The following is a 288,358-nucleotide window of genomic DNA, read 5'->3' as shown; positions in this document are numbered from 1 at the left end:
TAGAGAGGGGGCGTGTGGGTGCGGGGGTTGGTGTGAGGGTGAGTGTTTCCCAAACAGAATTAGATGTATTAAGTCTCCATAAATCAGTAGTCCTGATCATAGGTTGTATCATAAGCACAAGGTTCTGGTGACTGTCGAATTGTTTGTCAAAAGTTAGGGTTAATACTAACAGGACTGACAAAGACCTCCTCATTATGATCCAATCGTTTTCTCACTGTGTAATGTTTGTTGTGCACAAACCTTCTTGATCATGTTACAGCCTTGTAAAGATAAAAACAATTGAATAGCCTGGGACAAGATTATATAAACAAGGTCCCCTTGTATTTCTTACAATGATATCTTTATAAATTGTCCTTTCTTATATCAAAGTATGGACATTTTTCTTCTGAACCTGCAATATCGAACACTCTTTATGCTACTGAACTTGTAACCTTCACATCAGCATTGATTTTTTTTCAAACTATCAGTCACCAATGTGATGTTTTGTGTGATTCTTCGTTACATATTTTTTATTTAACTATATTTTTCTGGGAAAGATATTTTAGAAAGAACTGGAATAATTATTATAACCGAGTTTCAATATGGACATTTTGCAGCCTTTATTTAGCTGGAACGTAGACGTTGTGCCCTCGGCACCTAATCGAATTATTAGTCCTGAAGGACAATGGGCATTTTCATTTGTAGATTTCAACTCACATCTCTCAGACATAAGCAACGGGTTAAGATTGCTGGCTAGCATCAAAGAATGCAAGCTTACAGATGAGTGCATTGTGTCCTAAATGGTTGAGCTATCAAAGGATGTATGCTCTGTGAAAAGTTCAAAAGGATAAAACAGACAATGCAATGCCCAATTACTCATTAAAATGGGATGCATCTTCTGCCATCCTGACTTTGAACTTGATCTGATCGATAGGTATTAATTCAGAAGCCTTCGAATATAAAAGCAGAGGGATATACTCATGCCTTTCACAACCTCAGGACATCCCAAGGTGCTTTAAAGCCAATGCAGTACTTTTTGAAGTAGTCACTGTTGTAAACACAGCAGTCAATTTGTGCACAGCAAGCTCCCACAAACAACAAGCGATAATAGACAGGCAATCTGATTTTTAGTGATATGGGTTGAGGGATAAATATTGGCCTGGCGTCTGGGGATAGCTCCTCTGTTCTTCTTCAAGATAATGCTGTGGGACCTTTTACATCCATCCAAGGGGGACAGACAGGGCCTCAGTTCAATATCTCATCCAGAAGACAGCACCACCAACAATCTTAAAGTCTGAAAGATGAACTTTAAGAAAGCTTTTCAAAGTGGAAAAAGAAGCAGAGGTGAAGGACACAATGAGTTTCCAAGATTAGGACCAAATCAGCTGAGGGTTTTTCTAGCATTGGTAGGGCTAATGCTGAGGCAAATGGGCTGGAGAAGAATGGTGAGAACCAATGAACGTAGGAAGAGAGTAGAAAGGCAAGGTTGGGTAAGGCCATTGAAGATAGTAGAGCTGTTGAAATTCTATGTACTGGGGGAAGGGAGAATGGAGAGGGGGAATGGGCATAAGGAATTTTGACCAAGAAAGGACACAGGTGATGGAGATGTGGTCAAGTCAATGTTAATGGAAGGGTGTGAAGTGGAAAAGAAGAGGGTGACATTGTGCAGGTGGGCAGTAAGCAGTCCTGGTGATGGATAAAATGTGGGTGTGAAACTCAGCTGAGGGTTGAACGTGATGCTATCATTTTGCGTGTCCTGTTTCAGCCTTGGTACTGGAGGTTACAGGTTTGGAATGCACTACCGAAGAAGGTTGGGGGGTTGCTGTTGACAGTGTACACCACAGCCACGGTGTGTTACTGGTGGATGCTTAGGCAACGCCACAGTTCTGACACAAGGGGCAGCACTTTACCAGGCTTCAGAGATGCTAGCCCCCTGATTGGCCGTCCTTAGTTGGACGGTGGTCCTGCAGGGAGCTGATTAGAGGCCACATGCAGTAAGATGGCTGAGCAGGTCCTGATGTCATAAGTACAGACTCGGGACTTGCCTTTCATCCCAAAACCCACATCAAGTTCAGCCCAATAGATCACCCGATGCTTAACTGTGATCTTCCTTGTAACAAAACAATAGTAAACTCTTCATTCACCTTAAGCTGAAAAATGGTTCCTGCAAAATTCTTCCTCGAGGTAGCACCTGCTTAAATCAGCAAAGCGATCCTGTTGTGACAAACGTAGCCTGTCAAATATGGCTGACTGGCAGCAAAGTCTGCAGAACAGGCTATTCTTGGATTCAGAACTGGTCAAGGCCAGTTTATAAAAAGCAGCTCAAGAACTGAAGGAGTAAAAGACTTTGGATTCCAACCAAAAGATTAGGGCCTTGAGTCCCAGAGAACCCTGTCATTGAAACTCACTGGCCTCATCATCAGAGTAATTGGACAGTGATGCAACAAATATGGGTGGACTGAATAGTCTTTTTTTTGTGGTTCCATGCATTTTCACATAGTTATCAAGAGTTCTTCTATCATGCTGTATTAACGGAGAAGTCCCGGCACTGTGCTGACAGGTCAATTTTACAAAAGCGGCTACGGTTGCCAGTTGAGGTCCTGGGTCACTCCCCATTCTGGTGATTCCCTGTACCCAGTTAGTGCCAGCAGGCTGATGCTATCCAATTTGTACCCCATTTAGGGCATTAGATGATTATTCGAATAGAAACAATGTGCAGGGGTGCGGGGGAAAGGTAGAGCAATGGCACTAGGTCATGATGCTCATTTGGAGAGCTGGTGCAGACACGATGGGCCAAATGGCCTCCTCCTGTGCGGTTAAAATTCTGTGATTCTGTGATAGTAGGCACCAGGATCCAGAACTTATGACCAAGGCTGACTGTATGAGAGAACCAAATGCAGTGCCAGATTTCGCTGTATTAAACTTGGGGGCAAGGGAAATGCTGGAATGGAAACAAAAGCAAACTTTCAAGATTTATTATTCAGAGGCATAAGCTTAGGATCATTATCATCAAAAGAATGAAGGGGTGAGCTGGAAAGACAGAGGGTTATTAAAACAATACTTTACCACATGTGGCTATTGAGACACAGGCTGAAATCAGAAGAGATGCAGAACAGACAGAATGGCATCAAATGCCCACTGTACAGTCCCCAGCTGATAATCCCACTGACCTCAATAACACCAAAGGTTACTCAGAAAGAAAAACCAATCAAACTTTGGAAGTGTCTGGTCCTGGTCCAAGCTGGCCTTGTATACCTTACAATGGAGTTCCAGTTTGGACCAGTACCGGTCCTTTCCAAATTAAAAGCAAAATACCGCAGATGCTGGAAATCTGAAATAAAAGCAGAAAATGCTGGAAAAACTCAGCCGGTCTGGCAGCATCTGTGGAGAGAGAAACAGAGTTAACGTTTCAAGTCCAATTTGACTCTTCTTTAGAACTTGTCATTTCCAAGTTTTACTGTTTTTTCCTTTTGGGAAACCGGGATTTAAAATTATTCTCCTTTTGTTCCTCCACCCAAGTCCAATTTCACACCTATAATCTTGTAAAGGGGAATTGGATGCATATCTGAAAAAGGAAGACTATTAAAGGATATCGAGGGTAGAGGGAAATGAGATTACAGCAGTTCCAGTTGAACAGCTACCACTAGCATAGCCTTCTGAACTTGCCGGACTCTGTTCTCTTAGGTCCAACCCTGACTTTGTTATCAAACCCGCTGACAAGGGTGGTGCTGTTGTTGTCTGACTTACTGACCTCTAACTCGCAGAGGCTGAGCGCCCAACTCGCAGACACTTCCTCCTACCTCCCCCTGGACCATGACCCCACCACCGAACATCAAGCCATTGTTTCCACTGGAGATGTTCCCTGCTTCCAACCTCATAGTCTCCCAATCTCGGACAGCCCGCTTCTATCTCCTCCCCAAAATCCACAAACAGGACTATCCCGGGAGACCGATCATGTCAGCCTGTTCCTGCCACATGGAACTCATTTCTTCCTATCTTGACTCCGTTCTCTCTCCCCTTGTCCAGTCTTTTCCCACCTACATCCTCGATTCCTCTGATGCCCTATGTCATATCAACAATTTCCACTTCCCTGTCCCTAACCACCTCCTCTTCACTATTGATGTTCAATCCCTCTACACCTCCATCCCCCCCGGGATGGTCTGATAGCTCTCCGCTTCTTCCTCGAACAGAGGCCCAAACAATCCCCATCCACCACTACTCTCCTCCGTCTGGCTGAACTTGTTCTCTCACTGAACAATTTCTCATTAAACTCCTCTCACTTCCTCCAAATAAAAGGTGTGGCTATGGGTACCCGCATGGGCCCTAGCTATGCCTGTCTCTTTATGGGGTATGTGAAACATTCTTTGTTCTAGTCCTACTCCGGCCCCCTCCCACAACTCTTTCTCCGGTACATCGATGATTGCTTCGGTGCTGCTTCATGCTCTCGTCGGGACCTGGAAACATTTACTAATTTTGCTTCCAATTTCCACTCCTCCATCATTTTCACATGGTCCATCTCTGACACTTCCCTTCCCTTCCTTGACCTCTCTGTCTCAATTTCTGGTGATAGACTGTCCACTAATATTCATTACAAGTCTCCCACAGCTACCTCGACTACAACTCCTCACACCCCTCTTCCTGTAAAGACTCCATCCCATTCTCTCAGTTCCTTCGCCTCCATTGCATCTGTTCCAATGATGCCACTTTCCAAAACAATGCTTCTGACATGTCTTCCTTCTTCCTTAACTGAGGTTTCCCACCCACTGTGGTTGACAGGACCCTCAACTGTCCGGCCCATCTGCCCTCACACCTTCCTCTCCCGCCCAGAACCATGATAGGGTTCCCCTTGTCCTCACTTATCACCCCACCAGCCTCCGCATTCAAAGGATCATCCTCTGCCATTTATGCCAACTCCAGCATGATGCCACCATCAAAAACACCTTCCCTTCCCCCCCCCGGCGGCATTCCGCAGGGATCGTTCCCTCCGGGACACCCTGGTCCACTCCTCCATCACCCCCAACACCTCAACCCCCTCCCACGGCACCTTCCCATTCAACCGCAGAAGGTGCAACACCTGCCCCTTTACTTCCCCCCTCCTCACCGTCCAAGGGCCTAAACACTCATTTCAAGTGAAGCAGCATTTCACTTGCACTTCCCTCAATTTGGCATACTACATTCGCTGCTCCCAATGCGGTTTCCTCTACATTGGAGAGACCAAATGCAGACTGGGTGACCGCTTTGTGGAACACCTTCGGTCTGTCCGCAAGCATGACCCAGACCTCCCTGTCGCTTGCCATTTCAACATTCCACCCTGCTCTCATGCCCACATGTCCGTCCTTGGCCTGCTGCAATGTTCCAGTGAAGCTCAACGCAAACTGGAGGAACAGCCCCTCATCTTCCGACTAGGCACTTTACAGCCTTCCGGACTGAATATTGAGTTCAACAACTTCAGATCATGAGCTCCCTCCTCCATCCTCATCCCTTTTTGATCCACTTTTTCAAATATTTATTTTCAAATTTTTATATATATATATATTTTCCCACCTATTTTTATTATTATTATTTTATAAATTTATTTCCATTTTTATCCATCCCTACCTTTTAGCCTATTTCGAACTTTTTTCCCACACCGTCCCCTCCCCCCACCCCACCCCCACTAGGGCCATCTGTCACTTGCTCATCCTGCTTTCTACTCAATGTCACCATTAGCACCTCCTTTAGCCGGTATCACCACCGTCAACAACCCTTCGACCTTTTGTTTAGACATCTTTTGCAATCTCTCCTTTGCCTCCGCCTATCACTGACCTTCTATCCAGCTTCACCTGTCCCACCCCCCCTTTAAACAGTATATAATTCACCACATTTCTACTTCTCTTTAGTTCTGAAGAGTCATACGGACTCGAAATGTTAACTCTGTCTTTCTCTCCACAGATGCTGTCAGACCTGCTGAGTTTTTCCATCACTTTTTGTTTTAGTTTCAGATTTCCAGCGTCTGCAGTATTTTGCCTTTAACTAGCATAGCAGAACTTACCTCCCTCTCTGCTGTGATTTCCATAATTCTATGAATAAGGCTTGGCAATGATAAGTGTCTGAATGGGAGGATGAGGGGTGGCAAGAGACATGATCAGGCTCAGCTTTGGTACCTCAACAGTACACCCTCTGGAGAAGTGTAGGATCACTGATTCTGGGGCTGGATTTTATTGGGGAGAGGGGGGAGCGGCGGCGGTATTGCTCACTCCTCCTGAAGGAATGTCGGACGCCAGCTGACCCACATTAAACAAGGCTGCCCGGCAGCAATCGCCCGCTGTGGGTGGCACGATCGAGGTGAGAGTGGGGCTTCCACTCCTCAGTGGGAGGAAAATCCACCCTCGGGAGCTGCCAGCCAATCTCTAGCACTGCCGGCAGCACCAAAACTGAGCAGCGGGTCCCACGGAGGAAGAGGATACGACCACCGGAGAGAGGCGAGTCTGAGGCTTTGGATGGGAAGAGATTGGGGAACCAGGGGAGGAGGGCTGAGAGGGGTGGGGGTTGGGTTTTGGGGGCCAGGCTTGGAGGAATAAAGTTGGGGGTATCTTCTTGGTTGGGGGAGGGGGGAGGGCACCCCTCACAAAGGTCATGCCCTCCACGTCCTTCCCAACTCTAAAGCAGTTTGCTTTAAAAAAGGCCTGCCCACGCCAACCATGTTATAGTGCGGGCAGTGTATCACCCAGTTTAATGGCTTTGATAACAAGCTCAATGGACCCTTAATTATTTATTTTAAAATGGTGGGTGGGCTCCCCACCACCAACCATAGTATAGGGGACCGTTCATGGTGGGCGGGTTGATGGTGGACTTGGCACCCTTCGTATTCGATGCGCTCCCACCTTATTGAAAACTCGCCTGGGCTGGGGGGAGGGGAGCCATAAAACCCAGCTCCTGGATTTCGGCACCATTCCGTGCGGACTCCTGGAGTTGCTGTCAGTTTCAGTGGAGCAACGGTGGTGAAAGTGGACAGTTTAGCTGCCAGTATCGCTGCAAATTCCAGGCCATTATTTTCATTAAAGCTATTGGGTTCCTCATTTATAAATATTTTTGCTACAAGTAATTTTCCAACAGGGAATCTGATGGCAGCTGTAAATTAGACAAAAGCTTTATTTCTCAATAACTCTTCAGACTTACATAATCCTTTCAAGAGGATTTTTATATCAAATTAATTTACCCTAATGTTACTCTGTCTGCCGTCTCCTTCCCTGAAAATGACTGTGAAGTTTGTCAGAGCAACTCTGTGAGATGGTTATCCCAATTATCCCAATGGAAACATATTATAGCACTCAACCTTTACCCCCAGCTGAGATCAGCTAACTTGGCACAGACCAAGCATAAAACCTGGGACCTTCTCTGGATGAATCAGTACCAGACAGCTTGATGTATTTACTACTGGTTTTATTTCAAGAAAGAGCAGGAGAATTTTTTGATTCATCCCTAAACCAACATTACTTAAAAAAGGAATTACCTGGTCACAATAACATTGCTGTTTGTGGGAGCTTGCTGTGTGCAAATTGGCTGCTGTGTTTCCTACATTACAACAGTGACTACACTTCAAAAGTACTTCATTGGTTAAAAAGTGCTTTAGGACATTCTGAGGTCATGAAAGGTGCTGTAGAAATGTGAGTCTTTCTTTATTTTCACGGAGCTCCTTCCTGGAATTACTTTCTTTTAAGTTGATGACTGTTGTCATATTCTGGGGCAGTCTGATTAACCCCAGATGCCATCCTCAGGGCCAATCAGTGTCGACCGGTTCAGTTTGATAGACTGGGACCCTGCTTGTCCCATCCAAACCTTCCAGGAAAAATGGACGGCAGATGTTGAAGGAGCTTTTGTTCTGTCTGTAACTAAACATAGTGGAAATTCTTTCACAGTCCATTGAGAAGGATTGGAATGGTGGGAGTAAGTCTGGGTTGAGGCTCGAGAACTATCCAAGTGTGGTCATGCCAGAAGATTTGAAAAATTGATTCAGAAATTTCTAAGGGGGTAGATATTTGTATCGATCAGGTGATAGCACCTTCAAATTAATTGGGGATAAAATCAGGAGAGATATAATATGGACAGTCAACCCACTATCGCTCATGATCACTACCTACCCCCTAGTCTTTTTGGGTTCATTGATCAGTAGCCTATAGGTCGCATCCAAGAAGAAACTAACCTAGTATTTTAAAGTATTATAATGACTCAGTTACTCATTTACAGTCTACTCCTGCCATTTTTGCACAATGAATGTGAGTTATCTAGTAGTTTGAATTAATACAATTGTAATTGATGAGGTAATTGGAAGTAATTGGCAAAAGGACTCAAGGAGAGATGAGCAGACTGTTTTCCATGCAGTGGGTTGTCGGGATCTGGAATATATTGTCTGGAAGGGTATAGGAAGCAAATTCAATCATAACTTACAAACATGGGTCTTTACTTAAAAAGGATGATTGGTAGTGCTTTAGAGAAAGAGACGAGGTGAGTGAGACTAACTGGACAACTTCATCAAAGAACAGTCACTGACACAATAGGCTGAATAACCCCCTCCTACACTGCAAGATTCAATTATTTGGACAATTTAAATTCAAATTAAGCAACTTTGAATTTAGAGTGAATTATATTTCTATATTATAGCTGTTCATGGTAACGGAGAGAATTTGGCCAGCTGTGCTATTTTGATTGCAATGGCAATACTATTTTTTTAATCCTAACACTCTACCTTATCTCCATATCTATTTCTTTCCAATTATGTATCTCTCTTCCTTTTAAACACTTCAATTTATTCACAGCAATGGCTGCCTGAGGGAGTGGATTCCACATTCTCGCAAGCCTGCATCAGGTGTTAGCTCAGTTGGCAATACCTCTGAGTCAGATGATTGTGGGTTTGAGACCTACTCCAGAGATGAACACAAAATTTGGCACGAGGGAGTGCTACATTGTCAGAGACGCTATCTTACAGCTAATGTGTTAAAACCGAGGCCCCTCTTGGTAGATGTAAAAGATATCACATGGCATAATCTCAAAGGAGAGCAGGGGAGTTATCCCTAGTGCCCTGACCAATATTTATCCCTCAATCAACATCATTAAAAAGCAGATTATTGGGTCTTTATCACGTTGCTGTTTGGGGGAGCTTGCTGTGCGCAAATTGGCCACTGTGTGTCCTACATTTCAGCAGTGACTACACATCAAAAATACTTCATTTGATGCGAAGCAATTTGAATAGTCGTTTGGTGGTACAAAACTTGAGCATTGCTGAAAAAAGAGACTTTTTTTGTCAAAGCTTTTTGTCTTGAACTCATCAGGAAAACGCCAATGTCAGGGGGAACAACAACTTTATAGTGTATGAGAAGAGAGTCCTCATTGTTTAGAAAGTGGACTCTGATTAGTAGAGGCGTTGCCATGGAGAATGCGCCAGTTGATGGTAACTGACAGTTAACCGCCAAGCATTGTTTGAAATTTAAACCAGGCAGCTTAACTCTGATTAGTCAAGGCATTGCCCCGGGGAATGAAACAGCAAATGACTGTCACTTATTTTGTTTAGCTGAAACAGGCGCATGTGTACATGTTCTTACTGTCTGCAAAGAACAGGGCCCTGTGTATTAATGTATGTAGCTTCCAGTACATGTAAATGCACCACACTGCGAGCCCAACCGACAATCTTAGATTGGTTGTCAGTGTAATTCTTACCACACTGAGGATTATTTAGCAAATGTTGTCCAATCGCGGAATCACATCTAATGTTGGACACTGTGTTTTGAGTTTTGCAAGCACGGACTGGTTGGGTACAGTCTGTCGCTATGTCTCTTTTTTTCAGCAATACTCAAGTAAAGCAATTTAGGAAATGTTGTGGTTGTGAAAGGTGCTATAGAAATTTAAATCTTTCAATCTTTCTCTTTCTCCTTGAATACGGTTATATCACCAATTCACCTCCTTGCCTAAGAGGCCACACCTGCTTTAAGAACCCCAATTAGGGTGGCCCTCGGGGACAATGTCTACACATTTAACAACTTTGCTGAAGCACTGGGGGTTTTTGGCAGGAGTTTTGAGAAAGAGCCAAAAAGTTAATGAAGAGCTAGAAATCCCAATAGGTCATTGGTATCCTCCAGATTCCAAGAAGGAGGAAACATCAAAAAAGGTTAATGCCCCTGGGAACTGGACAGTACTGTGACTGAGAATATTGGTTCACAGCGGCAGAGCGAAAACAAAGAGGTTATGGAAAGGTTTAACGTAAAAACACAGGCAACAGTGTTATCCACCACAGGAATGCTGGAAAGTGCCCAGTACTGTAAAGTTATCCCACTCCACCCTTTAATGTAACCTGCTCTCTGCTCAAAGCTGCCTTTGTCAGGTCACATTTGGATGCGATTAGGACACCAGAGTACCGACACCTGTCATTTAGTTTCAATTTACTAGGCTTTGCTGGCCAGGGAGACTTCGAACCTCAACTGCTAAAGGACGCTTTGCAACAGGATCCACAAGGCAGAAAGGTTTCGATATTATTTCAGTACAGTGGAGAGGCATTGATGGGGGAAAGCTTTGAAACTGGACTCGTATTATCCAGCAGGATAATCTGCAATCTGTTCTTTTTATAAAAGTACCTGTGTTAAAGAATGTTGCCTTATTCATTGTTCGTAGTAGTTGTAACCTCTTCCAGTGCAGCCCAATTACACTGGGCTTGTCTTTGTATTCTGCTTATGAATAGAATGTTTCAGGTCTACGTGTTTTACGACAATTCCAAATTACAAACCATTTCAAAATTGAGGGTTCACGTCCAATTTGAAGCCTCTTTGCCTCAGTAAGTTATTCAAACTTATTTCACTCTGGCTAATTTTACAGCCCCTGGCTAGAGTCGTATAATTAACGCAGATCGTAGTTCGTTCCTGGGACATTCTGCTCTGTATGGCTCAATATGGACAGCAGTTGGAGATAACTGCTTTGAGTCTTGTATTCTGTTCAGTGAATAGAAGTATACGCCGGTAGGGTGAGATGGGGAAGGGTGGGTAGAGGTTTGTGTGGAATATATACACACGAGGATGGATCAGTTGGGCGGAATGGCCTATTTCTGGGCTTTTAGTTCTATGCAAGTCAATGACTGTGAGATGGGCAGTCTCAACACAACGAAACTTGAAGATGTGAGAGACCTGCTTGTATGGTGAATGGCGATAGGTAGGTGGAAAGCCAATTCGCAATAAAAGCCTCCCTTCTGAGGCTAGGGGCTGTGCAGGGGGAGCTTTCCTCTGCATCCGGCTGTGCTGCTTGAAGCTGACGCTGAGTTCCTATCACTTGGACGAGCAGGCCCTCGCCGTGTGATGCTCAGGCCCCAGAAGGTCCAACGTCCCATCTCTTCTCTGCACGGTTGCCACGTCGGCATTGGATTGGTAAAGAAGGTGCTGCAATTCTCTCGGGACCTCTGGCCACCACCCAATACCCTGTTGTATAAAGTGTACAGGAAACCGGTTTACTGGTGAATGAGATTAGTGCGCAGGCAGTGGGTCGGGATTTCTGGGGGGTGCACAAGATGGGGTGGGTGCAATGGGTAGGGAAGGGAGTTGGTGTCGGAACAGGCAGCAAAGCTTCATATATAATAAAAACAGCAAGTGCTGGAAAAGCTCAGCAGATCTGGCAGCACCTGTGGAGAGAGGAAAACAGAGTTAAAGTTTCGAGTCCAACATGACTCTTCTTTGGAGCTGAGGGATTGGACGTCCATAGTGAAGAGGAGGTGGTTAGGAGCAGGAAACTGGAAATTGTTGAAGTGATACAGTGTGTGACAGAAGAATCATGAATGTTGGTGGGAAGAGACTGAACAAGGTGGGAAAGCAAAGAGTTAAGATTGAAAGAAATAAGTTCAATGGGGCAGGGACAGGCTGAAATGATGGGTCTAGGAGGTAGAGGCGGCCTACAAGGGAATATGAGGTTGGAAGCTGTGGCAAGCTTCATGTTGACATTGGTGAGACAAGAGGGATTTTAGCTCCAAGAATCAGCAGGTTAACGAGAAAGAGAGAGAGGAAAACAGGACAAGTTTATCTGAATCATAAAGGGAGCTAAATGCTAATCAAGGAACGTTGAGAGAGCAGTTTTAAGATAACCACAAATACAGAAACAACTTATGAAGAGGTGCTGAGCATTTCTAAATGAGAACATGATGATGCTAGTGATGGTTGCTATAAGCAACGCTGAGCTTAAGATGATCCAAAACCCCAGAACAGATGAATAATTAAACTTCTATTTAAGACTTCCAGCAAGTCACAAAATGACTGAAGTACACTGTTTGCAAAAAGAGGTCAGGGCATTTTAGTAGCACTTATTATGGATAAACTATATGTGAGGCACATCAGCAAGGAGTGTCTACACCAGATTTCTGCTGCCTCTTTTCTTTGGCATGTTTGATCAATGCTCCCTGTGTTAATGTGCCATTCTTTGTGAAGAGCTAATAACAACCAGATGACACATTGGCATTTCCATGGGTTAAATCGAATATACGGCATAGAAACAGGCCATTCAGCCTAACCAATTCATGCCGACTTTCATGGGATGTGGGCATTGCCAGCAAAAGCAGTATTTGTTGTATTGCCGCACACTCAGTGTCTTGCTGGGCCATTTCAGAGGCTAGTTAAAAGTCAACCACATTTTGCTGTGGGTCCGGGGTCACCTGTAGGCCAGACGGCAGATTTCCTTACTGAGCCAGATGGGTTTTTACAATAATTGATGGTAGTTTCATCGTCACCATTACTGAGACTAGCTTCCAATTCCAGGTTTTATTAATTGAATTTAAATTCCACCAGCTGCCACGATGGGATTTGAACCCAGTCCCCAGGGCATTCGCCGAGGCCTCTGGGTTGAGTATAGATCCAATAGAGGTCTTTAAAATTATGAAAGGTTTTTCTAGAATAGACAGCGGGGGAAGATGATGGCATAGGGGTAATGTCACTGGACTAGTAACCCAGTATGTTCATCTTTTCCTGACAGATATAACGTCAGAGTTCTGATATCTTTCTTGTAAGTCTTTTCTGCAGCCTCTCCAGTGCCTCCATATCATTTTTGCAATATAGCGACCAGAACTACTTACAGTATTTCAAGTGTGGTTTAACCAAGCTTCAATACAGGTTTAAACAGAATGTCCCTACTTTTCAATTCTACCCAACTAAAAATAAAACCTTAGTGCTTGGTTCGTTTTTTTTTAATGGTCTTGGGAACCAGGAATAAAACCAGCAAAACGAACTCAACAGACAGCAATGCTCAAGTCTGCCTCCTAGAGGGCTGATGAAGTAGTGACATTTACTGCTCATAGGGAGAAGTGGTGCAGCCCTTGTCTGCAACACTCTCTCAACTAAGGGAAATAAGATAGGGTGAGGAGGAAAAATGGTTTTTTTTTTTTGTTATTTGCAGGTGATGTGTACAATTCATAGAATCATACAGGACATCAGCAAACCATTTGGCCCATTGTGCCTGTGTTGGGTCCTTGAAAGATGTGTTTCTCCTTTTAAAAAGTTGCTTTGAATCTGCTACCACTGCCCCTTCAGGGAGTGCACTCCAGATCACACCGATTCAATCCATAAAAATTAATTCTCCTCCTCTCCCCTCTGGTTCTTTGGCCAATTAAATTAAATCTGTCCCCCCTGGGTTACCAATTCTCTTAAAGGAGGAGAGAGGGGTGGAGAGAGGTGGAGAGGTAGAGAAGTGGAGAGGTGTAGGGAGGGAATTCCAGAGCTTAGGCAGCTGAAGGCATGTCCACCAATGGTGGCGCAGCAGAAACAGAGGATGCAAAGGAAACCTGGACTGGAGGAGCACAGAGATCTCTAAGGGCTGTTGGGTTTATGTGTCTGAGCGTCAGGTTTGACAACACTCCTGTGAAGTATCGTGGGACAATGTACATTAAAGGCGCTATACTGCATGTATGGAATTAATGTTAAACACCAATAAATCCAGTCACAGCTAATATGAAGACTTCCGCTCATGCAACCCTTGCCTCATTTCCTGCCTGAATCAACAGATTTAAAATACTTCTGTATTTACACCTGTCAACTGTATGACAAGTTATTAAAATTCTGCTGTTTACAGGATTTTAACTGAGGCAGTCCTGTGGAGAGAATGAAGTATGAAATTAGTTCCTAATATACCTGAATGAATTATGCAAATGAGACAAATGATAAAAAAAACATTTTACAAAACTGTTCCCCATCATCAGAGGTATAATGATATTTATATAACAAGAATACATTTAAATAAATTAATGTTTGTTTTTCTAAATGATAACATCAAATCGTATTCCTGCACTGTTCAGACTTCCTCCAAAACTAGGCTGCAATGTCTATATCACCGGAGCTTAGAGTCTGAAACCCAACTCCCATTCAGTTACTGGGAGGGGTACTGAGGCTGATGAGATGCTTAGCTGATAGTGGCAGGCGTACCACAGCATCTGTTGCCCCTGCTCCAATGATTTCCCCCCTACCATCTTTACCACTAGCCTTCTGGTATCTTACCTTGTTTGTCACTCTTCGTGAATGAGTGTAAGTGGTGAGCATCAGTGAGCTATTTGACCAGGAAAGATTTCTCTACAAGAAAGGATGAAATCACAGCAGAGACAAATTTATTGAACTGAGAACGTTACTAGCAGAGTGACCCGTAGCCTTGAATTTTAAGGAATTGTCTCTTATTTTGACTGTTTATCCTGCGACCCTTATCCTGGGATGCCTTTTATCCCATGTTTCTGGGACAGCCTGTGGGAGACTGAGACCGGGAGTCTCAGCTGAGTGATTTGAGTGGGACTGCTAGTCTGTGAGTTGGCCAGCAGAGAGGTGATAATGTTGTGACCCTACAAGAGAATTTGTAAGTTTTAGTTGCTTTCAACTTGCACCCACCAACCCCCCAACTCCTCCCCAGGCTCTTATGATCACCCACCCCCGCCACCTCCCGTTCAATTGGTCACCAGCAATTGCCCACCCGGCCACATCATATCCCCCCTAGTCCCACAATCAAAGTATCCCTTATTTATTTCATAAGAGCTGGTCTCCCTGGTTACCAGGGTTGAGGGCCTTTTGTTTGAAAAGAGGTTGGAAAGATTTAGAATGTTCTCTTTAAAACAAGGGCGACCTCGTATAGGTTTGCAAGATGATGAGAGGTTTTGATAGAGTAGAGAGAAAAAATCAATTCTGTCTGGAAAATGGATCAATAGGTAGAGGTCATAGATTGAAAATCATTGGCAAAAGATCTAGAGGGGAGATGATGAGAATTTTTTTCACTCAGTGTGCTGAGAGGGTCTGGAATGCTCCTACCTGAAAGACTATTCCATCGATAATTTTAAAGTGAATTTGAAGATAAGAAACTTAAAGGGTAACAGACGGAACATGTGGGTGTGTGGGACTAAGCACAACTACTCTTTCAAAGACCCAGCACAGGAAAAATGGGCTGAATGGCCTCCTTTGCTATAAATTTCTATTATTCCATTTTCAGCCAACATCCACAAAATGTGTATTTTACAATCATCCCAGGACCGGAAATCCCAGGTCACTGTTTCCCCTTCCCATCCTGAGGAACCTAGGGACCAACTGTAGCAACTCCATTCCCAGCCACATGAACACCAACCGAGAATCAAAAAGTAATAACTCTGTGCTTTAAATAGCTCATCACCATGACAGGAAATGCCAGCACTGAACTGCTGCCCCAGTCAAATATGGGGTGGAATTTTACAGCCCCTCCGGCCGGCGGGATTTTCCGGTGTTGCCGAAGTCAATAGACATTGAACTACATTGGCCCCATTTACCAGCCCTGCCCCCGCCACAATGGGGCCATAAGGTTCCGCCCTTGGAATCTGCTGTACAGCTGGGATAATAGACAATGGAGGTTCCACAGTGCCCCCACGGGTGGGAGGGCAAAATTACAGAGTGACTAGTTTATATACTGGGCTGAATTTAATGCCCTCCCCCCCCACTCCCAGCTAGTTTGGTGGGGGCATTTAATCAGGTGAAAGAGTGACAGGTAGGGACCCCATCACCTTCCCATCTCCACCTTGATTAAGTCTATGGACAGCCTTCCTGCCCCGCTGCCAATTGACGCTTAAGTGGGAAACTGATACCCGCGGTGGGAGACATTAAACTGAATCCCATCTGCCCTTTTAGATGCAAATTGGCTGCTGTTCCCTACATTACAACAGTGACTACACTTCAACAATAGTTCATTAGCTGCAAAGGGTTTTGAGATATCCTGAGGTTGTTAAAATGGGGCTAAGTAATATTGCAAACCTTTCCCCAGGTGATTTCAATGATGGGAGCAGTGAGGCTGCCACATTCAGTCTCAATGCATTTGCTGTAGGGAGGGGGAGAATCAGGGGGGATTCCTTCTCCTGATCCCCATCCAGTCTGAAAAGTGCTCGTTGGGTGATAATAAGGTTAAGTTCGGTTTATGAGGATATTGAATAAAGGCAGGAAGTTCCATAACTCTGTCCAGAAAAAATACCCTTCCAGTCCAAGAGCAAATCAAAGTGTAATCTGGAAAAAAACAGTTCTACAAAAACATGACGTTCAGAGTAAACAGAAAGCCATGACTCGCTAATGCCTCAGTTGGTAAATACACTGCCCAGTTCTGAAGTGAACTACCCAGGCCATTGGGTTAGGATGGGGGTCGATGATCAGTTGGCTAATCTCAGCCCCAGGAATGGGAGGATGGCCCAAGATAGCCTACTGGGTGGAGGGAAAAACCAAGAACATGGGGGCAGAGTGAGACCATTCAGCCCCTCAAGCCTATTCTGCCATTCAACTAGATCATGGCTGATCTGCATATTAACTGCATTAACACGCTTTGGTTCCATATCCTTGGCTGGTAACAATCTATAGATCTCAGATTTATATTATTGAGTTCACATCTATAGCTTTTTTTGTGATAGTGAGTTTCACACTTCTACCATCCTTTGCATAAAGAAGTGTTTCCAAACTGCCCTGCTGGCTTTGGGGTTAGCTAGGTTAAATTCTTTTTACCCTGATAAATATCCAGTGACTGGGAACTGCAGGGCTGGTGGCCACCTGAGAACAGGATTTGGACTAGGTTGTGAACGCGCTGCCTGGGAGGGTGGTGGAGGCAGGTTGCCTCACATCCTTTAAAAAGTACCTGGATGAGCACTTGGCACGTCATAACATTCAAGGCTATGGGCCAAGTGCTGGTAAATGGGATTGGGTAGGTAGGTCAGGTGTTTCTCACGTGTCGGCGCAGACTCGATGGGCCAAAGGGCCTCTTCTGCACTGTGATTCCTTACCTAGATGAATAGCTTATTGCTTTGGCTTACGCAGAAGACAAAAAGGGTTTACACGCATATACTGCCTTTCACAATCCCAGGATGTCTTAAAGAACTTTACAGCCAATGAAGTATATTTGAAGTGTAGTTACTGTCACTGTGTAGGATACACAGTGGGCAACCAATTTTTGTTCAACAAGATCCCACAAACAGTAATTTGATAAATGACCAGATAATCTAAATTTTAGTAATGCTAGTTGAGGGATAAACATTGGCCAGGACAGTGCTCCCCTTCAATATAGTGCCATGGCTTCAGAGGCAAGAGGTCTACTCACTGAGCCAAGGCTGAGACAAGGGACAGTGGCATAGGCAAGATTTACGAGGGCAGTCAGTGCCCATAGCAATACATGTCAGAATGAGTCAGCGACTACATGGTGAAATAAAATTCAAACCAAAAATAATTCAATGCACTCACGGAGATTAAGCCAGCATTAGATACATGGAGCCAGCAAGGAGCTATATCGATCATCATGCCACAGATCAATCAACCACATTGATTTCCAACTGCAGGAAGTATTGCCTGGAACTTAGTAGCCTAGGTACCAATTACTAAATCTGCAGCCAGTAACAGTAACATTTCGCCCATCTATTATTTTAACACGGGCATCAACTCTTGAGAGCTTTCGACATTGGTTGAGGATTGACGTTGGCCAGGATGCAGGGAAGAACCCCTTTGCTCTTCTTCAAAATAGTGCCAAAGGACCTCGTACATCCAACCGACTTGGTTTGATATCTCGCCTGGAAAATGACACTTCTGACAGTGCAGCACTCCCTCAAAACTGCACTGGAGGGTCACCCTAGATTTTCTGACCTATATGTGAGGAAGAATTGAGACTTTGTTGGCGGGGGTGTGGGGGTGGGGGAGTGATTATAAATTCACCTTGTGTGCTAGTGCAGAGTGGGCATTATCACATCTGCTGCCAGAGTCTCCATACCTAAGGAGGATACACTTACCTTAGAATAACTGCAACAAAGGTCTCTTGATAGACTCCTGTGCTGACAGGGTTGTCCCATGAGGAGAGATTGAGTAAAATGGGCCTTTAGGCTCTGGGATTTAGAAGGATGAGAGCTAATCTCACTGAAATGTATAACATTCTTAGAGGGCTTGACTGAGTAGGTTGGGAGCAGCTGTTTACACTGGCTGGAGAGTCTAGATTCTAGGGGTCATAGTCTCAGGATAAGGGGTTGGGCATCTGGGACTGAGATGAAGAGAAGTTTCTTCACGCAGGAGGTTGGGAATCTTTGGAATTCTCTACCCCAGAGGGTTGAGGATGCTCAGATGTTGAGTATATTCAAGGTTGTGATCGATAGATTTTTGGACACTAAAGGAATCAACGGTTATGGGGATGGGCGGGAAAGTGGAGTCGAGGTTGAAGATCAGCCATGATCGTATTGAATAGTGGAGCAGGCTAGAGGGGTTGTACAGTCTATCCCTGCTCCTATCTCTTATGTTCTTTCTGATGTTATACTACACTCAACTCAATATTCAGTTCTTCAATAGAACAGATATATGAAGCAAAAAATGGAAAATACTGGGAGAACTCAGCAGGACTAACTGCATCTGTGGAGAGAGAAACAGAGTTAACGTTTTGAGTCTGTATGACTCTCCTTCAGAGAATCCATGGCTTTTATCTTATGTATATGTGAAGCCAATGTTTTACTGCCCGTTCACTGAGACACCCCAGGAAGAATTTATTGCCTTTGAGATATTTATTTACCATTTTATGCCGGAAGCTCCCAGAATGACAGGTTAGGCCACCAATGACCCAGGCTCTGCTCAGCTGACAACGAATTTTGATCCTGGCCCTAAAACGTGGCATTATAGGACCCCAATTCACATCTTCAGGTGCCGAACGCCCATTTTAGACATCCTGGGCACTGAGAAATTGCCCTATTGGAAGATTAGGTGCATGAAACCACAATCTAAAATTCATTCCCCTCCCCCAGTGCTCTTTTCACACCCAAAACACAGGCAGGGGGAGGTCCAATTTCTCCCCACTCTGTTCTTGTGTAAGCTTTGAACTGCTGTCAATATCAGCTGTGTGTCAAGTTTCACTTTATTCAGCAGGAATAGGGGAAGACTCAATTTGCCTTTTTCACTGATGCCTTGTTACATCCTCAAGCCTCGAATTCCCAGAAGTTAGTCGAATTTGATTTGTTTTGACTTTCTTTTTCCTCCTCATTGGAATGGCTACAAATGGATCAAAGTGAGTGACACGTTCCTAGATCTCCAGACAGGGTGGAATGTCTGCTTGGCACAAAGCTTGCTGGGAGAGGCATGCACTTAGCCTCCTATCTGTTTCCAACTAAGCTGGGACTAAGACTAGGATAACAGTTATACTGTGCCCTTGCCTTCTCACAATCCACCACTTCAACTGCCCTACGTGCTCCCAGTGAGGCTCTTAAGTGGAGAATGAGGTCCTGGCCACTGTGGACGTGGTTTTCAAAGTTCAGTTTTGTACATTACTGTATTACTTGGGTTTTTCTGTGTCTCCTCTTTGCTGAATTACATCTCTTTCATGTGTTTTCGTTCACATAAAGCCCTGTTTCTTTGCCATTTCGGGACTTACCCCCCCATCCTGAACACACCATATTGAAAACCTATCCATCTGCCATCACCTATAAATCTACCACCGTTAACTCTGCCTTTTCCTGTAGGTGCACTCACTAACTTTAGTGCTGGAATGACACTCCCAAGCAGTGATACTCCCCCAGGTTTTGCTCACAGGTCTATTGTATGGGAAACTCTGTGTAGCTATTAATAATAAGTTCCTAGAAACACCCTTAAAGTACCAGCAGAAATTTGTAAACATCAATCTAATAGCATAAACTGTTTTATTTATCATTAAATACTAATTCTGCCCAACAATTTTACTGAACTAGATTATTGACATTTGTTTCATACAGATTAGTTATCTAAAGTTTGTTTGTTGCCTGTTTATTAGCTTAGAATCATGTATCTTTTCCAAGATGCAAGGGTGATGGCCTGCGTCATATCTAGCTACGGCCTTGCAACAAGTTCCAGACTTTTCCGTGTTGTTTGTCATCATTTTCAGTCCTTGCTTTCAGTCAGAAGTATCTGTTGTTCAGAAAGAATGTTGCAATGAATTTTTCAGTATTGGATATTTCCTGATTGGGATGAAACAGAAGATCTTAAAAAATGTTTCAGCTTGGGCTGAAGGGCCACATACCATGGTCAGAAAGAAAGACTTGCGTTTAATGAGCACCTTTCATGACCACCAGATGTCCCAAAGCTCCTTATAGCCAATGAAGTGTAGTCATTGTTGTGAGGTAGAACATGCATCAGCCAATTTGCACACAGCAAGTTCCCATAAACAGCAATGAAATAATGACGGGGTAATCTGTTTTTGTAATGTTGATTGAGGGACAAATATTGGCTAGGTCACTGGGTAGAACTCTCCTGCCCTTCTTCGAAATAGTGTTGTGCGATCACAATGGCACCTCCAGCAGTGCAGCACTTGCTCGGTACTGCACCGGACAATTAACCTTGATTTTTGTGTTCAAGTCTATGGGATGGACATGAACCCACAACCTTCTGCCTCAGAGATGAGTGCGTTACCAACTGGGGAGGGTTGTGGGGCTGGTTGAGGGTGCAGAGATAAGGAGGGGCAAGACCATGGAGAGGCTTGAAAACAATGATGGGAATTTTAAATCGGAGGCTGACCACGAGCCAACATAGGTCGGTGAGCCCAGTGGTTGATATGGGACTCGGTACGAGACTAGTATCTTCAGGAAAGATTTTTTTTTTAAATGATAAGTAGGGTTTTGGACTTTGATCTGGTCCAGGTTAAAATTTGAATAAGTTTGTCTCATTAGGTTTCTGAGCATGGTCAGTGAGATCATGTGAATAACTCTTGTATGGAGCCTAAATGAAGTAAGGAAGTGATGTCCCGTGGTGCTCTACAGTCTGCCAATCACTTGCATTGGAGAAAGGGGAAGGCTTAATAATATATCCACAAAAAGCAGAACAGTCCACAGTAATTCCGAAAGACAAAGACGTTTTTTTCCCTGGAGCAGATATATTTAGAGAGAGAGAGTGAAAGAGAGAGAGAGAGAGAGAGAGAGAAGTCCTATTGGTTCTTGAGTGCTATGGGACTTTGCAGGCACACAGCACTGCCTCTGTCCCAGATTCTGACTTTGTACAATCTCATTAAATTTGATATGTCACAGAGGGTTCACCCAAATGAAGGGGCCACAGGAACAGGTTTGATGTTTGCCAGATTTACCAAAGAAAATGATTCATTATGCTTTCAAAACGTACACCCTTCAGACTTGCTTCCTCAGTTAATTTTTACCAACAGTAAGCCAGCTGTCAAGAGGTTTCTCCTTTCTTTAGTTCTCCTCTCTGATTTTAACTCTCTCGATACTATCACATTATTACATTTCAGCTTTGTTTTATTTTTTTAAAAATGCATAACTAAAGGCTCACTTTATTTGAAGTGCTGATTAGGATCACATTACCTTCTCTTCTTGTCCTTTACTGAAGGCACTGGGGTAAAGTCCTACATTAGTCAGTCATCCTTTGTACTTTGATGGTTAATGACTTGAACAATGTCCGTTTTCAAAATTCTCATCTGTATTTTCAAATCCCTCCATGGCTTCACCTCCTCCTCATCTCTGTAACATCCTCCAGCCCTACAACTCTCCAAGACCTCTGTGCTTCTTCAACTCTGGCCTCTTGTGGATCCCCAATTTCCATTGTTCCATCATTGGAGGCCATGCCTTCAGCTGCCTAGTGTTATATTCTAGTAAGCTAATTGGGGAAGGATAGAACTGGAACCAATCTTTACATATTTCTATATTTATTTACAGAATTACGTATTATAAGCATACATCTCCTAACCCAACCACCACAGTTTCAGTCTGTGTTTATTTATACGGATACAAGTGAATGCCCAGGTAATGCACACTGCCTACTTTCAATTAAATACAATTAATATACAATTAACACTAAAATCTGGAACTTCCTCCCTAAACTTTCTGCCCCTCTCTCCTCCTTTAGAGTCTCACCTTGTAGACCAAGTTTTTTATTAGGTAATGTTCCTGGGAAACGCCTTGGGACATTTTACTACATTAAAGGTGTTATATAAATACAAATTGCTGCACTTACCCAAAGGGATGATTTGTTTATATCACAATGGAGGTCCATCAACCCCCCCACATGATATCTGCATGTGGACTTTGCGATTCCCATTGGTAGCTGAGAGTAATTGTTGCTGATCCAACGCCACATCAACTGACATTAGCTAACTCATGGTAGAGGTAATCTGGTCATTGTCATGTTTCTGGGGTCTTGCTATGTGCAGATTGGCTCCTGCATTACAACAACTACATTTCAAGAGTGCATTATTGGTTGTGAAGAAAGTTGGGATGTCCTGAGGTTGTGAAAGGTGCTATATAAATACAAGTTGTTTCAGTTCTTTAACCAGAGGAAAGCATTAAGATAGAAGTAAAAGCAAGAAGCTTGGAATTTTGAACCATGTTTTCAGCTCCCGGTATCCCTTGCACTTTGTTAACAGCTCATTCTCTCTTAGCTAATGGGAGAATCGCATCACAAGTTTCCTCCCTCGCCCCTACTGAAGCTCACTGGGGAGTTGCAAGGGTGCCCCTACCCAAGTGGAAATGGGATTGGAAGAGAGTGAGAATAGTTAGACACACCCCACACAGCAACGTCCCTGTCTCTCCCGTTTCTCCAGCACACACTCTGTAAACCTGGATACAAAACATTCCGATGTCCAAAATCTCACATGCGGTTGCCAATCCCGTCACAAAGTGCAAAGTAGTTTAAATAAACTTGGCCTTGGAATGTGGCAGAAAGCCAATCACATTTTATTACCTTTATTTAAAAAGAATGCTGTAGTCTTTCAACTAAATCTCTTCAGGAAGTTGAGCAGTGTTTTGTGGTGGTGAGATGCTATCTCCTTTCACATCAATAACTCAGGAAACATTCCCAATTTTCTTTTCTCTGCAAGAAAACATGCGGGGAGTTTAATCCTGGGGGGATCCTGCTGGCATTCCACGGGCTGCTACACCAAATTAGAGGAGCATCGGTCGGAATGTTAGCTGCCCGGAGGGTGTGAAAAAAATATTGGAAGAATTCAGAGTCAGCCAAGGTTTGAAGATTGTTCTGATCGAAACCATATCCCTGGAACCGAGGGGGACGGAAAATGAACTGCAGCTTGCATGAGGAACAAAGAAAGACTCTTAATAACATCCAGCGAATGATGACTGGAGTTAAACGGTGGCCCCTTCACCCTGCAGAACGGTGGGGAAATTTTGTTGCTGGTAGGGCTCAAATTGAGGGGGATGGTGGTGTAGTGGTAATGTACTTACGGACTAGTGACCCAAAGGCCCAAGCCAACGCTTTGGAGGCACGGGTTCAAATGACAGCTGATGGAATTTAAAACCAATTAATAAAATCTGGAATACAAGGCCGGTCTCGGTAACAATAGCCATTGGGTGGGATTTTCTGGCCCCGCCCACCACCAGGATCATCCGGCCCCACCGAAAGTCGATGAGCTTTTGGCTGGGCCGCCGAATCAGATGCTGCCACAACGAAGCCAGAAAATCCTGGCCCGTGAGACTATCATTGACTATTGTAAAATCCCCTTTAGGGAAGGAAATCTGCCGTCCTTTCCTGGTCTGGCCTACATGTGACTCCAGTCCCACAGCAACGTGGATGACTCTTAACTGCCCTCTGAAATGGCCCCGCAGCATACTCAGTTTGAGGAAATACAAAAAAATGCCTGTCTTGTTGGCAACGTCCACATCGCATGAATGAATAAATAAATAAAAAATTCCAGTTCAACCGACGTTTCAGTTGATGAATCACACTTCCCAGTAAATGAGTAGGGTTGCAGTTTTGATCCATTTGACCCATGCTGAGTTGGCTGACCTCAATATAGAGGTGCCTACTTTGACAGCACCTTCCAAACCTGCAGCCTCTACCATCTGGAAGGGCAAGGACAGCAGATGCATGGAAACATTACCATCTGCAAGTTCCCTTTCAAGCCACTCACTATCCTGACTTGGAAATCTATCGCCGTTCCTTCACTGTCGCTGGTCAAAATCCTGGAACTCCCTCCCTAACAACACAGTGGGTGTCCTATGCCACATGGAATGTAGAAGTTCAAAGCGGCTCACCACCACCTTCTCAAGAGCAATTAGGGATGGGCAATAAATTCTGGCTTTGCCAGTAGCTTTCACATCCCTTAGAAAGAATTTTAAAATCCACATGGGAAGAGAATGAAATGGCAGGTGCCTAGCAAGCAGTGTCTTACTACTACTTCAACCCAACTAACAGATGTTGTCCTATCGTTTTCAGACAAAAGGTGTAAGATTGTATTGAATAGAAAGTTCTCTTTCCTTCTTGCTAAAAAAAATATTTGTATAAAACAGACTATCATTGACTACAGTGAATGGGAGCTCAAAACAGAAAAAGAAATGGACAGAATTCGAATTCTATGGGAAGTGGAGGGACATGGGCTTGGTTGCAAAGCAGGAAGGAGATGAATTGGTTGTTATAAAGGAACGGATGATGCTAAGGTTTAACGCTTACTCCAGGTCGTGAACGAAAGCCTCCTCAATTGCTCTTTTAGTTGTCACCTCCCCCAGCCCAACAACACTCCAGGACCGCTGCACTCCTCCAATTTCAGCCTTTTGTGCATCGCCAGTTTTCATTCGTGGCTATGCCTTCAGCTCCCTCCCTAACAGCACTGTGGATGTACCTACACCACATGGATTGCAGCGGTTCAAGAAGGCAGCTCACCACCACCTTCTCAAGGGCAATTAGGGATGGGCATTAAATTAAAGGCATAGCCAGTGAAGCCCACATCTTATGAATGAATAAAAAAAGGTCCCCTCCCTGTCTCTCTCCCTCTCTCTTTCCTCCATAAAGGCACTCCTTAAAATCTACCATTTTATCCAAGCTTTTATTCACCTTTCCTAATATCTCCTTTTCTGCCTTGTTGTCAATATTTTTTGATTGGTAACACTTCTATGAAGCACATTGGATCATTTTGCTATGTTAAAGGTGATATATAAATACAAATTGGGTCAGACAATCTCAATCCAATTCCAATTTCTTTTGAAACCTGATCATTCGAAATATTTTTGGACAAATGGACATGATTATAACTGAGCGTAATCATTATCAAGGAAATGCGCACATCTGCAAAATAGGTTCTTAATGAGCATGTTGCACAGAAAGATGCCACTCTGTTCTACTGTTCCCTGGCCAGCCTGAGATGGAAGGAGTTTTGGAGGTGCGCGCACCTTAGAAAGATTGGAATTACTAGATAGAAAAAGGCCGAGGTCGATTTAGCTCAGCTTCCACAATCCTTCTGGTTACATGATAAAACGATAATGGAGCTGTTGACAAAGTGATCAATCTCCACCAATTAGTCTACAACGGACCCAGACACGAGATGAGAAAAACCAGTTTGGTGGTGGAGAGCTTTGGAATTCGTGGGTCCAGAGCCACCTACGATCTTTAAGTCATCAGATAATTGGCATAAGGAACCAGAATGGAGATGAGGAGAATGTTTTTTTACACAGCGAGATACCATGCTCTGGAACACACCGCCTGACAGGAGGTGGAAGCAGGTCCAATAATAACTATCAAGAGGAACTTGGATAAATACTGGAAAAGGAAAAAAAATCGTAAGGCTGTTGGGAAAGTGTAGAGGAGTGGGACCAATTGGAAAGCTCTTTTAAAAGAACCGGCACAGGTACGATGGGCTGAATGGCCTAGTCCGCACAGTTTGATTTTATGATTCTATCAGATCTGGACTGGGTTCCAGGAGAAACAAATTTATACAAAAGAAGAATTTAATTGTTGGTCCTCAAGAGTGGAAATGCCAGTGAACATTACATGAATAGAATCTGGTAAACATGAGTATACATAAATAATGCAATGTGCTATTGAACCCTGCATTGCAAAATGTCCCAGCTTCAATCCATGATCCATGTGGCATTACCTGATTTCACTGGGGGCAAATTTCAAAGTGTGATGATTGGCCTTGTCCATTCCTGAGCTAAAGATGGGCGGGGGCAACAAAACATAGAACACAGGCAGGGCTTCTGCTCCTGATCACCCAGCAGCTCGAGGGTCTCAGCTTATTGGATAGGACAGCAGTGGTCCTGCTGCGATTCCTTCCACGCTTAAATATCTGTCCACATTCACTCACACTGTCAACGCCCACTCGAACCACTGCCCATTAAGAGTCAGAAAGGGAAGAAAATTGAAAAACAAAGAACTGATAGGGAAAGGAAGAAGAGGCTAGGACAGACCCCAGTGCAGTGGAAGGAAATAAAGAGTGACTGTTGGTATAGCCCCGGTGTGTGTACGGTTAATTCAGGTACACGTAAGGACAGGGAGTAGGTAGAGCCCAGGCACCGAGAAAACAATTAACTCCAGCTGTACACAGGAGACTATTCGTCCATTAAAGTGACTTCCAGCAGTTCTCATTCAGCCAAGTAGATGTGCCAATTATCTCAGATTGTAAACTAACGTGATGTCATCGTGGCGCCAGGGAGATGTCCATCTGACCTGGCCCAGCTTCAGCCGCTCAGCTCCCGCATCACATCAGATAAAGTCGCTGAGAGCTTCTTTCCTTTTATTTCTGAAACTTTCAATAAGAGAGGAAAGATAAAGCGGAATTAGTGACTTAAAAACAAAACAAATCAAGACTTTCTCCTGGCAATGTGGAAATAACATTGCTGAATTCCAAATAAGCCCTGGCTCTCGATGTAGCAAACACCAATAAATTACCTCATTTAAATTAATCAATTTCAATAAACTAATTAGGTTGTGAGTTCAAATGCCACTCCATAGACCTGAGTCCATAATAAAAGCTGACACCCTAAGTGCAGTGGTGAGGGAGTGCTGCACTGTCAGAGGGTCAGTACTGAGGGAGTGCTGCACTGTCAGAGGGTCAGTACTGAGGGAGTGCTGCACTGTCAGAGGGTCAGTACTGAGGGAGTGCTGCACTGTCAGAGGGTCAGTACTGAGGGAGTGCTGCACTGTCAGAGGGTCAGTACTGAGGGAGCGCTGCACTGTCAGAGGGTCAGTACTGAGGGAGCGCTGCACTGTCAGAGGGTCAGTACTGAGGGAGCGCTGCACTGTCAGAGGGTCAGTACTGAGGGAGCGCTGCACTGTCAGAGGGTCAGTACTGAGGGAGCGCTGCACTGTCAGAGGGTCAGTACTGAGGGAGCGCTGCACTGTCAGAGGGTCAGTACTGAGGGAGCGCTGCACTGTCAGAGGGTCAGTACTGAGGGAGTGCTGCACTGTCAGAGGGTCAGTACTGAGGGAGTGCTGCACTGTCAGAGGGTCAGTACTGAGGGAGTGCTGCACTGCCAGAGGGTCAGTACTGAGGGAATGCTGCACTGTCAGAGGGTCAGTACTGAGGGAGCGCTGCACTTTCGGAAGGTCAGTACTGATGGAGCGCTGACCTGTTGGAGGAGCAGTGCTGAGGGAGTGCTGCACTGTCAGAGAGGTAATAGTGAGGGATTTTCTGCACTATCAGAGAGGCAGTACAACAGGAGTGCTGTACTGTTGGAAGGGCTCTGCTGACAGAGCGCTGTATTGCGGAATGTGCCATCTTTTAGAAAAGGTGTTAAACCGAGGCCCCGCCTGCCCTCTAGGGTGGATGTAAAATATCCTATGACACTATTTTGAAGAAGAGGTGGTGAGTTTTCTCTGGTGTCCTGGTCAATATTTATCCCTCAACCAATAATTCTCCAGAAAACAGATTATCTGGTCATTTATCACATTGCTATTTGTGGGAGCTTGCTGTGAGGAAATTGGCTGCTGCATTTCCCACATTACGATAGTGGCTACACCCCAAAAGTATTTCATTGGCTGTAAAGTTATTTGGGATATCCTGAGGTAGTCAGAGGCAATATATAAACATAAGCCTTTTCGCTACATAATTCCTCTGTTCACTGATCTGGCAGGGGACCCGATCTAATGGATGACCTGCCTGCTGGGAGGCACGCAAGGTTGACACTCCCACTTGTCCCCTCAATCAGCTCTCCTTCCCTCAGCCTCCCCACTTTTCCAGTCACCCAGGCCTAGATCAAGAAATTTAATTGCAAGTTCGCCTGGCCTTGACACTGCTGTATGAAACTGGATTTCATCACCGACTTGCAAAAAAACCCTGGGAAACTGTCAGGTTTGAACAAGCAGTAAAATTCCTTTGTAAATCTAAGACGCACATGGAGGCGCTAAACCAAAAGCATTCTGTTCAAGCCTCGACAAACTGACTCTACTGAGGGCAACTGTAACAGTTTGTAGAGGCCAGAAAGATCCCTGGCCTTTGAGAGTTAGCTGGCTTCAACAAGAAGATCGAAAGGTTTGCTAAAACTTCCCTCAGACCAACTGGGCAGTGCTGAAGAAGTTCAGAGTTTAAGCTGAAGTTCCTTCTTCTGATTAATCTCACTACCTCACCAACCCAGCCAGAAGACCTGCCTGTGTGAACATCACAAGGGCAGGATAGGCCTCGGCTGTGATACATCCCATGATGGACTGGGCTGGCAATTCTTCTTAGAAAAACTCACACATGCAGCGTGATGCCTTCGGTAAGATCCCAGATGGTTACCTTAGCCTCTGGAACCAGCCTGAGAGCAGTAGAGAATTATTTTCTTGTTAAAACACAAACCCTTGAGCTAGGAAGGGTTAAAAGAGAGAACTAGTGTTCAAGCCATACTGAACCAAAAAATTGAGTGATATTAATGAGCACTGGCCTTTTATTCCAAGGTCCAGGTTTAGCACAAGGCTTAACCACTCAGACAGAGGGGAGACCGGGCTATTGAGCCAGTTGTTGTGTTTTTAATATTTTAATCCTTTTCCAGCATCACTCTCATTGCCCGACATTGACCCTTTGAGTACCAAATATACTTTGCCAAATTAGAAACATGTTTCTTCTATCAGTGACTTTAGCTTGAAGATAACATCTTGCCATCAATAATCTTAAACCCTCCCGATATGTCAGCCCTTAAAGAGATAACAACTTACATTTAAATAGCTCCTTTTGCACGGTAAAACATCCCAAATTAAATCACCATTAAGTGAAGAATATTTTAGTCTTTATCAACACACAATATAATGAGGTAAGCTGTGATACAGGTGACATCAGCAACATTACATCAGCAAAAGGGGGAATCTGAGATAAATCCTTTGTTATTCTTCTGTTTGATTGTCATGAAGATACCAATTCTAATGTTAATCTAGTAAGAAATAGCTGGATTTTTTCAGATAGAAATAACTTTATATTTATCAGCTCACTATTTCTATCTTGCAGGCTGCCTTACCTACAACTACATTTAACCAGTTTCCTAATTGCAAAATTGATTTTGGTTGGTATTAAGATGACTTAGTGGCATTAAGGGGATGACTCCAAATCCTCAAACTGAAGGGCAGAATCAATGCGGGAGATCCCAGACAGGACAGGGTCAGGCAAGAGGCACCTTGTGCAAAGCCACATAGAACCATACAGCACAGGGGTTGGCCATTTGGCCCATCAGGTCTGTCAGCTTTTTGAAAGAGCCCCAGTAAGTCCCGCTCCCCCATAATCCTGCAATTCTTTTCTCAATCAAGTTTTCATACACTTGCCTTTTGAAAGTTACTATTTGACCTGCTACCACTGCCCTCTCAGGCAGTGCACTCCAGATCACAACAGCTCGCTGCATAATGACATAAAATATTTTCATCCCAAACTCTGGTTCTTTTGCCAATATCTTTAAACTTGTGCCCTCTCTGTACCAGCCTTCCTCCCACTGGAAATAGTTTCTCCTCATTTATTCTGCCAAAGTCCCTCAATATCAATGTCCAGTTTGGTGGTGGGTAGTGTGTGGTAAACTTCCCACTGGGGTAGTGGATCAGGAGTTAATGTTATTGAATGTAAAGCGTGATAACAGGAACATGGGGACAGGAGGAAGCCATTCAACCCATTCCACCATTCAATTATGTCATTGCTGATCTGTATCTTAACTCTATCCACCTGACTTGGTTCCCTTAATAACCTTCGATTGGGTGGATCTAGAGAAAATGCACCAACTTGTCGAGACGTCCAAAACTAGAGCCATAATTGTAAGATAGTCACTGATGAACCCAATAGAGAAATCACCCAGAGAGTGGTGAGAATGCGGAAGTAGTTGAGGCAAATATACATTTAAGGGAAAGCTATGTAAACAGGTGAGGGAGAAAGGAATACTGCAGAAGGGTATGGTGATAGGATGAGTTGAAGTAGGGTGCTGGGAGGAGGCTCATGTGGAGCAGAAACACTGGCACAGACCTGCTGGGCTGAATGGCCTGTTTCTGTGCTGCAAATTCTATCTAATTATATGAATTAGAGTCAGCCATTCAGCTCAAAAAAGATTTGGTCAAAATGGAAGTTCACAACTGCACTGGTGCTGAATAAACTGTGATGTACACCGGCCATGCTTCACCCAGGAAACACTTATATTAATGCCGGCTGCCAACCGTTGAATTTTCAGATCACTTTGACAAAAGTCAAAAATAAATATAACCCCTCTCCCCCACCCCACCAACGCCCACCTCCACAAACTCAATGTAACTTAGCAGCTAGTTTGTCAAAGTATTTGCTATGCAAACTCTTACCAGTACTGTTTCCCTCAGCTCCCCTCCGAGGCCCCAATAAGCCACATGGAACGCGCTGATTTGTAATCTCATCTGTGAGCATGATTAAGTGAAAAGTCTTGGCAAAAGCTAATGGGCTTAAAAGGAATGAGTGCACCAGGTAGTGTAAATAAACAAAACTGAATTCATTGTTTGTAGAAAGAACTGATTTCCATCAACCTTTCTGTAAGTCCAATTTCCCAAGCGATATGGAAATTAAATTGAACTCATGCAACAAATTTTTAATCACAGAAAACAGAAGCAAGCTTCTATTGTGAATAAAACCACAAAAATGCCCATTTATATAAAGCAAATCCTTGTTTCCACCCCTTCCAACCCCCTGCTCCCAAACTCATTCTCCAGAAGCTGATCTTGCTGGGATACAGTCCCCAGTTTTCCTTTACTCGCAGTTCCTCACTCAACTGGTCGGCCTTTGTCTGATCATGAAAAGTATCGGGACCTGCCCGATTTAAAGTAAGTCACAGCTGAACCCGGTCTGAGCCTCACATAGGTAACCTTTCCAGTGGGAGTCACAGTACAATGGTCAGGACTGTTTGATTCTGGAAAGCCAGTTGGTGAAGGATGATACTGGAGCCAATCTTCATTTAATCTTACATTTATTTACAGAGCGAAGCATTACAAGCATACACTTCCTAACTCAAACACACCCCAGTTTCATTAAGTGTCCCTAGTATGTGCTCAAGTAAAACCCCAACTAATGCCCTCTACCTGCATTTAATTAAATACAATTGGTATAAAATTAACAAGGACCAGGAACCCTGATCGACTTTTATTAACATACAAATTAGGAGAGGAAGTAGGGAATTTGGCCCCTGAAACCTGCTTCGCCATTCAATAAGATCAAGGCTGATCTGACTGTGGCCTCAACTCTGCTTTCCTTCCTACGCCCTATACCCTTTGATCCCCTTGTCAATCAAGAATCTATCTAATCCAGCCTTAAAAATATTCAATGACCCAGCCTCCACAGCTCACTGGAGAAGAGAGTTCCACAGACTCACGACCCTCTGAGAGAAAAAAAGTCTCCTCATCTCCATCTTAAATGGGAGACCCCTTATTTTTAAACTGTGTTCCCTAGTTGTAGTCTCTCCCACAAGGGGGAAAACATCCTTTCAGCATCCACCCTGTCAAGCCCCCTCAGGATCTTATATGTTTCAATAAGATCACCTTTCACTCTTCGAAACTCCAATGGCTACAGGCCCAATCTTTCCTTGTAGGATAACCTTCTCATTCCAGAAATCAGTCAAGTGAACCTTCCCTGAACTTCTTCTAATGCAATTGTGTCCTTTCTTAAATAAGGAGACCAAAACTATACAAAGTATGCTAAATGTGGTCTTACTATTTAATACCCTATACAACTGGAGCAACACATCCCTACTTTTATATTCCATTCCCCTTGCAATAAATGACAACATTCCATTTGCCTCCCTAAACACTTGCTGCCCCTGTATACTAACTTTTGGTGATTCATGTACCAGGACACCCAGATCCCTCTGTACCTCAGAGTTCTGCAATCTCTCCCTGTTTAAATAGTATGCTTTTTTCTATTCTCCCTGCCAAAGGTGACAAAATCACATTTTCCCACGTTATACTCCACCTGCCAAGTTTTTGGCCACTCATTTAACCTATCTATATTCCTTTTCAGACTCCTTACTTCCTCTCCACAATTTACTTTCCTACCTATCTTTGTGTCAGCAGCAAATTTAGCAACCATACATTCAGTCCCATTTTCCAAGTCATTGATGTAAATTGTAAATAGTTGAGGCCCAATTCTGATGCCTGTAGCAATCCACTTGTTACATCTTGCCAACTCAAAAATGACCCATTTATACCTACTCCCTGTTTCCCATTAGCTAACCAATCCTCTAACCATGCTAATATGTTAGGTCCCTACACCAAGAGCTCTTACTTTGTGTAGTAACCTTTGATGTGGCACCTTCTCAAATCCCTTTATTTGTACAGTGTTTTTACTCATGAAGCAACTGGTGAATTGGAAATGTCTTTTTCTTAGATGTGAAGCATATGGCTTGGTCCCTAGTGATACAACAACAACCATGCATATATATAGCACTTTAAACATAACAAAACATCCCAAGATGCTTCACAGGAGCAATTAACAATCAAACTTTGACACAGAGTTACATAAGGAAATATTGGGACAAGTGGCCAAAACAGGTAGGTTTTAAGGAGCATCTTAAAGGAAGAGAGGGTGGCAGCAAGATTTTGGGAGGAAAATTTAGACCTTTGGGCCCTTATGGCTGAAGGCATGGCTGACAATGGTGGAGCGATTAAAACCAGGGACATGCAAGAGGCCAGGATTGGAGGGGTGCAGAGATCTTGGAGGGTGGTATTGCTGGAGGAGGAGCCAGAGACGGAGAAGGAATGAGGCCATGGAAGAATTTGAAAAGAGTGATGTGATAAATCCCTGCTCAGGTGTGTGGCTGATGCCAAATATCGTTACTGCTGCACCATCAAGCAGTAGGGTTTAGTAGCCAAAACCTCACAGCTTCACAGACTAATTGTTCACATCTCAGTGTAGCTTCAGGGAGGTTGGGTAAAGTGATATGAGACAGAGGTTGTGTCACAGGGAAGGGAGGGGGTGTGAGGGCCTATCACCTCAAGGCTAGCAACGATGCAGTGTCAACTACCTGTCGTCTCACCCGAGACAGGAGAAAGCAATAGAAAGATTATCATCTCCTCCCTGCCCTATTCTGGCGACTTCAATCTTGTTAATTGGAGAGACTCATCAACTTTGCAGCTGTTTCCTGCAGTCGCCAAGACTTCCACCTGTGGCGGTCTCATAATTTGATACTTTATCCAAGGTAGGTCTGTAGGAGGAGGGGAAGGTACACAAGAGGTGGAGGAATGCAGAGATCTCAGGGGCTACCTTCTTCTCACATCCCCGATACCTTCCTCTCTTCAGAAAAGCAAGTCATTGTCTTGTGAACCTATCCACATCTGCACACTTATTTTTTATTCGTTCATGGGATTTGGACGCCGCTGGCTAGGCCAGAATTCAGTGCCCATCCCTAATTGCCCTTGTTCAGAGGACATTTAAGGGTCAACCACATTGCTGTGGGTCTGGAGTCACATGTAGACCAGACCGGGTAAGGACGGCAGATTTCCCTAGTGATCCTCCCTGAGAACACCGAGACGGGAGGAATTCAAACGTTTAACTTGTCTACCGTTATGGTTATGGTAACCTAATGATTACGTTACTGGACCAGCAATCCAGAGGCTTCGACTAATGATTCAGAGACATGAGTTCAAATCCCACCCCAGCAGCTGGGGGAATTTAAATTCAGTTAAATTAAATAAATCTGCAATAAAAAGTGAGTCTTAATCATGGTGGCCATGAAACTACTGGCTTACCGCTAAAAGCCATCTGGCTCACCAAGATCCTTTAGGAAAGGAAACCTTCTGCTCTCACCCAGGTTATCAAACTGTTAATCAGTGGTTCAGAAAAGCAGCTCACCACCGCCTTCTCAAGGGCAGTTAGCGATGGGCAATAAATGCTGGCCTTGCCCTGTGAATGAATGAAAAAAAATATATAAGCAAAGAGCAAACCAGGCACAGATCTAAGGGCCTGTTGGAGTCAACTCTTCATGACATCATGACTTCAACACTGCTCCTTATTCAGTTGCTCAGGAATTATTGCTGCTATCATTGTAACGGATTTAAAATAATATTTTTAAAATACTGATTACAGGGCTCTTAACAACCAAAGAAAGCAGCATTGTAACAACACTTTGAAGCACATCAAATAAAAGATATTAGCAGGTAGCTTCTCCAGTGACCCAACAGTTAAAGATGCAGATACTGGACCACAGAGGCAAGGAAATTACCTGGATTGTTTCATAATCACAGAATCACAGAATCACACAGTGCAAAAGAGGCCCTTTGGCCCATCAAGTCTGCACCGACACATGAGAAACACCTGACCTACCTACCTAATCCCATTTACCAGCACTTGGTCCGTAGCCTTGAATGTTATGACGTGCCCAATGCTCATCCAGGTACTTTTTAAAGGATGTGAGGCAACCCGCCTCTACCACCCTCCCAGGCAGTGCATTCCAGACCGTCACCACCCTCTGTGTAAAAAAGCTTTTCCTCACATCCCCCCTAAACCTCCTGCCCCTCACCTTGAACTTATGTCCCCTTGTGACTGACCCTTCAACTAAGGGGAACAGCTGCTCCCTATCCACCCTGTCCATGCCCCTTCATAATCTTGTACACCTCGATCAGATCGCCCCTCAGTCTTCTCTGCTCCAACGAAAACAACCCAAGTCTTTCCAACCTCTCTTCATAACTTAAATGTTTCATCCCAGGCAACATCCTGGTGAATCTCCTCTGCACCCCCTCCAGTGCAATCACATCCTTCCTATAATGTGGCGACCGGAACTGCACACAGTACTCCAGCTGTGGCCTCACCAAGATTCTCACCTTGAACTTATGTCCCCTTAGCTGATTGTGGGTAGGGGGACAGTTGGAAAGCCATCAATTGGCCACACGTTTCCTAGGGAGGGAGGTAATTACCCAGAGTTTCTGCTCCTACACACTATCCAATGTGAACTGCCAGAAACTGGGTGTGTATGAATATTAGATTAAAAAGCAAACGTGTAATGTTCTGCTGTGCGACACTTACAATGAGAGTTTCTACTTTGAGCACAGTCAATGATCCAAACACAAATTGCACCCAAAACTGCATCTGTTTTGTGACGTGTCTTTTTCTTGAGCTTCTGGTGAAACTCAGCTACGAACAACTGAGTACAAAATCTGCCATAAGCCAGTTCAATCAGGTCAGCATTTTAAAATGCGGTTTTAAATTTTTTTTAATTTAAATTGCTTTTAAAGGTTTCCTGATATTTTTAAGGAGCGGTAACTCGGTGCAGTTTGATTAACACAAACAAAAATGTTGGAGCGTTTTGAATCAAATTGTCAAATCACCTGATGTAAGAAATCTGAATCGAAATGACCAAAAAAATGACTTTTAAAAGCACTCAGGGTTGTTTCCTCATTACGTTAGGGCACTGTAGTCAAATTCTTTGTAAATTTTAAAAAGAAAATTACATTCTAAAGCTTTAAAAATCTTCCTATTAGTTTCCTTGTGTCCGGAAGAACCAGCTTAATTTTTACAGCTTCTGCAAAGGCTCACAAACAAATGTAATTAACAGAAACTCGCTGTGGTAATTAATTCAATCTGGGGGTGTGGCCAGTTTTGTGGAGAGCGATGCTTTTTTAACTTGTGCAAAAGCTCAATGAAACTGGATCTGTGCTGAATGTAATTTGCATTTAAAATTCCATAATCTTTTGCGTTGCTTAATGCCAATTTCGGGCAAATTGAGTAGAAAAAAAAACAAGCGCCGCTGAGAGGGAATCCTACCCTGTGGTGTTTAAACCATTCCCTTTATAGTGACACTGTCTCCATGAGCCATCCACAAACCTTAGTGATAATTAAACACAGACTTAATAGTTTCCATTTTACAGTCATTCATTCCACCCTTATTATTTTGTAATGTTTTGATCTTAAGTGCAGTTAAAAAGCAACACTTACAGCATTTTGAGAAGCAGACTGAGCAAATGGGAGATGCAACAATGAGGAGCTGCAGTGCCACCACTGACAGGAAGGTGTAATGACTGTGTGTGACATGTTTACATACACTTACTAGAATGGGAGAAAGTTGATACAAAAGAGTGAGAAAAATACAAAAGCAGCAAGTAAGATTTTGAAGACAAGAAGAGCGTTCTGATGTAAATTTTTTATATAGATCTTTTGTACATCACTAGAGAACAATGTGGTGAACACTATTTGTGAGTGCCTTCAAGCAAGAACTGGACCTGTTTTTGGTTGGGGTGGAGATCACCCAACAGGAGGGGAGACACCTGGTAATGTTCATCAGGGCTGGAGGATCTCTCCCAGGAATATACTGGGTGGGGCAGGGTGAGGAGTCTATATATTGTGATGCATGAGGCATTGAAGTTTGTCTTGTCACGGGTTGGATGGAGCAGAGAGTGTTTCTCTGACTGTCATTATTGGCACCTAACCCTCCAAAGTTGTCATTTTGGATGTGTCAGCCCAGGCAGTGGGGGTTGGAAGACAAAGGCCACTTGATCCTGGCTCCTAATAGACCAAGAGTTTTCCTGCACAGGTCACTGAATAGCCCAGGTAGACATCAGGCAACTCCAAAAATTAGAGGCCAGAGTAGGACTTTGTTGGTTAGTTTGACACTAGTTAGTTCCTTTACAGGTTAAACCAGCAGCAGATCTTAAGACCTCATTTCAAAAGAAAAACAACTTTTTCGAGAACTAGGATCAACTTTTAAGGTCTTCAGCTTTTTTGCCTTTTGGTTGAAGACATGAAAGGGTCTGGACGAGTTACTCAGCCCAACTACACAACTGAGAGGGCTGCAACATCTTGACCACTGCAACAATAACAACAGTTGAAGAGTGATGAGCAGCAGCTAAATGAATTTAATTTTAAACAGAGTAAACTTCGGTGTTAAATGAAAACAGAAGAATGCTATTATGTGGTATTGAGCGCTTGACTGCTCTGCCAAACTTTGCAAGATCTGGTTAGGACTGGTCTTGCTATGTTTTCAGGATAGCTTAAAATAAATATTCTGGAATATTCTCTATACTTCTAATAAATTCTTTCTGCCCTTTGCTGGCAACATGGGACCCTGATTATGCAGCCGGGTATTCTGTGATTCCAAGCATGGCTTCGGTTGAGCACTGTGTTTTTGAAGTTCTGCACTGAATATGTTTATCTGGAGATACAATGATTGTCACCCGGTTCCCTGATGTTCCCATGTCTAAGCTGCCAGGCCCCAATGAATGCTGGCTTTATGCGTCCTTGTTGCAGGTGCTGGGGGCATGTAATCACTAATGAATAGAGAACAGATCGAAACTCTCTCTCGGCCTGGCAGAGAGCAGGTCACTCTTTAATCCTGTGAGAAATTTTAGCATGTCCTGCTGCCCAGCTTCCAAATAGAATTCGTCGGAGAGACAAGAAATGAAAATAAGTTGGCATGGACACTGGTTTACATTATTTTTTTAATATATATATATATAATTATTATATCTATAATATATTCCCAACCGAGTTACAATTGGTCTTTGAAGATATCATAAATAACCAATCCGACGCTTTGTCATTGTCCCCCAGCAACCTCTTTTTCCAAGATCTCTGTATTTAATGATCATCCAACAAAGTACAGCACGTATAATTATAGATAAATGTGTTTGTAATAATACTGTATCTGTATATACTTTATATATAAATATTAATGCATTTGTATATACATACAGAAATATTAAATATACATAAAGATAGATATTGTATATATTAAATATACACATTTATCTATACATTTATACATTTTGTACTTTGCCAGATTGTGATTGGTAACAGGGTCATTGGAATAAGAGGTTGTTACTAGGGAGATAATGACAATAAAGCATCAGAATGGCTATTTATGACATCTTCAAGGACCAATCATAACTTTGCTCAGTACATGGGCTGTCTGAGAGTTCAGAGCTCATTTAAGTTTAGTAGCTGTTTAAACCTATTGAGCTTCACACAGTTAACATGCAGGACTAAACGTGAATTCAGCTTTCAAACACTGGCTAAGAACTCCTGGGTACTGTAGCAGATCCCATGTGTCATCTGCAGAATAAGCAAAATATTCCTGACCGGGCTGTGACCGTACTTGAAAATTAATATGAAATTTACAAAACATAAACTTACTCGCTACCCAAAATTGTGAAAAACGCACATTCTTACAAGTGTTCACACCAGCAGCCAGTTTACCAAGGTCAAGGACAGCACAAAAACATAGAGTTAGGCTCAGTCCACATTCCTACCACCCCCCCACCTAAACCCCAACCTAGGACCTTGCCCTGTACTGAGGTGGTGTCCAGTCTGTAAACAAAATGCACTCCAGAGCCCTGTGCAATCCAACTCTTGAAGCCCAGTTCTTTTTACGCTCATCTTTCCTATTCTCTGGCTCAGTGAGTAGCTCACTCGTCAGGATGTTGTGGACTCAAGTCCCACTCCGGAGACGTGAACACAAAATCCAGGCTGACGCTCCCAGTGAGGTGCTGAGTGAGTGCTGCACCACCAATGGTGCCATCTTTTGGATGAGACGTTAAGCTAGGCCCTTTCAGCTTGGTATATAAAGTCCCGCTACATCATCTGAAGAGCAAAGGAGTTCCCACCAGCATCCTGGCCAATAGTTAACTCTCAACCACCATCATTAAAGTAGGTATCTGGGCACTTATCTCATTGCCTTTTGTGGGAGCTTGCCAGACACACATTGGCTGCTGCATTTCCTACATTACAACAGTGGGTATACTAAAGTTGCGCTTAAGTTACTTTGACCCACTTTGGGATGCCTTGAGATTGGAGAAGATGCTATATGAATGCAAAGTCTTTACGCTTTGTCCTGTTGGTTTGAAGAGAGAGTTTTAAAATCAAGTATTGCTGGACCGGGTGCCAGTGTACACCCGCGAGCACAGGTATATATAGATGTAATAGATGAACCAAACATCTTGTGAGTTATGATATGGGCAGCAGAGTTTTCGATAAGCTCAAGTTTCTGGAGCATGGAAGGCGAGAACCTGAGGAGATTCTGCTTCTAGAACATGCTCTAAGTAGCGAAAGGGTGGAAGGTTGAATCATGGAGCAATGTAAATGATAAAAGAGCGAGAGAAATGCCATTCTGTTCATCATGAACGCTTGTGTTTACTTTATCGCCTGCTGATTACCAATATAGCAGCTAAGATTGTATTTAAGATTTCATCAGTGGTGTAATCAGTCAGATCATCTCCCACTTGCTTATCTCCCAGAGAAAGTTACGTTTTTGCATATAGAAACATCCTTCCCTTTAAACCTCTCACTTGTTTATTTGGGTTTTGTGTTCAAAAGCATATCACCTTCTGACAATATACCCACTCGTACTTAACTTACATTTGATCTAAACTCTCCTTTTAAAAGGCTGATCCAATTTAGACACACGTGTTGATTTACATAAACATGACAGACAAAAACGAAGGAAGAACAGCAAGAAACAAGGAGCCGTTCTGTCTTTAGTGAGTCAGGAAATGGCAGCTCAGCTCCCTCATTTCCCAAGCGGATTCTTGCAGCTCAGAATCAAACTGGATAATTAGTGAGGAGGAACCAAACCGCCCGCGACGCACGCACTCACGCCCCCCGCGACGCACGCACTCACGCCCCCGCAACACGCGCACTCACACCCCCGCGACACGCGCACTCACGCCCCCGCGACGCACACACTCACGCCCCCGCAACACACACACTCACGCCCCCGCAACACACACACTCACGCCCCCGCAACACACACACTCACGCCCCCGCAACACACACACTCACGCCCCCGCAACACACACACTCACGCCCCCGCAACACACACACTCACGCCCCCGCAACACACACACTCACGCCCCCGCAACACACACACTCACGCCCCCGCAACACACACACTCACGCCCCCGCAACACACACACTCACGCCCCCGCAACACACACACTCACGCCCCCCGCAACACACACACTCACACCCCCGCAACACGCGCACTCACACCCCCGCGACGCACACACTCACGCCCCCGCAACACACACACTCACGCCCCCGCAACACACACACTCACGCCCCCGCAACACACACACTCACGCCCCCGCAACACACACACTCACGCCCCCGCAACACACACACTCACGCCCCCGCAACACACACACTCACGCCCCCGCAACACACACACTCACGCCCCCGCAACACACACACTCACGCCCCCGCGACGCACACACTCACGCCCCCCGCGACGCACACACTCACGCCCCCGCAACGCACACACTCACGCCCCCGCAACGCACACACTCACGCCCCCGCAACGCACACACTCACGCCCCCGCAACACACACACTCACGCCCCCGCAACACACACACTCACGCCCCCGCAACACACACACTCACGCCCCCGCAACACACACACTCACGCCCCCGCAACACACACACTCACGCCCCCGCAACACACACACTCACGCCCCCGCAACACACACACTCACGCCCCCGCAACACACACACTCACGCCCCCGCAACACACACACTCACGCCCCCGCAACACACACACTCACGCCCCCGCAACACACACACTCACGCCCCCGCAACACACACACTCACGCCCCCGCAACACACACACTCACGCCCCCGCAACACACACACTCACGCCCCCGCAACACACACACTCACGCCCCCGCAACACACACACTCACGCCCCCGCAACACACACACTCACGCCCCCGCAACACACACACTCACGCCCCCGCAACACACACACTCACGCCCCCGCAACACACACACACATACTCACACCTCCAAACAGACACTCACACCCCCAAGCACACACTCACACCCCATAGAAACACTCACAGCCCCACTCCCCCACACCAAAAACATACCCATTACCCCCCACACACACACGTCACCCCCACCCCACACACACACACCCCCCTCCAAACACACACCCATCCCCCACACACGCCACTCACACCCCCTCCACACACACACACCTTAACACCCACCCGCATAGTCCCCATACACACTCCCACACACTCCCCACACACTCACCCAAAACACATATACCCACCCATACCCCCCACACATTTACCCCCACCCACAAACACCCCCACTCACCCACACCACCCCCCACATACACACACACAGATACACACACACACACACACACCCATACCATCACCCGCACACTCACACACACAACCCGCACCCACAACCCCACCCAGTTCCTTGAAGTAGGTTTTTGGTTCCAACCAGCAGATAATGTCCACAGAAGACAAAGACCAGCATTCTATATAGCCTGTTATGACCTTAGAATTCACCAAAGCACTTTACAGCTAATAAACATTTTTGAAGTGTGGATAGTATTGAAAGTAGAATATGCAGCAGAACAAGCAGCAATGTGACAACAACCAGGTAATCTGGTTTCTAGGGAGTGGCTGAGGGTTAAATATTGGTTGGGACACCAGAGTGAACCCCTCCCCTGCTCTTTAATGTAGCAGTTTGGGATCTTCTATGTCCTGGGAGGGCGGACAGTGTCTTAGTTTAACACCTCTCCTGAGACACAACCCCTCCAACACTGCAGCACCCCTTCAGTACAGAGCTGGGAGTGCCAGCCTCGATTTTACACTGATGTTCCTGGAGTGGGATTGAACCCATGCGAGGTGAGAGGGCTACCCACTGAACAACGCTGACATTAACTGCTATCCTGGGATGATCTACGTTGTCCCTTCACACACACTCCCATGAAACACTGTCCCCTTGGACTGGTTGTTTCCCCACTTCACCCAGTACCAGAATTACACATGGGGGTTGATTGTCCACAGAGCCACTCACGAGATTAGCATTCAGCAGACTTTACCGCTCGGGAATTCTGAAATCTGAGATCTGGAATCCGGCTGAGACTGATTTTCTATGAATTTAAATGGATGAAACAATGGGCATTTGAGGCCTGTGATTTCCCAATAGTGTCAATTCAATAGGCAGGGTTTTGGGTAAAGGGCAGCAGGACTAATCATCATATGAAATAGAAATTAATTTGAAGAATGAAGCTGATCCAGGCCCCACTTTCCACAGACCGTGGGAAATTTGTCCTTTTATGGGCTCTACTGAGCGCATTCAGTGCCCTGAGGGATAAGTCTATCCAAACACCCCCTGATCTCAGCAGCAAAACATCTCCAAACAAAAATGGAAGCTCAAGCAGCCACAAGAACCTGTTGTGATGTATTTGCACTGACCACACGTTTGTGGGGTCTCTCTCCTTGGGGATCTCTCTCCTTGGGGGTCTCTCTCCTTGGGGGTCTCTCTCCTTGGGGGTCTCTCTCCTTGGGGGTCTCTCGAGTGCAACTTCCTGTTCTTGTGCTGAGTTTTAGTTGACGTGACACTGGTCGAACCTCCTACTACTCTGAGGCTTCCTACACAGAAAGACAAAGACATAAGATTGTGCCCGGGCACTCCACACAAAGATGAGGGGTGACTTTGAAAAGAAAGTGCTGTAACCATCACTCCAATACCTCAGAGCACGTGATACAAGCATCCAACTGAACCTAATGTGCATCAAAATTGTTCTTGAGACTCATGTAGGAAACGTTCCAAAGTGAATCCGAATCAATGTGCCCCCTTTCCTTTTTTTCCTTTAATCATGAAAGCCCCTTTTACAAAATATTACAAAGGCAGCTTGTACAGTTTATCCAAAATTCCAGTAAATACTTAGTTATCTCCATGGATAATTATATTTGTGTAGTCAAGCAGCTCTTTTAGCTTAACTTATGAAAATAAAATCACTAACCAACACTAAAATTTAATAATTGTGTCGCCCACAGAATGTGTGGATTATATTACAACTGGGATCCTGGGATCAGGCAAGGGGTTGATCAGAGCACCGATGTCCAATAACGAATTTTCTCTCTGTAATTAAATAGCTGTATTCTGAATAGAGAACTTGGGGTGGCTAAAAAGCAATAAGGATTCATCAAGGACAGAAAAACAATTCTCCAATATTATAAAAGTACCCACAACAGGTGTCTGAAATGAGAATGTCTTTCCCCCTTGCATTCTAAGCCTGTTCACTGGATATTTTAGATTAATTCATTACCAGCCCTCGTCCGCACATGCACTTCAGATCTATCCCAATAGTTCCACAAAGATCTTCCATATTAACTACCCAAGAGTGTCTACAGGGTCACTGGTAATCTATAAGTTGAATCTTACATCTTTTTGTTTAACATTCCAGTTTTCTTAACAGGTCCAACACCAATAATTAACTTTTGTTATGGCAGATGTATTTTTATTTTTAAAAACTGGAAAGCCCAAGTGAAGAGTCAAGGCCCATTGTGCAGGTTAAGGTCAGGATAAGTAGGAGAGAAGACAAATCACAGTAACAGGAGCCCATTCAGTTCTTGGAGCCTGCCCACCATCCTATTAGGTCATGACTGCTCTGTTTCTTAATTCCATCTTCCCATCTTGATTCTGTAACCCTTAACACCATTAACCAACAAAAATCTGGCAATCTCAGTTTTTAAACGTTCAATTGGCCCTTGGCCTCAATGGCTTTTTGGGAGAGAAGGTTCCAGATTTTGACTATCCATAGTGTGAAGAAGTGCTTCCTTATATCTCTCGGAATAGCCTGTCTCTAATTTAAGGTTATGCTCCCTTGTTCCGGACTGTCCCACCAGAGGAAACAATTTCTCCCCATATCCTTTGATCACTTTAAACACCTCAATTCAACCACCCTTTGATCTTCTATACTCAAGGAAATACAAGTATGGTCTACTTAACCCTTTTAGCCCTAGTATCATTCTGGTGAATCTGCATTGCACCCCTGCCAAGGTCAGTCTGTCCTGGGGTGGAATGTCCAGCACACAGTACTGTACATCAGGTCTAACCAGAGCTTTATTTAACTGGAACAGGATTTCCGCCCCTTCATATTTCAGCCCCTGTGAGTCAAAAGCCAACATTAGGAAGGAGCCAGTGCAATAATCGTCATTTCAAAAGAACGAGGATGGAGGCTAAAGGAACAAGCCCAGGAGATGAAGTACTTAGAGTTTAAAAAACAAAGGAATGTTCAGAGAACAGTGAGTCAAGTGCTATTGATAAAACAAAGAGAATAATGCCTGTTGTGTTTACAGAGAGAAAAAAAAGGGGGAGAGCAAGAGTGAGGGGAGCAAGAGGGGCAAAAGAGAGAAAGGTTAAGGGTGAAGAAGAGGGAGAGGCTCAAGATGAAGATTTTGAGAAGTTAAAGAATGATGAAATAACAGCTGGCCTTTTCTCTCTTGCATACAAACCAATGAAAAGTGACGGATTTAGTTTCCTTTCAATACCAAGCTTATGTGCAATTTCAGGCAAATTTCATAAATTTGGATTAGGCAGGCATTGCCTCGTGTTGATGGGTTTATGGAACATCTCACAGGTCACAATGGCATATTGATCTCAACTGGCATTTAGCTTCAGCTTTGCAGAACTCCATAGTTCTCAAGAGTTCTCTTGGTCTCTCGTTGGGTTTAATTTTTTGGGTGGTTCAGCGTTAGCTCATCCAGTGAAGCATTATGACTGTGTTTTCAATTTCCTTTCTTAGGATTCTTTTTACTTATGACTAATCCTGGTAATGAATGAGGAAGCTAAGTATTTCTGGCTTGTTCGTCAGTTATGGAATTTAGGTTTTATGGAAGGTTGGCATCGCCTCAATGGTAGCTGGAGATTGGCTGAGCTTCATTGAATAGATGGGTAAATGCCGAGAAATATTAAAATATGTTCACAGCTGTGAGAGTGGTCATGGTTAGCTTGTTCATTTTTCCTCTTTCCTTGTTCCACTCAGAAACCAATTGGTCTCAGTTTGATAAATATGATCCCCACAACAAACCACCACCCCCACAAACCCCTGGCAGCAATGACTAGAGCAAAAACTAGAGACTCCCAAGCAATTCACACCAGAAACACACTGAAGATCCTACATCTCCAAGTGGATGTAGGGCTAGGATGATGATAGAATCTGCTAATGTAGTTGGCAAGCTAATAGAAGAAAGATATGTCTATTTGGTAATTCTTTTGATGGTATGAGACTGGCTAACACCTCCCCAATTCCTCCCCCTGAACCCCTTCTTGCAGCCAACATTGTTGGTGATCTTCGCTAATGTTCTGGCCGATGACTCTCTAAGGTGGTAATCAAGGGCAAGTCAGGAGGGACTTCCTTAGCTTATCTCATCTCTTTTTGACCTTGGCAGTGCCCTGCGCTATCGGCCTTGACCTGGGTTTCTTAATTTAAAAGCTCACATGACACAGCTAATGGAATAATCTTCTATTTCTGGTTTATCTCTTTTAAATGTGCACTGGAACATGCTGTGTGCCCAGGTCCATTAAGTGTTAATTAATAGCATTGGCCTTCACTGCAGTTAATTATCATGTTCTTGCACTGTGGATTCATCACCAACACCTTGAGAATAAATAACAGATTTAAATTTTAAATGCACAGCACTCTTAGAATCGTGACTTTGCTCTGCATAAACATTATGCTTTGAATTTTTTTTTAAACAAAAACAAGTTTTTATAAACACAATGTTATTCGTAATAAATCGAATATGGAGGTATTTATTGGGTGCTGGGGTGATTTGAATTCATGACTCTTCAACCTGTGAGAGTTGGGTGCAGAGGACTATTGTCTTTGCTAAAGTCCAACATGAAATGGGGTGAAGTCTCAGCCCATTCACTGCACAATTTGCCCTTTAATTCAACCAACTAATTGGAACTAAAGTTTCCATTCTAGCCGAAAAAAAGATTTATGTTTCTATAGCACATTTCACAACCTCAGGATGCTCCAAAAAGCTTCATGGGCAATGAAGCACTATTGAAAGTGTTGCAATGTGGAAGTTCAACAGCCAAATTCTGCACAGCAACCTCCCACAAACAGCAACAAATAAAATGACCAGATTTTATTTCAATATATTGGTTGAGGGATAAATATTAGCCAGGGCACCATGGAGAACTCATGTGCTTTTCTTCAAGATGGTGCCTTGGGATCTTTTATGTTCACCTGAGAGTGAAGTTGGGACACCAGTTTAATGCACCACCCAAATGGTGGCACCTCTGACAGTGCAGCGTTCCCTCAGTATTGCTGTAGCAGTGTCGATCTAGATTTTGCACTTAAGCTTCTGGACTGGGATTTGAACCTACAATCCTTTAACTCAGAGGCAATCGTGGTCCCACTGAGCTACAACTGGCACCCTACTTCAATCCATCTAGTTAAATTGCACATCTGATAATCTTCTACCTTCAGTTTTTGTTAGGTTTTACAATAAGGCACACAATCTAAGGTTCTGGCAAAATGAGAAATTAATAAAGGTTTATTTTTCCAGCATGCCTAAGGGATGATGTTACAACTAATAATAACAAATTACTGGAAACATTAGATTGTGCAACTGAGAGCAAGGGCCAGGCATGTTACATTAACCTTTATTAACTACTAAACCTTTTGATATAGCAGTTTGCATCCAAGCCTTCTGGCATTCTCGAACTGTTGATCAGGAAAGAGTTCTGGAACCAAGAGCAAGCCAGACATGTCTGTGTCTCATTTTTCTCCCTGTGACCAGGTGATTTGTTGTTGGGGGTGGGGTGGGGTGGATCATGGGGAGATGGGGGGTCGATGCTTTGTTGTTGCTGGGTGCTGGAGAGGCTGCATGTCAGAGATTTATTCACTAGTTGCTAGGAGCCCAAAAGTGCTTATCACAGCCATGGAGTTCTGTGCCAGTTGCATTTCCAGTCCTCTTGCCAATCAAGTCAACGTGAACTTACTAAAGAAGCTGCAAAGGCTATTTCAATTAGGAATTTCCCTTATAAGTAATGTAATGACTTTTCTTTGACGCATTTTCTCTGCGTAACCATCTTTTGTTAGTTATTTGGTAATGGGGGGAATTCTGATTTAGGTGCATTGTTCTGTGTACTATATTCAAAATATGGAATTAAAGGGGAAAGTACTCTTAAACACCACAGCCTGAATTTTATCTTTGGGGGCCGCGCACAATCGGCAGGTCCAGGAGCGGCCGGGAAACAGACAACCAACCACGGTCAGCCCCAACCTCGACCTCACATTGGCTGACCAATTAACGGCCAGCCAACGTGAAACCCATGCCGAGTAGCTCAGCGCTGCCGGGATGAGGGGGGGGTGGGGGAAGAGGGCAGCTGCTGACATCACAGCGGCCGCGTGGGGCGAGCGCTGTGAGGGAGCTGCCTGGAGGCAGACAGATGCCTCAGGGAGCTGCAGGCCTTCACACGATTAAATAAAGGTTTAAAAAGCTGCAAAAAAAAAAATTTAAAAATGCCCATGGATCACAATCAAACACCTGAAAATACACCTCATAAAAATGCCGCCCACAGATATTTATTTTTATTTCATTTCGTAACGGAGATTTCCATCCCACCCTCGGATGAGGTTGGATGAAAAATGTAAAGGCCGCCCGGCCGATTCGCCCGTCCGCCGACCGTAAGGCTGGACGGGCCACGAAAAATCAGAGACAATTGTGCCGTTAATGGGCTCAATTGCCCGCTTAATCGTCAGCGGGACACGCTACCGAATTCTGCGCGCGCCCGCTGAGCAAAATATCGCGCGAGTGCAGTGATGACGTCGGGACGTTCGCCGCTGTCATCTCGTGCGATTTTACAGCCAATCACCCGCACACCGGATGTAAAATTCTGCACCATAAGGTTACAAAGCTGCATCGTTCCGACAGACTGAGACTGTGTCTATTCCGGCTACCAGATTTTAAAAAAAAAATCAGCATTCATTGCCCCCTAGAAAGCTCCGTTGACAGAATTAGTAAGACAAGAACCTGGCAAATCGATTCTTCTCAATGTTTGTTTTTGAAATGTGGCCAACTCTGGCAAAGCAGAATTTATATGTAATCCCCAGTTATCCAAAGAATGTTGAGGGTCATCCATCGAGTGAGAAGCTGGAGTCACGTGCAGGTCAGGGGTGGCAGTACCCTCAGTGTCAGCTAGTGAACGCAATGGTTGCTCAACAGGTTTCTGGTTTGTGCTAAGCTTTCTGTGATAAGCTGGTGGAGCGGACAGAGGTTCCTAGAACTGGCTCACCTCAACATGCTGGATGGAGAAGTAAATTCAGCCCGGGTTCCTGCTCCTGTTCATTAACGGAGGAGTTCTACTGGGAAAAGAATGTGCAGACATCAGGTGAATGGGGCTTGATTCAGATGCCTCAAACAATTGATTTTAAAAAAATTTATTCACGGGATGCAAACATTTAGGCCAGCATTCATTGGCCATCCTTAATTGTCTTTGAGTGGGTGGTGGTGAGCTGTCTCTTTGAATACAACTGGGTGACCCGCTTGGCCATTTCAGGGGGCAGTTAAGAGCCAGCCACATGGCTGTGGGTCTGGAATCACATGTAGGCCAGACCAGGTAAGGACGGCAGATTTCCTTCCCTAAAGGGGCATTAGTGAACCAGATGGGTTTTTAATGACAAGCTTGTAGTTTCGTGTAGTTGCCACGCTAGCTTTTTGATTCCAGATTTATTTAATTAATTAAATTCCCCAACTGCCAAAGTGGGATTGGAATGTATGGCCCCAGATCATTAGCCCAGGCCTCTTAAACACTGGGCCAGTAACATAACCACAATGCTATTTTACCCCACTGGTCACAGCATTGTCCTATTGGGGTAATGGGTGCCAAAAGCAGTGTCGTTGGCTTGAAATGGGAAGAAAGTGTATCTGTTATGTAGGGTGTTCTTTAAGTAGGTTGCACTCCAAGTGTAAAGCCCTACATCTGGATAATTGGACAAAGAAAAACCATGAAAATATCTTAAAAGGACCCTGTCTTTAACATAAGAACTTGGGGGTATAAATCTGTCATAGGCAGTGCTGCAAAAGGGGTTAGCAGCTCATTTTGCAACCCATCCAATATTACTTTAAGATAAACTGTATGATTTTTCTCAATTGTCCATACTTAAGGTTTTCCATGTAGAGAAACTTGAAATATTGCTAAATTTTAGACCTTCAGTTACACAATACCCTTCATATCACAAAGCTCGAAACCCTATTAACAAGAGTTAATATTTGTACTAAGTTTGAAAAATCCCTTATGCAAACTACCCAATTGCATGGTTACCATCACCATGCCCAGAGCAATGAAGGAAACTCAGAAGTTGGACTAAAATTCAACCCCGTCAGATGGAGGACGATGTAGCTACTCCTCACATTCCCCTATTCCTGTCAATGAAGCACTTAAATGAAGGAATCTATGCAGACACAAAGAAAGAGGAGGTTGGGGATTTCTCCCAGTGTCCTAGACAACACTCATCCTTCCACCAATACTTATCCCTGAGCCAAACCCACCATAACTCAGAGAGTTCCGCACAGAATATGTCCCCAGGAACTTGACTAATCTGTAACTGACAGGTACAATCTTCAACAACCTGGAATCAAATAGGGTCTGTCACTTAATGGCACACCAAAGCTTTACAAGAGCCTTATGGTTACCGAGGAGTGAGGAAAACTATTAGAGGAGAAAACTGACAGTGTGATCAAAGAAGCTTCTGAAGGTTGGGAGAGAGGTACTTAGGAATAATAATAAGGCCATTCAGCTCCTCAGATCTGATCAATAGCCTATTCTTGGCTCTTCCCTTTTTCTTATCTACATGCTAGCCCTCAGCATCATCCGAAACCTCAATAGTTTCTACATGTACACGGATAACACCCAGTTCTACCTCTTCCAGCCCCACCACACTCCGAGATCTCTGCACTTCTCAAATGTTGGCCTCTTGAGCATCCCCAAGTTTAATCACTCCAGCATTGGTGTTCGTACCTCCAGCTGCCAAAGCCCTTAGCTTCTGGGATTCCTTCCCTAAGCCTCTCCACACTTCTCTCCTCCTTTAAGATTCTCCTTAAAACCGACCTCTTTGACCAAGTTAGTTGTCCCACTAGCTCCTTATGTGGCTGGGTATCAGATGTTGTCCAAAAATGCTTCTGTGAAGTGCCTTGGGATGTTTTACTGTCATTAAGGTGCTATATAAACAAATTATTTTTCTTGCCCACAATTCTATTATATCAAGGCAGATCTGCTTGATCTACTCACCCAACAAATAAAGTCTATGGATCCCAGTCTTGAAAATTTCAATGATCCGGAATCCACAAGCTTTAGGGCAAGAGACAGCGTGATTCTCATTACTCATTGTATGAAAAAACACTTCCTGATTTCATTCTTAAATAGCCTAGTTCTAATTTTAAGATTAGGTTGGGCCTCTTGTTCTAGATTCCCCCACTAGAGGAAATAGCTTCTCTGTATCTACACAACCAAATCTCTTAATTATTTTCATTACTTCAGTTAAATCACCCCCCCAATCTTCTAAATTCAAGGGAATACAAGCCACATTCGTACAACCCATCTTTTTAACTTAACCCTTTAAGCCCGAGGGTCATCCTGGTGAATCTGTGTGGTTCTCCTGTCAAAAGCAGCAGATTGTTACTGGAAAAACTCAGCAGGTCTGGCAGCATCCGTGGAGAGAGAAACAGAGTAAACGTTTTGAGTCTGTATGACTCTCCTTCAGAGCTCTGAGGAGTCATATGGACTTGAAACGTTAGTTCTGTTTCTCTCTCTACAGATGCTGTCAGACCTGCTGAGTTTTCCCAGCATTTTGTGTTTTTATTTCAGATTTCCAGCATCTGCAGTATTTTGCTTTCATAAGATTGTTACTGGCGTTTGATGCCAAATCTGAAGGCATTAATTCAGATAGGGTCCGACCACAGCTACATATAACCGAAACATCATATTCTTGCTTTTGTAATGTAATTCCATGAGATAAAGGCCAACATTCCATCAGCCTTTTAAATTACATTTTGTACCAGCTTTTAATGATCGTCACCTGAATCTCATTGCTTCTCCATGGCCTGCAGTCTTTCACAGTTAAAGAAATCTTCTGATTTGTCTTTCTCAGTTGCAGAGTGGATGAGCTGACACTTTCCCATATTGACATCCATCTGATATAGTTTTGTCCACTCACTTGGTCTGTCTATGTCCCCTTGTAAGTTCCACTTTCAGTCCACTCCTTTTAACACCGACAAACATGAATACATGTAGTGAAAAGTGGAAGGGTTGGATAACATCATTTGTCACAACCTGCCATTCAGAGAACAATTTCTATATCCCTACACTCTGTCTCCTACCTACCAATTATCACAACCCTCATCTCCAATTCCTGTTTGCTCCTTCTCTAATAATCTCTCGTGTAAAAGCTTCGAGTCAACTCCATCGATACTCCCCCATCCATCACACCAGGGACCGCCTCAAAAATGTTAAACTAGATAAGTCAGACATGACCTACTCATCATGAATCCAAGCTGGCTCTCTTTGATCAGCTCATACCTGTCCAAATGCTCATCAGTCTGTCCCCGAGGACAAACTGCATTACTTGCCTCACAGTTGATGTTAAACTTCCAGGTCTTTAGTTAACCTGGTTTCCCCCTCCCTTTTTAAATAATAATAGTGACATTTACAATTCCAGGGTGTTATGTTTATAATTAATGCAATTGCAATTTCTCCACCCGTTACTTTTAATATCCTCGGATTAAGACAGTCTGGTCCTGGAGGTTTATCTCCCTTAATTCTAAAAAAAGACATGCGAAGCTTTTCGTCTTATACTCATTAAGATAGACGCAAGAATTCCAAATTTCAAAAAGAACAACAATTCATCTTGCATGAGAAGAAGGTGTTGATTGGTTGGCAAGAGGGGTCTGATTGGTCAAGGCAATGCCATGGAGAATGCATCAGGGATGGTTACCATCCACCCCCCCACCCCCCCCCAAGCTTTTGTTTAAATTCAAATCAGGTAAGTAGACTCTGATTGGTTGAGGCAATGCCATGGTGAGTGCATGTTGGGGAACAGTTGTTCCCCAAGCTTTTGTTTGGTTGAAAAAGACATAATGCCTGGACTGATAATCCTACCTGACTGTACATCCCAACACCCGGTGGATCATATCAAACAGCTCGTCCCTCCGGCTGTTCGCAACAGGCAAGATACTGACCATATCTAACCAGCCACACTTGCAAAACTCAGGGCATAGTGGTGTCAAACATTAGATGTGATTCCGTGATTGGATAACACTCGATAAACGACCCTGATTAAGCTAAGAATTACACCAACAGCCAGTTTAAGATTATCAGTCAGGTTTGCAATGTGGCTCACTTATGTGTGCTAGAAGCTACATATATTCATAGGAGGGGCCCTGTCCTTTGCAAACAGAAAGAATATGTCCAGGCATTGTGCTTTTTTCAACTAAACAACAGCTTGGATGACATCTGTTCCCTGGTGCATTCCCCATGGTAATGCCTTGACTAGAGCCAACTTGCCCAGTTTGAATTTAAACAAAAGCTTGGGTGGATAACTGATTTTTGGGGCATTCTTCATGGCAATGCCTCTAGCAGTGTCCACTTGCCAACCAATCAACACCTTTTCCTCATGCAATATAAATTGTTGCTCTTTTTGAAATTTGGTATTCTTGTGTCTGTCCTGATGAGTGCAAGATGAAAAGCTTTGACAGCATGTCTCTTTTTCAGCAATACTCAAGTTCTGTACTACCAAGTGACTATCTCTCATAATTTTCACTATTTTCTTCACTGTCATTTAAGAATAAACTTATATTAAATCCACTAAGCTCTACCCCTTGATTTATTTTTTAGGTCCCTTTAACTGCTGGCACTTTTTCATCTTCTTTTACTGTGAGAGTAAGTTCATAGAAAATAGGAACAGGAGTGGGCCATTTGGCCCTTGGAGCTTTCTCCGCTATTGGATAAGATCATGGCTGATCTTCTACCTCAAACCTACTTTTGTGCCCTATCCCCACATCCCTTGATTCGCTTAGTGTCCAAAACATTATCGATCTTTGTCTTGAACAGGCTCAATGGAGTACAGAATTATAAAGAATGGATGCAAGAGCATTCATTTAATAAATCTGCCACCCCCTTATTGTTCATTATTGTCTCACCTGCATCTGTCTTCAGTGGGCCTACATTCCTTTGCTATTCTTTCTCAATATGTTTAGAGAAAATTGCTGCCAACTTTTATATCTCTCACAAGTTATTTTATATTCCCATTTTGCACCTCATTGGTTCCTTTGCTTCTTTTTAATGGCTTCACCAGTCTGCGAGTTGCCACTTTTCTTTGTATCTGTGCCAGTTTCTTCTTTTAGTCTGACACCATCTGTGATCTTTGTTGACCACAACTGCTTGACTACACAAGGAAGCAGTTTACAAGAGCAATTCCAAGGTATGGAATTGTGGGCAAAAGCTCTGGGATCATCTTTGTATCAGCCCTGACTCTCCAGCAGCTCTGAATTTCCCCCAACACTTGCCCATTCCCCACTCTCTTCACCCCACCACTGGCAGTCATGCCTTCAGCTGTCTCTGCCCCCAAGCTCTGGAATTCCTTCACTTAACCTCTCTGTCCTCCTCTAACTAACCCCTGGGACTGTAGGTTTTGGTCACCTGTCCTGCGGTTTCCTTCTTTGGTTCAGTGTCAACGTCTGCCTGATGACCCTCCCGTGAGGCGCCTCGGGACTTTTTCCTGTGTTGAAAGAAATTTCATAAAATGCAAGTTGTTGCTGCTGCTTTTAAACCATGGAGAGGACTGAGTGAACAATAAAAAAAACAAAACAGCATCTGGACCAGAATCAGAAAAGTGGAGGCACTAGAATGTGGGGCTGGAGAAGGGTACAGGAATAGAGTGTACTGAAGTGGTACAGGAATTTTCAGGAGTACGGGGTGATTCAGTAGAACAGGTTCCCCCTTCAAGACTCTAGTGAATGAACTCACCTTTTCAACAAAGGGGAGTTGGTTGCCATAATACTACAATGCTGTTATTGGATACGTTAAAAAACAAATCTTCTCCTCATCACTCGACCTTTAAATGCTGTCCCACAGACTGACACACAAGGATCGGTAGAACAAATTTGAAAAGAATGTTTGTTCTGTCAGAAAGAAGGATGGATCTAAGAGCATAAAATCAAAATGGTTCTCAGACATTAATGCCCGAGGTAGAGTGTGCTATAATTGTCCCTACAAAAATTGGCGTTGTAGGTCTAATGGGCAGTCATTATCTTTACAATTATATTTATCACCACGTGGGTCCTTTGTTCTGATTTCGGGAGGATGTCAAAGTAGGTGCCTGAAGGGGGAAAAAAAAACAATCATATTTTCTCTCTCGTTTTATGTGGTTTAATGGCCGGCATGCACCATCTTAACTTGGTGATCTGAAAAAATTCTAACAGGTCAAAAACCACAGCCCTTTCTTATTTTAGCACACTGCATTTTCAAAACCCTGGGAGGAGGTGGTGGGGGGGAAGGGATTGTAGTTATTTCCAGGTAGGAAGAATAAGGAAGCATTTTTTAAAAAATCTACATCAAAACCTATCGCACAATGAATTGGGAAAAGGGATAGAAAGAAGGGTTTCTGATTCGAGATGTATTTAATGTAATGGGAATGTCAGAAGGCCACGAAAAATTAATTTTAAAACCCCTCCGTCGTCTTTATAAAAGGTGTCAGGTTGAATTGAGGTGATAAATTTGAATTAAAGCAGTGTTGAGTTTGCAGTTTAATGTTACAGAAGCAGTGCAGATACTGCCACCTGCAGGATTTTCAATGAGCAACCCTTGGAAGAATTAATCTGACCTTCGGCCTTTCAACCCTTCACTGGGGGTCTCGGAGTTTGTTTCGGGGGATGTTACTTTCGGGCAGTTACGAGGACAAGTCTTGCACTCTGCCCTTGCTCCATAGAGCTTCATGCATTTTGCACATCTGCTCAATATTTGGAATTCCAAAAGCAAGACACTAGGGCAACAAACTGCTTGCAATATGCAGCAATGCACACACGCAGACCGAGGGGAAGGGGCAAGAGAATAGAGGAAGAGTCAATTTATCTCCAAATTGCAGCTGCATTCACAACTAGATGCTTCATCAATGACCTTCCCTCTATCATCAGGTCAGAAGTGGGCATGTTTGCTGATGATTGCACAATGTTCAGCACCATTCGCAACTCCTCAGATACTGAAGCAGTCCATGTCCAAATGCAGCAAAACTTGGGCAACATTCAGACTTGGGCTGACAAGTGGCAAGTAACATTCACACCACACAAGTGCCAGGCAATTACCTTCGCCAAAGACCATCTCCCTTTGACATTCAATGGCATTACCATCACTGAATACCCCACTATCAACATCCTAGGGGTTACCATTGACCAGAAACCGGACTAGCCATATAAGTATTGTGACTACAAGCGCAGGTCAGAGACTGGGAATTCTTTGGAGAGTAGCTCACCTCAAGACTCCCCAAAGCCTGTCCACCATCTGCAAGGCACAAGTCAGGAGTGTGATGGAATACTCCCCACCTGCCTGGATGAGTGCAGCTCCCACAACATTCAAGCAGCTTGACACTGTCCAGGACAAAGCAGCCAGTTTGACTGGCACCCCATCTGCCACCTTAAACACTAATTCCCTCCACCAGTGGCACACAGTTGCAGCAGTGTGCACCCAACTAACAAGATGCACTGCAGGAGATCACCAAGGTTCCTTCGACAGCACCTTCCAAATCTGAGACCTCTATCACCTAGAAGGACCAAGGGCAGATGCATGGGAGCACCACCAAATGGACTGCAGTGGTTCATGAATGGGGTTCACCATCACCTTCGCAAGGGTAATTAGGGATGGGCAATAAACATTGGCCTTGCCAGCAAAGCCCACTTACCATGAACAATTTTTAAAAAAATAGTGCAACAATAAAATGAACAATTATGGCAATTACTGATGTGTGGGTGCCTGACAAAAGATGTTGTGCATACCTAAATGCTGATATGGTGGCAGTTTTTTTTAAATTGCTGTATGTGGTGTTTTAGTTATCATTCTGCTGAGGAACCCTCACCAGATAAGTTTGGAGAGTGACACAATATTACCCCCTGATGGTGAGACAGCACATTGCATGCTGTGGTGGCAGAACATGTGCTTCCTGTGGCTTCACTGCATCATTCCTAATTCTGGGCCTGGATGAGCCAGTGTGAGGTTTCAGCCTCTTTGTTCATTTATTTAAGGGTGACTGATTCTGAAAATTGGGTTCCACTTTACCCCATGATGCTTCTGATCTTTAATTATCCAATGCAGAGAGGGTCAGGCAAGTCGGAGGACCCCTCCCTGGGCACCTACTCCTGGGCCTGGCAAAGTTCGCCACCTACAGGTCTTGGATGGAGGCAGCCTGTAGTGGGAGTCTGTCTGCCTGTCCCTTCCGCATTGTTCTGGCCTTGGAGTGACAGCATGAGGCATTGTGTGTCTGTTGGGTGCTGCAAGGAAAACATATACCAACAATAATACAATCCCCAACTCTTAGATCAGGCATGGTGTCGGTGCAATTTGTCTAGCGTGTGCAATATTTTGGTGCAAAGGAGGGTTTGCTGTATTGAAGCTCATACGAAAGCACAGGGGCCAGGTACCTGACAATGGAGGTCCTGGAGCTGGTGGGTAAGGAAGGCTGGGGCAAGAAGATGTCACACAACATACCTCGCAGGGAGGAAGAGCTCAACAATCCGCCAAGACCGATTCAAGGGAATTCTAGAGGGTGTGATGGTGCAGGTCGAGGGAAGAAGTGGAACTGTAGACATGGAGGATACTGTTACATATCTGAATGAACACAAGCAGCACCAGTAACAGTTAATGCTGCAGATACTCAGGTGGTCAGGCAGCCTCTGTGGACAGAGAGACAGAATTAATCTTTCAGGTTGATGAAAGGTCGTTGGGTTGAAATGTCAACTGTTTCTCTCTCCACAGATGCTGCCTGACCTGCTGAGTATTTCCAGTGTTTTTTGTTTGCATTTCAGAGTTCCAGCATCCGCAGTATTTTGCTTTTACCCAATTAGGCATTTTCAACTAGGAACATCAGAACAGCAGATTTAACCCCTTCAGCCTGTTCCGCCATTCAATTAAATCATGGCCAATCCATATGTTAATGCTTCTTTCCCACCTACTTCCATTATTTTTAAATGTATTTCCATCCATTGTTTTATCTCTACCTTTTAGCCTTTTTTAATTCCTTCCCCCCACCCCACCCCCACGAGGGCTATCTGTACCTTGCTTGTCCTGCTTTCTACCCTTAATTAGCACATTCCTTAGATAATATCACCACCTCTTTGTCCTTTTGCCTGTGACATCTTTTGGTTATCTCCACCTATCACTGGCCCACTATCCAGCTCTATTTGTCCCACCCCACCCCCTTAAACCAGCTTATATTTCACCTCTCTTCTATTTTTACTTAGTTCTGTTGAAGGCTCATTCGGACTCGAAATGTTAACTGCGCTCCTCTCCGCAGATGCTGCCAGACCTGCTGAGTTTTTCCAGGTATTTGTGTTTTTGTTTTGGATTTCCAGCATCCACAGTTTTTTGCTTTTATCTTAGTGTTAATGCCATCCACCTGCCTCCGTTCCAAAACCTTTAATACCTGCGCCGAACAAAGGTCTGGAATGATCAGTTCAACCCCCAACCTCAGCCTCTTTTTGCAGGAGTTCTCAATTTCCAGTTCGCTGTGTTTGAAGAAGTGCTTCTGGACATCCCTGAACTGCCTGGCTCTAATTTTAAGGTTACACACAATGTTCCCTCAGAGACGTGTGATCACACAACAACCTGAAGGCTTTCACACAGGCTATGCACAAGTTGGCCCCTTTATGTTGCTGTACAAAAAAAATTTTAAGGGTCCAAGCACTCAAGTCACCCACACGCTCCAAAAAAATAAATTAGAGTAGGTTGGTTAATGGTTGTTGTTTTGGATTCCCCCCAATTCCCTGCAACAGATGAAGTAGCCCCTTTGGTATCTTAAACACCTAAATGAGGAAGACAAGCTTAGTCTGTGATACTCACCCTCATAACATAACCTTTTTTGCCCCAGTAATATTTTGTCTTTCACAAACGTCATAGTGAAAGTTCACCAAGAATCATGAACTGACTTTATGTTTGCACTTTTGACAAGGTTCAGGCAGTTGAGGAAAGAAATTATTCTGAACTGTCCAAACTAGTCAAATGCTTACTAAACTGTAAATGGCACCTTCATGATTAATGCCTATGGTGATGGTGAGTGGTTAGTAGCCAATTTGCTTGATATTGGTGGCTGTCTGGGGCAAGTGTGGAAGGTACAAGTAGTGGGGGCTGTATTGTGATTAGTTTCAAACATTTCCTTCTGTTTTGTTGTAAGTACATTTTATGCTTGAGTTCCTTTATTAATTATGTCCCTTTAAGAGCAAGGGGGGCGGTGGGGGGAGGGGGATAGACAGGGACACACAAGCACAGACAAGTTGATGACATCGAGAGATCCTAGTGTCACCCTTACGGATAATTCAAAAAAGGCATTCCAAATTTTGGAGGTACCATTATTGCAATAGTAGAGAGTGAAGAGTAGCCCCCTTTTCTTTTGCAATGAGAGGGGAGGAGTGAAGATTGTTGAAAGAGAGGAAACGGAAACCAAAGGTTGCAGGAGGAAATGCATTGGCAAGCAGGGAGAAACTTTTTTGAATAAAAATAAGTTGAGGTGAAAATGAAGGAATCCCTAACTGCCAGACCCCACTCAAAGGAGTCGTCGCTTCTTCATACCAAGAAAGCTTTTGGTTGCCTACACACGAGAGATTTTGAACGGTAGCACAAGGCAATAATATTGAGACCAAAGAGTCGATGGGCTTGATGGACTAATGTTGTTCACTGTGGCTCCCCTCATCTACCAACAGTTTGGAGTTGAATCTCACCACGTGATATGCTGCAGTATTACACTAACATACAGACTATGCTCCCAAATCCACTTCTTCCATTTCAAATTAACTTTTCAATTTTTAAAATTGCTCGCTGTTGTAACATGAAAGTCAAATGTCTCAGAATCCACTTTAAAAATGTTGTGACCCATGCACCACGCTGAACACATCGGTGTTCTCAGAAGCTAACAACATTGTGATGGTCACATTCCATTTTGGGTAGCTAGAAATTCATTGTTCAGAGTTATAAAAGCTACCTGCGGGGAGCCACAGTGAACGACATTAGTCCAACAAGCCCATCGACTCTTTCATTGGTCTCAATATTATTGCCTTGTGCTACCGTTCAAAATCTCTCCTGTGTAGGCAACCAAAAGCTTACTTTGTATTAAGAAGCGACTCTTCCTTTGAGTGGGGTCTGGTAGTTAGGGATTCCTTCATTTTCACCACTTATTTTTATTCAGAAAAAAAAAGGTTTCCTCCCTGCTTGCCAATACACATCCTGCAAGGTTTTGGTTTCCTCTCTTTCAACAATCTTCACTCCTCCCCTCTGATTGTAAACTGTTCATCACAGCAATGTATTTACAGCCCAAACCCTAGTGTGCTATCACTCAAAATAACAATGCAGGTCCAAAAAGAATAGAATTGTTCTTTTATTCATTTGCTCAATGTGGGTATCACTGGCAATACCAACATGCATTGCCCATCCCTAATTGCCCTCTAGAAAGTGGTGGTGAACCAACTTTGCAAACCACTGCACTCAAAAATGCCGTTAGGTAGGGATTTCCAGGGTTCTGACCCATGACGAAGGAAGAACAGCATTGTGGTTCCTAGTCAGGATGGTTTGTGATTTAGAGGGGATTGTAGGTGGTGGTGTTCCCATCTGTTTGCTGCCCTTGTTCTTCTAGGTAGTAGAGATCAGGGGTTCGGCAGGTGCTCTCGAAGGAACCTTGGCGAGCTACTGCAGTACAGCTAGTAGATAGTACACACTGCTAACAATAAGCGTCAGTGGTGGAAGGAGTGAACGTGGCACACACGAAGTTTTTAGCCCATCGTACCTGTGCTAGCTCTTCTAAAGAACTATCCAATTAGTTCCATTCCCATGCTCTTGGCCTACAGCCTTGCAATGTTTTCCTTGATATCAACACATTCCCTTGCTGGTTTTGGGAGCTGGTATGTGCATCTCATGTACATTTTTTAAAAAAAGAATCACTTCCTTCTTTTGCATTTAACATCCTGCAATCATTGAACCCCTGAATTTTTGAACCCAAGATTTAGTCTCCAGTGCATCCTCACCCCTTGAAACCAGCTCAGTGAGGTGGAGGGGGTGTGGTGGGGAAGAAGGGTACAGGAACACACACAACACAAGAATTAGGAGGTGTAGGCCATTGAGCCCCTTGAGCCTGCTCCACCGTTCAATAAGATCATGGCTGATTCGATTGTAGCCTCAACCCCATTTTCCAATCCACGCCCCCCCCCATAATGCTTGGCTCCCTTATTGATAAAAAAAAAATCTAACTCAGCCTTAAACACATTCAATAATTCAGCCACCACTGCTCTCACAGACGACATCACCCTCAGGAAAAATTGCTCATCTCTGTCCCAAATGGAAGACCTCTAATTTTTAAACGGTGTCCCCTAGTTCTAAACTTCCACACAAGGGGAAACATCCTCTCAGCGTCAACCCTTCAGGATCTATGTGCTTTAATACGATCGTCTCGCATTCTTCTAAATTCCAATGGATATAGGCCCAGCCTGCTCAACCTTTCCTCACAAGATAACCCTTCATCGCAGGAATCACTCGAGTGAACTTCTCTTAACTGCTTCTAATAGAATTATACCCTTAAGTAAGGCCACTATAAATAATGCACCCACTCTCGATGTCATAACATGATACAATACATAAAGGAGACCATTCAGACCATCATTCCCCTCAATCTCTGTTCTCAAAACACCTTGGATTGCTGCAGTGCATACACTGTGCAGTCACAGTACACTGATGGTGGAGATGGACACTTTAGGTGGCGGACATTGGTGAATGGGATACCAATCAACTGGATTCCATTGCTTTGAATGACGTTGTCCTGCTCGAATGCTGTTGCAGCCGTACCATTAACTAAACATCACAGTAGCACAACGTAATCCCCAATGAAATGCTGTTGATATGTAAACAGATTTTGTCTGGACCTTTGAGATTGGGAAGGGGAGGTGGGAAAGAGGGAAAGCAATGTCCCATCAAAAGTTGCAAGTAAATAGGAAAAACATGTTTCCAACTGTGTGGGTTTAATTGGCAGATAAACCAGTGGAGGGTGAATTAGGAGGTTGTTCACCAGTTGCATAAAACAACTGGGCAGCCAGAGTTCGGACTCACTTCAGTGACCTCTGAAGCTCCCAGCAAACCACATTCAAATGTTTACAACAAAACCTACCAGAGAAAATCTCAAAATCTTATTTTTGTAACAAAGGTGCATTTATATTCTGAAATGAAGAAACGCTGAAGAGGAGAGAGGAATGTCACACAAACATTGTGTACCCTGTATAATAAGGAACAATGTTCATTAGTCAGGCTTGGCTCTTTATGCTTCAGTTCCTCAAATACAGATGTTTTTTTTTGCCCACCCCCCCCTCCAATCTTATATTAAGAAGTCAGGCAGCTGCCACACTGGCTACTGACTTGTGCTGTATCCAGTGTTTCGTCTTCCTGAGAACTTGTTGATGCGCAGCCTCCATCTTAAAAGCTAAAGGTCATTGAAATTTCAGCTCAAGAGCTCATCATTCAGCCCATCATGCCCGTGTTAGCTGAACAGTGGACTTCTCTACTTCCACTTCGCTGAACCTTATTCATATATTCTTAAATACTTTTCTTCCCGTGTTCATCTAAACTCTCAACTATCATGATTATTGAAGGCAAATCACTCTACACTACACTGGCAATCACATTCTAATAACTCTTTGCTTGAAAGAACCCCTCAATCATCTCCTCAATCCTTTTCATCTTAAATTTACACCCAAAAGACAGACATTCAGGAACTTTTCCTTTAGAAGCTTGTGCACAGATTTTAAAATGCAATTTCTTAAGGAAAAGATGTACCAAAACTTCTCAGTTCGCTTCTTAAACTAAAGTTGTTAGACTGAGTACCTGCGTTTAGGTGAAGCAAGAATTAAAGAAAATTAATTCTTAGGACTCTAATAATTTATTTAAGGAAAGTCTCTCAATAAAATAGGTATAATCCCACCTATTTCAGAACACAGACACAGAGCACACCCTATAGTAAGGGCTCAACAACCAAAACAAAGACCAAGGGCGGAACTGTCCGTGCCCGCTGGCGTCGGGCATGTTCAGTGGTGCGAATGGCCAATATGGCAAGACGACCAAAAATTGGTTTCACGACGTCATGAAACCAGTTTGCGATCGTCCACTCAGCCCGTCGATGGTGGGCTGTATTTCCCACCACTGGACGTTGGGAACCTCATTGTAATACATCAGCGTATCGTTAATGAGGCTAGCCCGCCAGACTCATCTCCCCCTCGCTGGATTGTACGCCATGTTTCACAACAGCTTTGGCGGGCTGCACTTTGAGGGGAACTTGGAGGTAAGTGCACAGTAATGTTGTGGAGTGCTCGTGAAGGACACCAGTTGGACTTCAATGTTAAGGTGCAGTTTCGGGGGGGGTAAGGCTGTGCAAAGGCTGCCCTACGGTTGAGGTGACTTTGTTGAGGGTGAGGTGGGTAATGGCTGCCCTGTGGTTGAAGGTAGCGTACAAGCAAACGTTCGGGGGTGGGCGAGGGAAGCGGCCACACATTAGGGACACCTGTATAAAAGTGACCATTTCCCTGCAGCTGAGTCAGTTCAGGCGCAGCCATTGATCTGATTGGAGTTGGGCCTCTAGCTTATCTGTCCACTCAGGCAAACACAGAGGCATCAAAGTGACACCAAATGCTCCAGAGCTTTTCACCCCTCAGGCATAGACTGCAAACTAATGAGCATTTTAGTGGTCGGCAGAACAACTGGATGACTGGGTACGTTGTACAATCTCCTTGCTAAAGGTGGCCATGGAGCAGTCACTGGTGGAGGTGCTCACAGCCCCTTGCAATGTTATCATCCTGGTTTGGACCAGTCTCCCCCATGGTTCAAGCTAACAGTGCAGCCCGGGTTAGGAGAATGCCTGCGCCTGAGCCTGAGCCGAGAGCACAGCATGCAGTCCAAAAGCCTGCTGCCAATCGGCCAAGTGGAGCGGGATGGAGGAAGGTGGGGTTTCAGACCGTCATGCAGCGCACCATCCAAGTGGTGGCCAGCACTCTCTGGGGTCTGTTAAGCGGCCCTCAGACTTAACCAAGAGATGTTCTGAGTATACCCAAGCTAACCCACTCTCGTCTCTTTCGTCCTGCAGGAGTACAACATCAGGACCACGGAGCCTGGTGAACTAGCTGTATACCTCATGGCATATAGAACTCGAAGATGCCTCAGGCGCCTGCATAGAGGGAGGAGCTGCCCCTCAGGAAGGAGGAGCGGCTGGGGCTCCCGCACACACAGAAGAATTGTTGCTGGTCGGCGCCTAGCTAGACCCAGAGTCTATAGACGCCGCCTTTCATTCCAGCAGATGACCGAGAACCAGTGTTGCAAAAGACTGGACATGTCTAGGGAACTGGTCGGGTCACATCTGCCAGCTACTGCAGGATTTGGCAGGACCTGGACATGGTAGGCATCCACTGCCAGTGGCCATGAAATTGAAAGCAGCACTCAATTTTTACACCAGTGGCTCCTTTCAGGGCTCCTCTTAGGGATATTAGAGGCCTCCGCCCACGGAAGCCATCTTTGCAATGGCACACAACTTTATGCATTTTGCTTGGACCAGGACAGCCAGGGTGCAAGAGTGATTGGATTTGCCCAGATCTCAGGTTTTCCATAGGTGCAGGGTGCCATCGACTGCACTCACGTGGCGCCCAGATCTCCATCGCAACACATGGTCAACAATGTCAATCTCAAGGGATTCCATTCGCTGAATGTGGTGGTTGCACACTACATTCTGCACAAACGCATCCTGCACGGTTTCCAGGGACTGTGCATGACTCCTACATTCTCAGTCGGTCACAGAGCCCTGATGTCTTCCAGGGTCCACAGAGGCTGCAGGGTTGGTTCGGCTCCTCGGGGATAAGGACTACCGGCAGAAGACGTGGCTGTTGACACCCGTGCGGCAGCCTCAGACTGCAGCAGAGTGAAGGTAAACTGAGGCTCATGCTGCTACTCACAACTTGGTGGAGCAAACCATCGGGATGCTGAAAATGAGATCCCGGTGCCTGGACCGGTCAGGCGGAGCCCTGCAATACAGTCCACAGAGGGAGTCACGCATCGTCATCATCTGCTGCACCCTTTACAAACTGGCACCGCAACTGGAGAGGAGCTGGCTGAGGAGGCGATGGAGATCTCCTCCTCCTCCGAGGACGACGATGTTTAACGGTGATGAGGGCGAGGTGGGCCTCGAAGGAGACGATGACAGCCATGAGGCCCTCGCACTGGCCAGGCGTGCTCAGGGAAGGCCCTCATAGCTGCTAGATTTGTGGAGGATAACGACAACAACATGCAGTGAGGGGACCCCATAGATCCTCACATTGCATCTGTGAACATTTGACTCCAGTTTGGCTTATGGCAGCACACATTCCCTCTGAGAATGCTCCTATCATGCAGATGCAGTGGAGGCCCTAATAGTTGCTCGATTGCAGGTGAATGATAAGGACATGCAGTGAGGACACTCCATAGATCTTCACATAGCCCCAGAATATTCGACTCCTGTCTGTCCGAGGGCAGCTCGCTTGTACTCCGAGATCAGGGTCATATCATGGAGACGCAGCTGTGAAACTTCAAAAGCACCTGATCCTTTATCTGCCTTCATCACTTGAGCCCTTCAGGAGCACAGCGTCACTGGTCACAGATGATGAAGAGTTGGGAGGCCAGTCCCACCTTAAAAGGTGCTGAGAGCACACACACAGAATGACGGAACTCTGACGCCTGCCCACGACATTCTGGCAGCAATGACAAGCACCATCGAGGTGCAGGCATCAGTAACGTGTCCAGGGAGTGAGGCCGGACAATCACTTTGGTCTGAAGGCTGCACAGGGCACAGAGAAGAGGCTCTAGACTGAGACACCTGTCTCTTTCTTGTGCAGAAAGGTTTCACATCTGAGTGACAAGAACCCTGCTCATCAGAACAAGGAGCTCCTGGCAGAGAGGCATTTGTGGGAGTTTATTGACAATAGTGAATTGTATGTGCAAGTGATTAACACCCATACCTAGGCTGTGCAACTATCACCTTTTTAAACTTTCCTAACCCTGTTATGATGTCTTAGCGCTTCCCCAACACCCACACAGTGGAGGTGGAGGCAGCCTGCTGATTGTTATGACCTTGGTGGGCATCCTCTAGAGGGCCAAGATCTAGATGGCCCCGGCCTGCTTTCAGGGTCCTGCTGTGTGGCAGTGGCACCCTCTTCGGCCTCCTCCTCGGCCTGTGGAGCTGGAATTGCTGGGGTCACAGGAAGAGGGGATTTGGATGGGCTGGACACTCCCGGAGACACCTGGGTGGATGGCCCCGGAGTGTGCACCAGCTGATCCTCCTCTCTATGGGTGCCCAGGGGCCCTTGGCTGACTCCTTGGAGGAGGAGGGGTAGCTGGAGTGAGATTGAACTGCCCCACACCCCTCTCACGTACACACCGTTGGAGGTTAGCTATGGCATCAGTGATGGAGTTGAGCCCGTGCAGCAGTGCAGGAGCAATGTCCTGGGCCAAGGTCTCCATGGCGTCCGCCATCCTACCAGTGTTGACCTCGGTGCATTGACATGCCGGCGATATCACCACAGCCTGAAAGCAGACCAATTCCTCCATCGTGCCTTGCGTTCCAAGGAGTGCAGCGGACATCCCTTGCTGATGTCCCCAAGCTTGCCTTTGCAGCTCCAGCAACTGTGACATGATTGAGTCCAGAGGCAGGTCATCTCGGACTCAGCACATTTCAGGCCTCCTGCAGTCCTCCAAATGCTGGAAACCTGGGGAGTCCCTGCTGCTGCCTGCTGTGGATTAGAAACTGCGGTGGCCCTCACCAGATTGTGATCCCAGAGCTAGAATAAGTTAGGTCCCACCGAGGTGTGCATCTCTGCACTGGTGGAGAGTATGGGTGAGCGCTGTGACAGAACTTCAAAGAGGGTGCCTCCAGATTCCTCTTTAGAGGTTTGTTCAGAGCTTGATTGGAGGCCCTGGGTCATGGACTGTGTTAGCTGTTTGGCATACGTGCCTGCGAAAGCAAGGGGGGATAATTAGCACATGGCAGTGGCGGTGAAAGAGGACACATCACTCACAGCAAGGTTGTCTGATGGATGCTGCACTGCTGGGTCCTAACTAGGTAGAGCAGAGCCTACCTCACCATCAAAACAGGAATGGTTCAGATCTTTGCCGGCCAGCCAGATGACTGTTTTCAAAGTCCATGAGACCTCGATTTCAGGCACTACCCCATCAGTCTGCGACCTCTCCCTCTTGTTGTGTGCCAGCTTGTCCTGCATAAAGAGAGATGGAGGGAGTGTAAGCAGGATGCCTGCCGGGTCAGATGACAAGTATGCCTGGCAGGCATGGATGGCGAGTAGTCTTATGGACAGGACGAGGGCAATGAAGATGTGCGAGAGTGAAAGGTGATGCCCCTTACTGGCAGTGCACGAGGGCTCTGTGGATGTGTGATGGGCTTGAGTGAGAGTTGAGCGGTGAGAAGAGTGACTTAACCTGGAGAAATGGAGATCATCATTCATCCTCTTTTGCAGGGCGTTGGCACTGACCACTGCTGCCCCAGCCTCCCAAAGTGGATTAGTGAGATTAACCCCACTCTGGCCACAGGATGGGCAGCAGAGGACATCATGACGAACCTCCACTGCATCCAAAAGGTGCTCGAGAGACGCATCATTGAACTTGGGGGCCGGGAACTGCAGTCCTTTTGCCTTTAAGGGCCATGTCTTCGTTGCAGCAGCCGTGGGCTGGAAGCAGATGTGACGCCCGATGTGATGAAGCGGCAAGGTGATGGCGTGGCGGGGCAAATGAGAGCCCGCCCACCATGGAAACAGCATGTTTCCCAGGAATGCATAATTAATGCAGCGGGTTTGGGATGACATGGCATGAAAAGCCACCATTGTGGCCAGCAGGTAAAACGCCACCACTTGGGATGGAATCGTCCCAGATTCGCACTAAGGATTTCTTTGCTAAATCCAAAAGCTTCAGAATTGTTGAAATCCATCTCGTGTTTAGGGGCATGGTCCTATTTTATTATAACCAAAACACTCCTGTACTCATCGACCTCCTCTATAGGTGCCCTGTCCCCAAGACAGACATCAACGTTTTCAAAAAGTTTACACATTCCTCTCTGCAACACTCCCTAACATTATGATCCAGCTCACATCCTCCATTCCCTTACAATGCTAGTGTATTATTCAACGCTTCCTCCCCACAACCATCCCTCCACTCAATAACTGAGCCTTCAATCATCACCCTCCACACAATGGAATTCTCCGCCTAATTTTTTTTTTTTAAGTCTACTACATCGCTTACAACCTTAAAAATTTCTTTAGCCTTCTCCACCTACATTTTGTAATCTTCCCCAACACTCTTTCCATGTTCATTACCACTGTACTGTCTTGCTCTCAGGAAGTACTTTGGACATATTATACAAGTGCCAGTTGTTCATAAGCGAGTCTGCATTTGTGTCACTAGACTGGTAGTTTACCAACTTTGTACATGAAGAGAAAAAAACTCAACCAGCTTAAGCCAAAATCTAAAACATCTCTTAACCTTGAATTGATTAGCAGCTGTTGGGAAAAACACAATGACCTGGCAGGAAGAGTTAAACAAGAAATATCAAAATGTAATGCAGATGCCCGTGGCGTAAAGCTCATATGGATCATGTGCTCGTTTGCACTACCTCCAGATGCAGTGCAAAGCACTTACAGGCCAAAGTTCATGAAGCATTGAATCAGCATTGTGTACCCATTATGGCCAAGAGCCAGTATTATAGGTGGAGATGTGTTTCAACAAATTAAAGAATGCTTTTTGGCACTTCATTAAAAAAAGATTCTTTTGAATTTCAATAGTTTCTGGTCATTTTAAAATCTGGGTATAAGGTTTATGGAATCTGTCTGAACAGCAAATCTGAAAAGTTAATTCCAGGAAATATCAAGTTCAGCCCGTTCATTCAAAACACAAGTCACAGCAAAACTAAGATTGGAGCATGCTCTCCCTCCACAGAAGCAATCTCATGCTCCTGGGGATAAATATGCACATTGGTCTCTGGTGTGTGCAGAGGTTATATTATAGCAAACAAAGAAATGCCAGACAGGTAAAGACAAGCTAGTTCATCAAGCCTGTCTCATTCAATTGCAACGCTTCATGCCTTAAACCAAAAGTCTTCTTAACCGCCCTCACCCCCACAGTGCCATGTTGACTCCTGAGAGGTGAAAACCAGATCAAAGGGCCAAGGACAAAGAGGAAAAATAAAAATCTGCAAGATTTCTCTATAATCCCTCTGGATGATCAAAACTACCCCAGACTACATAGACCATGACTTCATTTGGTTGCTACTCCCTTCCATGATATGACCTCTGCTTCAGATAAGAACTTGGCCAGCTTTCTCCCTGGAAGATGTACGGTAAATCATTATCACCAATAATTTCTCTTTGTTCTCCCAAGCCCATTTAATTTAAATAATTTTTCAGCCTGTGCATAATCTCATCCTTTCATTTTTTTTTTAATATATAGACCCTAAACAAATCAATGAGTCTATACTTTTCTAAAGTAGATAGACACAGTTCTTTAAGTCTATCTGAGCAGCTAAATTTGGGATCATTTTGTCATCCTCTGAACCTTCTCTAAAGCCTCACTATGACGGGATCAATATTCCAAATGATGTCTGATCAGGACAAAATGGTATGTTTTCCTTTGTAACTAATATTCTGGTGAATGCAGCCCAATGTCCTACTTGCTTAAGCTGTAACTTCATGACAGTGCTTCTAAACCTTCAGGAGAGTTATGAATCAAGATACTAAAATTTTCTTTCACCACAGACCTAATTTCTGTTCCTAGTAAGGTGAAAGTTTGCTTTGTCTTACATCTGCCCACTTGCACAACACTGCACTCTAAGTTAAATGCCATTTGCCAAACGAGGGCTAATTTTCCTAACAGATCTGCTTGCAGTTGTTTTGTTTGTTCCGATGTTCTGACACCTGCACAAACCTTTGTAAGGTTGGTGAACTTGAACATTACCCCAAAAACCTTCCGTTATTAACAGTTTGTAAAGAACGAAAGCCCTAACGCTGATCCCTGTGGAACAGCACTACTAATAACAGGTTATTCCCCAATGCAGAGGCCAATTATGAGGTATCTTCTGAAATACTTTCTGAAAATCTAGATAGACAATAGCAGAATGGTTACAGCACCAAATGAGGCTATTCAGTCTTGTGGAGACAAAGTCCAGTCTTAACTTTGAGGACACCCTGCATTGTGTTGTGTGGCACTACTGCTATGTTAAATGGAATAGATTTTGAACAGATCTAGGAACTCAAAACTGGGTATCAATGTGGCACTGTGGGTCATTAGCAGAACTGTATATAACCACAATCTGTAGCCTCATGGCTCAGCATATCCCCCACTCTACCATGACCATCATGCCAGGGGATCAACCCTGCCTCAAATAAGAGCGCAGGAGGGCATTGGCCAGGCCTGCCTAAAAATATGGTGTCAACCTGGTGAAGCTACAACATAGGAGTACTTGTGTGCTGAAAAGTGGAAGCAACATGTTATAGACAGAGCTAAGCTTTCCCACAACCAATCGTGAATGGTGGAGGACAATTCAACAACTCACTGGAGGAGACGGCTCCACAAATATCCCCATCCTCAATCATGGGGGAGCCCAGCACATAAATGGAAAAGGTGAGGCTGAAGCATTTGCAGCCATCTTCAGCCAGAAGGCAGAGATGGATCACCAACTTGGCACTTATCCAGAGGTCCCCCAGCATCACAGATGCTAGGTCTTCAGCCAATTTGATTCATTCCACATAATATCAAGAAACAGCTGAAGGCACTGGATACTGCAAAGGCTATGGGCCCTGACAATATTCCGGTAATAATACTGAAGACTTGACCTCTAGAACTAGCTGTGTCCCTAGCCAAATTGTTCCAGTACAACTACAAAGCTGGCATCTACCCAGCAATGTGGAAAATTGCCCACATATGTCCTGCCCACAAAAAAGGACAAATCCAACCCAGCCAGAGCACTAGCAAACTGGAGTCAATTAGAATCAGGGGGAAAAAAACTCTCCATTGGTTTGAGTCATTCCTAGCACAAAGGAAGATTGTTATAGTTGTTAGTCAATCATCTTGGCCTTGGGACATCGCTGCAGGAGTTCCTCAGGGTAGTGATCTAGGCCCAATCATCAGCTGCATCAATGACCTTCCTTTCATAAGGTCAGGAGTGGGATGCTTGCCGATGATAGCATAATGTTCGGCACCATTCGCAACTCCTCAGGTACTGAAGCAGTCCATGTCCATATGCAGCAAGACCTGGACAATATTCAGGCTCGGGCTGATAAGTGGCAAGTAACATTCATGCCACGCAAATGCCGGGCAATGACCACCTGCAACAAGAGTCTAACCATCTCTCCCCTGACAGTCAATGGCATTACCATTGCTGAATCCCTTGCTATCAACATCCTGGGAGTTAACCATTGACTAGAAACTGAACTAGCCATATAAATGCTGTGGCTACAAGGGCAGGTCAGAGGCTAAGAGTTCTTTGGAGAGTAACTCACCTCCTGACTCCCCAAAGCTCGTCAATCATCAAGGCACAAATCTTGTCTGGATGAGTGTAGCCCCAGCAACACAAGAAGCTCAACACCATCCAAGACAAAGTAGCTGTCTTGATTGGCACCCCAGCACCACCTTCAACATTCACTCCCTCCACCGATAAATAGTGGCAGCAGTGTGTACCATCCAAAAGACGCACTGCAGCAACTCAACAGCACCTTCCAAACCCATGACCTCTACCACCTAGAAGGGCAAGGGCAGCCAATACATGGGAACACCACCACCTTCAAGTTCCCCTCCAAGCCACTCACCATCCTGACTGGAAGCTATATTGCCATTCCTTCGCTTTCACTGGGTCAAAATCTTGGAGCTGCCTAACAGCACTGTGGGAGTACCTATACCACATGGGCGGCAGTGGTTTAAAAATGCAGCTCACCACCACCTTTCTCAATTAGGGACTGGCAATAAATGCTGACCCAGCCAGCGACACCCACATCCCATGAACAAATTTTTTTAAAGCCTGTTGAGTCCATGCCAGCTCTCTGTAAAAGCAGCTTCACTCACCTATCTTTCCCTGTAGCTCTGCTATATTTTTCTTTTCAGTTCCCTTTTGAAATCCACAATTTAATCTGCCCCCATCACACTCAGGTAGCGCACAGAACCTAATTATTCACTGTGTAAAAATGCTTTTCATATTGCGGTTGTTTCTTTTGCGAAGCACCTTAAATCGGTGTCCTCTAGTTTTCTGCTCTTTTGCCAACAGGAACAGTTTTTCCCATCTACTCTGTCCAGGCACATGATTTTGAATACTCTATCAAATCTCCTCTTAAATCTTCTCCAAGGAGAAAAGCCCAAAATCTATTCTCCAATCTATTCACATAGGTGAAGTTCCTCATCCTTGGGTCCCTTAGTGAATCTTCTCTGCACCCTCTCCAATATTTTCACATTTTTGCTAAAGTGTGGTATGCAGAATTGGACAAAATACTCCAGTTTAGGCCAAACCGGTGTTTCATAGAGGTTTAGCATAACCACTTTGCTTTTGCACTCTACACGCCTATGTATAAAGCCCAGGATCCCATATGCTTTTTCATCGTTTTCTCAGCCTGCCTTGCCACCCTCAATGGTTTGTGCACTTATAACCCCAGATCTGTTTCTTTAGAATTGTACCCCTTTATATTGCCTCTCCGCTTCTGAAAATTGGAACTACACAAACATCCTTCCAGTCATGGGGAACAGTTGCCGACGCGGAGGCTTTTAAAGCTGCTGGCAAAAGACTCACAAAGCACATGCTCCACCTCTTTAAAAATACCCATGGCTGAATGTCATAAGATGGCATATTAAGGCAATTTAAATACAGAACATAATTGTCTCCAACAGCCCAATCAAACATTCACAGAAGACATAGCAAAGATAATCAAGACTTTTTGAATTAAAGTTACAGGAAGGACATTAAAGCAAACAGCATAAATGGATTCAAATGGCAATTGGAAACATTCCCAGAGAAAGAGGGGATTAAGGGGTATGAAACAGGAAGATGGTAGAATTGAAATTCTTGTATTGGTTACATGCAGTATCAGAATGGCTATGGGACTACTTTGATACTGTCAAGACCTGGTTAATTTTGGATTGGTGGATGAGGGGGAAGGGTTCCAACTGCTAATTGCTAGCCAGGGGTCTCTTGTTGGAAATTGCCCCCAGATGGACGACGAATGAATACAAATTGCACTACCATGATAAATGTTTGAATAGCCTATCGATGCTTATTGTCCAAGGCCAAAAATGACACATGGTTCCTGTGCAGTAGGCAATAATTGAATTTGAGTTTATTCTTTTAGCTGAGTAGGGAAGAAAATATAGGGTGGGGGCCAGAAAAAGAGCAGGGGGAAGAATTAGGGAGAGACAGTGGAAGAAAGAATGCCGTTGGGCAAGAAACTGAAACATCAAAAACACAGGATAACGAGAAGCAGGGGTTAGTATGGAAAGACCTATTACAACACCTGTTACTGAACACTTAATTAAAATTACAAGACTCCAAAAGTTCTTGACCCAAGTGAGATTTATTAAGTGAAAAAATTCACATTTAAAGCACATGGCACCCTTCCAAAAGTGTACAGCAATAGGTGATTAAAGAATTAGAGGTTTGTTATACAATTTGTCCAACATTCTATTAGTGCAAAAGTCTCACAGCACAACAGCCTGAAAATCAAAAACAATAAAAAAAAAATCAGAACTTGACATCTTCAGTACCATTAATTTTGCTGATTTCTGGCAGAGCTATGCTTAATTCAAGGTTGGGTTTGTTGCAATTTTTCTTTTTACATAGAACATATTGCGAGACACAAGACTCATGTGGTCGTTATGTACAGAGGTACCCTCCACATCCCCATGCAAACAGTCTACTTCTGTGCTTTCATTAAACACTACCAAACATAAAAATAGATCCACAGCAATATTTCCCAAAAATTTACATTTTTTTAAAAACATTTTCCATTTATACAAAACAGCCCATTTGTTGTACATTGTACAATCTGCAACTTTGGAATTTGATATGCATTTTCCTTCTCTACAAGTTGAAGCAATCAATTTTTTTTTTACAAAAATGAAGCAAAAAGAAGACACCGCAACCACTCGGATCCCGGTGGCTGGCTGATGAAGAGCTGAGCACGTGTATCCATAATGTGCAATTCAAATGTTGGGAAGTCATTGAAGGCTGATGCACAAAAATACAGACACTTAAGTTTTACTCAGTAAGGCAGATATGGCAGAATGATTTAAAGGCTTTTAAGCATTCTCAAAAAAAAAACTCCAGTTTTAAGGCAAGAAATTAAAAGAAAACACAGAAGAACTTTAAATAGTACCATATGTTAAAACAAGCAGCTCTGCTGGACTTTTCCCTCCTATGCACCCAGCAGTAAAATAGTACATTCATGTGACTTAAATAAAACGCAAAATTATAGTTCAATAAAAATGGCTTCATTTCATATAGTAACTACAACACAGAACTAAATACTACACAGTAAAGCTAAACTAATGCAAGACAGCAGGTTGCCAACAATCACGTGATGGCTTGCCAGCTCAAGATGATAAAGTGGGGAGGAAACACTTACCAAAACAGCATTTTTCTTTTTCCTTCACACCATGCACATTTGACAAAATTCCACACAACTTGTGATCAAGTTCAACATAATCATACAGTAGGGATGTGACCAAGGTTCTGTGTTAGTGTGATCCAAACGAAACATTTTAATCTCTTTAAAAAGGGAGATGGATTTGAAAAAAGTAAGATCTTTTGAGCAATTTGCCCACAGATACTTGTTTTTTCAGGCAAATACCTCTCATTTCAGCAAAATTATAGTTAGAAACCTTGCTATAAGCAGGCATCTTATACGTAGCAGCAGAAGCACTCACCACACTACAATGCAGGCAGATGCTCCATCTCTAACACTTCCAGGAGCCCTTAATATCTCACTTAAAATGGAAAGGATCTGATGTAGTAATACAGCCCTGTGTATAAAAGATCAGCTATAAACTTAAGCAGGGTTTTTGACAATCAAGTTAGGGCAGCTTGCATTTACACTTCAGCATTATGCATGAAATCTTAAGGTATAGCTCCAACCAGACTAAGCTGCAATAATAAAGCATCTCTATCTGTAACGCATGCCAATGTTTTTAATAAAGTCAGTTTAAAGTTTAATAAAGCTAGTCCTCCACTTTTCTTGTAACATTTGTTTTTACTGCTTCTCCGGAAGAGAATTTTAACGCTAGATGTTTTTGCTTTGCATAATAAATACAGTTGATCCACATTTCAATGACAACCCAAGTTATGTAAACCTATATGGGGAATTACAGGCAAGAGATTGAGTGAAATTATCTACATGAAATCGGAGAAGTCCAGGGTTTTCCTGTAAAAACATGATTCAGAACAGCTATCAATCCAAGAACTATTAAAACCTGGGGGAAAAGAGTCCTAAATCCTCCCTCAACAATGTACAATTGAGGGAATGTACTGGAAAATCCTGCTGTTTGGTTTATGATCAGATATTTTGCTCCAGTCTGACAAAAAGCCAAATTACAAATTAGTTACAAAAAGTAAGGCTTGAAGATCCAACCAACTTTAAGAACTGCAGTCATCTAAGTACACTGTAAATTGGGAAACTTCCATGCAACCTTAAATTTTGCAAATTTTGCATTTGGCCTTTAGTAAAAATACAAATATGTTCCATTATCCTTTACAGCAGGGGTTGAAAGATAAGCAGGGAAATACCAAATTATAGCCATTCGAATGTTTGTGTGGCATTTTCTCTCATGCATATTTGGCCCAGCGAAGGGCAGAAATACCGACTTGCAGTTTGTTGGGCATTTGTGTAAAATTTGGTCGACCTTTCTGCACATCCTTTAGTAAAGGTAAAACAATTACACTTTGATTAATATATTGAAACTGTGATCAGAAAATGATGCAGAATTGGCAACTGCCAGCAGCTTTGTATCAAGCTCCAAACTGAAGCTGCGCTCTGTTTCTGATGGCCAAGCCATCACCATTCCTCCACAAAATAAACTCTAAAGCTAATCTCAACTCAATAGTTTGGCCCCCAAAGTCACCTTTTAAACATGTATCATTACTTTACAGCTTCCAACATTGTGAACTATGGACAATTAAAACCAATTCTACTACTAAGCTCTATTCCGTATGCCAAGTTCAAAAATATAAGCCATTGAATTTACCAAGTCTCTCTCAGCAAAGTTTCTTTAAAACGGTTTTCTCCTCCTTTTATTAAAAATGTGAATTAAAAAGTTTCAAAGATGAATAGTCCTTGAGTTTATTCCAGTTACAAGGGTGAATGCAATTCAAATTTAGAGTTTAGTCCAGAGGTCCAAGTGAATTGTAAAAGCGTTTACGCAGAAATGGTATAGACAGTATGGTGTCAGGCGGGGGGAGGCATGGGAAATTGGCAGATGTTGAAAATCTGAAGAGAAATAAAAAATACTGGAAACATACAGCAGGCTGGTCAGCATCAGAGAGGAAAGACAGGGTAAAATTTTTGCTGTGAATTAGATTTTCTCCTGATGAAATATTAACCTCTCTGTTTCAGTCCCGAGTTGCTGTGCATTTCCAGCTTATGGTTTTTATTTTGTGGCCTATTTCCAAGTATGTTCACCTCATCCTATTAATATTCCTTATTAACATAAATCTACATTTCAAATGCCTTGATAGGTAACTGTTCCTACAAGTACAGTAAAATTAAAACAATTGAATCAGAAAGCACATTTATTGCTAGGCTTTGAGAGAGTTAAGACTATTTTATAAAAGGGCAGTTCTATTTCAGTTATTAGTCAAAGTGAATTGCAAGCCAGACAAGGCTGGGGCATTTGTTTTGGTGTTTCTGCTTATTTACAAGTTCCTGGGCTACAAAGAAATCCCGCTTGTATTTATGGCTTGGTGAAAGGGGCACAAAGACTTTTTTTTTTGCCAATTCTGGTTTAAAGCCAACCAAGAGTTGTTGTTCCATGCCATCAATTAGCGGGCAAAGGCAAGTTCTTCAAACAACCGCGTCTCGCTCAAGAATGCAAGAGCCTGGCAGATATGCAGTTTTGTGGCTGAAGAGAGACTCTGGAAGGCAATCCATGATCCAGAAAAACACATTTGGCTAATGTTTTTGAGGACAAATGCAGCTGGATTTTTTTTTTTTAAAACTGAAGTAAAGGGTTTCAGAACATAAAAATATTTAATTATGGGATTAGATAATTTAACACTTCTGACTGAAGATATCAGAAGCATATGCAGAATTTGACCTGCACAAAGTAAATCTATAGTTTCTTCTTTAAGGACTATTGGCACCCCTTGAAAAATAAAATGCTCTGCAGTGAAGAAATGCCACATTTATTCAACAACATTTTAAGTAATTGGCAAAAGAACTAGTGGTGAGATAAGGAGAATTTTTTTTTTAATTTAATGCAGAGTTGGTGTGATGTAGAATGATGTCCTACCTGAAAGAGTGATGCGCGCAGATTCGATAGTAATGTTCAAAAGGGAATTAGATCAATACTTGAAGGAGAAAATATTACTGGACTATAGGACTAGCTGGATTGCTCTTTCAAAGAGCAAGCTCAGGCTCAGTGGTTGATTCTGTGATGCATCATCCCAAGATTCTATCCCAACCTCAAATCAAGCAAGCAATATGAGGTTTTTTGTCAAACTTTCATTAGGATATGCAAGAAGCATAGTGAAATGACAGTAACTAACAATGGACACCATACAACTTTAAATTGTAAAGCAAAGTAAAGTATATTTTACAGCAGCCAAATTTGCTACCTTCTTATTGTTGGAAATAACTTGTTAATTATACTGCAATTTGCCAAAACTCTCCCCACTTTAAGAGATTATTTGATCAAATGGATATATTAAAATAGTGACAGAGTACAAGCTTCAAACCAGGAAAGAGCGTCAATATTAAGTGCACTGCCCAACTGAAATATTCGACCTCTGTAGGGGATTTTTGCTGCACAATGGATCAAATTCTTCCCTCTGGTACTTAATTTAAATTTAAAATATTGTTTTAAGATCATTTCGCAAATTCAATTGACATAATTGTATAAATTAAAATATTTTGAGCAATTTCAATTTATTTAACCAATAGTTTTTATTCATGATTTTTTTTTCAATATTTTGTCTTGGTCAAATCAGATTTGAACTTGAATCCTAATCTTTCTACAGATAATGCTGTCTATAGACCATCAGAAAGAGAAACTGCAGCTGTTAACATCCACCAAGCAAATAACCTGAACATTAAACAGTGCCTGAAGGCGGAGAACACAAGCACAGCTGTGCAAAAGCCTACAGTCAGGGACCAGGACTGTGCTGTATACCTTGCAGTCTGACCTTGGTATTACAGCACATTGCAATAAAGTTTAAATTTTGGTCCATATAAAAATAATGTATTGCAACTCAGAAAAGTGCATTTTTAAAAAGGGTTTTTCCTGCTGCTGAAACTTCTTAAGAAGAATTCTTGCACCACTTGTATGCAGCAAGGTCTTCATGCAAGTACCATAGGTACATCATCTGAAAAACCGTTAATCAATGGTGCATCTTCATCATCACCTAAAGGAGGACAAAAGTAAACACCAACAATCCAGTGAGTAAAAAAAAATCACACATCTATAAGAAACACATGGAAAAATTCATTCCTCCAGCCCACTTCCCCAGTAGAGTTTTTGAGCGCTAAAGCGTCAATGGTAGTTTTCCAGCAGCCTGAAAAGAGCAAGCAGCAAAACTGCTAATTGTGTTTCGGAAAAAAAAATCTGTTGTTGCTTCTGGGACCTTAATGAGAATGATGTGGCACTTTTTATTTTTAAAACTGAAATAACAACTAGGCAGCCATTAGCTCACCCACTCAACTGGACTTCATAAGACAATTATGAGTGAAATAAGACCATGTGCCACACCTTCATTCAATGAGACAGATCCTAATGCCATAAGGGTTTGCAAGTAAGGGTGAAACTCTCCTGAAATATTTTATGCCAAGCTCAGTTTATCATCTCAAAAGTACATCCCAAATTATTTCTGACAGCGCAGCATTTGCTCAGTACTGCCGGGAACCTAGATTACATGGGCCTGAATTTTTCCTGGGCTCAGCAGGAGCAGGCAGGGGAGGTCGTGGAGCTGACTGCTGCCAACCATCGGCTCCGCACCGCCATTTTACGTGGGTGGGCCAACTAAGGCCCACCCAGCATAAGACACGAGCTGTAGTGTGCGGGCTTTGGGGCGGGGGAAACCTGAAAAGAGAGAGAGTCGGGGCCAGCGCTCTTTTGCGCATGCACACGAAAGAGCACTTCAATCTCCCCAAGGCACGGAGCTACCTCAGGGAGACTGAAGCGCTTTTGAAATAAATAAATAAATGGATTAAAAATTTAATTAAACATGCACCCTCATGCGACTGTGCCACATGAGATGGGACATGTTTTTAAATGAAAAAAATTTTCTGAAATATAATTCATAAAAGCTTTAGGAAACCTCATCCTGCTCGTGGATGAGGTTTCCTACCTTTTTGCCTGCCAACGAACAGTAAGGTTGGATGGGTAGCATAAAGCTGATCTTAATTACTTCCTTAATGGCCTTAATAGGCCTTTTAAATATTGGTGGGCACACAGCCGACTCCGGCGCATGCCCGCTGAACGAAGCATCGCGAGACAGCGCGATGACCTCGGGAAGTACGCCCGACGTCATCGCGTCATTCTAAGTGACGGCTTGTCGGGCCCGCCCCCACATGCCGACTGAAATATCCTGGCAATGAAGTCTCAAGAGTATAGATGCAATCTACAACACTTGGAACCAAAAGTGCTACTACTGAGCCACTAGGCTAATGCAGAAAAACAAATTCCCATAGTGCCTTCGAGATCCTCAAGATCTCTCAAAATCAAAGGAGGTGCTTTGAGATAATTGCTCAGCTGATCAGAATATCAGTTTTTAAAATCTGGAACACACTCCCAATCAGTTTGCATTAGTTTTGGAATGTTCATTTTCGCCATTACAGAAAATAAAGTAAAATCCAGTGAATGAGTATGGTTGCATTTCCTCTTAACAGATAAAGGGATGGCTACGCAAAGTTGCAATAAGGCTATTCTATTCACGCAATATATTTTAAGCAGAAAAAAATCCTTACCTAGCTCATCACCTGAAGAAAACACAGCTGATCCTAATCGAGAATTATAGTGACTATTGGCAAAAGCTGTAAAGCTGTTCTGGAGCCTTCGATGGCGAACATATAACACAACAAAGCCAACACCTAACATCACAAGTAGCAGGAACATTACTGGTACCACGATGGCTGCTACATCAGTAGATTTGGGATGTTTGGAAGCTGATAATTCTGCAATTCAAGATGAAGAAATAAAACACAGAATTTAGTGAACGTTATCCCAATCTAGAGACTCACTTAAAATAGGACTTCAAATATGCATCGTTTTTAGCTGGTCAACGTGATCCCAATCAACAAGAGTAAGGAATACAAGTAAAACAAAAAGTTCTGCAAATGCACACCAGGTTTGTTGCCAGCAGGAAGCAAAAGATACTGAGTGGAGCCTTGCATTCAAACTGGCATTCTAAAGGGTGGTACTGAACATGTGCATCTTTTTTGCCTTCGTATTAACTGACCTGCTAATCAGTCCCAGTATTTATTTCAAATTTCCTGTATTTCAGCTTTTCTAATTTAAATATAATCCTCATTAAGCTAACAGTTTATTACGCAGATGCAAAGACCTACCAAGAATCATTGCATTTTTCAATTGTGGCCCCTCAAATATTCTAATGGGTCTTTCTCAGGTGCTGTCTCCTAGTTATACAGTCTCTGATGCTCTTGCCCCAAGGCTACAGTATAAACTTAGGAATTAATTCACATTACAGTTCTGTGTATGGTCAGCACTTTAAGCAAGTTATTCTTAAATGACAAGGAATGAAAATCATAATTGCAAAACACAATATATTAGCAGAGACTCACAGACATCATGTAGGCTCAGTCACTAACTCTTGTGGTTTGACAATTCAATTTGATGACTCAAAACTTAATAGTTGCTTTAATTACTGTTGTCTTTAAAGGGAAACCCTGGAAGCTGTGCTACCTGCTCGGTACTGTACATCCTCGCTTTTTGCAAGGTTTCCCAGGAGCCGTATTCATCTCCACTGCTTTCAATGTAGCTACTTCCACTCGATAGGTCAGAGGCTTGGCAGCCAGGGAGACCCAAGCTAAGAAGCTCCATGCAGATACAAAAACTGACTTATCTACCAAAAGAAAATTCCAGTGGTTGTATTATTTTAGAAACTCTGCACTGCGTAATTAGAAAATTGCATCAGGGGAGTACTCGATGGAACTATTTTTGTCTTTAGAGAGCACTTATAAATAAAAATGGACACTTTTACCTTCCACTTTAACTTGTGGTGGATTTTTGGACAGCGCCAGCAAATCACAAGGATAATGTACAAAATGTGAAATTAATGCTGGGGTGTAGGCATGGAAGAGTTTTCCCGATAAGAAATGGAATTTATAGATCCATCTTTAAGCAATTTCATAGAAACTAGTGCATCTACTTGCAATAAATCTTTATGCTTAGATCAAATATCATGCAACAACTTTCTCCGCAAGATTTTACTGAACTTAGCTGAAGTTGGAACATGTACAAGGTACTTCATTCTTGACAGATTTGAGATGTGGATTTGTGTCAATAGCTCAGTAAAGATGCATCAACTGTGACAAAGGTAAACTTAAAATATTCAAAGTATCAATTGTGGGGGCAAGGAGTGGAAAAAGTCAGCGAGGAAAGTAGTTGAGCAAAACTTTTGTATTTTTGTCACCAAATTAAAATTACAGCTAAAATTTGTGAAATTTGAACCAAAATGAAAGGTAATATTTAAGATAAGGAGAGCAGACAAATACTAAAAGAGTCTTAGGGACAGACTCCCTCTAAGTCACTCACCATTCTGACTTGGAAATATATCGCCATTTCTTCACTGTCACTGGGTCAAAATCCTGGAACTCCCTCCCTAACAGCACTGTGGGTGTACCTATACCACATGGACTACAGTGGTTCAAGGCAGCAGCTCACCACCACCTTCTCAAGAGCAATTAATGGATGGACAATAACTGCTGGCCCGGCCAGCGAGGTCCACATCCCATGATTGAATAAAAAAAGGATGCTGGAAACTGACAATGTTTAACTGTTTTACTGTTTTCATTCAAGGCCAGTTTATTGTTTCTCAGCATTTCCTGTGCCCTTGTGAAAAGTGAATCAGTTAACATTTTTAAAATAATATAATTCGAATCAAATTCTAAAAAATGACTAAAATGGTAATAAAAAAGGTAGAGTTAAATTCAATTCCCCTATGCCTCCCCCTTGAGAATGAAGCTATAATTTAAAAGAACGCTAAAACTAGAACGATATTCCTTCCGTTAACTATAAATCAGACTGGTACACCAAAGGGGGCCATTCTACCCAGTGAGTCTGCGCAAGCAAAGACAACTGAAAAGCAAAAAGACCCAGAGAAGAGACAAAAATAAAATGCTTTCTAGGTCTATAATACTGATTTTTAAGAGCAAAACAATACTTCAGTGCTCACATATTAAGTTGCATTGATACACAGCATTTATGTAAAGATTCTACACAGGAATAACAATTGAACATGCATGGCACAAGGGCAAAGCAAATACTATAAGACCTCAGGTATCTAATGCATACTTGGCTGGATGTAAGAAAATACAGCACCAAAGCCAAGTATTGTTTTAATTGTATGTTAGTCAGCCTGTGGTGCAAGAGTCTGAGAATTAGTTTAATTCTGTTTATTGTGTTCAGTGCTTCAGTTATCAAATTTTCATAACCTCACCATTTCCAAGTTCATCGTACAGCAGGGAAGCAGGTTCACCACAAATCTGCCCATTGTACAAGCATCTGGCTTGCACTGTGAACGTATAGTTGTGGCCAAGCTTCAGATCAGAAATCTCGAAGATGTTTTCCATTGTATTCCCAAGACATACTGTCGTATTGGTCACATGATCAAACATGTGGATCTCATAACCCTGAGGTCAAACAAAGGACAAAGTATTAAGTTATTGTTTTCTCTCCAGTTCTCTGGATGCCATCCTCCAGTAGGTTCTGCAGTTCATAAGGTGATGGGTCATAGTGAGAAAATCAGAAGTCTTGCCTCTGCCACCCTCCAAGGCTGGAGCAGTTTCTGCAAAATTCTGCAAACTACCAAAAATGTTAAACAGCAACAGAAAAATCACCGCAGCTGGAATTTAGTGATTTGTGACCCAAGTCCAGCAAATTTAAAAATTCTACATGCCAGTGTAGGTGGGAAGCAGAACAAAAAGACACTATCCCCAACACATCTGCCCTGATCACGAGAAAGTTTAGATTTAGCGGCCACACTGTAACCTTCAGCCAGATTCATTCAATGCACATTTGCGATGTGACTCCACCCTTATTACACGTGTTATCTTGAGCACCAATTTCAGTTATTCATGTGATTGCATTAAGAGAAACATCTCTAAAATATATATAAATAGTATATACACCTCTCTCCACACACAATGATACATACATTAGAGCATTTAGGTTGCAATTGAGAGTAAAATGAGCATCTTAATGCCATTGTGGTGAGCCTGTTATTCTTTAGGTATACATATTGGATCAGTGCTAGTACAAGTACCAGTTTTGTAATAATGTTCAACAGTTCTAGTGCTGAGTATTCCAGAATACAGGGTAATGAAAAATGTGGGATTGGTCAAAACGCTGGTCACACTTTCAAATGAATGAGTGACAACTGCTGTGCAGTTGCAGTCAAACAATTCTCATTCTGTAAACAAAGTGCCTTGGAGAACATTCAAGGTACTTTAGGAAATATACTTTGCTGGTCAAAATGGGAACCAGCAAAAATAATAAAGAAAAAAAGTTAACAAACAAACAGTTTTTGTCCTCACATATGCCAAACAGCCTCTGAACAGTTGTCCTGGGTTTGTGAAACACGGAATTATTTTAATTTCAAATCTCTCTACCCCTCCCCTCCTTCCCACAAAAAAGTTCCTTGGGTAAATTTCTCAGCAACTGAAAAAAGATCATTCATGAATCTCTCTACTGTTCCCATGCCAGGTTTAACCTTTTTAATGATCACCAGTCATCAGGAGGAGTGGTAGATTACTCAATTAGCTGTTTTACGCTCTTCACATTCATTCACTGCTTAAGCATCAATGAAAGCAGGGAGAAGCAGCCCTTCAGAACACCATATATTTTAGAAACTCATTAAATCTTCCAAAATATAAAGTATCCCGAGTGACCTCATGGGAGCTGTAAACCAGAAACACTTCCTTACAAAGCTTTTATTTACTCATCCAGCATATTACTGTTTATAAAAGAGTAATTAAGTGTGCTGAATTCCACTCAATCATCGTAAAGAAGAAATACCCTTGAGAGAATGGTTATTCTGCAACATGGATGCAAGAGGCTAACTCATCCTACTTGCAAGAAGTGCTCCAATCTTTAAGAACATCTTGAAAATATTTTTAAATTCTGTTTAGGACAAGAGTGTAATTTAAAAAAAAATAAAGCACTATTTAAACATCAATCACAGCTAGTCAATGTCTTTGCCTAACAGTAGAAAACTTAACTCCCCTCACATGATTTTGCACATTTCATAGAATCTTACAGCATAGAAAGTGGCTATTCAGCCCATTTGAAAAAGAGTTACCCGCTTAGTTCTATCCCATTGCTCTTGCCCCTTACCCTTCAAAATATTCGCTTTTCACATATTTAACCACTTCCTGCACGGTTTCTCAAAAGGAAATATCTCCTGAAAAAAAGTCATTAAACACTACTCTGTCTTATATCCAACCTTTCATCCAAGCGTTTATTATATTATGCCATTATTTAACCAACAAGCATCTATGTGGCATCAAGTGTCTTTTAAAACATGATTTGCATTTCATCTGTATAAATTCTTATTTCCTCAAACAACTCAAATAAATTTGTCAGGCATTATTTACAAATCCGTGTTGACTATCCTTCTTGAGCTGAGGTGCAGTATCAGCAAGTTCTATGTTTTACTAAAACTTCCCCATCCAAGGAGGTTTGAAAGTTCAATGGCACACTGCCATTGGAGAGGCAAATAATTTGAAAACTGCCCTCTGACAACATAATACAGGCTGTTTATTAGGAGACAGGAAAGTTCCCAGGGCAACGACTTATTGGACCTATCCCTTCTTAAGGGAAAGAAGCTGTATTTCCCCAGATACACAGTCGGCATTAGGAATCCAAGGTAAAGCACACTAGAAATCAACATGCTGTTCCGCAGTGATTAAGTGCAGGTCTACCGCTGCATCCTTTAGCAATGCGAGATCCCTGGTGCTTCCATGGGGAGCAGTGGACAGATGTTTCCTCAGGGCAAGAAAGGTGCCCTTAACTCTGGATGTTCTAGCAACCACCAGTGGCTGGCTTCAGAATAGCGGGGGCTTGCAAGCTTTTGACAAGAGTTGAAGCATTTTAATTATCTAATAGTGAAGCAACAGGTTGCCGTAACTCCTTGTTAGGTAGCAATCTATTATGGAACAGAGCATCAAGTAGTTAAGGTATTTTATTGGAACAAAAGGCATGAGTGCAACAATCAGGCATGAGAAAAACACTTCAGTCCATGAAAATATAATTCAAGTAGTCCCCGACAGCCAAGGCACAAATCAAATTTTACTGTTAAATTTGTAAGGGCATCAAGATTCCAGAGGATAAAAAGCAAACTCACTGCAACACTCACTCTCCCAAGTTACACTAATATAAATTTAATGGGGTACTTTTATTCAGACAGTAGCTGATTGCACGTGGTAATCATGTTAAAACAGTCACTATTGGAAGATTCCTAAAAAAGAACAATTGCTTTGGATTCCTGGAATATTCAATCATCAATGCAGATTTTAAAGTAACTCAGCTGGGTGAAAAAATGAATAGCAATTTTAATTTTTTTAAAAAACATAGCAGAATAAATTGCTATCTTGACTGCATATACCTGGCTTATTTTCCTGGACAGTTTAATGCAGAACAATTCCACTTAAAAATGGAGTTCACTCAAAATAAATAGCAGCAATTTTTGGTCATATTTTGCACTCACCCTGCTGTCATTAAAGCTCTTTTCTTTCAATTTGAGGCTTTTCCAGAACAGCAGGATGTGGTCTTTCTCTGGTAAGATTTTCAGTGACTCTGGTGCCGACAGAGGAACTGCCACAAGAGAACATAAAATAAAAATACGGACACAATGAGTTATTCAAGCTATCAAATACCAGAATACCACCAGCTGCCTCCTGCAACCCTCCCAACAGACAGAACTCATTGTTCAGTGCATTCCAGATACATTTTTCACAGCGTGTCTGGCCCCCGAGCAAAGATTTTGGTCAATTTCTTTGGGTCATTGTCACCATTCCTGTGGCACATAAACATGAGGAAAATTCAGCTACGTACTGATGCATTTTGAAATCATTTGGCAGAACCTAAACATTGGCAAGAACTCTCTGGGGTCAGTATGGTTGAGGTGGTCAACAGTTTACTGTTTTTGCACACGTACATGCAAAATAAATAACCCTCCGAGCATTGAGAAGCCCTTTGCTGCTTTCAAAACATATTAGGGTAGTCCTGTAAAGTGTGCGAAAAATTTCAGAATTTTCTACGGTGTTCATGATGATTTGGAATTAAAGCCAAATAAAGCAGGATTGCTTTGAGTGTGCCTTTCAAGAAAACTAATTTGATTAGAAATTAGATCTCATTGTGATTATATGCTCAGGACTATTTATAAGGCATCAATAAGTTAAATTATAGGCACTAATGTAATCAATTTAATCTGCAGAAATGCAATGGTATAATTTATTGCCTCTGTTGCTAAACAAAAGAAAACTGAGAACAAACTACCCAAACTATTCACCGTTGATGCTGGAAAATGACAAAGGAATACTGTGGCTAAAATCAAATAAGAAAATGTATTTGGCATGGCAAAGCATCATTTTATTAAGGGTGTATAAAAATGCAGATCCTTATCCAAGAACCAAATTAAAACATTATCTAGCTCCATGTATTCAGGTGAAGATATACAATGCTAGCTCGCCTTCTAAGGGGGATTTTAAAGAAAAATTCCTCCCATCCCCAATCTTTAGCCACATGAGAAGGTGAATCATCAGTTCCCTGAACTCCATTAACGTTGCTCTAAAATCAGCGGTCAAAAAGTCTGCATGAGTGTGTTTGGTGAAGAGACTCTGCTTTTCGCTCCACGATGTGGAGTATCTTTGGCTTCCATACAACAACCACGATGGCAACACTGCGGAGATCAGGGAAATAAACACACACAAGACTGAACGTGAACCCCACCACTGAAGTTGCTGTGCATTAATGCTCCAACCTGCTGTGTACAAGTTATATTGCAGCACAGAAATCTGCTGAATTTTAACTTCTAAGTAGTCTTTGTTTAGTATTATAAGGATAACACAATCAGGATTCAGAATTGCAGGGCCTTTCAGCTTTTAACATTGTTATGCTAGAGTAGAACACAAATGAACCCTTGTAGTTAAATGTTGCTAGATAGCTAATTCATTTTAGCTGCATCAAGTAACAACTACAGCAATGAGTTTCTACCACCAGGTGTCACCAGGCAGTGTTAATACTGAATTTGGGACATTTATAAAACATGCAACACCCAGCATTCTTATAAAGTAGTCATCTGCTGGCTTAACTCCGTTTTAAAGTTCTAATCTTTGAATCAGAGGCTTGTGGGCACAAGTTCTGCTTCAAGGTGTAAGTACATGAATTATGCTATCACTACAGTGCAGTGTTGCATTTTCTGATGTCCTGTCCTTTGGAACAATTCTCAGCTGTTTGTGCTGATGCCTCGGGTGGATGTTAAAGATCCTGTGGAATTACTCGAACTCTTTCAGTGTCGTGGTCAACATTTTTCCCTCAGCCAAAAGTATCAATGATAGGTTAACTGATCATCACTGTTGGTATGAGATAAGACGAGAGATCTTGCTATGTTAAAAGAAGCCTCCAAATTTCCCTGCCTAACAGCAGAGACTGCACAAAGTAAATCACTGTAATTAAACCACTTTGAGACACTTTGAAAACAAAGGTGTTGGCTGTAGAAATGCAATCAACCTCACTTTACTGGTGTAGCTAGGATGTCTGATTTTCCATAAAAGTTAGATAGCAATTAAATTGCATGGACGTGTATCTCAACTGAAACCCTGCAACTTGCCTCACCTGAATTTAGAGAGACACTTGCTTCTTTGCTCATGTTAAGCAGTCTGATAACAACACTGTACTTTCCACCTGGTTCCAGCTGCTTCACTATGTATTCTACGGTGTTGTTCTTTGAGCTCACTTTGTAATTGTAGTTCTTGCCATTCTTACGGATGGAATCTTTTACAAGAACTGCATAGGTCTGGAAAAAAGCAAACAAATCTGATCTGTAAACTGCACATTGTGATTCAGTGATTTAGTAAGAAACTACTTGGTTAAAAAAAGCCCAGTAGAGTTAATCGTAAGTGTTCAAAGAGACTCAGTTTTCAGGACTGGTTATCCACATGGCATATACAGCAGAACAGAATGAAGGCAGCTCCTGTTCTAAGGAAGAGGTAGCTTGCTGGCAGGGGTGACTGCAATTGGAGCCAGGAACCACTCTCTCCCTCGGGTTCCATCAAAATGCCTCTATTAATAGTATGCCATTTTTTAAATATCTGCACTGCTATGCAAAGCAGTCTCAAATCACAACATGCTCAATTACCTACTGCATGCTGGAAGCAGGTTAACACACTAAAGCCAATAATTCTTGTCCTTTTAAAAAATATTTAAATTTTATATTCTACCCAAGGCATGCACATTTCTGTACTTTTAAGGAAAAAATACTTTTAGGGATTCTTAGGTTCTTTAGGGAATGAGGCATGTGAAAAAAGTTGCTAGAATGTCAATAAAGCAGTATTTAAAATTAAAGCAACTGAAGTTATTACTTTGGAAAGGAAGCATGGGATCCCATGCCTTTTTCTTCCTCCACCAGACTTCCCAAGAAGTCAATGGTTTCTAGATGGAAAGGAGATAGTCCACAGGCAAGCATAATGAAAATTAGAGCCTTCTCATTTCACCTATGTGCAGGTACTTACTAAACGTTCATTCAGCAGGTCATATGGAGGTTGCCACTTCAGTACTGCAAATGTCTTGTCCACCATCACCACGTGCAAATGGCGAGGTGGCAGCCGGCTATCAGGAATCATCTTAACAGCAATATATTCAGAGGGTGGTCCTAAATATGGGACTATAACACGAACCTAGAAAGAAAAGTAAATAAATATGAATTTCAGTCAAAGCCCTCCATTTCAAACTTGCATACATAAGTAGGATCAAAGTCTCTGCACAAAACTAATCAGGGCAGTGCAATAAGATAGAAAACCTAATTTCAATAGATACTATTTAACTTATTCTAACAAAAGGTGCAGGCATAAAATTAAGCATTAATTAAATGTTACACACTGCCCTCGAATGCACAGTTTAAACTACAGCCTAGAAATCAGACTGGGCAGTGCCTGCTTTACTGGTATAAATGCAGCACCTAACTGCCCAATTTAGCAAGTGAGGCGCATACTCATTCTGCACCACCCACCATATTAGTAAAGGCTACTGCATGGACATCCAAAGCTCGTGTCTGAAAAGGACACTAGGTCTACTGCTTATGCAAATAAGGGAGCCTAATGTCTGTCTGAGGCGGTCTTTGCAAACTTTGGTTTGTGACTGGCTGCACCATGCGCTACTGTACATGCGGCCAATATTCTCAGGTGCTTGGTGGTAACTAGCGGATCACCGGAGATCCTCACCAGAAATGCAGGTTTCGGAACGTTTTTACACAAGTGATTTCCTTCTAGCCCCACATCAAATTTGCAGTTTGCTCCAAGCCACTGCACACACTCTCAATTACTCACCTCAACACCCCCCACCCCGAACTTCAAGGACCAATGAACCAACTCCATGGCACAACTGGCACCTGCAGATTACCAGCAAAACGCGAAATGGAGGCCAGGGAACAATCTTGCCACTAGCTTCATCAGGCAGGTACAGCCTATTTACCGCCATAGTCAATCTGTCTCTCAAAAACTTAGATAATTAAAAGAATCCAATCCAATTTAAGGGGTTCACAGGATAAACATAGTTGAGGTTAATCTAGGATTCTAAAACCAAGAGTCTGTTTTATTGGATTTCTACAGCCAGGGTTTTATAGCCCCTCTCACCCAGAAGGATATTACGGTCCCACTGAACTGAGCTGAGATTTAAATGGCTCACCGTGTCCACCAGGGGTGGGGTACACACCACGGCAGAGCCATAAAATTCTGGCCTACATAAAACGTTTCGCGTAACACATGAGCTTCGTTAGTGGCTTCTAAATTTAAAAAAAAAAATAGGTGCAATGAAAAAGACATCTACCAAGAACAGATACTGCTCGTCACTGTTCACAGTCACCGTTAGGTTGTTTAAAAGTGATGTGGCATTCCTTGGATTTCGGTACAATTCCAAGAATGATGTAGCAAAGAAAACCCCATAAACCTGTTGGGGAAAGAAGACAGTTACTGGTGAGAAAATTCTGGGCAACTAACTTTTAATGAATCCAAGACTTATTGGAAAGCTGCATTGGCACAAGGACTGCAAAATAAAACAAACAACTTAAATAGTGACAGCTATTCTAATTACACTCGTGACTAAAATAATAAACCTCCTTTACTTAATTTCTGCTGCTACGGGTTTAGCTTAAGCATGATAGTCTGCAAACAATTAAGGTAATTAAGCACAGGCAGCATCAAGGAGGGCAATTTAAATAATTTTAACTATTATTTATAATTTCTTCAATCACAGCATGTAGCAATATTTACCATATGTAAAAGAATTCCATTTCCTCAACTGTGATACATGATGGCCCCTGGCCTCGTGGTTGAAGGCACCATCAGGTCATATAGACCGGGAGATCTTGATTCAATTTCCTGTTTATGCAGTTAGCTGATTGCAGTAGAATGCAACAACAACATGCATTCATATAGTATCTTCCACATAGTTAAATGTCTCGAAGAGTGTTATAAAACCGAGTGGACACCAAGGCACTCAAAAGCCTGGTCAAAGAGCTAAGTTTTAAGGAGCATTTCAAAGGAGGAAAGTAGGCAGCATATTTAGGGAGGGAATCCCAGAGCTTATGGCCTGGGCAGCTGAAGGCACAGCCACCAATGAAAGAACAAGTCAAAAGAGGAATGTTCAAGAGGCCAGAATTAGTTGAACACATATCTGAGGGTTGTAGGGCTGGAAGAGGTTAGAGATAGGGAGGGGGCAAGCCAATGGAGGGACTTAAACAAGGATGAGAATTGACCAGGAGACAATGTAGGTCAGCAAGCACAGGAGTAATGGATGGTGAAGAGGACTTTGCAAGTTAGGGCATAGGCAGCAGTTTTGGATATCCTCAGGTTTATGGAAGGAAGAATGTGGAATGCCAGGCAAGAGACTGCTGGAATAGTGAAGACCAGAGACAAAAGCATGGACAATTGTTTCCACAGCAGATGAGCTAAGGGAAGACAGAGTTACAGAGATGGAAATAGGTGGACTTAGTGATAGCATGGATATGGTCAGAAGCTCATCTTGATATCAAAAAAAAGTCAGTCGAGGCTCCCAATCCTAATCACTATCCAGTGCCTGTGTTGAATAAAGCATGTGCACATCAGAAGAAAACAGGATCCAGTTCAAATTGTACAATCTCCACTCAGAAAGCCAGCTGATACTGATCATCCAAGATCAAAAATGTAGAATAGTCTCTTTGATGAGGTCTTACTGGGCTGGCAACACCTATAAAATCATTTCCAGTCACAACTGGTTGAAGCACACATGCAAGAAACACTATTTTTTCTTGACTAAGATTTATTAAATGATCTTTGTGTTCTGTATGACTTCAGAGGACCGTGAGAAAGGGTGTTTTATGATGTTTCTCCAGTAACCACGTAACTCTCGAAAGGTCAGCGAATACAATGGCTGACTATGTGCCTTGAAGATCTGAACCCTAGAATAGCACAAGACACTCACCACATTTTTTGGGCCATTCCAAGAACAATCCACAGAGGTCTGATTGATTGGAACTGCTTTAAGTTTAAGAGGAGCTGGACTGGTTCCTTCAGTTTTAGTCCGTATAAAAGATATCGGGCTATCACCAACATCAGTTTTAGCCCAGGTGGAAATCTCATAATTTGTACCAGCAGTTAAATTGGCAACTGTGCAACAAGAATAAATTATAAAAGTGTGTTAATACAATGTCATCTAATTAAAAGATCCTGGCATTCATCCAGTTTAAAAAAAGAGTGCAACTGGCTGAACACTCATTGCCTTCCCATTTTCCCTTCTTGCCATATTATAGAAATTAGAACATCAACACATCAAGAAGTTTTTTTTTTAAAATTAATCTTGGCTGCCAGATCATATTTAAACGTTGATAAACATTAACACAGGGTGCAAGTAGGTTCAAAAAACCTGATGGCAATTAAAAATCTTTAAAACATAACCTTGTTATTGCATGTCATGGGAAGTTATTGGCATTGCTGTGAACTCATGTTTGAATACAATATACATACCAGATAAAGTAGTCCTTCTTCCCTCCACAGTTAATGTTTTTTTCTCTTTTATATGCGTATCAAATGTCCATGACACATCAACAACATATCTGACCACCTGAAAATCAAGGTAAAAAAAGTACCCAACGTTTCAAATATTAGTCTATAATACACTTCCAACAGAAATAGAAACATACTTTCAACTATGAAATGCAATGGGACTCAGACAGATGCACATTAAATAATGCAAGGGTCAGTTATTGAATTTTGATTCACCATAAACCTCCTCTCAGGAGTACATATTTAACCACCTGAGAAGCAAGCATTTTTCTAGCACCTTAAATTCCTCTTTGAGTGGAGATATGTTTATCGTTCAAGATATGAACAACATGCATTTATATTGCAATTTTAATTTAAACAGATGTCCCACAGTATTTCACATGCTAGGGAAAATAAAGGGAATGTGCAGGAGTAGTTAATGTTTCTTGGTTCCTATTGTATTTTAAACCCATTTATAACCCAGCCTTTGAGAAAATTACAAAAGCCTTTCTTTTCAAAGAAAAAAAGCAAGGAACAGACTTAGAGAAGGAGCTGTTCAGGTGGTGATTCATCATAGTGGCTTGTGCACAGTGTTAAGGTCACACATTCACCCAAAGTTCCATTTTTTAACTGCTTAAGCTTTGTTCTGAATCTTGCAACAAAAGCTCACTAGACTCTCTGGAGTTCAAAAGAATTTTCTTGAGGTGGTCTGGGGCATGTGGGCAAGTGTCCTGCCTCTGAGCCAGGAGCTCCACATTTATGTCCAACTCCAGCACTTGATGGCCAAGGAAGGCACATTCATAACATGGCCAAACAGGTAGAGTATCAAATTATAAATCCTCCCGACATACACCAAGGGCAGGTGGTAAGAACGGGACAGATTCCTGATCAGCCATGTGATGGAAAGAAATTAGGAGCCTCCACCAATGTCCATAGCTCCAGGATATAAAATACATGTACAAGTGTATGCTGTCACAGAAACGGATTCCTTGGGGGCCGGTTGATTCAGTTGGCTGGATGGCCAGTATGGATCAGAATGGTGCCAAACAGTTTAGGGTTCAATCCTCGTTCTGGGCGAGTGAATTCGGGACCTGCCTCCTTGCCCTACCAGTGGTGGAGGTCATGGCACTATGGGTCAGGCCTGCTTACAGCTGAGAACTCAAGAAGAAGAAGAAAATTCTTAAGAGGGCTTGGCAGGGTAGATGAGGGAGACTTTCCCCTGCTGTAAAGTCAAGAACTAGAGGATAGTGATTTTAGACAGAGGCGAAGGGAAATTTCTTTACTCAGAAGTTTGAGAGTCAATGGAATTTGCCAAGCTAGAGGCATGTTCAGTCATTAAGTACATTCAAGACTAAGACGGATTGATTTTTGGACACTAAGAGAATAAGATATATGGGCACTGGGCATGGAGATGGATGTTATTTTTTAATATTTTTGGGAATATGGTGGTATTCGGATAAGAAGCTTGTCTGTGGGAACAGAGATGAAAGGCAAAATGTGCTAGGTGCATGCGTTTGTAATGAGGGGCTAGGGTGAGTTTGGAATTACAAGAAAATAAATTGGGTTAAAGTTTGCATTAGATGATAGTTAAGTACTTGACTTTTCAGCTACTAAATTTCAAAGGGATTTTTACAACTTACAAAAGGTTTCATAAGCAAGAGGGAAGGTTATTAAATTTTATTTGACCTGAAGTGGGGGCAATAAGATGAGATGAACGATTTTTATATTTTGGAAAGGTTGAGTTCAAAGAGGTGCTTAAGGAAAAAAAAATATATTTAAGGAGAGATGCTTAGTTGAGTTGAGGTGGCTGTGTGGGGGAAGTATCCTGAGGCCAGTTCTGTGCTGAGAGAAGTTGTGAATTTGAAGCAGCTATCCAGTTTCTAAACTTCCTTTGGATTTCCACAGCAGAGAGGAAGAGTGAGAAATCGTGTGGTATACTTTATTAAAGTAGCAGCAGCAGCTTTTGACTTGGGTAATATTACTGAAATTTTATGGTTAAAAATCTACAAGGGAGCTGTTACCAAGTAGTGTGTGTGTTCTGGCCAAGTGGGTTTTTTTGGGGAATGTTTCGTAAGACTGTTTCAGCTGTGTAATTTTAATCTTGCGCGCTTAAGTTTTTTATTCTTCTTGTTAAAAAATCTTTTAAATTTTAAAATCCTAAAAAAGTGTTACTGGGATTCCATGCTTCTGGGATCTGTAGATTTCCCCTCATTTTCAAAATACTGATCATAACTTTTTTGTGGTAAGACAAGGTTCCGTCTGGGATTTAGCTTGCTCAGCGAATAACATTGGCTAAGGTCGGAGCACAAGTCAAGGTCAAGGATCGGCCATGACCTATTAAAATTGTAGAATAGGTCCAGGGAGCCAGGTAGACCGTCTTGTTCCTATTTCTTATGGTTAATTTCTTCTATCGTGCCAAACCAAAACACAGACATGAGATCAGTACTATCAAGATCCAACACATGCACTGGGGAAAAGGTTAACTTAACAGTCCCTTCCACTCTACATATACAGTTTGATTCTCTTGAGAGACTCCCCATGTCACTTCCTAATCACCAGCTAAATCAGCTTGCTCCAAGGACATTATGTAATCAACTAGCAAGACAATGTGCAAACACAACGATTTTCCCACTCCTTTCCAAAAACAACTTTTAGTTAAGTCATGTCCATGTAATAACTCAACTCAGATCATAAGCATATCAGATGGGAAAGTCAGTTTGAACCTGCATTCTATGATCATGTGGCATGATACAGGGTACTTGTAAATCACAATGCTACACCACAACGGCCCTCATTAAGTTGCAGTTCTAACTGACAGGTAGACCCCATGCAAATAACATCACTGCCATTTCTTCTTAAACCCTCCAGTGAAAGTTGGTACTAGCTATATAATGTAAAACTATGTTGTACACTGCAACTATGAAAAGGGAGTTAGAATATTTGCTTCATCTTAAAAAGGGACCAAATTAGTTTACTAAAATCTCTCCTGCACAATATTTACCTTAATATTGGTGTCCATCTGTAGTTTCAAGTTAACAGCATTTTCTTTTGTACTTGCAACTGTAACTGTTGGCATTGGAATTGCTATTACAGAAGGAAAACAAAAACCAAATTCACATATAGTTCAGCAATTGCATATAGCTATGCTTAGCCTATTGCCTTCAGTACACCTCAGAGAAATGTATTTGACGAAGATTTCGTTAGCCAGATGAATAGTTTTAAACAAGTCAGCAGCAATCTTGGGCTGTTAAAGATTTAAGTCAGTAGCTAAAAACTTTTCATTACTTTTCCCCCAAACTAATTTCTGGTATCCAAGAGTTAATAATTTTGCTTCCAAATACACTTCAGAATTAAAATTTAAAGAAATACAGAGCTAAAAATTTATATCGGCCTGCTTGGAAGTTCAGTATGGCTGGCATTCTCCCTGCGTGTGTCAGATAAGAGGGCTAAAGCTCTCCTGAAACTGGACATTGAGCTTCATTTCAATATTGCCAGAAAGCTGCACCTTCAAACCATCAAGCTGCTTCTGAAGGTTTCTATTTAGGAGGAGCTAAGGCAAGTCCAGTGGAGGAGGTGCCGAACAACTGGGGTGCTTGTGTGGACCTGCAGCAGCTTCACATTAAGTATTTAAAAAATCTTAGCTGGTGATCCACAAACAGACATTAGGGCAGTAGCTGTGCAAATCAAGGTCCTAACTTCTGTTTCAGAGGCACCAGATGCACTTTCCTAATAGAATTAGAAAAAGCAAACAGAAAGAAACACCAACAGAAAGAAAATTAAAATATTGAAATGGTACCAAGCTACAGTTGGAGCACAGCTTACCTGAGGTCAGGTAAGCGAACTACAAAGTAACAATTCTCAGGGATTGAATTAAAAAAAACACTTCTAATGCTGAGGGTTAAATTGAAAGTTTATGATGTGATCTGATTACACTTGTGTAATTAGTTCTGCTCATTATTCATTCTAAATGGCGCACATTGGATCTCTAATCTGCACTTTCTAATATGATTTGTTAAATTTCTAGTACAGGGTTGGCTGCTGTAGTGAATAGGGTGAAATATAAAAATTCTATAACCAGTAAAACAACTAAGGCATTTTAAAAATTATCTACTCATACATTTTCAAACTATGGCCCAAGTACTGTGCAAGTTTATGAACAGCTGATTAGGAGTATTCAATCTGGGTTTAGGATATTAAAAATATCCAACCTCTTGAGCTAAAATCACTTGTACTAGCATTGTAACAGTGGCACCCAAAAACAGACTGTAAATTATAGTATATTGCACATAATTGGTTTCCCTGTTTAGAAGTACTGTACCATGTCCTGTCTTTGTCATAATTGTTTTTGACTCGCTCCAGGTGCCGATCCCACGACTCGTAACAGCTGCAACCTGTAAACAATGGAAAAAATGTCATTATAGTCTGTTGAAATTATGGTCCTATTATCCACTACAAATTTTGACTTGAGTTACTCCCATGGACTACCTACAAAAACCTGAAATAGAGGGTAATTGGATGATATTTAATATTGGCACCACCTCATTGATATTAGTCATCAGACACCTTATCCAGCTTGACCCGAATGACCTATTTCAGCACTGCAGGTACTACAGTAAAATCCAGTCCATAAATTGCGTTTTGAGAGTCCCCACATGGTGTTACAATACACATCTGAACCACACATTTCAGGAAAATCCCAATTTTGCCAAACTCACTAATCTCAGTTGACAAAGCAGTAGATTTCTTGGATTAGGGATCAGCCAGAGTTACCACTCCTGATTGCTACCCATTGACTTCTGAAATGCCACTCACCTGATGGCTGCTGAAATGCACATATTGGCATTAAGTGAGGTCAAGAGGTTGCCACTGGTGGCTCTGAATATTGGAATAGCATGTTGATAATGGCTAGCTGGATGAGTGATAACCTAGCAAAGGTGTCATGTCATGCAGGGGAGAAAATGGTAGTGAAGGATGGGAAGGAGAAAGGAGGAAAGAAAACAGGCAGGGAGAAAATTCCAAATTAAGTTATATTCAAGTCTATTGTTCCTATATTTAAAGTACAAGGTGCAAGCTGTACACATTTTACATCATAATTTGGCTCAAGTGTCATTTAAACAGAACAAATTGCAAATTTAAAATGGTGCCAATCGTCAATCACAACTCACCCTGACTCTATACAAGACATTCATCTCCAGATTTGTAATATCCATTTGGAGTCCAGTGCACTTCAGTGAAGTCCATTCATCTCTACCATTCTTGGTGTATTGCACCTGGGATGGGAGGGAAAGAACAAGGAGAAGCTCTAGGTTTTACAGCATTCAAATATCTACAACACCACAGAAGGCTCTTGTACTTGTGAATCCATACAAGGCCTCCACATCAATGAGACACATTCATTATAATTCAGGGGAAGAAAATCTCTCAGCACCCACAGCATCAAGCAATTCTATAAAATGCTAGTTTAGATCAGGTGTGAAAGAGTTTCCCTCTAACTGTGAAACAATAATACAAATCTGTTGAGGTTCCATTACAGGCCAAAATGAAACTTATGGTTTACCTTCACAATATTTGGAATGGTAGGACATTCATATCAACAATGCTATGGTCACAACCAAACTGCTGGGAGACAGACTTCCCAGATATAAGAAGAGTTTATTCCACACTCAGTTCTGTGCAATGAATAATGAGGCACACGGCAATGGGGCTAATCCTGTGAATTCTAGCATTTTCTATTTTAAAAATTCTCAAAAAAAGACTGAAGGGATAAATGTGAAAAATGTAACAGCTTTGTTAATGATTTGTGCAAACTTACAATATACTCCCGAATCAGGCCACGTTTATTGACAGGGGAGCTCCAGCTGCAGGATATGGTACCGTCATATATTGCACCGGATAGCTGGAGATTTTGTGGTGGTTCAGGTACTGCAGAGAAATGAAGTCATCATAATATGTAGAATATGATTTGGTTTCACCTTTTACTAAAAGTGAACATGTACAAATAATCCCATATTATAACAAGAATGATGCCAACATTCCACCAACACAAGTTAGTGCTAAACCATGGCCAACACTTTCAAGTACAGTAATGCACAAACTCAACTTATGATAGTGATCCCTTTAAAAGATAACAGAATTGAATTGTCCTGGCCAGCAACCCCCTCCACCCCATCTGCCAGCCTACATAAATTTGAGCTCATCCAAAATTCTGCTGGCTCTGCCTAACTCATACCAAGTCCTGTTCACTCATTATTCACTGTGCTCGCTACCTACGTCGGCTCCTGGGTCCAGCAATATCTCAAATTTAAAGTTCAAACATAATGATGAAAGATCATCTCGACCAAGCTAACTATGTTTCTTTTCAAGCAAGTTAACATAGCTGCCACACAGGGGCTAGGCAATGACCATCTCCCCTTGATATTCAACGGCATTACCATCACCGAATCCCCCATTATCAACATCCTGGAGCATCAGCATTGATCAGAGACTGAACTGGACCAGCCATAAAAATACTGTGACCACAAGGGCAGGTCAGAGGCTAGGAATTCTGCAGCAAGCAATCACCTCCTGACTTCCCAAAGCCTGTCCACCATCTACAAAGGCATAGGCAAGAGTGTGATGGAATACTCTCCACTTGCCTGGATGAGTGCAGCTGCAACAATGCTCAGAAAGCTTGACACCATCTTGGCCGGCACCCTATCAATTACCTTAAACATTTACTCCCTCCACCACCACCACACAGTGGCTGCAGTATGTACCATCTACAAGATTCACTGCAGCCACTCACCAAGGCTCCTTCAACAGCACATTCCAAACCTGCGACCTCGGTATCCCCTAGAAGGACAAGGGCAGCAGATAAGGGAACACCACCACCTGGAAGTTCCCCTCCAAGCCACACACCATCCTGACTTGGAAATATATCGCCGTTCCTTCACTGTTGCTGGGTCAAAGTCCTGGAAATCCCTTCCTCACATCACATGGGCAGCAGCAGTTCTAGAAGGTAGCTCACCACTAACTTAGAGGGCAATTAGGGGTGGACAATAAATGCTGGTCTAGCCAGCAACACCACATCCTGTGAAAGAATAAAAAAGTGCTGCCTGACCTGCCGTGTATTTCCAGTGTTGTGTGTTTTTTATTTCAGATTTCCAGCATTCACAGTATTTTGTTTTTAAAAATGCTCATCCTTGGCTTTTAATTCCCTCCCATTGGCTCATCCCTCTAATTTCCTCCAGAACTAGAAGATCTTAGGAGATCTCTGCACTCCTAATTCTATCCTTTTGTCCATCCCCAATTTTCATAGCTCCACCATTGACAGCCGCTTAAACCCTGGGCTTTGGAGGTCTCTCCCTAAACCCCTCTGCTTTTGTAATTCTCTTGCTTTAGGACTCTTAAAACTTCTTTGACCAAGCTTATGATTATTGATCCCAATTTTGTCTGATAACATTCTGTGAAGCATTTTGTGATATTTTACTACATAAAAAAGGTGCTATAAAAAATGTAAGTTGCTGGTGTGAAATTTAGAACTCTAAATAAAGACAATAATAGAAAGGTAACCTTGTGAAGAACAAAAGGAAAATAACATTTTTAAAATGTGAAATGAGGGAAAATTTAAAATTATGAGGGTATAATTTAACCAAGAAATAGAAGCGCTTTTGGTCATTCCATCATTAAATATTTACACACGCATATATCAATGCAACCAGGTCTTGATGGTCAAAAACTTGGATTTTAGTAATTCAGGTTAATATATTTTCTAGCTCAAACTTTCAATGAAATATTCCATGCCAGACCTCAGTTTAGGTTACTCTACAACCAGCACACAAGGTGGAGGAACAAATGACATTGCAAGTGGTTGGAAAATAGCACTGGATTTTTAGGCAGAAAAAAAATACATAAGTGCAAATAAGAAATTGAATAAAACTGGGATCTACTCTTATTAACTCGAGCATTCATTGATAAGTGACGGCATTTAATATCATAGGTTACATGACTACACAAAGGATGCTTCAGGAGAGGCTGACAAAAATTACTGCTACACCAGCAACTGCAGCTTAAGTAGAACATGGAGTTAAACTACTTGCTAGTTTCTATTTTCCATTCATCAACAGCTTGTGTGTGTCAGGGTCATTGTAACCATTGCAGTGACCTTGATTTTCAAAATGCTACAGCACAAAAAAAAGACACTGCATTGAACACCTGCTTCTCCGAATTCAGCACTGAGCAAGGGAATTAGATTAGCAATTTGATTGTGGGCTGCAGTACGAAACGAGTTGCGAAACCAACTCCAGGATCTTTAATCTTACTTATTCTCTACAGGACAAAGTATTTAAAAAGATGATTGCACTTACAGCCCTCTGGTGTACGCAGAATAATAGAATCAGTTGAGTTGTAGATCTTAAGAAGGCAATGCACTTGCACTTTCACCTGGTACGTTGTGTCAGGTTTCATAATAGTTATAATAAAAGCAGTTTTGTTGCCAGCTTCCAATTTCTCCCAGACACCACCAACCAACCTGGAAGAGAGAAATGACTGTCACTCAAAGTATACCATCAAGTCCCAGAAATTCTTGAAATGCTTAACTGCAGGATGCTTGTAGAGTGATAGGTGATGCCATACCTAACTAACCAGAAGCACCTTGTTCTTCAGCTGCTGACTAACCTGCTGTGCATTTCCAGTGTAAATCCTCAAGTTTAATAATTAGATTAGAGACTCTGGACCAAATCTCTCTCTCCCACCTCAAATTAGATGCAGTAATTCAGATGTTCTCTTCTTTTTCCTGCAACTCTATCCTTCTGTCTCTCCATTTTCTGCCTTCCCTCATCACATAATTTGCTTTTTCAATTCATTTCAACGCCTCCTCTGACTGAAAAATAGCTGTATTATAGCAGTCAAGGCTAACTAGTGGTTTTCCCTCTTTCCCCCAATAGCAGTGGTGCACAGTGCTCTCTTTCCTTAGATCGCCTCAGTAGTATGATTTAGATCATAAATTCACACCCATCAAATCATGGATATGAACCTGTATGATAGTACTCCATTGTACTATACATTTGGAACTGAGTGCATAAGTGGGAATTTGGTGAGTGGGGGAGTTCAGTGAGGAAGGGAAGGCAGTGTTTTCCATTTTCTTTTTCTACCTTTTTCACCTTCTAGGAATTTAGTTCTTACTCCGCTACAGGGAAAGGAGCCAGCTGTTTGGTGAGTTAGTGGTTAGGGTCTGTTCCAGACCCAAGTTTTAAAATAGTATAAGAACCAGTGGTAAAGTTAAAATACATTTAAAAAGTAGTGATTTTTAAAAATTCACTTACAGGACGTAGACGTTGCTGACTAGGCCAGCATCTATTGCCCATCCCTAATTGCCCTTGAGAAGGTGATGGTGAGCTGCCTTCTTGAAACACTGCAGTCCATGTGGTGTAAGTGCACCCACAGTGCTGTTTGAGAGGGAGTTCCAGGATTTTGTCCTGGTGACAGTTAAGGAACAGCGATATATTTCCAAGTCAGGACGGTGAGTGGTTTGGAAGGGAACTTCCAGGTGGTGGTGTTCCCATGTATCTGGTGCCCTTGTCCTTCTAGATAGTAGTGGTCGTGGGTTTGGAAAGTGTCGTCTAAGGAGCCTTGGTGAAATTCTGCAGTGCATCTTGTGGATGGTACACGCTGCTGCTACTGTGCATCGGGGGTGGAGGGAATGAACGTTTGTGGATGGAGTGCCAATCAAGTGGGCTGCTTTGTCCTGGATGGTGTCAAGCTTCGAGTGTTGTTGGAGCTGCAGCTGCATTCATCCAGGCAAGTGGAGAGTATTCCATTGCACTCCTGACTTGTGCCTTGTAGATGGTGGACAGGCTTTGGGGAGTCAGGAGGCGAGTTACTCGCCGCGGGATTCCTAGCCTCTGACCTGTTCTTGTAGCCACAGTATTTATATGGCTAGTCCAGTTCTGTTTCTGGTCAATGGTAAGCCCAGGATGTTGATGGGGGTGGGGGGGCTCAGTGATGGTAATGCCATTAAATGTCAAGGGCGATGGTTAGAGTCTCTCCATCCGGAGATGGTCATTGCCTGGCACTTGTGTGGCACAAATGTTACTCGTCGCTTGTCAGCCCAAGCCTGGATGTTGTCCAGGTCTTGCTGCATTTAGACATGGACTGCTTCAGTATCTGAGAGGCTGCAACTGGTGAACATTGTGCAATCATCAACGAACATCCTCACTTCTGACCTTATGATGAAAGGAAGGTCATTGATGAAGTAGCTGAAGATGGTTGGGCCTAGGACATTACGCTGGGGAACTCCTCCAGCAATGACATGTAACTGAGATGACTGACCTCCAGCAGCCACAACCATCTTCTTTTGTGCTAGGTACGACTCCAACAGCGGAGAGTTTTCCCCCTTATTCCCACTGACTCCAGTTTTTCTAGGGCTCCTTGGTGCCACACTCGGTCAGATGCAGCCTTGGATGTCAAGGACAGTCACTCATCTCATCTCGAGTTCAACTCTTTTGTCCATGTTTGAACGAGATCAGGAGCCAAGTGGCCCTGGCAGAACCTAAACTGAGTGTCAGTGAGCAGGTTATTGCTAAGCAAGGACTACTTGATAGCAGTGTTGATGATCCCTCTCATCACTTTACTGATGATCGAGTGTAGACCAATTGGGCAGTAACTGGCCAGATTGGATTTGTCCCACTTTTTATATACAGGACCGACCTGAGCAGTTTTCCATATAGCTGAGTAAATGCCAGTGTGTCGCTGTACTGGAACAGCTTAGCTAGGGGCATGGCAAGTTCTGAGCGCAAGTCTTCAGTATTATTGCAAGGGCCCAAAGCCTTTGCAGTATTCAGTGCCTTTAGCCATTTCTTGATATCACATGGAGTGAATCAAAATGGCTGAAGACTGGCATCTGTGATGCTGGGGACCTCCGGAGGCACTTGGCATTTCTGGTTGAAGATTGTAGCAAATACTTCAGCCTCATCTTTTGCACTTATGTGCTAGACTCCTTTATCATTGAGGATGGGAATATTTATGGAACCTCCTCCTACAGTGAGTTGTTTAATTGTCCACCACCATTCACGACTGGATGTGGCGGGACTGCAGAGCTTAGATCTGATCCTTTGGTTGTGGAATCACTTAGCTCTGTCTATCACTTGCTGCTTTATGCTGTTTGGCATGCAAGTAGGCCAGTGCTGTAGCTTCACCACGTTGACACCTCATTGTTAGGTATGCCTGGAGCTGTTCCTTGTATGCCCTCCTGCACTCTTCATTGGGTTGATCCCCTGGCTTGGAAGTAATGGTAGAGCTGGGCGTTTGCCAGGCCATGGAGGTTACAGATTGTGGTCGAGTACAATTCTGCTGCTACTGATGGCCCACAGTGCCTCATAGTTGCCCAGCTTCATGTTGCTAGATCTGTTTGAAATCTATCCCATTTAGCATACAATTTAATTACAATTAAGTAATTAAAAATACATTTAGGTTGGCAGGACAAATGATGTGACAAGCCTGCAGCATGTGAGAGCTCCTGGATGCCAGCGTTATCCAGGGCAAACACGTCTGCAGCGTTCGGGGCTCAAGGAGCTTCAGCTCAGTCATTGAGCTGACGGCATTACCTGGATGCTTTGCACCAGGAGGCAGTCACATCTTCTGATTTGGTCAGTGGTCAGGGGCAGAAGGGTGCAACTGAAGAGGTAAGGGGACCCAGGGGGCAAGAGTACAGGAGTGCCTTTGCAATTGTCCAATAGGTTTGAGATTTTCTTAGCCCGTTTGGATGAGACTGAGGACTGCAGGATGGATGAGAAAACAGACCATGGCATTGTCAAGTGCAGAAAGTAATGTAGTGGTATAGGGAACAGTACAGTGAGGGGGATTGACACTGTTTTCTGCAGCAAAGACTGAGACTCCAGGCAGCTGTGTTGCCTGCCCAGTGCCAGGGTTTGGTACATCTACTCAGTGTTGTAGAGGAACGTGCAGTGGGAGGGGTAGGAACCAGTTGTCATGGTCCATGCAGGTACCAATGACACAGGTACAACTAGGAAAGGGAGTTCTGCATAGAAAGTATAAGGAGTTAGGCACTAAACTAAAAAGCAGAACCTCATAGGTTATAACCTGTGGATTATTAACTGTGCCATGTGCAAATTGGCATAGGGGACATAAAATTAAAGATGAATACACGGCTCAAAGACTGGTTTTGGAGAAGTGGGTTCCGGTTCATGGGGCACTGGCACCAGTACTGAGGAAAGTGGGAGCTGTACCATTGGAACAGTCAACACTTGAACGGTGCTGGGACCAGTGTCCTAGCGAGGTGCATAACTAGGGAAGTAGAGAGGGTTTTAAACTAAATGCTGGGGCAAAGGATCAAATTTGCAAAGATGTGATAAATCAAAGCGTAGAGAAAAGAGAAATGTATTAATATAGGAAATGATAAACAAACCACGATAGGAAGGGACAGAGAGCACAGGGAGTACAAATATAAGAGTAAATCAGATGAGGCTAAAGGTTGCAAAAACAATAAAAAGCAGAAAACTAAAGGCTCTGTATCTAAATGCACATAGCACTCAAGCCAAAACAGATGAACTGAGTGTGCAAATAGAAATAATAAGTACGATCTGATAGCCTTCACAGAGACATAGCTGCAGGGTGACACAGGTTAGGGCCTGAATATTGAAGGGTACGTGACATTTAGGAAGGACAGGAAGCTAGGAAAAGTTGGAGGGATGGCTCTGTTAATTAATTACGGTATTAACACAGAGGGGGATGACTTAAGTTCAGGAAACCAGGGTGAAGAAACAGTTTGGGTAGAGATGAGAAATGATAATAGGCAAGTCGTCACTAGGCCCCCTAACAGTAACCATACAGTAGGATAGGGTATAAAGGAAGAGCTAATGGGAGCTTGTCAAAAAAGGTATGGCAATAATCATAAGGAATTTTAATCTGTGTGTCGACTGGGACAATCAGATGGGCAAAGGTATCCTAGATGAGGAATTCAGTGTTTTTGGGATAGTTTCTTACAATAGTACATTCTGGCACCAGCCATAGAGCAGACTATACTAGGCCTGATATTATGCAATGAGTTAGGATTAATGACCTCAGTGAAGACATCCCTAGGCAGCAGCGACCATTGTATGATTGTAATAAATTCAGTTTGAGGGAGAGAAGAGTGGGTCCAAGACTAGTATTTTATAACTTAAATAAGGGCAATAATAAGGGCTCGAAAGTAGAACTAGCTAAAGTGAACTGGCAAATTAGGTTGAGGGCTAGGTCAGCAAAGATGCAGTGGCAGACATTTAAGGGGATATTTCAGAATATTGTACAGAGAATAGATACATTACAACAAGAAAGAAATATTCCAAGGGGAGAACCAACTATCTGCGGTTAACTAAAAAATTAAAGCTAGTATCAAACTTAAAGGAAAAAGCATATAATTACATGAAGATGGGTGACAGGTCAGAAGATTAGGCACAATATAAAAACAAAGAATGACCAATAGGTTGATGAAGGATGGAAAAATGGAAAAATTAGAGTACGAAAGAAAGCTAGCTAGAAATACAAAATCAGATAGTAAGAGTTTCTATAGATATTTAAATAAAAACAGGAATAACAAAGTGAGCATTGGGCGTTTGGAAAATGAGTTTGGAAATTAATAATAGAAAATAAAGGAGATGGCAGATGAATTGAATAGATATTTTGTATCGGTCTTCACCATAGAAGAAACAAGTAACATCCTCGAAATCATTAAATCGGGAAATGGGAGGGAGGAACTCGGGGAAAATCACAATCACCAAGGAAGTCGTATAGAGAAAATTGTTGGAGTTGCGGACTGATAAGTCCCCAGGTCCTGATGGGCTTCATCCTAGGGACTTAAAAGAAGTGGCTAGTGAGATAGTTGATACATTGCGTCAGGGTGATACAATAATTTTCGTAATGTTATTTGGAATTTATTGTAAAGTCGTGTGTGTGTGTGTGCGCGCACGTGTGTGTGTGTGTGTGTGTGTGTTAATTGAATTACAGACAGTTGGTCTGGGTGCTTTGATGTATCAGATGGGAAACTAGGTTTGAAATGCTAAGTAGGTAAACATGGGGGAAGCTTGTAAGGTGTAAAGGTAACATTTGCTTTTTTAAATAAATCGGACAAGCTTGAATTCAAAAGAGGGGGTGAAATGTTTCACTTAACCAAGAGAAGTTAAGAAACTAAAAACAAAAAACTACTGCGGATGCTGGAAATCCAAAACAAAAACAGAATTACCTGGAAAAACTCAGCAAGTCTGGCAGCATCGGCGGAGAAGAAAAGAGTTGACGTTTCGAGTCCTCATGACCCTTCAGTAGAACTGAGTAAAGTTAGGAGAGGGGTGAAATATAAGCTGGTTTAAGTGGGGGGTTGGGGGGGTGGTAGTAGGGACAGAGTAGGTGGCATCATGCTGGAGTTGGTGGAAGTTGCCAGAGTTGGTGGTATGATGCCACCACCAAACACATCTTCCCTTCACCCCCCCGGCGGCATTCCGTAGGGATCGTTCCCTCCGGGATACCCTGGTCCACTCCTCCATCACCCCCTACTCCTCAACCCCCACCTATGGCACCTCCCCATGCCCACGCAGAAGATGCAACACCTGCCCCTTCACTTCCTCTCTCCTCAACGTCCAAGGGCCCAAACACTCCTTTCAAGTGAAGCAGCATTTCACTTGCATTTCCCCTAACTTAGTCTACTGCTTTCGTTGCTCCCAATGCGGTCTCCTCTACATTGGAGAGACCAAACGTAAACTGGGCGACCGCTTTGCAGAACACCTGCAGTCTGTCCGCAAGACCCAAACCTCCCTGTCGCTTGCCATTTTAACACTCCACCCTGCTCTCTTGCCCACATGTCTGTCCTTGGCTTGCTGCATTGTTCCAGTGAAGCCCAACGCAAACTGGAGGAACAGCACCTCATCTTCCGACTAGGCACTTTACAGCCTTCCGGACTGAATATTGAATTCAACAACTTTAGATCTTGAACTCCCTCCCCCATCCTCACCCCCTTTCTGTTTCTTCCCCCTCCCTTTTGTTTTTTCCAATAATTTATACAGATTTTTCTTTTCCCACCTATTCCATTATTTTTAAATCTATACCTGTAATGCCCTGTCAGTCTTTCCACCCCACCCCCACTAAAGCTGTACCTTGAGTGTCCTGCCATCCATTCTTAATTAGCACATTCTCTTAGATAATATCACCACCTTTAACACATCTTTGTTCCTTTGTCTGTGACATCTTTTGATTATCTGCTCCTATCACTGCTTGCTTGTCCCTACAACCACCCCCCCCAACTTCTCTCCCCCCACCCCACCCCCCACCTTAAACCAGCTTATATTTCACCCCTCTCCTAACTTTACTCAGTTCTGCTGAAGGGTCATGAGGACTCGAAACGTCAACTCTTTTCTTCTCCGCCGATGCTGCCAGACCTGCTGAGTTTTTCCAGGTAATTCTGTTTTTGTTTTGAAGTTAAGAAATTGTTTGTTTTTCCCAAAGATTACTGGTAAAATTCGTACTGTGATAGATTTTTATTATTAGAGAGGTAAAGTCCAAAGACAATCAGAATTTACATTCAAAGGGAAAAATATATACTAAAAAGAGAGAAGGCTGTGTGCAAGGGAAGGCACTCTAAGATCTAAGAAGTGTGAAAAGCCTCCAACCTCTGTAGCCAAACTGCTGCCTGCAAGAACTTAAGAAAACTCGCTTTGAATTCAAATGTTCGGGGTGTCATATTACTTTACCTGGGTCTGTTAAAATCTGTGTGTTTTTACTGTTGCCTGACTGAAGGTGTAACTGGGAGTTAGGAGTTATCATAGTAGGAATTTGTAGACCTATATATGTGCTTAACATTATTTCTTTTAATTCAAAGCCCACATCTCGAAATAAGTACACATTGAAAATAGTTGTGGCAGCTGCTTCAAGTTTCCCTCTGGGATTTGGGCAGCTTGACATTTACCATCCACCTGCCATAACACATTGGTTTTACTTTTCCAAATTCCCTAGATTGGTAAATAGCAATTGTAATTCCTTTATTCAAAAAGGGAGGGAGACAGAAAGCAGGAAACTACAAGCCAAATAGCTAACATCTGTCATAGGGGAAAATGTTAGAAGCTATTATTAAAGATGTTAAAGTAGGGCACTTGGAAAAATTCAGGGTAATCAGGCAGAGTCAACATGGTTTTGGAGAAATGGAAATCATGTTTAACCAATTTATTGGAGGTCTTTGAAGTAGCAACATATGCTGTGGATAAATGGAAACCAGTGGATGTACTGTACTTGGATTTCCAGAAGGCATTTGATAAGGTGTCACAATAAAAAGGCTATTGCGAAAAGTAAAAGCTCATCAGTGTAGCGGGTAACATGCTAGCATGGATAGAATATTGGCTAGCTAACGGGAAAAAGAGGGTAGGCATAAATGGGTTTTTTTCTGATTGGCAAGATATAACAAGCGATGTGCCACAGGGATCAGTGCAATCAGTCATACAAATGACTTGGATGAAGGGACCAAAGGTATGGTTGCTAAATTTGCTGACGACACAAAGAGAGGTAGGAAAGTAAGATGTGAAGAGGACATAAGGAGCCTACAAAGGGCTAAGTGAGTGGCCAAAGACCTGAAAAATGGAGCGTGGTGCGGGAGTGTGTGAAATTGACAATTTTGGCAGGAGAAATAAAAAGGCATATTGTCTGAACGGTGAGAGATTGCAGAGCTCCGTGATGCAGTGATTTAGGGATCCTAGTACACAAATCGCAGAAGGCATACTAGCAAGGTACAGCAAGTAATTAGGAAAGCTAATAGACTGTTATTGTTTATTACGAGGGGAATTGAATACAAAAGTAGGAAGGTTATGCTTCAGTTGTACAGGGCATTGGTGAGACCACATCTGGAGTAGTGTCTACATAATTGGTCTCCTTATTTAAGGAAGGATGTAAATGTGTTGGAAGCAGTTCAGAGAAAGTTTACTAAACTGATACCTGGATTGGACGGGTTGACTTAAAGGTTGGACAGGCTAGGCTTGTATCCACTGGAGTTCAGAAGAATAAGAGGTGACTTGATTGAAACATAAAGGTCCTGAGGGGTCTTGACATGGTCGCTGTGGAGAGGATGTTTCCTCTTGTGGAGGAATCTAGTACTGGGGGCCACTGCTTAAAAAATGAGCAATCGCCCATTTAGGACAGAGACGAAGAGAATTTTTTTCTGAAAGTTGAGTGTCTTTGAAACTCTCTGCCAAGGCAGTGGAAGCAGAGTCTTTGAATATTTTTAAGGCAGAGGTCGAAAGATCCTTGATAAGCAAGGAGGTGAAAGGTTATCGGGGGTAGGTGGGAATTTGGAGTTGAGGTTACAGTCAGATCACCCATGACCCTTCGAGCCTGTGCTGCCATTCAATGAGGTCAAGTGGCCTACTCCTGCTCCTAACTCGTATGTTTGTATTAATGTTGCAGTACATTGTCCAAATTTGGCAGCCTTTTCAAAAGGTCTGTATATTGCGAATTCCAGCATATTTCACAACATACATTCTGCTTTCCCACAATGCCAATTTCCATTCAAAAGGCAGCTGAAAGAAAGCTGTTCCACTGCTTGCTTTGTTAGAAAATGGAATAGATCTTAACCAACATGATGGAGCCAAGGAGAAAAAACTGATTTAAAATGCCAAAAAAGTCTTTATTCTGAAACTAATTAAAATCCTCCATAGTGCCAGATGTAAAAAAAATCTACTGAATGCCAAGGGCAAAAAAAAAATAAGCATTTTGCATCAAAAAAAGAATAGATTCTGCAGCCAAGGCACAGATAGCTAAATAAAAAAGTTTCACAAATCTGCAAAATAGAACATATGGTCAATTTCCCTCCACAGTTATGTACAAAGTTCATTCTAACACATCATGTCAAAGGAGCATAATTATTGGTGTGAGTGAGGTGAGCATCCCAACTGAATTGGAAAACCAGCCATTCAGTACAATGGGCCAAAGTCACTACTGGATCGATGATGAAATATTGAAACAGCAGCAAATAATATTGACAGCGTATCAGAGTTTATGGATACTATTAGCAATATTTTCTCAAGTACCAGTTCAATTCCTAGAACTGAATAGTGCCGAAGAATCACAAGGCATTCTCCATTAAGGTACTTCTGAAATATTAATAAATGCCAAACATAGTTGTCAATTATTGTAAAACAAGAATATAAAGAACTGCTGCCCTCTCCAATATGGGCCATCAACAACTTTCATGGTCACCAATGTATACCATGTAAAAATTTCCCAGAACTATCACATCACTCACTGTTCAATTATACTGTTCTCCTGAAGGTTGCCGGCACGCCAATCTCAAATTAAAATGAAAACTTAATGTAAAATTAATGTAGCAACCCTCTTACAAACATCTTAAAGCATATAAGCGCAACTACAATTATGTAGGCAAATATGGCAGCTATTCTATGAATAGCAAAAATAAAACAATTTACATGATCATTTAGTCTTGTATAGTATTGTTGGTGGGAGCACATTGAACAGAACACCTGGTAGCTCTTCCAATAGTGCCATGGGATCATTACAGATAAACCAGAGTAAATCAAAAGTCGAATTAGCTGCAATGTCTGCAGGCCAGCCGCTCTCCAAGAGAAAGCCAACAATGTTATATATGGTAGGAAGCATGCCTCCAGCTGGCCTAACAGAACACAGCTTTGAGACTGAAGGTGCAGTGTGCAGCTGACTTTAAAGCCCATCCTTCAATTTGGAAATAAATGACTCCTAGATGCACACAGACAGTTTCAGTTAAAAATTTTCAACAGCTTCTACTCTTTCCCTTTCAATTCAATAAATTGTGAATTGAAATGACAAATTTCATCAGTTTGGCCCCAAATGTGGATTCCCTTAGAGGTGGATAAATAAATGAGAACTGAAAGTAAACAGCAGTTCCAGGCAACATCCAATTTCTAAAAGGAAAGGGAGGAGTGGTGCAAGACAGAAGAGCTGTGGGATTATTACCTGTAGAGTACAACATAGGTACATGATGGTGGAAAATTCTTTGGGCTCTCCCACATTAGAGAAACTGCGCCATTAAAATCAAATGCCCAACGGAAATGGTGAACTTTATATGACATACCGTCAGCTTAAAACAAAAAAAAAGCACAAAATTAGTGCCAGAAATTTTTATAATGCTGCACAAAATATTACTCTATCCTTGATGACTGGACCATTTTGGACATATTCATTTCAGACATGCAGTAATACTACAACAATCCTATTATTAAATAACCTTCTGGGCAAAGGCAAATAAGTTTGCTGGAAATCTGAACTAAAAACAAAACGTTGGAAGTATTCAGCAAGTCAGGCAGCAGTTGTGGAGAGTAAAAGAGAGTTAACATTTCAGGTCAATAATGTTTTGTCAGAACTGGAAAATGCAATATGCTTTCGAGTACACGGGCATAAGAAGTTGGGGGGTGGTGGGGGGGAAAGAAAGGGGAGGAAAGAACAAAAAAGGTTAGGCCTGATAGGATGGAAGGCAGAAGTGATGAAATAACAGAATGGGACCATGGTACTGGTCATTCACTAAGATCCCCGATGCCCTGCTGCCCTTGCCATGCCAGTTTAAGTCTGCATAGTATCATAGAATGATACAGGACAGGAGGCCATCCAGTCCATTAGGCCTGTGCCAAATCTTTGGCAGAGCTTTCCAATTAATGCTACTTCCCTGATCCTTCCCCACAGCCCTTGTAAATGTTTCTTGTCAATCACCTTAACTGTGTCCTCTCTAGAAGCTGTTTCTCTTTATTTACTCCATCAAACTATTCATTTCTAGAAAGTCACTGCATAAAATATGTTAAAGCTGAGGGATACAGGAAAAAGTCTAATTAATGGGGTACGTCTTAGGATATCCTGCTCCTGTAAGATCCAACCATTGGATCTATTATTGGAGCACAAGAATTCCCCCAAATCAGGGACCAAAGAAGAAAATGGTGACACAGACCTGGAAATAGAGGACAGCTGCTGAAATAACCATTTACATAATAGGCACTGGAAGTGGCATCTACTGAATTACCTCCATAAACCTAAATGCTTTAAAAGAAATGCTCGAGCGCTCTATGGTTGCACATACAGTACAACTGCAGCACTGCTGCAAAGGGGATTTGGACAGGCTCTCTGGAAGGAGGCATCAGATAGCCACTCACTCAGGACTTAGTCAGGCCCCAACTCTGGATTGGCCCAGCAATTTCTCATCATCAAAGCAAATCTGTTTTGCTCAACAATGCTACAGTTTCAAGATAAACGTAGACTTGGACTCAGTCACTCTCCATCATCCTGTGGTATTCTTTAGATCTAATCAGAGTGGATTATGGGCGTCATTTGTCATTCACAATATCACAAGAGTGTGACATGAGTATTGCATCCTTTTGTTTCAACTGTAGGATTAACAAGCGGCTGCTTCCAACCTACCTCTAACCAACAGTTCCAAAGTATGGCAACAAACAGCGACAGATATTTCCAATCTCAAACTTATAATAAGCAGGACTACTTTAACATCTTTGCGAGAATTAAGCAAAGACCAATGTTATACTACCACTTGTTTTTTTTAAAAAAAGCTTCCAAATGAGGAAAATACATTTAGTAGGTTTAATTTCTGCTACCAAAACATTTTTCCTCCCCTCAATTCTGCTGCAGCCCCAAATTGCTAATTCTTGCTTTTGTGCATGGCTGTCTTTGGTGCCTACTGGTCAACTAGTCAATCATTCAGGATATTGAAACCAAGCCTAACCCTGTCTGCACCCAACATCCCTCCCCTGCCCCATACACATGCAGTCGCCAATAAAAAGTTCTAGCTAGAGATCAGGAACAGAAACCCTAATTAATATTTCACTATTGTACAAGGTTGTGAGGCCAAACTATTATCAACAGGATCCAAGCTTTAGGACCTTCTTGGTCCATGTGGCAATTACATGTTCAGTAACTAAAGCCATTGCAGAAGCAATAATTCTATTTAAACTAAAAGTTTGTCCTGTTAGATCCAGCACTATGGGTGCACCTATACCACAGGGGCTGCAGAGGTTAAGAAGGCAACTCACCATCACCTTCTCAAGGGCGATTAGGGATGGCCAATATAGGTTGGCCTAGCCTGCAACCCCCACATCCCGTGAATGAATAAAAAAAAAAATTCTTCCCCTTAAAAAAAAGTCGGTCAGATTGAGCTAGATACACAGCCCTTACCTCCAACTTGTGACTTACCTGAGCAGTTCTTCTCATCACTGTTATCGGAACAGTCCAGAAAGCCATCGCAGCGTTCCAGTTGGCTTATGCAGGTCTCCCCATCCTCACAAACAGTTCCATTCAAACACAGTAACGGAATATGGGTAGCTGTTTCAATAGAATGAATGAGATTTTTTTCAAGCTTTTGCTCCAAGTTAGATGTGGTGAAAATAAAACATGAAACACCTAGCAAGTCGATGTACATTTGAAGCTTAAAGGCTAACATTTATCATGCTGATAAAGGGTTAGACTCATAAGCATTATCCCTCCCTTTCTCTTTCAGGCACTAATGTTCCCAGTTTTCTGAAATTTAAATTTTGCAGTTTTCTACACATTTCTAACGAAAGCAATGCTGCTTTAAATTTTTTTTAAATGTCACAATAGACTTACAATTGTTATCCCCATTTTCTCTAATACTATAGATGGTTTCTCAGCCAAGAGAGTATGCTGCAGCCATCTCCTCCCATAATGGAAATCTTGTGATTGTTGCATAAGGTGTACAGTAGTGAGTTTGCATCTTTTTTTTCCCCCCCCTTTCATGGTATAAAATACTTGATCTTTCATTCATACGGATCAAATCACTAACTCAGCTTATTGGTTATGGGAAAACAAAAAGGGACCGTTTTCATGCTCCCAGTCACTGGCATGGTGTACATACAGACATAATAGGCAAGGAGTCATTTTAAACAATTGCAAATCTTTTCATTTGATAGGAGGTTGGAGTGAAGGGCGAGGTTGAGAAGAGGCATTAACCAGCTACAGAAATCTGACTGGCCTGAACCAGCTTGAATTTAAACTGTTTCCTGCTTCTGCATTGAAAGGTTGCTCAAAAGGTTTCAAAACGTTAATTTGCCATTTAACTCAACAGTCTGATGCAGGACTTTTGTTTTAATAGGAGTACTCACGACAGTTCATTTCATCCGACCCATCACGACAATCTCGATGACTGTCACACCGTTTCCAGTTGGGGATACAGTTATGGCTTCGAACACAACTGAACTCCGAGAAGCTACACCTTCCAGCAGGTTTCGCAGAGGTGGTGGATGTGGTTGTTGCGTTTACTGCCAACATACAACATAAACTCAGTCTGGTATTTAAGAGACAGCGAATTCCATACCCAGTGGACAAACGAGGCTTTTATCAATCAACTTGGATTGCAATGTAAAAAGTGGTTTACAGAAGGAGGAGTTTTTTTTTTTAAAAAGAAAAATTTTTAGTATTTGATATAGTGTGTGCTTGAAATGATCTATATTAGCACTAAGAAACGAAACACATTTCTGGGAATATGTCAGGTTATACAACTTCTTGGGTCAGTTACAACAATGGCTGGATGTGGCGTAGCCCAATCTTTCAACCCTGCTCCAACCTTCGAAGAGTGAAACATTTCCCACAGTCGCAACTTCTTAAATTTAATTTTTCCATAGCAGCATTCTATTGGCTGCAAGAGGGGTTGCCAAAATAATGCCAAATTAGCAGTTTGGTGGTCCCATACTCCCTGGAAATGGGTTTAAAATTACCTAAGCATCATGCAGAAAACTTACAATCAGCAGGAAGATGAGACTTGTATTTTGTCACTCTGTGCTGGATCCAAACTGTGCTCCCAGAGATAAATGTGCTAACTCAATATACCACCCAGCTCCTCAAATTCGAGCTGCTCGCTCCTTACTTTCAGTTGTAGGTCATCTGAACCATTTGATTATCTTGACACTAAACACAAGTTTAGTGAGCTATTATTCTCAATACACAGCTGTTCAGTTGAAAATAAGCACCATCAGGGACAACTTAAGAGGGCAGGAAAGCTCACCACTGCAAGCTATAGTCATTAAAAAAACACTGCAATAGGCCAGTGGAATGAACTGCTTTCAAGACATGGCAAAACATTTTAATGCGAGTAAAGAAAATTAAGTCTCTGATTGATGTTTGACCGGAGATAAAATGATTTATAAGCAGCCTTTCAAACAACAGCGCCATGACTAAAAAGCAACACTGAATAGTTTAGAGTTCCAGTAAGTCACGGCGCTGAATTTTTTACTGAGCAGGTGGGCACGCGCCTGACCTGCTTGAGAGTAAAATGACATGCGGTGACGTCAGGAGAGTCTCCCGACATCATTTTGCACTTGAGATATTTTGGTCAGGTGTGTGCGGGAGTCAGCGGCGCGCCTGCCAACAATTAACAGGCCTATTAAAGGCCATTAAAGTATTAATTGAATTTAATTTGCATATCGGCCAGGTGGCCTTTGGAATTTTTATGAAACCTCATCCATGGGCGGGATGAGGTTTCCAACAGGAATTAAAAATTTTAAAATGTGGAAATGTCATTTAGAACATGTCCCTGATCATGTGACAGAGTCAGATGAGGGGACATGTTTTTAACATTTGTAAGTTTTTTTATTTTAAAAATCTTCAGCTCTGTGCCTCAGGGAGCTTTCACTGCACATACCCGCGTGCATGCACAAACTTCCACATTCGCCCTCCTCCAGCTCCCACCCTGGCAGCACTCAAGCGTTTTAGCGCGCATTCCACACTGGCTGGTTGTTAATTAGCCAGCCAACGGGAAATCAATGTCGGGGCCCGATCGCAGTGGGCTTCGCAACCGCTACTGGGCCTGTCCACCACGCCCGCTTGACGAGATAAAAATCCTGCCCATGATGTTCAACATCTCTTATGCCAATTGTTGGCACTAGCACCAACTGCACAAACATTTTTACCTTTGACCAATATAACATTTTGAAATGATTAGTTATATATGTATTAAAGAATGATACTAGCTACAATATCTCAAAGGAAATCAACTTAGTGTTGAACACAAATTCTTATGCTTAAAAGTTATTGAGCCCTGACAATCATCTGAAACTGTTGTGGTAGATTTAAAGTTTCCTTGATCAAAACTAACATAACAATATCAGAGAATAAAACATATTGCTGCTTTGCACTTCCTGACAGTGACAGACCATTTCCAACTCAGATACTGTACAGCTTCAAAGAACCTCATTTATTTACCAAAAATGTCCAAAGAAGCCAAAATCTCAAGTACCGCAAGGGTAGGCCAACCATCTCTATTTTTACTTACCTGAAAAGGTGGGGCAACCTTCCTCATCAGAACCATCTGGGCAGTCTTCATAACTATCACACACCCAACGGTTTACGATACATCCCCCAGAATTACATCGGAAATGGTTGGGACCACAACTCAATGGAGCCTCTGTAGTATGTTGAGCAGGATTCCAACCTAAAACAATTGTAAATACTTAAGAATGTGAAGTCTTTAGGCTTTGGATTAAGAAATAACGTCTAGGGCCTGAAGTAAATCAGCAACTATAAACTGCACTTCCGTATCTAAAATTAACCCTTTTGTTTACTGCTAATTTTGCCCCCATGCTCAAATCATTCATTCATTGCTGAGCTATGGTTCCATGAGCACCAGCTGAGGCAAGGAAAATAGAAACTAATCACACCCATAAAATTTCTACACACGTCTTCACTGTCTTCTGCACTTACAATGAGGGGGATGAAAGTTTTCCTTTCTCTCGCTTTCCTTGCAAAGCACTTGTTTGGATAGTGCTTATTTATGCACAATAGCAAGAATTTAAAATAAATTTTGCCACCTCTTTGGATTCTTCTGCTACCATTGTGAAAAATACCCTGGACTCAATCATCAGGATTACTGTGGCCACACATTTACACTGAGGTACAATTTTGTGCAGTGTGAAGTTCCTTGAGTAATAAAATACTACGAAAGTGCTGAAATAAATTAAAATGAATGGCTATGTTTTACAATAAGTCCTCCTGCCAGTTGAAAAACCAAATCTAGATAACATTGCGTAGAATGGAGGTGAAGAAAGTTACACTTGCAAGGGCTTGATGTTACCTTTTTGTGCACGCAAACATTGGTCACCAGCTCCTAGAGTTAGTAACCAACAAAACAAGCTCTCTAACTGGATTAAATCCATAACTGGACTGCAGAACTAAATAAATGCACTAATAAGTATGACGTTAAATCACATCTTAATCCAATAAGGGAAATTTCCTTCACTTAATTTGCCCATTATTCATACCTCCTTCACAGCCATTTAATATTTTTCACTTATCCTAGAAATCCATTTGTTTTTTTTTACCATCCAAAATTACAGCCTGCTTCAGTAGATCTCACATTAATTGAATAAGATCATAAGATGAAGCCCGAATGACTTGAATATATAAAGTCAACTGAAACTTCAGTCCAGTAATGAGAATGTTGCATTGTTGGAGTTGATGCTAAACCAAGACCCTGTTTACATGCTCAGGTGAACACAAGGCACCTCACTGTACTGCCCAAGGAACAGCAGGGAGATCTCCCAGAGTCCTACCCAACTTTCAATCATTAATCCTCTCCAACAAAAATTTAGCTGGAAGTAAATGGGTGTTAAGTGGGCTTGTCATGTTTACCTATGCAAGTGACTAAAGTTCAAAAGTAATCCATATGCTAAGGATATGAAGGGTGCTGCAAGCTCCTTCTTCAATTAACCCCCCCACAGAAACACCCCCCCACAGAAAGAAACACCCCCCCACAGAAAGAAACACCCCCCCACAGAAAGAAACACCCCCCCACAGAAAGAAACACCCCCCCACAGAAAGAAACACCCCCCCACAGAAAGAAACACCCCCCCACACCCACCCCTTTTGATCCAGTCTCTGTCCCCTAGAAAAGGGCATTCTCATCAAAACCTACAAAATATTGAAGGGGCTCGATAGGGTAGACACGGAGGAATTGTTTCCATTGGCCGGGGAACCTAAAACACAGGGGCAGTCTCAGGATAAGGGGACAATCATTTAGGACTGAGATGAGGAGAAATTACTTCACTGAAAAGGGTTGTGAATCTTTGGAATTCTCTATCTTAGAGGGTTGTGGATGCACCATCGTTGACTACATTTAAGGCTGGGATTGACAGATTTTTGGTCTTTCAGGGAATTAATAAATATAGGGAGCTGGCAGGAAAATGGATTTGAAGCCCAAGATCAGCCATGATCATACTGAATGACAGAGCAGGCTCAATGGGCCGTGTGATCGACTCCTGCTCGTATTTCTTGTGTTATTGTTCTGCCTCAAAGAACTGTAGCAAACTTTCATCACAATACAGAATTCTATTATTCAACTGCAATTAAATAATATCATGCTCGTAAAATGTAAGATGGATAAACGCAAATAAGCAGTTACTTTATGGTCAGTCACAGTATGCAGAGGTACATTTTAAAAGGGCACATAGTCTGAAATATTTGTAAAATTTTTAGCCCATCTGGTGCCCTATATCACCACACCATATTCATAATCAAATTAATTAGATTTAATTTTTATACCAGGGCAGCCATCTTCATCAGACCAGTCTCCACAGTCATTCTCTCTATCACATTTCCACCATGTTGGAACACAATTTCCATTCTGGCAGCTGAACTGAAAATATCTTGAGCAAGAAGGTTCTTCAGTAGGATTTCCTGCAAAGGTGCAAAGACCAAATAAACAGCTGGTAAGGAAAGGTTTTTAATTTAAAAGCAAGATACTGCAGATGCTGGAAATCTGAAATGAAAACAAAAAAACTCTGGAAAAACTCAGCAGGTCTGGCAGCATCTGTGGAGGAAGAAACAAAATTAACAAAGAGTCTGTATGACTCTTCTTCAGGGGAAGGAAAGGCTTTTTTTGGACATAGGTTAGCGAGAAACAAGAAAAATGATTTACACTGTATTGTAAGCCCAACAATGACTTCCCAAAGAATCAGCCAACAATGGATCCCATGGTTAGAAAATCTAGTAAGTAATTAACTTCAATTAACTGGATAACTCAAACCACTATTTCACCTTAGTGATAGCTGGCTTAAGGATAATTAACAATTGCTCTTGAAATAGAATCTTCCTTCGCATTGCACTACTAATAGACAGGACATCAATCCTCCACATTCCTGATAGCAAATATCAATATCACACATTAAGTATTAAATCTGAAAGTTGGGCTCTAAAATTTTGAACTGTTTAGCACCACAGTGAACTTTGAGACCTAAGTGTTTCATTGTGGAGTCACTTAAGTGTTGGAGTTCTGGAGCCAAGTGCAAACATGGTAACCCAATACTCAAGCCAGGTAGCTTCACAGTACCATGGAAATGTAGATCAACCACCAGCAATCTGGTTCACTAATGGCAGCTGGAGAGGTAGACCAGTCAATGGGGTTGCAATTGTTCTCACTTCATTCCAGATAATCCTACAAATTATGTCTTAAAAAGGTGGGATAGACAAGCAGCAGAAACCTCATCAGGTACACTGCACATTTGAGCTTGTTGACCTCCAACAAGTCCATGTGCATACCCAGCAGTCTGCAAGCCATAGCACTGCATTGAAAACTCTCTAGATGGTGTTAATTGGGTTTTATGGGGGATTGTAATGTGTTCCTCTTGGGACAAAGTGTGCAATCAATATTGGGCAAATAGGACAGATTGCTCAGAATCAAACATTTTAATACAAGCCCAATTTATTCCACTCAGCTGACCAAAAATAATAAATTATGAAACACAGCCCAACTTCAGTAAAGTTCCCACTGGTAACCGAGCACATTATTTGTAATTAGGTATTTTGATTGGCAGTTTCTGACATGCGTAGATTTGAGCATGCTGAACAACAACCACACTTTAGATAAGTATTTTTTCCACTTACTGCAATTTGCTTCATCGGAGTAGTCTCCACAATCATCTACGCCATCACACTTCCATTCCATGCTAATGCACACCCCATTCAAGCATCTGAAACTGGAGGGTTCACAAGTTCTACTGAACTCTCCTGTCTGTGCTATAAATAAAAGATCAATAGCCAAGTGTTAATAGCATTTATTAATTACGACCTGCTAGTCTAATAATCTAGTTGCATAGCATGGACCTAAAGAAAATCACACTGGCAAGCTACAGGCCTCGATAATGTGTTGGCAAGCGTTGGCCACCAGTTCGAAGTTTAGAGCACTCCTGTGTCCTTCTCACCTGTAGCTATTTAACTGGAAGAACCTTCAGATTTGCAGGACTATTAATTTGTTTCTAGATTTCTAAACTATTCTTTATAGGTGAAAAAAAAAATGCTCAACCTAAGCCAAAGTTCAAACAGGCATGTTATTGTTTTGGAGTGGACTCTTCGGAACTAGAGAAGAAGTTTTTTCTTTTCTCTTCTGCAACTTGACTGACCCACATGGGTCCTAGCCAGACAAGTCAATTTCCTAGTTTGTTGCAATAGTAAACTGCACTGTTTTGTATCAGTAAACACCTGCAATACTCCTGCCTGCAAAAGGATCCCCAAGTTTCAGGTACTGCCGGCCTGTGTAGTCATGTCTTGGAGCTGAGCCCTAATGGCAAGCGTGATCACACTCTGTATTGGATAAACCTGCGGAACTTGTCAAAAGTTGGCTGGGTGGCTAATTTTGGTAACAGATTTTGACACTGGGCAGACACGGCTGATCAAAATAAACTTTTTTTCTAGCATTTTTTGTTCTTTCCATTTCAGATATACAATTTTTCTTTTTAAAATCTATCCTTTCTGGTAACTACATTGCCATCTAACTTCCAGTTAAGAATAAGTTTTAGCTCCTACAATTATAATCACTGCTGGGAAACCTTTCGTCACATTTGGGATTGAACTAGTGATTCAATTATTTTTCCTGAGAAAAACTGAAACAGGATAATGAAACGACATTCTTTGTAATCTGAGATTTTCGATACATTTTTCAAATTCCAACCACTCAGTCAGTATTTTAACCAATTACCTTTGTTATTCTGGGATGCGCTTGGTTTGAGTTTAATGTTTTTCATATGTACAATAAACATAACTGTAGATTATAGTCAGTTGTGAAAACAATCTTGAAGTAGATATTTGCTACATATTCAGTTTGCACAGATATATCTTTATGGCAGATGATTATTCTCCTTTCTACACTGCACAATAGATGCTGGAAAAGTTTCACCAGCAAACTAAAGTACTTAGAACGAAATAGGCTCTTATGGTCTAGCTTACATTTTCCTGTTGGGTAAAAGCCCATAAACTGGTATAATACTAGATTAGTCTAGAAAGTCCTGCATTTGATTCCTGCTTGGCATTGAATTTGCTGATGTAAGCCAGGTTTGCATGTGGGGCACTATAACTACCCCTAGTCCCCTGGGTGGCAAGTGGGCAAGGACATTCAGCCACAGTGCTTGCTCCTGATCATTATTTACCTACCTCTCCTGGAAGGACAGGAGCACACATGTTAGGTGAGCTAAAGATCAGACTCTGATGTGATGCCATATGGGATTGAATAAGGCAGTCACCACTCAGATTATACATTAAATTTGGTCACACGGATTAGGTAGTAGAAAGTACACCTTTCGCCCCAACACATGATCAAGTGGCCCAATTTGACTACAGATGTTACAGCAGAAATACTTTTAGCACGTCACCCTCAGCATATTTTTGTACTGTAGTTTTAATATGGTGGAGTTTTAATATGGTACAGTATTACTAAACAAAAACATACAACAGGATGCATAATTTGGATCTTCATCTGAACCATCGTCGCATTGTGGGGTTCCATCACACACCATGAAGCTGTGCAGGCACCGATGTCTGTCCTCACAGACAAAATCCACATACTGAGAGCACAACGGATCTGGAAAGCAGATGATAGAACACGGTAAGCCTCTAGGTTTAATTATTAAATAAGAACAGCAACTTGCTTTCCATGGTACTGATGAGGAGATACCTTTAATGTAAAGCACATTGAGGTAACAGACATTGGAAAGCACAATAATGTCTCACTGTTCATCCCTGGGAAAATAGGAATTGCAAATACTTTGCCAGTCCCTTTCAGGCATTGTAGAAACATAGGAGGAGGAATAGGCCATTCAGTTCTTTGAGCCTGCTCTGCCATTTGATAAGATCATGGCTGATCTGATTGTGGTCTCAACTCCACTTTCCTGTCTGCCCCCCATGACCCTTGACCCCTTGTCTATCAAAAACTAACTCAGCCTCAAATAAATTCAATGACCCAGCCTCCACTGCTTTCTGGGGAACAAAATTCCACAGGCTAATGATTCTCAGAAAAAAAATTCTCCTCATCTCCGTCTTAAATGGGAGACCCCCTATTTTTAAACTGGGTCCTCTAGTTCTCGTCTCTACAACAAGCAGAGCATCCTTTCAGCATCCACCCTTAGGGTCTTGTGTTCCAATAAGATCACCTCATTTTTCTAAACTCCAATGTGTATAGGCCCAACCTGCTCAACCTTTCTTCATAAGATAAGCTCTTCATCCCAGGAGTGTGTCGCGTGAACTTTCTCTGAATTGCTTCTAATGCAATTATATCCTTTTGCAAATAAGGAAAACTATACACTGTACTCCAGATGTGGTCTCACCAAGGCCATGTACAGTTGTAGTAAAACTTCCCTACATTTATATTCTATCTCTCTTGCAATAAATGCCAACATTGCTTTTGCCTTCCTAAATCACTTGCTGTACCTGCATGCTAACTTTGTGATTCATGTCCCAGGACATTCTGATCCTTCTATATCACCGGGTTCTGTAATCTCTCTCCATTTCAATAACATAATCCTATTCTATTCTTCCTGCCAAAGTGGACAAATTCACATTTTCACACATTATATTCTATCTGCCAAATTTTTGCCCACTCACTTAACCTACCCAAACCCCTTCATAGACTCTTTACCTTACTCTTACTTATCTTGGGGCAGAATATCACATCCTGCGGGCAGGCGCACGCCCAACCTGATCAGGTGTAAAATCACACTAGATGTGCAAGTGTCCCGACGTCATCGCGCACTCACACGATATTTCGCTCAGCGGGTGCAAAAGTCGGAAGCCCGCTCACCAACAATTAAGCGGGCAAATAAGCCCATTAACGGTGCAGTCGTCTGATTTTTCATGGCCCGTCCAACCTTACGGTTGGCAGACTTGCGAATCGGCCAGGCGGCCTTTACATTTTTCATCAAATCTCATCCAAAGGTGGGATGAAATCTTCGTTGTGAATTAAAATTAAAATAAATATCTGTGGACAGCATTTTTTTTTAAATGAGGCATGCTTTCAGGTGATTGATTGTGATGGATGGAAATGTTTTTTTTTTTGCAGCTTTTTACACTTTTATTTCATCGTTTGCAAGTCTGGAGCTCCCCGAGGCAGCTGTCTGCCTCCAGGGAGCTCTTGCGCAGCGCTCACCCGCACCCACGGTGACACCATCACCCGCCCTCCCACCCCGACCCCGGAAGCACTGAGCTTTACAGCGTGCGCTTCACGCTGACTGGCTGTTAATAGACCAGCCAGTGTGAAATCGCGGTTGGGGGTCTGTTTTCTGACCGCTCCCTGGCCCACCGATTGCGCAAGCCCGCTAAGGGTAAAATTCAGGCCTTGGCATCATCAGCAAATTTAGCTACCATACATTTGGTCCCTTCCTCCAAGTCATTGTCTGAGTTTTAAGTCAGTAATTTGAGTTTTTTTTTAAAAATTGGTTAAATCTAGAGGAAGGAAAAACAACCATGTCATTTGGGTGTGAACACACAAAAAAATTCTTATAGCAAATCAATACTAGGGAGCAAGTTTTACAGCAATTTAAGTTAGTAAAATGCTGGTGGTCAAAATTAACTGTTAATTAGCTATTAACTATGCTGATGGAGAAAGGTACCACTAGGTTGTCTTAGGGCAGGCCTCCAATCTTTTCTCCTTGTGATCAAATATGCCCGAGTATTTTTGCATCCATTGGACTTAACCAAGTTATTAGCATTTATCTCATTATTGTGTACTATATTGGAATTATTAAGAACAATATGATATTAAGTATTGTTGATCCAACCTCTTTTGCATGACAAAGTTGTCAAACTAAATTATGCAAACTTAATTACAGCTGAAGAGTATAAAGAATACTCACTGCAGTTTTGCTCATCTGATCTGTCAGAACAGTCTGGTACACCATTGCAACGTTTGGTCATCGCTATACAGCTACCATTTCTACAGCTAAATCCATTACAGGTGGTCTTAGCTGGGCAATATGATGGAAAAGGGAGAAAAGGCAAATGTATCAGGACATTTTGGAGTTAATAAAAACACACATGCTCCAATGCAGCCATTTCATTCAACTTAGGACATTGAATAGTACAGTTCAGAATACAAGTAACTGTAATATTGGCTTCCCAAATGACAATCGGAGCACTAATCCAGTTCTGCTTAATTAGAAAGAGCAAATGCAGACAGTTTTTTGCTCCTTGCTCTGTCTCTGCACGTTGTGACACAGCCGATGGTAAATGCTGAGTTGTTAAAATCCCAACTGCCACTTGTTTTGCAGTTTGTATAAATTGAGACGCGTGCTTGAAATGCAGTAGTAATAAGCCCAAGTCATATAGGTTTTTATAAAACTAGATTAAACATTTATTAAATAAGAGAAATGATTTTAAATACATACATAGATCTACAAGTTACAACTATGCTAACTTCTAAATCCCCTAATCAATCTGACTCCCAGTTACACTTGTTAAGGTAACAGTAAGACACGTGGATTTTAAAAGACCCAGGCAAAGAAACATGATACCCTGAACAAGTCGAATTCAAAGTGAGTTCTCTTCACTTCAGTCCCTTGAAGACAGCAGCTTGAGGCATAGATGCCGAAGGCTTTTTCACACTTTTAAAGATCTTAAAAATGCCTTCCCTTACACACAAGCCTTTGCTCTTTTATACATATTTTCCCCCTTGAATGCAAATATCCATTGTTTCACTGTCTTTGGGCTTTATTTTCCTGATAATAAAACCCTCATATAGCACTAAGTTTTACCAGTAATCTTTGGGAAAAATAAGCACACCATTTCTAAACTTCACCTGGCTAGGTGACACATTTCACCCCTCCTTTTAAAACAATCTAGTCTGGTTTATCTCAAAATGCACATGTTCCCTTGACACTAGTGTTTATAAACTTCCACGTTTACCTAATTTAACATTTCAAACCTAACTTCTCTTCCTACATCAAAGCACCCAGGCTAGCTGCTCTATTCAATTAAGACGCGCACAATGCACACACACCCCACTATTAGTCTATTTTACAATAAATTCCAATAATATTATGAGATTTATTATATCTTCTTGATATCTGTTATTATTACAGCCAGATTTCCACACTTCAGATATTGATTAGTTTGCATCCTATATGATGCTCTTAATCTCAAGAGTTTTGATAAAGATCATTGACCTGAAACTTAATTCTGTTTCTTTCTCCACTGATGCTGCCAGACCTGCTGAACATTTCCAGCATTTTCTGTTTTTATTTCAGATTTCCAGCATGTACAGTATTTTTCATTAATAGATGTGCAATGTACCTGGCTAAGTTAAGTGTGCATGAACCAACTTGGGACCAAGTATCATTAGCATGTATACTACCATTTCACAATTCAACGTAATCTGCAGGTCAAAGTGACAAAAACTTCCCTTTTTCACAAATTGCACTTTGAATCAAACCCAGTATCTGTAAACCTATTAAGATAACTTTCAGTTTAATTTGCACAAAATAACAGTCAGAAATATTGGAAGCAAAGTGCTTTACTTCTCATCCCAGACCAAAATTATTTATATTAGGTGTTAATTTTCCACATGTACCCTGACAACACGCAGTTCTACCTCACCACCACCTCTCTCAACTCCTCCACTGTTGCTAAATTATCAGATTGTTTATCTGACATCCAGTATCGGATGAGTAGAAAGTTCCCAGTATTTAATTGGAGGAAGACTTAAGCCGTCATTTTCGGTCCCCGGTCAAAACTCTGTTCCCTGGTTACTGACTCCATCTTCTCCCTGTCAACAGTCTGAGATTAAGCCAGTTTGTTCGGGATCAAGTATGCTACCAAGATTGCAAGATGAGCTTCTGACCACATTATTTGTGCTATCACTAAGACCGCCTATTTCTACTTCTAACGTCTCTCAACTTCACGTCTTCAGCTCATCTGCTGCCGAAACGATCATTCATTACTTCATTACATCCAGACTCAACTATTTCAATGCACTCCTGGCTGGTCTCCCTTCTACCCTATGTAAACTTGAGGTCATCCAAAAACTCTACTGCTTATGGTTTAACTTGCAGCAGGTCCCATTCCTTGATCATCGTTGTGCTTATGACTTATGCTGGCTCCTAGCGAAGCTACGCCTTGACTTTAAAATTCTCATCCTTGTTTTCAAATCCCTCCATGGTCTTACCCCTCCCTATCTCTCCACAACCCTCCAAGATTTCTGCGCTCCTCGAATTCTGGCCTCTTTGCATTCCCAATTACAATTGCTCCACCATTGGTGGCTGTGCCCTCCGTTGCTCAGGTTCCAAGCTCTGGAAATCCCTCTGTACGCCTCTCTGCCCTTCTACCTCACTTTCTTCCTTTAAGGTAATTCTTAAAATCTCTTTGACCAAACTTTTGGTCACCTGACATAATGTATCTTTACGTGGTTTGGTGTCATACTTTGTTTTATAATGCTCCTTTGAAGTGTCTGGAGACATTACTTTAATTACATTATATGAATATAAATTGTTGATAAAGAAACATTGCAGTTAATTTTCTTTTAATCTGGAGACCTACTTAACTGTTTGCAGCTTTTGATGGAAGAAACATTAAATGTTTGTGCCATTTCCCTGCCTTCAAAATACATTAAATCAAGTATACAGAGGTAGTGATTTCAACACAATGCCTGCTAGGACAGAGGCACATCTAGCCTGTTTCTGGCTGCTTAAATTATATTAACTGGAACTAGATTAGAATCTGGTTTTCACTGTGAAGCCAAACAAAATCTCATCATTTATTTTACCTACTGCCAGATTACAAAAGAGAGAGAGAGAGAAAAAAAAACAGCACATATCCATAGGATTCTTACCACAGCGAGTCACATCTTCATCAGATCCATCACGGCAATCATCATCTCCATCACAAATCCATCTGAGTGGGATACAGTGTCCATTGCGGCATGAAAAGTTGCTAGAGTCACAGGTGCGTTCACTTGCTAAAGAGCACCAATGGCAAAGCATTAATGCTTCTTACAACAGATCAGCAATATAATTACATACAATTTATTAGGTACTTCCAGAGCTCAAATGCATTTCTGCTGTGCAGAATGCTAGCTAAAGGAGGCATTTTAGTCAAACATCATTCTTCAAAAGTGGAAAGTAGAGTTTCTAACAGAGGTTAGATTTATGTTCCACCTGCTCCTCTTCAAAGCAAATGTGCTTACTTTGAAAATGCCTCACTTTCATATTCAGAAGGAGGTGGTTTAAATACTAGGACCAGAACTTCCGAGGAGTGGTAATCACTGTCGGATGCTATTCTGCTCCTTTTTACTTACCCTGGTTGGGAGCTGCACATTTCTTGCCTGCTCTTCTGATCTGGGCCTGGTGATAAATGTGCAGCATACCTGGGTCCCAAGGCCTCCTAATGCAGGGCAGCAATGTTGGGGAAACTGAAGCCATGCCCAGTTCCCCCCCACCCCCACCTCCTTTTACAGCACTAACTGCCATAAACCGGGTAAGTTTAAAGGTCCTCATGTTTAAATGCACTTTTGAGAAGCTAGGAAGAAGGTAAGTGTACAAGGTAAGTGGGTAGGATGGACAGACAAGTCGGGGTGGGGGCGGGGGGTGCAGGTGTAGTATAGTTACTCAGGAATTAAAAGTGGTTTCAAATCCTAACTTTCCTGGGTAATTATTCTGCTGAGTTGGAACCATCCGAAGTCACTGATTTAAATCAGAGTATCGAATGGTTCCCAGTGCAGGGTAATTGCCCATCGGCAGTTTAAACTTGCCGGCAATTCCTGTGCAGTCAGTGTGTGGGGACTTTGGGGCGAGGGTCCCCCAGCAGGGTGCCTCTGTGGCACGACCCCCAGGAACAGAAATTCTGGGTCCATAATTTGTTATCCTCTTCTCCAAATTAATATTTGTTCTTCCGATCAATTAATTAAATCACTTTTTGAAAACACTACACAAATGATAAGTGGCCAAACTACATTCCTGGTTTTCATACTGGAATTTACTCCAATATAAACAAACAATGAAAATAAAATTAATATTTATCCTGTATTTCAGATAATTCACTGCTTTGCCATAACTAGAACTGCACAGTACTTCTGCCAACAAGAAACTAAATCAAAACATTGCTCTTTGCTTAAATCTAGTAACTAAGAACAAGTTAAATCCCAGTGAAGTTCACAACAATAAATGAATGATGACTTACCAGTGCAGTTCAGTTCATCTGACCAATCTCGGCAGTCATTGTCCCCATCACATGTCCAAGATAAGCGAATACACATGCCAGTGGCACAAGTAAATTCGTCACTCTTACAGCTGTTCAATGCTGTAGGGGTTTTAAGGGAAAATAATTACAATGCCAAGGCTTACACTTTGATAAGATTTATGTACAAAGGACCCATTCAATATGTTTGCATAATTTGATGAGACCTTTTAAAATAAACTTTAGATTTGTCACAACTTGACTAGGACAGGAATACTTTACAATATTGCAGCTAGACACAAGATTTGTCTCAGTTCCTTTATCCTACTGAGTATTTTAGACAAAATATATTTACCATCAAATGCAAGACCTTAGCACATTTAGCTGGCTGTAATTATAGGAAGACTAGAAATAGAACATGTGAGGACAGCACATTGATTGTCAATAATGAACTGCCTGGGGAGAACGCTTCTACACCAATATTGATCATTAGAAGTCTTGTGAGTCATGTTTCTAAGTGATTAATTTGTGACAAGTAAATTATTTTCATACAGTAGAAGGCCCACTTGTATCCAACCTGCAAATCAAAAAGTACTTTATAAAAATATGGGAGTGGAAAAACACTTTCAAAACTGAACAAAATAGTCATTCATATAACCAATATATGAGTTTCTTATAAAAAAGGTGCTTTCATGGGTTAGCCAGTTTTAATTCCTAGACTGCAGGCCTAAAACTAGCAGGCTCTTCTACTGTATGTTGCAAATAATTGGCTGTTTCTCATGAGCCCAGAAACACAACAACCCAGATTTTCAATGTCCAAGCACTGGTGTCAGGAAAGCAACATGGCTGAAGACTCAAATTTTTCCATAAAGTCATAACAGAACTTATCCATTAAATTGGAGTACCAGTTAGCCAAATTCCATTGACTTGGATGGGAGCAACACCAAGAATTAACGTCAGCTCTTTTAACACACATTTTTCTTCTGCCTTTAGATGCACAGATCAAACTAAATTGTTAACGGATAAGGTAGAATTTTGGTTTTGAGATGAAACACCAAAATTAGAATATACAATATGGTCTTGCCAGCTAGGTTCCTGCCCAAGATTCTCATCAGGCTTTACCAATCTCAGTCATAGGCATCCAGCAGAAACCTAGCCACTGGGGAAGGAGGCCAGGGTGGATTGGGAGTGTGTGCACACCTGTGTGTGTGTTGGCTGGGGGGGGGGAGGGAGGAGTGAATAAGTTCACTCAGTGCAAATACCTTCCAGTTAGTTGGACAACAAGTTTGTGCCTGCCCTCTGCTGGAGAGGGCTCAAAGTGCAAGCAACTTTACACCAGAAATCAAAATCACCTGAACAACAGATTTAACGAAACAATGAAACAAAATGCACCTTTAGGTTTATATGGGACACCATGTGGAGTACCCCAGTTTGCTTTAGCCGATTAAGTAAATGTAGACTAAAGCTTCTGAAGTCACTTACAGCACTGCTCTTCATCACTATCATCCCCACAGTCATCTTCACGATCACATTTGTATGACAGTGGAATACACATCCCCGATGACCGACATTTGAACTGAGAATCGGGATCACAAATAGCTGTTGCTGTGAAAAGGGGAAAAATGCTTATGCATATTAAACTCATACTTTTATACATCGTAACACTACAATATCACACTAACGCAGAATGCAAAATGAGGGTAAGTGGATAAAATACAGCAAGATAGCCAAATTTCATTATTACAAACCTCTGGTGCCAAGCAAGGCTTATGTTCAAGGTAGCAAAGATTAGAGGGATAACCTTACATGGTAAAACAGAGGAGATATTCCACTACATCCCAGTGAAGTTTTAGGTGTAATTTGTTATTGTAAAGTTACAATAAGATAGAGATAACTTGGCACAGCTGCTAAAATCAAACAGTACTTACGGCAATTGCTTTCATCACTGTAATCGCCACAGTCATTATCATTATCACACTTCCAAATGCTGCTGATACATTTGCCATTGGAGCACCTGTACTGGTTAGGCAGACAAGTATGCTCTATAATAAAATAAACACACATTTAAAAGGAACTGGTGAATAGTTCTAAGACAAAGCAGAAATTCCAATGCCCTCAGAGGGGAAAGGCCTACATGGATATCAGGTAATTTCAAGCAGATGGAAAGATTGGGGATAGTACTGAATCATAAACAATTCTCTGTAGTACTCCTACTTTCAACACCTTTTCTGGTTTTTGTAGCAATTGTTATGGTGGGGGGGGGTGGGGGGGGCTGCAGGGAAAGAGAAAGGCTAGAAGAGAGGGGACAAACATTTTGGTGGATTCTGCTTAAACTTGTTTAGGAAACAAGTTTGTTGCAGCACTTCACACCTTTGCAGCTTCAAGATAATGATGGACCACTTGCAAACAAAACACAGTTTCCTTCTTCTCCAATTCCAACATTACTTTTGACATGTCATTATCTACAGTGCAGCTGTAGTGCTGGCAGGAAGCAGTTTTACCTTCCATTAATATTGCAGCTCTTAGTGTGAAGGCAACAGCAGAAGCCATTTCACTCCAGCAAAGCAGGTATGGAGTTAATACACTGTAACCTCTCCAGTCAGGAAATCTGATGTTCAGGAGCACCAGATGTTCAGAAACTTTGAGCAGTCTGGCATTTTAGTCTAGTACTCTGGGAGCAGAAACAGTGTTTTCTGGTTTACACTTGCGATTAGGCATTCTATCGTCATTCTATAATCTAGAAAATTCCAAAACTCCAGAAAATGACTTGGTCTCAAGTATACAGTGTAATAGGATTCTGTATTTTAGGTTGCATTTATGTGGTCACGTCTGCACTGCTGTTAAGAGGTTTCCAATTGGCAGAGGCAAAACTGACCGGATAAAGGAAATGGATCCCTTGGTGAGGCCACTTCACAACAGTTTGCCTTCATACTACTTAAAGACCGGCTTCAGTGCTGTGGCTAATCAATTTAGAAAGCATGCAAGCAATCTGATAGGCCTCCAGGACACCATTTAGGGCTTATTTAAAGGAGAGAGTGTAGATGTTCTCTCAAATAAGAGAAAATCTGTCCACATGCCACACAAACCTCCCCCTCTGAGATCCGAGCGCAGATTGCAGGTAGACAGTATAAAACAAGGGACTGCCTGCTGCAAATTGACACTATCAGTAACTAAAGTATAACTGCATCTGAACATTTGCTGTTTTTTTGGTGACAATTATACACAGACCACCCTCATAAGTACATAACAAGGTCCTAAATTTTGTCAACATCTGCAGGTCAACATTAAGAGTAAATTGATAGGTGACATAACTCAACAGCCAAAAATCCATAAAAATCAGACAATGCCGGAAACACCAACCAAGGTCAGGCAGCATCTGAGAATCAGAAGGTAGGATTAACATTGCAGGTCTTATGACCCCTTGATCAGAACCAGATCATCAAACCTAAAACATTAACAGTAACTTCCTCACTCCTAACTTGCTGATTGCTTCTGGCACTTCCCATTTTTTATTTCAGATTTCCAGCAGTTGTTTTATTTTGCCCTTTACCTTGTAAAATAATGGTGCTTTAAAAATAAAAAGTTTCAAATCATTTATGACATAAAAAGCAAACAGACAAGTGTGCTCCGTCTCCTCAATTTCCCCCTGCCCCACATCCCACCCCTCCATCTCGAATTGTTTTATAAAAATTCATTCATGGGATGTGGGCTTCACTGGCTGGGCCAGCATTTATTGCCCATCCCTAATTACCCAATGTGGTGGTGGTGAGCTGCCTTCTTGAACCGCTGCAGTCCACGTGTAGGTACACCCAGTGCTGTTAGGGAGTCCAGGATTTTGACCCACTGACAGTGAAGGAACAACGATATATTTCCAAGACAGGATGGGGAGTGACTTGGAGGGGAACGTCAATGTGGTGGTGTTCCCATCTATCTGCTGCCCTTGTCCTTCTAGATGGTAGTGGTCATGGGTTTGGAAGATGCTGTTGAAGGAGCCTTGGTGAATTCCTGCAGTGCATCTTGTAGATGGTACACATTGCTGCCACTGTGCATCGGTGGTGGAGGGAATTAATGTTTGTGGATGTGGTGCCAATCAAGCAGGCTGCTTTGTCCTGGATGGTGTCAAGCTTGAGTGTTGCTGAAGCTGCACTCATCCAGGCAAGTGGGGGGTATTCCATCACACTCCTGACTTGTAGATAGTCGACAGGCTTTGGGGAGTCAGGAGGTGGGTTACTCATCACATGATTCCTAGCCTCTGACCTGCTCTTGTAACCACAGTATTTATATGGCTAGTCCAGTTCAGTTTCTGGTCAATGGTAACCCCCAGAATGTCGATGGTGGGGGATTCAGTGATGGTAATGCCATTGAGCATCAAGGGGCAATGGTTGGATTCTCTCTTGTTGGAGACGGTCATTGCCAGACACTTGTGTGGCACAAATGTTACTTGCTGCTCGTCAGCCCAAGCCTGGATATTGTCCAGGTTTTGCTGCATTTAGACATGGACTGCTTCAGTATCTGAGGAGTCACAAATGGTGCTGAACATTGTGCAAACATCAGTGAACATCCCCACTTCTGGCCTTATGATGGAAGGAAGGTCATTTTGTGAAGCAGTTGAAGGTGGTTGGGCCGAGGACACTACCCTGAGGAGCTCCTGCAGTGATGTCTGGAGCCGAGGTGACTGACCTCCAACAACTACAGCCATCTTCCTTTGTGCTAGGTATAACTCCAAACAGCAGAGAGAGTTCCCCACCCCCCCCGATTCCCATCGACTCCAGTTTTGTTAGGGCTCCCTGATGCCGCACACTGTCAAATGCAGCCTTGATGTCAATGGCAGTCATTCTCACCTCACCACTGGAATTCAGCTCTTTTGTCCATGTTTGAACCAAGTCTGTAATGAGTGGCCCTAGCAGAACCCAAAATGGGCGTCATTGAGGTTATTGCTAAGCAATTGCCACTTGATAGCAATATTGACGACCCCTTCCATTACTTTACTGATGACCAAGAGTAGGCTAATGGGGCAGTAATTGGCTGGGTTGTATTTGCCCTGCTTTGTGTGTACAGGACATACCTCAGCAATTCTCCACATAGCCAGATAAATGCCAGTGTTGTAGCTGTACTGGAACAGCTTGGCTAGGGGTGTGGCAAGTTCTGGAGCAGAAGCCTTCAGTACTATTGTCAGATTATTGTCAGGGCCCATAGCCTTTGCAGTATCCAGTGCCTTCAGCCATTTCTTGATATCACGTGAAGTGAACCACATTGGCTGAAGGCTGGCATCTGTGATGCTGGGAACCTCTGGAGACGACTGTGATGGATCATCCACTCGGCACTTTTGGCCGAAGATTGTAGCAAATGCTTCAGCCTCATCTTTTGCACTGATGTGCTGGGCTCCCCCATCATGAGGATGGGGATATTTGTGGATCTGTCTCCTCCAGTGAGTTGTTTAATTGCCCACCACCATTCACGACTGGATGTGGCAGGACTGCAGGGCTTAGATCTGATCCTTTGGTTGTGGGATCGCTTAGTCTGTCTATCACATGCTGCTCGGCATGCAAGTAGTCCTGTGTTATAGCTTCACCAGGTTGACATCTCATTTTTAGGTATGTCTGGTGCTGCTCCTGGCATGCCCTCCTGCACTCTTCATTGAGCCAGGGTTGATCCCTTAGCTTGATGGTAACAATAGAGTGGGGGGATATGCCGGGCCACGAGGTTACAGATTGTGTTCGAGTACAATTCTGGTGCTGATGATTGCCCACAGCGCCTCATAGGTGCCCAGTCTTGAGTCACTAGATCTGTTCGAAATCTATCCCATTTAGCATTGTGGTAGTGCCACACAACACGATGGAGGGTATCCTCAATGTGAAGGCGGTACTTCATCGCCAGAGTGACTGTGCAGTGGTTGCTCCTACCAACAGTGTCATGGACAGATGCATCCACGGCAGGCAGGTTGGTGAGGATGAAGTATGTTTTTCCCTCTTGTTGGTTCCCTCATCACCTACCACAGACCCAGTCTAGCAGCTATGTCATTTAGGACTCGGCCAGCTCAGTCAGTAGTGGTGCTACTGAGCCACTCTTGGTGGACATTGAAGTCCACCACCCAGAGTACATTCTGTGCCCTTGCCACCCTCGGTGCTTCCTCCAAGTGGTGTCCAACATGGAGGAGCACTGATTCATCAGCTGAGGGAGGGCAGTACGTGGTAATCAGCAGGAGGTTTCCTTGCCCATTTTTGACCTGACTTCATGGAGTCCACAGTTGATGTTGAGAACTCCTAGGGCAACTCCCTTTCGGCTATTACCACTGTGCTGCCACTTCTGCTGGGCCTGTCCTGCCAGTGGGACAGGACATACCCAGGGATGGTGATGGTGGTGTCTGGGACATTATCTGTAAGATATGATTCCATGAGGATGACTATGTCAGGCTGTTGCTTGACTAGTCTGTTGGGAGAGCTCTCCCAATTTTGGTACTAGCCCCCAGATGTTAATAAGGAGGACTTTGTAGGGTCAACAGGGCTGAGGTTGCTGTTGTTGTTTCCAGTTCCTAGGTCAATGCCAGATAGTCAGTACAGTTTCATTCCTTTCTTATGACTTTGTAGGGGTTTGTTACAACTGAGTGGCTTGCTAGGCCATTTCAGAAGGCATTTTAAGAGTTAACCACGTTGTTGTGGGTTTGGAGTCACGTGTAGGCCAGACCAGGTAAGGATGACAGATTTCCTTCCCTAAAGGCCATTAGTGAACCAGATGGGCTTTTACAACAATTGACAATCGTTTCATGGTCATCGTCAGACTTTTAATTCTAGATTTTTATTGAATTCAAATTCCACCATCTGCTGTGGCGGGATTCAAGCCTGGGTCCCCAGAGCATTACCCTGGGTCTCTCGATTACTAGTCGAGCGAATAACATGAAAAAATGAAGTTGATAGATCAGTCATGATCTTGCTGAATGGCAGAACAGGTTCAAGGCTCGTAAGGCCCTCTCAATCACGTTTCTTACACGTATGCTGGGTATAGTGGTTTCCATTAGCCCATCCCAAGTGATTGCCATTGATATATGAACCCAAACTGTAATCAGACTATTGGACTGTGTAAGCATAACACTAGACATATCAACACATGCACAACACACACACAAAGTCACAAAAGTATAATAATTCTCAATATTATTGTAATTTGTAAAAGTAGGTTAATAGTGTGGTTTGGATGGTGTGCGTGTGGGAGCCTGCGCGTGTCTGTCCGTGCTTCAATTGAATTGGAGACAGCTGGTCTGGAGGCTTTGACTCATCAAAAGAAGCTAAGTGCTAAAAACTTGAATTGGAGGCAGAAGGAAGAAGAATTGGAAATGAAAAAAAAAACTGGAACTAGAGGCAGCAGAAAAAGAAAGGGAAAGAGAGATTATTTCAAAAAGGAACGGAAATGCGAAAACTTGATCTCCAGAGGGAAAAGTTAGCAACGGAGGAAAGACGGAACCAACTTAAAAAGCTGGACTTTAAAGGTATCACAGCAAGTGACGAAAGAGAAGGAAGATAGGAGAGCTATAGCTCGCAGTTTGGTTGCTGGGGAGAAAGCATTAGTTCTGTTACCAGGACTGGGTGACTCATTAAAGTCATGGTTTAGTGGGCCTTACAGGATTGAAAAGAAACTGAGCGAAGTAAATTTAATAAATAAACCAGACAGAAGAAAAAGCAGAGGGTGTGTCATGTAAACATGCTTAAAAAGTACTTCGACAGGGAAGAGGACCAAAAAGGAGGTATTAGTGGTGGTAGATAATGAGAATGAGGTAGAAAGAGAATTTTCAAATTGATTTTCCTCTAATCAGATTGGATAATGAGGGGGTACTTGAAAATTTAAATATAATAAGAGTTACCTTCTAGACAAGTGTCAAAGTGATTTGGAGAAGCTATTGCAGTCACACAAAGCTATCTGTGGGAATAAGCTAGGGAGGACAAATTAAGCTACACATGATGCGAGTGTAGAAATTTCATCCTCAATAAAGGCAACATCCTTCTAGATTAAATCCAAAGTTATCACAAGTACAGAAAGAAATTGAATTCATGCTTCAAAATGACATCATTGAGTCTAGTTGCAGTAACTGGAGGTCTCCTATTGTGATGGTACCGAAACTGGATGGAACACTAAGATTGTGTGGGGACTATCAAAAGGTGAATGCAGTGACAAAAGCAGATTCATATCCTATACCACGGTTGAAAGATTGCATTGAGAAAGTGGGGCAATCAAAGTTTATCACTAAGATTGACTTGCTGAGAGGATATTGGCAAGTATCATCATCATCAGAGAGAGCAAAGGAGATATCAACTTTTGTGACGTCAGATGGACTATAGCAATTTAAAGTTATGCCATTTGGTATGAAACATGCACCTGCAACTTTTCAAAGACTGACAAGGTAATTGCAGGACTGAGCAATTATGCTGCTTATATTGACGACTTGATAGTTTTCAGTCAAATGTGGGAGGAGCATTTACAACATCTGGAAGAATTATTTAGTCAACTACAAGGAGCTAATTTGGTGATGAACTTGGCTAAAAGTAAATTTGCAAAAGCACAAGTAACATATCTAGGCCATACCATTAGACATGGTAAGGTAGCCCTGAGAGACGTGAAAGTCAAAGCTATCGTGGATTTCCCTGTGCCTTCAACAAAACAAGGAGTTTTGAGATTCCTGGGTTGGAGTGGGTTTTACTGGAAATTTGTACCAAATTGTAGCAGTGTGGTTGCACCACAGTGAACTATTAAAAAAGAGCATGAAGTTTCAATTGACACAAGCATGTCAGAAGCCATTTGACAGTTTAAAAACTGTACTGACTACGACACTAGTTTTGGCAATACCCAATTATGCCAAGCAATTTAAGTTGGCCACTGATAAGCGATATAAGCATTGGGGCCGTACTGTTGCAAGGTGAAGAAATTGGAATTGAGAAGCCGATAGGGTATTTTTCACAGAAGTTGAACGTACAGGGGAGATGTTCAACGATCGAAAAGGAGACTCTGGGTCTGTTGTTAGCGTTGCAGCATTGAGATTTACGTTGTAAACAATTCATCAGAAACAATTGTTTATACAGACCACAATCCTTTAAAGTTTCTGGACAAATTTCGAGACCGAAGTGCTGTTCAGATGGAGTTCATCACTGCAACCATTTAGTCTACGGATTATAGAGGCTCAAACGAAAATTGGACATTTAAAACCTGGACACAGGCCTGGAATAAATATATATTGCGCACGTGTGTGGGGTTTAATTGAATTGGAGACAGCTGGTCTGAAGGCTTTGATTCATCAAAAGATGCTAGGTTTGAAATGCTAAATACAAACAGGGCTGAAGTCTTAGGATGTGGAGTGAGGAGAACTTGCATTTTTAGATAATTCAGGGTAGTTTGAATTTCAAAGGGATGGTAGGATGTTACACCTAGTGGGAGAAGCTAGGCCAAGCAGTGTGTATTTTTCCCAAAGGCACTATGAAAAGATTTATATTTTGAGAAAATGTAAAGGTCTAAAAACATAAGAGAACAATGGGATTTACATTAAAAGGGAGAAACATATAAAAAAGGAGAACAAAACTGTGTCAGGGAAAGAATTGTAAGATCAACAGTGAGAGAAGCCTCCAGTATTTGTGCATCAAGCCTGCTGTACATGCATGCACGTGCACACGCCTACCTAATGGCCTAGTAATCACAAAATATTTCAGCAATGCTAACTGTACAGACACTCACCTTGCTTCACACAGATGTTATCCTTTAGTGAGTAGCCATGTGGACAGTCACAACGAACATCCCCAGATGGCAAAACTGTGCTTTTCACTCCCACAGGGCAGACACATCTCCTATTATGAGGTTTAGGAAGACAAAGCAAGCTGCAGGCTTTCTCCAAACATGCATTTCCCCCTTTAAGATAAATACAATTTGTTAGGAAAAACTTCAAATAGCAGTTGTGAACTATTAATGAAGGGATTCAACTTGATTTTCACCAATCCCTTTCTCTACCGATGTGGAAGGACTTTTGCACACGGGATTTTTTATTTCAATGTAAATTGCTGCTCTATAGTAGTATTCAGGCATGTTAACACAGATATAATATAGGAGCAGCAGAAATAAAAGCCAAAAGGTCAATGAATGAGTCACTAATAATGATTAGTGCTCAAGTAGAAAAACTAGGCTTCCTCAGTGTCATGGTGACCAGGATTTAATACCACAAATCCCATAGCTACCAGCATAGTAAACTCAAATGGTACAGAGCCTTCCTTTTCAGGTGCGCCTTACAACCTCCCTTGCATTCTGTAACCCCCCCCACAATCTTTGCTCCATCATCTGTGGCTCCAACTCTCTGGGCCTCAAGGCTCTGGAATTTCTTCTGAAATTTCTGCCCCTCTCTCCTCCTCCATCACTTTCCTCAAAACTGACCTGTCCAACCAAGCTTTCAGTCATCCTCCTTAATATTTCCTTCATTGGTGTCAATTTTTGTCCGATAACGCTTCTGAGAAAAACACCAATGTGCTTTAATGTTTAAGATGCTGTATAAATGCAAGTTGTTAAATAACTAGGTACATTTCAAAGTTAATCATAAATAGTTGGAGAGAGATCCACAGATATCAATGCAACTTCTGGATAGGTATAAGAACAGTCTATCCTGCAAACAAATTTTGGTGGTAAAACAGAGAATACTTTACTGAGGTACAGTCACTGAGGAGACCCCAGTACATTGTTTCCTTTTGCAGAGGTGAGACACCAGTACTTGGGTGATATTGTAGCAGAGCATTCTGTTTACCTGGAGGGTCCTTCTCTTGTTCTTCATCCCAACTCCATGTACGATCAGGTGGCTCTCTAAGCATGATATATTTTGGTGTGATAGAAAGCTGCAGGTGCATAATTTCTCTCCCTAATCCCTCATCCACCCCCTGAAAATTATGCCTTTACAGTCTAACAAAGCATGTCAGATGGTTTACCGATAATTTACTCAGCTTCTTTTCATTTCTTTTTCCAGTCATCTAATGTTGTGCTGGCTTAAAAAGATTCTTGGGTAATATTTGGGTGTCTATTTTACTGGCAAGCAAACAAAATAAAAAGCCCAATATACATCACAAATCAATTGTGTAGACCAAGGGCACACAAAAAAAGCATGAGAGCCAAAGTTATATAAAAGATGCTACCTCTTGTCTTGCCCTTGTAGAACACCTTCATGTCCATTACTCCAGTTAAACCAGTGACCAGGGACTCCACACCTGAGCCATCATGCTTATTTGCCCGAAAGATGCTCATTTCAGACCAATCATCCCAGTAGATCTGATTCTGAAAAAAGTAAATGAATATCTTCGTCTTTACTTATTGCAAGCATGGCATTCAAACTTCTTCACAAGTGGAAAGAGCTTGCATTTATTTACAGCATTGTTACAGCCTCATGCATCGCAAAGCACATTAGGATCTCAGCCTAACCTCTCACTGTTCCTTCACCGTTAGTGGATCAAAATCCTGGAACTCCCTCCACCTCAACAACATGTGGAAATACCTACAGTGCAGGGACAGCAGCAGTTCAAGAAGGCAGTTCATTGCCACCTTCTCAAGGGCAATTAGGGATGGGTGATAAATGCTGGCCTCGCCACACATCAAGATGTAAATTAAAAAAGGCACCTCCCACAATGCAGCATTTCCTCAGTAATGCACCAAAATATCAGAATAGATTATCTGCTCAAGTGTTGAACTGGAGAATTTCAAAGTCCCGCACTTGAAGGCTGGCCAATCTGGGTGATGTATCAGGGAGCTTCTAACACTTATGGAGCTAAACCTGAGCAAATCTCTGCTCATTCAGAAAGTGAGAATAAAAATTGGGACAAACTGGGCAAGTATAAAAATCTACACTGACACTTGAGCACACATCTGTCTAACCTTTTGGATGATTCAATGGTATTTATAGGACTGCAATGAAATCAATGTGTCAGACTGAAACATTTAGTGGCAGTTAGACAGTGCATGGTTCAATGTTTTATTTATGTAAATCTGTATCCATCATAATTTTACTTGTTTCTCAATTTATGGAAGCTAAAAAGGCTACTGAGTAGAATTAAAGAATTAATTGTAGAGAATGATACAATGAAAATTATTTCCATCCAATGCACTTATTACATAATATACAGAAGCAGCTTAAAAAACCACAACACCAAATAGGGCTAATTTCAAAATAAAATCTATTAAGGAGTAATCACCATAAATACTCTACCCCAACATCTGAACTCAATTACCAAAATTTTAAAAACTCGTTGTGAACTTCCTCAAATGTGTTTTTTGCAAGTGACAATGATAGGTCCAGCATCCCAAGTTGCATACCTTAAAAACACTAATGGCGTATGGATGGGGAAGGTTCTGTATCACTACTGATCTCTGACCGCCATTAAAGTCTGCTCGTTCAATTCGGTCAACATAGGCTTCAGTCCAATAGATCCAGGAGCCATCCACTGTAATTCCATTAGGCCATTTAATGCCATCAGTGATGATTCGAACAACATTAGATGCATCCATCTCACTTCTATAAATGCCAACTGCATCATCACCCCAGTCTGTCCAAAACATCAGGCTGTGGGGAGAATATCAGGACAAATAAAATTCACTGTCTTACATAACATAAATCCATTTGCATGAACATTTGCTGCACCAGAGGACAAGCATCAGAAAAACTGCTTGTAGTCCAGTTTTTAAAAAGGAAAAAAGTAGTGACTTTTCTTTGACTGTTTTATCTCACGACATAAGGGTTCAGTAGCAACACGTAATTCTAGTTAAATTGGAGGAATAGAAAAACTGAGTTCTATGAAATTCAAATTGTGAGCACTTTTTAACGGAGGCTACTTAGTGCAGTGCAAGCAAATCTATACACTTCCAGCTATGTCAAGGAAAACGGATAAGACATGGTCTCTCAGAGACCGAGGGAATGCATCACCACCACTTAACTATCCAACACTGCAAAATCAAAGGGTGTTTCGTTTTCAAATCAAGCACCCCATTAGACCAAGAAAATGGGCAGCAGCCACCAGTTAACCTAAAGTGCTTTATAAAAATAACTAATCTTTGTGGTTGAGAGAGAAGTTATATAGTGCTCGTAACAACACTGTGATTTAAAGCAGACGCACAAAAATGTTTGTTCATCTCCACACGGAGGTTTTTTGTTTACACAGAGAGAGGGGGCAGGGTTGTGTACCAGTATTTTGGTATAAATGCAATTTGGTTCACGTGTGACATTTTACATCAAGTTCCTACAAACATCAGGTGGCAACAAGGGAAGAGGAGGGAATTTCCTGCAGATAGAGATGTAAGCATGAGGTCAGAGTCTGTCATTTTGTATGCATTGTTACACTGAAGGACCATGCACTGAAGGCATGCAATATTCCTGAGATCAATGTTAGTCTCTAATATTAAGCACAGAACCCATGGGTGTAGTATAGGAGTATCTGGCATAGCAAGGATTAATGTGGGACTGGGAAACAGTAACCCCTAGTGTGATGTAAAGAGGCACAACCTGAGACTAGAGTCAGCTGTGGACTGTGTAGAGACTTGTGTAGAAGCAAGCATGGAGTTAGCTCATAGCTTGGGCTATACCTTTTATATCTGTACATAGTTACGTGTTACCAATAAACAGTTAATGTTCAACCACACTAGACTCTGAACCTCTTTATATGATCAATAGATCTTGCAATGAGCATATTATTGGTTTCTGCTAACTGCAAGGTCACCATTTATAAAGATGGTGACCCAGATCACATTGCCTTTTAACCAGATATATGTTTTTTCCCCATTTCTAAATTACCCTGATTTGTAGTTGTGGCAGAAAGAAAGGTTAAAAAAAGAGGTGAAACAGAGCAGATCATAGATTTCTGTTTGAGTATCTGAAACCCTAAACAAATGTAAAAATGCTCTCTTGCATTGCCTGGCATGTGTCTAAAGAGGGCAATGGGACAAACAATTGAAAGGAGGCCCCTGCCCATTTCTGCAGCCAAGAAATACAGGAACTTAACGCGGGCAAAGAATTCACATTGGGGAAATCTCAGTTAATCAAATACAGGTCTTATTGAAGCAATACAATTTCATCCTGTTGCAGGCTCACTCTCCTCCTTTAAGACTTCCTTAAAATTTACCTTCTTGACCAAGCTTTTGGTTATTTGCCTAATATCTCAGTGTACATCGCTCAGTGTCAAATCTTGTTTGATAATCACTCCCATGAAGTGCCTTGAAATGTCTGACAATGTCAAAGCCACTATATAAATGCAAGTTGTTGCAGGAACAAGCTGCCCATTTTTTGCCGAGCCTAAAGCCAAACAATAGGCAAGGACAAAACAGGGGACAAGGTTCAGAAGAATGGCATGAGTTTGGAGGTTCGCTTGCCTACTGATGGAAATTCATTAAATAATAAATTAATATCTTCATATAGAGACAGAAAAGTGACTATGGTAATGCGGACTTCATGTGTCAAGGTTTCCATCTAGAAATTTCTGTACAGCCCACTGGGGAAAAAACATGATCATCCAATGAGGTGGGAATTCTAGATATGAAAAACAGTGACGGAACAATTCCTTCTTGTCTAAAAGAACGGCTAATACTGAAGCACCTGCAATGCAGTCTTGTGCCATTGGATGGCACGAATGTACTTGTATAATTTAGTGCATCTCAGCGCCCTCTGCTGTTAGGAAAACTCAGTTTCAAATGAGCCAAACTCACAAATGCTAAAAATGAAAGCTAGCTGAGCTATATAAATTCCAAATCAGAATCAACATCAGGAAGCATCGGGAACAAGACTTACAAATTGGCCAACAGCAAACCCAATGTAACAATGGCAGCTGAACTCACCACGTTCTGGTGGTGTAATCCACCCATCAGAAGGGCCCAAGCTTAATTTCCAAACTAGAGTTAATCCATCTTAGCTGGACCAGTGCTACAGTACCTTTGGGCTAAGGAAGGGGGGCAGGTAGGACTTATATCAGACAGAGTTAGTGACGGATATTCCAATTGCAATGGTACATGTGCTTCTGGGGGGAAAACCTATGTTAAGGTAATGATCCCTTTAGGAACTAGGTTTTTTTGGAAGATGGTTTCTTGTAAAAAAGCAACTTGTTTCCACGAACTGATCATGAGATCAAGCTGACTTGGACATGGACAATAGAGAAAAAAGAGCCAACAAGAAGTTAACCACAGGGGATTAGATTCTTGTGTTTGGTTCTGTTATCAAGCAGTCTAGTTTAGAACAAGCTGGTGTCAAGGAATGTCTCTTTCAAGCAGGACTCAGCTGAAATTGTGTGTGCTGGCTAAAAGGTATAAAACCCTTCATAACTAAAGGACTCTACTGGGGAGGGGGCGAGCGAAAGGGGGCGAGCGAAAGAAACCGAGAGACCAACACTTGGGACGATTCTCTGATTACGAGTGGATCTGATCTGCATGGCTGCCAGAACAGCTTCCTTATCAGTAGCTCGAATAAGGAAGGTGGAGCACAGGATGGGTGGAAACATTCACTGGAAAGATACTGGAGCACTACTGTATTGGGGGTAAAATGATGTGGGAGACAAGAAATAGATGCGTGCTTATTTATGCTCGATTGACAGGCAATACTTTTAACATGCCTTCCAATACCTGATTTGTTCCCACTGTACTAACATGTCAAATGCAGCCAACTCCTAACAAAGTGTTTAGCCTAATTTCATTCAGAAATAGCCTCCATGAAGTTATTCATAGTGGCTGACTACCACAGAACTCCTACTCATTGCTCTTTTAATTGATGCTCCTCGATACCATCCTGGATATAGACTTTTTGGAAGCTGCAAAGGTCTATTACTGATCATTGCTCCTTACTAGATATTTCATCTCTGCAGAGGCTTTTGGATTTTCCTGACAAGCTGTACAATATTACATACCACAGAGACACAAATTTAAACTTGTTTCCTAAACTTACCCATCATTGGGAATTAGTACGAGAGCCCTTGGATGGTCTAATACAGTGGAATTCAGCAGAGTTAGGCGAAGGTCTCCATCAGGGTTTGAAACCTAACGCATGAGAAAGTAAATTATCAAAAGGAACTTAAAATTATAATTTTTTTCATCTCCCCAAACTTCACTCTCAATCAAACAAGATTTGTAAGATTGGAGCTCTCAATAAGTGTTATTTGTAATGGACTGATATAAAATCATTGCATGAATTTATTTGGAGTTTAATAAAAAAGTGGGTAAGAGGAGTCAGCTACCATAATAAAATTTAACTTAATGATCGAGCTGAAACTAAGCTGAAGACTAGTTCAATCAGAGTAAAAGCTCAAAGTTTGATCTAAATATAGACATACAGCAGAGCAGAATCACATCTTTCTTTTTGGGAGAATGTTATATTCAAGGGAAAATTGAGAAACCACTCATCCATATTTCTGCATCACCTGAACGTAATAGAGGCAACATAAAAGTCCCTCTACACAACCCAAGCAACATCTCTACTTTACAAATGATATGTCCTATGCACATGATTTTTATTTTCTGCACCAGCCAGCCATTCAATGGAACAGCTAAAAATGTAAGGTTAGCATTGAATTATAATTCAGTTTTAATGCGGTGATTTACACCCACTTAATTAGGGTCAAGTCCCACTAAATACATTGTACTCTAGATTGCTAGCAGCTTCAGAGCTTTCAATCAGAGCAATCTGGTCACATAGAAAAAGGTTGAGAAATATTATTTTTTAAGCTCTGACACCTGTTTTTGTTTTTCTTTCTCAAAGGAAGGCAATCTCTTTGCCAAAGTTAAAAAGCATGCTCAAGCCCATTTAAGGGCACAGCAGAGTCTGTTGCTGAGTTACAGAAACCCTGAAAGTCCTAAATTACATCTGCAATGTGCGTCAATAGCCTATTTCCACCAGCAGAGTGGAAGAGAGAGGAACAACTAGTCCAAGTTTGTACTGCTGATCCAAAGCATTCGCTGTTGAAATGGGGAAATTGAGGATGTAGCCAGGCTTGTACCTTGCTGATAATTTAGACTCAAATGGACAGAATGTGTCACTTGACTAACTAGGCTCAAGAAACTCTAGTTCACCATGAATCCCAATCTTTGGGAGAGCAGAAGAAAAAGGCAGGAAATTTTATTAGAAGTCAGTAATATCTAATTTCTGTTCAAATATCTGCAGCACGTGTGTGGTACCTCGTTCTTACTTTTCTCAATGTACCAGCATTATTTATCAGCTCTCCTTGCTAGGACTGATTCAACATATATTACAGAATCCCTTCATCAGTTGCCAAGATAAAAAAGGCTAAACTTTGCAATTTGTTCAAAAACTATCAGTTTAGTAATAAACAATTTTACAAAGTTACTAGCATACATGCAAGCAAGGCTGCGGACTGAAAAACAGTAGCAATATTGAACTTATTTCAAGTAGATATTAATCTATTAATAAGTACCAATTAATCTAGCATTAATTATATTGCTGACATACTGCAAATTACACAAATTATATCCAGCCCTCCCATTCACACTCCCACATCACTTACTACTGCTCAGTGGATGGGTCTGGCAATCCACCACCAGACTGCTGTCCATGATACTCTTGATCCACCTGTTGAGGTGTGGAGTTGTGGGCCAGGGTAGGTCTCATTTAAATCGCTTTGCCCTCTGGGGATCAGCCCAATCGCTGGCCAATGCTTGAACGGGTCATAGGCATTTAACAATTAAACAGAAAATGTAATACTTGCCTCAAGTTTCTTTGCTCCAGCATCTATCCAGTAGAGAAGCTCGCTGATAGGGTCAAAGGCTAAAGCTTCCACTATTTGTAGGCCATCCTTTATTATTATATCCTGGCCTGTGTTTCCATTTAAGCACAAACGCTGAGCAGAGAAAAACTGATTAGCAAGAAACAGTGGCAAACTGATAGTTAAATTATAAAATAAAGCAATAAATGAATGTTTCAGTGTATTACTGGTCTATCATAACAAGGCTAATTCTGTTATCTGTAACAATTTCAAACTGTAAAATAAATCCCAATTTAAACCACATTAAAGGTACCCTATGTCTAATGTACAATATTACTGTCCAACTGTACAATATGTTTCCTCATCAAGGTCACCAACTAAACTAAAGGAGAGAGGCTCAGCTAGGACAACCCTCCACATGTCACCCTAACTCTGGACCTGTCATCTTCACTAAGTCCAGGAGCGGATCTGTAAAGACACACGTATCCCCTACAATTTAACGAAAGGTCGTAATTCAGGCTGTGCATCTGACAAAATAAAATCATTACCATACATCTGAATGTATATTAGAAACACTCCATTTCATTTCTTGCTGGTATTGGGAGCTCAAATTTCAACACCACCAATAATATCTGCAGTTTAAAACAAACATGAAATTGAAACTAAATTGTGTTTGTTATATAAGTAGTCGCTTGACAGTACAGAACCAGCGTATTGCTGAAAACAGACACGCTGTCAAAATAGCTCATTTTTACTCAACAGGACCAAAAAAAGACAAACGTTCTTCCATGGCAATGGCTCGACCAGAGTCCACTTGCCTACCAATCAGCACCCTTTTCTCATGCAGTATAAATTGTTGTTCCCTTTGAAATTTGGTATTCTTGCATCTGTCCTGATGAGTGCAAGACAAAAAGCTTGGCTAGCATGGTTTTTTTCAACCATACTCATTCTATAATTTGAAAGGAATTAGCAACCCCAATGTGATGTGCATTGATTTATGAAGCATAACTTGCAAATCTACTAATTAGAGGTTAGGCTGCGGATAGTTCTGGCCTAGGTCACATCAGATTCCATTATACCTAAGGCAACAAATCAACAGGCTAACAATGCAGTTAATGTGCCAACAAAACACTAGATTTAAATTCTGCTCATCTATTTGTGTCTCTTCTTTTGCATCTTCCTTTCTTTATCGCTCTGCGTGCTCCTCTCCCTCTCTGTGCCCCAAATACCTCTGGATTATCCTCGATTCCAAATCTATACAAATTTCTTTGCTCAAATGCACTGGGTGAAAAACTTTAATAAACTTTGAACAATTTCATTCTGGCATGTATAGAGCCTTTAAATGTATTCACACCAACAAAATTAAAATAAAATAACGGGCATGAAAATGCTCAGATTCCCTCTTGTACATCTAAAGCATCTGCAATCAAGTCCTGCAGCAAAGCTGACTGACTAGTTCTTTGTGCATTGACATAACTGTACAATACTGCAGACCCACTGAAGTCTCATCATTAAGGTACCTCTTATATCATCATCATCATATATTATGCATGTAAAGTACTTCAATAAAATTTTTACAGCAAAAAAGGAAATCTTCAACTTTACTACCTTTGGCATAAGTTATATAAAATGAAAGTTTACACAACCAAGTTTATTTCACTCATAAGTAAGTTATACCACTATATAACTGAATCAATAGTTGTTTCATTTTTTCAGCAATGTTAAGAAAGGAATTAAAACCAATTGCTGAAGCACCAGCGTTATCATCTGGATATCCCTCTTCAAGTCAAAGCTATAGAATCATTTAAAGCACAGAAGATGACCATTCAGGCCATCAAGTCCATGCCAGCTCCCTGGGGGAGGGGAGAGGAGAAACCAGTCAGTCCCACGCCCCCCACAGCCCTGCAAGTTTATTTCCTTCAGATGCCCATCCAACTTCCTTTTGAAGTCATTGATCATCTCTGCTTCCGCCTCCCTTGTCGGCAGTGAGGTCAGGTTACCACCACTAGCTGCTTAAGTTCTTCCTACCTTCCCCCTGCATCTTTTGCCCAAAATCTTAAATCTATGTCTCCTAGTCTTTGTACCAGCCCCCAATGGGAAGTATTTTGCCTTGTCTACCTTATCTAAGCCTGGAAATTAATATTTTATAACACTGGAAATTAACATGATCAAAATGTAATGATATTTATTAAAATATTCAAAATAAATATAGGTAACATTCATAGTCCAAATAATAATCTGATTATACCTTAACTCAAGCTCCCTCAAAGTCTAAGCCATCTGACAAAAAGAGATCATCAACAGATGAGAATGAAATTTAGGGGGATGGGAGGATAGTGCTGATACTACTGGGCTAGTAATCCAGAGACCTGGACTATTGACTCTGGTGAAATAAGTTCAAATCCCACCATGACAGCTGAGGAATTTAAATTCAATCAATTAGTAAAACCTGGGATAAAAAGCTAGTCACATTAATAAAGATGAAACTACTGGACTGTCATTAAAAGCCCAATTTGTTCATTACTGCCCTTCAGGGAAGGAAATCTGCCGTCCTTGCCTGGCCTTCCCTATGTGTGACTCCAGCCCCACAGAAATGTGCTGACTCTTACCTGCCCTAACTTAACAAGCCACTCAGGTGTATCAAACTCCTCCAAACAACACTCTGGGAGAATCTACACCACACAGACAGGGGTATTTCAAGAAGATAGCTCACCACCACCTTCAAAGGCAATCGGGGGTGCGCAATAAGTGCTGGCATTGCCAGCGACATTCACATCCCGTGAAAAGACTTAATGGAGGTTGCTGGGGCTGGGGGGGGCGGGGGGGGGGGAACAGCTTATAAGAGAGGCCAGCTTTGGAAATGATTTTACCAAGATAGGATTTAAACAAACCAAGTGTGTACCATCTACACAGTGCACTATAGCAACTCCCAAGGCTCCCTCAACAGCACCTTGCAAACCTGGAACTTCTATTAACTAGAAGGACAAGGGCCACAGATGCAATGTGAACACCACCAGCACCTGCAGGTTCTCCAAGTCACACGCCATCCTGACTTGGAACTATATCAACGTTTCATTGCTGTTGCTGGGCCAAAATCTTGGAACTCCCTCCCTGACAGCACTATGGACACACTGACTGCAGTGGTTCAAGAAGCTGGCGCACCTCTACCTTCTCAGGGGGAATTACAGATGGGCAATAAACGCTGGCTTGGTAGTGAAGCTCAGATCCCAAAAAAAAGTCTTCAAACTTTAATATACTGCTCATCTCATTTCTCAAAATTAGGAGCAGAATGTGCTCACCTGGATAACATCTTGTGAAATATCTGCCCAATATATGCAGTTGTTTTCAAAATCAAAATCCAATGATACAGTGCCTCGTAGACCCTGAAGTGGCAATACCTCATCTGTGCCCATGGAAAGATCATAGCGATGAATAGTGCTCCTTAGAGCATAAAGTAGGAACTCATTTTCTTCTGCAATCAAAAAAAATTATTTAAATGCACCCTGAATGTTCTACTGCATTAAAGGTGCTACATTAATGCGAGTTGCTGTTGGTTTTCATATTTTGATTGTTTCTTTATGTTTATCCCACTTGTCATTCACTCTGTTCTGTAAAGAAAAGGCAGACTTTTCCTTTCAGAATCATGAGATCCAGCTGCGATCCAGTTAGTTACTGCAACGACAGCTGAGAGCATACCTTTCCCTATACATTCACACCTGTCTTGCAAATGTCTAAATCCTGCCCTTTTTTTCTTATTGTTTACGTTGGGGAGTTTGCTGACACTGAACTATTGGAAGAATCATCCTTCAATTTTGTCTTGTTTCTGCTTTTCTGTGGAAAGCAACCACACAAGACGAAATTCTGTTTGATCAAGCTGCAACAAAGAAAGCAATTCTCTCTCTCACACCACACTGCCTTCAGGGGAGGGGCAGTGACTTTCTATGGATAACAGCTTGTGCTTCTCTCTCTAGATTGAAAATTGGGAATTGAAACACAAACCAAACATTTAAACCATCCAAATGGCCATAACCACTTCCCTTCTCTCAGCCTATTACATCCAACACATTAAACAATTGGCATTATCTGGGGAAGAAAAGATGACATTTTGGTGAGGAATCAAGAGCAGGCAAACAGCCACCAAATACATTCAGATCAGACTAACAAAACCTTATTATATTAATGCTGCACCTGGTTACCAGTCACTACAACCTTAAAGGCCTAGGTAAAGGTAAATGGTTTCACCTTACCTCTCACAGGACAGGGCAGCATTTCCCCCTCCAAACGAGCCTCAACATCACCTCCGCTACAAGTATCGCCTGAGATTTTACGGTACCTGGGAAAACAAATTAGGCATATGTCCCTTTACATTGCAAATTCCATATTATTGACTTAAATGAGCTTGCTGATTCAGTCTTCTTTATCTTCAGCCATGTTTTAAGATGGCAGAATTTCCTACATTACAACAGTGACTAGGCTTAAAACTAGTTCAGTGGTGCAAAGCACTTCAGGGTGCTCAGAGATCAGGAGTTGATACTATGTAAATGAACATGAGTTAGTGAACATTTACCCCTTTGTTCGCTTGTACGTGGAGCCAACAGGGCAGGGCACAGGTGGAGCATACATATTGCCTGTGAACTCTGGATCAGGGGTGCAAACCTCCGATGACAAGTCTCCACTCAGCTTGAAGCCAAAGTCACTAAAAGAAAGTAAACATTAGAAAGTTAAGAATCACTGGCAAGAAATCTGTAATCTTTAAAAAGCATATTCAACAGAATACATTTCAATTCTCTTCTGTTCCAGAGATGAGCCATATTGGACTCAAAACATTAACTGTTCCTCTCTCCACAGATGCAGTCAGACCTAGAGAGTTCTAACAGCACTTTGTTTGTATTTCAAAATATTGTTTGCAAATATTAAAAGGCAAGAAAAACTATAATAGGATTGCACGTAAAATAGTCAAGAAACCTTGTAAAAGTACTTAGGGCTTTCAGACAGAAAAAATGTATAATTTGAGTAAATGCCAACTCTAGCTACAATATATGAGTACATCTTATACAAAATTAATTTCATATCCCAAATACGCTCATCACCTCTGATTTTACTTAGCTTTTACTCAATACTACCATAAAATACTACCATGCTACAAACACAAGCAACTCCATGGGAGGTCCACCAATACATACTTAATACAGATCTGCTGTAGAATAATAAATCTTGAGTAACCATGGAGTTTTGTTAAACTTAGAAACAGTGGTAGGTCATTCAACCCTTTGAGACTGCTATGACATTCAATTAGATATGGGTGATTTGTACCTTGACTCCATTTACCTGCTTTAACTCCCTATCCCTTTATACCCTTGCCCAACAAAAACCTATTGAACTTAACTCTTGAAAGCTCTAATTGCCCCCTAACATTCACAGCTTTTTTTGGAGAGTGTGAGAATTACTGATTTCTACAATGCTGTGAAAAAGTGCGCTTACAGATTTCACTCCTGGATGCCCAAGCTCTCATTTTATGTTTACATAACCTATGTAATTTTAACACTCAGCTTCAGATAATGGCCAGAATTTTCCAGCCTCCTCATGAGGCATTCATTGGCAAGTCATTGAAATCTCTGTTCACAGTAGCAGGACTGGAAGGTCCCACCAGCGAGAGGGGCTGGAAAATTCCAGCCAACGTTGACAATTCATTTCAAGTTCAACAAGTGACTTGCTTTGCAAATGTTCTCAGCAACAAGCTACCAGTTTTCAGAACAAATACAATATATAAAATGAAGTGCAACCCAGCATCTCAAGACTTTCAAATTAGAAAAATATAAAAGTTTACTAAATCCAAAATGAGCATTTAATCAGATTCCCTTTCCGCCTATATTCTCCTATGCCCTAATGAAGGAGTCAATTCCTTGTTAGATACTGGCTACTCTGGTATTTCACCTGATATTTCGCCCATTCTTCCATGTGATCCTAAACAGCAAGCGTCAACAACCTTTTCAATCCTGTAGTGGGGGCATTATTGCCAAGTTCAACCTTTCCTAACCCCGATGTCCACAAATATAGAATTCCAACATGTCATTGGCGATCATGAGTGGAAGCACAACTCGGTTTCCTCCTCTGGCCATCTGCAACATCCTTACGGTTATCCCTGCCGAAATCAATTATTTCAACACAAACCCGAGATCAAACCTGGAACCACCTTCCATCTGTTTGGCTTAACTATCCTTGGGCAAAAGGAGTGATCTATTACTATTGGGTAATCTAGGTTGAAGTAAGTAGCATTTTTTGATAGTTATCAAGGGTTTTTAAACTGGTAATAATAATCCTATGTGCGCATTTTGGAAGAATGTTTGATGCATTCAAACACACGACAGCCAATGTAACGCTTTTCCAATAGGGGTCATGATCTGTCAGAAAATTTAAAAAAGACAATTAAGTTGTTTCTTTGCAAGAAGCAACCGCCTCACAAAAGACTAGCAAAGGTCATGCTCAGGTAATGCTTTCCTCAGCTAGGACATGGTCCATTATGCAGGGAGTCCAGGATAACTGGTTTTCCATACATTATGCATCACAGATTTGCATTAAACCTCTATAACAGCAGAATAAAAACTTGACAACTCACCAAAATACAGCACTGCATGATTCATTTACAACATCACTCTGCTGAACAAATTAAGCAAACAAATGCTGGGTGCTGGGCAATTGATAATCAGAGAATAAGATATAATTGTCATAGATGAACTGATAGGGCACATCCACCATATAAATGATGTAGGTTACCTGAACAAATGGCAGTGAGGGGCAGTTAGAAAGCCCATCACCAGTCTGGTATTTTTTTTTTAAAAACTTGTTCCATTAGTTACCATTCATAGTCCTCTCTTGTACAGGAACAGTTGCTGACTGTAATTGGCCTGTCATAGTCTTCTCCATTGAAACAGGTTGCATGTGGAGTTCTTCGCTTGTAGACAACTTTTCGGCCAAGTAAACACTCATTCCCATGCTCATCAGAGGGGGACCACAGTTTGTAATCATTCTCAGAACAAGGTACTCCTTAAAGAAGATATAAAGAAAGAGCTTGCATTTCTAAGTTTAAAATCAAAAGATTGCACTTTGGATAGTTTGCAATTGTGAATGTTTTTCTAACTTGATAGAAAATTCTGCTGGGGGAGAAATGTTTTGCATTGAAGTGATTACAGGCTTCATTACTGATTGCTAGATGCATTTACACATTACCTACTGACTTTTCTTTTTATTCATTCACAGGATGTGGGCTTCGCTGACAGGGCCAGTATTGATTGCCCATCCCCAGTTGCCCTTGGGAAGGTGGTGGTGAGCTGCCTTCTTGAACCACTGCAGTCCGTGGCGTAGGGACGCCATAGCGCTATAAAGGAAGGGAGTTCCAGGATTTTGACCCAGCAACAGTGAAGGAATACACTAGTTTCCCCAATGGAGTGTATAATGCAGGTAATTTTAGATAGAGTTCAAAAATGCCAACTGGTAGTCAGTCACCTCCTGTACTATGATCCCCACATGTATTGTGCCCAAATCAGTAAAGTCAGATCTTTTTGCATGAATAATCTATAAGGTTCCCCAGAAAGTGGAAAGGGGTCAGCTTTGCACGATTTTATACTCATACGAGATCAGAGTTTAAAGTGAATTGGGTGGAAAATAAATTAAATTCACAAGCAAACAGAAACAGAAAATAGGAGCAGGTCATTCCATCCTTTCACCCTGCCCCACCATTCAATATCATGGCTGATCCTCGATCTCAACACCATATTCCCACTCTCTTCACATACCCCTCGACGCCTTCAGAGTCCAGAAATCTATTTCCTTCTTAAATATATTCAGTGACTTGGCCTCCACAACCTTCTGCGGTAGAGAATTCCATAGGTTCACCACCCAGAGTGAAGAAGTGTCTCCTTATCTCAGTCCTAAATGGTCTACCCCATATCCCAAGACTGTGATTGTTCTGGAACTCCCAAGCCTGCATCCAGTCTGTCCATCCCTGTCAGGATTTTATACGTTTCAATGAGATTCCCTCTCAAACTTCCAAACTCCAGCATATACAGGCCTAGTCAGCCCAATCTCTCATACGACAATTCTGCCATCCCAGGAATCATTCTGGTGAATCTTTGCTGCACTCCATCGATGACAAGTATATCCTTTCTTAGGTAAGGAGGCCAAACTGCACACAATACTCCAAATGCGCTCTCACACAGGCCCTGTACAGCTGCAGTAAGACATCCTTGCTCCTGTATTCAAGTCCTCTCGCAATGAAACCAACATACCATTTGCCTTTTTAACTGCTTGTTGTACCTGCATGCTTGCTTTCAGTGATTGGTGCACAAGGACTCCCAGGTCCCTTTGTACATCAACATTTCCCAATCTATCACCATTTAAATAGAGCTCAATCATTCTGTTTTTCCTACCAAAAAGTGGATAGCTTCACATTATACTGCATCTGCATATATAGTGAATAGCTGGAGCCCATGCACTGATCCCTGCAGTACCCCACTAGTCACCACCTGCCACTCCAAAAAAAGACCTATTTATTCCTACTGTTTGCTGTCTGTTAACCAATTCTCAATCCGTGCCAATATATTACCCCCAATCCCATGTGCTTTAATTTTACACACTAACCTCTTATCTGGGACTTTATTAAAAGATTTTCGGAAAATCCAAATGTACCACATCTACTGGTTCTCCCTGACCTGATCTGCTAGTTATGTCCTCAAAAAACTCTAGGTTTGTCAAACGTGCCTTCCCTTTCATAACTCCATGTCAACTTTGTCTAATCCCATTGATATTTTCTGAGGGCCCTGTTATCACACCCTTTATAATACTCTCGCATTTTCCCGACTACTGATGTTAGGCTAACTGGTCTGTAACTTGCCGTTTTCTCCCCCTCCTATTTTTAGTGGGGTTACATTTGCCACCCTCCAATCTGCTGGACTGTTGCAGAGTCTCCAGAATTTGAGGAAGATGACAACGAACTACTGATCCACCACTTCTATGGCCACCTCCTTTAGTACCCTGGGATGTAGATTTTTTTTTATTCATTCACAGGATGTGGGTTTCACTGGCTGGGCCAGCATTTATTGTCCATCCCTAGTTGCCCTCGAGAAGTTGGTGGTGAGCTGCCTTCTTGAACTACTGCAATCCATGTGGTGTAGGTACACCCACAGTGCTGTTAGGGAGGGAGTTCCAGTATTTTGACCCAGCATCAGTGAAGGAATGGTGATATATTTCCAAGTCAGGATGGTGAATGACTTGGAGGGGAGCTTGCAGGTGGTGGTGTTCCGATGTATCTGCTGCCCTTGTCCTTCTAGGTGGTAGTGGTCGTGGGTTTGGAAGGTGCTGTCTAAAAGAAGCCTTGGTGAATTCCTGCAGCGCATCTTGTAGATGGTACACGGTTGCTACTGTGCATTGGTGGTGGATGCTTGTAGATGAGGTGCCAATTAAGAGGGCTGTGTGCCAATTAAGAGGGCTGTTTTGTCCTGGACAGTGTTAAGCTTCAGTGTTGTTGCAGCTGCACTCACCCAGCTAAGTGGAGAGTATTCCATTACACTCCTGGCTTGTGCCTTGTAGATGGTGAACAGGCTTTGGGAGTCAGGAGGCAAGTTATTCGTCACAGGATTCCCAGCCTCTGACCTGTTCTTGTGGCCACAATATTTATATGGCTATTCCAGTTCAGTTTCTGGTCAATGGTAATCCCCAGGATGTTGATAGTGGGGGATTCAGTGATGGTAACACCATTGAACGTCAAGGGGTGATGGTTAGATTCTCTCCTGTTGGAGATGGCCATTGCCTAGCACTTGTGTGGCACAAATGTTCCTCGTCACTTGTCAGCCCAAGCCTGGGTATTGTCCAGGTCTTCCTGCATTTGGACATGGACTGCTTCACTATCTGAGGAGTCACAAATGGTGCTGTACATTGTGCAATCATCAGCGAACATCCCCACTTCTGATCTAATTATGCAAGGAAGGTCATTGATGATGTAGCTGAGATGGCTGGGCCAAGAACACTGCCTGAGTAACTCCTGCAATGATGTCCTGGAGCTGAAATGACTTAACTCCAACAACCACAGCCATCTTCCTTTGTGAAAGGTATGATTCCAACAAGTGGAGAGCTTTCCCACTGATTCCAGTTTTGCTCGGGCTCCTTGATGCCAAATGCTGCCTTGATGTCAAGGGCAGTCACTCTCACCTCACCACCAGAGTTCAGCTCTTTTGTCCATGTTTGAACTAGGTCTGCAATGAGGTCATGAGCTGAGTGGCCCTGGCGGAACCCAAACTGGGCATCAGTAAGCAGGTTATTGCTAAGCAAGTGCCGCTTGATAGCACTGTTGATGACCCCTTCCATTACTTTACTGATGGCCAACAGTAGACTGACGGGGCCGTAATTGGCTGGGTTGGATTTGTCCTGCTTTTTGCGTACAGGACATACCTGGGCAATTTTCCACATCGTCAGGTATATGCCAGTGCTGTAGCTGCACTGGAACAGCTTGGCTAGGGGCACGGCAAGTTCTGGAGCACAAGTCTTCAATACTATTGCCAGAATATTGTCAGGGCCCATAGCCTTTGCAGTATCCAGTGCCTTCAGCTATTTCTTGATATCACGTGGAGTAAATGGAATTGGCTGAAGATTGGCAACAGTGATGCTGGGGACCTCCAAAGGAGGCCAAGATGGATCATCCACTCAGCACTTCTGGGTGAAGATTGTAGCAAATGCTTCAGCCTTACCTTTTGCACTGATGTGCTGGGCTCTTCCATCATTGAGAATGGGGATATTTGTGGAGCCTCCTCCTTCAGTGAGTTGTTTAATTGTCCACCACCATTCACAGCTGATGTAGCAGGACTGCAGAGCTTAGATCTGATTTGTTGATTAGGAGATCGCTTAGCTCTATCACTTGCTACTTGTGCTGTTTGGCATGCAAGTAGTCCTATGTTATAGCTTCACCAAGGTGACACCTCATTTTAGGTATGTCTGGTGCTGCTCCTGGCATGTCCTCCTACACTCCTCATTGAACCAGGGTTGATCCCCTGGCTTGATGGTAATGGAAGACTGGTGGACCACGAGGTTACAGATTGTGTTCGAGTACAATTCTGCTGCTGCTGATGGCCCACAGCACCTCATGAATGCCAAGTCTGGAGTTGCCAGATCTGTTTGAAATCTATCCCATTTAGCATAGTGGTAGTGCCACACAACACAATGGAGTGTTGCCTCAATGTGAAGGCAGGACTTTGTCTCCACAATCGTGCAATGGTCACTTCTACCGATAGGGTCATGGACAGATGCATCCAAGACAGGTAGGTTGGTAAGGATGACATCAAGTATGTTTTTCCCTCTTGTTGGTTCCCTCACCACCTGCCGCAGACCCAGTCCAGCAGCTATGGCTTTTAGGGCTCTACCAGCTCAGTCAGTAGTGGTGCTACCGAGCCACTCTTGTTGATGGACATTGAAGTCCCCCACCCAGAGTACATTCTGCACCCTTGCCACCCTCTGTACTTCCTCCAAGTGGTGTTCAACATGGAGGAGCACTGATTCATCAGCTGAGGGAGGGCAGTATGTGGTAATCAGCAGGGGAGGCTTCCTTACCCACATTTGACCTGATGCCATGAGACTTCATGGAGTCTGGCATTGATGTTGAGGACTCCCAGGGCAATCTCCTCCCGACTGTGCCACCACCTCTGCTGCATCTGTCCTGCCGGTCAGACAGGGCATACCCAGGGATGGGTGTTATCAGAAGCTGGGGATTTAATTGGCTTTCAGTCCCATTAATTTCTCCAGTACCATTGTTTTAGTAATACTAATTTCCTTAAATTCCTTACTCTCACTAGACCCTTGGTTCCCTAGTATTTCTGGAAGATTATTTGTGTCTAGCTCCGTGAAACAATTCCCCTCATATAAAAGGGAGCTACTAACAACTAGTAAAAATCAACTAGAAAATTAATGGATGGATCCTGACACACTAAAAATGGAAACGTTGGTTTATTTGTTTCAAGGTATTTAGTAAGCTGGCCATCTTGCATTCTTTTTTTTATATAAAAAAGTGCAATCTTTAAAAGCAGACCTTAACTTTTCAGGTGGAAATATTTAAATCATTCAAATGCAATGCAAAAACATAAACTTAGTTTGCAAATGTTATCTAGCCAGAAGGATAATTTTAAACAGAGTTTTGTTTAGCAAACACTATTCAGTTCACTAAAACAAGTATAATTCAAATAGCTAAAATAGGTTTAAATTCATTTCAATATCTATTCGCCGCTCTAGGAACTACCCGATAGGTCATGTAGCTTAAACTGTACTCACCCCACTTGACCCCCATCCTGGATTGTCTTCAATTTTTGTTAGCATCTTCCATAATTCTATTCCTGCTGGCCCATCTCACTTCAGGTCATCTTAAATGCTGATGTAGCAGTTAGCTATGTGGTTTGTTATAGCACTTGGTGAAATTTGGGTAACGTTTGGTAATGTTGGGTAATGTGCCAGCTGTTGCTCCCACCCACACCGAAAGTCAGTCAAGGTAACAGGAGCTCGGGTTTGTTTCTCCCCCACCCTACCCCACCAACATTTCAGAATAGGTTCACTTAACATCTGAAGCCACATGCACAACCATTACGAAATGAGAATTACTTCAGTAGACTTTAAAAGAATCAAATAAAAATAACAGACACTAGAAAGGCTATGGGTTTGATCAATGGTTCGTGTGCAGTTAGTAAATACCAACTGGAGTAACTATAGAAGCTATGTAACAGGGATGGCCAAATCTTCTGAACCTTAGAGCCACATACTATAATCTGGAGACATTCAAGAGCCGCAAGACATGAACAGCCTTTACAGAGATTTTTATTACTATTGCACACACTTCTGTGGTGAAATCTTCTGCTTTTTCCCCTCTTACCTTCCAGGTTTCCTTCACACAATTCAGAACGTGGCAAAACCAAATCTGCTTCACTGAAGCACAAAGCTAACACAGGCTCACTGCTTAACTGACTTTGGCAGCCTTGTTCTTCTAACGTGGAAAAATCAAGTGGTTGAAAAAAAAAATTGATTTTACCTGGGGAAAAAAAAATTGTAACCTCCTGCTGATCACATTTGAATTAAAGTACCAGTGTCCCAGTTCACTGGATTATTACATTCCTGTTCTGCATTAAACTGTTTTCTTCCTTTCCAGAAGGAGGCTACAAGTTGGAGGGTCAAGAAGAGGGTGGATGGGGGAGCCAGAGAAAATGGTGGTGCGGATCGCATGGCCCCATGTAAAACCTACAAGAAACTACAAAAGCAATCTTGCAATGATGCTGGAACGAGTTGTTGATCTTAACCCTCCTCCCTCCATCCTTCTAGTGCCACTGCTGCTCTCTGGTTCTCTCCCTCTATGAAGCTGTCTGTAGCCAAGGCTGCACCTAGCTGTTTACCTCCCTCCTTTGCGCAACTTAATAGGTTTCACAGCACAAGAAATTAACTGCAGTGTGCATGTGGCTTATGAACCACAATTTGGCCACCCCTGCTACATTATCATCCATGCCCCTAAATCTGTGGTGGTGGGACCCACTGATCCCTGCTGAGAGAATGTGGAATTTGGTAAAAGGCAGAGGCCAGTATGGATGCAATGCCCCCACAATGTTCACAGTCCAGGGTTCATGCACGAGAGAAAAACTTGGGGAAATTCTGGAGGGCTGTAAATGAGTTGCCATCTTCAGATGTGAATAAGAAAGGGAATTTCAGAAAAATAGGATTAAGAATATTTAAGAACATCTACTGAAGTTAGCTGGTCAGTGTGCAGGCCAGGGTTATATCCTGTTTTCATCTCCTTCACAAACTCCCTGTTGGGGGAATGGGAAAAGAGGGTTGAGTTTTGTAAAAGGAACTAAAATCCACATGAACATACCCAATGCTAATGTTGTGTTGATCTGCAGTATTAGCCAACTGTGGGACTGTTCAGCATACGATCCAAAGATTGTGAAGACTGTGCTTTTCTCCCCTGGCTCAGTGAGTAATCCATATATAACAACAGTCTTCTGAGTGAAGTTAAAAATCTGCCATGTCTCTCCCTCATTGGTGCTGTACCTTTTTATCAAAAAGAGATTGATAGACAGGTAAAATGATGCAGCAGATCAGTTTTCAAATAGCTGAAGAATTTTCACATCTACACATTTCTCTGGTGTATTAAATTCATACAACATCATGAAATGCATATCATACAAAAATAATGCTAAAAAAATCCTAAAATTAAATTCTAATTGAATGCTGTGGGGAAAGAAACCAAATAGATGGCACAAAAATAACTGAAAATAAAGTCTCTCAGAGATAATAAGTCATTTTATTTAAGGCTGGAAAAAGTCAATTTTTTGGTTTACTCACTTCAGTTGGGTAGTAGGGGATCCCTGAGGAATTGCCAACAAGATTCCCCCATGGTCAGCCCAAGAATAATAATGTGGACCTTCAAGAGCCTGAACAAGAAACACAAAAGCCAGATTCAGAATGTTATCAAGTCATCTTTTACACTGCCATTTTTTCCTTTCACTTGCATGTTCTTTTCCCATCACTGTCCAAATGGGTTTGCTTGTGTGACACTCTAGACAGGCAACAGAATTGACAACCTGTCAAATCAGTCCCATGATTTGCACATCCTGCGCTATGTGGGAAATCCTAGACGCTCCTGGGCAGTCTGGATGATCATGTGTGCAGGAAATGCTTCCGACTGGAGCAGCTTGATTTCTAGATTTGGAGCTTGAGCGGCAGCTGGGGTCACTACGGTGCATTCATGAGGCTGAGAGGCTCATGGGTAGCATGTTTCAGGACGTGGTCATCCCGCAACCTAAAGAAAGTGCAAGCAGAGAGGGAATGGGTGACCGCCAGACAGAAGGAGGGGACCAGGCAGGTAGTGAGGGAATCCCCCGAGTGCATCTCTCTCGCAAACCGTTTATCAGCCTTGGAAAACGGTGAGAGTGATGGTTCCTCTGTGGAGGCCAATCTGAGCCAAGGGCATGGCACTGTGGGTGGTCCAGCTGCTCAGGGCGGGAGGAAGTAGTGTGAAAAGGCAACAGTGGTAGGGGATTAGTTAGTGAGGAGAGTAGCCAGGTGCTCCAGGACAGTATGTTGCCTCCCAGGTGCCAGTGTCATGGATGTCACGGAACAAATGCAGGACATTCTGAAGGGGAGGGTGAACAGCCAGAGGTCGTGGTCCATGTTGAGACCAATGACGTAGGAAGAAAGTGAAATGAGGTCCTGCAAGCAGACTTTAGGGAGTTAGGTAGGAAATTGAAAAGCAAGACTACAAAGGTAGTCATCTCCAGATTACTCCTGGTGCCACCCAGTAGTGAGTATAGGAGCAGAAGGATACAGCAGATGAATGCGTGGCGGGAGAGATGGTGCAGGAGGGAGGGCTTTAATTCCTGGGGTATTGGGACAGTTTCTGGGGGAGGTGGGACCTGTACAAATTGGACAGATTACATATGAACAAGAATGGGACCAACATCCTCGTGGGGAGGTTTGCCAATGCTATTGGGCAGATTTAAACTAAATTGGCAGGGGGGTGGGATCCTGAAAAATAGTTCAGAGGGGAGAGAAGCTGAGTTTAGGAGAGAAGCCGAGATGGAATTAGAAGTTACAACACTAATGAGAGAGTCTGGAAGACAGAGGAAACATAGGCTAGATAAGAAAGAAGTGAGTTTAGCGAGGCTAAATGGAATATATTTTAATGCAAGGAGCCCGAGGAATAAGGCAGACAAGCTGAAGGCACAGATAGGCATGCGGGAGTATGATATCATAGATTTGACAGAGACTTGGCTAAAAGGGCAGGGTCGGCAGCTCAACATTCCTGGTTATATGCTATTCAGACAAGATAGAGAGGGGGATTGAAGAGGATATATTAATATTAATCAAGTAATCAATTATAGCAATGAGGAGGGATGATATCTTGGAAGAATCAAATGAAGCCACATGTGTAGAAGTAAAACACAAGGGGCAAACACACTGTTGGGTGTGTACTATAGGTCCCCAAAAAGTCAGAGAGAGAGAGAGAGAGAGAGGATTGAATGTGAGATCAAATTTCAGAGGTATGTATGATAGAGCAGTAATAATAGGGGATTTTAATTACCCAAATATTAACTGGGATAGTTTTAGTGTGCAAGGTAGGGAAGGAGTAAAGTTCTTAAGTTGCATCCAGCAGAGCTCTATTAGCCAGTGCACAGAAAGCCCAACAAGGGAGGGGGCTGTCCTGGACCTAATATTCGTAAACGAGCCCAGGCAGGTGGAAAGCATATCAGTAGGGGAGTTTGGAGATAGTGACCATAACTCAGTTAGATTTAGGATAGTTATGGAAAAGGATAAGGTTGGGCTGGGAATAAAAAGTTCTAAACTGGGGAAAGGCTAATTTTACTAAGATGAGATACAATTTAGCCCAAGTGGTCTGGGAGCAGCTGCTTGCAGATAAAACTGTCAGAGCAGTAGGCAGCATTCAAGGAAGAAATAGCGAGTACACAGGGCAAATATGTTCCCGTAAAGAAACAGGCAGACCAAGTCTGGAGAACCCTGAATGTCAAGGGACACAAAAGTTAGAATTAAGAAAAAAAAGAGAAGTTTGTGGCAGATACCAAGGGCTCAATACAGCAGAGTCCTTAGGGGGAGTGTAAAAAGTGCAGAGGGGAACTTAAAAAGGAAATTAGGAAAGCTAAGAATGCAGGAGAAAGCATTGGTGGGTAGAATAAAGGAAAATCCAAAGGGGTTTCTTAAATATATAAAGAGCAAGAGAATAACTAGGGAAAGAGTAGGGCCAATTAGGGACCAGAGGTAATGTGTGCATGGACCCAGAAGGCATGGGTGCAGTCCTCAATGAATAATTTGCGTCAGTCTTCACAAAGGAAAAGGACCAACACAGATTATAGACATCAGCCTGGAGGACTGTGAAATATTCGAGAAAATTAACAGAGAGAGGAGGTACTAGCAGCTTTAGCAGCCTTGAAAGTGGATAAATCCACAGGCCCGGATGAGATATATCCCAGGCTGTTGAGGGAGGCAAAGGAAGAAATATCAGTGGCCCTAGCAGTAATTTTCAAATCTTCTCTGGCCACAGGTGAGGTGCCAGAGGACTGGAGGGCTGCTCACGTTGCCCCATTATTAAAACAGGGAGGAAGGGATAGACCAGTCTAACCTCAGTGGTGGGGAAGTTACTGGAAAGAACTCTGAGGGACAGAGTATATCTGCACTTGGAGACACACAGATTAATCAGGGATAATCATCATGAATTTGTTGAGGGAAGGTCGCATTTGATAAACGATCGAATTTTGTTTTGAGGAGGTAACTAGCAGTGTTGATGAGGGTAATGCATTTGATGTGGTCTACATGGATTTTAGCAAGGCTTTTGATAAGGTCCCTCATGAAAGACTGGTCAAGAAAGTAAAAGCCCATGGGATCCAAGGCATAGTGGCACGTTGGACCCAAAATTGGCTGAGAGGCAGGGAGCAGTGGATGATGGTTGAGGGATGTTTCTGCAACTGGAAGTTTGTTTCCGGTGGGGTTCCGCAGGGCTCAGTGCTGGGGTCCTTGCTGTTTGTGGTGTACATAAGTGATTTGGATGTAAAAAATAGGGGGTGTGATCAAGAAGTTCGTGGATGACACAAAAATTGGCAGGGTGGTAAATAGTGAGGAGGATAGCCATAAACTGCAGGAGGATATCAATGGGCTGGTCAGAACAGTGGCAAATGGAATTGAACCCGGAAAAGGTGCGAGGTAATGTTCCTGGGGAGGGCTAACAAGGAAAGGGATTACACTATGAATGGTAGGTCCCTGGAAAGTACTGAAGATCAGGGGGACCTTGGTGTGCATTTCCATAGATCCCTGAAGGTAGCAGGGCAGCTAGATAAGGTGGTCAAGGCGGCATATGGGATATTTGCCTTTATTAGCCCAGGGCATAAGATACAAGAGCAGGGAGGTCATGCTGGAACTGTATAAAACGCTGGTTAGGCCACAACTGGGGTACTGTGTGCAGTTCTGGTCACCACATTATAGGAAGGATGTGATTGCATTGGAGAGGGTGCAGAGATTATTTACCAGGATGCTGCCTGGGCTGGAGGATCTGAGCTATGAGGAAAGATTGGATAGGCTGGGGTGGTTTTCCTTGGAGCACTGAAGGTTGAGGGGGGACCTGATAGAGGCATAAAAGGTTGTGAGGGGCATAGATAGGGTGGACAGGAAGGCACTTTTTCCATTAGTAGAGGGGTCAATAAACAGAGGGCATAGAGTTAAATAAGAGGTATAAGGTTAAGAGGGGAGTTGTTTTTTCCACCCAGAGGATGGTGGAATCTGGAACTCTCTACCTGAAAGAGTGACTGAGTCAGAAACTCTCGTAACATTGAAGTATTTAGATATTCACTTGCACTGCCATGGCCTCCAGGGCTATGGGTCAAGCACTGGAAAATAGGATTAGTGTTGTCAGATCTTTGTTGATTGGCACAGACACAATGGGGCGAATGGCCTCCTTCTGTGCTGTAGACATCTGAGTCTATAACCCAAACATTCACTATTCCAGAACCATTCACGTCAAAGGTGCACAAGACAGACCAGGGAATTCTTCTTGCCTAATTTTTCCTTTGTTGCCATGGGAAAGTATAGTTAAACCCAAGTCTTGTTCTAGCTTTTCTGTATCTTAATTATAATCCTATAGTACATTTATATTCATAAGGATGAGTTGATGGCAGTTCAAGGGTTTTTTTTGGCAAAACAAGTCAAATATGTGACAGAGTTGGCGCACTCAAGTGCTACCGACAGTGTGATACAGGTAAAGAGACAGCTTCTGTTCAATCTGTTTGAACGAGCATTAGTCACGTGGACTGGTACAAAGTAAACAGCCTGTAAAATTTGTGACAACACTAAAATGTTGATTATCATTTTAGCATTATCTTTCACATGCCCAGGTTTGGAAGAGCAAAAAAAAAACTCTATCCCAATGGGGAATTTTAGGAATTGTAAAAGGTTGCAGTCTCCAAACAAAAAGGATCGCTGTAGTGCCTCTCAAGCCTTCAGGACATCCCAAAGCAGGTATAACTAATGAAGCCTTTCTGAAGTGATCACTGTTGTAACACAGGAAACGCTGCAGCCAATTTTCATACAGCAAGTTCCCACAAACAACATTTTTGATGGTTTGCTCATGGGATGAGGTGTTGCAAAGCCAGCATTTATTGCCCATCCTTAATTGCCCAAGATAATGAGATCATGACCAGATAATTTTTCCGTGGTATTGGTTGAGGAATAAATATTGGCCAGCGCCCCAGAAGTCCCCTGCTTTTCTTTGAATACGCCATGTCCACTGAGATGTCCTCCAGAACAAGATGAATTGGCATTCTGAACCATTTGTCAGTACACAAACATATACATATGAACATACTGTGAATTAGGAGGAATAGGCCACTTGACCCCTCGAGCCTGTTCCGCCATTCAATATCATGGCTGACCTGAATGTAACCTCAACCCAACATTCCTGCCTACCCCCGATAACCTTTCACCCCCTTGTTAATCAAGAATCTATGTAGCTCTGCCTTAAAAATATTCAAAGACCCTACTTCCATCACCTTTTGAGGAAGAGAGTTCCAAAGGCTCACTACCCTCAGAAAATATTTCTCATCGGTCTTAAATGAGCAACTTATTTTTAAAAAGGTAACCCCTAGTTCTAGATTCTCTCACAAGAGGAAACATCCTCTCCACATCCACCCTGTCAAGACCCCTCAGGGTCTTATGTTTCAATCAAGTCACCACTTGCTCTAAATTCCAGTGGATACAAGCCTAGCCTGCCCAGCCTTTCCTAATAAGGCAACACACCCATTCCCGGTATTATAATAAAAGCAAAATACTGCACAAGCTGGAAATCTGAAACAAACTGAAAATGCTGGAAAAACTCAGGAGGTCTGACGGCATCTGTGGAGAGAACACAGTCGACGTTGAGTCCGTATGACCCTGCTTCAGAGCTACAGAGAAGTAGAAATGTGATTAAATTTATACTGTTTAAGGGGGTTGGAGCAGGCGAAGCTGGATAGAACTCACTAACTACACCCCTTTTTTCAAAATTCGTTTTTATATTTTATCCACTTATTTTTATTTTCATTCATTTATTCATTGTTCTATCCCCTATCCCATTTTTGATCTTTTATTTCCCCCTCCCCCCAATCCATGTCTACAAGGGCCATGTTACTTGTTCATTTTGTTCTTTTCAGGGTACTTACCCTTGTCCTGCTATTGTCACATTCTGCTTTCTTACCTTAATGCCACTTTCAGCACTTTTTTTTAAGCCCTTACCACTAACATTAACACTCCCTTTGTTCATGACATCTTTGTCAATCTTTCCTTTGTCCCCATCTATCGCTGGCCCTCTATCCAGCTTCACCTGCTCCACTCCCTTTAAACTATAAATTTCATCACATTTCTACTTCTCTGTAGCCCTGAAGAAGAGTCATACGGGCTCAAAACGTCAACTCTGTTTCTCTCTCCATAGATGCTTTCAGATCTGCTGAGTTTTTCCAGCAATTTCTGTTTTCATTCCTGGTATTAGTCTAGTAAACCTTCTCTGAACTGCTTCCAATGCATTTACATCCTTCCTTAAATAACGTGAGGAAAAACCTTTTTACCCAGAGGGTGGTGAAAGTCTGGAATGCACTGCCTGGGAGGGTGGTGGAGGCAAGTTGCCTCACATCCTTTAAGAAGTGCCTGGATGAGCACTTGGCACATCATAAAATTCAAAGCTATGGGCTAAATGGTGGTAAATGGGATTAGGTAGGTAGGTCAGGTGTTTCTCGCGTGTCGGTGCAGACTCGATGGGCCAAAGGGCCTCTTCTGCACTGTGATTCTGTGAATGTGACCAACACTGTACAGAGTGCTCCAAATGTGGTTTCATCAATGCCCTGCACAACTGAAGCATAGCCTCCCTACTTTTGTAGTCAATTCCCCTCAAAATACATGATAACATTCTAATAGCTTTCTTAATTACCTGTATGGTATAGATTAGTTGCTTACTAATAGCACAAAATATTTAGTAACCTTAACACCAGTTTCAGTGGTTGTTACCATATAGACAGCTCGAGGTTAGAGCCAGTAATAGGGTTATTCCCCTAAACATGGAGATAAACAAATAATAATAACAACTCTACACTACCTGACTCTTTCATTGCAACAATACAAAAAGCAATTTTTTTTAAAATTCTTTCATGGGATGTGGGCATCACTGGCTAGGCCAGCATTTATTGCCCATCTCTAATTGCCTCGAAGGTGGTAGCGAGCGCCTTTTAGAACTGCTGCAGTCCATGCGGTGTAGGTACACCCACAGTGCTGTGAGGGAGGGAGTTCCAGGATTTTGACCCAGCGACAGTGAAGGAACAGCAATATAGTTCCAAGTCAGGATGGTGTGTGGCTTGGAGGGGAACTTCCAGGTGATGGTGTTCTCAACCACCTAGGGCAGCAGATGCATAAGGTTGCATGTTTGGAAGGTGCAGTCTATGGAGTCTTGACGAGTTGCTGCAGTGCATCTTGGAGATGGTACACACTGCTGCTACTGTGCATCAGTGGAGGGACTAAAATGTTGAAGGTGATGAATGGAGTGCAAATCAAGCAGGCTGATTTGTCCTGGAAGGTGTCAAGATTCTTGAGCGTTGTTGGAGTTGTACTCAACCAGGCAAGTGGAGAGTATTCCATCACACTCCTGGCTTGTGCCTTGTAGATAGTGGACAGGCTTTGGGGAGTCAGGAGGTGAGTTACACACCATAGAATTCACAGCCCCTGACCTGATCTTGTGGCCACAGTATTTATATGGCTGGTCCAGTTCAGTTTCTGGTCAATGGTAATCCCCAGGATGTTGACAGTGGGGGATTTAGTGGTGATAATGCCATTGAATGTCAAGGGGAGATGGTTAGATTCTCTCTTGGAGATGGTCATTACCAGGCCCTTATGTGGCACAAATATTACTTGCCACTTATCAGCCCAAGCCTGAATGTTGTCCACGTCTTGCTGCACATGGGCACCGACTGCTCTAGAATTTGAGTCGTCACAAATGGTGAACATTGTTCACTGATGCCTATACATCCTCACTTCTGACCTTAGGGTGAAGAGGAGGTCATTGATGACGTAGCTAGTTTGAGCCTAGGACATTATGCTGAAAAACTCCTGTAGTGATGCCCTGGGACTGAAATGACTGACCTCCAACAACCACAACCATCTTCCTTTGTGCTATGACTCCAAGCAGTGGATAGTTTCCTCCCCATCCCATGCCCCTTTGCCACTGATTTCCCATTGTTTCCAGTTTTGCTATGGCTACTTGATGCCATACTTGGTCAAATGCTGCCTTGGTGTCAAGGGCTGTCACTCTCACCTCACCTCATACGTTCAGCTCTTTTGTCCATTTTTGGACAAAGGCTGTAATGTCAGGAGCGGAGTGGCCCTGGAAAAACCCAAACTGAGCATCGTGAGCAGGTTATTGTTGAATAATTGATGCTCGATAGCACTGTCTACAACGTCTTCCATCACTTTGCTGATGGTCAAGTGTAGACTGATGGGTCAGTAACTGACTGGGTGGATTTGTCTTGCTTTTTGTGGACCGGGCGTACTTGGACAATTGTCCATATTGTTGGGTGGATGCCAGTGTTGTAGCTGTACTGGAACAGCGTCGCCAGGGGGCATGTGTCTAGTTCTGGAGCACAAGTCTTAACATATTAAGCTGATAAATGGGATTGGCAATCTCTTCCAATTTCCTTGCCCTCTGTTGCACATTGCCCAATTGTATACAATACCCTGCATGGGGTTGGATCAGTGCTTTGTACAAACCAATCATCTCCTTTGCGAACTATAAATCTTGAATGTCATTTGCCCTTTCCACCAACACCACACATGATTTAAAAGGTGTTAACCATTGAAATTGCAAGATATTCCTCCTCTATGGTTTCCTCAAGACTGTCCTCACTCCATTTGCACTTCCCAGAGTTTCTATCTTTGTTCCAGTTCACACCTGTCCATTTTCCCCACATTAAAAGTTGCAATTTCTTTTGGCCTAAAAGCCTGATTCAAATTCTTTAGCAACTGTTCTATTTGCTCATTATTTACAATTTTCCCAATTTGGAATTAACATCAAACTTGGGAGCACTTTGTTACAATTCCTTCTCCAAAACACATCAACAATGCAAAACTAAACTACTCTGGCAAATAATAAATTATAACCATTCTAAAAACAATGTTTCCACATTTTCAGTAATTCAGAATTTAAAACCATGTTTTCCTTTATTAGTACAGCTAGCTTCTGATGACTAAGCCGATTGCACAAAAGCTCATTACCTCACGCCACCGAGCCCCAGCACTACTTGAAACATATATATTTGGTTTGCTTGCCAAGTTCTTGCCAATGGAACCTGAGGGAGGAGGAAGAGAAACACACATGAAATCACTGCTACATCCTTTGATAAATGACAGCAGAGTTGGAGGCAAAATTGAAAATATTAGGTCATAGATGTTTGAAATTCATATTGTCATGTATACTTTCCTCCAAGATTGCATTCTACATGTAAAAACCTTTAAGATTAGTGTGAGAAAGAATACAGACATGTCATGACCAAACAACTCATCAAGGAACAATATACTTTTTAATTTGCAGCGTGGTATAATTACCTCATCTGTACCAGTGAGATAACATGGACATGAAAACAGCAGACTTAAGGGATTGCACCTATGTCACTCAATTACACAGCAAGCCAAATTATCATTTTAAATAATTCAAAGCATTTCACTTGATCATTAAACTGCCAATTCAATGTTGATACTAGCAGCAGAATGTTCAATTATCCTTTCCTTTCAATTTCTCTGTTGAACTGAAGATACTACTCTATATATTTGTTCAGTCACCTTCATCTCGAGTCATTGAAAGTCACTTTCTCTTTCACTTAGAGTTGGATCTAGTTGGATCCTGTGAACTATTTCTTATTAAAAAAACCCGTTTAGTTGTGAAATGTTATTTAAAAAGGCTTTTACCAGTATCCTAATTTTATAACATCTCAAATACAAATGCAATACGAAGTCCGACTGCTGTACACACGACTACTACTACCTACCACCACCTACTACATGCCTTTAGGCATAGAAAAAAAAAGCACATAATGGAGGAATAATCATACAGAAGTTGGCACTAAGCCAAAGATAGAAGGGGTAACTAAAAGCTTGGTCAAAGGTGCATAAAAGGGAGGCTTTTAAAAAGGAGAGAAGCATGGATCAAGGGAGGAAATTCCACAGCTCAGCACCTAGATGGCTGAAAACAAAGCAACCAATGAGGCAAGAGTTGGAAGAATGCAGACTGAGGAGTGTTTTAGGGCAGGTGGTGGTTCCAGGGAATAGGGATGAGAATTTGAGTAAGAGACTGAGAATTTCAAACTGAAGGCTTTTGTGGGGTTGAGAATGGGGTAGTGGGTGGAAAAAAAAGGAGACAGAAACTAATGCAGATCAGTGAACACAGAAGTGGTTACTCAACTTAAACAACCACAAGCACTTCTGAACAGAGTTTTTTGTCCATTAAGACATTATAGGGAGGTTGGATGAAAAACAGCTTAACAAAAACTGTTATAACTGTTCCTTTAAAAACCATGTCCAACTTTATTTTGCCAAACCTTAGGGCAAAACAGTTAAAAGATTAAATTTGCAGAAATTCCTGTGAAGAATTAAAGAATGATCTTGTGATTATATAGCACTTTTCAAACCACTTCACACCAATGAAGTGCTTTGATTTGTCAATTTAGCAGTGTAGGGAAAGCCAGCAGTCAATTTGCACACAGCAAGGCCTAATGAGCAATGAAATAAATGATCAGATAATCTGCATTAGAGGAATTGGTTGAGGGATAAATATTGGCTGAAAGATACCCCCGACATTCAAATAATGCAATGGGATCTCCCAAGCCATCTTAGATAACACAGAGCCTCATTTTGATATCAGTAAATGTTTCTCTGTTGGAGGTACTTTTTTAAAAAAGTTAGCTTGGATTATGTGCACAAGCCTCCAGAGTGGTAGCTTGAACTACAAAGCTTTGACTCAGGTTGGCAAGTTTTAGGGGATTTATTATTTCTTAGTTTTGAAGCCCCACTTCAAGACTTGAGCACAAACCTAATCTGAGACTTAGCACCGAAAGAATTCTGCATGGTCGGAGATGCTGCCCTCCCAGTAACAATTGAACAGAGGCCCTGTCTGAATATTTCAGTGATTATAATGGCCCTGAAAGATGCAAAATGTCCAGAATAACCTTAAATTATCACCATCAGATAGATTAACCAGCTAGCTTGAGTTTGTGGACTGCTGATGTAAAATCACTGCTGGGTTCATTGCAAATAAATTTATAATGTTTCAGGCATAAAAATGTGCCAATAGTAGCCAGTTCTATATAAAGAACCGGAAATTATTGCAATAGGGGCAGTACACAAAATGACAAGTGCAGTTTCAAGCCAAACAGCAAAGAACTTTCCATTTCTGCTGCTGTGAGGAAGAACCCTCAGAACAAAATAGGTGATAACACCACAAGGAATAGGTCATTCGGCCCTGAGCCTGCTCCACCATCCAAAGATCATGGCTGATCAGATTGTGGCTTTAACTCCACTTTACTGCCTGTCCCCCATAACCCTCAACGCCCTTGTAGATCAAAAATCTACATCTACAAATATATTCAATGATCCAGCCTTCACTGTTAACTGGGGAAGAGAATTCCCAACACTTACAACCCTCAGGAGAAAATGATAAATTCATCAACTCATTTACTTCCTAGTGATTAAATTAAAAAAAGCCATGCTGCCTGGCTAATCGCGGGAAGTTATTCTTTGGGGTTCAGAAGAAAAGGTGATTTCATTGAAACCCAAGGACTTGACAGGAGAGATGCTGGGAGGTTATTTCCCCCAGACGGAAAGCACTAGACATGCCATTACTATCACAGATTCATTTGGTGTTGCAAAAGTACTATTCATTCCACTATAGCGGTGCGAGAAACAAGCATATTTTAATGTTTCCGCAGACACAAAGCGGCACATGTAGTCCATTCAATGTTCCACTAATTTAAAATTAAAGTGGTGGGGGGCGGGGCGGTGGGCAGGAGCATAAAAATCAGAGCGACTCTGCACTTAACTGGGTCAGGCAATTCATTATTTGTAGAAGAAAAAGGAAACTCTGCCTGGCTGTCTAAATGAATGTTAAATGACAAGGGCCTAAAAACTGCTAATCTTAAACTTGGTGACGGTCTTTCATTAGCATGAATGGGAATGGTTTCTAGGCAGAAGGTACTGTTAAGTGAATTTATAAAATTACAGAGGAAGCTCAGCACTAGATTTCTTTTGGTTAAAAAAAAACGCATCACCTGTAGCAATGAGGAGGCCTGGTGCCGACTCTTTGGAAAGGATGGGCATTCTGCGGAGCTGGAAGTTGAGCAACTGGCTGTAACGCTGTGCCAGATGCAGCGAGCAGCCTTGGTTTAACTGCAAAAAGAAAAAAAAACTCTCATCCAGTAATCTTAAATTCTAGTTTAAACCGAACCATTTAAGTTCAAAATTTAAAACCTTGGGTCCTCAGTGGCCTAGTTGCTAATTGCAGCAAGTAATGAAACCACAGGTTGGGGGTCCAGTTCCTCAAGCGCTTTGGGACGTTTATTAGGTTAAAAAATTCTTTTGAGTTATCAACAGTCACAGATTGCAACTCTTTCGAGTACAAACACAGTTCTTGGTTTCCGGAAGTGGGACATGAACCCACAACCCTCTGATTCAAAGGCGAGGGTGCTATGAACTGAGCCACAGCGTACTATATAATTGAAGTTGTTAATTCCATCCAGCTGAGTTAGCTAACCTGTCGAGCCAGCAATAGGATCAGAGCACCACTAGGTTTGGACAAGAGGAAATGATGAAAGAGAAGTCAGCTTCTGATAGCCATCCATTGACAAACTATTAAATGCTTTTGTGGGCATCAAGCTTTATGATTCTCTCCCTCTCCATCAATCTCTAATAACAGACCAACATTCACAGACAAGGCTACTGGGGGGGGGGGAAAGAGAGAGACAGAGGTGGGGGGGGGGGGGGCGAGAGAGAGACAGAGGTGGGGGGGGGGGGGCGAGAGAGAGACAGAGGTGGGGGGGGGGGGGGCGAGAGAGAGACAGAGGGGGGAGGGGGCGAGAGAGAGACAGAGGGGGGAGGGGGCGAGAGAGAGACAGAGGGGGGAGGGGGCGAGAGAGAGACAGAGGGGGGAGGGGGCGAGAGAGAGACAGAGGGGGGAGGGGGCGAGAGAGAGACAGAGGGGGGAGGGGGCGAGAGAGAGACAGAGGGGGGAGGGGGCGAGAGAGATACAGAGGGGGGAGGGGGGCGAGAGAGAGACAGAGGGGGGGGGGGCGAGAGAGAGACAGAGGGGGGAGGGGGGGGCGAGAGAGAGACAGAGGTGGGGGGGGGCGAGAGAGAGACAGAGGGGGGAGGGGGCGAGAGAGAGACAGAGGGGGGAGGGGGCGAGAGAGAGACAGAGGGGGGAGGGGGCGAGAGAGAGACAGAGGGGGGAGGGGGCGAGAGAGAGACAGAGGGGGGAGGGGGCGAGAGAGAGACAGAGGGGGGAGGGGGCGAGAGAGAGACAGAGGGGGGAGGGGGCGAGAGAGAGACAGAGGGGGGAGGGGGCGAGAGAGAGACAGAGGGGGGAGGGGGCGAGAGAGAGACAGAGGTGGGGGGGGGGCGAGAGAGAGACAGAGGGGGGAGGGGGCGAGAGAGAGACAGAGGGGGGAGGGGGCGAGAGAGAGACAGAGGGGGGAGGGGGCGAGAGAGAGACAGAGGGGGGAGGGGGCGAGAGAGAGACAGAGGGGGGAGGGGGCGAGAGAGAGACAGAGGGGGGAGGGGGCGAGAGAGAGACAGAGGGGGGAGGGGGCGAGAGAGAGACAGAGGGGGGAGGGGGCGAGAGAGAGACAGAGGGGGGAGGGGGGCGAGAGAGAGACAGAGGGGGGAGGGGGCGAGAGAGAGACAGAGGGGGGAGGGGGCGAGAGAGAGACAGAGGGGGGAGGGGGCGAGAGAGAGACAGAGGTGGGGGGGGGGCGAGAGAGAGACAGAGGGGGGAGGGGGCGAGAGAGAGACAGAGGGGGGAGGGGGCGAGAGAGAGACAGAGGGGGGAGGGGGCGAGAGAGAGACAGAGGGGGGAGGGGGCGAGAGAGAGACAGAGGGGGGAGGGAGCGAGAGAGAGACAGAGGGGGGAGGGGGCGAGAGAGAGACAGAGGGGGGAGGGGGCGAGAGAGAGACAGAGGGGGGAGGGGGCGAGAGAGAGACAGAGGGGGGAGGGGGCGAGAGAGAGACAGAGGGGGGAGGGGGGCGAGAGAGAGACAGAGGGGGGAGGGGGCGAGAGAGAGACAGAGGGGGGAGGGGGCGAGAGAGAGACAGAGGGGGGAGGGGGCGAGAGAGAGACAGAGGGGGAGGGGGCGAGAGAGAGACAGAGGGGGGAGGGGGCGAGAGAGAGACAGAGGGGGGAGGGGGCGAGAGAGAGACAGAGGGGGGAGGGGGCGAGAGAGAGACAGAGGGGGGAGGGGGCGAGAGAGAGACAGAGGGGGGAGGGGGCGAGAGAGAGACAGAGGGGGGAGGGGGCGAGAGAGAGACAGAGGGGGGAGGGGGCGAGAGAGAGACAGAGGGGGGAGGGGGCGAGAGAGAGACAGAGGGGGGAGGGGGCGAGAGAGAGACAGAGGGGGGAGGGGGCGAGAGAGAGACAGAGGGGGGAGGGGGCGAGAGAGAGACAGAGGGGGGAGGGGGCGAGAGAGAGACAGAGGGGGGAGGGGGCGAGAGAGAGACAGAGGGGGGAGGGGGCGAGAGAGAGACAGAGGGGGGAGGGGGCGAGAGAGAGACAGAGGGGGGAGGGGGCGAGAGAGAGACAGAGGGGGGAGGGGGCGAGAGAGAGACAGAGGGGGGAGGGGGCGAGAGAGAGACAGAGGGGGGAGGGGGCGAGAGAGAGACAGAGGGGGGAGGGGGCGAGAGAGAGACAGAGGGGGGAGGGGGCGAGAGAGAGACAGAGGGGGGAGGGGGCGAGAGAGAGACAGAGGGGGGAGGGGGCGAGAGAGAGACAGAGGGGGGAGGGGGCGAGAGAGAGACAGAGGGGGGAGGGGGCGAGAGAGAGACAGAGGGGGGAGGGGGCGAGAGAGAGACAGAGGGGGGAGGGGGCGAGAGAGAGACAGAGGGGGGAGGGGGCGAGAGAGAGACAGAGGGGGGAGGGGGCGAGAGAGAGACAGAGGGGGGAGGGGGCGAGAGAGAGACAGAGGGGGGGAGGGGGCGAGAGAGAGACAGAGGGGGGAGGGGGCGAGAGAGAGACAGAGGGGGGAGGGGGCGAGAGAGAGACAGAGGGGGGAGGGGGCGAGAGAGAGACAGAGGGGGGAGGGGGCGAGAGAGAGACAGAGGGGGGAGGGGGCGAGAGAGAGACAGAGGGGGGAGGGGGCGAGAGAGAGACAGAGGGGGGAGGGGGCGAGAGAGAGACAGAGGGGGGAGGGGGCGAGAGAGAGACAGAGGGGGGAGGGGGCGAGAGAGAGACAGAGGGGGGAGGGGGCGAGAGAGAGACAGAGGGGGGAGGGGGCGAGAGAGAGACAGAGGGGGGAGGGGGCGAGAGAGAGACAGAGGGGGGGAGGGGGCGAGAGAGAGACAGAGGGGGGAGGGGGCGAGAGAGAGACAGAGGGGGGAGGGGGCGAGAGAGAGACAGAGGGGGGAGGGGGCGAGCGAGAGACAGAGGGGGGAGGGGGCGAGAGACAGAGGGGGGAGGGGGCGAGAGACAGAGGGGGGAGGGGGCGAGAGACAGAGGGGGGAGGGGGCGAGAGACAGAGGGGGGAGGGGGCGAGAGACAGAGGGGGGAGGGGGCGAGAGACAGAGGGGGGAGGGGGCGAGAGACAGAGGGGGGAGGGGGCGAGAGACAGAGGGGGGAGGGGGCGAGAGACAGAGGGGGGAGGGGGCGAGAGACAGAGGGGGGAGGGGGCGAGAGACAGAGGGGGGAGGGGGCGAGAGACAGAGGGGGGAGGGGGCGAGAGACAGAGGGGGGAGGGGGCGAGAGACAGAGGGGGGAGGGGGCGAGAGACAGAGGGGGGAGGGGGCGAGAGACAGAGGGGGGAGGGGGCGAGAGACAGAGGGGGGAGGGGGCGAGAGACAGAGGGGGGAGGGGGCGAGAGACAGAGGGGGGAGGGGGCGAGAGACAGAGGGGGGAGGGGGCGAGAGACAGAGGGGGGAGGGGGCGAGAGACAGAGGGGGGAGGGGGCGAGAGACAGAGGGGGGAGGGGGCGAGAGACAGAGGGGGGAAGGGGCGAGAGACAGAGGGGGGAAGGGGCGAGAGACAGAGGGGGGAGGCGGCGAGAGACAGAGGGAGGGGGAGAGAGACAGAGGGAGGGGGAGAGAGACAGAGGGAGGGGGAGACAGAGGGAGAGAGACAGAGAGAGAGAGACAGAGAGAGAGAGAGAGAGAGAGAGAGAGAGACAGAGAAGCATGGATATGGAACCATGTCCCCAGCAAGAACTTTGCACCTTGAGAGAAGTCAATTACATCCCAATAACCTAAGATCGTGTAAATTTTCAAAACACTATTAAAATCTGCAATTTCTTTCTCCATCCTTACCTTACAGTTGATTTTAACACCATCACTGCCAAAGGATGGTGCCTGCAACAGTTCCCAAGTTCCACCCTTATCAAAAGTTATCACTGATCTCATGTTCTCCTCGGCGTAGGACCCATTCATCTGGGTAGCAATGTAGACTCCCCGCAGTCCTTCTACACGATGAATATCTGCAAATGGTTCATTTGCAAAGTATCTGTGAATTTAAGGGAACAAGAAAACAAGTTCCTTAGAAGGCAGTGGAGTTTTCTTTGATGGATCAGTGGGCTATCAATAAATCCCATGTACATCATTGTGATTTCTGAGTTTTATGATAAGATGGAAATTGAGGGGGGGAGTGGGGGTGAGTGGAGGATGGCAAGGAGGAGAGAAGCAAGAGTGACTACATTCATTTCAGCTTTCTTTAATTTTGAACAGAAAAATATGTATAACTCATCTTCTGCATCACAAAGACCGTCTACTGCCATTCCATATTACCTGTCACTGCCCCTACTTCTGCTCATCTGACACTAAAAGCCTAAAATATGCCATTGCCACTTCCCGACCCAACTACACCAACGCCCCCCGAGCTGCTTTCTCATCCTCATACTCTAATCTTCAGCTCATCCTAAACTCTGCTGCCAATAACTAGGCCTACTCCAGATTTCATTTGCCTATTACCCCTGTCCTTGCTGACCCACATTGGCTTCCAGGCCCACAACACCTCAAATTTAAAATGATCATGTTAATGCCCTTTATTATCTCACCCCCTCTATCTTTAACTTCTTTCAGCCCTACAACTCTTCCTGAACACTATTTCACGGACTCTGGCCTTTTGTACGTCCCCTCTCAGCTTGTCTCGCACTCAAAAATCTCCCCCTAAACACTGCCTTCTCTCCACTTCTCTCTCCTTGAAACAAAACTACTTTGGTGCAGTGTCCATTTTTGTCTGATAACACTTCTGAAGTGCCTTGGGGACATTTTTCTACATTAAAGACACTATATAAATATAAGTTGCTGTTGCTGGGTCTTTCTGGATGAATGAATGAAAGAAAGTCAAGATCTTGTGAAAAGACTTAGATGAAGACAAATCTTCAGCACATCTAATCCCATGTCCCCATTACACAGTCTTAATATCTACCTGAACAATCAGGTAGATATTAGATGCTCAGTTTAGCATCTCTGTTGACATATGAAAAAAGCTTAGTTTTGTTTTCCCTCTTAAGACATGTAAATGCAAAACAGTTATCCCATTGAATGTCACTGGTCCACTGCAATAATAGAATAATAATAAACATTTTCAATAAAACTGGCAGAGACAATCTTGAAAGGTTACATCGACACCACTCCATGTTTCAATTGTGTGCCTGGAGGAAAATAAATCTCTTTCCAATTTAAATCTGTTCAAGTATCCACAACAAACAGACTGGTAAAGCAGCTGATGTCAACAGTGTTGCATTAAAACCTCCTTTTCTTTAGAATACATAAACTATGGAACAAGAGTAAGAGCACATTTTAACATGGTCTACTTCGAACAAAGTGGGCGGTTTAACTTGGGCAGACAAAGGGGACTTTGTTTAACTAACTGGCACGATTACATCTTGCAGTAATTCACAGTTCTATATCACAATGACTATTCCCCTGCTGCTTCACACACCATAGCTGTGCTACATAAATAAAACAGATTTTACTTCCTGAGATTTTAAAAATCCCATGGCTGGGGAACAGGAGTGTGGTGCACAAACATCTGAAAGTGAACTGACATAACTGTGGGCCATTTGACAGTGTTTGTTGACTTTAGCAATTCTGAACCCATCAATAAAACATACATCTTTACCATTTGCTCATTTGGTGCCTCACTACTAAAACAGATCAGTCAAAGATCTTCAGGGACCTGTAGTATACTTAGTTGCAGCAAGTACATCAGAATCCAAATGAACTCAAAAGCCAGCTTGTCAAAAAAATGTTATGCTTGGATATGGAACAAGATCAAGACTACATTTTAATATGGTCTACTTAAAGCTTTTAACTTTGGTAGACAAAGAGAACTTTAGTGAGGGAAATAAAGGAAGCCACATGCTCCTTGGAAAATAAAAGTCTAAATAGGGTGCAAAGGGCTCTGAGAGTACAGACACATACTAAAACTAGAGATGGGCTAACAAAGGTAATTTTAAAAAAAACAAAGTACTGGAGCTCATTTCTACAGGAATAGAATTAAAAAGCAAAGAAAATTAAATTTGTGGAAAAACTCAGCAGGTCTGACAGCATCTGCGCAGAGGAACACAAGTTAACGTTTCGAGTCCGAATGACTCTTCATCAGAACTAAGGAAAAATAGAAAAGAGGTGAAATATAAACTGGTTTAAGTGGGGGTGGGAGAGGTAGAGCTGGATAGAGGGCCAGTGATAGGTGGAGATTGCCAAAGATGTCAAAGACGAAAGGACAAAGGGGTGTTGACGGTGGTGATATTAGCTAAGAAATGTGCTAATGGGGACATTAAGGGTGGAAAGCAGGACGAGCAAGGTACAGATAGCCCTAGTTGGCGGGGGCGGGGCGGGGGGGGGGAATAAATTTATATATATTTTTCTTTTCCCACCTATTTCCATTATTTTTAAATGTATTTCCATCCATTGTTTCATCTCCACCTTTTAGCCTATTTCGATCCCTTCCCCCCACCCCACCCCCACTAGGGCTATCTGTACCTTGCTCGTCCTGCTTTCTACCCTTAATGTCACCATTAGCACATTTCTTAGCTAATATCACCACCTTCAACACCTTTGTCCTTTTGACTATGACATCGTTTGGCAATCTCCACCTATCAGTGGCCCTCTATCCAGCTCTACCTCTCCCACCCCCCCTTAAACCAGCTTATATTTCACCTCTTTTCTATTTTTCCTTAGTTCTGATGAAGAGTCATTCGGACTCGAAATGTTAACGGTGTTCCTCTCCGCAGATGCTGTCAGACCTGCTGAGTTTTTCCAGGTATTTTTGTTTTTGTTCTAGATTTCCAGCATCCACAGTATTTTGCTTTTATATTAAATTTGTATTGGACTTTGGTTGGACTACACAATACTTTGCACAGTTCTGGACTCAATATTGTAAAGAACAGGAAAAGGGCACTGGAGAAGGTGCAAATAAGATTTATAAAGATGATTCCAGAACAGAGTGTATAACCATCAGGAAAGACTGAACAAACAAGGTGTTTTCCACTAGAAGAGAAGCCCAAGGGGTGACCAAATAAAGGTCTTTTAAAGGCAAGTCACTGAAAGCTAACATGCAGGTATAAGCAAGCAAGACAAATGGTAGGTTAGCCTTCATTATAGAGGATTTGAGTATGGAGCAAAGATATCTAACTGCAGGTTATATAGGTAAAAGCAAAATACTACGGATGCTGAAAATGTGAAACAAAAACTCAGCAGGTCTGACAGCATCTGTGGAGAGAAAAACAGAGTTAACGTTTCGAGTCCGTGTGACTCTTCTTCAGAACTAAAGAGAAGTAAAAATGTGGCGAAATATACACTGTTTAAGGGGGTGGTACAGGTGAAGCTGGATAGAAGGCCAGCGATAGGTGAAGGCAAAGGAGAGATTGCAAAAGATGTCATAAAAAGCTCGAAGGGGTGTTGATGATGGTGATATTGGAACATTGCAACAGGCCAAAGATAGACATGTGGACACGAGAGCAGGGTGGTGTGTTGAAATGGCAAGCGACAGGAAGGTCTGGGTCATGCTTGCAGACAGACTGCAGTTATATAGGGCCTTGGTGCGACTACAATTGGAGTGCGGTGTGCAGTTTTGGTCTCCTTACCTAAGGAAAGATGTACTTGCCATAGAGGGAGTGCAACTAAGGTTCACTAAATTAAATTCTGGGATGGAGGGATTGTCCCATGAGGAATGAATAAATAGACTGGGCTTTATTATCTGGAGTTTAGAAGAATGAGGGCTCGACAGTGTAGATGAAGGAAGAAAAGAGGTTTCTTTGGCTGGGGATCTAGAACCAGGCCACATAGGTCCGAGATGGGGAAGAATTTCTTCATTCAGAAGGTGGTGAATCTTTGAATTCTCTGCCCCTGAGGGCTGTGGAGGCTCAGTCGTTGAGTATGTTCAAGACTGAGATCGATAGATTTCTACATATTAAAAACATCAAAGGATACAGGGATAGTGCGAGAAATTGGTGCTTTAGGTAGATGATCAGCCATGATCTCACTGATTAACGGAGCAGACTCAAAGGGCTGAATGGCCTACTCCTGCTCCTATTTCTTATGATTATAAACAGGTAGAAGAGAGCTTTATATGTGAGGGAGAGACCAAACCTCAGGGCCATAAATATAAGACAGTTGCTGATAAATCCAATAGGGACTTAAGGAGAAACTAGTTTATCTAGAGAGTAGTTTAATATTTGGAACTCACTACCAAAAAAAGTTGAGATGAATAGCATAGATGCATTTAAGGCGGAAGCTAGATAAGTACCAAGAGAGGAAGGAATAAAAGGATATGCTGATGGGGTGAGAAGAGGGGTGGAAGAAGGTTCGTGTGGAGCATAAACACTGGCATGGACTAGATGGATTGAACAGACTGTTTATGCTGTGCTATCTAAGTAACCATACACAGATCTCCAGCTTCAACAAGCTATCTCAGCCACTACAGTAGCCTGGGAACTATAATTGTCCTCACTGCTCCTAGGTTGGGGGAAAAGGGAAAATAAAGGCCAAAGATACTGATCATTATCTAGAAGCCCCTGTTGTAAGTGTGCTTGCATAGGAGGTGGGGTGAGGACAGGAGTGGTACACTCTATTATAGAGTAGCTTGTCAGTATTCATCAAAGAGCCACAAATGTGGGCCACCTTGTCAAGAATCAGAGCAGTGATCATTTGAGCAACCATTTGTAGAAGCTAATGCCTGCAGGAGTAGTAAACAGAACAAAACAAATGGAAATGGAAAACTGTCAACCATAAATTTAAACTGATATTTTCCTTTATCAGGAACCTGGATGCAGGGAGGATGTTTCCCCTGGTTGGGGAGTCTAGAACCAGGGGCCACAGTCTCAGGATGCGGGGCAGGCCATTTAAGACTGAGATGAGGAAAAATTTCTTCACTCAGAGGATGGTCAACCTGTGGAATTCTCTCCCACAGAATGCTGTGGAGGCCGGGTCACTGAATACATTCAAGAAAGAAATTGATACATTTTTGGATATTAGGGACATCAAGGGGTATTGAGAGAAAGCAGGAATATGGCGTGGAGTTAGAGGATCAGCCGTGATCATATTGAATTGCAGAGCAGGCTCAAAGGGCCGAATGGCCTACTCCTGCTCCTACTTTCTACATTTCTCTGTTATCAGAACCTTCCAATTCCACAATAGCCTTAGAAAAATACAAAATTTTCTTCAAGACCATATCTCAGCAAATAGAGTGGAAAATAGTCAGTGTCAATTGCTAATTAACTATAAGTACAAGTTCCAATACAGAACCCATAACAATATAATCTTGCTTTACTACATTTATGTACATTATCTTTCTAACAAACTCCTGCAAGTGTACCAGAACACCCCATTCAAGTTGCATTCTAAATATTACCATTACTTATTTCTCTTGCACTATGCTGGCACCCCTAACTGAAGAATTCCCTACAATTCTGGCCTCTTGCACCACCCCAATCATAATTGCTCCAACATTGGTGGCTATACCCAAGGTCTGGAATTTCCTCCTTATTTCAGTATCCTCCTATGAGACACTTCCCAAAACCTACCTCTGATTAATTTCTCCTTATATGGCTCGGTGTCGTACTTTGTTTCAGAACGTTCCTGTGATGCATCTAGGGCCATTTCATTACATTCAAGGTGCTTTATAAATTTGTTGTTGTTGTTCAGGTCTCAAACTAGCTGTCAGCTGTCATTAGAACGTTTACTAGCTTCTTGATCCTTTTCTTTTCCTCATGGAAGTGCTCCATATCCACTGCCTTCTTCCCTCAGGTTATTTGGTCAGGCCAGTTAGCTCACTAGACTGTCAAACCATTCTGTACTTGGTTAGTTCATAGCCCTGTCACATCCAATTTTGCAATTTTCTTCATTAAAGCAAGGTTTAAACTCTGAATTATAGGAGGACATGCAGTCAAAAATTTGCAAGTTTACAACATAAATTCCATGAAAGTCAAAAGGATGAAGTTAAATGTGTATTGGTGTCCAAATGTGTAATTGTGAGAAATTCCTTTGTCTACTATTTTAACCAAGGCTTCAACTTATTTGCTTTAAATTAGTTAGAACTCCTTCAATATTGCACAGCAAGCAGCTTCACCCAAACCTCTGAAGCTGGAATCTAGAGGTCAAAAAACAAAGTGCACAATCTGAACTGGGCTAATCTATACCATTTTACCAAATGTGTGTGTGTTTAAATTCAAGTCACTCAATCAGCTTCAAAAGTTAACATTTTAGAATAAATATCAGCCAAACTTAAGGGAAATGCATTGCTTTTCGCAACCTCAGAACATCCTAAAATTGGCTTCAAATCCAAGAAAGTACGTTTGAAGTGCAGTTAAACACATCAGCCAATTAGCACACAGCAGTCCACTAAAGAAATTAATGCCCAGATAATCGGTTTCCTGATGATACAGGGATATGTGTTGGCTCAGCAACCAGGAGTACTCTTCTTCTTTAGATCATGCTATGAGATTTTGTTTTTCAACTAGGGGGATTATAGGTCCTCAGATTAAGTCCTGCTCCAAAAGATTGCATCTCCGACAGTGCAGTACTGATGTGTCAGCCTAAATTATCTTAAATCTATGGAATGGGGCTTCAATGTCAGACAGAGTCTAGAACGGGCTTGTTCAACCTTTGAGCATGGAGGGGGGGGGGGCCACATTTCAATTTTTCCTCACAATTGGGGGTGGGGCTGAGGAGCAAATTTCAGAAAGATCAGGTTTGGCACAACATTAAACATGATTTTTTTTTTAAAAGTTGACGTATGAAAAGAACAAAAGCACAAAAAAGTCACGACAATAAATTGATAATGAAAAAAATGAGTAATAAATAAAGATATCTTGTGTAAAATCCACCTTAAACCAGTTGCAGTACCAATATATTTCTACTAATGAAGGAACATTCCTCGGAATTTGGGTTTCAATCCTACTCTAATGTCACACAGATAGACAATTATGTTGGCAGCCTCTAATGGAACTATTATGCAAACCATAATCAACATTTGCTAAACCACTGTTTGAAGTGGGTTTGGATGTGTTGGTGCAAGAGGCACCACACTCCTATTGTAATACTATCAATTTTGCATTGAATTATTTTGCCTTGAAAGTATGCTGTTCAAATAATATTAAAATGTGAATTTCCTTTTGCTATTTTCACAAACTTAACTCATCTAAAATATAGGTCAGTCCCTCAGTTAAAATAGCACAACAAAACTATAAACATTTGTTTGTTAATATTTCTGCAACTATATTTTCAATTATGCATGTCACATGTTTAGCTGTTGACAGCTCTAGCTATATGCATGGTCCATAATAATGGCCGATTATTATAGTACAAAGCTTCCCAAACTATGGGTTGTGACCCCTGTGGGGTCACGGGATGAAATTTTGGGGTCGCAAGCTCCAAGTCAGCAACGATTGCTGCTGCTGTAAAACAAAAGACCTACCTTTGCACAGGCTTAAAAAAGAACTCTGCAGTTTAAACACTTCATACCATGCTTAACCTCATCACTCCCAACCCAACTCAGCAGCTGAAGCCCCAAACCCACTCAACAACTCTTTTATCCCTCAAATTTTCACTCTGGGGTCAATTGAAGACTGGGGCATTAAAATGGGGTCACACCGAGAAAGTTTGGGAAGCGCTGCTATAGTATATAAAAGATGATAATTGCTGGAAAGAACACAGCAGGGCAACTGTGAATACGCTGCAAGATTAACTGAAGATTTTGAGATGATAGGGGATAGGATGGTGTAAGGAGTAGGAATACTCTGGATAATAATAATGTACAATCTCCTATCAAAAGCACGGGAAGAGAGTCTGGGAAGTCTGAACAGAGGTCTTTGTTTGTGGGCACAAGCCCACAGCATGAAGTTGCTTGCAAGCTGGCACGGACCAGACAATAAATAGGAACTCTTGGAAACGTAACATTACGTTACATGTTAGAAGATGTCTTGCTCAGGCAGAACAAAGGAAGCTTTACTTTTTGTCTAACTTGTGCTGGTCTGTCAGACCCTTCAGTGCGCAATAACCCATCAAGCAATTATAATCTCTTTCAATGAAAATGAGTATGTAATAAATGTTTTGGTTCCTTCCTTTCAAGCACAAGGTTCATGTACCTACCTCACCAGGGTTGTACTTCCTGAACCGCCTGGACTGTAATACAGTACATTTTGCAAAGAAAGGGAAAATTTCAGGCCCTCTGCTTCAGAGATATAGAGGTTGGTCACATTATTGTTGACATTGACACAGACAAACACCTGGTCTTCAGATGCATCAGCCACGTAATACTCCTGAAGAGTGTGCAAAAGAAAAGGCACATCAAATGTTTTCACAAACCAACTTAAAACGGAGGCAATATTAATAATTTGTAATTTATACTGCGTTAACCCATAATAGAAACACTTCCTTATTCATTCTCAGGAATAATCAACAGCAGGTTATGGAAGTGGGCACAAATTGAGAAGAGGAACAGAGAAGGAAAGCCAGCACTTACATATTGATGAACACAGGTAGAGATGTGTGAATGGGGGAGGGGGAAAGATTTGAAGAAAAGTGGAAATACAACTCAAATGTAACTTCACAACTTTACACAAACAATCCTACTGTTACACACCCTAATTTCATCATTTTAATAAATTCTGTTAAACATTTTTAGGCTAATGGCTCAATTATCTAATATTTTACTGCACTTCCGAATCACATCAGGTAGCACTGCACTGAATGCAAAAGAAAAAAAAATACCCAGTAACACAGGACATTGGTGGACTAACATGTGTCAGAGTCAACCGTCCAAGTTGCCCATAGCCAGGCACCTAACTTTATGTTTGGCAACGCCTTGCATTTTCAGGCAATTGGATTTCTCCAGTCTAAAACAGGCTTCAGCAAAGGAAGCACATTAAAGGGTCTAGACTTCTGATGTTCATATTTTTGCACACTCACCGTTATACGATATCTTGTGAGGAAATGCGCTCGTCTCATGGGTTTCCGGTTATATGAGACCCACAACTGTACTGTTGTCGGGTCACTGCTCCCTAGGAGATGCTACAAAGAGAGAAATAAGTTGAGTTTCAACAGTCATTTTCCCCTTTAAAAGGTTAACTACATGTAGTTAAATTTCCTTGCTGTACAATTTAGTTTTCATTTCTAAGCACAAAATGCTGAAAGTCTCCTGGAAAATCCAATCTCTTATACCTGTATTGAAATTGGCCATGTAATGCCACTTGATAAAAGGAGTATCCAAGATATTTGGCTTCATGAGCTATTTAGGTATATATTAATCTCAGGGGATACATGAATGCTTCAATCCATGTTCCCATTAATTGCTTACATTTCAAGTAACCAACACTTACATTATTGGCGTTCTGATTCAGCATTGTAGCAAATTTCTACATCCACAATTTCAAACAGGAAAAACCAGCAAAGAAATAAGCACAAATAGTACAAATAGGCCTGGGCTATGTGGGCCGAATTGCTAGTGATGGGGCCTCCTGTGGCCCACAATCTGCAGCTTTGACACTCTGCAGATGTATTGGGGGTGGATTCAGATTTGTAAGCAGCCCGCCCCAAAGTTTCCCTTCCTTTTATGTTGCATTGCTCATTGGGGAAGAAACGCACCGCATTTCAGTGGGGGACAAATTTGAAAGAAGGATCTAGAGAATCGAGGACTCCATAAATCTGGAAGTTGTGGTGAGCTGACACTCAATTTGGTTTTTAAAATCTTATGGATGGTGGGAAGAGAAAAATGAGGGGTAGAGTATCATGACTTTGAGTTCTCGTAATATTGTTAACTTTAGTAAACCAGCTTCAGTTTTATGAAATTGAAAATGCTACAATTAGACACCGATGCGATGACACTGTATTAACTTCTTTAGCAAAGCTCAAGTGCCTTGCATTATACTTTACCAAACTATTTTACCTTATAGCAGATAAAGAGTGGCAAGAATCAACAGCAGACATGCAACATTGTCAATACACAATCTGTAGATTGAGCAGCGGGACTATTTTTTTTTGAAAACAAAACAATATCCCAATTGAAATTAATTGCACAACTAAAACACCAGGTGGCACTCTAATGACACAAACTACTGTACATGAAGCAATCCAGTGCCTTACACTGGCTTCATTTCCCAGTAAAGCTCATTTTTGTTACCATAACAAAGCTTATGAAATCTCAAACCGGTATTAGTGTTTCTTGCCACTTCCTTCCTACCGAACAAAAAAAAAGATAAGCTGCTTTGAAGCATGAATCTGCTTTGAGACAAAATGAATTTTGCAACCCAATCATATGGTCAACAACTAGTTTGATCTGAAACAGAGTAGATTTGACCAGCTCAGTTTTGGCACTGGATCAGTTGGCCCAATTCTGGTTAATCAATTTTCCTCACTAAAATCCAGAGGGGCCATCTACACTAGTGCTATAAATTTCATCTGGATTCCATAATTTACAGCCACTCTTCAATTAAAACCCACAAATTACCATGGGCAGGCAGTTAAAGTTCCCATCTGGTTTGTGTCATTCAAACCCAGTGGTGTTTTTGGAATGAGGCGAGTGCAAAGCAGGAGATTGGACCTTCCACTTACTGCCTGCCCCAAAACAGGATTGGCAATTTTATAAATCATAATCTGGGTATGTTAATATCTTTCCATAGTGCCATCCTTTTGTGCACAATATGAAGTTGCATAATATCTATGTTATTTCCAAATCAAGGATTTAAACATTTCGCAGAAGTTCAATGTTTCAACACAGAACCCAGGAGTAATAATATCTGTAAATAAAATTGTTCCTGAGTAAATGTGGCTGGAGGCAGATGTAAAAGTATCTAAAGTTTGCTGCAGGCAAAAGGAACATGTTCAGACATTGTGCCTTTCTTGAATTAAACAAAAAAAGCATGAGGATAATCGTTCCCTCGTGCATTCTTCATGGCAACGCCTCAACCAGAGTCGACTTGCCAACCAATCATTGCCCTTTTCTCATGCAGTGTAAACTGTTGTTCCCTTTGTAATTTGGCATTCTTGTATCTGTCCTGATGAGTGCAAGGTGAAAAGCTTTGACAGCATGTCTCTTTCAGCACTACTCATGTTTTGTACTACCAAGTGACTATTTATCTAAAGTTTCCTTGTTACATTCCAACCATAAGTTATTAGAAGCATCAGCCTTGGCTCGGTGGTACCTCAAAGTAAGAAGGCTGCAGTTCACTCCAGGGATGCAAGCATATTTCAAAAAGTACCTCAATGACCATAAAGCACCTTGGGACATCACAGGGCCACAAAAGGTACAAAAATTAATGCCAGTTTGCTCTTCCTTTGGTTAAGACGAGTGAGAAAGTCTTAGGTTGATATCCAGGTTAATCATAGCAATTGATGCCAAGAGGATGATAGCTTCCCAGAGTGAACACAGTGGTGAGGAGATATTTTATTAGCATACCAACATCCAATGTTTAGAGACAGATAGATAAAGCATGCTATGTTGGATAGGATCATAATTTTAGCAAAGAAGGCAGCCACTCAGCTATGATCGCGCCAATTCTAACACTACACTGGATGAATAAAATTTCAGTTTTGTAGGCTCATACAAAATTCAGCACAGATGGGGAAAAATATAAAATTCTTCATCCCTCGGGGGAAAAAAAAAGTAATCTTTGTCCACTTACTTGGCTCTCAATTCCAGCAGTAAATTATAAACTGTAAATTGCCAAGTGCAGCTAGCAGTGTTTTAACCTTCACTAGCTATTTTGAGTGCATTGTGAGTTATGCATTTTGAAAAGCTTGTTTACATAGAATGAATTTAAATCAACTAGAGTTTATAGCTGTTTATCAAATCCTGTGCGCAAGAGGAAGAAACCAACTTTATTTTAATTAACGAGACTTTAGTGCACCCCGGAATTCTTCCTCTGACAGGGTCATGCATATTATTGGTGTAAGTAAATAATTATACGTTATATTAAAAAGGCAAATTTAACTGCTCCACATAAACAGGGGGTGAAATGGGAAAAATATTTTGGGAAAACATACGAGGGTAGCTTTCTCCTTGAATCCACCTTACGTCTTATTTGTTGGATATCAAAATACAAAGAACAGTTTTGAGTAAACAGAAACCCATGACTTGAACAGCGTCTTATATAGTACCAAACAGTGCAGCTAAAGCGTTGCTAGGAGGCTGTTTAATGATAGCTCGCTATGTGAAGATATTAACTGTCACCCCTTTTGTTCGGACACTATTGTAAGAAAACTTAACATGCATTCAGCATTAAGTGTCCAAGATCTATTCCCTCCACCACCTCATGCACTTAAAAACAATGAAAAATCCCAAACAAAATGGTAGGAAACTGAACCAGTGTTTATAGTATTCTCAAGATTAAATCCAAAATAATTCAATCAGCATAAAAAGAAAATTAACATCCTTTTATGTTGCTACAAAATGGCTTAAAAACTCTTGTTTCTACCTTTCTTCAGATAGATGAAAGTCTAATCGGGTGAAAGGTCATCGACCTGAAATGAACTGTTTCTCCCCACGGATGCTACCTGACTGAGTTTTTCCGGCTTTCTTTGTTCTTATTTTTCTTTTATGCTGCTCCTTGAAAGGAAGCTTCATGCTGGCTGCAGTCCTTACTAATTATGGAGGAATATTTACTGCCCTGACAAGCTATCCTCCAAAAAATGCAAGATATGAAGTGAAAGCAGCAAAAGAATCTCAGAAACATTACAGCTCAGGGGGCCGTCTGGACCAGTGTGTCTGTACTGGCTCTCCAAATGAGAAATTCACCTAGTGCCATTCTGGTGCCTTACCCCCCCGTAACCCTGCACATTCATCCTTTCCAGATTACAGTCCAATTCCTTTTTGAATGCCTTGATTGAACTAGCCTCCACCGCACTCTCGGGCAGTATACACCAGAACCCAACCACTCACTGCGTGAAAAAGTTTTTACTCATGTGACTTTTGTTTCTTTAAATCTGTGCCCTTGTTGGAGTGGAACAGTTTCTCCCTACCTACTCTGTCCATACCTTTCATGATTTCGGATGCCTCTATCAAATCTCCTCTCAAGGGAAATCTCTTCTCCAAGGGAAAAGAGTCTCAACTTTGCCAATCCATTTTCATAACTGAAATTCCTCATCCCTGGAACTATTCTTTTGAATCTTTTCTGCACTCTCCAATACTTTCACATCTTTCCTAAAGTGGGATGCCCAAAACTGGACACAGCTGAGGCCAAACTAGTGTCTTATGCAAGTTCAACATAACCTTCTTGTTCTCCATGCCCCTATTAATAAAGCCTAGGATACAGTGCGCTTTATTAATCGCGCACTCAACTTGTACTTCCACCTGCCACTTTCAATCAGTTATACACCGAGGTCCATCTGCTCCTGCACCCACTTCAGAGTTGTATCCTTTATTTTATAATGTCGCTCCATGTTCTTCCCACTTCACATTTCTCCACATTGAACTTCATATGCCACTTGTCTACCCACTACACCAACTTGTCTGTATCCTTTTGAAGTTCTACACTATCTGCCCCAATCCACAATGCTTCAGAGTTCTGTATCATTTGTAAATTTTGCAATTGTGCTCTACACACAAAGGTCTAAGGTCGTTAACAGTTACTTATCAGGAAGAGCAAGGATCCCAAAACTTATCCCTGGGGAACTCCACTACAAACCTTCCTCCAGCCTGAAAAACATCCATTAACTGCTGCTCCCCATTTCCTGTCACTTAGCCAATTCCGTCCGTATCCATGCTGCTACGGTCCCTTTTACTTCATGAGCTCCAACTTTGCTTACGAGTCTGTTGTGTGGTACTGTATCAAATGCCTTTTGGAAGTCCACATACACCACATCAACAGCACACCCTCATCGACCTTCTATGTTACCACTTCAAAAAAAAAACCTCCAGCAAGTTAATTGAACATTATTTTCCCTCAAAACCACGCTGGCTTTCCTTAACCAGCATTTGTCCTTTTGACTTTTAATTTTGTCCTGAAAAGCTTTCTCTCCAATGTGAAAAATTCTGAAAAGAAAACGCTACCAAATATGTCACACCCTACACTATGATAATTTAGACGTATTTTGATTGCAGTATTTGCTGTCAGCCACTGCACCTTACAAGATAGGCTATGGGACACAATAAAATGAAAGATCAGTACATCAATAAGCTTCATAGCGGCCAACGAAAACTCAAAATGCTGCTCATTGAAGCACAGCAGCATGCAGCGGAAGGGCTGAAATTTAACAAATCACATTGGCACATGAATACTCTCAACTCTGCTAAGCCATTATGGAACACTAAACAGAAAAAGGAAAGGCAAATTAAATCTGGAGTTGAAACAGCTATAAAAAGCAAGGGCTGATGGTGTTAGGGATGCTGCAAGGAAATGTCTCCAGTTTCCTTTCCCAGAGCTCTCCACTGTCTGCTAAAGATGTTGGCTCAATTCTGGCATATGGTTCCACATGTACTCGAGCCCCATTCTTTACAGAACAAATAGTGGAAAGCTAATTGAGCCCAATCTGGTCCTCATCCAGCACTCTCAGCTCTTCACCAGGATAACAACCCTGGCTGGTTTTCCCTCCTCGAGGGAGTGGTATTGAAGCAGCTTTAACTTCACCCTACCTGAAATCAGCAAATTCGCACTGACCATGAATTGAACCCAAGGATAACTGAATGCACTCAAACATACACTACCATCACCATCTGAACGAACAAAGCGCTACTCATTCACAAGTTTTAATTCAATAGAACAGAATATCAACATGCAACTCAACTGAAAAATGCAAAACACATAACAAAAGATCATAGGTCGGCGGTGACCTGAAAATTCTCCATGGATATAAAATAATCAGAGAAAGACAGGCATTAAATAAAACACTATCCAGGAGCAATGAAATTCTTTCCAGTGTAAATCACCTTTGAAGAATTAACAGCTAAATATTTACTTTTGAAAGCAGAGACCATCCACCACCCCTCAACTTCTGTGCTGGAGTGAAATTCGATCTGATCTGCACCTCAGCTCCATCTATCTGGCTTTACTGCATATCCCTTGATAGTCACCTAACAAAAATCTGTTGATCTCTGTACTGAAAATTTCAATTCACCTTTTAGGGAACAACATGTCAGATTTTTTCATGCAAAGCATAGTGGAAGTGTGTTTATCAATACACTTTTGAATGACCCAGCTATAAAATTATGGCCCCTTGTTCTGGATTCCCCCAAAGGAAATTTTCTCCAAATCTACCTCATCGAATGCCATTATCATTTAAACACCTCAATCAGATCACCCTCACCCTTCAATCTAAATTCAAGGAAGTACAACCAAATTCATACAGCCTGTCCTCATAGTTACCTCTAAGATCTGGTATCATTCTGGTGAGTTTTTCCTCGAGTTGCGATGTTCAAAACTGATCACAGTGCTCCAGGTGGGGTCTAAGACTCTGTATAACTAAAGCATCACTTCTCAACCTTTGAAATTCAACATTAAAATTTCATTTTTTGGTTACTTTTTGTAGCCGTGCACTGGCTGTTATTGATTTGTGCACAAGGAAGTCTAAACGCCTAACTACTTCGCAGCTGAGTCACTCACCATTACGAAAGTATTTCAATTTGTCTTTATCAGATTCAGAGTAGGTGACCTCACACTTCCCAACATTGGCCTCCAGCTGATATACTTTTGCAGTCAGTCCGTCCACATTCCTTTGTAACTTCATATTCCCACAGAATTTTAATGGCACAGAAGGAAGCCATTCAGCCCATCGTGTCTGCACCAGCTCTCCAAATGAGCATTATGACTTAGTGCCATTGCCCTGCCTTTTCCCCACACCCCTGCACATTGTTTCTATTCAAATAATCATATAATGCCCTCTTGAATGCCTCGATTGAACCTGCCTCCACCACACTTCCAGGCAGTGCATTCCAGTCCCAAACCACTCATGTGAAAAAGTTTCTCACGTCACAATAGCTTCTTCTACAAATCACTTTAAATCTGTGCCCTCTCGTTCTTGATCTTTTTACGAGTGGGAACAGCTTCTCCCCATCTACTCTATCAGCCCCCTCATGATTTTGAGAACTTCCATCAAGTCTCCTCTTAGCCTTCTCTCCAAGAAACAGTCCCAACTTCTCCAATCTATCCTCATAGCTGAAGTTTCTCATCCCCGGGACCATTGTTTGTAAACCTCTTTTGTACTCTCTCCAATTGTTCACATCATTCCTACAATATGGTGCCCAGAACTGTACACAATATTCCAGCTGAGGTGTAATGAATGTCTTATATAAATTCAGCATAACCTCCCTGCTCTTGTACTCTATGCCCCTATTAATAAAGCCCAGGGTACTATATGCTTTATTAATTGCTCTCTCCACCTGTCCTGCCACCTTCAATGATCTATGCACATATACACCTGCCTCTGCTTCTGCACCCCCTTCAAAATTCCACCCCTTATTTTATATTGTCTGTCGTGTTCTTCCTACCAAAATGCATCACCTCACACTTCTCCGCACTGAACTTCATCTGCCACCTATCTGCCCACTCCACCATCTTGTCTATGTCCTCTTGAAGTTCCACACCGTCCTCCTCGCAGTTCACAAAACTCCCAAGCTTCGTATCATTCACAAACTTTGAAATTGTCCCCTGCACACCAAGATCAAGATCATTAATATAAATCAGGAAAAGATAAGGTCCCATTACCGACCCCTGGGGAACTCCACTACAAACCTTCCTGCAACCTGAAAAACATCCATTGCCCATTACTCTCTGCTTCCTATTTTTCAGCCAATTTTGTATCCACATTACTACTGTCCCTTTTATTCCATGAGCAAAAAGTTTTCTCACAAGTCAGTTGTGTGGCAATGTCAAATGCCTTTTCAAAGTCCATGTACACCACATCAACAGCATTACCCTCATCAACCTTTTCTGTTACCTCTTCAAAAAACTCCAGCAAGTTAAACACGATTTCCCCTTTTTTCCTCATCAACCCATATTTTTCCATGTGACTACTGATTCTATTCAGAATAATTGTTTCTAGAACCTTGCCCACCACTGAAGTTAAACTTCAGTTAAACTTGCTGGGCTTATCCTTACAACTTTTTCTGAACAAGGGCGTAATGTTTGCAATTCTCCAGTCCTCTGGCACCACCCCTGAGTCTGAGTCTAGGGAAGACTGAAAGATTATGGTCAGTGCCCGTGCAGTTTCTGCTCTCACTTCCTTCAATATCCTTGGATGCATCTCATCCGGTGCCAGTGCCTTGTCAACTTTGGTACCGACAGTCTATTCAACACTTCCTCCTTATCAATTTTGAACCCTTCCAGTGACAGAGTTTCCTCATCTGTCACCATGGCCTGGGTAGCATCTACTTCCTTGGTAAAGATAGATGCAAAGTATTCATTTAATACCTCAGCCATTGCCCCTTCATCCTTGTGTAAATTCCCCTTGAGGTCCCGAATCAGCCCCACTCCTTCTACCACCCTTTTACTATTTATATGCTATAGAAGACTTTAGGAGTCCCCTTTTATGTTGGCTGCCAGTCTTTTCTCATAATCCCTCTTCACTTCTCTAATATGCTTTTTCACCTCCCCTTGAGCCTTCTGTATTCCTCTTGGTTCTCAATTGTATTTTCTACCTGACACCTGTCATAAACACACTTTCTTCTTTATCTTAACTTCAATCTCCTTTTTCATCCAGGGAGCTCTGGACTTGTTTGCCCTACCTTTCCCTCTCGATGGAATATACTTCGAATATGCCCAAACCAATTCTTTTTTGAAGATGGTACATTGTTCAGCTACAGTTTCTGTTCTGCTGAAGGGTCATGAGGACTCGAAACGTCAACTCTTTTCTTCTCCGCCGATGCTGCCAGACCTGCTGAGTTTTTCCAGGTAATTCTGTTTTTGTTACAGTTTCTCCTGCCAATTTTTCCTTCCAATCTATCTGGCCCAGCTCTGTTCTTGCCCCATTGAAGTCAGCTCTCATCCAGTTATTTATTTTTACTCTGGATTGGCTATCGTCCTTTTCTATCATCCTAAAACGTACAATACAATGATCATTGTCCCCTAAATGTTCTCCCACTGACACTTGATCTACTTGGTCTGCCTATTTCCAAGAACCAGGTCCAACTGTGCGTCTTTTCTTGTTGGATTGGACACATACTGAAGAAAATTCTCCTGAACACAATCTAGGAACTTTTGCCCCTCCCCACCCTTTATACTACCACTATCCCAGTCTACATTCAGGTAATTAAAGTCCCCCATTATAAATACTCTATAATGCCTGCATCTCTAATTTCCCTGCAGAATTGTTCTTCTATGGCCTTCTCACTATTTGGCGGTCTATATACTACACCAAGCAATGTAATTGCACCCTTTTTGTTCCTTAGCTCTAGCCAAATTGATTCTATCCTTGAACCCTCTTTCTCCAGCACTGCAATGCTCTCCTTAACCAATTCAGCCACCCCTCTTCCTTTCCTATCTCTTCTGAGCACCTTGTACCCAGGAATATTTAACACTCACTTCTGCCCTTCCTTGAGCCAGGTCTCTGTTATTGCCACATCACATTTCCACTGGGCAATCTGTGCCTGTAACTCCTCAACCTTATTTACTATACTCCGTGCATTTACAAACATGTACAGTAACCCCAATTTAGATTTTGTTACTTTCTCCCTTACTCCGACTTTACCTATTAACTTACTATTCTCTATACTAGTGCTATCTGTCCTTCCCAGTATTTTGTGCACCCTGGTATTCCTCTCTAATATTTTTTCTTGGTTCCCACACCCTTGCTGAGTTAGTTTAAAGCCCTCCCACTAGCAAAATACCCCACAAGGAACTCAATTCCCACTCTGTTCAGGTGCAACCCGTCCGGCTTGTACAGGTGCCATCTCCCCAGAGCCAGTCCCAGTGTCCCAGGAATCTAAAGCCCTCCCTCCTGCACCATCTTTCCAATCATACACTCATCTGCCTTATCCTGTTATTTCCGTACTCACTGACACGTGGCACTGGGAGCAATCCGGAGATTACTACATTAGAGGTTCTGTTTGCTAATTTTCTACCTAGCTCCCTAAATTCTGATTGCAGGGCCACATCCCCCTTCCTACCCAAGTCATTGGTCCCAATGTGGACCACGACCTCTCGCTGATCATCCTTCCCCCAGAAGAATGTCCTGCAGCCACTCGGTGACATCCTTGACCCTGGCACCAGGGAGGCAACGTACCATTCTGGAGTCACGACTACAGCCACAGAAACGCCCCTCTGTTCCCCTAACCAAAGAATCCCCTAGATGCGCCACAGTGACTCCAGCTGCCGCTCGAGCTCTGAAACCCGGAGCTCAAGTTTCTGCAGCTGACAGCACTTCCTGCACCTGTGGTCGTCTAGGACAGCAGTAGAATCCATGACTTTGCAAATATTACAGGACACACATTCCACTTGACTGAGTTGCCCTGCCACGCTTTAACTCTACTTCCCTTACGCTAACTTTATTCTACTTTGGATTATATATATTACTTTATTATATCGGCCCTAGATTTCCCTTATTCCTGGCACTTCGCAGTTAAATCCAAGTATAGGAACTTTGAAAATATTACACTTTTCTAAGTTACTCACCAGTTCCTGCTTGCCAAGGCTGCCGCTCTTCTTTCTGAGGAAAGGCAGGAAAAGTAAGGAGCACCTCCTCCCTCTTCACCAAACTCCCTGTCACCAAACTCCAACTGAAGCACTCTACTGCAGCCAAACACAGCACTCCAGTGCAGACAAAGGTCAGCACTATCCATGCAACTTACCATGCTGCTCAACATATCATCTGCAAAATTTGTGGATATTCTCTGCACTCTCCTACAAGACATACACTGTATGTATGTATACACACACATACATACAAATACATCATGGTGAAAAGTGAAGAAAACATTATGCTTAGTGCTCACACTGCTGGATATATCAAAAACACCCAGTGTCATCTGAAAACAAACATGTAATCAGAAACAGGAATCTAACTATTTACAGCTGTATCAGGCAATAAACATGCCTGTAATAATGTGTAGGAGTTCGATGATATACAGCCTGCTTTAAAAAAACCATTTAAACATGCAAAGATGATAAAATTTAAACCTCCTCACATTGTACCCTTCAATGTGGTAGATCGGATTACAACCAGAGCTGTTAATACTCTCAGCATGAAATGCTATGGAAGTTGATTTGAAAGTAATAAATTTTGATCTCTCTACCTCTTACCTACACTTGACTGTATTTAAGTATGCAAATTACAAGGACAGGAGTGAAAGGAATTTCAATTGCCAATGGGAGAACAATTTTAATACAGTGATCTTTGTTAGGTATTTCATTAATCAGTAGGCCATTCAGTCCATCGAGCCTGCTCTGCCATTCAATACGATCATGGCTGATCATCCAAGTCAATGCCTTTCCCCTCCCCTACACTATCCCTTTGTCATTGACAGGTTTCAAAATACCAATCTCTGCTTTAAACATACTAAATGACTGAGCTTTCATAGCCCTCTGGGGGTACAGAATTCCAAAGATTCACAACACTGAGTACAAAAATTTCTCCTCATCTCAGTTCTAAGTGTCTTCCACCTTATTTGCAAATTGCATCCACTAGTTTTAGACTCCCCAACCAGGGGACACATCTCACCTGCATCTACCTTGTTTATTCCTTTAAGTGTTTTGTAGGTTTCAATGAGATCAAGGTTTTTGTAGGTTTCAATAAGATCACCTCTCAGTCTTCGAAACTCTAGAGAATACAGGCCCAGTTTTCCCAACCTCTCTTTGTAGGACAGTCCTGCCATCCCAGGAACAAGTTTGCTGAGCCTTCATTGCACTTCCTCTAGGGCAATAATATCCTTCCTAAGGTAAGGGGACCAAAACACAACTACAGTACTCCAGGTGCGGTCTAACCAAGGTTCAATGCAATTGAAGCAAGACTTTGCTACTCCTGTACATACGAAATAGGAGTAGGCCCTTCAGCCCCTCGAGGCTGCTCCACCATTCAATAAGATCATGGCTGATCTGTTTGCATTTCAAGTTCTACAATCCCATCTACCCCCAGTTGCCTTAGATTCTTGTTAGGCAAGGGAATCAAATCTACCGCTGCCTTAAAAATATTCAGTAACCCTATTTCCACTGCCTTCTGAGACAGAGGCCCAAAGTCTCTCAACCCTCAAAATAATTTCTCCTCCTCTGTCTTAAAAGGGTGACCCATAATTTTAAAACAGCACCCCCTAGTTCTGGACTCACCCACAAGAGGAAACATCCTTTCCACATCCACCTTGTCAAGACCATTCAGGATTTTATATACTTCAATCAAGTCACCCCTTACTCTACTCAAATCCTCTTGCGACAAAGGCTAACATACCATTAGCCTTCCTAATTGCTTGCTGCACCTGCATGTTAGCTTTCAGTGATTTGTTGACAAGGACACCCAGGTCCCTTTACACAGCTACACTTTCTAATCTCTTACCATTTAAAAAATACCATGCACATCTGTTCTTTCTACCAAAGTAGATAACCTCATTTTTCCACATTATATTCCATCTGCCATGTTCTTGCCCACTCACTTAGCTTGTCTAAATCCCCTTGAAGCCTCTTTGCATCCTCCTCACGATACACATTCCTACCTAGCATTGTCATTCACAAACTTGGAAATGTTACACTTGGTCCCCCACACCCAAATAATTGATATATATTGTGAACAGCTGGGGCCCCAAATACTGATCCTTGTGGTACCCCACCAGTCAAAGCCTGTTAATAGGAGAATGACCCGTTTATTCCTACTGCTTTTGGCCTGCTAACCAATCCTTAATCCATGCCAGTATATTACCTCCTACCCCATGTGCTTTAATTTTGCCAACCAACCTCCTGTGGGGGACTTTATCAAAAGCCTTCTGAAAATCCAAGTATACTACCTCGACCTCCTCCTCTTTATCAGTCTTTATCTGTTAGTAACATCTTCAAATAAAAACTCCAACAGGTTCGTCAAATATGATTTTCTATTGATAAATGCATGCCCAGATTATTATCCAAGTGCCCATTTATCATATCCTTTATAATAGTTTCCAGATCATGATCCTTGTATCTTTAGCACTGTAGAATGTAAATGCATTACTTGATGGTGACAGTGAAACTGGGCAAAGAAAAGTAAACAACTATTTCAGATAGGTCATTTAAAACTGCCATTTTTGAGAGGTGCTAAAAGAAACATGGTTACCACAACAGGTAAGATTCTATGGTCATGGGTTAACCCAACTATCGTTATCAGTGCAATAAGGTTAACATTTGAGCTTCCAAATCAATAGGTTGCATGGAAACTATGGAGCCAGTTTTAAGTTAGACCTTGATGCCACTAACCAGAAGAGCCACATACCAGACTAGAAACTCAACTGTTTCAGGCAGATAAGATTTGCAGAACTTGCTTTGCACAACATCTCTGTTCAAATCGGTAAGTGTGACCCCCAAGCTTACCAGTCACTTTCATTCTCTGCTCAACTCCCAACCTGACAATGGCCTCCTGCACTGTTCCAATGAAGGTCAATTGAAGCTTGAGGAATAGAATCAGACCTATCAGATAAGCACATTACATCCTTCTGGACTCACTGACCTAATGTTTCAAATAGCAGGTGTTGGCATTGAAACCGTTATTTCTACTTGCACCTACTCGAGATGCATCTTTGTTTCTTTACTTGCTGCATCACTATTTCCTTTTCTCATCCAATCTCTCTTGCCCTCCACCCTGCCAAAAACCTTTCCCATTGTTCTTTCCCCATTCCCCCCCTTACCCCAACTCTGTACTTGTTTAATCTCTTTCCAGTTCACTGATCCGAAACGTTAACTGTTTCCCCTCTTCATGGATGCTGCCTTGCCCGCTAAATATTTCCAGCATTGTGTGTTTTAATTTAACATTTCCAACATCAGCTGTACTTTGCTTTTGTATAACCGCGTTTATGCAAGGTACTGGAGAAGGTTAGGAGGCTGGGTAATGTGGCAAATGATTCACTTCCGACTCCCATGCATCTCCATCACCTACGAACCATGTCAGGAGTACGATGGAATACTTCCTACTTGATGAGTGCAGCCATTACATCACTCAAGAAGCTCAACACCAGCCAGGACATTGCAATCCACTTGACTGGCACTCCATCCACCACCTCAAAAACATTCTTTCCGTCCACCACAGGTGCTCTGTTGCTGCAGTATGTGCCATCTACAAGATGCACTGCAGCAACCTGCCATGGCTTCTTGAACAGTAACCCCCAAATGCACCATCTCCACCTGGAAGGACAAGGGCAGGTGGTGCAGGAGGGCATCTTCCCCTCCAAGTTCTCCATGTCACAAATCATTCTAATCCAGACATAACCCACTGCTGATACATGAATGGCAGTGTAACATTCTGGAGCTCCCCACCCATCAGTATTGTGGGAGCACTTTCACTACATGGACTGCAGAGGTTCAAGGTGGCAGCGCGTCAACATTTTAAGAGCAATAAATAGTGATCTTGCTAGCAACATCCATGTCCTGAGAATTAATTTTTAAAAACACTCAAAGTGACTCATATTGGCTCCAGATGTGCAGGTCTCAGCCAAAAGCAACACCAAGGTAAACTTGTCTAACTCACTCAGGTTGGATTTTCCTAGCTATAGATCTTAGCAAGAACAATATTTAGTGTAGCCTTCAGCTGCACCTACATGTCAGGAATTGGTGAAATTAGCACAATATAAAAGCCCCTTCAAACAGCTTTAAAAAGCACTATGGACGTAGAGAAACAATAAATCACATTTTCACTCTTCATATCCAACTAAATTAACGTTAATTTTTTTTTCAGTGAGTGCAATTGCAATCATTGTTCCGTAGACTAAGCTGGCTGGCTGAAAAGATTACAAGTTTACTTATCTAGCCAAATTATAATAAAATAGCATCAAGGCTAAATTACAACAATTTTGGGGGCTTGGAATCAGTGGATCAGTTGGCCATAGCATCAGCACCTGCAGCTTTGCCCCTGTATGAAGGGATCAAAAGTGCAACAGACCCATCAGCAAAGAAAATGGCTCCATTCAAAATAAGGGCATTATCACCAACTACAATAAACAGTTGGAGACTGTCACCAAGGGAGCTCTAGACACCATAGAAAGGCTGCCTGTCATGGCTGAGACCAGGACTGAATCCAGTAGTAATGTTAAAATACATTTTTGCATGCAAAATTGCTGTTATACATATCTGCAACTCGCTTTATTGTAAGTGAATCAACTATCAATTCAAAAGATCAATTCATTTTTCCAGACTCTTTTGCCAAACCGGAATTGTGACCAAAGTTTATTACATGTAAAATTAAACCAGGCTTTAGAAACGCAGCTTTAAAGGGACGGAGAGTTGGCTTTGATTAATGTGGACAGTGTTTCCTAGCAGCAGCAACCATCTTAAAGCTCTTTGCTGTTTGTGGAAATTCAGATGGATCTGCTTGTGTCACATTCATTACTTCCATGAAATGAAGAATACTATCACACACTCTGCCTCACGCATAGCTGCACTTTGGTGCCAAATAAACTGGTGAGCTCAGAAGAAATGGGACATTAGTCACAACAGTACAGATGGCAACATCTCAAATTTATAATAATAGGGGTTAATGAGAGTTGATACATTTACTTCTGAAAATATCAACTTTTTGTGGAAGGTGCAGTGGGGGAGAGGAATTTTGGAAAAAAAGGGAAAGCAAAGAAACAATATTGTGGTGGGAGGGGGGCTGGCAGTGCTGACAGAGACAGTTCCTGGCCAATCACAGGTTTTCACAATCAAGTCCTGACAGAGGGCTCAGTCACAAACCTAAGTGTTAACTTGGTTTCTCTCTCCACAGATGCTGCCTGATCTGCTGAATATGTGCGATGCAGGAAGTCAGGGATACTCCCAGTGTGCAGAGCGACCACATGCGCAGGAAGCATCTGCAGCGGCAGCTATTCGAAATCCATTTTTCATAGCTGGAGCTGCGCCTGGAGTCACTTTGGAGCATCCGCAAGTATGAGATCCTCGTGGATAGGACATAATGAGGTGGTCACACCACAGGTAAAGAGTGCATAGGCAGAAAAGGAAATGGGTGACCAGACAGTAAAAACACTAAGCAGGTAGTGCAGGAGTCCCCTGGGTCCATTTCCCTCTCCAACAGATGTTCCGTTTTTGATACTGCTTGGGGAGATGGTTTCTCAGGGGAATGCAGCAAGAGCCAAGTCCGTGGCACCACAAGTGGCTCAGCTACACAGAGGAGGAGAGCAATAGTGATAGGGGATTCTTTCGTAAGGGGAACAGATAGACATTTCTGCAGCTGCAGATGTGACACCAGGATGGTATGTTGCCTCCCTGGTGCCGAGGTCAAGGATGTCACTGAGTGGCTACAGGTCATTCTGAAAGGAGACGGTGAACAGCCAGAGGTTGTGGTCCATATCGGTACCAACGACATAGGTAAAAAGAGGGATGAGGTCCTGAAAGCAGAATATAGGGAGCTATGAATTAAAAAACAGGACCTCAAAAAGGTAATAATCTCAGAATTATTTCCAGTGCCATCTGCTAGCAATATCAGGGATAAGAGAATAAACCAGATGAATACGTGGCTGGAGAGATGGTGTAGGAGGAATTTAAATTCCTGAAGCATTGGGACCAATTCTGGGAAAGACGGGACCTGCACAAGCTGGACGGGTTGCACCCCAGCAGGACCGGGACCAATATCCTCGCAGGGGTATTCACTAGTATGTGGGGGAGGGTTTAAATTAGATTGGCAGAGGGATGGGAACCCGAGCAAGCAGATAAGAGAGGGAAACAAAGATAGGAATGAAAGACAGAAAAAGTAGAAAGCAAAAGTGCAAAGCAGAGACAACAAGAACTAGCAGCAAATAGAGTCATAGTAAAAAGTATAAAAATGTTAAAAAGACAAGTCTAAAGGCACTGTACCTGAATGCATAGAGCATTCACAATGAGGTAGATGAATTAACAGCGCAAATAGTTGTAAACGGGTACAATATGATTGCAATGGCGGAGACATGGCTACAGGGTGACCAAAGCTGGGAACTGAATATCCAAGGGTACTCGATATTTAGGACAGAAAGACAAAAAAGGAAAAGGAGATGGGGTGGTGTTGTTCATTAAGGATGAAATCATTGTGATCGTGAGAGAGGATATTAGCTCAGAAAAACTAGATGTAGAATCAGTCTGGGTGGAGCTAAGAAGCAATAAAAGGGAGGAAAACATTAGTGGGAGTTGTATATAGGCCTCCAAACAGTAGGGATAAGGTAGGGGACAGCATTAAATAGAAAATTAGAGATGAATGTAATATAAGGTGCTACAGTAATCATGGGTGACTTTAATCTACATGTGGACTGGGGAAACCAAATTAGCAAAACTCTGACAAATGAATTCCTGGAGGTGTATGGGATGGTTTTTTAGACCAGTATGTTGAGGAGCCAACTAGGGAACAGGCTATCCTAGATCTGGTATTGTGCAATAATAACCATGTGGCGTGGGGTCCTTTAGGGACCAGTGACTATAACATGATAGAGTTCTTCATTAGGATGGAAAGTGAAGTAGTCCGATCTGAAACTAGGATCCTAAATCTTAAAAGAAACTACAAAAGGTATGAGGTGTGAGTTGGCTAAGATAGATTTCATTCAAACTTTATTAAAATGCATAACAGTGGATAGACAATGGCTAATATTTAAAAGGAACAAATGTATGCATTTCAACAGTTATACATTCCTTTCTGATGCAAAAACACAACAGGAAAAGCAGCACAACCATGGTTAACAAAAGAAATTAAGGATAGTATTAGATCCAAAGAGGAGTCATATAAAGTTGCTAGAAAAAGTAGCAAGCCTGAGAATTGGGAGCAGTTTAGAATTCAGCAAAGGAGGGCCAAGAGATTGATTAAGAGGGGAAAAATAGAGTATGAGAGTAAACTTGCAAGGAACATAAAAGCAGACTGTAAAAGCTTTTATAAGTACGTAAAAAGAAAATGATTAGTGAAGACAAATGTAGGTCCCTTACAGTCTGAAACAGGAGAATTTATAATAGAAAACAAGGAAATGGCAGAGCAATTAAACAACTGCTTTGTTCTGTCTTCAGAGGGAGACAAATAACTTCCCAGAAATACTAGGGAACCAAGGGTCTGGTAAGAGGGAGGAATTGAAGGAAATTAATATTACTAAAACAATAGTACTGAAGAAATTGATGGAACTGAAAGCTGATAAATCCACAGGGCCCAATAATCCACATCCCAGGGTACTGAAGGAAGGTGTTGGTCATGGAAATAGTGGATGTGTTGGTTGTCATCTTCCAAAATTCTGTAGGTTCTGGAACAGTCCTGGCAGATTGGAAGGTGGCAAATGTAACCCACTACTTAAAAAAGGAGGGGGCGGTGGGCGCAAAAAACGAGAAAACAGCAAATTACAGATCGATTAGCCTAACCTCAGTAGTAGGGAAAATGCTAGAGAGTCTTGTTATATATATATGGAAATAATACTCTACCATTCTGTTTTTAAGTGGTGATAGATTGGGAAATGTTGATGTACAAAGGGACCTGGGTGTCCTCGTACACCAATCACTGAAAGCAAGCATGCAGATGCAGCAAGCTGTTAAGACAGTAAATGGTATGTTGGCCTTCATTGCAAGAGGACTCAAGTGCAGGAGCAAGGATGTCTTACTGAGGCTGTACAGGGCCTTGGTGAGACCACACCTGGAGCATTGCACACAGTTTTGGTCTCCCTACCTAAGAAAGGATACACTTGCCATAGAGGGAGTGCAGCAAAGGTTAACCAGACTGATTGCTGGGATGGCAGGATTGTCATATGAGGAGAGAATGAGCCGACAAGGCCTGTATTCATTGGAGTTTAGAAAAATGAGAGGAGATCTCATTGAAACATACAAAATTCTGACAGGGCTGGACAGACTGGATGCAGGGATGATATTTCCTCTGGCTGGGTGGCAGGGGGTGGGGAGAGATCTAGAACAAGGGGTCACAGTCTCAAGATACAGGGTAGACCATTTAGGACTGAGATGAGGAGAAACATCTTCACTCAGGAGGGTGGTGAACCTATGGAATTCCCTACCACAGAACACTCTGGAAGCCAAGTCATTCAATATATTTGAGGAAAGAGATAGATTTCTGGACTCAAATGGCTTCAAGGGATATGGGGAGAGCATGGCATTAAGATAGAGGATCAGCCATGATCATATTGAATGGCGGAGCAGACTCGAAGGGCCGAATAACCTACTCCTGCTCCTATTTTCTAAGTTTCTAATTACAGGTTTTCTTGCTTTAGCCACACAGAATAAATACATATCCTCTGCCGGGCTCTCCACAATTATCCCTCAGTCAGTCGTTTTGGGCTTGCTCAAAACGAGTACAGCACACTCAAGGGTGGTAACTGCAGTAGGTTTACCTAGCAAGTAGAACCATACAAGGTCCAAATGATTTTACAGCATTAGAGCAGGAAATCACCTGGAGGATTTAGTGTACAGCTTTAACTGAAACACTTATTTTTTAAAAACAGTAAATGGGTTGGAGCTTTATTAAAAGGACTGCAGCACTTTTTAAAAAAAAAATTAAGTGAGCAAAAATTAAAATGAACTCTGACCTGGAATTGTTTGGAGTTTGTTTCTTGGAAAAAGTAAGTTCTGAAGACACTGGGGACAAGCTTTGTGCAGTCACTGAGCTCAACAACATGAGCGACTGAATTAACAGCTGTTAACAGCTATGTGATTTAATGTCTACTAAGTCATCTGCTTTACTGACAAACAACCACAAACACATCCTCCCCTCCCCAGTCAGCATTCTGAAGGGACCATTGCCCTCTGCACCACCCTACCCCACTCCTCAATCACCCAACACCTTGTCCCCGTCCCATCCACAAATAAAATCTGAAACAACAAGAAGAGCTGGAAATGCACATGGCTCAACAGTATTCTTCAGATGCTGACTGATTTGTTGTGTATATCCAGCATATTCTGCTTTATTAATAAAAACAAAAAACTACTGCGGATGCTGGAAATCCAAAACAAAAACAGAATTACCTGGAAAAACTCAGCAGGTCTGGCAGCATCGGCGGAGAAGAAAAGAGTTGACGTTTCGAGTCCTCATGACCATGGTAATTCTGTTTTTGCTTTATATTCTGCTTTATTTCTGTTTGTTAGCATTGGTGATGGCTTTATTATGGAGAGTAATCTTCTGTTTGTTAAAATAAATTGACCTCAGCCACTTTAATATTATTTGAAAAATAAAAATTACTGGAACAGATTAAACAAACAGGCTGATCAGGCAGAATGGAGGAGAAAAAAAATCCAATAGCATTTGAACTGACCATCCCTGAACAAAAGACAAATTGAAACAAGGAAAAATAGATCAGTTTAAAAAAAAAAGAGAAAAATTTAAAAAACAGGGCAATCATAAGTCATGGACACTTCTCTCTTTGTAATAGCTGAAGAGCACACTCCTGGAAAATCTTTAGTCACATATGGATTTATTTATACTACAGAGAGTTATTATTATAGGTGCCAAAATCAATAATAAGGGAGTAAAATGCCTTCTTATATTTTGCTTTCTCTTCAAAACAGAACTTTAAGCATATTTTGGAATACTCACCACCTTCTTTGTGGCAAACATGTATTTGTCTTGTAACTGAAAGTCGTCTATTCCTTCCAACAGGATCTCACGATTTTCATCAGTCTGAAAGTAGTCTGTGCTTTTAATGACACTTGAGGAACCCATTGGCTCATGTCGTTCAACATAAACCATTTTAGCAGAGTCATATGGTTCCACACCCCTAGAAAATTAAACACGAGGTTTATCTGCAGTTTCCAAAAACATCAATTAACTCACTGCTGCAGCAATTGGTCCTGCAACCGACATGTGCTGTATCACTAAGTAGGACAGTTTTGCAATCGGGATTTTTCCATAAACATGTCCCTTAAGTCACCCAAGTTACTCTCAGTCCCACTAGCCTGCTACACAGTGTCATGGTCAAAGACATGGTGGGGTGGGGAATGTTCAATGCCCTCACTCCGATGGGGAGCCCTTAAGGGTACAGTTAAAAAAAGTGTGCAAATGGTCAAAGATAGAAAACTTCCATTAACATATATGTTTCCCTAGTAGCAGCTTGCCCCTCACCGTGTACAATTATCTGACTTAGGAGAGTCCAAGGTGCACAGTTCTCCACAGGAGCTATGATTCAATGATAAACTTGGCAAGAAGCTTTAAAAAGACCATGTCAGGCTAACCTTCTATACCAAAGTGAAGTGAATTTTAGCTAAACACTGCAAAACACATATACTAACTGTAGCCTCACATCCAACATGGTTAAATCTGGGGAATCTTTGCATTACTTGCTTCAAAAATAAATACACTAACATGCATCACTTCAAGCAGCTCCTACATAAAGATACAAAAATAATTACGTAGACATGCATACCAGTAGAAAGATTTGACATGCTCTTGAATCAAGATCCAAGTTCGCCCAAAGTCATCTGATTTCCAAAGCTGCAAGATAAAAGCATACTTCACATTGGACATGCAACACTCAAGCACACCTTTCAGACCCTCAGAAGATTCACTCCATAACAATAATTGCACCATCCCAATTGTAGTGCGTATGTTCTAAAGGTTTGATTTTAACTTCCCCATCTAAGCAGAAACAAGGCTGAAAAAGCAGCTAAAAAGGGAACTTAACCGCTTCATTCTTGCTGGGAGCAATTTTAAATTGTAGGCATCAACACCACCCTAAACCGAAAGGGCCATCTTTAAACATGCTAACTGGGCTCCGATTAAATTCAAAAAGGTGCTGGTATTTTAATCTAAGACCTGAGCCAGGAGCAGTAGTGACTTTTCGACCAGGAAAGACTCGGGCCAGAAAAGGACTGAAAAGTAACTTTTCAAAATTTATTTTTGGCTTTAGTTTCATTGCATGCCAAGTGGAGCACGGATGCTCCTCTGGGTCCACAACAAAATTGTGTACCTCCCCTACTGCCAGTCTCCTTCAGCACCAAACCCCCCTTCCCCACCCCCACCATTGCAGTTTCCCCCACCCACCGAGGACTTGCTAAAGACCTTACCTGCTTGGTGATCAATAGCAGCCTCCTTGTGCCAAATTTGAACAAATTCCTCACTGCAGGGAAGCCACATTGAAAAAGATTTTTGTTTCCGGACAGCACTCAAACGTTTTTATGCAGAGTCCAGTTAAATTCCTGCACCTAACATGCCTTATACGCTTTTGTTTGGTTCCAAAAGCCTTTCAGTTAAATTCTACTGAACTGCCTATGCTTTCCATTTCAACAGTATCCATCTCCTTATGTTCCGCTGGATCAGAGCAGCATAACTGCTATCAGTAATGTCTACAGATAGCAGTGCTTAGACAAAAGAATAATAGTACCTGTTTGTTTGGGTGAGAGCTGTCATACCCCAGCACAAGATTGAAATCCTGACTGTGCATGAGAAGGTCGGTAGGGCTGAATGGAATTTGGAAGCCTTGAATATCATTGCAAAAGTTGAAAGTGATCCATAAATAGTGATTTTGGGTATCTGCAAACATATACTGAGAAAACAGAAAAAAAGAAAGAGTCACATCTCTACACATGCATAAACACACATGTGGCTTAAACTCGTCTTCATAAAATAATGACCAACAGAACAAAAATACATTAACTGCACCATTAGGCTCTTACATAATATACTTACTGCTGCAATTAGTACTAAAAATATACTTATATCTCTACCTCAAATTGACATTAGTCTATTAGCCAACAATACTTCAGGGCCAAAATGCAACATACAACTTTCAACGTTTAAAATTATTTCCTTACGAAAATTAAACTAGTAACATTTTGTTGAAATGAAATTAAAAGCCACCAGAAATTAAGAATTACAGTAGCTCTTAAATTAATAGAGTGTTAGATAAGCTATTCTACTACTTAACTGTTTTTTTTGTGTTAGTGTTAGATTAAATCAATGTTGGGTACCAACTACAATACAAATTTGTTAGTAGGTTACCCAAAAGGCTGAAACTAACTAAGGCTGAAAGATATTTTACAGTATACTCAGCTCAAGATTCAACCTATAAGCACCCATATCATTTTTTTAAAGAATTGCAGTAATGCCACTGATCCTATTTTGGACCTATTGAAAGGCCAATAGACTGGTGACCTGCATTTTGTACCATCTTCAACAGCAGCTTGAACTTGAACATCAAATAATATATTTTTTTTACATTGACTAGCATATCACGTCTGTGCAGCTGACCCAACATCAATATAAAACCAGAATTAAGCATCAGTTCCATCAGTTAAAAATCAATTACCAGTTTCTATCAGTCACTAGAACGTGAAAGCTGCAATTTTTAAAATATAGCAGAATTTATCTTTACCACTAACAGGCGGTTTGATTAAGTGGAATTTAACTTTACCACTGAACTCCTACAGGCTCAGTTTGAATAATTAGAATGGTCATAGCCCATTTCACCTACACAGGATATTGTAAAAGGAAACTTACATGTCACTGTGCAATTTAGTCGTTTCATTAATTGTGTATTAAGTACAGTTTTGCAAGATAGAAAATTGAAATAAAATATTCATGCCTTCCTTTACTGGTGAGTGGCATTCCAGGAGCTACTGCAGCAATATACAGCTTTGGAGAGAAAAACCTTTTTATAAAATGTCAAATAACAGGATGAAATCCAATAACAAGAAGCAATTCTAGATTCTCAATATGAGCATGCACAAATAAAATTGTTTAACTATTTATGAACAATTAGTTGCAAAACTCTTAAAACTAAAACAAATGCACTGCAAAATTAAAATAAACCAGGTTAAGGGCCAGATATTCAACATTTGATGACAGATCCTGAGCTATCATTTGTCACTTGTCCAAAGCACTAAAAATCTGAATTCACACAATTCCAAGGGAATATATTTTTCTGACAGATATACAAAGTTTGGAGGCAGGGGGGGGGGGGGGGCGTGGAAAGTGTAAAAGAGTGTGGCTGGTTGAAGAAAATACTGCACCCATTTGTTTTGCCAATGTCTATCCACTATCTCCAACTCTGAATGTTTACCATAGTACCTCACTGTGTTACATGCTCTCTGGTAAAATGCATGTTTTCAGGTCCAGCACTGCTCTATTAGACCATCTTCCGAGGCTAGAATTGACATTCCCAATGGTCAGCTGTATACAATTAGCAGTAATCCCCAACCACCGAGTTATATTTCAGATAAAAATGACCAGCAAGAATATTGCCTCCCAGCTAGTGACAATTAAGCCATCAGCTTATTAGAGTACACGTCATCACTCATTCTAAGTTTCAGCAAAATGCCAACGGATATTCTCCAATCCCAGCAGAGCCTAAAGGAAAGCATTTTGCTCCTCTCAAGATGAAAGGGTTTCAGGTTTCTCCTTTTTCACATTATAAACAATGGCCCTAATTGTCTTGCCCTCAATCCTCTTAAATGCTTCAAACATAAAAATTCAATACCCTAAAGTAGTTAAAAGGGCACCCAAAAACATGGCAATCTTCTACATCTAAATCAATGATTTGCATAGGTTTAACGTTGCCTCTACTCATGCACTAATGCCCTTCTTTATAAAACCTAGAATGGCAACCTATTGTCCAGCTTCAACTTCGCCTAAATAGGAAAAAATGAAATGGAGAAGGAACGAAGTGAAAGGTACGTCACTGGAAAGAAGCCAATTCTGACAATGCAGCAGCCCTTCAGTATTGGCAACATGAGCCGAGATTGTGTTCAAGTCTCTGTAGTAGGGCTTGAATCCAACTACCCAACTCTGGACTTTTGGTCAGAAGGTTGTGGGGATGAAATATACAAAAGAGGACATGTAGCAATTAGATAGAACTACAAAATTTTTAAAAATGATACTTGGCCATTTATTAGATCTATGCCAGTTTATCTATGGATAATTAAAAGTTACCCATAGTTGTGGGTCTGCCAGTCCCAGGTATTGCTCTAATTTGCCTATACACATTCTTCAGTTTCCCACATTAAATCTTCTTTGATCTCCTTTCCACATTCAGAAATATCCCTCAATTCATTCATTTTTTGCACCATCCTCTAATTAAGGCTCTGCTACAGTGCTGTAATGGAACAGATTTAAGTGCACCTGGTGCTCTCCTCCTATTCTAAGCCTTCCTGAATTTGCATAACCAGGATTTGGCACATGCCTACACTACATCTCTTGATGCTACTATGTCGTAACTCTCCCAGGGGAATTTTTGCCAGAATTTATAGACTAAATGGCTTGTTTCTGTGCTATCAGGACCATGCCAGTGTTTATACTTCACACGAGCATCATGTCACCCTAAATAAACCTGCTTTTCTTCCCTTTTTAAATTCATTCATGGGATGCGGGCGTCGCTGGCTAAGCCAGCATTTATTGCCCATTCCCAATTGCCGTTAAGGTGTGGTGAGTGGCCTTCTTGAATTACTGCAGTCCAGTAGCAAGATAACTATATAAGTTCTCCCTCATATACTTATCTAGCTACCTGTTAAATGCATCTATATTACTCAGCTCACGGTGGCAAGTTTCATTTCTCAGCACTATGAGTGAAGAAGTTTTCCTGAATTTTTTTTATGGGATTATTAGCTTCTAATAATTATGAGCCTTCCATAAGCAGGAACATCTTCTCTATGTCTATCACACACCTGTGCACTTTAAAACTCAGGTTACCTGTGTGTCCTCTTTACTAGAGAGGAGAGCCCATTGGCTGATGCCCCCAATTAACCTGCACCATTATGGTGCCCACCCCCAATTTCTCCCCTCGTTATGGTGCCCTTTCATAATTTCACCCCCATCCCATTATAGTGCCCTTCCTCAATTTCCCAATTTTCCAGTGTAATCCTCCATTTTACACAACTTGTCAAATCTTCCATTTCTGCCTAGTTCGGGGTGCATTTGGCACAATCCTTTTTCAGGGTTTTTTTTAGGGGGAACTGACGAGGTGGTGGGGGGGTGCGGGGGAAAGATGGAGACAGCCAGTTTAACTGCAGTCAGTTTTGGTCAACTGCAATTAACAATTCGAATCTTACTTCGGCTAAACACCACACATTCCTTGTACTTCATACTCCACTTGTCTCATTGCTTCACAACAGGAATAGGATACATCTTCCTACAGTTAGCCCAATTGTCACAAGAAAGTTTCAATTTGTGCAATTAATTTATTGGATTAAAATTTAGGATTCAAAGCACATGTACAGGGGCAAATAAGATACCAACAGCTCCAATCCTTCCATCAGATAGGGAGGCTGTGCTAGAGAACTGACAGCAATTAATGTTAACACTGGAAAACTCTGTAGAGCACAGGAAAAGGAAGTTATATGTTGCAATAAGACACTCGACAAGTTCATAAAAACTATGAATATCAACAGCATTTTAAAAATACAACCATTTTCATTTCAAATTAATGGCTCAAAATATTTGCCAACATTACAAAGAAATGTTCCTTACCCGTTTGTTATCTGCTGGACTGTGGTAAAACTGAGCAATAACTGTCTGGTTTTTTGTTCGATCTTCTAGCTTGAACTTCTCATTGATTCTCTTGAAGGTCTTTCCATAATTATATGAAACGTATACCTGTGAAAAAGAGAAGAATTACATAAAACAGCACAGAAACAAGCCATTAGACAAACTGTTCCACACAGTCTCTTTTAATCCTTCATTCAACCCTTTCAGCACAGCCTTCTGTTACTTTCTCCCCCATGTGCTTATCTAGGTTCTCCTTTAAGCATCTATGCTACTCCTTCAGGTAGCAAATTCCATTAGGGAAGGTCACTGACTGGAAAGGTTAACTGGTTTCTCTCTCCACAGATACTGCTGACTGATGAGTACTTCCAGCATGTTCTGTTTTTATTTCAGCTTATCCATTTAGGCAGCTGTCTTTAGTTATTTTACTTCTATGCCCCTGGTCTGTGTCAGTTATAATCTTATTTTACATAATATTTATTTATTCCAGTTAAAGTATTGAATGCTTAAGGATATTAGTCATTGTATGCCACTCTAACCCTACTCCAAATATGGCAGTAATGATAAAACTTTCAGTGTTCATCATTATTACTCCTCTGAAACTGACAGCAACATGTACAGATTCTACAATCCTCCAAAGAATGCAATTAACGGTTAAATTATTGAACTCACAAGAACGTCCACTGTCATTCTATTAGTCTCATTGCAAAAACCTTGAAAAAGTTGCACCTTGTTGCATAGCCAGTTTTTTTTTTTTTAAATTCTTTCACAGGATGTGGGCGTCACTGGCTGGACCAGCATTTATTGGTGCTGATAAAAACAAAAAACTGCGGATGCTGGAAATCCAAAACAAAAACAGGAACAGAAATACCTGGAAAAACTCAGCAGGTCTGGCAGCATCGGAGGAGAAGAGTACTGTTGACGTTTCGAGTCCTCATGACCCTTCAAAGCAACTAAGTAAAATTAGGAAAGGGGTGAAATATAAGCTGGTTTATAAAACCACCCCCCCACCGCCCACCTTAAACCAGCTTATATTTCACCCCTTTCCTAATTTTACTTAGTTCTGTTGAAGGGTCATGAGGACTCGAAACGTCAACTGTGCTCTCCTCCGCCAATGTTGCCAGACCTGCTGAGTTTTTCCAGGTAATTCTGTTTCTGTTTTTGTTTTTGATTGGTGCTGAGCTGCTTTCTTGAGCCAATGCAGTGCCTATGGCGTAGGTACACCCACACAGTTCCAGGAGGGAGTTCCAGGATTTTGACCCAATATTATAACACAGCCAATGGTAAAGGCCGAGTTGTTCAAATCCCAGAGGGAAACTTGAAACAAGTTTCATAACCAATTTTGCAATTAGTATGTTGTTTCGAGATGCAGGCTTTGAATTCGGTTATAATAAGACCACAGGATCAAACTAAAAATTCAACGCTTATTAAAAGATTGTAAGCACATACATGTGTCTACAAATTACCACGATAACTTCTAATAAATCCAATTAATTTGACTCTCAGTTACACCTCCATTAAGGCAACAGTAAAACAGGTTTAAACAGGCGCCTAGCAAAGCACACTCTGGACAGTCAAATTCAATAGGAGTTTCCTTCAGCTCTGGGTCCTTGCAGACAGTGACTTGAGACTTACAGAAGGGAGGCTTTAGATCTTAGAATCCCCCCTCCTTTACCAACCGCCTTCTCTTCCTTTATATACATTTTCCTCTTTGAATGCAAATTCTCATTGAATCACTAGGTTTTTTGAACTGTACCTCTTCTAACAATAAAATAACACCAATGTTATTAGTAAGTTTTGGAAAATGTAAACACAATGGATGGCTTCTTCTGGCTAAGTGTAATATGTCACCCATTCGTTTGAATGGTTTATTTAAAAATGCAAATTGCTCCCTGTACACTTCACCCCGACACACACCACTGCACACCCATACACACATGGTGACAGAACGGTGATATATTTCCAAGTCAGGATGGCGAGTGGCTTGGAAGAGAAATTTGCAGGTTGCGGTGTTCCCATGCATCTGCTGCGCTGGTCCTTCTAGATGGTAGAGGTCACACGTTTGGAAGATGCTGACGAAGGAGGTTGCTGCAATGCATCTCGTGGATGGTACACACAGCTGCCAGTGTGTTGATGGTGGAGGGAATGGATTTTGGAGGTGATGGATGGTGTGCCAAACGAACGGGCTGCTTTGTCCTGGATAGTATCAAGTGGATGTGGGAGCTGCACTCATCCAGGTAAATGGAAATATTCCATCACACTCCTGACTTGTGTCTTGTAGATAGTGGTCAAGTAAGTTACTCCCCACAGAATTCCCACCCTCGGGCCTGCTCTCGTAGCCACAGTATTTATATAGCTGGTCCAGTTCAGTTGCAGGATAATGAAATGTGTGTGTGTGTGTGTGTGTGTTTGGGGGGGGGGGGGGGGGGGGGGAAGAGAGAGAGAGAGGAGGAGGGGAAATTCAGCAATGGTAATATCATTAAATGTCATGGGGAGATGGGTCATTGCCCAGCACTTGTTTGGGATGAACGCTACCTGCACTTACCAGCCCAAGCCTAAATATTGTCTGCATCTTGCTCTATATGGTGCTGAATATGGCAAACCTCTGACCTTAGGATGGGAGGGAAGGTGATTGATGAAGCAGCTGAAGATGGTTGAGCCTAGGACACATCACTGAGGAGCTCCTGCAGTGATGTCCTGGAGCTGAGATGACTCACTAACAACCACAACCATTTGTTTTTTGCTAGGAAAGACTCCAATCAGTGGAGAGTTTGCCCCCCAGATTCCCACTGATTCCAGTTTTGCTGGGGCTCCTTGATGTCACACGGTCAAATGCAGCTTTCATGTCAACGGCAGTCACTCTCACCTCACCAGAGTTCAGCTTTTTAGTCCATGTTTGAATCAAGGTTGTAAGGTGGTCAGTAGCTGAGCAGCCTTGGTGGAGCCCAAACTGAGTGTCAGTGAGTAGGTGCCACTTGATAGCACTGTCAAAAACACCTATATAAAAAAAAACTTTGCTGATGATCAAGGGTAGACTGATGAAGCGTTAGTTGGCCAGGTTGGATTTGTTCTGCTTTGTTTACAGGACATACCTGGGTGATTTCCACATTGCCAGGTAGATGCCAGTGCTGTAGCTGTACTGGAACAGCTTGGCTAAAGGTGCAGCAAGTTCTAGAGCACAAGGCTTCAGTGCTATTGCCAGAATATTGTGAGGGCCCATGGCCTTTGTAGTATCCAGTGCCTTCAGCTGTGTCTTGATATCACATAGATTGAATCAAATTGGCTGAAATCTGGCATCAGTGAAGCTGGGGATCTCAGCAGGAGGCAGAGATGGATCATCCACTCAGTACTTCTGGCTGAAGATTGTAGCAAATGCTTCAGCCTTATCTTTTGCACTGATGTGCTGGGCTCCTCCATCATTGGGGATGGGGATATTTGTGGAGCCTCCTCCTCCTCCTCAAGTGAGTTGTTTAATTATCCACCACTATTCACGACTGGATGTGGCAGGACTGCAGAGCTTAAGGTCTGATCCATTAGTTGTGGGGTCACTTAGTTCTATCCATCGCATGCTGCTTTTGCTGTTTGGCATGCAAGTAGCCCTGAGTTGCATCTGCACCAGGCTGACACTCATTTTTAGGTATGCCTGGTGCTGCTCCTGGCATGTTCTTCTGCACTCTTCATGGAACTAGGGTTGATCCCCTGGCTTGGTGGTAATGGTCTGGATTACAGGTCCGGTGACATTACCACCTCGCCACCACCTCCCACTGTTCTTAAATTACTGTTGAAGAATCTCACCATTCTCCTTAGAGACGCTCGAGGAGATTTGATAGAGGTGAAGGGATTGAATGGTTTTTGCTATTTTTACTTAGTTCTGTTGAAGGGTCATTTGGACTCGAAACATTAACTGCGTTCCTCTCCGCAGATGCTACCAGACCTGCTGAGTTTTTCCAGGTATTTTTGTTTTTGTTTTGGATTTCCAGCATCCGCAGTTTTTTGCTTTTATCGAATGGTTTTTACTTCCTGATTTGCTGTCTTGGAGCATACTTCAATGTGATTGGCTGCTTATGCTGCACGATTGCACCACTATTGCTGGACATCTGGAAACCCCTTCACTTGCTGCTAGATTCAAACGAACATTGGAAAATCACACCAGCAATCGTCAGATCTTTGTGGGCTGCTTTCTTCAAAACAGCCACCACCACTTCTCTGCTGATCACAGAAATCCAACCCATTATATATTAAAAATAGCGAGTGGCCTCAGGATTTTGAAAGGATACTGAGCCTGGACATGGGACCATGATCATGATGTTTAAGAGACAGTGCAGTGTTGCAATACTTAACATTATGTGACCAATCAACTGATGTTGAGGAGTTCCTGAATGTTCAATGCAGTCCTTCATATTTGCCACCAGGTGGCATTACATTAGCATATTTACTGCAGCATGACAACTATATCTGCAAAAGGTATATAAACATTACATCATTCAAACTAACCAATAGGCCACATCCTTCCTAGCAGAGAAGAAAAACATTAAACCACATTATAGGTGAAAACAACAGTCGTCTACACAGTATCACCCTCTAAAATGATTCCACGAGGTCAATCTCTGCCAGTTAAGTTACAGCACAACCTAAAGTCCTTCAGAACACCACATACAGGACAGGTACAGACGGGCACATACCCAAACATGGGTATGGATCCAGGAGGACATCTTTTCAAAAATAGGCTGCTATTACAAGCTATGGAGTAAGGTACATCGCTCAGTAGTTGAAGGGAGAAACAGGCCTACTGTTCCCTCAATTCACTGGCACGTTATATAATTCCATACTCATGTACTCTTGGTTAAAAGGTATATTAAGCTCCATTTCCCCTGTCTTCAACTGGCAATATTTCAGGTAACACCACCACCCCCAAACAGGGAATGAAAACTGACCACATACTCCCACTATCTGAGCACATATTCAACCCTAATACCACCCCACCATCGAGGATGCAGCCACCTCCTCTTCCACCCCCCAAGCAAGGTTCTGCTCCAACTCCCCAGTCTAGAAAATCAAACAGAAACAGAGGACCCTCCAAATAGCCTTGGAGGATCAGTGAGCATCAACAATCCCTAAAACCCCAGTGGATGTTTTGTTGAATGAAGAAACTATCAGCAAATTAAGAAACAAAAAGCTTCCCTCATAAAAGCAAAATGTTACAGATGCAGGAAATCTGAAGTAAAACAGATAATGTTGGAAATACTTAGCTCTAACATTTCAGGTCTGGGTTCATTCAGCAGAAGTTCTAACGAAAGGTCACAGACCTGAAACATTAACTTACCTGTCCTGCTCAGTATTCCCAGCAATATCTATTTTTATTTCTAAAAGCTTCCCAGTTCATCTAAGAAACAAGCGCTCCGATCTCTACCTGGAAGACCTATTCCTGAGGCCACTCAATGTGAATTGCATTAATTTTCCTCCCCACCACCAGAGCTCTGATCAGTCCACAAATATCTTCCCTTCCTGCTCATTAACCACCCTCTTTTCCTCTAATCCTGCTGTCACATGCAAGAGAGAGAGAGAGAAACGGGGGGGGGGGAGAGAGAGAAACGGGGGGGGGAGAGAGAAACGGGGGGGAAGAGAGAGAAAGGGGGGGGAAGAGAGAGAAAGGGGGGGAAGAGAGAGAAAGGGGGGGGAAGAGAGAGAAAGGGGGGGGAAGAGAGAGAAAGGGGGGGAAGAGAGAGAAAGGGGGGGGAAGAGAGAGAAAGGGGGGGGAAGAGAGAGAAAGGGGGGGGAAGAGAGAGAAAGGGGGGGGGAAGAGAGAGAAAGGGGGGGAAGAGAGAGAAAGGGGGGGGAAGAGAGAGAAAGGGGGGGAAGAGAGAGAAGGGGGGGAAGAGAGAGAAAGGGGGGGGGAAGAGAGAGAAAGGGGGGGGGAAGAGAGAGAAAGGGGGGGAAGAGAGAGAAAGGGGGGGGGAAGAGAGAGAAAGGGGGGGGAAGAGAGAGAAAGGGGGGGGAAAGAGAGAGAAAGGGGGGGAAGAGAGAGAAAGGGGGGGGAAGAGAGAGAAAGGGGGGAAGAGAGAGAAAGGGGGGGAAGAGAGAGAAAGGGGGGGGGAAGAGAGAGAAAGGGGGGGAAGAGAGAGAAAGGGGGGGGAAGAGAGAGAAAGGGGGGGAAGAGAGAGAAAGGGGGGGGAAGAGAGAGAAAGGGGGGGGAAGAGAGAGAATGGGGGGGGAAGAGAGAGAAAGGGGGGGGAAGAGAGAGAAAGGGGGGGGAAGAGAGAGAAAGGGGGGGGGAAGAGAGAGAAAGGGGGGGAAGAGAGAGAAAGGGGGGGGAAGAGAGAGAAAGGGGGGGAGAGAGAGAAAGAAAGAAGAGAGAGAAAGAAAGAAAGAGAGAAAGAAAGAGAGAAAAAGAAAGAAAGAGAGAAAAAGAAAGAAAGAGAAAAAGAAAGAGTAAGAAAGAAAGAGAGAAAAAGAAAGAAAGAGAGAAAAAGAAAGAGTAAGAAAGAAAGAGAGAAAGATAGAGAGAGAGAGAGAGAGAGAGAGAGAGGAGAGAAAGAGAGAGAGAGAGAAGAAAGAGAGAGAGAGAGAAAAAGAAAGAGAGAAAGAGAGAAAGAAAGAGAGAAGGAGAGAGAAAAAAAGAAAGAGAAAGAAAGAAGGAAAGAAAGAAAGAGAGAAAGAAAGAGAAAGAAAGGAGAAAAAAAACAAAACACTTTTAAACAATGCCCTTAGAATGTTCTAAAGCCCCTCAGCTAGTGGCTCTCTCCTACGACAGCGAATTTGCACAATGCCTGATCCCATAGACAGCAATGCAAAAATGATCAGATAATCTATTACTTTTTAAACTGGTGTTGGTTGAGGGATAAATATTGGTCAGAACACCAGAACTGGTCTGCTTTTCAAAGTAGTGCCAAGGAGTCTTTTGCATCAAGACCATGATTGAAAATGAGGAAGCAGTCAATTTTAAAATTAAAAGACAAGACGTAATAAGAGACAGACATTTTTACATAGTCTTAACATGTTGGGTACAAAGGATTTACATGATTTTAGCTTGCTCGATGCAGAGAGCATTTAATACTTGCTCAGCTATACCACTTAAAAATCGTCATAAATAGTAGGGTGCTTCAAAAGGAACCCAAGTCATTAGAAGAAACCAATGGACGCCAAACGGTTTTGCAGCAGACAGCCATCAACTAAACCTCATCTAGACCAGAGAGCGAAGGGGACGCGTGCACGTGTTCCTTTTCTAAGAGACAAACTTGGAATTACAGCAAACTAAAAGATATTCCTATTTAAAAAGTGAAAAAAAAGAGAATTATAAAATTGAATGATTTAAGCTAAACCGACTTTTTGCAAATGGGAGCATGTGACAGGATTAAGGCTAAAGATAATCATGAGGTGGATAAGGAACAATTATCCGAGTCCAGGATCTAGCTTAACTCAAACAACTGAACTTTGCGGTGGTGAAACCAGTTCACATTTGAGATTAGTCACCATGAAAACAGACACCTTGACAGATAAAATAGCACTTGTTTTGCTCCTGTGAATATGCCACTTCCTGCATAAACTGCAGGAAACACAAACATCAGTGACTAGTTTGAGTGGAGACAGCTCTACTTCAAAGTGTGTATTGCTTCATTAGAGTTGCTGCAAGATCACGCTTTCAAGATACGGAAATAAAATACTTTTGAAATGTTATCACATTAACTGAAGATAATGCCCGAGGAAAGCAACATATATCTGTACCATTTCACACATGCAATAGCCAGAAGTCATTCCACAAGTTGACACTACCCCACTGCCCCAACGCTCAGCCTGCTTCAGTAGTTCAGGGCACCACATTTGGAGTACCGTGTACAGTATTGGTCAGCTTATTTAAGGAAGGAAGTAAATGCATTGGAAGCAGTTCAGAGAAGGTTTACCAGGCTAACACCTGGAATGGGTGGGCTGTCTTATAAGGAAAGGTTGGGCAGACTAGGCTTGTATCCGCTGGAGTTTAGAAGAGCAAGCGGTGACTTGATTGAAACATACAAGATCCTGAGGGGTCTTGACAGGGTAGATGTGAAGAGGTTGTTTCCTTGTGTGGAAGAATCTAGAACTAGGGGTCACCCATTTAAAACAGAGATGAGGTGCAATTTTTTCACTGAGGGTCATGAGTCTTTGGAACTCTTCCTGAAAAGGTGGCGAAAGCAGAGTCTTTGAATATTTTTGAGGCAGAGGTGGATAGATTCTTGCTGCTGGTGGGAGGAGATAGGTTATCAGCAGTCAGTGGGATACAAATTTCAGGTTACTATCAAAATCAGCCATGATCTTATTAAATGGCAGAGCAGGCTCAAGGGGCTGAATGGCCAACTCCTGATCCTCGTTCGTACGCATGCTTATGCTTACTCATGTCAACTAAACAATGAGAATTCAGATGTCAATTTTGTAACACAAAAGAGTGGTTGTTCTGACATTTCAAAATCAAATATAGGCCTTGAATTGGTGAAACAGACAAAGACGCCGTTTGGCCTGCAACTGGATTTTAAAAAAAAAATTTTAAACAAATCTAAATGATTCTCTCAAAAGCCTGTGTGCCTCGGTGTCAAATTTTGTCTTATAACGGCCCTGAGAATTGCCTTGAATGTTTTGGCCCATAACTTCTGCGGAGTGACAAAGAGGAGTCAGATTGCGAATCCACTTCGACTTCCTCACCTGGAAAGTTAGCTGCTTCTTTCTCACCTGACCTTCCGACTTAGGCTGGGCAAGAACAGCGTAGTGCAGCTGGTTCCCTTACTGAGGGCTGGTGAGTTGGAGGTAAGGAAGCCACATCCACTTTATGGCACTAAACCCAAGCTGCTTTACAGTAGCTAAAGGTCCAGCCACTTCAGGGAGAAGTTAAGTTTGTAAGATAAGTGGGGTAGGATTGGGAGGGCGGAGGCGGTTCAGGTGGTCAGTACTATAGTTACCCAGGGGGTTAGGAGTGGTTTTAATTCTAACTTTTTCTGGGTAATTATTAATGTAAGACAGCCAGAACCATTCAGAGTTTGCATTTTATATCATACTTTCAGATGGTTCCCAGTGCAGGGCAGTTTCCCAACAGAAGTTTGAACTTTTGGGGCAATTGCCATACAATCCTTACCTGGAGACTCCCAGACAGGGTTTCCCAGTGCATCTTTGGGGTTGCCCTGCCAGTCCCCTCCATCATAGACTCTACGTTTACAGCACAGAAGGAGGCCATTCAGCCCATCATGTCCATGCTGGTCAACAAAGATCAGGCCACATTAATCCCATTCTCCAGCGCTTGGCCCATAACCCTGGAGGCTATGGCAACGCAAGTGAATATCTAAATACTTATAAAATGTTACGAGAGTTTCTGACTCAACCACCCTTTCAGGCAGCGAGTTCCAGACTCCCACCACCCTCTGGGTGAAAAAATTTCTCCTCAATTCCCCTCGCAGCTTTCTACCTCTTATGAATTCCCCAGAGCATTGAAGTTACAGGCCTTTATTACGTTAAAGGGCTATATAAATACAAAGTTGTTAACTTGAACAAAAAATATACAGGTGAAATTGAATGGCATATAGCAATCAATGCAAGGTATATTGCTGCTGTGCATTTTTAAATGCATTTCCTACAAAAATAACTAAACCCATTGGTTGTAAAGCACTTTGAAATCACGAAAAGGTGCTGTATAAAATGTAGGGCTTTTGCCCGTGCAAATTTAAAACTACACCAATTATTATAATATTTAAAAAATAACTGGCAATACAGCTTTAAAATGGAGACATGGATTGCAGGCACACACATGGGAGTTCAAGAATATTGACAAGGATTAATTTCTTTCCATACACCTTTGCATGAGGTTTATAAAAATACCATTGGGATTGTCTAAGGCCCACTGTGACCTTAACCTGCCAAGCTACATTGAAAAACAATTCCGTAACTTAGAAACAGAGCTCCAAAGGAACTTGTGTGCAGCAAGAGGATACCTTTGTTAATTCCACCCTTCTACATTTTTGCAGATGTAAACAAGCTTTCACAGCCAAGGTAACAGACAAGTGGAGTTCTTGTACACATATTGAAACGACTATTTTATTCGTTGATGGGGTGTGGGCTTTGCTGGCTAAGCCAGCATTTATTGCCCATTCCTAGCTGCCCTTGAGAAGATGGTGGTGAGCTGCCTTCTTGAACCACTGCAGCCCATGTGGTGTAGGTACACCCACAGTGCTGTTAGGGAGGGGGTTCCAGGATTTTGACCCAGCAACAATGAAGAAACAGCAATATATTTCCAAGTCAGGATGATGAGTGACTTGGAGGGGAACTTACAGGTGGTGGTATTCCCATCTATCTGCTGTCCTTGTCCTTCTAGATGGTAGTGGTCGTAGGTTTGGGAGGTGCTGTCGAAGGAGCCTTGTTGAATTCCAGAAGCACATCTTGTAGATGTTACACCCTGCTGCTACTGTGTGTCAGTGGTGGAGGGAGTGAATGTTTGTGGATGTGGTGCCAATCAAGCGGGCTGCTTTGTCCCGGACGGTGTCAAGCTTCTTGAGTGTTGTGGGAGCTGCACTCATCCAGGCAAGTGGAGGGTATTCCATCACACTCCTGACTTGTGCCTTGTAGATGATGGACAGGCTCTAGGGAGTCAGGAGGTGGGTTATTCATTGCACTATTCCTAGCCTCTGACCTGCTGTTGTATCCACAGTATTTATATGGCTAGTCCAGTTCAGTTCCTGGTCAATGGTAAGCCCCCCAGAGATGTTGAGAGTGGGGGAATTCAGTGATGGTAATGCCAATGAACATCAAGGGGCAATGGCTGGATTCACTTTTGTTGGAGATGGTCATTGCCTGACACTTGTGGTGCGAATCTTACTTGCCACCCCAAGCCTGGATATTGTCCAGATCTTGCTGCATTTGGACATGGACTGCTTTAGTATCTGAGGAGTCCCGAGTGGTGCTGAACATTTGTGCGATCATCAGTGAACATCCCCACTTCTGGCCTTATGATGGAAGGAAGGTCATTGATGAAACAGCTGAAGATGGTTGGGCCAGGACACTACCCTGAGGAACTCCTGCAGTGATGGCCTGGAGCTGAGATGTCTGACCTCCAACCATCTTCCTTTGTACTAGGTATGACTCCAACCAGCAGAGAGTTTCTCCCCTGCCCCCCACCCCGATTCCCATTGACTCCAGTTTTGCTAGGGCTCCTGGATGCCATAAACTGTCAAATGATGCCTTGATGTCAAGGGCAGTCACTCTCACCTCAGGAGTTCAGCTCTTTTGTCCATGATTGAACCAAGGCTGTAACGAGGTCAGGAGCTGAGTGGCCCTGGCGGAACCCAAACTGGGCATCTGTGAGCAGGTTATTGCTAAACAAGTACTAATTGATCGCACTGCTGATGACCCATTCCATTACTTTTCTGATGATCAAAAGTAGACTAATGGGGTGGTAATTCACTGGGTTGGATTTGTCCTTTGTGTACACAGGACGTACCTGGGCAATTTTCCACACAGCCGGTAGATGCCAGTGTTGTAGCTATACTGGAACAGCTTGGATAAGGGTGCAGCTAGCTCTGGAGCACAAGTCTTCAGTACTATTGTCAGAATATTGTCAGGGCCCATAGCCTTTGCAGTATCCAGTGCCGTTTCTTGATATCACGTGGAGTGAATTGAATTGGCTGAAGACTGACATCTGTGATGCTGGGGGCCTCCGGAGGCCGAGATGGATCATCTACTTGGGCACTTCTGGCTGAAGATTGTAGCAAATGCTTCAGCCTCATCTTTTGCGCTGATGTGCTGGGCTCCTCCATCAAGGAGGATGGGGATGTTTGTGGAGCCTCCTCCTCCAGTGAGTTGTTTAATTGTCCACCACCATTCACAACTGGATGTGGCAGGACTACAGAGCTTAGATCAGATCCGTCAGTTGGGGGGATCGCTTAGCCCTGTCTATCATTTGCTGCTTGGCACACAAGTAGTCCCGTGTTATAGCTTCACCAGGCTGACCCCTCATTTTTTAGGTATGCCTGGTGCTGCTCCTGGCGTGTCCTCCTACAGTCTTCACTGAACCAGAGTTGATCCCCTGGCTTGGTGGTAGAGTGGGGGGATATGCTGGGCCATGAGGTTACAGATTGTGTTTGAGTACAATTCTGCTGCTGATGGCCCACATCACCTCATGGATGCCCAGTCTCAAGTTGCTGGATCTGTTAGAAATCTATCCCATTTAGCACAATGATAGTGCCACACAACACGATGGAGGGTAACCTCCATGTGAAGCCAGGACACAACAACAGTATTGGGCGCCGTGACCTTACACAGTCATGGACAGGTGCATCTACAGCAGGTAGGTTGGTGAGGATGATGTCAAGTATATTTTTCCCTCTTGTTGGTTCCCTCACCATCTGCCGCAGACCCAGTCTAGCAGCTATGTTCTTTAGGACTCAGCCAGCTTGGTCACTAGTGATGTTACCAAGCCACTCTTGGTGATGAACATTGAAGTCCCCGAACCAGAGTACATTCTGTGCCCTTGCTACCCTCTGTGCTTCCTCCAAGTGGTGTTCAACATGGAGGAACACTGATTCCTCAGCTGACGGAGGGCGGTGCGTGGTAATCAGCAGAAGGTTTCCGGGTTTGACCTGATGCCATGAGACTTCATGGGGTCCAGAGTCAATGTTGAAGACTCCCAGGGCAACTCCCTCCTGACTGCATACCACTGTGCCGCTCCCTCTGCTGGGTCTGTCCTGCTAATGGGACCAGGATATACCCAGTGATGGTGGAGTCTGGGACATTATCTGTAAGGTATGATTCCATGAGGATGACTATGTCAGGTTGTTGCTTGACTAGTCTGAGACAGCTCTCCCAATTTTGGCACTAGCCCCCAGATGTTAGCAAGGAGGACTTTGCAGGGTCAATAGGGCTGAGATTGCTGTTGTCGTTTCCGGTGCCTAGGCTGATGCCACGTGGTCTGTCCAGTTTCATTCCTTTTTTTTTGCAGCTTTGTAGCGGTTTGTTACAACTGAGTGGCTTGTTAGGCCATTTCAGAGGGTATTTAAGAGTCAACCACTAACTCATAATTAGGATTTCTCTTAAAATCTGCAGCAGTTAGGATTTCCTACTCCTATGGCTCATCAATAATTGCACAGTACAGTGGGGAAGCAAGGCATTGAGATCAGGGAAGCCCCAGGTTCTGTCTTTTTAAAATAAAGCACACATTCCTGCCAATTTATGTTAAAATAATTTAAATGTGAATTTAAAAAATGTCACTCCATTGCCCAATAGGAAACCAAAGTCACTTAGCGTTCAGCAGTAGTATCAGACATACTTATTGGAAACCATTCAATCCTGTAATTAGATTTATTTCCAATTCTTTTCTGATATTGAACATTACATCTGTTCCCTTTCTATTCTGGTCTTACCTAAAGGCCCATAATGGATATTGAAAGTGTCAACCAGCTACTTAAATGCTGTGGCTATGTTTTTAGCTGGTCCATGCAGAGCTAATTTCATCTCAATTTGTGTAATGTGATTGGGTACATCATGGGGGGGGGGGGGTAAATGTTAAATCTAACCAGCCTGGCAGGTGACAGCCAGGTTAGAATCAGGTGCCTATTTTACACATCTGATTTTATTCTTGATTAAAGTCAACAGAGAGTAAAAATCAGGTCATGCATAAAAATGGGCAGCCAAGATAATCCAGACAGTCAATTTCCCTCTGGGCAGGTCCTCCATAATATTATTGCCATTAGTTTAGAAAGACGAGCAGAAAACGCCACAGCAACGTGTGAACAACATTTTATGCTTCACATTAATTATCAGCTTAAGCTTTAAACAGAGAGAGGATATCTAATAATAGCAAGAAGGGTTATACACAGTAAATAGATTGGTAAACTTTTTTTTTTTAAAAAACCACAATTTGCAGAAAGTGAGATCTACTCCAGAATTTGAACAATATGACTCAAAATGTTTAACTGTTGGAAGAACAAAAGCTTTGCAGATTAATCTTTAAGAAATCATGTGCATCACCTTCGAAAAGTACTGCAAGATTGTTCATCGGGTTAGGATTGCAGAGACAGAGTCTTCCACTCCAACCTACTCCAAGAGTTAGCTAACTTCCTGCAAGAAACTAGTTTTGACATCAAATATGATCAATTAATTATCAAATGCATGAAACTATTTGACTCAAAGATAGTCAGCTATTTCCAGTCAATTAGTTCTAATGAAATAGCTAGTAGTCTCACTTGTTGTGTCAGTCAGCACATAATCCTCCCTGTGCTGCAGAATTACCATCTTATTTAAGCATGATTAACTCTCTAGAACCACAATTATGCAAAGCCCTAAAAGCAGCCTTCCAAGGCATTACGCACAAAATAGTGAAAATTGACATGGTCACTTTTCTGATGTGATCCAGTAAATCTCTGGTATGCTGACGATTGGCCTTGAGAGTTGGTTTTACAGCAATTTTCAGGTCATTTTTTCCTCCCATTTAAACATCCTAAATAAAATATAAAGTTTACTAAAGAGGATTTTATGGCTGCTCATTGAGCAGGAAGAGGATACTGGCCACTCAATTATTTTAAAGGGAGCTTTTGTTCCCTTTGGAGGTACCACTGGATAGCTGAAGCAGTCAGCTGACTTGAGGCCTCAATATGCAAACTGGGGTCACATAGTTTACATAGGTGCTGATTGCCTCATTTGCAGCACATTGAGGCCAGAAAATGTTTAATCAATATTGACCTCAAGAGCTCGAAGCCTTTAGACTTCACTTTCTCATAGGCAGGACATACTGAAAGTGGAAGTGATGTGTAGCCATTTCATCTGCTGGGAGGTTTTGGGGGAGGTATTTATGGTCGGATTATGGGAAGAAAGCAAACACAGGTTGTGGTGGGGACGAGACCGTTGTTCACCTCCTTGTGGATTGTGCCTTTGCAAAAAAGGTCTGGAGAGAGATGCAGTGGTTCCTGTCAAGGTTCATCCCAAGCAGTTCTGTGACACAGGACTCTGTGCTCTACAGGCTGTTCCCAGGGACACACAGCGAGACAAACATCAACTGCAGCTGGAGGATCATCAACTCGGTGAAAGACGCTCTTTGGTCTGCCCGAAACTTGTTGGCCTTCCAGCGCAAAGAGTTGTCCCTGACCGAGTGTTGCAGACTGGCACATTCCAAAGTCCAGGACTACTTGCTGAGGGACGAACTAAAGCTTGGGGCAGCCGCCGCAAAGGCGCAATGGGGAAAGGTCGCTGTCTAAGAGCTTTCTGTCATAGTGCACCGAGGGGCTGGGAATTGTTTAGAGCCCCTCGGGCTGTACAGCTCACAATGAATGTATGCATTGAATACTAATTGTATTATAATTGTATTGAAGCACCTCAGAGTGCAACATGATGTATGTTGATAGTACCATGGTATTGGAGTTGACTGTCTGTAATGACCATGTTGAAATGATTGTAATATTTATCGATTGTATTGAAGCACCTCGTGATCCATGTGTAAAAGTTGAATCTGATTGCACTGTGTGATGGTGATTTTGAAATGTTCTTCCAGATATTTTATGAATAAAGTGTATTTTTCAAAAAAAAACACAGGTTGATGTCAGGACCAAGATAGGGACCTTTGTCAGAAAAGTGCTAGCAGAGCAGTCTGCACCCTTAGCATTATCTACTTTGACTTTTTCTAGGCTCCTGGGTCACTGCTCTAATTTGTCAACTTTTCCCATTTTCATTTCTACCTGCCTTAACTACCCACTTATTAGGACATCCTATGTCTCTTAATTATCTTTAATTTCTCATTATGTTTCCTATTGTAGTATGTTAAATGGCTAAGTGATATTAAAAGGTACATTTATAAACAGGTAACATGTACGCACACATCAATTCCTCCATTGACACCATTTCTGTTGTGTGGAAGGAGTATTTGGGATCCAGGTTCTCAGTGTTCTGCCCAACATATCTCTCTCTCTCTCTCAATCAGCCAACAGCAAAAAAAAATCTGGTCATCATTACATTGCTCTTTGTGGGAGCTGTGTGCAAATTGGTTTCCACATTTCTTACATTGTAGCTGATGAAGTGTAGTCACGATTGTAAAATCCTTCAGTACATCCGGAGATCATGAAAACACTATAGGAGTGTCAGTGTTTCTTTAAGAGGACTGAAGATTTCTCTCTTTTTCCAGATTACCGACTTTTGTCCCATGATAGGATAGTCATCAGGGACTATTATATATTGTCATAAATAAAACAAAGAGTGTAGCTGGTTGCTAGAGAGTTAATGAAAAGGTGTTCTTTCCTCCTTTCCAAGAAATAGTCACTTGCCACGTTATGATAAAGGCATTCAAGATAATGAAGGACGAAGAAAATTACAGAGCAAGCTCAGCAGCATGCACACAAAAAAGAGAAAGCATACACAGTGAGGTAGATAGATTCCTGTTAGGCAAGGGAACCGAAGGTTGTCAGCATCTGTGGAGAGAAAGACAGGGTTAATATTTCGAGTCCGTTTGACTCTTCTTCAGAGCTCTGAAGAGTCATACGGACTCAAAACATTAATTCTGTCTTTCTCTAAACAGATGCTGTCAGACCTGCTGAGTTTTTCCACCATTATCTGTTTTTAATTTCAGATTTCCAGCATCCGCAGTATTTTGCCTTTGCCAAGAATCTAAGGTTATCAGGGGTAGATGGGAATGTGGAATTCAAAACAAAAAGATCAGTCACGATCTTATTGAATGACAGAGGAGGCTCAAGGAGCCAAATGACCTACTTCTGCTCCTATTTTGTATGTTTGAATGAGAAAAATTGAACATGCAGACATGCAAAATGAAAGCGAATATGCAAAAACTGTTTTTTTAAAAAAACTTACATTAATATTAATATAGGAGCTCTGAACCTTAGTACATCCTAAGCACTTCAATCAAACAGCTCTGAAGATACAGTCACTGGTGTAATGTCATGATCACAGCAGCCTTGTTTTAAATACACAGAATTAGGTCCCACAAATGGCCATCCAATAAATAGCCAAATCATATTTTCATTTGTGATGTTGACCTGGACCAGTAAGAACTCAGGTCAGATGGTGACTTGGTTTAACATCTCATCTGAATGATGGCACCTACAACGTTCCTACAGTACTGTCCTTAAGTTTCAGTCTAGGTTATGTACCCAATTTCCTGAAGTGGAGCTTGAAGCACAACCATAACTCCGAGGAAAGAGTGCTGCCACTGAGCCAAGGCTGACATGGTTTTCACAAGTTGAATTAGAATTTAAAAACTTATTTCCACTAGGTTGATAGATCAGTAAATAACCAGCATAAATTAAACAGTATCACCAAGAGCCATAAAGGGAGAGGTGAAGCAACTTTAAGCTGAAGATCTTTTACGCTCTACTGGAAACAGTAGCTACAGAAATTTTTGAAGGAGTTAGACATATACAACAAGATTTGATAGGGGTATTAAAATCATGACATGTATTGACAGTAGATAGGGAAAAACTGTTCCCATTGGTAGAAGGATAGAGAACCATGGGGCACAGAGTTAAGATAATTGGCAAAAGAAGCAAGAAGAGACAAGAGGAGAAACTTTTTCCCCCTCACAGAGTGGTTAAGATCTGGAATGCACTACCTGAGCGTGTGGTGGAGGTAAGTCCAATCGAGGCATTCAAGAGGGAATTGGATTATTTTCCAAAAGGGAAAAAGATAGAGTTACCAAGAGAAGGCAGGGGAATGCCAGTAGACAAATTGTTCATTCGGAGCTAGTGCAGGCAATGGGCTGAATAGCCTCCTTTTGTGCTATAACAATTTTTTTTTTCTCTGTTAAGATTAAAAGTGTTGTGAAAGACAAGAGGTGGGGAATAAGAAAGGGATAGCTCAGTCAGCACAGACATGCTGGGTTGAATGGTCTCTTGTGCAGCAAAATCGTGTATCCATTAAATACAAGCTCAAGAAAGGAAACAGTTCAAGTCCATAAAGTTACAATTAAATTATTCAGTAATTTAAACATTTGCAGATTGATCTATACAATTTTGAATTTTTCAAATAATTGAAAAAGGAATATTCAAAACATATTTAAGTTTTTATTGGGATTTACAAACATGAATAATTTCATTACAGATACAAGGAGGTCTGTTCTGTAAAGAATGTTTTCTCACAAAAGAACCCTTCATAAGACCATAAGACATAGGAGCAGAAATTAGGCCCTTTGGCCCATCGAGTCTGCTCCACCATTCAATCATGGCTGATAAGTTTCTCAACCCCATTCTCCCGCCTTCTCCCCGTAACCTTTGATCCCCTTACCAATCAAGAACCTATCTATCTCGGTCTTAAATTCATCTTATCTCTCCAACTCCTATATTACCATTTCTGAAGAACTTTCTATTGGTCACTCAAGACAGAACATAGCCAAGACAGAGAAACCCATGGCTGTAATGCCCGTAGATTATGCTAAACAGCAAACTTGGAAAAAGTAAGATTCAACTATATATTAAAAAAATGTTTTATTTATATAAATGTATTCAGGTCTGGAACGACTGTGGACTTCGAATTGTTGACTGAATATTTCTAAACTACTTGGGCTTCATTCATGGTTTAACAAGTCATCTAAAATCTACAAAGCTTATTAAATGCCTCAAACTCCCAGCGACTGTTGTTTATCCCCAATTGATTTTTGAATCAAAATCTCCTACAAAGTTGTGCACACAGGAAGCTCCCAATATGGCAATCCACTTAATTCTGACACAGCTATTTCTAAATTAGACCACACAAATTTATGGCTGTACATCATTGAAAATAGCTCTTAATATGAAGAATACTTGAGCAGTATTTCGATCTGGAACACATTAGCCTACCTTACTTAATCAGTTTTCTACCACCTCATTTCAGGGTAAAATTTTGAAACTTTGAACTAGTCAGACAAATCAATTTCATTAAAAGTATCCTAACCCTCCAAATCTCAGCAAGTGTGTTAATGAGCTTGCCACATTTGTCACATTATCACATGGTGCTTAGGAAACTGGGTCAGACTACAGATGAGCGGGAACATGCAACTACACTCCTCATTCGCCCACCCAGATTCAAAAGGACAACACTGGCAAGAATGCCTCCTGCCAAGTTTCCAATTGGCACATTGATGCTAAAAATCCCTATACGCTAACCCTACTTCAACAATGTCAATTAAGCTCTTTTACTAAATTCAAAGAATCATTATTTACATGATAATGAATCATTATAAATGAATAACTCATTATTCATTTGGGTGTGCATTGCGAGCTGTCTATAACTTGAGTTGTCTCTCTGCAGAATTTAAGATTTAAAATAGTCCACTACAGCACATATTTTACTTTACATTAGCACTCCTATTCTCAATGCAATCTGCAGTTTGCATTAAGTTAATCATGTTTTCTTTCAACTCACTTGACAAGAATTCCTGAAAGGATAAATAAATTTACACAAAGCTGCTAAAATGAAATTGCTAATTTGTTCTCCATTCGCATTTAATGATTCAATTCTATTTTTATAGCTATACTTTTTTGTAAGTATATATCTTGAAAGTTAATTTCTTTTTAATCTTCCTTCCATCAGGTTAGAATAGCATCAATCTGGTTCATTTTGCAAGACTGTAGTGGAAGTATAGTGGAAAACACAAACAGGTATATTAAGAGAATGGCAGGGTTAGTGCCTAGGTGAACAAAATATTAAAAAGTAAACAAAAAAATGTAAACTTCTCAGAAATTTACACACCCGTCATGCACAATCTTCACTTGATAGCCAAGATATAGAAATGAACTGAGTTCCCAGGTTAGAGAGTCTTCCACAAACTAGACCTATCTGAAAACTGCCTCAAAAATATATTGGCTACAAAAAAAAACACAAAATGTACTCTACAAGAAATGCCTTAAACCTGATGAATTGTGTTGTCGTCACCTGTAATTCTTTTTCTAAAGCCTGAACTGATTTATATAAAACTTGAGCACTTTAGGATGTTTTGCTACATTAAAAAGATGCTATATCAATGCAGGTTATTGTAACACAGAAATAAAAATCAGTAATCTTATTGGAAGATCATAAATTTTGATAGACATATTAAACTGCCCTTTGGCTAGTTTAAAAGCAAGAGCATCATGCTGAGAAATGGAACTCATCGCTCCAATCCTCTTAACTACAACTATCAGCAAGGTTTTCATACTAAAATGGCTAGGAATTATCGGGCATTTGTGCATGTGGTTTTGTCTGCGTGGCTGATTTAATTGAATTAGAGTCAGATAGATGACAAGGTTGAACTTATCAAAAAAGTGTAAAAAGGGCATTTAAAATGCTCATGAGTGAGCTAGGGTAAAAGTCTCAGCAGATAAGGTGCAAGAGGTGTTTGCTTTTCAAAGAAACCCATGATAAAGTTTTACAACACACAGGATAAATAAGGCAAGGCTATTACATTTATTTTCCAAAAGGAAAGGCCACATTGACAACATGAATGATTTTTATACTATGAGAAAGTAAATTCCAAAGACAGGTGGAAACAATGAGATTTACAGATTAAAAAGGAAGGAATATATTAAGAAGGGTGGAAGGTTGTATCGGGGTGGCAGTATAAAATCTAAAAGGTACATTGTGTGAAACAGAAACAGGCTTGGGGAAATGGCCTCTAGCCACTTTGCAGAAGTCTGCTATTCCAGTATTCGAAGTTGTGTTAAAAAGCCTTTGGAATTCCACTGTCAAGTGGGTGCTGTGGTAGCCTTGCTGGACTGCCTCTCTATGTTTAAAATCTATTTTAGACTGTTGCCTTAAAGGTGGTATGTAGTTGGGAGTCAGGTTAATTAGGAATTTGTTATAACATTAAGTAAAGATGTAATCTTACGTATGTGTTTTAAATGTCTTCTTTTGCTAATAATGTTTTAATTTTTAAAAATCTCTAAAAAGGTGTTCGTAGGCTCATTACTTCTGAATTCAATGCACAAACCTTCGTGTAATAGCTATAAATTACAAAACTGTTGTGATAGTGTGGCCAAGTTTCCACTGTGGATTTGGCCAGCCTAGCAAATATCACCTGTTGTGTCATAACAATATCAATGACTTGGGTGAAGGGCCAAAATGTATGTATGTGTCATCAGCAAATTTTGCAACCAAAAGATAGGTAGGAAAGCAATTTGTGAAGGAGGACATAAGGAGCCTGAAAAAGGAAAATAGATAGGTTAAGGTGAGTGGGCAAAAGTTTGGAGTATGATGTGGGAAACGTGAACTTTTCCCCTCTGGTAGAAGAATTTTTTTTTTTAAAAAGGCAATGTGTTATTTAAAATAAAGAGAGATTGCAAAACTTGGTAGTATAGAGGGATTAGAGTGCCCTAGTACATTGATCACAAAAAGTTAGTATGCAGATACAGCAAATGATTGGGAAGGCAAATGGAATGTAGGCATTTATTGTAAAGGGAATAGAGTATAGAAGTAAGGAAATTTTGTTAAATTTGTACAGGGCATTAGTGAGATCGCATTTGGAGTACTGTGTACAGTTTTGGTCTCCTTACTTAAAGGATATAATTGTATTAGAATCAGTTCAGAGAATGTTGGCTCAACTGATGAACTAAGTTGAACTTAACAGAGATGAAGGGGTTATTTTACCAGGAAAAGTTCGACCTGTATCCATTGGTGTTTAGCAAATTGGGAGGTGATCTTATTGAAACATATAAAGATCCCAAGGGGACTTGACAGGTGGATTCCAAGAGGATGTTACCCCTTGGAGAGATACTAGAACTTGGGGAACAGTTTAAAAATAAGGGTCTCCCATTTAAGACAGAGGTGAGGAGAATTTTTTTCTCTAAGGGTAGCTAGTATATGGAATTCTCTTTCCCCCAAAGAGCAGTGGAGGCAGGATCATTGAATATTTAAGGCTGAGTGAGATAGATTCTTGATTGACAAGGAGGTCAAAGGGTATAGGAGATAGGAAAGATAGAGAGTGGAGTGGAGGCCATGGTCAGATCAGCTATGATCTTATTAAATGGCAGAACAAAAACAGAATTACCTGGAAAAACTCAACAGGTCTGGCAGCATCGCCGGAGAAGAAAAGAGTCGACGTTTCAATTCCTCATGACCCTTCAACAGAACTGTTCTGTTGAAGGGTCATGAGGACTCGAAACGTCGACTCTTTTCTTCTCCGCCGATGCTGCCAGACCTGCTGAGTTTTTCCAGGTAATTCTGTTTTTGTTTTGGATTTCCAGCATCCGCAGTAGTTTTTTGTTATTAAATGGCAGAGCTGGCTCGAAGCATTGAATGGCCTACTCCTACTCTCAATTTATACTTAGTATATAACTTGTGAAATATTCTGTACAACAGCCAACAAACAGTTGTATAGTCAATTCACTGAAATTGTCAGCAATATAGAGTGTGTTTTGAAAAACACATTTAAGCTCCGTAAATCATTGAGCAAAAACCTGCCACAAAAAAAGTTACAAACTCTCCAAATGCAACTCCTGAATATAATGCCTATACACAGCCATTGTAAGCAAGGTTCCCAGGAAACAACACTTTGGTAGCTAAAAGCAGGCTATGTAAATATTTGAAGCAAGCTGATATGGGAGAATTCAGTAACCCTGATTAGATTTAACTGTACAAAAGGTCATTACACAACAAGCCTGAAAACTTGTGCAAACTGCTCTGCTTTCTCAAAATTTCAACAGATTTAATTAGAGAAACTTGGAGATCTCTACAGCATCTCAATCAATCCACTTCAAATTGGTACATTGCCAGGCTGAGCTACTGGAATCTTGGCAGTTTACCCTGTCCACTGTAATGAATTTTCAAATGTGTGTGTCATGGCTAGGGATGTAATATGTTTTTCTTAAATTGCTGAAGGCTTACTGTTAAATTTGTGAAGCTCCAATTAAAAAAAGTAAAATTTATAAATCGAGACATCAGGATCATTTTGTCTGTAATCATTGTATTTATTCCAGCTAATGTTACCTTTTAAAGAATTTCTTACCCTGTTTAAGGAAAATATAGGATCATGAAAACATTTGAAAGTATGCAAATAAAGGTTAACAAATTAGTTATAAATTTATGTGAACAAAAATCACCACTAAACTGAGCTGACTTCCAGGTGAGAATCATGGCTTTGGCTCTTTTATCTCACATTAGTGAGCTGCTGATAAACTTAGGAGTACCAGTTGCACGGGTACAGAATTTGTAGCAGCAACCAAAGACAACTGTTTTGATCTTTCCAACGTATAACTGGAGGAAATTGTGGTTCAGCCAAAAATGAATAAGTAATCTGACAGAGACAATGCAGAAGTTCAGAAAGATGGTGTGAGATAGAGTTGAATATCATAAGCATTCATATGGAAACTGACTTCACGTCTGTATATGGTGTCTCCAAGAGACAGCATGTAGTTGAGGAAAAGGAGGGGGTGAGGAACTCTGCAGGTAATGTAGGAGCAGGAGTAGCTAATTTGGCCTTTCAAGCCTATTGTGTCATTCAATGAAATCATGGCCAACCTGAATCCTAACCAACTCTTACCTCTTAATACCGTTGGGTAACCAAGAAAAAAAAAATCAACCTCCTTTATAAAATGTTAGGAAGTGAAACTTTGATCCAAGCGTTTAAGTGTTTCCAGAATTCTTAGTGTTACTATCAGCTAGTCATCAAGTCTGATTTAAGGTCATTTATAAAATAACTAATCAATATAGAATATCAGCAATGGACAAGTTCAAGAAGATACTTTCACAGTATAACAAAAACAGTTGCATAAGAGGAACTTTAAATGTTACCAGAAGGCCATTGTCAACTATGTCAACAGAACCATGCAGCAAGTTATCAATCCCATCCCAGAATTTTGCAAATTGCTACAAACTGCTGAAACTGTGGGTTTAGTGGAGACCTGCACTCCAATATCAAAGCATGAATTTATTCAGGTTCAGTTACTTGAACCCGGAGATAAGTTATGGTCAACTCTTGGCTCCCTTTAATCTAAGTTATTTGATAAATCACACTAAATTAGCACTTAGCTACTGATTTTTCCAGTCATTTGTTAGCCATTTTTTTCAACTCAAAAAATAACTTACATTAATGAGACTATGTGGGCAATATCAGACTTTCAACAAATTGTACCACAGCACTTAACCTTTCATGAAGGAATTGTAATACATCAATTGTGCAACACTTGCAGGGATGGCACACTAATGAGAACAGCAGCTCTGCAAAACAAAAAGCATCCTAACCAACCCAGCAGCTACTGTTGGGACTTAAATGCACCAAGCTAAGTTAATTAACACCACAATGCAGTTAACCAAACCAAAAAATACCAAACACAAGTATTTATGAAAAGAACAAAATTCACCTGAATAAGTTCTTATAACTCCAACCTCTTAAAATAGAAAGGGTTAGCAGCGCAAGTATTGCAACAGTCTCCAAATCATTCATGAGATAAGCTTTTTTTTAAAAAATAAATCGTTCATGGGATGTGGGCACCACCAGCAAGACCATCATTTACGTCTCTCATTGCCCTTGAGAAGATGGCGATGAGCCATCTTCTTGAATCACTGCAGTGTGTATTGCACCATGACACCCTGTACTGCCAGGTAGAAAGTTTCATACTGTACCATGGAACCAAAATATGGCAGCTTAAAATTCCACACATCGCAGAAATATTAGTAGGAGTGTCTCTAAAAATTCCTGCACAACTCTCCCTTTTTTTAAAAGTTCATTCACAGGATATGGGTGTCACTGGCAAGGCCAGCATTTATTGCCCATCCCAACTGTCCTTGAGGAAACAGAACTGCCCTTCCTGAATCCAGCCAGTTGCTTGCTAGGTCAATTTGGAGGGCAGTTAAGAGTCCAGCATAATGCTGCAGATCTGGAGTCATTCAGATATAGGCCAGACTGGGTAAGGGTGACAGATTCCCTTCCCTAAAGGCCATTTGCAAACCAGTTAAGATTTTACCACAATCCGTGCACAAGCCATATTTTTCATACAAATGCATACAACAATGCCTTATTCTATGATTTCATTGGGAACCTATGTTTCAAGATGCCCCAATTTTGAGTTGGAACAAATTTCTTGTTAAGAATAAGTTATAAATAATGCATTCACTGCTTCATATCGTTTTTTTAAAAAGCCAGCAAGTTGCATGTTCTTCCAAACTGTACATCTTAAGTGTGATGATTGGCAACAGACCACCTTGAAGTCCAAAACTGACTTTTTAAAATGCTATACTTACAGAACTGGTGTGAGGTCCTTGTAAGATTGGACTATCCCGAGCAAGTGCCACTATCACTTTGCTCTTTTCTCCAGCCCAATGGACAACCATTTGATTGTGAGAATCATTGAGGTTCACCTGCAACAAAACAATGAGGCAACATTAATATTCAATCAATCAATCAATATGCAAGTTGCATTAGAAGTGCACTTACAAATATTGCAAACTGATGCTGACATTTCGCAAATACAAAATAGGCTCAATTAATAGCTTACTTTATAATGCACCAATGCTTTTATGTTTCCTATTTTCACTAAAGAATCTGAAGTAACATTTGCCAGTTCAAGTACAAAAATAATTCCATATTTCAGCATTAAGAGTCTCGTGCTGCATTCAAAAGATAAGGAAAAGCCTGAAGATATAAATCTGAGCATGAGTGTGAACATGGCACTGAGTGCAAGCATTTTCTGCCCAGAATCTTACTAGCACAGTAAAATACAATCTTACATTATTTCAAATGCCTGATTAACTCAACTAGTAGTAGGTAACCAGAATGCACACAGCTGATTGTTATGCTCAAAGAAACACAAATCTATTAAAATGCACACATCTCTCCACTGGTCTTTTTTCCTTCATTATAAGGGCAATTTTGAAATGTCCCAAGGTCATGAATGGCACTACCTAAATGCAAGTCTTTTTCTCTCCTGATTACATGACTGTAACCAGGTCATTGGAGAGTAACGTAACGTACAAGTTTTACCTCCTGCAAGGGGGAGATGGTGACAGTGGTAACGTGCTCAATTAGTAATCGAAAGGCCAGGTTAATACTCTGGGTTCAAATTTAAATTCACTTAATAAATCTGGAATGTGAAGCTAGTCTCTGTGATGGTGGCCATGAAACCATTATCATAATTTTGTTCACTAATGTCCTTTAGGGAAGGAAATCCCAGTCTGGCCTACATGTGGTTGACTCAGCATTTATTGCAATTTAAGAATCACATGTGGCTAGACCAAGTAAGGACAGCAGATTTCCTTCCCTACAGGGCATCAGTGAACCAAATGGGTTTTTAATGACAATCAACAATGGTTTCATGGTCATCATTAGACTTTTAATTCCAGATTTTTTTATTGAATTCAAATCCACCATCTGCCGTGCCAGGATTCAAACCTAGGTCCCAGAGCATTCCCGTGGGTCTCTGGATTACTAGCCTAATGACAATACCACTACGCCATTACCTCCTCTGCCCACAGAAATGGCCTAACAAGCCACTCTGATGCGCACATCCCATGGAGGAATAAAAAAACAAGCTAAGGAGCACAAAATTTGAATAGCCTTGGCACAAATGTTGCATATTAAGATTTTAAAAAGGTACTATGAAGAACACATCTATTATCCATCAAGAAAAGGGATCATAGGCTCTTCCTGATGAACAGGCATTTGATAGCATTCTCACTTTGCATGCAAATTCAAACTCCATTTGAGCACAATAAGTCAAGCTGATGCTTCAGTGAAATCCTGAGGCTTTTTTTGTAATGGCAGTCCAATAACAAAACTTGTGTGTCATCACACTGCCTTGTTTCTGCATCATGTCTGCATCAGAGGTGGAAAGATCTGAAAACTGTCTGGGGGTTTCCAAAAGGCACTTCCCAGGATCATGGTCAAACTATGCATACAATTTTTGCATCCGTCTGTTTCATGCTTTGGACTGTTGAAATACCAATTTATCAGCTTAAATCTTGGAAACAATTACCTATTGCTGATGCCATTTTACTAGGGCCTGCACTCTAAAATCAAGACAGACATCTTAAAATGCTTCACCTACAGAAGACAATGGGCTGAATAACCCACTCCACACCAGCCCACCTTACAGCCATAATGTGCTGCCAGTAGGCTAAACAAAAGCAGAGTGGGACTTCTGCCCTTCACTGGGGTTTAGCCAGCAGCTCCATTCCTGGCAGTGCCAAAGCAGGTTAGTGGTCACTACCGGGGCTGCAAGAGGAAGGCAGCCCATGGATTCCCAGGACCAGAAAAGTCTCAGGTCTCGGGCAGGGGTTCAGTTTAAGGCTAGGTGAGTAGAAAGAAGAAGGGGGTTCTATCTTCAGGACACTGCCCCAAAAGATAGAAATCCCCCCTTCCTTCGACTAAATTTACAAAAGACTGCCTGGTCCTGCCCAGCTGCCCACATCAAACAAACATTTTATGGCATGGGCAGCGTATCATCACTGGTTTAGTTACAACCCTAATTGACCTGTTTAAATATGTGGTCAGGCCGATTTCAGCCCTCGCCCTATTTTATACACCCCCACTGCCGAAAACATGCCAAACACAGCCCAACTTGTGTCCAATTAAAAATCTCGATTCTCCAGTTGAAGCTTCTACAAAATACCAATAAAAAGCAGAAATAAAAATTCAACAAGTTTCCCCAACTAAAGCACCCCAAACAATTAGAATATTTTTTTTCCTCCCCAGTACTGCACTCTTCCCTATGGGGATTATCCTACAGGCTGGTTTCCTTCCAGTATTAAGTTCTGGATTAGTTGAAACATTTATTTTTTTATTTTCTTGCTCCTCTCAATTCACCTCCATCCTCTAGCCACCCATCCTCCTTTCTCTAGACACCCATCCATCGCAAAATGCTAAACATGCCAAGATTTTAGATATTTTCTATGAAAATACATCGACTTTTCCAAGCAATTTTACAGCTAAAACATAATAAAAACCTAATCTTCATGATGGAGGAGGAAGAGGGATTCATTAACTGCTGCTGCCTGGAAAGCCATACGAGCTACTTTAACACTTCTAGATTATCACCCACTCTCTGCAGTTGGTGAATAGAGATCGCATTTGCTACTCCAAATTACAACTTAGCTCAGTTCTGATGCCAGTTCAGGAAAAACTATAGGTGGCCTGTAACTACTAAGCGTAAACAAGTTCCGTATAGTTTTCAGACCTGTAAAAAATGAATGCAAAAAAACACTGTAGCAAACAAGTTAGGCTCCCATAACATGCTATGCAGTCATCCAAAAAAACATATTTCAGAAAGCAGCCTGTACCTCTGCTAAACTTTGGCAAGCCAGATCCCAAGTAGAAGGCTGTTTGTCCAGAGATAGGATCAGACTCAATTGTGATGCACCCAAACAGTAAAATAACCTGTTAACACTCGGCCCACATATGAAAGAAAGAAAACCCTTCTACTACATCAGGTATCACCAATAGATTTACAGCAAAGTACTTTTCATGTGTAGTCACTTTTGTAATGTGACAGCCAAATAGTGCACAGCAAGATCCCACAACAGCACCACGATATTGACTAGATGTTCTGCTTTAATGATGTCAGCTGAGGGATAAATATTTGACAGCACACCAGGGCAAACTCTCCTTTGGATAGTGCCATGGGGTGTTTTACATCCACCTGAGGGGGCAGAAACACCTTAGTTTAACATCTCATTCAAAGGCACTGTAGCAGACTGTCACCCAAACTGTATGTCTCTGGCATATCACTTGAACACAACTGAACCACAGTTAATACATGAACAGCAGCAACTTAGACAAGGTACCAGAGGCTGATCAAGATCCATGCCTCAGTACTTTCAGGAGAGGAGAATTACAATCTTTTTTTTTTAAATGCTATATTCTGTCATAATAAAAAGCAAAAGGAGTAGAAAGCAAGCATTTCCTCCCTACCAGCCCAGGACAGGAGCAGCAAATTAAAAGGTATAAGATGAAGTTTTTAAATGTGCAGGTCTCCCCTCTGGATATATTTTTAAACAAACACATTGAGCAATAGTTTGCCTTTGCCACAGAATTTTCAATTTGCCAAAGATTAAAATTAACCTCATACAACTGGAAAACACCAATTAATAAAGAAAGACAATCTTATGAACTGGAGTGCTACAATTACAGTATATTGTCACAGCATTATCACAACCATTTCCCCAGTATCAACTTACATCTTATTTTCTTTGGCAAAGAGTTTTTGCTGAAAAAGGATGCTATAGTGGCAAGTACATAGAGGATTCATTGTCAAATGCTTTTTATTTTTTCCTACCTCATCACCCTAACAAAAACAAAAAGCACCAAGAAATACTGTTCAAGATACTTATGAATTCAAGTTAACAATGAAGAGAAGACAGTGGAGTCATGTTAGTTCCGCTTTCAATTTACATTGTGCTCATTACATGATAGGTAAATTTACACAGGTGAGTGTGGGGTAGGGAATGAATGAGGCAAAGTTCCAACACAAGGAGGGCTTTGAGGACAAGGAGAGTTCTAGCAACTGGAGACAAAATGACCCAAGTGGCCATGGGTGGTGGGAGTTGGAAATGAGAAATGGGTCACTGTTTAGAGTTCTAGAGGACAGGTGCAGCAATATCAGGCAAAACAGAAAGAGCAACAACCTTAAACTCCCACCTCTGGAACAAGAAGCCTTAGCAAGAACATGAGTGATGAGGATGAGCAAACTGTTTGCAGCATTCTGGAATAATTCAGTTTATGAAAGCTGGAAGCAGAAGGCCAAAATCCTATCTGCAAAGCATTTGCTCCCTAGCCCAGCTTTTCAGCTTTCATTCTTTTAATTACATAATAGAACCAAACATTAGAGAAATAACAGTCAGGACTAACATTCCTATTTTTTGGGAAATATCAGTATCCCACATTAACAGAACTCAATCTGAAAACTGAACATGTCCTATAAATAATATCAATCCTCTCTCTGAACATTTATCAACAATTCAAGTTTTTCCAGCTGTATTGGCCTTCTTCTCCCAGTTCATTCCATAATCGAGAGCAAACACTTGCAGACAAGAGAGAGCACAAATGAGAGAGAGAGAGAGAGAGAGAAATATTTAGGCACAAAACTCCAGAATTAGAACCAGGAGAGAGTTCTTCAGTGGCTAACTGTCAGGGGAAAATATGTAGAAAAGGAGAGAAGGTTGTGTGTAAGGGTAGGCATTTTGAGATCTAATAAGTGTGAAATGTCTTCAGCATCGTCCTTTGAAGACAGCAGCTTGAGGTAAAGAAAACTCACTTTGAATTCTACTTGTTCAGGGTATCAGGTTTCTTTGCCTGTCTTTAAAATCTGTGTGTCTTACAGTTGCCTTAATGAAAGTGTAACCAGGAGTGAGATTGATTAAGGGATTTAGAAGTTATCATAGTAGTAATTTGTAGATCTATGTATGTATTTAGAAATCATTTCTCTTAAGAAATGTTTAACCTAGTTTTGTAAAAACCTAAAAGACTTGGTGGCCTTATTACTACTGAATTCAAGGCATGCATCTCAAAATTTATACAAACTGCCAAACAAGTTGTGGCAGTTGTTTCAAGTTTCCCTTTGGGATTTGAACAACTCAGCATTTACCATCTGCTGTGTCATAACACTATGCTTCAGATGCTAATGATGCCGGTGTTAAACAGGGAATTTACAACCGAGAGACGGTTGGAGGAGATTTGAAGGAACAACCTTGCCAGAAGTGAGCAAAAGGTGCAAAAAAATCTCATCTTTGAAACAGTTCTCAGACCAAGTGACTAAACTCCCAATTTCTGATAAGTATTGACTTTAGTTTTGGAGTGTAAGTCAAATGGGTAGAAGGAAATTTGAGTTGGAAGTTCTGTTTAGAATACAAATAACTGAATTCTTTGCACTTTAAAGTAACTGACAATTTAAAGGTAGTGTAGTTATTAGCATCAATATTCATTTATTTTTGTGTAGTAAAATTGTTTTGATTTAAACTGTGAACCTTGTGGCTTCAATCTTAGTAAATACCTGAGTTTTCAGATTCTTAAAAAAAGTAAACAAACATGTTACAGGTCTCGACCGAGATCGTAGCCTCCTGTAATGTTTTTAATCACATTAAATGGACAAGGACTACGTTCTGAAATGGCCTAGCAAGCCATTCAGTTCAAGGGCAATTGAGGATGGGCAACAAGTGCTGGCCTTGCCAGTGGATGCCCATATCCATGGAATAAAAAAAATTCCATTAACAGAACAGAAACACAATTACCATAAGACCATAAGAGCAGAAATTAGGCCATTCAGCCCATCGAATCTGCTCCGCCATTCAATCATGGCTGATAAGTTTCTCAACCCCATTCTCCCACCATCTCCCCATAACCTTTGATCCCCTTACCAATCAAGAACCTATCTATCTCCGTCTTAAATACACTCAATGACCTAGCCTCCACAGCCTTCTGTGGCAATGAATTCCATAGATTCACCACTCTCTGGCTAAAGAAGTTTCTCCTCATCTCTGTTCTAAAAGGTCTTCCCTTTACTCTGAGGCTGTGCCCTCGGGTCCTAGTCTCTTCTAATGGAAACATCTTCCCCACGTCCACTCTATCCAGGCCTTTCAGTATTCTGTAAGTTTCAATCAGATGCCCCCTCATCCTTCTAAACTCCATCGAGTATAGACCCAGAGTCTCAAACATTCCTCATGTGTTAAGCCTTTCATTCCTGGGATCATTCTCGTGAACCTCCTCTGGACGCTCTCCAGGGCCAGAACATCCTTCCTGAGATACAGGGCCCAAAATTGCTCACAATATTCTAAAGGTGGTCTGACCAGAGCCTTATAAAGCCTCAGCAGCACATCCCTGCTTTTATATTCTAGTCCTCTCGAAATAAATGCCAACATTGCATTTGCCTTCCTAACTACTGACTCAACCTGCAAGTTAACCTTAAGAGAATCCTGGACTAGGACTCCCAAGTCCCTTTGCACTCCAGACTTCTGAATTCTCTCCCCAATTAGAAAATAGTCTATGCCTCTATTCTTCCTACCAAAGTGCATGACCTCACACTTCCCCACGTTGTATTCCATCTGCCACTTCTTTGCCCATTCTCCTAACCTGTCCAAATCTTTCTGCAGCCTCCCCGCCTCCTCAATACTACCTGTCCCTCCACCTATCTTTGTATCATCTGCAAACTTAGCCAGGATGCCCTCAGTTCCTTCATTTAGATCATTAATATATAAAGTGAAAAGTTGTGGTCCCAACACTGACCCCTGCGGAACTCCACTAGTCACCGGCCGCCATCCTGAGAAGGACCCCCTTATCCCCACTCTCTGCCACCTGCCTGACAGCCAATCTTCTATCCATGCTAGTACCTTGCCTCTAACACCATGAGCTCTTATCTTACTGAGCAGCCTCCTGTGCGGCACCTTGTCAAAGGCCTTCTGGAAGTCCAAGTAGATAACATCCATTGGCTCTCCTTTGTCTAACCTACTCGTTACCTCCTCAAAGAATTCTAACAGATTTGTCAGGCATGACCTCCCCCTTGATGAAACCATGCTGACTTTGCCCGATTTTACCATGCACTTCCAAGTATTCTGAAATCTCATCCTTAATAATGGACTCTAAAATCTTACCAACTACCGACGTCAGGCTAATTGGCCTGTAATTTCCCATCTTTTGCCTCACTCCCTTCTTAAGCAGGGGGGTTACATTAGCAATTTTCCAGTCCTCTGGGACCCTCCCTCACTCCAGTGATTCCTGAAAGATCACCACTAACGCCTCCACTATCTCTTCAGCTATCTCCTTCAGAACTCTGGGGTGTAATCCATCTGGTCCAGGTGATTTATCCACCTTCAGACCTTTCAGTTTTCCTAGCACCTTCTCCTTGGTAATGGCCACCATACTCACCTCTGCCCCCCGATTCTCTTGAACTTTGCGTCAGTCTTCACAGTGGAAGACACGAGTGACATCCCCAAAGTACCTATTCAGTTCCTCCGCCATTTCTTTGTTCCCCACTACTACTTCTCCAGCGTCATTTTCCAGCGGCCCAATGTCCACTTTTGCCTCTCTCTTACCCTTTATATATCTAAAAAAACTCTTGCAATCTTCTTTTATATTACTGGCTAGTTTACCCTCATATTTAATCTTCTCCCTCCTTATTTCTTTTTTAGTTGTCCTTAACTTACTTTACACAACATCTATGGCAAAACAAAACTTTTTCATAATCAAAACCACCAAGATCAGAGTATATGAACAAGAGGCCAAATTTAGAGGAATGAAGTGGTCTTAGTGGGGGTCATAGGAAGCGAATGAAAGGGAGAGAAAAGGCATGAAAGGATTTATACACTTGGGTAGAGGCATTATATGAGGCATTAGGGACTGGTGATGGGTGAGCATGTCTTGGCATGGGTTAGGATACAGGCTGAAGAGTTTTGGGCAACCTGAAGTATATGGATAATGGACGATAAGAAGGTGGCTGAGAGAGGACTGGAAATGTTGAATTTGGAAGTGACCTTGTAGGTCACTCATCCATGAACAAACACTGATTATATGTAGAAAAAAAACCACCCAGTTGGCTGGCAACATAAGCAAAGTGAGAATAAGATGATAGGTTATTCTGGTAGTACATGGTCATTACCTTGAAGAAGCATATCAGTTGGAATTCTGCTACTAAAAAAGTGAGAACTCACTCCAATGGCTGATTGTTGCAATAAAAGGACACCAATGAAGTGAATGTTCCAAACACTACGCTGTTGGTCAATTCTTTTTTCAAGAAGTAAAGCTGCTTTCCAGATCAACTTCTCATCAAGAGAAAAAAAAATAGAAAATTGTATGACTGCTTATCAAGGGTACATTGGCGGCTTAGCCTCAGTGATTTTTCGTTGGCAGGAACTCTGTTTGTATTGTAATGAAACAAACCACAGGCTGAATTGGCCTCTTGAGGAATACTATTTTCATCAGTTTATCTTGGATAAGTGCTGAGGGTTATCTGTTGTGAAACCCAATACTCCCAGTGGAACTTTCAACAGTTCAAAGGGATATTTGAAGATGGAATCTCTGATGTCATTTAGTTGGGCATATTTTGTCCAAGCGTTTTACTCCAGGACTTGCAAGGGCCAATTTTCAATTGGTGTGAAAGATTTTGGATATTTATAAGGAATGAGCTAGAAACCCTGGATTGTTCAAAGAGCAGAATTTGATTAAATATATTAAAAAGGGTAAAACACAATTATTAAACAGATCATTTAGAAGGTATCCTGGGAAGGATGACCAATTTCAAAAGGTTATTACTATTTCAGACTGTCTCAACTAGCCTTGGAAACAATGTATTTTTCAGAGATAAGCAGAGCTTAAAGATAAAAGCAATTGCTCAGCTAGGACTAGGAGGAGAAACCATGAAAGACTGTCTCATGTATTTTCAAACCGCTTTTGCGTCAGCGAAATATGGGGGAAGAGCTTTGCCAGCAAGGCTGTAAAAGCAGCCAGTTTACAAGACTAGTCAGATGAACACCAAGGTCAGAGAGAATTAAACTCTCAAGTCTCCCAAAGCAAATGAATTTATCCAGAGTCTGGAGTTGTACCGTTGACTTAAGGTTGTATGCATCTCTCCCTATAAACCTGTTTTAGTTAGAAAAAAGTTTGAAGCCCTGATTGATCTTAACCCTGATTACCTTAGTGGAAAGAGCATTAGTTAAAAAATACAATAAAGGTATACATCTAAATGATTAACTAGTGTTAATATTGCCAGACTGCTAAAGAGCTAATAGTAGTCAGTTTTGTGGGCCAGCTTATTTGTATAATTATTCACCAATTCAGGTATGGACTTGAAGACACAGGAAATGGACAACAGTTTGAGAGACTTAAATACAGGCTAATGGAGAGTATCACAATGGGATAAAAATTTTCAATAGTTCAAATAAGCATTGTAACTAATTTTAGTCATGGCTAAATGGACACAAGATTAAGAAGTGTTACTGACCAGAAGGGGGGCAGAGGGATTAATTTAAACAGTACTAATTTCCACTCTCATCACTTGTCCATAAACAGAAAGGTGTTTTGATTAGTTTCCCTCTTTATAAGCGGTGACGTATTTCACAACCCTTGGTTTTGGTGTGATCCAATTTTCTATTTATAAACTCACAGTAAATAAGAAATAGGATGATGAACTCAAAAGGGTTAGTTAATTTGCACACATTAAACACAAAAAGAAAGTTCACAATGGCCCCCTCACTTCAGATTGTAAAGTCATGGGCAGATAAAATAAATATTTACAGTACAGAGGAAGGAAATATTGTTTCCCATGGGTTCCAGAGTCCAGAATCAAAAACCAAAGAGGAATTCTTTCACAGAGGTTGGCAGACTGAAAACCGATGTTGTAGAGTTACCTTTTTCGGTGGTATTGACTTCATACAATGAGATAGACACAGATGAATCAACCTTGTAGGCAAAGACACAGAATTTCCAACAGAAGCAGTGTAGATGGGACCAGGTGTTCAACCCTGGCAGAGCTCCTTTTCTGTGAGGCTATTATTCAGGCGGTAAACCGCAGACTGTGACTGTGCAGTTCAACAAGGCAATATTACTTGTTCCACAAGCCAGAGGCCCATGTCACATGACTCCCACCTCTCCACCATCTTTGACAAAAGGATATGCATCTATTCTCTGGATTCCAATGACTGGTAAATGTCTCAGCCATTAGGAATTGAAAAGAAGGTTGTGGGGCCTTTGACATGGCAGACAATCCATCTCCTTCTAACCAGCCTGGGTTAAATATAGATGGCCTTCGTATAGCTCTCTGAAGTTGAGCTGTACAGTCCACAGGAGGCCATTAGTGGCTCATCAGGTAATGAGGTGCGAGTTTTCCTAAAACTGCCAAGCAGGTTCTTTTGTTCAGGGGTCACAGACAGATTCCGCCATTTTAAAAAAGGTCTTTGTTCAGTTTTTAAAAAAATAGAAATAGCAATGAGCATATTTACGTATTTTATAAAAAAGATATGCAGTGTGAGGTCTTAGTGCCTTAGGAGGTAAAGGCAAAAATTGGGAAAGAAATAATCTGACTTGAGGGTTAGTTACTGTCCTAGTCCTATGGTGCATATTAGGAGATGGTACAGCGCTACATCTGGCTCTCTATTGAGGGAACTGTAGATTCTTCACCTCAACTGTTACCTAGTTGGTATAAAAAGTACTTGCCAAGATTTGTTAGTCTTGCTTTGTCCGATCACTTGTGCAGGTAGTTTTTCACTTGCCAATTTCTTTTCCTCTCTTAAGACCCTCCTTCAAACCCACCCTTTGTCAAAAATTGATGCAGAACCAATGCTGCTCTGAAGATGTTGGAATGTTTTCAATGCATTATATAAATGCAAGCTGTTGATATCTTTAGAGTTTTAGAAATCAGAATAAAAACTAAAGATTGGAGGAACATGAACACAACACTAAATTCTAAAAGGAATGTACAAAGATGAGCACTTCAATTAGTATCTTATAATTTGTAGTAGAAAAAAAATCATTAATGAGGGCTTTGTGAAGAGAGTAACTATGAAATACTTCACTGCTCTTCCCATATATAAAAAAGGGGCAATCAGAAGGACTTTAAGAGCAAGGTCAAATCTGACAAGTCTAATGTGGTTCTTAATAAAAACCAAATGGATTGAGCAAAGAAACAATGATACATTGCTACTTGGATATTAGCAAGCCTTTGCTAGTGCCACAAGACTGGAAAGAAAAAGAGAGAGGAAGGGAAGGGTTGATCATTTGAAGTGAATCAGAGAAATAAAGGGTAGTTTATACATAAAGCTGCATCAACATGAAAGATGGCTTGTCAGCCTCCTCAGGGATCAGAGTTCAGGCTACCATGGAATACACTGTAGAAATAATTTAGAAGCAGAGACAGGACAATGCTAGTTTTAATCTGGGCATTGAGGGGAACACAGACAAAACAAGAATAGAGCTGGACAGATGATGGGGTGACAAGGGCCATTTGAAAAGGTGCTGAGATGCAAATAAAAGCTAAAAATGGTATTATTCTATCTGTAACCGCAAACTGCTGGTCACAGGAAGAAGTGCAAGAAAGGGATCCTGGTGTGTATAGCTTGCAGATGTGAAGGACAGCTTAGGGACTAAAAAGATGAGCACAAAAATCAGGAAATAAGCTCTAGTTTGGTGTACAACTCCAATCTATAAAAAGGAACTATAAAAGGAAATACATCACACCAGATGGTCATCCTTTGCCATGCTCTATAAACAGATACCTTGGATTGATAAAAGCAAAGAACTGCGGATGCTGGAAATCCAAAACAAAAACAGAAACAGAAATACCTGGAAAAACTCAGCAGGTCTGGCAGCATTGGCGGAGAAGAGCACAGTTGACGTTTCGAGTCCTCACCAACCTTGAAGGGTCATGAGGACTCGAAACGTCAACTGTGCTCTTCTCCGCCGATGCTGCCAGACCTGCTGAGTTTTTCCAGGTATTTCTGTTTCTGTTTTTGTTTTGGATTGATGATTTACAAGGTGAAGCTATGGAAACCGAGAATGCTTGAATAGTAAAAGCAACACAAGAAACTAAGTTCCTAAAAACGATTTGGATTAATTCAATCTCTGTTACAATAAGAAGTTCCGCAAAGCGGGGATGGACTCTAATCTAAACAACCTACCTCCCACCTGCTTCGGAGCTTAATTATTTTACACAAGAGGGAGCTGACTTGTACAGAAGAGATAATAGAACTGGATTATAGGAACAGAGTAGTATGCTTTACTTATTAAACTTTTGTTGAAATTCACATGTTCATTATCAGGTGTTCTGATTCTATATCTAAAATTCAACTCTACCAACTATAAGTCCTCAATTTCAATTAACAGAAGCTATGCATTTTGAATTTTCGTTGCATTATAATGCTCTGAAGTAGGACAGGTAACTATGGGGATTACCTCAAAAGCAACATTAAAATATCTACATAGGTCAGTGCTCAAAAAAGCAACCACCTGGCTTGGTTGATTGGCTGATAAAATTAAAAACACAAAAATAGATAACCTCAAGTGGGAAAGGACAAGATTTTTTTTTTTGAGGCCAAACTTTACAACATTATAGTTACAGATTAATATACACAAAACTGCTTCTTTATAATACTAAGAAATTAGCTAATTCAACAGAAATATGCCATAGGCATCAGTGAACTGAAGTCAACCTCATGCCAGACAACAAATCTATTCAATGAGTAGATTTGTGAAGTTGGTTGCATGATTATTCATTTTCTTAACACCAAATGCATGGACTATTAAATTTCATGATAATGCTATAGCAAAAAAAAGGACAATTCTATATTTTTAATTTTTGAAGGAAACAGTCACCCCCAACCAAATTTCAAAATGAGGGGAACATCAAGAATGGAGCACATTGCTTACAGGATTCAAACCAGGTTGAGTAATCTGGATATTAGGTAGAATAAAGCAGCTTTGTTCCAGGTGTAAATTGAATTATGCGTGGCCATGGCATTAACAGGTATCTAGAGCCCAAGCAAAATATGATCACGTTCTATACATTAATTCCTGCTACTATTTCTTTGCTTATGGATTTTCTTTCATAAAAGGTTTACAAAAGTAATCAACTTAGTTTTATTTTATTTTCAGTTCAGTTTCAGGTTTCATTGTGCCTCACTTGATGATTTTTCCCTTTTGTTAGCCAATTATTTAGACTAATATTTTTCTGATTACTGCAAATTTATCACAACATTTTAATTAAGGTCAGGGTAAAGCTTTCAAGAAGGCTTGCCAGCTGAACACATGCCCAGAACAGAATATATTTCAAAAATACTTAACTGGCGTAAAGCACTTTGGGATGCCCTGAAGTTGTGAAAGAACTTGCAATTATATATAGAGTCTCTTTTTACTATTTTGTGTCCATTTAAATTGGATCAGGCAGAACAGCAGCTGGAGTATAAGTGGCGTTAGCGACATGGGAGGAGATGACGGGGGTGGGGAGTGGGGGGGGGGGTGGGGGGGGGAAACAGACAGCTCCCCACACCTGGTTACTATCGCAGTAACCTGTTTCAATGTGCAAACTCTTCAGAAATATCTAGAATTGAATCTGGGACCATCTAAGTCTGCACAGCTCAGTGTCAGACATTGAATTTCGACTCCAAACCATTTCAGGATAGAAAAGAGGGGATACAGTGTCTAAGTTTTTAAATCCCATGACATTTGAAAAAGTAAAAATTTATTAAAAAGTCTGAACTCATTGTGGAAGCAATCTAGTTTCTGCTTGTGAATGTTAATATATGGCATTTACTCCATGACCCACTACGCATATCACAATTAAAACCATCAAAGGGTTATTTTAGTAATTGCGTGATACGTTATGTAAAAAGAACTGCAGATGCTGAACTTGCCTTGACAGTATGTCATTGAAATTATGCCTATCATGCCTAAAATTTAATGTTATGGCTTTGAGGTAGTTCACTGCAGAAATATGTATTTTATTTGGTGTGGAGAAAAGATGTTTATCATGTGCTAACATTGGCAGTTCAAATAAAGTTGTGTGTAAAAGTGCAAGTAATGTTAAATGTGCACATTTATTTTAGCAAATGAATACAGTTAAAAGCCACCAGAGTTACGCAAGATGACAAAACACCAATCACTATATAATGTAATAGATCAACTAGGCAATTCTTTGGAGGGAGCCCATCCATCTGGTTAGGCTTTCAAATGTAGTGTTCTGTCACTTGTTGATATTTGCACATATGTGATTGAGCACATGCAAATGATGTAATTGTTGGTGCTTGCTTGGATGAGTTACTGAAGTCAAGTACAGAGAGCAGAATCAATATCAGTAGAGCCAAACAAAAATGTAGTTAAACATTAATAACATTTTAACTCCTTCATTCTGCCAGATTCAGACACTCGAATAAAAAGAAATTGAATGACAAATGATCATGAAGTTATGATTAGTTCTTTGTAATAGATTTTTAAATAAATCCAGACACATGAATTTACTTTAATGTTTACTCATAGGATGTAGGTATCGCTAGCAAGGCCTGCATTTATTGAATTCTGCTGTAGAATCTCTCACACCTTGAAGGTTTATAAATAGGTGTGTAACGTGCAACTGAAAAGGGGAAAAGGAGTAGCATTTTAATGTGAAAGAACAACTCCCATGTCACATATTGTGTTTTCTTCATTTAATAATCAATCAAGTTCATGTTTTCATGAGAAAGATAAAATAAAAGGAGAAAAAAATGTAGAAGATCCTACTGAGGCCTAGGCAACCAGCCACTTATCACCAACACTTCTAATGATAACTGTTCATCATTCAAAATGGACTCAAACTACCTTGATGAGAATTTTTACAACTCAAATTGCTTTTTACAGGCCGAAAGGAAAGGTAAAATCCATTTTACAGTAAATATTGCAAACTTTAGCATTCAAATTGTGCCAGATTTTTGCTCAACAAGTATGCACATGGAATGCATACAATAAAAAGGTACAGGTAAGGCATTTCTACTAATAGTGTATGTGGTTGAAAGATTGTCACTGTGACCTAGTCATCAAGTTCTAATGCACAATACAGGATGACACAGCAGTACAGGCCATTGAATTTCTTCCAATGCTGAGCTGTCAATTTCAGCCCCACTGTAAGGAGACACATATCAATCATTGGACAGAATCTTGCAGTCTAAATAGCAGGTAACACAGACCTTTGCCACTATCGAAGGCCATAGAAGATTCAGTACATCCAAGGAGCTAACTTGCACTCGAACCCAGAAGTTGTAGCTCACCAGAATGGGCTCCCAGGCTGATGGCCCTGCTGGGATTTGACAGCATGCAAACTTGGGCTGAATGCCCTGTACTTACATTGGTATTTGCACCAATTTATTTATGACTGCTCCTAGCATACATAGATCCTAATCAGGAGGGCAGCCCAATAAATGAGCTGGAGTATCATAATACTCCCACACAAGCTACCTCCACTTCAACACATAACTGGATTGGCTGAATATTCTGTTTCCACTTTATAACTTCTATATATTTGGATTGAGATTTAGAGCTAGGTGTTGGTGGTGTACCCACAAAGGCTGATCCAGTATCAGCAAATTATGTTACCAAAGGAGAATCATGCAGGCGAAAAGGAGTTGGAGATAGATCCTTGGGAATTCTAGGTGACAGTATGGGGTGCGGAGAAGTCATTGCTGTAGAAGATGAAACCTCCTGAATTCTTGCCAGAAAGCAAGAGCCTCATCCTTCAAAATTAAAAAATACGCAAGCTCATCACAAGTTCCCACTAACCTAACCGGTAACAAACCTATTACAGAATTCCACTCAAATTAGGCGAAAGTTTAAATCATGTAGAAATGCCTGTATGCATTTCTACTTGCTACATTATTGGGGAACATGGTCAAATGCCTGATATTCGAAGGTTATATTTGAATCAGGAAGTAGCGTAATATCCATCACCAGATGGGGAAGTTGCAAAACATTTGCAGTTTCAATAATTAACACTTTAAAGATATATGGAAGTTACAAAAATTTTCTACTGAAAGGTTTGTTTTGTTTAACATGTTCAAAAACCAACAGTGCAATCTAAAGGAAGCATTGTTCTATTTGTGGTACATTGGATATCATTTTTGTATAGTACTTAACTTACACATATTTGCAACCGAACACAAAAAACATTGTAAACTTATTCTATCCTCACCAACCTTGCAGTTTTCATGATCACATTTTCTAAGTGCAAAGTCATGGATTAACTAGATCAGTTTTACATTTCTTCACATTTGTCACATTTTCCCAGTTTTAAGAATATTTTAGCCATGATATTATCAATTTCCAAAACAAGTTTTCCAAAAAGTTCTAATGCATAAACAAGTTTAAAATGTACAAATTTACATATAAAGCTGCATAAGCTCCATACAATAGAACATTCAACAAAATGTGCAACTCCCAGTCAAACAGAGGCCAAACCAAATCACAATTTGAACTGAGCCATTATCTGTAAACATTAGCTCATTTTCATTCCCATTAGCCAATGGACCAAATAATTCTGAACTCTTGCTTCTATTTGCATCAAATAGCACTTAACAAAAATTATTAAAAGAAAAAAATCAGAAGTCAAGATTCCACTTCTATAAAAAGCGAAATAGTTTGAATGCTGGAAATCAAAATTAGCAACAGGAAGTGCTAGAAATACTCAGGTCAGGAAGTATTTGCTGAGAAAGAAAAAAAAGAGTTAATATTTCAGGTTGATGGCCTTTTGTCAGAGAACTGGAAAAAGCTGAGATACAACATATTTTAAGCAAGTTACATGCAGAGAAGTGATAGCGTGAAGGCAAGGGGAGGTCAAACGACAGAAGGGATCATGCTGCAAGATGAGAGGAAAATGGTAATAGGACTGAAGAACCAAAAAGATGGTTCTAGTGGAAGTGCAAACAGGCAGAATAATCAACATTTGAGATCTGAAAAAAAAAGTGGGGGTAAAAAGGAGGTTACAAATCAAATTGTTGAATGCAAATATTGAATTTGAGCGTTGTAATATGTCTAAATAGCATACCAGGCCTAATAATTAATGCCTAATAAAATGCCTCAAGTTTTTCCTGTGTCTCACCTCTCTCCCTTTTCCATCTGTATTTCCCAGTCCTCATTTTTTTTCTGCACGCAATTTAAATTTTACTTATATTTCTTGCTTTATTCTTCCTAGTTTTGTCTCTGCACAGTGAGTTCTTCTATATGATTGGTTGAATCATCTCAATTTTTTTTTCCTTTATAATTTCATGGAATGGGGGCATCACTGGCAAGGCCAGCAATTATTGCCCATACCTAATTGCCCTTCAACTGAGTGGCTTGCTTGGTCATTTCAGAGGAGAGTCAAGAGTCAACCATATTGCTGTGGGTCTGGAGACCACGCAAGGATGACAGATTTCATACATACAAGCAAAGGAGCAGGAGTAGGCCATTCATCCCCTCGAGCCTGCTCCACCATTTAATAAGATCATGGCTGATTTGATAGCAACCTAAAATCTGCATCAGGCCTACCCCCGATAACCTATCATCCCCTTGCACTAAGAATCTATCCGCCTCTGCCTCAAATATATTCAAAGGCTCTGCTTCCACCACCTTTTCAGGAAAAGAATTCCAAAGGCTCATGAACCTCGTGAAAAAATTGCACCTCATTTCAATTTTATATTTTTAAACAGTGACCCCTAGTTTCTAGATCCTTCCACAAGAGGAAACAGCCTCTCCACATCCACCCTGTCAAGACCCCTCAGGATCTTATATGTTTCAATCAAGTTGCCTCTTACTCCAAACTCCAGCAGATACAAACTTAGCCTGTCCAACCTTTCCTTATAAGACAACCCACCTATTGCAGGTGTTAGTCTGGTAAACCTTCTCTGAACTGCTTCCAATGCATTTACATCCTTCCTTAAATAAGGTGACCAATACTGCACACAGTACTCAAGTGTGGTTTCACTGGTGCCCTGTAAAACTGAAGCACACCCTCCCTACTTTTGTGATCAATTCCCCTCACAATAAACATTCTATTAGCTTTCCTAATTACTTGCTGTACTTGTATACTAGCCTTGTGATTCATGCACTAGGACACCCAGATCCCTCTGCACCTCTCACCATTTACATAATATGCTTCTTTTATTCTTCCTGCCAAAATGGACAATTTCACATTTTCCCACACTATACTCCATTTGCCAGATCTTTGCCCACTCACTTAACCTATCCATATCTTTTTGTGGCCTCTATGTCCTCTTCACAACTTACTTTCCTACCTATCTTTGTGTCATCAGCAAAATTGGCAACCATCCCTTCATCCAAGTCATTTATATAACAGTGGAGGTCCCAGCACCGATCCCTGTGGCACGCCTCTTTATTACACCTTGCCAACCTTTGAAGTGGCACTTTATCAAATGCCTTCTGGAAATCCAAGTACATCCACTGGTTCTCCTTTATCCACAGCACATTACTTCCTCAAAGAAGTCCAATAATTTGGTTAAACACGATTTCCCTTTCACAAAATGTTGATTGTGCCTGATGACCTTGAGCTTACCCAAGTGCTCTGCTATAACTTCTTTAATAATAGCTTCTAACATTTTCCCTATGACAGATAGCAAATATAACTCCATTATTCGACATCTTCCAATCTAAATGGGACCTTCCCCAAATCTAGGGAGTTTTGGAAAATTAAAACCAATGCATCAACTATCTCACTAGGCACTTCTTTCAAGACCCTAGGATGAAGCCCTTCAGGACTCTGGCTCTTGTCAGCCCACAGCTCCAACAATGTACTCAGTACCACTTCTCTGGTGACTATAATTTTTCTGCCTTCCACCCCCACTTCCATTTTTTGGTTTATAGTTGCTTCTGGGATGTTACTGGTATCCTCTATAGTAAAAACTAATGCAAAAATACCTGCTGAATTCATCTGCCATCTCCTGGTTTCCCCATTATCAATTCTCCAGACTCACTTTCAAGAGCACCAACACTCACTTTGTTAACTTGTTACTTTAAAATATTTATAAAAACTCTTGTGTTTTTATATTTCTGGCTAGCTTTCTCTCATACTCTAGTTTTTCCCCTCATCAGTCTTTTAGCTATTTTTTGCTGTTCCTTATATGCTGTCCAATCTTACCTGTCTTTGCACAATTATATGTTTTTTTTTAAGTTTGATATTATCTTTAACCTTTTTAATTAACAAAGATGGTCTGTCCGTCCCTTGGACTTTTTCTCTTACTCGTTGGAATGTATCTTTCCTATGCATTCTGAAATATCCACTTAAATATTAGCCACTGCATCCCTAATGACCTATCCCCCAACCTAATTTGCCAATTCACTTAAGCCAGCTCAGCTTTCATGTCCTCAAAATTGTCCTTATTTAAGTTTAAAAACAGTCTCAGACCCACTCCTCTCTCCCTCAAACTGAAGGTAAAATTCAATCATATTATGGTCACGGCTACCTAGGTACACTTTCATTATGAGACCATTAATTACTCCCATCTCATTGCACAATACCAGGTCCAGTAAAGCCTGCTTTCTGGTTGGCTCCAGAACATGCTGTTCTAAGAAACTATACTGAAAACATTCAATGTACTCTTCGTCTGATTTCTCCAGTCTATGCAAATTAAAATCTTCCATGATTATTGCTGTGCCTTTCTGACAAGCTCCCATTAATTTATGCTCCACCCTACCATCTGGTTATTGTTAGGGTGCCTGCACACAACTCCCACAAGTGCCTTCTTGCCTTTACCATTTCTCAGCTCTAACCAAACCTTTTCCACATCCTGGTTTCCTGAACTGGGGTCATCCCTCTCTATTGTGTTAATGCCATCATTATCAAACAGAGGCACCCCTCCACTTTTTCCTCGCTTCCTGTCCTTCCTAAGTATCCTGTACCCTTCAATATTCAGGTCCCAATCCACGTCCCCCTGCAGCCATGTCTCTGTAATGGCCATCAAATCGTAATTATATATTTCTATGTGCGCTCTCAGTTCATCTGTTTTGTTTTGAATGCCAAGTGCATTCAGATACAGAGCTTTTAATTTTATCCTTTTGTTCTTTTTATAACCTCTAGTTTCAAGAGTGATTTATGTTAGATTTGTACTCTATCCCTTTTTGCCACAGTCTGTTTTTCATTTCCTGTAATAATACCTTTCCTTTTGCCTCATCTCTGCTCTTTGATTTACCAAATCTTCCCAAATTTGATCCCTTTCCCCCCACTATTTAATTTAAAACCGTCTCTACTTCCTCAGGCATGCAGTTCACAAGAATACCAGTCCCAGCACGCATCGGGTGTAGACCATCCCAATGCTACAGATCCCACTTTCCCCAGTACTGGTGCCAGTGCCTCACGAACCTGAACCACTTCTCCCACACCAGTCTTCCAGCCACACATACATCTCCCTAATCAGATCTGTCCTATGCCAATTGGCATGTGGCTCAGTTAGTAATCCAGAGATTATGACCTTTGAGGTTCTGCTCCTTAAATTTGGTGCTTTGGTACTCGTACTGATTATGCAGAACCTCTTTTGTCCTGCCTATGTTGGACCACGACAACTGGGTCCTCATGGAGCAATGTGCTCCTCATCCTCCCCCTCCCACTGCAAGTTGCTTTCCAGTCCCGAGTAGATGTCCCAAACCCTGGTACTGGGCAGGTAACATAGCCATCTGGACTCAAGCTCTTTGCTGCAGAAAAAAAAGTGTCAATCCCTCTGACTATACTATATACTATCCCCCTACTACCACCACCACATTCCTTTTTGCTCCCCCAACTTGAATGGCTTCGTGTACCACAGTGCCATGGCCAGTTCGCTCATCCACCTGCAGCCCCCACTCTCATCAAAACAAGCTGAGAAAACCTCACATTTGTACAATTGTAAAAGCCGAGGCTCCTGCCCTCCGAGTCCCGTGACCTGCCTCACTCGCAGTCTCACTCTCCTGTTATCATAATTGGCTGATAAGTGTTAGAAATTAAATACAGTAAGAAGCGACGGTGGTCTCTCCGCTCTGTTCATTTGCATTTGACACCCGAATGCAACGTAAAGCATTCTTGCTAACAAATAAAATATCCAATGCCTTTTGAAGTTTCAAGTTTAAAAAAGCACAATCCTTTCACTTCACTGTGGTCAACTTGAGTTTCAAAGTACAGAAAAAGAAAGATTTTAAAATCAACACACAATGGGCTATGAAATACAAGGGTCAGGGCAGAGTTGAAGAGCTCTCTCAATAGTAGACCTGTACACATTGCCCACTCCCCTCATCCCCAACCCAACAACAGTTGCTCTGGAAATCAGATTATAGTTGCTGCTGAGTCATATAGTGAAAGTAATTTGAAACATTAGAGAAAGTAATATGGAATAAAACACCAAGTTATCTTAAAGAAAACCACAGAAAAGTGTGCCAAATTTGGAAACTCAATGATTTTTTTTCTTTTTAGGAGTGTGAATGGCAGGGGTGGGAGACAGTTGTGCAAGGTAGTTTTTTTTCTTAAAATTCAATGTTGGACTTAAATAAGTATTCTAAGCTTGGCATTCATAAGAAAAACTACATATACACCACCACCAAAGGCTGATCTATTTATGCATAATTAGTATCACTTATTTCATTGTCTCTTTACCCTTCAGCTTCTCCCAACTTTAAAATCACAAAAATGAATTCCGTGACAAACAAAAAACAGATTATCGTTGGTGGTGATATTTCGTTAGTACAAATATAACTATCAGCAAGTATTCTAGAAGCAAAGTGTAGAAAATTCAGAATAAAACTCACTGAAAAAAGTTGACAAACAGAACTCTGATATACAAATAGGAAGAATTTTGACATTACAAAATTTTCTTTCATCCAACTGAGGCTGGGTGGACTATGAATTGAAGACTACCTTCAGGGTAGATGCATCACTTTCTTAAAAGTTTCTCAGTCAGAAGGTTACTTGATGTCTGTACCAGAGTCTCAACAACCTTCAAATTTGAATTAATACAATTATTGAAACTTTGAAAGGCATTGGGTATTCTATTTGTTGACAAGAATGCTTTATGTTGCAGTCAGATGGCAAAGAAACAGATAGCCTCGAGACCACTGTCACTTCTTACTCTAGTATACTTAAGTGTTAGGAAACATCCAATTATGATGACATCCATCTAGAATAAACTTTATGATCTTGGATGATTAAACCTACCTATCTATCTTCGGATTCCAGAAAGCCAAAAGGTATGGTTTATTGTTTTGCCCCTGCTTTATACTGCCTATTCCAATGGCTTTAATTAAAAGGAATGCCATGGAGCCTTCATCAATATAATGTTTCAATCCAAGATACAGTCAAAATTTACTGAAACATGAAGAGCTTCTAGCTCCAACTATGCTGGAAGTGTGCAAGTCATATATTGTATATCTAGTCTCTAGCTTCTGTACAATTTCTCAATAAATAAATCATGCCTGAACATTAGTGGCTCAGTCAGATTTTGCTTCTTAATGCTCCTGTGAAGCACCAAATGAACAATATGAACTCAACAACTGCTGAAAATAGAGGATAGAGAAACTATGCTGTGGTAGAGAAACACAGCTCAACATGATCAAATTTCTAGCTTTCGGTGGTTTGGGGGAGGTGGTGATATCCACCCTTTGAATGAGCAGGAAAAAGGTCTTTATTTTAGGGAGAAGTTATTTTCCTGAATTGGGCAGTTATTTCCTCCATTTCATAAGGCAAGGGGTCTCTGCTTTACTTGTCCAATAATATCACCACTATCCTACCATTCCCCCTAAATTTCACGATCATCTTGTTGATGGTCTCTTCTTGTCAGATGTCTTCGAAAGATTTTGAGGAAACTTGTGTTAAAATATAATCTATTATTTGGACTGTGAGTGTTACCTAAATTTATTTTGAATATTTCAATAAATATAGTTATATTTTGCTCATGTTAATTTCCAGCGTTATAAAAAAATTAGCTTCCAGGCTCAGATAAGGTAGGCAAAGAAAAACTCTTCCCATTAGGAGCTGGTACAAAGACTAGGGGGATACAGATTTAAGATTTTGGGCAAGAGATGAAGGGGGAAGGTGAAGAAGAACTTATTAAGCAGCAAGTGGTAATGACCTGAACTCACTTCTGATGAGGGAGGCGGAAGCGGGAACAATGATTTCAAAAAAGGGAAATTGGATGGGCATTTGAAGGAAATAAACTTGCAGGACTGCAGGAATCAAGTGGGGAGTGGGACTGACTGGGTTGCTCCCCAGGGAGCCTGATGGGCTGAATGGTCTCCTGTGCCATAAATGATTCACCATTCCAAACATTTATAAAACATGCAACATTTCAAAGAATGTCACTGTACACTGTTAGCCATGTATATAAATTTTGTAGCTGGCTAGGCAGCAGTTTTGAAGGAAACAAAACAGAAGGACAATATTACATTGAAAAAAACAGATGTTTGTTTAATTTGAAGGAGGTAAAGAGAAGTTTTAGAATTACATTAGCAAGATTTTCCAAAGGCACCAATTAACTCTACTGCACATGACAAGTTAGCTCTCCCTCAGTCAGACTCAATTGCTCCTCAAAGCAAAATTCCACCAATAAGGTAATTAGTTTTCAAATAACATCATCTGATATGCAACTAAGCCCTGCACACCAGGAAAGTCTCTGCTTTAGTCGCTAAACAGGGTAAATTTACAAAAACCTAACCAAGGTTTTCATTCTTGATCAAAAACAAAAATACCCAGAAAAACTCAGCAGGTCTGACAGCATCTGCGGATAGGTATACAGTTGATGTTTCGAGTCCGTATGACCCTTCATCAGAACTAAGGAAATAGAGAAATGGGGTGAAATATAAGCTGGTAGAGGAGGGTGGGACAGGTAGAGCTCAACAGGGGGCCAGTGATAGGTGAAGGCAAAGAAGAGATTGCCAAAGATGTCATAGACAAAAGGACAAAGGGGTTTGATGGTGGTGATATTATCTAAGGAATGTGCTAATGGGGACATTAAGGGTAGCAAGCAGGACAAGCTAGTGGCAGATGGCCCTAGTGTGGTGGGGGAACGGGGGGGTGGAAATGGGCTAAAAGGTGGAGATAAAACAATAGATCGAAATAAATTTAAAAATAGGTTGGAAAAGAATATTTTTTTTTAAATTATAAATTATTGGAAAAAAGGGGGATCGGAAAGGGGGTGGGGATGGAGGAGAGAGTTCATGATCTGAAATTTGTTGAACTCAATATTCAGTCCGGAAGGCTGTAAAGTGCCTAGTCGGAAAATGAGGTGCTGTTCCTCCAGTTTGCGTTAAGCCTCACTGGAACATTGCAGCAGGCCAAGGGCGGACATGTGGGCATGATAGCAGGGTGGAATGTTGAAATGGCAAGCGACAGGGAGGTCTGGGTCATGCTTGCGGACTGACCGAAGGTGTTCCACAAAGCGGTCACCCAGTCTGCGTTTGGTCTCTCCAATGTAGAGACGACCGCATTGGGAGCAGCGAATGCAGTAGACTAAATTGAGGGAAGTGCAAGTGAAGCGCTGCTTCACTTGAAAGGAGTGTTTGGGCCTTTGGACGGTGAGGGGGGGGGGGGGGTGGAGTAAAGGGGCAGGTGTTGCACCTTCTGCGGTTGCATGGGAAGGTGCCTTGGGAGGGGGTTGAGGTGTAGGGGGTGATGGAGGAGTGGACCAGGGTGTCCCGGAGGGAACGATCCCTGCGGAAAGCCACTGTGGGGGGGTGGGGGGGGGGGGGGTGAAGGGAAGATGTGTTTGGTGGTGGCATCATGCTGGAGATGGCGGAGGATGATCCTTTGAATGCAGAGGCTGGTGGGGTGATAAGTGAGGACAAGGGGGACCCTATCATGGTTCTGGGAGGGAGAGGAAGGTGAGAGGGCAGATGCGCGGGAGATGGGCCGGACACGGTTGAGGGCCCTGTCAACCACCGTGGGTGGAAAACCTCGGTTCAGGAAGAAGGAAAACATGTCAGAGGAACTGATTTGGAAAGTGGCATCATCAGATCACTCTTGATTCCCAGGTAGTCATCTTCTGCTAGAAGAAAGGTGGTCAAAGGGAGGATTGGGATCAGGCTCGATACCCTCCAGTTACATTGTTTGCTATCATATATTTTAAAAATAGTCCTTCGATCGAAGTCCAGGAAGATTGCTGGTGCCCATATGAACACATGCTGTGAGAACTCCATACAAGTCACTGCCTTCAGAATGAGAGGTTTGGGTGTTTGGGGTGGGAGGGCAGGGGGGGAAACCTGCACAGAAAAAGCTGATCAATAAATAAAGTTTACTCCTACAAAAAAAAAGTTACAATTTTTTTTTCAAATCTAGTTCAATATAGAATTAATTGCAGTATTTGATTAAAGATTTCAAAAACGGTTCACCAGTTCCTTGCACTATTCACCGAGAAGCTGGTAGTAGTTAAATTACCCCTACCCCATCCCCAGACAATTAAGAGCCAGGAAGTTATCTTCTTGCAGCTTACAAATGGATTATCCTCGTGCCATAATGGACGTTTTTTATGACATGCAAATGACCTGGCAGCACCAAGCACAGCTTTACTGCCACTTTAGACACTATATTACAAATTATGTCAATGGCAGCTCAGTGAAATAAGCAGAACTAGATGTCTTTGTTTATTGCTTTTTCAGTTGCCTCCTCTGGCCTAATGAACATTTATGCCGTCGGATTGGTCTTCACTTGAACTTCTTTTTTGCAGGAAGAATAATAGAAATAAATAGTATTAAATATGATATAGGTATGAATATATGCTGCCAAGAAAGACTGGATGCTTGTTGTGTCTGGAGTCCCAATCACAGCCAAATATCCAAGAGAAATAACAGGTGCAGGAGAATATTTCTCAGGAAGGCCAAAGAGTGATCACAATGCCTACTTTTGGATGCATGTTCATAAGCCAGGAGCTTAGGCTACTACATTCCTTAGAAAATACAGAATGAGTTGAGATCATTGGAGCCAGTCTGTCCTCTCAAGGTTTAACAGACCATAAATTACACCCATTTCCTACACCACAACTTTGTTCTCTGCCAAACATTTAACCAATTGTAATTACTAGCTGTAATAAATAGTTTTTAAAGTTACAGTATAGCAGGTCAGTTCAGCCAAGTGGAATGTACATCCTGCAGTATGTGGGAAGTCACAGACATGTCCTAGACGAACACATCTGCAGCAAGTATCATTGGCTTGATCTCCAGGTTTCAGAACTGGAGCAGCAGCTGGAGTCGCTGTTGTGTACCCACGAGGCAGAGAACTATGTAGGCAGCATTTTAGGAAGGTGGTCACACCGCAGGTTAAGAGTATACAGGCAGAGAGGGAATGGGTGGGTCTAAGAGATCCGAGCAGGCAGTGCAGGAGTCCTGAGTCCTTCTTGCTTGCTAATCAGTTTTCCATTTTGGATAGTGGTGTGGGCGATGGTTCCTCAGGGGAGTGCAACCAGACCCAAGGCTGTGACAGCATGGGTGGCTCAGCTGCAAAAGAGGGAGGAAGAATGAGAGATCAATAGTGATAGGGGATTCTATAGTCGGGGTCAGACAGGCATTTCTGCAGCAGTGAACGTTACTCCAGGGTGGTGTGTTGCATCTTTGGTGCCAGGGTAGGTAGGAAGAGGGATAAGGTCCTGAAAGCAGAATTTAGGGAGTTAGGAAGGAAATTAAAAACCAGGACCTCAAGAGCAGTAATCTCAGGATTACTCCCAGTGCCACATGCTGGTAAGCATAAGGAGAGGAAAACTAAACAGTTCAACATGTGAATGCAGAAATGAAGTAGGAGGGAGGGCATCAGATTTCTGAGGCATTGGGACCGGTTCTAGGGCAGTTGGGACCTGTACGAGCTGGACAAGTTACACCTTGACAGGACCGGGACCAATATCCTCAGTGAGATTTGCTGGTGCTGTTGGGGAGGGTTTAAAACTAGCTTGTCAGAGAATTTGGGAACCTGATGGGTAGCTCAAATTGTAAGATGTCAAGCTGATAACTGGAAGTAGAAAAGAGGCAAGTGAAATTAGAAAGCAGGCAAAACAAGGCAAGCATCATTTGAACTTAGGATGCGGAATAATGTCATAAAGACTAAGTTAAGGGCACTCTACCCGAATGCACGCAGCATTCGCAACTCGATCGATTATTTTAAAAGCACAAAGAGGTAAATGGTATGATCTAACTGCCATTAGGGAAACAAGGCTGCAGGGTGACCAAGAGTGGGAACTAAATATTCAAGAATATTCAACATTTAGGAAGGACAAGCAAACATACACATCAACATATGAATTAGGAGGAGTGGGCCACTCAGCCCCTCGAGCCCTCATTCAGTAAGATCATGGCCAATCTGAATGTAACCTCAACCCCATATTCCCACCTACCCCCAATAACCTTTCACCACCTTGTTAATCAAGAATTTACCTAGCTCTGTCTTAAAAATATTCAAAGACTCTGCTTCCACTGCCTTTTGAGGAAGGGAGTTCCAAAGACTCACTACCCTCAGAAAATATTTCTCCTCATCTGACTTAAATGAGCGACCCCTTATTTTTAAACAGTGACTCCTAGTTCTAGATTGTCCCACAAGAGGAAACATCCTCTCCACATCCACCCTGTCAAGACACCTCAGGATCTTAAAGGTTTCAATCAAGTCGCCTCTTGCTCTTCTAAATTCCAGTGGCTACAAGCCTAACTTGTCCAACCTTTCCTCACAAGACAACCCACCCATTCCTGGTATTAGTCTAGTAAACCTTCTCTGAACTGCTTCCAATGCATTTACATCCTTCCTTAAATAAGGAGACAAGTACTGCACACAATACTCCAGATGTGGTCTCACCAGTGTCCTGTATAACTGAAGCATAACCTCCCTGCTTTTGTAATCCATTCCCCTCACATTACATGATATTAAAATCAGCTTTCCTAATTACTTGTTGTATCTGCATAGTAGCCTTTTGTGATTCATGCACTAGGACGAGAAAAAGGTGGTGGTGTTGCACTGATAATAAGGGATGGATCAGTACATTAGTAAAGGAGGATCTCAGATCGGAAGAACAAAATGTGGAATCTTTTTGGGTGGAGCTAAGAAACAGCAAAGATTGGTAGGAGTTGTTTTTGGGTCACCAAACAATAGTGGTAGTGTGGGGCATGGTATTAATGAGGAGATTAGAGAAGCATGTAGCATGGGTAATACAGAAATCATGGGGGACTTCAATCTGCATATATTGCAATCACTATTGAACTCCCACTCTTCTTCCTCCCCTCCTGTGCATTGAGCCATCAATGGTGCCACCGAATTGGCTCTGGATGCACTCCCCTGAGGAAATCTAATGAGTACTAATGCTGTGGAAGACAACTTTCTGGAGTGTGTTAGGGATGGGTTTTCTAGAGCAGTATGTTGAGGAACGACTAGAGAACATGTTATTTTAGATCTTGTATTATGTAATTAAAAAGGGGTAATTAATAATCTTGTTGTAAAAGAACCTTTAGGGATGAGTGACCATAATATGATAGAAATTTTACATTATGTTTGAAAGTGGGATAGTTCACTCAGAAGCCAAGGTGCTAAGTTTGAACAAAGTAGATTATGAAGGTATATGGGGCAAATTGGCTGAAGTGAATTGGGAAAATACATCTAAAAGTGTGACCATACATATTCAATGGACAGTCTTTAAAGAATTATTACCTAGTTTACAGCAATTATTCATTCCTTTAAAAGGCACAAAAACCCAAAAAGAAAAGTCAGCCAACCGTGGATAACAAAGTTAGTTAAGGATTTTTCTAGGGTTAAAAGAATATGCCTATAAAGTTGCCAGAAACAGTAGCAAACCCAAGGATTGGGAGGGTTTAGAATACAGCAAAGAAAGACCAAGAAAGTGATAAAGGAGGAGAGCGCGGATAATGAATGTAAACTAGCAAAAAACAAAAATGAACTGTAAAAGCTTCCAGAGGTATGTAAAAAGGAAATGTTTGGTTAAGACAAATGTGGGCCCATTACATGCAGAGCCAGCAGAATTAAAATGGGGAATAGAGAAATGGCAGACAAGCTAAATGATTACTTTGTGCATCCATCTTCAGAGGAAGATACAAGAAATCTCCCAGAATTAGAGAGATCCAAGGGACTAGGGAGAATGAGGAATTGAAGGAAATTTGTATAAGTAAGAAGGTTATATTGGAGAAATTAATGGGACTAAAGTTTGATAAGTCCCCAAGACCTGATGGCCTACAACCCAGAAAGTGGTAGTTATGGAGATAACTGATGCATTGGTGATCATCTCCCGAAATTCTATAAATTCTGGAATGGTTCCTGCAAATTGGAAGGTAGCAAATGTCACTCCACTATTTAAAAAGGGAGGGGGAAAGACAACAAAGAACTACAAACCCATTAGCCTTCCATCAGGAGTAGGGAAAATGCTAGAATCTATTATAAAGGATGTGATAAATGGACACTTGGATAATAATGAAATGATTGATAAATCTATGTTGACTATGCCTAATGGAAAATCATGTTTAATGGAGAATCATGTTTAATGAACTTGTTGGAGTTTTTGAAGATGTTACTAACAGAATTGATAAAGGGGCATTGATGGGATATTTGAATTTTCAGAAGGCTTTTGATATACAGGAGGTTGGTTAGCAAAATTAAAGCACATGGGATAGGAGGTAATATACTGGCATGGATTAAGGATTGGTTAACAGACAGAAAACAGAGTCAGAATAAACAGGTAATTCATGTGCTGGTAGGCTGTGACTAGTGGGGTACCACAGAGATCAGTATTCGGGTCCCAGCTATTCACAATATATATCAATGATTTGTGTGTGGGGGCCAAATGTACTATTTCTAAATTCACAGATGACAAAAAAAAACTAGCTGAGAATGTGTGATGTGAGAAAGATGCAGAGCAGCTTCAAGAAGATTTGGGCAGACTTACTGAGTGGGCAAGAACATGGCAGATGGAATATAATGTGGAAAAATGAGGGGTTATCTACTTTGGTAGGAGGAACAGATGCGCAGAGTATTTCTTAAATGGTAAGAGATTAGAAAGTGTAGGTGTAGCAGAGGATCTGGGCGTCCTCAACAATAAGTCACTGAAAGCTAACATGCAGATGCAGCAGGCAATCAGGAAGGCTAATGGTATGTTAGCTTTTATTGTAAGAGGGTTTGAGCACAAGTTGCTTCAATTGTACAGAACCTTGGTTAGACCACACCTGGATTACTGTGCGCAGTTCAGGTCCCCTTACGTTGGGAAAGATATTATTGCCATGGGAGGAAGTGCAACGAAGGCTCAGCAGACTTGTTCCCCAGATGGCAGGGCTGTCCTAAGAAATGGGGTTGGGGAAACTGAACCTGTATTCTCTAGAGTTTTGAAGAATGAGAAGTGATCTCATTGAAACCTACAGCATACTTAAAGGAATAGACAATTCCTTCAAGATGTTTCCCCTGGTTGGAGTGTTTAGAACTAGGAGGCAATTTCAAAATAAAAGGTGGAAGCCACTTAGGACTGAGGTGGGGAGAATTTTTTTTACTCAGATTGAATCTTCAGAATTCTGTACCCCAGAGGACTGTGGAAGCTCAGTCATTGAGTATGTTGAAAGTAGAGATTGACATATTTCTAAATGCCAATGACATAAAAGGGATATGGGGAAAAAGGCATTGAAGTGGACAATCAGCTATGATCGCATTGAATGGCAGAGCAGGCTTGATGGGCTGAAAGACCTACTCCTGCTCCTATATTCCAATTCTCTGTTGAATTTGGCAACATATATCTATCCTACCTTCTTCAGGCAGTCCGTTTCATATATTCAACAGCCTCCTTGAAAAATACATTTAAACTATATTTTTACACAGCTCCCACAACTCTCAAAAATCTTGACACCATCCAAGACAAAGCAGCCTGCTTGATTGGCACTCCATCCACAAACAGTCACTCCCTGCACCACTGATGCAGTGGCAACATGTACCATCTACAAGATGCAGTGCAGGAATTCACAAGGCTCCTCAGTCAGCACCTTCCAAACCCATGACGGCTACCATCTAGAAGGACAAAGGCAACAGGCACATGGGAACACCACCTGGAAGTTCCTCGCCAAGCCACACACCATCCTGACTTGGAAATATATCACCGTTCCTTCACTGTTGCTGGGTCAAAATCCTTGTAGATTAATAAAATGTATTAATCTAAAAGACATAAGTAAAAATGTCAATTCCACAGGATCATTGCGAAATTAATATATTTCTGAATAGTCCTGTACAATAAACAGTAAACCTCACTGCTTTCAACTGCAATTTTAAAGTCAGCATCAGTCATCTTCAGAACTACAGAAAGACATTCACCCGTCTCAAGCAGAAACTCAAAAATTCTCTCTTAGCATCTTCCCATTTGGCAATTTTGCTGCATGTACAATAGACTGCAAGAGCTTTAGAATGTGTTTTAAAATTGTAAATACTTACTTTGAAGCAAATACCATCCTAACTTGGAAATGCATCAGCTTGGGGAGATGGTGGCATGGTGGTAATGTCACAGGACTAGTAATCCGGAGGCCCAGGCTAATGCTCTGGGGTCATGGGTTCAAATATCACTATGGTAGCTGGTGGAATTTAAATTCAATTAAAATCTAGAATTGAAAGCCAATCTCAGTAATGACAGTATCATTAATTTATTCACTAAAATGTTCTTTTGGGGAGGAAATCTGCCATCCTTTCCTGGTCTGGCCTATATCTGACTCCAGATGCACAGTAATATTGTTGATTCTTTACTGCCCTAGCAAGCCACTCAGTTGTAGCAATTAGGAATGGACAACAAAAGCTAACTTCACCAGTGATGCCTACATCGATGAATAAATAAAAACAAATAAAAAAAGTTATTGGGTGCTGAAGTCAAGGATTCTCTGATCAAACTACAGTTATACAGCAAGAGAGCTGGGATTGTAAAATATGTATTACTTAAAATTCAACAGAAGATGAGCACAAACCTATCAGATATTTCTAAACCAGCAAAGTTAAAACTTGCAAAATTGGTATACCAAGCATAGGTCTCAGTTACTGAACACAGGTCAAGCTTGTTATAAGTAATCCCTGTTCATGTACAAAAATGCACAGAGAAAGGAAAGCATTATTCAGCCCAACAAATTTCTACCTTGCACAAAATTCTACACTCAACTTCACACACTTAGGATGCATTTAAGATGCTTTCACAATGCACCTGATGGGATACAAAAGCCATCAGCTCCTAGCAAACAATTTCTTTTAAAAAAAAAAGTTACATTACCAAGGTAAATTTGCTAGATCGGCTAAAGTGGGCAGCCTTTTTTTAAAAAATGTGTTAATCAAGATCCTTAGCTGTAGTCTCAACCAGACATTATCTTGTTTATAGTGCCAGGCTGCAACTTTAATCCTGTGGACCATGACAGTGGTCTGCGCAGGCCACATTATTCTAAGTTTAGTCTAACTGCAGATAGGTTAAACTTGTTTCCAAGGTTCAAAAGAAGCAAACAAAGTTCTTCCTACATTGATTAACTGTTTAGTATCAAACCATGTGGCACTAATCCAAATGCAAGATTTCTCTTTCCAGAATTGGTTCCCAATTTCAGATTTACACTGGAACATTAGCATCAATGCAAAGCAGGCAGCTTTAATTTCCCTAAAGGAAAATTCTGCATAAATATTCCCTGATCTTCAAAAGGTAATTAAGTAGAATGGCAGATTCCCACATTGTAATTATTGAAGCTTGGCCATTTGTTTATTATAGATGGCATTTCTGGGTCCTAACAGCAGAGGATTTATTGTGCCTTTACAGGGTATATGGGGAAAAAAAATAGCTGTTTTTGCTGAGACTCTACACCAACAACTGAACAGAACAATTTCTTCTGGTCATATATGAAGACTTCAGTTTTTAATCTGGATCTTCTAGCTCTGCGATTAAGGTCCAAACAAAATATCCTGCTTGCATCCTTGAATGGCCTCAGATGGCACTACCGGAACAATCTCATCCACCTACACCTCATTTATCTACTTCACAATTAGCTATTCCTTACTGGCAAAGACCCACAAAATATTTAGTGAAATGAGCAACTTAATTCTTTAAATCACCATCCCATATCATCCCATCCTTCCAATGCAGCCCCTCTCATGCCATACCCATCCTGCTCCTTTCATCCCTCTCCCATCCATCATCTCCACCCGACCCATTGCCATCCACTTCCCAAACCCCTCCATGCCATCTTCATTTTCCACCTCCCAAGGCTTCCTAGCCCACCACTCATGCCATCCCCTGCCTCCCATGCTGTTCCCCACCCGCCCTCCCCACCATTCTGCGCCCATTGGTCTGTGCCACACACACTCCTGACCGTGACTGCACCCCTTCAGATGCTCTGCCCCCACTGCACCCTTCCAACATTCTCCTCCCATCTATGCCACTCCCCACTTCCGTCTGCACGGCCTACCCCTTCCTGTCCACCTGTGTGGCCTAGCCCACCAACTTTCCCCCTCCAAATACGCAGCTTCTCCCACATCATGCTCCTACCGCCACTTTCCCCTGTCCTGAACCCACCATTCCCCTTCCACTCCATCCATCCCCTCCCACCACTCCTTTAAAGGCAGCAGGAATACATATGTTTGTTACAATTCTGAAGAAGCAGTTAAATTTGAGTGGGTTATAATGTAAGCCGCTTTCGTCAGACCTGAACATTCAGCTAAGAGTACTGGATTAATAAAAAAAAATTTCACTTGGGCTTAGTCTTGTTCTTGCAGCACTAGACAGATCTGCAATTCACAGAACAAAAGGCTTGGTACAAAGACATGAGAAAGATAAGCAGCTTGGCAAGGTTCGGAATACAGAACTAAGTAAAACTAGACCTACTGAATGACCCATCCTGATTTCTATCTCTCTGTTTATTATGACTTAAAGCAAAAATACTGCTTCTAAATATTTACTGCAAGACATTTTGGAAGGAAAACAGAAATCCATTTTTAAAAATTATAATTTTTGATCTGCTGTTTGTGTTTTCCCACCTAATAATTTTCTCTCCTCATCTTCTAAAGCTGCTGACTCTCAGTCTTGCTCCCTAGATTCTAGAAGCCCTGCAGTACTCTTCTTGCCCGGCAGCTAAACAGCGAGTGCCAGCAGGTTACTGAGGGCATCAGAGCTCAGCTGGATGCTGTTCTCATCTATCAGCCAAAAATACAGGTGATTTTTCAGCAAGGGGGGTTACTGGATAAGATTAAGAAAGGGAACTTAGTTCATTTTTATCCCTTGCTAGTTCAGAGGCCCTCAAAATTGCAATGCTCCAAATGCTACCCCTGTTCAGATCAATTCATGCAGAAAAAACCAAGAATGAAATCTAGGATTTTCTAGTCCTGTGCATCTTTTAGTGATACTTCCAATGTTTCCAGTCTTTTTCTTCCTTCGACAATTTATTAAAATTCCAACTTTAAAGTCAGTCAGCCAACTAATCTGGCTTCACTCACCAACAAACTAGCAATTAATTTTTAACAGCATGGATTAATATTTCCCCAGTTTTTCCTTCAATGCCATGACAAAAGTTTTCTTCACAGTTCAACCATATCATGATTGCAAACAAACTAAAGCACTTTTTAAAAAAAAAAGTTACTAGTTTTCTACTTTCACTTCTTTTAGACTGACGTCAGTTGGGAAGGACAGAATAAAATAAATCACATATTGATGGTTGCCATCTATAGCATTCCCCCTTGAGGACCAACTAGGGGTGCATTGCACAAGATTGGCTAAAACGGATTTTAATTCTTATCCCAATGACATAGAACAGAACACCCCTTGCATCCCAGCCAAGATTAGGCTGGGATGCAAGATCAACCTAGGAAATTTGGAGGATAGGATATCTTTCCCTTCCCTTCATCCCTTCCCCAGCTCCAACTGTGAATGACATCACTATCAGGAGTACATAGATCAACCCCAGTCTCTCTGAATATCCAAATTCTGCAACCCATATCCCAATCTACACTACATCCCACTTGCTCATCAACCCCTCCTCACCAACTTATACCGGCACCCTTGCCCGAGACAACATAGAATTTGAAGTACTCCTTGTTACTAATTTCTCAACAGCTTCACCCTACCCTAATTTCTCCTGTGCCTCCTTCATTCTCTGGCCCTTTTCTCTCTCTACTTTCCCCTTACACTTCATCGTTGGTAGCAGTGCCTTCAACTATCCTGGTCCCAATCTCTAGAGCTCCCTCCCTTGACTGCTGTGTTTTCATCTACCTTTAAAAGCTTTCCTCAAAAACTCATCCCCAACCAAGCATGTGGTCAAGCTCTTCTAACTCTTGAGGATGCCTCACATCTCTTCCTTCCTCAGAAGAGGTCTTACATAATAACTTGTACTTGTATGCATTTTTTATGTGCTTACTATATGATACACAACATCAAAATGTGTACCCATAAATATTCAGACCCAGATCAAAATTCTTATGGATAGAGGATATCTTCACTATTACAATTACCAAGCTGTCTTCATTTAGCTTTGAATAGATTTTTTTTTAAAAAGTGTAATTGCTTTATGGAATGAAAAACAAAATTTGAAACCAAATCAAAAAAGGAATTTTACTACATCAACTACTACATTTCCAAAATGAGAATTAACATATTTTGACAAGTTCACCAGTTCAATAAAGTATTGGAAACATCAGCTAATATTAAAATAGGAAGGTGTTGTTTGCACTGGATAGTGCATTAAGAAAAATAGTGTAAAATAGTTCCATCTTTTCACATTATTACAAACCTAGTCAATGGAGAATCAAAATGGTCCTGGTGTAAAATAGGCCTCAATCCCAATTCTATCGGCTTCCCGCAAGGCAGCTTAAGTTAAAATTACCCGTCATTTTTGGCTCATCATAGGAGCTACAACTGAGGGCAGTTCAGCAAATTGAACTACTTTCCACTATTGTCATGGCACCATGACATTTATAATTTGGATGCTCATAGGCAAAGAACAAAACTTTAAAAAGGGTTTACTAAAGATTCAGTTGCTTCAAGCTCAGATGTTGTTCAACATTATCAGGATCACCATTTCAGAATTAGGTCAAAGCTCAAGGGGATACCCACTTGCATTTGTGTAGCATCACAGTAATCATGACTTTTAATATTAATTTGTAATTACATAGCATTTTTAACCTTGCAAAATGTTCCAAAGCATTTCACAGTTGCAAGGAAAGAGGTGGGGTTGATGATCAAATAGATAAGTTTCAGGAGCCTTGCAAAAGAGAAGAGACGCAGCAAGATAAAGTTCAGGGACAGAACTGCAGACTATGTTTGAAAGCTCTGCCACCACCAGAGACGAATGTTGGTCTCAGCCAGTAAGATAACAAACAGGAGATCTGACTTAGTATCACAGAGGGTGTGGACAAGCATTTAGAGTTCATAGAAGAGTTTAAAAATTAGAGGGTGAGGTCACTTTGGTTGAAAATGGTTCTGTAAATTGCTGTAGGATTATTTCACCAAAATTGTTTGTTAAATACAGTTTTAAACCCAAGAGCATTCCCTTGTTAAGGGAGAGTTGTTTATTTTAATAGGACAAAATAATCAAATAATCCTTAACCTCTATAGTTTACATTTAAATAGACCACAAACAAAATTATGCACTTTCCCTAGTGTTCAGAGGAAGCTCACCACATCTATGTAAGCATTTAATAAATTAAATTATCAGAAACAGCTATTCGATCCCTTTCCCCTATACTTAGTTCAGGTTTCAAAATTACTTTGACACCAGCACTTCAAGTTTAGTGCTGATGAAAATGAAATTCACTCATGATCAGGTGACAAGACTCTCAGCCCATAGCCACACGAGTAAAAAAAATCTCCATCAGCACAGGGGTTAGGGGAGAGGAGAGTGGGGTTGGAGGGCTGCTATTAAACAAATTATTCTTCAGGAATATTGTACCACTAAAATAATGATCACAGGGAAGTTTAATACTGTGCTATACAAAAGTCACTTCTTGGTTTCTAAAGTCCAGTATCTAATAAATGGAAGTTTAACTTATTTTTTCCTGCAAGTACTATAGAAAGCAAATCACAAAATCATGGACATTAACACAGAAGGAGACCATTCAATGCATCATGTCTGCACCAGCTGACAAGTAGCTATCCAAGCCCTGCAGATTACAACTCTTCCAGTGCATATATCAATGTACTTTTTAAATGTTATGTGGATTTCTGTCACTATCACTGCCTCAGGCTGTGATACACAGCTGAAGTTCATAAAGGTGGTTTCTGGGAGCATTCCGATCAGGTAAACCTGTTCATCTTCAAGAATTTAAAAAATGGAGTTCTACAACTTCAAATTCGCATTCAGGGGCCTTTAGAGAGTTTGATTAAAAATGTAAAATAGCGCCCTTTAAATTTTTTTTTAAAAACACATCTTAAGAATGATTCCTAAGAAATGTGAATTTAATACAACAGCCAGACAAATGATGTTTGACAGATTACTCTACACAGCCCTCTCTCTCTCAAAATGACGTTCCAAACTGAAACCACTGTACATTCTGGGAACTATACTGCATTATAGCCATCCAAAAGTGGAAATGTTGAAATATGTTGCGTACTAGGAAATTAATCAACTACATCAGGAAATGACGAACCTCAACATTTAAAAAGACTTTTCTGCAACAACTTGGAAAAAAAAAACTTAATTGTTTGTTTTCCTCAGAGCACTCAATATATTTGTTTGCACAATCAACCCAAAGCAAAGCAAAACGTGAAAACAGGGATCTTCAATCGTGATTTTTTTTTTAAACTGATCCACTGAATAGGAGTTGCATTAAAAAAAATCTACAGGATAGAAACAGGCCATTCGGCCCATCCAGCCTGTGCTTCAAAAAAAAAACACCACGTGGTTTATTTTTTTTTTGAAATTAAAAAAAGAGGGCACTTCTCTCATTTTTTTTTAAAATCGAAACCCAGAAATGACACCACCCTCCTTTTATAAAAAAAAAGGGAATCCAGGTATATCTGCATAAATACATCAATGTCACCTGGGGAAAAGGGAAAAAAAGAAACACGATGCACGGGCATTTTCTGTCCTTAGAACATATTCCCCATGTTATCTTTAACATTTAAGTGTTTAGCTCCAATGTTTGTACAGGTAAAAGGTTATCGTAATGGGTGAGATAACAACGGAGTGGTAAACAGGATTAGTTTAGACTGAAGAGAGTTGGCGATTTTTTTTATATATATATATATATATATATATAAATAAATAAAAATGGGGCTTTAGTCATAAATGGAATAGTTTTAAAAAAAAGCAGCAATTACATTTGTCTTTAAACAACCACTTTGAGAGACTGTCGGTAACTTCCGCATGTCAACATCAAGTTAAACATTTAATGCCCATTAGTGTTTAACGTTGGCAGGAAAATTGCAGTCTATTTTCTCTGAAAAAGGAGTGAAAATCTTTAGGCAGTTGAATGGCAAGTGGAGGTTTGGTGTTTTATTATTATTATTATTTTGTTGTTGTTGTTGTTGTTTTGTTTGGCTTGTTGTTCGGTTGCCTGTTACCTGTCCAAAGACCTGCAGCTGCTCCTTTCTGTCTAAGCTCCTGCGCCACCGGCGGTGAGGGTTCTGGAGCTGCCTCACCGTCCCCGCACCTCGCTCGCTGAAGCCGCCGCCGCCACCACCACCCGCCGCCGGAGCCACCGCCACCACCGTGGAAAACCCCCGCTCCTGAGGGTCGCTGGCCGCCGCCGCTCCCCCGCCAAAGCGCAGCGTCTGTGAGCCGAAGTACGGCCGCCGAGCCGCGCCGGTGGCCAGGAGAAGCTGCAGGAGGGCTAAACCCCACCGGACTCTGACAGCACCACCGCCACCCGCCATCTTAAGCGCCGGTTGTGTTCACTGGTGGGTTTTTTTTTTCTTGACGGCGGATTTATTTCTCTTCCCTGTCCCCGCCCCTTTAAATGCCCTGACGCTAGCCGCGGGGAGGGGAGGGGAGGGAGGGAGGCGGGGGCGGGGACTCGGATGGATTGGAGCTTTAAGGCCGGTCTGGCAACTGCAGGCGCGCGTGCGCGGGGGAGAATGGGGAGGCTGGGACAGTCAGCTGTCAATCAATCAGCTGTCCATCAATCAGTTTCCCCCCCCCCCCACCCTCCACGGAACTCCAGCCATGGTCGGCGGGGAGGCGGGTGGGCAAATGATGTCAGCTAGCCAATCAGCGGGAGGGAGAGCAGGGGGCGGGGAGTGGGCGAAAAATCAGCTGTGAATCAATCGGGCGCTCCTGGCACCAACGGTCGGAGGTGGCGCGAGGCGGGGAGTGGGCGGGTCGGGACGGGGCGGGGAATTGCTCGTCCGTCAGCCAGTCAGCGTGGAGGGTGCGGGGCGGGGGCGGGGTTTCGGCTGTCAATCAATGGATCAGCTCCTCGCGACCGGGTGCTGACAGTCTGTGCGGGGGGGTGGGTGGAGGAATGGGAGGGGGTGTTAGCTGTCAATCATCCCCTCAGGCCAGGATTGTCCGCCTCCCTCATATGCACCGTCGTCTGAGGGAGTAACTCTGAGGGTGAATGTGATGTATGTCTCCAGCTTTATTCCTTGTTTCCATTACCACTGATTTATCTCACCAGTTGGAATAAGGTGCAGCGCAGGAATTGGCCATTCGGCCCCTTGTGTCCATTTGGTTAGACCATGGCTGATCTTGCTAACTCCACATCCCTCAACAGTTTTGCTTAACAGAAACCTCTCAATATCAGTGTTAAAATTAACAATTGATCCAGGATCAATTGGCATCTGTGAACGAGAGGTCCAAACTTCTACCACCCCTTTTGTGTGTAGAAGTGTTTCCTCCTGTCATTCCTGAAAGATCTGGCTCTGCTGCCCCTTTGAGTCCTGGACTCCCCAAACCAGTGGAAATAGTTTATCTCTATCTACCCTAGCTGTTCCCCTTAATATCTCGAAAACTTTGATCAAATCACTCTTGAGGAAAAAACTGAAGGAAAAACACTTTCACCCAGACGGTGGTTGGAATCTGGAACCCACTGCCTGAGGGGATGATAGAGGCAGGAACCCTCACAACATTTAGGAAGTATTTAGATGAGCACTTGAAACGCCATAGCATACAGGGCCATGGGCCAAGTGCTGGAAAATGGGATTAGAATAGATAGGGGCTTGATGGCCGGAGTGGACACGATGGGCCAAAGGGCCTGTTTCTGGTGCTGTATAACCCTATGAGTCTATGATCCCATAATCTTCAGATTTCCAATGGATTGGAACCCTTGTTAATGTAATCTCTCCTCGGAATTTGGCCCTTGGAGCCCAGTTATGATTCTGGTAAATCTATGCTGCACTCCCTCTGAGGTCAATGTATCCTTCCTAAGGTGTAGTTCCCAGACCTGGTTGCAGTACTCCAGGTGTGGCCTGACCCTTTGCTGGCATCTTTGCAAGGCAATTCCAATTTCTGCATTTAAATCAGTATTCCTATTCAATTAGGAAAGCAAATGACATGTGGGCCTTTATTGCAAGAACACAAGAATAAAGAAGTCTTGCTACAGTTATACAGTGTTTTGGTGAGACTGCATCTGGAGTACTGTAAACAGTTTTAAGAAAGGATATACTTGCATTAGAGGCAGTACAGTGAAGGTTTGCTAAATTGGTTCCTGGAATGAGGGGGTTTGTCCTATGATAAGAGGCTGAAGAAATTGAGCTTATATTCTCTGGAGCTTAGAAGAATGAGAGGCGATCTCATTGAAACCTACAAAATTCTGACGGGACTTGATAGCATGGATGCTGCAAGGTTGTTTCCATTGGTCAGAGAATCTAAAACACAGGGGCACAGTCTCAGGATAAGGATAAGGCACTGAGACTTTAGGACTGAGATGAGAAATTTCTTCATTTAAAAGATTGTGAATATTTGGAATTCTCTACCCCAGAGGGTTGTGGATGCTCCATCATTGAATACATTTATGGCTGGGATAGACAGATTTTTGGCCTCTCGGGGAGTTTAATGATAAGCGTGGGGTGGGGTTGGGAAAATGGAGTTGAAGCCCAAGATCAGCCATGATCGTATTAAATGGCAGAGCAGGCTCGACAGACCGTGTGGTCTATTGCTCCTATTTCTTGTGTTATTGTTCCTGGCTCCAATGCTTGCTTATCCCACAAAGAAAGATGAATGAAAAACAATAGTTGCCAAGAAATACGCTAACAGGCTCTTCCATAAATTGAAATACAGAAATAAAGATGGAACACAAAGCATTCATATGTCGTGTTTAAACTGTTTAAATCAGAAGCCCTAAATTTCAATAATTGGATCAGAAAAACCTGGAGATAACATTGCCTGTAAGTGCTGAGCCAGACAGACCCACAGGTCTGACCTTATTTGTAAGGTGAGAAGCAAGAAGCCTAGTTTCAATGTTAAAATGGTGGTAGAGAGGAAGGAATCCAGCATGAACTCCACCTCCCCCTGCTCCCCAACATCTTAACTCATCACCTGCACTGTTTTCTCAGGCTAGCTTAATTTAAACCTATAGGGTTGGTCTGGAGTCACAATTGGGTCAGACTAAGTAAGGGTGGTCAGTCAGATATTTATAACAACCTGGTAAGTTGCATGTTTTCTTTTCAGGGTTTAGTCCACATATTGCCAGATTTATTAATTTATTTATCAATTTTGCAACTAAAAGAAGAATTTGCAATTATTACAGAATCTTTGCAATGCAGAAGGAGGCCATTTGGCCCATTGAGTCTGCACTAATTCTCTGAAAGAGCTCCTCTGCACTATCTCTGTAACCTTGCACATTCTTTTCAGATAGCAATCCATGGTGGAGGGAGTGGCATAGTGGTATTGTCACTGGACTAGTATTTCTGAGACCCAGGGCAATGCTCTGGGGACCTGGGTTCAAATTCCATCATGGCAGATGGTGAAATTTGAATTCATTAAAAGTCTGATGATGACCATGAAACCAGTGTAGATGGTCATAAAAACCCATCTGGTTCACTCATGTCCTTTCATGACTCTTAAACAACAGTTAAGGATGGGCAATAAATGCTGACCTATCCCATGAATGAAAAGATTTCCTTTTAAGAAGTTTCCTCTCAAGAAGTTCATTCCAGACGCCAACCACCCTCTGGGTGAAAACATTTCTCCTCAGATTGTTTTTACTCCTTTTGTCAATTATTTTGAATCTGTGTCCTCTAGTTCTTGATGCTCCTTTTAGTGGGAACAGTTTCTCACTATTTAACCTGCCCATACCCCTCAGAATCTTGAACACCTGTGTCAAGTCACCTCTCAGCCTTCTTTTCTCCAAAGAAAACAGTCCCAACCTCTGCCTTCAACATCCTCCCTAAAGTATGGTGCCCAGAAATGGATACAGTACTCCAGATGAGACCTAACTTGTGTCTTATACAAGTTTAAGATGATCTCCTTACTCTTGTACTCAATACCCTATTAATTAAGCCTAAGATACTATATGCTTTATTAACTGCTCTCTCAACCTGCCCTGCCATCTTCAATGACCTATGTACATCTACACTGAGGTCCCTCTGTTCCTGCACCTCCTTTAGAGTTCTCCCTTTATTTTATACTCTCTCCATATTCTTCCTGCCAAAATGAATCACTTAACACTTCTCTGAATTGAACTTCATCTCTGACTTTTCTGCCCAATCCACCAACATGTCTATGTCCTTTTGAATCATCACAGTTGACAACATTTCCAATCTTCATATCATATGCAAATTTTGAAATCATGCCCTGAACACCACAGTCTAGGTCATTAATATCTATCAGGAAAAGCAAGGGTCCCAACACTGGCCCCTGGGGAGCTCCAATACAAACCTTCCTTCAATCTAAAAAACAACCAATTATTATTACTCTCTGTTTCCTGTCACTCTGCCAATTTGTTATCCAAGTGCCTACTTTCCCTTTTATTCCATGAGCTAGAATTTTGCTCACAAGTCTGTTGTATGGCACTGCATCAAATGCCTTTTAAAAATCCATATACACCACATCAGCAGCATTTCCCTACTCAACCTTCTCTATTACCTTCTCAAAAAACTCCAGTAAGTTAGTTAAACATGATTTTCCCTTAATGAATCCATGCCAGCTTTCCTTAATTATCCTGCACTTGTCTAAGTCACTATTGATTTTATCCCGAACTATAGTTTCCAGAAGCTTCCTTACCACTGAAGTCAGAGTGACTGGCTTGTATTTGCCGGCTTTACCCTTGCACCCCTTTTGGAACAAGAGTGTAACGTTCACAATTCTCCAGTCCTCTGGTACCTCCCTGTGTTAAGGAAGACTGGAAGATCATCACTCGTGCCTCTGCAATTTTCACTCACACTTCCCTCAGTACCCTTGGATGCATTTCATCCAATCTTGGTACCTTATCCATTTTAAGTAAAGGTAGCCTTTCTAACAGCTCCTCCTTCTCAGTTGTAAAGTTTTCTAGTGTACCAGTCACCTCCTTTCATACCTCACCCTGAATAGCACCTTCTTATTTTGTAAAGACAGATGCAAAGTAGTTGTTTAATACATCCACTATTTCACCTGCCTCCATGTGCAAGTCCCCTTTTTTTAAATCCCTGATTGGCCCTACTCTTTCTTTTACCCTCTTTTTATTATTTATATGCTTATAGAAGACCTTGGGATTTTTCTATATATAGCACTTAGATATAGCACTTTTATAAAGCACAACCATCAGGCATCTCAAGCACTTTACAGCCAATGAAGTATTTTTTTTAAATGTAGTCATTGTTGTAATGTAGGAAACAGGTCAGCCAGTTTGTGCACAGCAAGCTCACACGAACATCAGTGTGAAAATGACTAGATAGTCTGTTTCTGTGGTTTGATTAAGGGATTTTTCTTCCTAATTTATTCATAGGATGGGAAACCATGAATGAATTTTTTTTAACTTGGGCACCGCTGGCTAGGCCAACATTTATTTCCCATTCCTAATTGCCCTTGAGAAGGTGGTGGTGAGCTGCCTTCTTGAACCGCTGCAGTCCATGTGGCGTAGGTACACCCACAGTGCTGTTAGGGAGGGAGTTCCAGGATTTTGACCCAATGATATTGAAGGAACGTTGATATATTTCCAAGTCAGAATGGTAAGTGGCTTAGAGGGGAACTTCCAGGTGGTGGTGTTCCCATGCATCTGCTGCCCTTGTCCTTGTAGATGAGAGTGGTCGTGGGTTTGGAAGGTGCTGTCTAAGGAGCCTTTGTGAGTTCCTGCAGTGCATCTTGTAGATGGTACACACTACTGCTACTGTGTGTCGGCAGTGAATGTTTGTGGATAGGGTGCCAATCAAGTATGCTGCTTTGTCTTGGATGGTATCAAGCTTCTTGATTGTTGTTGGAGCTGCACTCATCCAGGCAAGTGGAGAATATTCCATCACACTCCTGACTTGTGCTTTGTAGATGGTGGACAGGCTTTGGGTAGTTAGGAGGTAAGTTACTTGCCGCAGGATTCCTAGCCTCTGACCAGCTCTTGTAGCCACAATATTTATATGGCTAGTGCAGTTCTGTTTCTGGTCACTAGTAACCGCCAGGATGTTGATAGTGGGGGATTCAGCGATTGCGATGTCATTGAATGTCAAGGGACAATGGTTAGATTCTCTCTTGTTGGAGATGGTCATTGCTTGCCACTTGTCAGCCTAAGCCTGAATATTGTGCAGGTCTTGCTGCATTCGGACATGGACTGCAATAAATATTGGGCAGGACACCAGGGATAACTCCCCTTCTCTTGTTCGAAATACTACCACGGGATCTTTTAGAATTTACACCCACCCAAACAGGCAGATGTGGACTCAGTTAGCATTTCATCCAAAAGATAGCACCTCCAACAGTGTAACGCTCCCTCAGTACTGCACTAGATTGCAGAGTGGGATTTGAACCCAGAACATTGGGATTCAGAGGTGAGTGTGTTACCAACTAAGCCACAACTGACCATTAATTCTGAACTCATAAACTCTAGATTGCAAATCCAGTACCATAACCACTACACTCACCATACCCAATGAAGACATATTGTCCAAAATAAACAGGACAGCAACTACTTTAGTTTATCCTTAACTTGAACGATATGTAAGGTCAGTAAGATCATAATTTTCAGTAGTCCACATTTATGGCAACTTTAAGGGACTGCAGACCTGCTGTCAAAGATGTCTTGTGGAGAGGACCATGGAAAGTTGCCAAATTGAATGTGATAAATTAAGTAATTTTTCGGCTGGCAGCAAAACGATTAACCATGAAAGCTGTCAGATTATCACTGACATCCCTCAGGGAGAGGCAACCTGTGATCTCTGCATGTGATTCCAGTCCCACCTACATGGTTGACTCTTAATGTCCTCATTGTAACTAGAAATCGTCAATAGATGCTGCCTTGCCAGTATCATCACGGCCCTTGAATAATAAAAAATATTGCTACGCTGCAATGTGTTGATACAAGTAAACTGAATTACTTATGATGCATCCCAGCTGGGGGAAGCTATTTTTAAATGAAAAAACCCCAAAGGAATTCCAAGGCCCACAGTGCAGGATGCCACCAAAGTTGAATAGGGTGAGAGACAGAGAGTTGAGGTAAGTCAACCAATATGTTCGGATCGACATAAACTCAAAGCCCTGTCTGCCTGATCTGGTGGTGCAGGTGGAAGTTAAAGATCACATGGCTTGGCTATCATTCTTGCCTCAGCAACACCACCAAAATCAGGTTGATTGGTCATTCATCTCTGCCATCTGTTGCATCTTTCTGCATTCAAGGGGCTGCCACTTTTGGGAGCATGGCTGGCCTGTATTCCATTTACCTGCCTTTTCCCCCTATCCCTTGATATCCTTATCTAACTAAAATCCAGTAATTTAATTAGTGAGATTATCAGTTGGCCCAGCATTCAGAACCTCACAATGAAGTTGCAGATTTCCATTATCTAATCTTGCCAATATAACAAACCAGACTTTAAAGTAATTCATTACTTATGAAGCAGTTTGAGACATTACGAGAATTACGTGGCACTATAAAATGCCAGGCCTTTTTATCTTAGTGTTGTCACTAAACTAAAGTTGTATTGCTATATTTACTAATAGTTAATCTTGTCCAGTATCTTTATAGCTTTTTTATAATACAGGATAATATTGTTTTAAAAATCCTTTGGGAAAACAAAGGAATAAAGCAAAAAAGTATTTTGTTCAATGTTGTGGAAATTTATAATTACAAGCTAATTCCCATGTTGATGATTTATTTTCAACAGGAACGCTGAGAGCATCTGCTCCCGGAGATTGTGGTGTTTGGGGCATAGGAGTAACAGGTGCAGCTCTTGTCCCACGTCAGCCAATTCAAACTGAGAACAGCTTCTCTCCTCTGCTGGGTTGCTGTGATACCTGCCTACTTCTATATTTAATTGGTGAGCAACAGTTCTAAATTTAGTCAGATTTTATTTTATTTGTTCGTAAATATGGATAAATACAATTTGAATCCAAATATCTATTAAAAGGCTTCCACGATGGTTCAGTCGATAAAGACAGCATGTGCCAGTATTTCCTCGGTTTTTCTGTTGAGTTAACTGATCTCAGTGGAGTTAGTAATTGGAATGGTACAATTTGCCTCAGCCACTTGAGCTGGGGCAAATCAGCAGGTGTTTCAACTGCTGATTAGTGTCCAGTGGCTCTAGGTGGAAAGTGCATATGCCTGGGATGTAACTCTTTCGAGTACAATCACAGTTCTTGGTTTCCAGGAGTGGGACATGAACCCACAACCCTCTGATTCAAATGCCTGGATGTAGGTGTGGCAGGATTATGTAGGGCTATGCTGACCCTGCGATTGAAGTGGACAATAGGCACTTGGTGAAATAATTGAGCACCCTCAGTACACATGGGCTGTACCCCATAATGAGCCTGTACCTTGAGCAGAGGAAGGAAGAGTTTGAATGTGTGTTTTTTAAATTTATTTTTTCATGGGATGTCACTAGGCCAGCATTTATTGCCCATGAGACTGTTACAACAGCTAGTAAGGTGCTGCAAAGATTGTGTTCCTTACAAACACTCAGCTGGTTTTACGAAAGAAAACAGATGTTTTACTAATAAACAAACAATTGCACCTGAATTTCCACCATTACTTTGGATTATTTACTGCATTACTGCTTTCCTCACCATGAAGCAAGTGGCTGTGTAGCAAGAACACTGATGTTTGCGTGCTTTTTATGTTTGTAATTGCCTAATCAGGCTGCATCTTGCATATTTCTTACTTGCACAGAAATTTTCAATGCCTGTCTATTTCACCAAATAAAATTCCACGCCCAGTTTCCCGATTCCCACAAAGGATCTTTTAGGGATTATTTTCTAAAGTAGAGATGATTTTTTTTTAAATCTGTTCTCAATATGTGGTTAATAGTGGCAAAGCCACAGTTCTTGCCCACCTGTAATTGCTCAGAGAACTGAGTGACTTTCAAGACTAAACCAGAGGGTGTAAACAGTCAGCCACGTAATATGGCCCAGAGTCACATACAGGACATCAGTGAATTAGGTGGGTTTTTGATAGCAACCAACAGCTTTTGTTGATTTTTTTTTTTGCTGCTAGCCCACAAATGACCAGATTTATTAAATTTAACTTCACAGCTTGCCGTAATGGGATTTGAACACATGGGCCAGGATTTTACAGCCCCTCCCACCCAGTGGGATATTACGGTCCAGCTGAACTGAATGGAGATTTAAATGGCTCGCGGCATCTGCCGGGGGGGGGAGACATGCCGTGGCGGGGTCGTAAAACCCTGGCCATGGGCTGGGATTTTCTGGCCTCATCAAGGTGGGGTCCGCCGTGGGAGATTCGGTGGCCCAGCCCAAAGCCCACTGACATTCTGCAAGACCAGATGATCCCAGCGGTGGGCGGGGTCAGAAAATCCCACCCATGTTGTCTGGGTTGATAGTCTAATAGTATAACCATCACATGGCCAAAGACAAATAAAACTTGACTTTAAAGGAATAGCCAACACGGTGCATTGCTTCATAAAAGCGAAGTACACATGAGGTGAAATTGGTCTTGAGCATGAGTGAATCAGATGCATGTTTTGGCCAATCTTCTTTTCCATTAACTTCAGGGTTGCTAATTTGCTTTCACTCATTTTGCATTATTGCCCAAGGACCGATACCTCAATTTTCCACACAACAAAGTCCCAGTCCCCATCATGTTCTTAGGAGGAGGTGAATAACAGGTCAAATCTTTCAAAGAGGGAAGAAAAATGGGAGGCCCCAAAATCCTGTTCAACCTTCTATAAGTTAGGAGCTTTTCAGTCCTTCAGCTTGTCCAGTGAATAATTCTTGGGAGACAGAAAAAATCTATAAACATAAATTTTGAGAGTTTGATTCTACAGCTCTTGTGCATAATCTAACAGCATGAGCCTCATTTGCAGAACTAATTCACAGTTCCAATATGAAATCAAAAATTTGACACAAAGAAAGCATGACATAAAACATTTAAAGATGAAAACAATGAAATGGTGATCCGATAGTTAAAGTTTGAGAAAAAGACTTTGCTGTTCATCTCATTTGTGTGCCTGGCCCACATCTGTGACCAGCAAACCAAGCTGGCAATGGCAACCTTCTCCCAGACTTGAGATCTTTGTCAATGTCATTCTGAACCAACCCTTAAGGGGCCTGGAGGAATCACCTTAGATGAAGGGCAGAATTTTCCGATCTGGAGATTAAGTGCGGTGGCAGGCAGAATTAGCAGTGAGTTTCCTGCTACTCGGTGGCTTGGGAAATCATGCCTGATCTTACTCTTGGAAGCTCATTAATAATGGATCAGCGAGCACCTCTCCGAATCACATGGCCGGGCAGCCAATGATTTGTCCACCCTGTCATAATCTAATAGGGTTGAAGGTCCTGGTGCCAATTATAAACACTGGCTGAACACACACATTACTCTCTGCAGCCCATCTGTGTGGATGACCAAGGCGGAGATGGCTCCAAGGAAAGATAAAGCAGCGCCAAGGTTCAGCAATGAATCCCTTGAGGCTCTTATTCATGATGTGTGCCCAGCGACGGTACGTCCTCTACCCGAAGGATTGTTCCAGGAGGTCCACCAACCTCACCTCGCCAGCCTGGGAGGCGGTTGCGAGGGAGCTCAGCTCCGCAGACACCCGCCCGAGAAACACCATCCAGTGCAGGAAGAAGATGAATGATCTCATCCGCACCACTAGGGTAAGTCACAGCATTCAGGTCACTCCAGACACACACTCTCATAATGGCATTATGCATTCAGAGTGTCAATCAGCTCAGAGGCTCACAAAATATTAGCGGGAGGGATATCAGCATTGAAAGCCTATTCACCAGCATCTCGTCTATCATCTTGCACAAACACCATCCTCAGCCCCTACTGCGGAGGGCTCAGCTCACACAGCAGACGTGCATGCTTCCCAACCTCTGCTCCATTCCTTGTCATCACATTCCATCCATTTGTCTTCATGCACGCCAAGCTTGCCCACAACAAGAGGGAGAGATCCCAGTCTGGAGGATTGACTGAGGACATCCAGGATCTCTCCAAGTTTGAGGAGGATGCCGCATGCTGGCGGGTAAGGACCGCGATCACTCCTGTGGGGGAAGTGGGATTCGCCTCTCCCAGCAAGCCAGTACAGATGAGTCATCCATGAATTGATCACATTCTGACATTCACAGTGAGTGGCATGCACTATTGTATTCAGTCTGCTCATGAACTAAATTATCTTCTCTTTCTTACAGGCAGCAGCAGGTCCAGACATACTAGTACAGCCAACTAAAGCCCCAGCACCCAAACCACCTCAGAGGAAGATGCTGAGGATTCATTTGAAGAAGACCCATCACAGCATTCACCTGTGCCCTCCAACAGTGCAGAGAAACACAGCCTGGTGGGTCATAGTTCTAGATTAGACTTGGGGCCACATTCTGGGAGCACCTTATTGACATGCCGAGGCAGTGACAGCCTAGGCTTCTGGCACTCGGAGGATTGCTGGAGAACAGGCACCCACCCAGTCCGAATCAGATGATGAGCCTCTGGAAGTGACTGTTGCTAACATGCTGGAGATGCAAAGACAGGCGGTGGTACATCAGGCAGAGTTCCGAGGGGCAGTCAACGGACTAGAGCGAAGGATGGAGGAGTCTATCCATGCTCTGTCTGATGTCATGACTCCGACATGCAAATGCCTTAAGGTCTCCATGGGAAGGCTAACAGTCATCTTGGAGACCTTGGTCCAGCAGATCCTGTTGGATTTGTACCTGGGCCTTCACTCCATCGCTATAGGCGTTGGTGGGATCCATCAGTGGCTAGGCGAGAGGGGAGCGGGGCAGCTCAACCTCCCTCCAGGTGCCCCTTCTTAATGAGTCAGGCAGGGGTCCTCTGTTACCCACAGGGAGCAGAACCAGCAGCTGGACACACCAAGGCCTTCCACCCAGGTGACCTCGCTGTGTTCAGCCTATCCCAATCCCCTCTGCCTATGACTCCATCACCTCCAGCTGCACAGGCCGAGGAGGGTGCGCCTGCATCACAGCAGGAGACCCAAAGCAGG

At 42.2% G+C, this 288,358-nt stretch overlaps 1 protein-coding gene and 1 long non-coding RNA gene across 2 annotated transcripts; both read right to left on the bottom strand.

The window, feature by feature from the left end:
- Positions 1-20,093: 20,093 nt before the first annotated feature.
- Positions 20,094-31,000, bottom strand: LOC144691055 (uncharacterized). The gene is made up of 3 exons (XR_013579031.1): positions 30,912-31,000; positions 26,803-26,919; positions 20,094-20,398 (listed from the first exon to the last, which is right to left on the bottom strand). It is a non-coding gene; the product is annotated as an uncharacterized LOC144691055 (long non-coding RNA).
- A 42,159-nt stretch (positions 31,001-73,159) lies between these two features.
- Positions 73,160-276,761, bottom strand: sorl1 (sortilin-related receptor, L(DLR class) A repeats containing). Its single transcript, XM_078533063.1, has 48 exons — positions 276,416-276,761; positions 237,758-237,874; positions 212,612-212,737; positions 208,533-208,694; positions 207,576-207,643; positions 206,750-206,930; positions 186,098-186,199; positions 185,279-185,448; positions 176,996-177,188; positions 172,762-172,879; positions 169,718-169,791; positions 160,772-160,860; positions 160,299-160,477; positions 153,268-153,454; positions 150,978-151,106; positions 150,658-150,743; positions 149,710-149,882; positions 146,414-146,545; positions 144,640-144,731; positions 141,036-141,282; positions 139,865-140,003; positions 138,432-138,602; positions 130,646-130,759; positions 130,200-130,322; positions 128,721-128,840; positions 127,375-127,500; positions 124,406-124,516; positions 122,008-122,139; positions 120,171-120,302; positions 118,830-118,964; positions 116,566-116,724; positions 114,401-114,556; positions 113,475-113,603; positions 111,240-111,363; positions 100,631-100,794; positions 98,098-98,207; positions 97,451-97,555; positions 96,604-96,676; positions 95,287-95,369; positions 92,268-92,364; positions 91,726-91,910; positions 90,094-90,213; positions 88,782-88,946; positions 87,886-88,066; positions 85,757-85,863; positions 82,490-82,682; positions 79,779-79,985; positions 73,160-78,217 (listed from the first exon to the last, which is right to left on the bottom strand). The coding sequence occupies exons 1-48, from the start codon at positions 276,725-276,727 to the stop codon at positions 78,153-78,155; spliced, it is 6,663 nt and encodes a 2,220-aa protein (XP_078389189.1). The 5' UTR covers positions 276,728-276,761; the 3' UTR covers positions 73,160-78,152.
- Positions 276,762-288,358: the final 11,597 nt, after the last annotated feature.

The sequence above is a fragment of the Cetorhinus maximus genome, chromosome 2 (genome assembly GCF_964194155.1).
Source record: "Cetorhinus maximus chromosome 2, sCetMax3.hap1.1, whole genome shotgun sequence".
In the NCBI taxonomy this organism is placed as follows: domain Eukaryota; kingdom Metazoa; phylum Chordata; class Chondrichthyes; order Lamniformes; family Cetorhinidae; genus Cetorhinus; species Cetorhinus maximus.
Note: the sequence above shows the minus strand (reverse complement) of the source record. Positions and strands in the feature narration are given on the sequence as shown.

Excerpts from the sequence above, each read along its gene's own strand:
- sorl1 (XM_078533063.1), bottom strand. The coding sequence starts at position 276,727 with ATGGCGGGTGGCGGTGGTGCTGTCAGAGTCCGGTGGGGTTTAGCCCTC. Across the intron at positions 146,546-149,709 it reads TTTCACAAGATGTTATCCAG|CGTTTGTGCTTAAATGGAAA; the intron begins GTGAGCACATTC and ends TTCTCTGCTCAG. Across the intron at positions 114,557-116,565 it reads AGGTTGCCCCACCTTTTCAG|TAAACGCAACAACCACATCC; the intron begins GTAAGTAAAAAT and ends GTATGTTGGCAG.